Raw genomic sequence first — 236,242 nt, forward strand, 5'->3', positions numbered from 1 at the left:
AAGATTGAGACCTGCAGTCTGTACATTGATAAATATGGGACGTTTCTACTAGAGGATTGGTTTAAATACCTTATTTAGTCCAATTATTTATGTATTGTAGCTACAACTGTACACTCCTGATTGCCAAACAAATGCCTTTCTGGGATTATGGAATGCTTAGATAAACCAAAAAATACTATTTAGAATATTTTTGGTAGTTCAACGAAGTTGTATTTGGAGTGCTTTTTTTATTTACATAACAGCCCATTTAATGTAAACACAAACTTCACTCCACTTTTCATCTCCTCTCTGAACTTCCTCTGTGTCAGACCATAGATGCAGGTGTTGGTGCAGGTACTGAGAAATTGTAACATAAACCCACATTGTTGCATGATGTATGTCGGCGTATTCAAATATTTGTCTGTGTAGAAATAATTCACCGCTTGCCAATTCATAGAATGTATCACATAGGGCATCCACAGTAAAATGAAATTGATTGATAGAGCGAACAACAGAAACATTGATTTTCTCCGGTTCTCCACCTCAGAGTCTTTTTGGTTCTCACTGTTGCTCCGGAGGCCCCTCCGGACCCTATTTGCCGCAATAATGTGCCTGACTGTTAAACCATTGAACAAAAGTATTAAACAAATCGGCAATAATGGTGTTATGATACTGTCAAAAAAACTCATACACCTTCCAGAAGGTTGAAGTAAAGTATGCAGGAATTTGGACACAACGCCAAGGCACATTATCAATTATTACATGAGGCTCCACTACAAAGTAAACCGCAATGCTCCTCACACAGCTCACTATTCCCACTGCTACTATAACTATCGTCGCTCTTCTCTCCGTACAATATTTTTCTCGCAGCCCTTGACAGCAAATCGCAACGTAGCGATCGAACGTGAAAGCCACGGTGAGCCAAACGGAGCAGTCCATGCTTACAACCTTGAAGAAAAGCGTCAAAGCACATACCGGAGTTATGAGCAAGAACCGAGCGTACCAATGTATATTATTAATCTGCTCGACAATAATGGCAATGACAACCACAAACAAATGGGCTCCTGCCATTCCCACCAGGTAGCCAGTGATACATCTGGAGAGTCCACATTTTCCACGGGACAGGATCACAATCGCTGTTAAATTAACTGCAGGTAGAAAGGAAAACAGAAAATTAACTCGAAAATCCTTAAAGCCAATCGGTTTCACCTGATTTGCATTGGAAGAGTCTTGAGCGTCCTGCACAGAAGCCACCTCCTTGTTTCGTCGCATGCCGTAGACTTGGCTGCAATGACCAATTCTGGATGGGACAGAGTTGCCTAATACGCCGGAATGTGTATCTGAAAGGGTTGAAAATCATTCAGTGGCGAGTGAGCTTCTGCAACGTGCTGCGGTCACTGGAAATAAAAGAAAAGAGAGATGCAAGAATCACTTGGCGAGTAGCGTCTGTGGAAAAAAGAAACAGATAGTTTCAGGTCGATGATGCATCATCAAAACTGGGCATCAGAGTAAAGAAGTAAGTGCCGTGCTGCAGGGTGGGTGGAGTGGGATGGATAGAACTTCTGGAATTTCTCTGATGTGGTGAGACCAGCGTTGTGAGGTCATTTGTTAGATGCGATAATATGAGCAAATAGTTGCGGAGTACAATGTCTTTCTGTGACAAAAGCCATGGATTGAGAGTGAGAACAGAGGGAAAAGGAAGGTAAACACAGAGTGCAATTCTGCCGACGTAACCGGAGTTAACTGTGTTTCTTGCTCCACAGTTGCTCTCTGACCTACTGAGTCTCCAGAATTGTATGTTTTTTTTTGTTATTTCAAATTGATAGAATCAATACTGCTTCGATTTGTATGTATAATTCTACAGGGTGGCTTTGATTATTGGAAAGCATGGATCCATATTGTGCATTTTTGTGTCCGTTGATGGTAGTGTAGCGTTTAGCGTAACGCTATTTCAGCGCCAGCGACCCGGGTTCAATTCCGGCAGCTGTCTGTGAGGAGTTTGTACGTTCTCCCCGTGTCTGCGTGGGTTTCCTCCGGGTGCTCCGGTTTCCTCCCACATTCCAAAGACGTACGGGTTAGGAAGTTGTGGGCATGCTATGTTGGCTCCGGAAGCGTGGCGACACTTGCGGGCTGCCCCCCAGAACACTCTCGCAAAAGATGCATTTCACTGTGTGTTTCGATGGACATGTGACTAATGAGGATATCTTATCTCTTCAGTGCGGCATTTTCGAAAAACAAATCCGGTTTCTCCTGTCGAGCAGTTCACTCCTTGGTGGGATCAAATACTCCTGGAAACGCGATCCTAGACTCGTCTGTCTTCGCATTCCGCTGGATTTTTAAGCGACGCACCACTCTAGCTGCGACTCTGCACTCCGGAAGCATTCGGCCTGGTGGAAAAGGAGTAAAAATTCCTTTTTTTATACCAGCGACAACCGGGTCCGCGGAATGACCTGGAAAGCGGTTTGAAAGACGTGCGTGGGCAGCAACTTACGAATTTCTTCCTGTAAGAAATCTGTTCTTCTGTTAATGTTGTTAGTAATGTAATAATGCAAACTCAGACATAAGAAACGCATCCTGACAATACCCCAGAAGTTCGAGTGAGATTAGAAGTCGAAAAGAAAGTCAACATTACCAGGGACCGAAATGGTGCAATTGATTCGGGATCTGAACAGCAGACAGATGAAAGTGCAGTAAATGTCACGGGTAATAGAGAGCCGGAGCGACACAATAAATAGCCGGTCCCAGCGTCTTACCGGGAATTCCAATCGCTGAAAGAACAGGGTAGTAAATGCTCGCTATGTAATAAATTGCACGATATGGCATTTTCTGTGAGAAACTGCGATCCGTTCAAAACGTTCCAACTGATCCATGTACTGGCAATTGGTTTAAGGAGAGGGAAGGTCCACTGGGACAATTGTGGGGAACAGCTTCTAACTTACTTCATCCGCAGCACATTGAATAAACACCTGCAGTAACCTATTTTTACTCATTGTGCTATTGTGCAATGCATTCCATTCCTGTTGTTTTGTTCTTTCTGGGATATTACAAACTCTCGTTTGTACAACTTGGCTGAAGAAATATTGCAAGTTGAATGAGGTTTCCCAATTAGAGGCAATATCAGCTGTAATATTGACTATCGCCTCGAAATAAGTGTCTTTATTACAGCAGGCACAGCTCATGGGCTCGTACAAATTGACAACGCGGTTTAATGTGATATGAGAGAAGGGACTTAATGGGGGGGTTAGATTTACGCTGCCGTCTTCTTTCTAGGGCTTTATTTTGTTTGCTGGATAACTTTAGTGTACCAAATGTACTGTACTTACTTATGTCCAACGGAATCTATCATTCTACCTGATATTTGAATGGCTTGTAATCACACACGGTTAGAAGCCACCTGCGAGTGGTTAGCAGATAGAAGTATTATATATTTTAGCACATAAATCGGCCACTCCGACGGGATCATCAGACCTCTTCCGCTGAAAGAATCGCTCTCCCAGGTCCCACTGTTGAGCCTAGGGGTACTCTCTTGCATCGTCCATCTTCGTAAATTTGCCTGCATTATGCTTGCTGCATTTTCTGTCTTTTGACTCCACTGCGATTTCTTCCCTGTTTCTTTCCTTTCTGAATTAAGTCTCCAACTCCAGCCGATGATCTCGTCCTATACATTTAGGACAAGAAATATGTTGCCCTATTTCCTTATTTTTAGAGAGACTTCTCTTTAAAACTGCCCCAATCTAATCCTCTGGGTGTATTGATAATTGCCAAAATAATGCCCATGTCCAGATGAAGGGCCCCGATCAGTAACGTCGACTGTCCATTTCCCTCCATTGTTGCTGCGTGACCTGCAGAGTTGCTCCAGATTGTGTGTGTTACATCAGATTCAAACCTCTGCAGGCTCCTGTGTCCGACCAAAATAATATCCCCCGTTTAAGAGTCAATGTTAAATATACTGTAAATTTATAACAATGATTTCATTTTAGCAGCATGTATTGTTTAATCCGCACGGTCCTGATATCAATCCTAAATAAACTTAGGAAGAGCTCACCACGAATATTACAACTTCACCCGTCAGTTCGTGAATCTTATGGTTGCAGTCCATCCACTGTTCACCGTGCAGCGATTTCTAACGGAGTGAACGAACAGTTACCGTTGATGCTGGGGTATAGATTCCCATTGATCCTTTTCTTTTCGTTATTCTGTTTCTCACTTATCAGGAAGTATCCTAAAACGGAAGCGTTAACTGGTTCTTTTCTCCAATGTTGCCTGACCTGCTGAGCGTTTGCAGTAAATTCTGCTTCTATATATTCGGGGTCTTGTAGACGATGGAAATTAACCGCAACTGTTGGGGCGTGAATATGTCCTGTAGTCACATACATCGGATAAACAGGCCCTTTGGTCCTTCATGTCTCTGATGACTATCAAATACAAATTCATACAATTGGATTAAACTCCTCTGTATCTACTCTCTCTTAGCGATTAAAATGCTTCTCCAGAGGCTTCATAACTGCTTTGAATGTACCTGCCTTCAATATCTATACGTTCCATCCCAGCTGTTGCTGTCTGGATTCCTATTGCTTCTCTTATTTTCTTTAGTGTTTTCTCACTTCTGATGAAGCGTCCCAAACTTCAGATGATAACTGTTTACTTCCGTAGATGCTGCATCACCTGGCGAGGCCTCCAGCGTCTTATGTTTTTATTCATGACGGGGTCTCGTGGCTGAACACTCTCTTGTTGATGAAGAGAACACTTGAGTGGCGCGAATATCAATTGGAGGCATACACACCCCAGTAAATGGCCCTTCGGCCCACCATGTTTCTTCTAACCATCAAGAAACAACTTATACTGATTCCATTGAACATCACCTCATCAGTAGTCTGCCCTGGCTTCGGGAGGCAAAGGTTTGTCTGGATGCCTCCTAACTGTTGGGAGAGTACCGATTTCCAGCTTTTGCTCAATTAGTGCGTTCAAATTCGTAACAGCTTCTCGGTAAAAAAAAAATCTTCCTCAGTTCTCCATTACTGAGTGATCTCTGTTTTCACGAGCACACGTTTCTTATATGCCTTCATATCCATGCCTCTCATAACTTTGCAACGCTGAAATATTCTGCTGGAATGAACTCGTCCAATCTCCACTGCTCCCGCTCGTCTGCAAACATATCGTTCCTATGACATTATGACCCAACCATATTCCAGCTCTGACCCAATCAAAATTTCATAAAGACCTTCTACTCTTGTACACCATGACCCGGATGATGAGAGTGTGCCTTCTTCACCACACCAGTACTGCTACCTTCCGTGGTACATGGTTCATAGTTTACATCCTACACTTACTGGACGTCATAAAATTCATCACCTCGCACTTACCTGTTATTGTCCTGCCCCACTTATCGGCTGATCATTATCATTGCCTATCCCAGCCCTGCCCTCCTCACTGTCAATAACGCCAGCAATCCTCGCCTCATCTTCAAACGGACAAGGACCATCTCCGACATTCACAGCTAAGCCGTGATTATTTATAACGAACAGTAAGGGTCCATGCACCAATCGCTGTGGTGCACCGCTGGTCACAGGATCCCACTCACAAAAGCGATCACCATATGCTTTCTGTTACCAACCGGGTTTTGGAACAGATTTTTCAACTTGCTTGGATTCTAGTGTTTCCACTCAGCAGGTCAGGCAACATCTACGGAGGGAAATGGACTGTCGAAGTTTCGGGTCGAGACCTTGGAATAAGGACTGTAACACTTATCCGGCAGAGAAACAGGTACAGCCAGGGCCCCCCGCGAGTTCCCGCAGCTACACCTTTGATGTGAAGTGAATGCAATTAAAAGGGAAATTGTCGAGAGTTAAGGACAAGTTCCACCAATTGATGAGTGCGTTGGCAGAGGGGAGCTATTTGGGCTTCTCTTTGTTGAAGAAGTGTGGGCCCCTCGCACCTTCCTGGTGTGGTATGGAGGTGTAAAGGAACTGAATATCCGTGGTGAAGGTGAACCCCTCAGGATAGGAGAGATCGGAAGCTGTCAATGTGGTGGAGAGCGTCACAAGTGTCAGGGATGTAAATGGGAAGAGACTGGGCCAAGGGGGAGAGGATAGAACCAACGTAGGAAGAAATAACTTTGGTAGGTCAAGAGCAGGCTGAAACAATGGGTACCAGTACAGTCCTATATGCGGATCCTGGGTAGGGGGTAGAAGCGGGCAGTGTGGGGTTGGAGCAATGGTAGGTCGGATGTTGTGAACATAGAACATAGAACAGTAGAACACTGAAAACCTTCTCACTGAAGCCTATTGTAAAGAGCTGCCCGCACTCCCCTCACCAAGGTCATTTTCCCCGCCTCTTCTCGCCGAAGCCTCTTGATCCAAAGCCTCAGCTCCCCACTCTTACACTGGCCCACTCACCACACCAAAATGGCCGCTCCGCCTGGCATAGAACATAGAACAGTACAGCACAGAACAGGTCCTTCGGCCCACAATGTTGTGCTGACATAGATATTCCCTCCTCCCAAGAGAATGCCCACATCCCTCCATTTCCCTCTCATTCATGTGCCCATCCAAGCCCCTCTTAAAATCACCCAGTGAATTTGCCTCCACCACCCTTCAGGCAACGTATTCCGGTCATCCACCACTCTCTGAGTAAAGACATACCCCTCACGTCTCTTCTGAACCTGCCCCCTCTCACCTTAAATGCATGTCCTCTGGTACTGGATCACTCAATACCGGGAAAAAGATATTGCTTGTCCACCCTATCTATGCCCCTCATTATTTTATACACTTCCAACAGATCACTCCTCAGCCTCCGCCTCTCCAGAGAAAAGAGCCCAAGTTTGTCCAGCCTCTCCTGATAGCACGTGTCTTTTAATCCAGGCAGCATCCTAGTAAACCTCTTCTGCACCCTTCCTAAAGCCTCGACATCCTTCCATACTGAGATGACCAGAATTGCACACAATACTCTAAATGCGCCCTAACCAGAGTTCTATAGAGATTCATCATAACTTCCTGACTCCTGTACTCAATACCTCGATTAATGAAAGCAAGCATTCCATAAGTCTTCTTGGCCATCCTATCTACCTGTGTAGCTACTTTTAATGAGCCATGCACTTGCACCCCAAGGTGTCTCTGCTCTTCAACACCATTGAGGGTCTTTCCCTTAAGAGTGTACTGCATCTTGACATTAGTCCTACCAAGGTACAGCACCTCCAATTTATCCGGGTTAAACTCCATCTGGCATTTCTCTGCCCACATCAGCAATTGGTTTATATCACGTTGTATCCGTCACTTTCCCCTAATGTATCGCCTTCAGCCGAGGACCATCCTTATCCTTTGTGATGCACAGTATTCATTTCAGGCTTTACAAAGGCGCTTTGATAACCAAGGGGATCCTGTCTTCTACTGGTTCTCAATCGGTTCTAGCAATTGCCAGTTGACTCACTGATCTGAAAACGTTCTTATCCCCATTTTCACCCGGGTTTTACCCTATGAGAGACATGTCCTATTGCCCACACTCCGTCCAGCTAAATTAATTACTTTTATCTCCTTCCCAGTTCTGACGATAGACGTACGTCATTCAGTAAAATCGCATTCGACCGAACAGAGAAATTCGAAGTTAAATCGCACCAAAAAATTGATGTAACATTTCAAACTAACACAAACATTTCATGGAAAAAGAAACAGAAAAGCATTCAAAAATAACAACCGCCGACCATTCTGGCGTGAATGAGGAAATGAAAATTTGCTTTGCTTAAAATAAAGCTATCGGACAAATTGGTGGAAAGGGAATGGAGGTAAATGAACAGAACTTGATGACCCTTATCACAAGGTTTGAAGGAGGGCGGCACTGAGGATAATAACGTCACGGATTCCAATCCTCTAAAAAGTCGCCTGTTCTGAAGCGTTTCCCACCGATGCTGCATGCAAAATATGACGTTAATGTTTCTGAAAAGTGTAAAGAGAAAGAAGACGGGAACTATACGGTGATATTAAAGGAAATATAAGAGAATATTACAATTAGAGAATTGACAACAAGGCACTTAAAAATAAGAAAAAAAACATACTGGGAAAAGTCAACATGGCCTAATGATAGAAAACGCTGATTAACAAATTTGTCGAGGTTGCTTCAGTTGGCAGTGGCCATCAGAATGACATGTAAAGCAGAGACACAATTGATTGCATATACCGGAATCCGTGGCAAAAATACAACTACTGGAGAACCTCAGCGGGTCAAACATCATCTGTGCAAGCAGAGATAATCGACGTTTCATAAACGTAAGCCAGGTGGTATCTGTGGATGAGCTTTATTATGAATTTCAGCTGGACTTTAATAAGGTGGTGCATCTTGTTGTGAATCTAATCTTAGTCACCAGAAAGACACTGAGCTGGTGATAAAGAAGTCTTTATTCATCACGACAAGCAGGTGTTCTCCTGGAGACCCTCTCAGCAGAGTCTCACAAATTCGAAGTACATCACATTTTTATACCCTTAAAATCAAAGGTAACACCAGGTGATTCAACATAATTTCAGTGGCTTCAATTATATCATTTACTTCAATATTTTGAGTCTGACAGTGCTTCATTTGCGTTACATATCTGCAGTGGGAGACACTCTGAATGTTCAAACACATTTGCTGGGACAAGGTAGTTCACACGGATTGTCTAAAAACTTCTGAGGACAGAGAGACTAGATACCAACATTAATGTTGCGAGGTCTGACTCTCTGATTACACAAATATCCGAAATATTTCTCGATCAGATCTGCCTGTGACCGTGTTTGATGTACTAAGTGAAAATATTAGTCTGGTCGGCAGGCGTCCTCGAACTCAGTCACAGTGGTGCAAAATAACATTCATAGTTGCCTGGGTTGATGCAGGCCAATTGACATTACCCCACTGTCTTACATTTGACTGACGCGGACAAAAATATTTCATGGTCACTTCACTTTGCAAACCATATCCCTTGAGCAGCCAGCTCCTGCTGTGGGCCAGCAGATTGTGCTCTGTAGACAGTTCTGTTTGATTCATAAAGCTGTCCTTTTAACTTCAAACTGATTGCTGCTTGCAATTTACATGAAGAACTGGACTGGTTTTTGTTTCAATTAATATCTGCTTTCTTCACATAATTCCATAACTTCTGAATCCCCAGAAGATTAACAGGCCGAGAACACTGAGCAGTACTCAATACGTCATTTTTAGTTGGCAAGCGAGGTGACACAGGTCCGGCGTATCCATAATCTCCAGTAAATCGGAAGTTCTTCCAATTATCGTGTCATATCGCCAATGGATCAATAATGGGAGAGCCTGGTTGAGGGGTCCATGTGGCAAACTCCTGCTCCTTTCTTCTTGTGTTCTTGTTTGCTTGTAGAGCGTGGAAGCGGCATTGTCGCCCTTGTATGTTGGGGGGAGAGTGTCAGTGATCCGGCCTAATGTGAAAGGAATATCCCTGATATAACTCCGGGAAGAGTGTGGGAAACATGGGTGTCGGGTCACAACATCAAGGAATTGAGGGTAGCGGGTCAGTAACGCGGGGTTTATCCTGCACTTTCACTGTTTATGAGTTAATGATCAGAGCGAACACGAGCTCCTGTGGACACAGAGGAGAGCAGGTCCGTGTCCACGCACACACTGGGCAGAGTGTCACATCTCTCTGCGATTGGCTGGAACGGTTTGGGATGGGAGCGTCCGCAGTGATTGGCCTGGAGATCCCAGAGCTGCCCGTCGATGGGATGATCTGTGCGGAAGTGACAGCTGGAAGATCTGGCGGCAAATATCAGCAGCTGAAGGCCGGAGTGGATGCACTGCGGCCGTCTCTGGGTTATGCACTGAGGTGACCGGGTATTTCACCGCGCTCTTCACCTGCTCCCTCAACTTGGACTGTCACCGCATGAATAAGCATGTTTCTGCAGCAACTGAAATTACTCAGCAAATACCCGAACAGGTGAATGATGCATTCAGATTCATTCTGATCTCCTGCTCCTGCGATCGGCTAACAGACGAACTCTACAACAGCCGTCAGCCACAGGAGGATGAAGCTGCCGGAGAGGGTGAAGAGTAAAACCACAGACCTCATCCTGCTCTCCATCTCTGGGTCACTGTTGCTGTGACCCCTCAGCCCCTTACGGGCCCGACTGGCCACTGAAATATGCCTGATAGTCAGGGCGCTGAGCAGCAGAATTACAGCGAAAGGGAGAAACGGAGTTAAAACCGTATCGAACCAGTCAAATGCCACTCACCTGAGGTCAGTGCAATAACTGTCGATTTGTGCATCGGCAACGATTTTTGCGGGTTCACGTGTGAAATAGCGGGGAACGTTTTTCAGACAGAGCAGAATGCCCGTTGTTGCCAGAAGCACAGTCGCAGCTTTCCCTGTGCAATATTTTGTTTTGGGCTTCTGGCAACTAATGGCGACAACACGATCAAAGGTGAAAGTGACGGTGAAGCAGATGGAACCGTTGGGAGCTGCACACTGATAATCTTGTACACAGGGGTAATGGACAGGAAAGTTTCTGGAAAGTAATCATAGTTGATCCGACATGTATGACGTCAATGATAACTACCAGGAGATCCTCCGTTGCCATAGCCACCGGGTAGCGAGTGGTGCAGGTGGAGAGGCTGCACTTTCTCCGGGACAGGAGCACAATCGCCACTAAATTCACCGGAGAAAGAGAAGGGAACAGACACTTGGCATTGCTGAACACTTTCTTCTTGTTTGAGCACAGGCTCGGTTTTCGGCTGAAAATCAGGAGTGATGGATTCGGAACGTGGCCGCAAATGTAGCAAAGTCGGACACGGCTCGAACTGTGCTTGACTGCTTTAGGGTTGAATAGACAAGGAGATGAGTGGGGTAAATGGCGGAGAGCAAACGAGCAGCCATCTGTTACAAGAGGCGGAATGACCCTTTCAGTTGTTAATCCTGTTTACAAGCTCTGATGGGGCCGGTTTCACGGATATAATAGTGACCCAAGAGTGATTAAACAGGGCTTTGGAAACTCAGCATCTGATGAGGCTAAGGAGGGAGTTCAGTGAGAAGGCAGCGACAACAGCATCCAGCATCAGTGTGACTCAGTTTCTGCATTAATTCCACAGTGAGTCCAATTCAATAACAACACACACCAGTAGATCCGCGGTCACTAGTTCAAATGATATCATCTCATTAATAACCAACAGGCAGTCGAATCCGACTATGACAGACTCCATTGTGAGACGTGCCCATGGATCACGATTTGACTCTGATAAATAGCTCAGGAAAAGTGAACTTGGCAATGTAAAACCTTCCCAGTAACACCGTCGTGGAGAGCCGTCTGCCCCGGGTACTGGTACATCTCTGAGCAAAGTCCCAGATGAGGCACCGACAACATTCCCGTTAAAGCCGGGAGCTGGAGAAAGAAATAGATTTACCGTCGGTTCTGAAAATGTGAAGATTCACAGTGTTAATTCGGGGTATTTACCTGAGAGGATTAATATTACCGACTTATTTCTGTCCAACGTTAACTAATTTTGAAGCTTGTGACATTATCATAAAGACAACAAAGTCTGTTATGACGCGGACTTACAAAGCTTGAATGGCTCTGATCACTTACCAGGAACTCCATTGATCACATACAATATTTTATTCTTCAAACGTTTTCTCTGCAAGCGATGAGTCTCTTTTAACTACAGATATCTCGATTGAAACGATGAGGAAGAACATTGCTGAGTTTTTACACCATTTACGATCTCCACGGCGACGGTGAGGTTTCAACAGAATTCAAAATAGAGAATATAAAACTATTGACAATGCGATGACATCAGTTAAGTCAAATCCCAGCTGGCACAGAAAATTAATAGAGAAACTACAAAGAATGGAAATTCTGACTACACTGAGAGGTGCAAATTGGGAGCGACATTCTTCCAGCAAAAGGGTATATTGTTTCAAACACCATTAGACCCAACCCTCCACCTCATATTGTTTGACCGATTTCCTTTAACCTGCTTCATTCTGCAAGGCAATCCGAAATACCAGAGGATCTCTCAGTGCTTCTGACTGCCTAGTTTGAAGATATACTGGGCGACTTTTGTCCACAGGTTGAGGAATCGCCTTAGACTTAAAAAGCCCTCCGCTTCACAACGCAACTTGATTGCTCTTCACTTGACTGTACCCTCAACCTCATACCCCCGGCAACCGTTCACATTCTGCTCGTCTGGAATTTATCTAACATTGTCCTCTGACAGTAAAATCATCCGCAGTTCTAACCTTCCAGTAGGGGCGTTCCAAAGAAAAGAAGTATTGCCTCATCTTCAATGCCTCGTTTTCAATGTGTAAACCATTTTTAATGGTCCAAACTTTCAGATTCTCCCACACGTAGAAATATCCACTTAGAATTCAACGTGTCAATGGTCCTTGGTACGTTACTGATTTCACTGCCCCCCTCCTGCCGTTGGTAACTGCAGTGAATGGAAACCGAGCCTGCACGATCTCAGATTATGCAAGAAACCATCCGCATCGGGAGTTTGTCAAATAAACCTGTTCTGAGTTGCTCCCAAAGCATTATCATCCTTCCTCAGATAAAATAAATCTCGTCCGGTCTGTTCCTAACCTCGTCTCACCAGTGCCCCATGTAACAGAGTATAACCTCTCTATTTTTGTACCAGGTTCCCCTCGCAATCCGCCAGAACATTTTTTTTAGTTCCCCTAATTATTTTCAGTATGTGCACACCAGCCGGTTGCAGATCAATCACTAAAATACCGAAATCACACTGCATTTTAGAATTCACCATTTAGACAAGTTGTCTTTTATATTTACGTAAAAATGGGCCATATTATATTCCATTTGTCAATTCCTCACCAGCTGAATTAATTTATTCCTGTGTCGTATGTCTCCTAGACTTATACGCTCTTCACAGCTTATTTTCCCCACATATCTCTGTCTTGTCAACAGATACAGAACCATACCTTTGGTGCCTTCAACCAAGTCATTTCGATAAACTGGAAAATGCGGAGATCCCATCACTGATTTCTGTGGGACGACAATCGTTACACTTTGACAACCAGAAATAGTAGATGTGTGAGTGCTTTCTCTTTTGTTTGCCTTAGCCAGACGGTTTGATATCCACGTCAATATCTTGCATCCTGCACCATCATCGTTTTATAGCCCGACTCAATGTCAAGGTGGAATCCTATCAAGTACCTTCAGTAAATCTAAGTATAAAACACCCAGCAGTTAGCTTCATCCAGCGTATAAGGCTAGCAGACATACCACATAGGAATAACAATTCAGCTGGTAAGGAATTGACAAACAGAATACAATATTTTGACATAAATATATTTTAAAAAAACAACTTATCTAATGGTAAACACTGTTGCTTTAAAGAACTGCCGTGAATTACTCAGGCTTAACTTATGTGTAAACAATTTATGACGACATTGATTCATAACTTCTTTTTCTTCTCTTTGTCTGTTATTACTTCTTTAAAATAGTGTATGTCATTTTCCCAATATCGGATTTTGTTAATTTGTTTTCTGTAAAGGAATCAAATAAATATCTTCCACACTACCTTCCAGAGTGAATAGCGGCGCAGTATAAGGAAGCCTTCAGCATGTCCTTGAGACCTGCTGGGCCTGGCTTGTCTGTGTCTGAAGGCATAGTGAAGGTGTTGCTGAGTCATATGTATTGGACCTTGTCTGGAACTGCCTGATAGCCATTGAAGCGGAACTTTCACAGTGTAAATGTCATATTTTTGGCCTGTTCTGGAGGTGTCATATGGTAATCCAGTTAAGTTTCTTGACAGAAACGTCGATTAACTATTCCCCTCCCCCCATAGATGCTGCCTGACCCACTGAGTTCCTCCAGCATCTTGCTTGAATGCCGAAATGTGGCAGTGACAGCAACCCGGCAACTTTACACAGCAGGCAACATTTCTTGGGCCATTCTGAAATTGTCCAATTGTAAAATCCAGTGGAATCTTCTCTTTAAGTAACACCTGTGGGACTTTCTAGAGGTATTTGTGCAGAGGAGAATGCGTCACCCTGTAGGTAACAAGTGTTGTGTTGGGTCTGGTGAAGGGAAATCTGATGGTGCAGTACAGTGGGAATGTTTACTGTGTCGATGACAGTTTTGGGCTTGACGTGCTGGTGCTGCACAGTGCAGAGCAGTGGTCATTACTCTGACAACATTTATTCATACTTGTCCGAAGATGCCTGACTGTTCTGGATTCACCCTTAAGTTGAAAGTCCTGGGTTTGTTTTTGCAGCAGTGTTATTGCACTCTGCTTTGATGGTATTGCTGTGTCGGTTATATATATTGGCCCTCTGGAGGTGCCTCACGTTTCACTGAAATGCAAGCTACCTCTGGAGGAAACTGATGTTCAGTCTTCAAACAAGATGCTGGAGCAACTCAACGGGTCAGGCAGCATCTATGGGAGAGAGAGATGATCAATCAACGTTTCAGGTCAAGACCCTTAATGTGGACTGAACGACCAGAGGGGAGATCGCCAGTATAAACAAGTTAGGGAAAGGGAGGAGCAAGAGCTGTCGACAACAGGTGGATCCAGGTGAGGAGGGCGGATAAGCAGATGAAGGGAAGAGTGGAATTAAGATGTTAAGATGTTGATATGTTTATTTATTAGTCACATGTACATCGAAACACACCAGCGCCAACATAGCATGCCCACAGCTCCTAACCCATACGTCTTTGGAATATGGGAGGAAACCTGGATGAAACCCACGCAGACACGGGGAGAACGTACAAACTCCTTACGGACAGCGGCGGGAATTGAACCCGTGTCGCCGGTGCTGTCATCGCGTCACACTAACCGATACACTTCCGTAGCGAGGGAAGCTGGAAATTGATAGGTGGAGGCAACAATAGGCTGCATAATATGGCATCTGACAGGAAAGGAAGGTGGATGATGCAATCAAATGAAGGAACAGGATGGAGAGGGGCCCCAGTGGGGGAGTCTGTGGGTGATGGGCATATGGAGCAGGTGGGGGAGAGGAGAAGTAGGGAATTAAAGGGGGTGATGGGCGCTGGGGTGAGTTTAGGAGCAACCCAGGACAAAGGAAAGGGACAGGGGGAAGCAGTTCTGCTGAAATGAGAGAACTCAAGTGTTCATTTTGTCGGGTTGTGGACGACCCAGGCGGAGTATGAGATTCTGGTCCTTTTTTTCAATTTGGCCTCACCCTGGAAGTAGAGGGCTGAATACAGACGTATCGACGTGGGAATGGGCAGTGGAATTAACTTGGCTGGAAAGCAGCCTCTCCAGAAGGCCATTGCAGACGGAGTGCATCTGCTTGGAAGAGCGGTCACCTAGTCCGCGTTTTGTCTCAACGATATAGAGGAGGCCATATCGAGAGCACGAATGCAATAATCAAGCTTGGAGAAGTGGTATATAAATCTCTGTCTCATCGAGAACAGCTGCTTAGAGCCCTGGATTGTTTTGAAGGAGGAGATGTACGGACGGGCTTTGCACCTCCGACGGTTGCAAGTGAAAGTCCCTCGGGAGGGGAAGGGAAGTGCGGGAAAAGATGAGCGAACCAGGAAGTCAGGAGAGAGTGGTCTATACGGAACGCGGAGAAGGGCGGGGGAGGTAGATGTGCCTGGTGGTGGCATGACGTTGGAGCTGGCTGAAGTTTCGAACAATGACATGCTGGATGCGTAGGCTGGTGGGGTGACACAGGAAACTCTACCCCTGTTCTCTCTAGGTCGATCAGGTAAGAACAGCAGTAAAGTGCGGGAAATAGAGGAGATGCGGGCCAGGTCTTGTATTGCGGAGGGTCGTGGCTGTCACGTGACAGCGCTGCCCATCACCTGGTCGGAAGACACACCACTGCCAATCAAGGTTTGGCCCCACCCCACCCATCAGTGCACACCTGACCATTGGTCCCTTTAAGTGTCTTTGTACTTGGCCTTGAGCCATTGGCCTTTCTAATCCATTAGTCCTTGCCGCCACCTGGCCATTGGCCTTTGTAACTTACCTGGGCTTGACCCCCCCAGCCCTCCAGCAGTATAAAGAGTGCCACATGTGCTCAGCTCTTCCTCTTTTGCCTTCAAGGAACCACTCTTTTTCATTCCAGGCCGAGGACCATGGGACGGCGCTGGAGAAATCATTGGTGAGGTGTGCACTGCTAAAAGGGTTGGGAGCGATTTAGTTAGAGTCCCGAGTAGCACAGAGCCGTGCCTGCACTGAGTCAAGGGGTGGTTGTTATTGCTTTGCTCTTCCTTGATTGTATGTATCTAGTTCGTTGTGTGTATGTGTATCCTTATTGCCGCGCTCGTTATAAATTCATCGCTTGCGTGTGTGCTCGTCCCGTTACCGTTTCCCCACGCTCCTCCCTTGTAAATAAAATCCTTTCTTGCCAGACGGTGTTCAGAGGCCTTTACTTTTGAGATTCTTCGAATCGATTCCTTTACTCATAACAGGGATCCATCAATAACAGTTGGTGGGGGGGGGGAGGGGTGTCATCGTTTCCTGAAAACGGGCAACTTCACACATGTCCTGGAGTGACAGGCCTCATCTCGAGAACAGATGTTGTGGAGACAGAGAAACTGAGAGATAAGATTGGCTTCCTTGCAAGAGACAGGGTGGCAGGAGATGTCGCCTGCGTAGCTGTGTGTTTTAATGCGTTTATAGTCAATGTCGATGGATAGACCGTCTCCTGAGATGGACCAGGAGAGATCAAGAAAGGGGAGGGAGGTATCTAAGTAAATTTGAGGGCAGTGTGAAAGATGGTTCTGAAGTTGCTGAAGTTGACGAAATCTGCACGGGTGCAGGAAGACCCGGGAACTGACCAAATGTACCCCAATACATTGTGCGAATATAAGGAGGCGACTGCTAGGGTCCTGGCAGAATTTATTTCACCTTCGGTGGCCACGAATGAGGTAATGTTGTGCCCTTATTTCAGAAAGGATTTCAAGATAAGCCAAAGAACGACAGTCGGTTGAGACTTGCGTCAGTGGTGGGGAAAGTTACTGGAAGGGATTCTGAGGAACAGGATTTGTTTAAATTGGAAAGACAAGGACTGATTAGGAATACTCAGCATGGCTTTGTCCGTGAGAGATCACATCTCACAAATTTTAATGTTTATCGAGGAGGCGACCTAGTGGATTGCTATGGGCAGGGCGGCCGATGTTGTCTCCATGGAGTTTAGTAAGGCCGTCGGCCACGTCCCGCATTGTAGGCTGGTTCAGAAGGTTAAAACATATGGGAGCTGGGTGAGTTAGCATATCGCACACACAATTTGCCTTGGTGGAAGGGGGCAGAGGGTGGTGGAGTGTTCCTTTTCTGATTGGAGATGTAAACAGTGGTGTGCGGCAGGGATCGAGGGTGGGTCCCAGCTTGATCTCATCCTTCCTATACGACGTAATATCCGTTTATAAGAATATGTCGGTGGCATGATTAGTCATGTTGTATATGAGAACAAAGTTGTGGTACAGTGGACAGTGAGGAAGCATATCGAAGGTTTCTACAGGGTGTAATTCACTGGGGAAATAGGCAAGGGGATGTCATCTGGAAGTTAACTCCGACAAGTGCGAAGTGATGCATTTTGGGAAATGAAGCCAGGACAGGACACTGGACTGAATGGCAGGTCTCTGGGTAGTAATGTAGAACAGCAAGAACATGAGGTACAAGTATATAGTTCTCCGAAAATGGTGAAACACGCGGATGGACTATTCAAGAACACGCGTGGTATGGTTGACGTCATCGGCAGCGGCACTGATGAAAGGAGTTGGGAAGTTATGTCACAGTTGTACAAATGTTTAGTTGGACGGCACTTGGAGTATTGTATGCAGTTGTGGTCGCCATGGTATACGGAAGATGCGATTAAGCGAGAGAGGGTGCAGCAAAGATCCACAAGAATATTTCCTGGACTGGATGGCTTGAGTTATGAGGAGAAATTGGATAGACTGACATTGTTTTATCTGGAGCGAAAGGGTTATCTTATGGAGGTTTATAAAATGATGAAGTGCATAGATAGGGTGGATGGTTACAGTCTTGTTACTCGGGTGGGAGAGCCTAAAGTCGAGGGACTAGATCTAAGGTGACAAGGGAAATATTTATAAGGGATCTGAGGGCGTTTTTCACACAGAGGGTTGTTGATTTCAGGAACGAGCTGCCAAGGAGATGGTGGAGGTTGGTATAGTTCTAACGGTTAAAATATATCTGGACAGGTACATGGAGAGGAAAGGCTTAAATGGATATGGGCCCAATGGAGATGGGATTAGCATACATGGGCATTTTGTTCAGCATGGACGAGGTGGGCCAACGAGCCAGTTTCCGTGCTGCATGACGCTATGGATCTAATCTGTGAATCACCTATTCTGACTGTGCTCCTACAGCGCCACTTTCTTGGGAGGTAACCATAGCCCACTGTTCCCCTTTCTGTGCAAACTTCATGTAGCTCAGCCTTGAATGTACTCCAGAACCGAATAGATAATCTGCCGACTGGAACCTTTAGCCACGGCGTGAATCAGCAGCTCATCAAGTAGTGCTGGCGCAATAGAGAAACTGCTTCTAAGCAGCCGTGGAAGGGGTAGAATGTTGGATTCAAAAGTGCGCACCTGACAAAAGGAAGAACTAGCGGTGCGCACCTGGAAATGAGGTTTAAAGAGGGACGCCGGAACTCACCTGGAACCTGGACGAGTGAGGAATTAAGCATGACAATGTAATCTAATATGGAAAATACTGGTAGTAGCTGTCAAATGGGATTTCGGAGGAGTTATGTGCACATGGGGGCTGTAGTTTGAAGGGTAAATTAGTAGAACTCTGTGTCCGTTTCTCTCTCTCCTTATCTCTGTCTACCTCCCTTTATATCCATCTGCCGTTTTGGCCATCGGTAGCGCTGTAGGTCTGTCCATTTGCGTCTCTGTTTGCCTGTCAATCTATATTTCTACTTAATCGATTATTGATTATTTCGGCAAAGCCGGTATTTAGAACATAGAACATATAAAACCTACAGCACAGTTCAGGCGCTTCGGCCCACAAATGTTAGAAATTACTAGGCGTACCCATAGCCCTCTATTCAATGTCCATCGCTATATTCCCCCAAGACAGTGGGTCAACCGCTTGAACATCTGCTGCCTTTCTGGTGAAAATCCTCCCACTGTGATGTTGAGGAGGAAATTCCGGGATTCGGACCCAGTGACGATGAAGGAACGGCCATGTATTTAAAGTAAAGATGGTGTCTGTCTTTGGTGGTGGTTTGTGGGGTTATTCTGATGATAGCGTTGTCCCTATAGCCCGATGTTTTTCAGCACTCTCCGTCTATTCTCATATTACAGTTTATAAGAATGAAGAATGGAGACACTGAAATGCAGACCAGTTTTTGATTGGTAGAGGTCGTGGTGCTATTATCAAGATTTGGTATCTAGAAACAGTGGCCTCAAAATGACAGCTCGACCATTCAGGACTGAGACCAGCAGATTGTTTTTGTTCATCCAGAAGGTTGTATTTGGAAGTTGTGAAGGCTCGGTTGCTAAATAATTGAAAACGAAGACATATCCACGTATGTGTCATAGAACCATAGAGCCATAGAACACTACAGCACAGAAAACAGGCCATTCGACCCTTCTAGTCTGTGCCGAAGCGGTATTCCGCTAGTCCAATTTACCTGCACACAGGCCACAACCCTCCAGACCTCTTCCGTCCATGAAAGCTAAATATTGTACCGAGAGAACGGCGGCGGTGGTTCTGGGAAACAGTGTCTACAAAGAGAACAAGGTGGTGTCGTTTTCCTAAACCAAACGAATAAGCGCGCGCGCACACACACACGCACGGACACACACACAGAGACATACACATACACATACAAACACACACAGACACACACACATGGACACACACAGACAGAGACACAGAGAAAGACACACACACACAGACAGAGACACACACACACACCGACACACACACACACACACACACACACACACACAGCGAACGCAGATACAAACAAACACAGTGACCATGTTACAGAAAAGGAGGCCCACAGATTTTTAATGCTCACCCATTTTCACAAATAATACAGGAGAACGAAAGCAAGGAAGCAGGTTCTGTTCTAGTGCTGAAGGTTCTTCGCATTTTCTTATCGTTTAATACGTTTTGCAATGAGAATAAAGGGATACTTCATGATATCGTTTAACTGCTCCCGAAACTTGGACTGTGTGACGGCATAGATACATGTGTTTGTACAGCAGCTCAGGAGCTGGAACATGAATCCCAGTTCACTTATCATCAACGCTAGATATACAAATTGGGAATTAAGATTGACCAATCGTCTCCATATAGAATTCACCATAAACATTGCCCACAGTAGAATGAAATTACCCGAGATAACAAAGAGTAATATGATGGATTTCCTTCGGCTCTCCATCTCTGGATCCCTCGGACTATCTGCGGTTCTCTGCCCGCGGAGTCTCCTGCGGGTTCTATTCGCCATTAAAATGTATCTGACAGTTAAAATATTCAACAGCAAAATAAAAGCAAAGGCGAGTCCTGGAGTGAGGATATAATGAATGGTTTCAACTACAGCCCAAGCACGTGAAAAAACAGCATTAGCGTGTATAGCACAGAACCAAGGGATGTTCATCAGCAGGTAGTGCTCTCCTAACATAAAATACCAGAAGATATCCTTTAAACCGCTCAGCACACCCACTGTTCCCAGAACCACCGCCGCCGTTCTCTCGGTGCAATATTTAACTTTCAGCTTCTGGCAACAGATGGCCACAAATCGATCGAAGGTGAAAGTGACGGTGAACCAGACGGAACAGTCTGTGGCAGCGTAAAGCAGGACGGCGTGGATATTGCACACGGGAACTGAATATAAGAACGTGAACTGTTCCCAATAAACAATCGGAATCTGCCTCAGTATCAGGTCGAAGATAACGACCTGTAGGTCTGCCGCTGCCATGCCCACCAGATACCGGGTAACACATCTGGAGAGGCCGCACTTTCCCCGAGACAGGATCACAATCGTCACCACGTTCACTGAAAGGGATGACCACAATGACATCTTTACAGATCAGATTGGGAGAAATGTCAACAGTTAGATTGCTCATGTTAACATTGCTTCCCCCTGTCCAGTGTTTCAACGAACATTTTTACTAATGTTATTTCTAAGTCTTTCATACTGAAAGAAGCGTGGATCCGTTTACGCGGACGTCGCGAGAAGGAGAATTACATCCAAGGAACCTTGTCTAGTGTCATTTCTCATTGTGTTTCCCTATGTTCTTACAACAGAGATGTAGTCCATTCATCCCATTAGGTCCATGCCTACTGTTTTAGTAACCCATGAACCCATAAACTCATGAACCCATTGATCAATTATACCCGTAATCTATTCACTCCCACCTTCCCACCTCCTTCACGCATTATCCATTATCCTTGATCTGAGCAGTTCCCCGTTACTCTGTGCTAGTATGGGTCAGTCCAGCTTCTGATTATTGCCGATTGTTCTGGGCGAAAGTAACCTGTGGTCGTGTTTCTGTCCAGCCCAGTGTCCTCGATTCAATAGCTCGGCTGTACTGGGTATGAGGTTCAAAGGCGCTCCATTCCTAATTCGAATGCTTACTTCATGAAGAAGGTTAGTGCAAGACAATCGGCACAGTTTGCAGATCCCGATAATTACTCTGTATCCCGTTTACTTCCTCACGATCCTTCGCCGGCTGTCGTGGGACATCTGGCGAAAATCAAGCTAAGACTGGCCTTATTACTGCTTTAATTCTGTGTCGGGAAGGCAGGGGACTGACGTTGAGAATGCAATAATGTTCACGTTGTTGGACGGGTAGATGCGGGAATGATCTTTCTCCATCCCCGTGTCACAGTCTTAAAGTCGGGGCTGGACATTCAGCACACAGATGGGAAGAAATGAATTCTCTGTGGCAACGGTGAAACTTTATGGTACCAAAGTGAAGTGCAGAGGTTTAGTATCTGGGTGTATGCCACACAACGGTCCATGCCTTTTTGGATATGAAGTGGAACATGGTTGCCCGGTGACCACCAGACGGAAGCACTGAAGTAACCGATATTGGCCGACTTTTCGCACCTGCTTTTATTACTTGTCCTGATATACAGTATAGGCACAATTACAACGCACTCCAGCATTACGATCCTGGTCATTCTCATTATGTATGAGGAAGCATTTGAATACACAAGAAATTTGGAGCATAGCCCAAGTGGACGCGGCTGTGCAGTAACAAACGTTGGAGCCCGCATTTCCATTTGCGCACAAATATGGGTGGATCTACGCACAAACCTGATTTCAGAAAGAAATGTATATGGTCACAATAGAAGAGGTGTCCCGGATAATCAAAGGCGAGATGTTGCATTTCTAACGTTGGATCTCCGGATTCGCCTAAGTATTGTGACCCAGATTGCAGGTTAAATTTCGCAAGACATTTAAATAATACTGAAGGTGGAAGTATTTACCAGCAGAATCTGAGGAAACGAATTATGCAGGGGGAGAGCTGGTATGGGCTGAAGGCGGGAGAGATACAATAGAGGCATTTCTTTGTTATCTGAACCAATCAATAGCCAGCAATGTTCATTCACCCCAAACATCTGGGAAGGATTTCAAGCCGGTGCAGTTCCATGGCCATAAAACAAAATGCGACGTACTTAACCAATCAGCCTGAGCACTAATTACAATTCACGGCAAACTGACGCTTAATCGATCGATAGCGTCACTGACGGTGAACCGGACAATCCGGCCTATGCTTTCCTGCAGCAAAAGAGCGAGATGTTCACACACTCGAACTGAAACCACGAACCTGAACCATTCCCAACAAACACCGGATTTACAGTTGTTCATTTCCCTCTGCAGATGCTGACGATCCCGCTGAGTTCCTCCAGCATTTTGTGTATTGCAATTTATTTACAGTGACGCTCAAGAAACAGTCCGGAGAGAAACATTTAGGGAGGTTAGTACATTGAAACCTGAATGAAAGTTCTTTCAGTGGCAATACAAAATATCCTTCAATTTTCATCCAATCTTACAACCGGCAGCTGCGGTGAGATTAACGCAGAACCAGACTGCTACAGAAAAGGAACCCACTATTTTAACTTTTCAAAGGAAGGCTCAGCTAATTAGAGTCAGCTGCATCTTTTGTTGTGATTTAGTGTTTGTGAGTCTCCACTTTGACATAATCTGCAAAACTTCGACAATTCTCCTCTGACCAGCTGCCAAACTCCAAATGTCCGAGACAGGTGAAACACTGGTTACCTTTGTTTTTCTTTGTCTCTTCATCAATGTTGCATGACCTTCTGAAAGTTCCCGCATTTTCCTTAATCCATATTTCCAGCATCTGCATCCCATTCCCCTCCCCCCTCCGTTCTTGATTCTTGGCAGAAGCATAAAATAGGTTAACTGATTTTTCAAGCTATTTACTTGAGTTAAATTTATACTATTTACACATCGCTAATTGAAGAGGTGGCTGCAGATTCTGGAAATCTGAATCAAGAACCGACAGAAACTTTCAGAAGGACATGTAGTATGTATGAAGAGAGAAAAGGGATAACGAGTTCTCCACTTGAACAGTTCCGACAATCTTTTGTTGGTTTACTATACTGGTTGTTAATTACAACGTTTTCAATTATTCGAATGCAGCGACGTGGATGGAATTGAAAACATTGAGACGTTAAACGCGGAATTAAAATCTCTGCAGCGACTTTTTTTCCAACTTCACCATCTGGATGTACAATGCACCAATAATTTCACACAACAAACTATCCGTTTGTTCTCATATAAAAGTTTGAAACGGAAAATACCGTTAACGAGCAAGGATCACAAAATGAGAAAGAAAGTTTTGGTGATAACGTTGTGTCCGGATTAAACGCCTGGAGACAAAGGAACTGACCTGGAACACTGACAACAGCGAGGATGAGATAGCAAATCTTCAGGAAACCGAGGCTCAGTATCCTAACATGGTCATCATGAGCCTGAAGTTCGAAGCTTGAAGCCATCACTTTGTACCTGTGAGTTTGCAATGGTGTTTGGCTCAGATACAACAAGCAGTCAGAGTGACGAGAGGTAGTGCAAGGAGCTCCTTTTGTAGCGCGGTTGAATCCCCAGGTTCATTATTAGGCGCCGCTGTAGCTGGAACTGACTGCAATAATTGAACAAACAAACTGAGCTACTGCCGCCGCAGACGTTTCTTACAACAAAGTGATGATCATGTCATTGTAAACAACATGTTGCAAAATATTCCCACGGGATTTAAAAAAAACAAATACAGAATAGCACGGGTAGCATTATCCATTGCTGCATTGGATGATAATTGATAGGAAAGCATGAGAAAATACTTATTAAACATATGGACTGGATTCCGCACTGTTTTTATTCATTTCGTAACTTACAAGGGTATCCTTATTACCCAGCTCCCAATTGTTACTTGGTAAGCTACGGCTCTCCTGGCGAATATACTCTCACTGTGTTATTTTGACACAGCATCGAGGAAAGAACGAAGATCTATTTGCAAGTAAGAGAGGGGTGCACATATCCCGTAACCTGTGATGCTCCCATGAAACTGCTGCCCTTATGCTACTTGGTGATGCATACTGTGGGTCTCGGAGGTTCCATGGGAGTGACCGATGCACATAGCTGTTGTGCACTGAGAGGAGGGTAGAAATATGTTGGAAAGCTTTGGAAAACATTATGCGTTCTAGAGCAGGGTGACAAATGCGCAAGTTGGGTGGGGAGGTGGGATGTCAAACCACGCAAAGGAACTCGCAGTAAAATGGAAGAATATCTGCCTTTCAACATCTCTTTGCTTCTCCACATGGGCACATTTGCAGGTCATTAAAGACAGGACGGCAGACTGATGTTGATAATTACAACACCTAACCATGATAATCCGATGCATGCTATGAAAGAGCAGTGAGGTAATGCAATATCCGCACACAGAAATGTTTCGACAATGGCAGTATGTGTGTTGCTGCCGCTGCCTCACGCTGATCGGAAGTGTCCCTGCGAACTGATGGCGCTATTCTTTTAACATGCAGTCATGTATATGGAGTTAACACTGTGCAGTAAAATTGAAGTAGAGAATCTCTCGAGAAACAATGTGATGACACTCGTAGGTTTGCAATTGGAAACATCCAACTGATATTAATTCACCTCGATTGTTCCGTCTCCAGTGATCCATTGGAGGGTTGGTACTGATGGAGAAACTTAAACTCACCCCTTCTGCGCCAACACGCTCGCCAGACTAACTGAAGCGAACTGTCTTCTGACCCTTGTTTTGAAAAAATTGAAAAAAAAATTACAACAAAAGAACGTCCTCAGATACTTGCGTTTCTATGACGTTTCTTTCCTGAAGTGGGGAATATTATCTGGCTTCATAAACGAGGAACAGCAGCTCCTGGGAACGGGTTTCACGGTGAATGTTAAAAGGCACTGAGAGAGGAACGGTCGAGACAAGTCACGAGAGTCTGGGGTCGTGAGAGGGTCTGATGTGAGGACAGTTTGGAATGATTAAACGTCAGAAGTAGACAAATGTCAGAAAGCTATGTCAGTGAAGATCCCGAGCGCTTGTGCATGCTGTGGTCGAAGTATCATGTTCTAAGCGGATTTTTACAAAACCAATTCTCGATTTAAGTTAGGCGAATATGTTGCACCGCTGTAAATCTTGAGGCGGAGGCTGTTTGGAACAGTTTTTTTTAAGAATGTAATACACTGCAGGCTTGAATGTGAGAAGAAAGTCAGAAGTAATTATCTGTTGTTGTTGGCGGGTTGAAAATACATTGGGCTAGATTTTGTTGAAATTCACACAACAAAAATCGATAGGTTTGTTCTGATAACATGCCGAATAACATCTGCAATATATTGAAATACTTTTCTTTCGATATCTGCCCCAACCCGCTTACGTTATTTATCGAATTGTGAGGGTCCATCAACTCGCTGAAATTTGCAAGGTAAGTAAGTTGGAACAGTCCTTTCACCGGTTTCCTAACTGGACCTGAGTCCGGAGATGGGGGCAGGAATCCGCGTCACCTGTGCAGAATCTTCACTCACTGGACTGCGCATTCACTCCGCATCGCGGCATTAATGTTCCGCCAGTTTTATAATCATCTGTTAATGATTCCCCGTAATACTGTCCCCCCCCCCCCCCCGCGCTCAATTGTTTTCTTTCATTTCGTTGTTTTAGTTGTTTCGATTGTCTATTTATTCGCTGTTCCTTTAAGGAACGGAACGTATTGTTTCATTATTACAAATGTAAGGAACTAAATAACTTTCAAACTATCAGGCAAGTAGGATTCCTGCGACTTATAAAAGTTCTTAAGCAGCAGTTTGGTGATATGATCGCTGTCCGCAGAATGTCCATTGACTGATCCGGCATTAGAACACATTTTATGTCTGCTGCCCGAAGACGGAGTTAACACTGCACACAGGGGTGATGTCCATAAAAGTCCCAGAGAAATAATAATGACTGATCCGCCACAGTATGACCTCATTGATGATGCACAGTAGATCCGCCGTTGCCATGGCCACCAGGTAGCGAGTGGTGCACGTGGCCGCTCTTTCCCCGGGACAGGATCACAATCGCCACTAAATTTACTGCAACATCAAAGTAAAAAAAGACTGCCGTAACTAAATAATCGTTCTGTGGATCTCAGGCCCAACAGCTGAGTGTGACATTGACAACAATTAAACTTCGGTCAGTTTAGAGCCCGACATTTAGATGTCTCAAACTGGAGACATATCGGCCTTCAACGCGCGCCTGTATCCGGTTTTAAAGGAGTGTAAACATTGCTTTGAAACTTACTGGACCATTGTTTCCCCAGGTTCAATTAAACTCAGCGTGCACTGAAAACTGTTTTATTCTACTGTGTAACACAATAGAAATGTGAATAAAACTGTGCTGAATAATACTTTCACACGCGTTACCGGCATCAACAGAATGTGCAGGATAGTTGAGTCATGTTGCAGTATCAAGGCTGATAGCCTTTGATGTCGCACAATTTATAAGTTTAAGCTGCACCGTCTCCGCCGGGCTGAGGACATATCAGTATCCGGTGGGAGGCGAGTAGTTGGTCAGAAGGAAATGTGAGCTTTGTTGTGCAGTGAAGTTCAGATAATCCGCAGTCCGACGATCAGGTAATACCGAAGGATCGGGGTCGGTCTCCCCGATACTGATTCCTGCGCTAGCTTTCACACATCGTGGACCTGGTCTCCCTTTCTCTCCCCATCCATATAGGCCCTGCTTCCCCCGCTCCCTGTCCACTCACCAGGGTTTGAGCTGCGTGCTTTAAACGTAAAAGAAAACCAAACACAGTGGGTCAAGCAGCATCTGTGGTGGCGAAAGGAGTTATCGATGTTCCCGGTCGAGACCCTACATCAGGACTCGGAAAAGGCAAGAAGTCCTGCTGCAGGGTCTCCACCCGAAGTGCCGACAGGTCCTTTCATCTCCACAGACGCTGCTCGACCTGAGAAGTTCCTCCAGCAGATTCTTTTACTTTGCTCCAGGTCCCAGCACTTGCATTCTCGTGTCTCTTCCTTTTAACGCACCGAGTTATTTTGGCCGCACTTCCTTGAAACTTACACGATTCTGTTCCCAGCTTTCCCTTTAAGCTTAAAGGTTGAACCAGATATTTAAAAAGAAAACCACATGGCTCCATTGGGTCACATCCTTAAAAATGAATTTAAAATATGTTGAAGCATTTAGAGATTAACTCCCGATAGGCCGGTGAAGCTGTTAATTTTGTACAAGTTCCCAGGCAGCCGTAAAAATAAGTCCTTCATCGAACACTGCCCACCGGTTGCATCACACACAAGATCCCGAAGTCAACTGCACAGTGGCATGAACAGCACTGAAACGAACAGAACTGCAGGTGTTTCTCTTTTTAAGCACGAACGAGTGCTTTCAACCAAGAAAACCAGCGTTTTCATCTCCTTCCATTGAATCACATTCAGCATATCGCCACCAAGTCCCCCTTCGCCCCTCTTCACAGTTACTGTGATTCAGACCAAGCTAACGAATGCTTAAGGGAACCGGAGCGCAATGATTATAGTATCGGGTTTGCCACCTCAGTCCCTGACTTTGTTACAGGGACACGTCTTCAACTCTGATGAAGGGTTCCGGATCTGAAGCGTCTCTTTCAGTTTCCCCTTCCACAGATGCTGACCCGCAGAGTTTTACCAGCATTTTCTGCTTTAAGTACATGAGATCATCTGTCAGTTGAAATGCAGATACTCAACATATCTGCTGCTTCAACGGGATGGTAGATGTTAATATAACTGCGGCATTGTAGAAAACGGCTTGTTGTTTGATTTATTACCTTTAATGGACTCCAAAGCCAGCAACGTTGACTCTTAAATTCCTCGTACATTGGCGGGTAATTGGGTATGGAGAGAAATCGTGATGCATGAAAACTCCGATTACCTGTTCTCCAACCATTTCGAAAGCCGACATTTCAGCAGCTGGCTCACAGGTAATGCTTGCCGCACTCCCCATGAATCTTACAAGGATCCCGGTTCCCGCTCCCCTGTGAACAGTGGGTTCGCTGGCATGTTTCTCCGAATGTTGTGCAACATCTTTAAAAATGAATTTAAACATGTTGCGGCACTAATAAAGGATAACGTCCGATAGTCTGGCAAACCCACCAGTTCGGCACCCATCTGTGCCGAATTATCGGGGTTTTAATTGAAAGCTACATCGAAATGATAAATAAACAAGTACGTACTCTGAATCTGCAATACAAAACCCTATGCCATATCGCCCGCCCAGCGTCCGTTGTTTTACGTTTAGACTAGCAAATAGAATAAATCTCAAAACGGAACTTACACCCGATGTCTGGGAGTGGTTACAGTTAAATCTACATTATAACACTATCTGGCATAGAAAGGATACAACGAACTCACGCATAAAACGCAACATTAATTTTGCCAAGGTTCTGACCAGGAACATCAATAACGGCAATGATCAGGTAACATATTTTTCTAACCCGGATAAATGTACCAAGCATGCTTTTTTTTAAAAGAGTCAGTCTGTCTTCGAGCTTCCAGGGATCTCTCCAAAGAAACCTGTGACCCAATGCGTCTCCGCCGCCATTAATTTATACCCTGCTGTTTCCTGCTCAGCCACTGAGCAAATAATAGCGTCCTAAACAGTTTTTTTTTAATAACTGGAGAACCAACATGACATCATTATAGTTAAATTCTACTTGTGATGAGGTGTATACGATCTTGATTAGAGTGTGAATATCTTAAAGACGAAGCAATTGTGATCCGATATCAACGAAATTTGTTGTTCAAAATACTCTCAGACTCATTTCTCGATTTCATGTTGGTTTCCTTTTGACGTTGTCCATCATTCTGATATATTGGTATTGGTATTAGTTTATTATTGTCCCTTCCACCGAGGTACGGTGAAAAATTTGTCTTGCATACAGTTCGCACAGATCAATTCATTGCAAAATTACATTGAGTTAGTACAGTGTGCATTGAGGTCGTGCAGGGAAAAGCAATAACAGAGTACAGAGTAAAGTGTCACAGCTGCAGGGAAGTGCATTGCAGGTAAACAATAAGATGCAAGGTCATAACAGGATAGATTGTGAGGCCAAGAGTCCATATAATCGTATAAGGGAAGCTTTCAATAGTCTTGTCACAGTGGGATTGAAGCTGTACTTGAGCCTGGTGGGATGTGACCCCATGATCCTGTATCTTTTACCTGTTGATTCTATCATCAAATTTTCGTCCTCACAAGGGCGCTCTATTTCTTTCTGGGGAATGGCTCCAAAATGAGGTCATTCAAACAGAAAGAACATTTAAAAAGAACACGTGCTTTGTCTGTCCCTGTGTTTTCTATATCCAAACCTTCAAAGATCTCAAACAAACAGAGCCCTAATACCTATGTAGACCCCACGCAAATGCAAATCATCAAAACAACTGAGGCACATACAGATGCTAACTCAATGCACCAGCTCAAATCAATGGCGAATCCCCGTCTGAAAGAAAGGAACACACGTACCCTATTCTAGACCCTCGAATTGCCACAGATGCTTAAAGTGCTAGAGCATCTGAACTAATTACAACTTCAGAAACAAACAAACGCACTGGAGCTATGTTCAGGAAGTTTGAAAATAGCAAAAACAAAGTCCTGTTGATGGTGATGATATCCATCAGTGAGTATAATGGACAAAGCAACTCGGAGTTTAAAAATAATAAGTGCCTGGTGACGACCATTGAGAAGATAAGTAAATCGAGGACATTTAGAATTCATGACTGAGTGAGTGAGTGAGTGAGTATTGAAGAACAGAGGGACTTAAGGCTCAGTGGTCCCTAACAGTAACAGCGTAGATGGATAAGGTGGTGAACAAGGCATAAGGATACTTGTCCTCACTGGGTGGAGCCTAGAATACAAGAGAACGAAAGTTATGATGCATCAATATAAAGCAATGGTTGGACGAGGGTTCCTTTCACATTTCTGGTCCCCATGTTGCGGAAATATCGCAATGGCGCTGCAGAGGGTGCAGAGGAGATTCACTGGCGTCGACTAGGATGGAACATTTCAGGAGAGACGTTGAGTTTATTTTTCTTTAAATGGGGAGTCTTGCCTGATAGATATATACCTAACCATTAGCGTCATAGATGGGATAGATAGTAGTAAACATTTCTCCACAGTCTGTATTTGAAACTATAGAGGGCATAGTTTAACGTTTATCATAGGGCTCGAATTGCAGCGTGTTGGTACAGAAACATCTGAGATATTGCACACAGTCGTGGTCCCTTTATTCATGAAAGTTATTGGAGCAGTACAAGCGAAAGATTTTCCTCTCGCTTGCATATAAATAATTTGGTACTGTATTCCTTGTAGTTCAGAAGAATGAAGGGTGACCGCACTTAAGTATATAAGACCTTCATGGGCAATATCGGTAGAGATGTTATGAAGTTTTTACTACCAGGAGAGTCTGCAACGAAGGAACACATTTACCAAAAATAACTGTGAGGCGCACCGAAAAATCTTCTCGCAGAGACACGTGACGGGGTGGGGGAATCTCTATAATTTTCTCGCACAGAGTCAATACGTTACTTTTAAAAAGCGGGTAATTCATGACCATGGTAAAATGATCCTGACGAAGAGGTGGGATCAGAGACAGCAGATTAGCCACGATGTACTGAACTTGGGGGGGGGGGGGGGTGGAGGTGGGCAGCCTTGAGGCGCTGAGAGACCTACACCTGGTTCCTAATTCATTGCGTTCTTCCTATGTCTCTCCGTTCATTGTGTACTGTCGCTCTCTCCGTTGTTGTTTCAATCTCTGTATCTCGCCCTCTGACAAACACGTTGTAGCTCTGGATGTTTACCATTCCTCGGTCTTTCTCACTCCATTCCATATTTCCAGGTTTTCCTCGAGCTCTCTATCCTACCGTATTCTTTTCCTCTATTCCATCTTTACCATCTCCCTGCACAACTCCAACTAACTTCATCATGCAATTAATACCGTTTTGAATTACAACATTCTCCCATCTTCCGACGCACAGTCACATTAACAGTTGGCCTTGCAGCTTGTCTTTCCTTTTTAAATGATTTCCACCTTCTAATGTGGGCAAAACTTTCCAGATATTTAGCCTGAGGTCCACCCTTCTCCGCACTTGGCAAAGACCACAGATTTTACGAACCACGTCGGATAGAGTGATCAGTGAGTTCAGATGAAAAAAGAGAGTCAAGTAGAACCTTGGAATATTTTCATTACCATCGGGATTAATGTACCAAAGCAATAATTCATGTCAAGCTGCGGTAGAGGCCGTCAATTTGATAAGTGCGATTCTGGTGATCAGGAGTACTGTTGGATGAACAGACTGGCCGTGAAGTATAAGATCAGTGAATGTGCGTCTTTATTTGAATATAAAAATACTTTTCTTTGACCTTGGTTATAATCCAATTTATTGGCAACTACAAGCAATTTATTGTTCGCTGTAAGTCAACATATACTGGGAAGTTGGAAAGATAATTACCAGGTTGCTTTTTTTCTGGTAACGTATATTCTTCAGTTAGTGTAAATTCCCGATTACTTTCTCTTTACTTTTTTTCTACGTTACCTACAGCATCTTCCTTGAACTGCAACACCGCAGAAATTTATAGAACTTTATTGGACAGGACATCCAAGGTTGCAATCTCAGGATTGCTATCAGTGGCACGTGCAAGTGAGGCGAGAAATAGGAGGATCATGCAGCTAAATACGTGGCTAAGGAGTTGGTGCAGAAGGGAGGGCTTCAGGTTTCTGGATAATTGGGCTTTGTTCCAGGGAAGGTGGGATCTGTTCCGAAGGGACAGTTTACACCTGAACTGGAAGGGGACTAACACACTTGCGGGTAGGTTTGCCAGTGCTGTTCCGGTGGGTTTAAACTAGATTTTCAGGGGGAGGGGAACCAGAGTGTCGGAGAAGAACGTGAGGAGGAAAATGATCGTGCGATATCTGCAGGTATGGACAGAAATCAAAGGTTTGTACGTGATGGAAATGTTCTCAGGTGCATCTATCTCAATGCAAGGAGTTTAGGGCGTGGATTGGCACGTGGGATTCCGATGTTATTGCTATTAGTGAGACATGGTTGCAGGAGGGGCAGGACTGGCAGCTTAATGTTCCGGGGTTCCGTTGTTTCAGACGTGATAGAGGGGCAGGGATGAAAGGGGGAGGAGTGGTATTACTGGTCAGGGAACAGATCACGGCTGTGCGTAGACAGGACATCCCAGAGGGCTCGTCGACAGAGGCCATATGGGTGGAGCTGAGGAACAGGAAAGGTGTGGCCACACTAATAGGGTTGTATTATAGACAGCCCAATAGTAGAGAGAATTGGAGGAACAAATCTGAAGGGAGATAGCAGACCGATGTAAGAAACAGGAAGTTGTAATAGTGGGGATTTTAACTTTCCACATATTGACTGGGACTCCCACACTGCGAAAGGGTTGGATGGCTTGGAATATGTCAAATGTGTTCAGGAGAGTTTTCTAAATCAATATATAGATGTACCAACGACAGAGAATGCAATACTTGATCTCCTATTAGGGAACCAGGCAGGTCTGGTGACAGAAGTATGTGTAGCTGAGCATTTTGGGTCCAGTGACCATAATGCAATTAGTTTCAAGATAATTATGGATAAGGATAGGCCTGGTCCTCGAGTGGAGGTTCTAAATTGGAGAAAGGCCAATTTTGTGTAAATGAGAAAGGATCTAGGTAGGGTGGATTGGGATAAGTTATTTTCTGGCAAGGATGTGCTCTGTAAATGGAAAGCCTTCAAAGACGAAATTTTGAGAGTGCAGAGTTTGTATGTTCCTGTCAGGATTAAAGGCAAGGGTAACAAGCATAGGGAACTTTGGTTTTCAAGGGATATTGGTGAGCTGGTTAAGAAAAAGAGAGAGGTGTATAGCAGGTATAGGCAACTAGGAAGGGATGAGGTACTTGAAGAGTATAGGAAATGTAAGAAAATACTAAAAAAGGAAATCAGGAAGGCAAAAAGAATACATGAGGCTGCTTTGGCAGATAAAGTGAAGGTAACCCCAAAAGGTTTCTACAGGTATATTAAGAGCAAAAGGATAGTAAGAGACAGAATTGGTCCCCTAGAAGATCAGAGTGGTCGTATATGCGTGGAGCCTCAGGAGATGGGGGAGGTCTTAAACAGTTTTTTTTGCATCAGTATTTACTCGGGTAACTGACATCGTGGATATGGAAGGAAGGGAAACAAGCACTAGTGTCATGGAACACATAGAGATTAAAAAGGAGGAGGTACTTGATGCTTTACAACGAATAAAGGTAGATAAATCCCCAGGGCCTGACAATATATTCTCTCGAACCTTGAGAGAGACTAGTGTAGAAATTGCAGGGGCCCTGGCAGATATATTTAAAATGTCCTTAGTCACGGGTGCGGTGCCAGAGGACTGGAGGATTGCTCATGTTGTTCCATTGTTTAAGAAAGGCTTGAAGAGTAAACAGGGTAATTACAGGCCAGTGAGCCTGACATCAGTAGTGGGTAAATTATTGGAAGGTGTTGTGAGAGATAGGACATATAAGTATTTGGACAGCCAAGGGTTGATTAAGGATAGTCAGCATGGCTTTGTGCGTGGTAGATCGTGTTTAACGAATCTTGTGGAGTTTTTTGAGGAGGTCACTAAGAAAGTAGATGAAGGAAAGGCTGTGGATGTTGTCTACATGGACTTTAGTAAGGCCTTTGACAAGGTCCCACATGGGAGATTAGTTCAGAAGGTTCAGTCAATGGGTATCCATGGAAAGGTTGTAAACTGGATTCGAAATTGGCTGAGTGGGAGAAGACAGAAAGTGGTTGTGGATGGTCGTTTCTCAGATCGGAGGCCTGTGACTAGTGGTGTGCCTCAGGGATCTGTGTTGGGGCCATCGTTGTTTGTTGTATATATCAATGATCTAGACGATAACGTGGTAAATCGGATTAGTAAATTTGCGGATGACACTAAGATTGGAGGCGTAGTGGACAGCGAGGAAGGCTTTCAAAGCTTGCAGAGGGATCTGAACCAACCGGAAGAATGGACCAGAAAATGGCAGATGGAATTTAATGCAGACAAGTGTGAGGTGTTGCATTTTGGAAGGACGAATCAAGGGAGGACATAGACAGTAAATGGTAGGGCACTGAGGAGTGCGGAGGAACAAAGGGATCTGGGAGCTCAGGTACATAATTCCTTGAAAGTGGCGTCACAGGTAGACAGGGTTGTAACAAAGGCTTTTGGCATCCTGGCATTTATAAATCAAAGTATTGAGTATAGGAGTTGGAATGTTTTGGTGAGTTTCTATAAGTCATTGGTGAGACCAAATTTAGAATATTGTGTGCAGTTCTGGTCGCCGAACTACAGGAAGGATGTCAGTAAGATTGAAAGAGTGCAGAGGAGATTTAAAAGGATGTTGCCGGGTCTTCAGGAGTTGAGTTACAGGGAAAGATTGAGCATGTTAGGACTTTATTCCTTGGAGCGGAGAAAAATGAGGGGAGATATGATAGAGGTTTATAAAATGATGAGGGGCATAGACAGTGTTAATGCAAGTAGGCTCTTTCCACCTAGATTAGGAGAAATAAGTACGAGAGGACATGGCTTTAGGGTGAAAGGGGAAAGGTTTAGGGGGAACATTAGCAGGAACTTCTTCACTCAGAGAGTGGTGGGAGTGTGGAACGGGCTGCCATCTGATGTGGTAAATGCGGGCTCGCTCTTAACTTTTAAGAGTAAATTGGATAGATACATGGATGAGAGAGGTCTGGAGGGGTATGGGCTGGGGGCAGGTCAATGGGACTAGCCGAATAATGTTTCGGCACAGACTAGAAGGGCCGAATGGCCTGTTTTCTGTGCTGTAGTTTTTCTATGGTTCTATCTCACGCTGTTGAAATGAACTCAGAAACTGTCCTTATCAGCATCAGCCTATAACATTTAATTCCCTTTACCCCCCGCGTGAGTACGGGGAGTTAGGAAAAACGCTGAGAAGCACGACCTCGAAGGGAACAATTTCTGCATCATTCCCGCTACCACGTGCTCGTCAGGGCAGGAAGAGAAAGAGCCAGAGAATTCTGTGGCTGAGGAGCTGGTGCAAGGTCGGGTTTCAGGTTATTGGATCATTGGAACCTCCTCTGGGGCAGGGGCAACCAGTACAAGAGGGACGGGTTGCACTTTAACTGGAGGGAAACCAATATCTTGGAGGGTTTAAATGAGTTTGGCAGAGGCATGGGGACCAGACCATCAGGTCAGAAAGTGGAGGGACTGAGACGAAGTTAGGTATCCTGACCAGTAAGTCTGCAAGGAAGGACAGGAAGGAAAAAGGTAATAGACAGGATGGGATGGACGGGTTGAAGTGTGTTTATTTTAATGCTTGGAGTTGTTGACCTCTTACCTCGGTGGACTAACTTCAGTTAGGTAAATGACCACACAAATCCTAAGGAATTCAAACTTGCAACTTTATTTTAACAACTTTATTATATCAATGCAAACATCTACATGCTGTGTTGACCCCGGATCAATGAGTAGGTTCCTGAATTATGTAGTTCCTTCTGTACCAATACTCACCCAGACCATCGCTCCAGCTTCTCCAACATGAAACACCGAAATAGGGGATCTCCTGCTGATCAAACGATTGATCCTTCTCCTCCCTGCTCAAGGCATGGGGGTCTTCCTTGCGATAGTTACTCTCTGGAGTTTTCACTCTTTACATATCCGATATCATTTATTATTATTCTCTTTTCTTATCAGTTCTGAACCGTTATACTTTGATTCTGTTGGTTCTGACCAATCGGGCTGACCTGTGAGCATTTTCATTTGCTTTCGCCCAGGTAACAATATCCCAGGGATATTGATAGGATGCAGAGCTGGGCTGACAAGTGGCAGATGGAGTTCAATCCGGAGAAGTGTGAGGTGGTACACTTTGGAAGGACAAACTCCAAGGTGGAGTACAAGGTAAATGGCAGGATTCTGGGTAGTGTGGAGGAACAGAGGGATCTGGGGGTTCATATCCACAGATCACTGAAAGGTGCCACACAGGTGGATAGGGTAGTTAAGTAAGCTTATGGGATGTTAGCTTTCATAAGTCGTGGGATCGAGGTTAAGAGCCGCGAAGTAATGATGCAGCTTTACAAGACTCTGGTTAGACCACACTTGGAGTACTGTGTCCAGTTCTGGTCGCCTCATTATAGAAGGATGTGGAAGCGTTGGAAAGGGTGCAGAGGAGATTTACCGGGATGCTGCCTGGATTAGAGAGTATGGATTATGAGGAGAGACTAAAGGAGATTTACTCATTGGAGAGAAGGAGGATGAGGGAGACATGATAGAGGTATACAAGATATTAAGAGGAATAGATAGAGTGGACAGCCAGTGCCTCTTTCCCAGGGCACCAATGGTCAATACAAGAGGGCATGGCTTTAAGGTAATGGGTGGGAAGTTCAAGGGAGGTGTCAGAGGAAGGTTTTTCACCCGGAGAGTGGTTGCTGCATGGAATATGCTGCCTGTGGTGGTGGTGGAAGCTGATATGTTGGTCAGGTTCAAGAGATTGTTAGATAAGCATATGGAGGAACCTAAGAGATGTGGGAGGAATGGGTTCGATAGTCTTGTGTGGTTTGAAGGCTGGTACAACATGGTGGGCCGAAGGGCCTTTATTGAGCTGTATTGTTCTATGGTTCTAAATGACAAGCTGAGGCCCCTGGCTAATGTGTTTTGGTGTTTATTTTTTTAAATTTACTAGCTAAAATTTATGAATTTTGATTTGGCCATCTGCTCTACTGGATAGTTGTAGCTTGGGTGGGGGTCAATTAAGCTCACCTCACCGAGACATGCTGCGCCCCTGGCTGATGTGCTTGTGTTTACCAGATGGGTTGAAAATGGTTCTGAGCAACGCATTGTTCGTTTGCTCAGCAATCTGGCCATTCGTCCCATCGTTTATCTTGTCTGCTTTTCATTGTCAGATCAGGAGTGCTCCATTTTTTTCAATTGAGCAGTCCTGACTCCTCTCCCTTGTATTGTGGACCTCTATATTCTGTATTGCTGTTTTATTTCTCGATAAATTATTTTATATTTGTTTTGTGTTATTATTTTACTGATAATTTAGTTTACAATTTCATTTATAAATTATAACTTATCTACCTGTGCTGCCACCTTCAGGGATCTGTGTACACAGAGGGCCCCTCTGATCGCCAATATTTCCCCGGGGGGTTGGGGGACCCGGACAAGACGCTGGGGGAGCTCAGCGGGACAGGCAGCATCGGTGGAGAGAGATGGACTGCAAGACCCAAGACTGTCGACTGTCCATCTTCCTTCCTCGAACCTGCCCAACCGCTGAGGGGGAGGAGGAATCGTGATGGATTGGTACGTACCCGCGTTGCAACAGAGGGAGTGCTGGCAGTCTGAGGTGGAGAGGAATCCGGGAACAGAACAAACGTATCCCAGAACGTTGAGGGAAGCTGGGGGAGGAGATATCGGCACCATCCTATCTGGATGCATCACAGCTTGGTACGGCAACTGCTCTGCCCAGGACAGCAAGAAACTGCAGGTAGTTATGGACATAACCCAGTGCCTCATGGAAACCAGCCTCCCCCCTGTGGACTCTGTCTATACCTATCGCTGCCTTGGTGAAGCAGCCAGTATAATTAAAGACCCCACCCACCCGGATCATTCTCTCTTCTCTCCTCTTCCATCAGGTAGAAGATACAGGAGCCTGAGGGCACGTACCACCAGGCTCAAGGACAGCTTCTATCCCACTGTGATAAGACTATTGAATGGTTCCCTTATACGATGAGATGGAGTCTTCACCACACAATCAAGCTAGTTATGACCTTGCATCTTATTGTCTACCTGCAATGCACTTCCCTGAAGCTGTGACACTTTACTCTGCATTCTGTTATTGTTTTATCCTGTACTTCTTCAACGCACTCTGTACTACCTCGATGCACTCTGTACTCGTCGTGGCTATCACTCGAGGTAGAGGATGATGGTCTTCATTCCGTTGATCTATTTATGGACTCTCAAGTGGCTTATGAGTCCAATCTTGGCTCTGAAAGTTCTTCCGCATTCAGGACAGGTCATTCCAGACGGCAGATCGGGCTTTGGTTGTTTCTGCCTCTCTTTCCATTTTTTCTCGTCCTCTAATTCTGCACATCTGTCGGCTTCGAAAGTTGCTGTTCCTTCTCAGATGATGGTTTGCCGGAGTTTCCTGTCCTCGGCATTGGTTTCCCAATCATTGATGTCCATGTTACATTTCTTCATGTTGGCTTTTAAGATGTCTTTGAATCTCTTCTGTTGTCTGCCTCTTTTAAGTTTGCCTACTTTAAGCTGGGAGTAGAAGATTTGTTTCAGCAGACGTTCGGCTTTCATCCGAACAACATGACCGCTCCATCTTAGTTGGTTCTTGATAACGTAGGCTTCAATGCTTGTTGTTTTTGCTTCATTTAGCACGCTGACATTGGTCCTTCTATCTTCCCAGCTAATATTTAAGATATTTCGAAGACAGCGTTGATGGAACTTTTCAAGTGCCTTCAGATGTCGTTGGTATGTTGTCCAAGTTTCTGATGCATACAGGAGCGTTGGGATCCCCACTGCTTTTTACACTAACATTTTATTGTCTGTTCTGATGTCACGATCATGATAAACTCTTGTTCAGAGACGTCCAAAAGCTGTTCCAGCGTATTTAAGATGATGTTGGATCTCATCATTAAGGTCGACATTGGAGGAGAGGTAACTTCCAAGATATGGAAAGTGGTCCACATTTTCCAGGGTTGTTTTGCCAAGTTGAATTGATGGTTCTATCCAATTTGTCTCAGTTGGTGACGGTTGGTAGATGATTGGACTCTTCTTGGAATTGATGGTAAGTCCAAGTTTCATGTACGCACTGTTGAAGACAGTCAGGATATGTTGTAGTTGGTTTTCTGAGAGAGCTGCAACGCAGTTGTAGTCTGTGTATTGGAATTCGATGATGGAACTCATGGATGTCTTGTTTTTGGACTTGAGACGGGCAAGATTGAAAAGTCTGCCCTCTGTTCTGTAGACAATTTCGATTCCTGGGGGTAGATCATCCTTGATGATGTGGATGATTGTCGCAATGAAGATGGTGAACAAAGTTGGGGCATTCACACATCCCGGATTTACTCCTGATTTGACTTGAAAAGGCTCACAGTGGCTGTGGCAAGCATGCCATCGTGGAGGAGTCTCAGGATTCGAATGTACTTTTCATGGCATCCACAGGTGGATAGGACATCCCATAGGAGTTCCCTTGAACCGAGTCAAAGGCTTTGGTGAGGTCGATGAATGCTATGTACAGCGGTTGAAGTTGTTCACAACATTTTTCTTGCAGTTGTCACATTGTGAAGATCATGTCGATTGCTCCATGTGACGGTCTAACACCAGCTTGTGTCTCCAGAAAGATCTTCTCGACTAAAGGCTTGAGCCAGTTGTTCATGATGTGGGTGAGGATCTTTCCTGCTGTTGCTAACAGGGAAATTCCAAGATAGTTTCCGCATTCGGATCCATCACCTTTCCTTTTGTAGGTGGGAATGACTGCTGAGTCTCTAAAGTCTGCTGGTACGTCTTCATTTATCCAGATCTTGATGAGAAGTTGATGCAGTTGGTAATGAAGCAGGTTACCTCCAATTTTGAAGACCTCGGCTGGTATTCCATCGAGTCCAGCGGCAGTGTTGTTCTTCAAGGTTTTGATGGCTTCCTTGACTTCTTCAAGTGTTGGTATTTTGCTTAGGGAGTCAGGGTAACGGTTTGGTTTGATGATAACGATAAACTACTCCAACAACTCATCGACGAAAAGAGAAAAGCTTTCATCATTTTACAAAATGACCAACAATAGGCTACTAAGAGGAAACGCTGTCAGGAATGCAAGGCTGCAGTCCAGAAGAGTACTGGAAACCTGAAAAACCAATGGTGGAGGAAGAAAGCTCAGGAAATCCAACGACTAGCAGATGCCAATGACACGAGACTTTCTTAATGCAACCAAATCTATTTTTGGCCCATCCACTCACGGTCAAGCCCCTCTCAAAAGCAAAGATGGTTCACCAATCCTGAAGAGCAATGCTGACATCAATCCTAGATGGAAGAAGCACTTTGAAGATCTGTTAAATCAAACTGTCTCATTTGACAGGAATATGATTAACAACAATCCAAAACAGTCCGTTGATAACTCTGTACTACCTCGATGCACTCCAACTGGGGTCTGACCAGGGTCTTGCAACATTACCTCTCGGCTCCTAAATTCAATTCCACGATTGATGAAGGACAATACACCATATTCCTTCTTAACCACAGAGTCAACCTGTGCAGCTGTTTTAAGCGTCCTATGGACTCAGACCCCAAGATCCCTCTGATCCTCCACACTGCCAAGAGTCATACCATTAATACTATATTCTGCCATCATATTTGACCTACCAAAATGAACCACTTCACACATCTGCTTTGAACTGCATCTGCCACTTCTCAGCCCAACTTTGCATCCTATCTATGTCCCACTGTAACCTCTGACAGCCCTCCATACTATCCACAACACCTACAACCTTTGTGTCATCAGCGAACTTACAAACCCATCCCTCCACTTCCTCAGCCACGTCGTTTACAAAAAAGAGTAAGGATCCCAGAACAGATCCCTGAGGTACACCACTGGTCACCGACCTCCATGCAGAATATGACCCGTCAACAACCACTCTGCCTTCTGTGGGCCAGCCAGTTCTGGATGCACACTGCAATGTCCCCTTGGATCCCATGCCTCCTTACTTTCTCAATACGCCTTGCATGGGGTACCTTATCAAACGTCTTGCTGAAATTCATGTACACTACATCTACTGCTCTCCCTTCATCAGAGTGTTTAGTCACTTCTCAAAACAGGCAATCAGGCTCGTAAGGCAGGACCTGCCCTTGACAAAGCCATGCTGACTATTCCTAATCATATTATACCTCTCCAAATGTTAGAACCATAGAACAATACAGCACAATACAGGCCCTTCAGCCCACCATGTTGTGCCGACCTTTAAACCACGCCTAAGACTATCTGACCCCTTCCTCCCACATCTCCCTCTATTCTAAATTCCTCCATATGCTTATCTAACAATCCCTTGAACGTGACCAGCGCATTCCATGCACCAAACACACTCTGGCTGAAAAACCTCCCTCTGGCATCTCCCTTGAACTTCCCACCCATTACCTTAAAGCCATGCCCTCTTGTATTGAGCATTGGTGCTCTGGGAAAGAGGCGCTGGCTGTCTGCTCTATCTATTCCTCTTAATATTTTGTACACCTCTATCATGTCTCCCCTCATCCTCCTTCTCTCCAATGAGTAAAGCCCTAGCTCCCTCAAGTCTCTCAGCCCAGCTCTGCATCCTATCAATATCCCTCTGCAAGCTTCGACAGCCCTCCACACTATCCACAACACCTCCGACCTTTGTGTCATCTGCAAACTTGCTAATGCACCCTTCTACCACCTCATCCAAGTCATTAATAAGTATCATGAAAAGTAGAGGTCCCAGAACTGATCCTTGTGGGACACAGCTAGTCACAGCCCTCCAATCCGAATACACTCCCTCCACCACAAAACTCTGCTTTCTACAGGCAAGCCAAATCTGAATCCACACGGCTAAGCCTCCCTGGATCCCATGCCCTCTGACCTTCTGTAGAAGCCTACCATGTGGAACCTACCCTGTTACGCACTCCAACCGCATGTTACCCCAGAGTGGGACACAGTGAACCCCGCAATCGGAGCCCACCCTGTGAACCACTCCCATCATATGTTACCACACGGTGGGACCCAGTGAGACAGGGTGGGGTCCCATTGTGGATTCACTGGGTCCAACCCTAGGGTAACACAGAGAGCATGTAGGTCACAGGGTGGGGTCCCATCAGAGGTTCACTGGGTCTAAACATGGGGTAACACACGGTGAGAGTGGGACAGAGGGTTGGTCCCATCGGGGGTTCACTGGGTCCCACCCTAGGGTAACACACGGTGGGAGTGGGTCCCATTCTCTTTTTACTCTTTCTGCTTCTCCCTATTTCTCTTTCTCTATTTCCATATTTCCCTTCTCGGTATTTCTAACACTGCATCTCTGCATTTAGCTTTCTCCCTCGTATTTCTCTGTATTTCTTTCTCCAACTCCATATTTCTCCTTCTCCATCTCCGTATTCGTTTTTCTCTATCTCCCTATTTCTGTTCTCCGTATTTCTTTTTCCATCTCCGTATTTTTCTCTCTCCATCTCCGTGTTTCTTTTCTCCATATTTCTCTTTCTCCATCTCCATAGTTCCCTTTCTTCATCTCTGTATTTCCTTTCTCCGTATTTCTCCCTCTCCATCACTCTCTTTTTCTCCATCTCCGTAATTCCCTTCTCCATATTTCTCTTTCCTCATCTCCGCATTGAGTTGTCCCTGTGGATATCAGTGGAGAGCGGAAGGTGTGGTTAATATTGGATCAGTTGGATATTTCAGTTCTTAGAGACCAGACAGGCTGGGTTTGTTTTCCCTTGGGAGTAGGCATCCGAGGGTTGTACAGACACACACATAAGATTATGAGGAGGACAGGTACGGTGGATAGCACGAATCTCTTTCCCATGGAGGAATGTCTAAGACAAGGTGACCTAGGTTGAATGTGAGAGGGAGGAGGTTTAGAGGGGTTCGGAGGTGATTGCTTTGAGACCGATATGTGCTGCCAGGTGATGGAGGCAGGTGCTCTCACAACACTTGCAGTGCAGTTGAATCAGCAAGGCAGAGATGCCACAGACTTAATTGGGCAGATAGGACGGGTAGAGCCATGTTCAATGGCTGCATGGGTGCGCTGCCAAAGGGCCTGTTCCTGCACCATACGACTCTCATGTTGGGGGACATCAGAGATTATAGGGCATCTGCCCCAAATGGTAGGGCATGGTAGGGTCGAAGAGTAGGGCATCTGCCACGAATGGTATTGACAAACAGAGGAACCCTCTAGTGGCTGGTCACAGACTTCCAATCCCAAACGTAGCCCTCCACATCACCCTGTCTCCGATTCCCAGGCCAATTTCAGATTTGCCACACAACCAGCTGGAGAAACAAAAGTGGCCATCCGTTTTAATTCCACTTCCCATTCCCACACGGACATATCTGTCCATGGTCCCCTCCCAGGCCAGGTCACAGCCAGATGTAAATTAGAGGAACAGCACCTCATATTCCGCCTGGGCAGGTCTCCAACCTGATGGCATGAACATCGAATTCTCAAACTTCCAGTAACTGCTCCCACTTTTCTCTCTCCTCCTGATCCCACTCCCCCCATCACCCTACCTACTCCATCTGCCCGTCACCCACACACTCCTCCCTCCGGTTCCCCTCCTCCCTCCCTCCCTGTATTCCACGCTCCACCATCCTCTCCTATCAGATTCCATCTTCAGCCCTTTGTCACTTCCACCCATCACCTCCCAACTGAAACATAATCCCCCCTCCCCCCCACCATCTGCCAATCACCCCCATGACCTGGGTCGTCCTATCACCGTCAGTTCTTGTTCCACCCCTTCCCCCCACCCCTTTATACTAGCTTCTGCCCTCTTTCTTTCAGTGCAGATACAGAGTCTCGACCCCAAACGCCGACTGTCCATTTTCCTCCACAGGTGCTGCCCGACCCTCCAGATCTGTGTTGCTCCAGATTACAGCATCTGCAGTCTTTTGTCTCTCAGTTTTTGTTTCAATTTTCCAGCTTACCCTAGATTCCATGGGCTCTAACATTTTGAACCAGCCTCCCATATGGACTTTGTCAAAGGTCTCACTCAAGTCCATCTAGGCAATATCAACCACACTGCCCTCATCAAAATAGTTAGTTACCTCTTGAAAATCAAAATCAATTAATCATACAGGATCTTCCACTAACAAATCTGTGTTATCCCTGACCAATCCCCACCTTACTAAGTGTCGATTAATCCTGTCCCTCATTTTTTTTATATATACACAAGTATTTTCCCTTCTACTTCTGTCAGACTAACTTCTCTGTAATGACCTGGCTTATTCCTACTGCTGTTTTGAATGAAGTGACCACATTGTCAGTCTTCTGGCACGTCACCTGTGACAAGATTTAAATTTTTGCATCAAGGTCTTGCCTCACATCGCAGTCTGCGATCCATCTCTTCAGATGCTGAGGATTTAAACATAGAACAGTACGGTACTGGACAGGTCATTCGGCCCATGATGCTGTGCCAATCTTGATGCCAATTTATACTAAATGTCCTCCTGTGTACCATCCACATCCCTCCATTCCCTTCATATTCATGTGTCTAAAACCCTCTTAAACACCACCAAACTGCCTGCTCCCACTGCTACCCCCCGGTAACCCATTCCAGGCACCTCCCACTCTGCCTGAAAAACTCCGCCCCCCCCCCCTCCTTTAACCTTAAAAGCATGTCCTCTGGTGTTTGACATTTTAATTTTTTTTAAAATTTTATTTACAGCATGGTAACAGGACCTTGCAGCCCAACGAGTCTGCGCCACCCAATTTAAATCCCAAATTAACCTACCCATACGTCTTTAGAATGTGGGAGGAAACCAGAGCACCCGGCGGAAACCCACGCAGACACAGGAGAACGTACAAACTCCTTACAGACAGCAACGGGAATTGAACCCCGATCGCTGGCGCTGTAATAGCATCACGCTAACCGTTACACTACACTGGGCAACAGATTCTGACTGTCTACCCTATCTACACCTCTCATAATTTTAAAAACCTCTATCAGGTCTCCCCTCAGTCTCTGATGCTCAAAAGAGATCCCAAGTTTGTCCAACCTCTCCTTATAGCTCATTCCCTCTCATCCAGGCAGCATCCTGGTGAACCTCTTCTGTACCCTCTCCACAGTCTCCACATCCTTCCTGTAATGGGGCGCCCAGAACTGCACACAATGCTCCAAGTGCGGTCTGACCATAGCTTTATACAGCTGCAGCGTGACTTCCTTATTCTACTCAATACCCTACCAATGAAGGCAGCCGTGCCATACGCTGTCTTTACTGCCTTATCTACTTGCGTAGCCACTTTCAGTGAACTATGGACCTGGACCCCGAGAGCCCTCTGTACTTCAATGCCGTTAAGGGGCCTACCATTAACTGTGTACTTTCTCCTTTCATTTGACCTCCCAAAGTGCAACACCTCACACTTGCCCGGATTAAACTCCATCTGCCACTTCTCTGCCCATATCTGTAACTGATCTATATCCCACTGTGTTCTTTGATAGTCCTTTACCCTGTCCACAGCTCCACCAATCTTGGTGTCATCTGCAAACTTGCTACTCCAGCCATCCGCATTTTCATCCAAATCATTGATATATATCACACACAGAGGTCCCAGCACCGATCCTTGCGGAACACCACTGGTCACAGACCTCCAGCCAGAACAACAGCCTTCCACCCCTACTCTGTCTTCCATGGGCACGCCAGTTCCGAATCCAAACTTGCAATTCACCCTGGATCCCATGCATCTTTATCTTCTGAATCAACCTTCCATGAGGGACCTTATCAAATGCCTGACTGAAGTCCATGTAGATAACGTCCACTCAAGCACCTTCGTCACCTCCTCAAAAGACTCAATCAAGTTTGTAAGGCATGACCTCCCTGCACAAAGCCATGCTGACTGTCCGTAAGCAGGCTATGCCTTTCCAAATGCTCATAAATTCTAACCCAAAGAATCCTCTCCAATAGCTTCCCCACCACTGATGTGAGGCTCACTGGCCTGTAATTTCCTGAATTATCCCCATTTCCCTTCTTGAACAAAAGCACAACATTTGCTACTCTCCAGTCCTCCGGGACCTCGCCTATTGCTTGTGAGGACACAAAGGTCCTCTTCAAAGCTCCAGCAATCTCCTCACTTGCTTCTTTCAATATTCTGGGATATATGCCATCAGGCCCTGGGGACTTATCCACCTTCATGCTTTTCAGAAGACCCAGCATTACCTCCTCCTTAATCTCAAACTGTCCCAGAACATTATCAAGCCCCACTCTGCCTTCACCGTCCTCCAAATCCTTCTCCTCAGTAAATACTGGCACAAAGTACTCATTTAGTACCTCAGCCACTTGATCTGACAATGAGCACAAACTCCCTCCTCCATCGTCGAGTGGACCCACCCTCTCCTTAGTTATCCTCATTTTCTTAAATAAGTACAAAATCCCTTGATTTCTCCTTGATCCAAACATCCTCCAGCTCCACACACAGACTGCCCTGTTGATCTCAAAAGACTCCACTCTTTCCCTGATTACCTTCTTGCTCTTAATACAAAATGCCCTGGGACGTTCCTTGATTTTATTTGCCACCAGTGTATCGTAGTCCCTCTTTGCCTTCCTAATGGCTTTTTGAAGGACCCACTCCGACACAGTCTAAGCTCTTGAATGGCCTCTCCTGTTTTGAGTGCCTGCACACAGTATCTGCTTCCTTTTTTATCTGATCTATTTTCCAAGTCCTATCCCCAGTAACATGGGGCACTGGAAGTGATATGGAGATTACAACCCAAGTGATTCTGCTCTTTAATCTGCTACTTACGGAGTTAAGTTCTTGTTGCGAGTTCTCATCCCTTCTCCCTATGCCATTTGAACTGACACAGGCCATGTCCACTAGCTCCCTGCTCTGAGACATCCCTGACCCTAGCACCAGGTAGGCAACATACCGTTTGAGTGTCTCCATCGTGGCCACAAACCTGTCTGTGCCCTTACACTCAAGTCCCCCATCGTTATAGCTGTCCTCTTCTTTTCCTGCCCCTCCCAAGCAGCAGAGACAACTATGGTGCTGCTTTCCCCGAGAGGCCAGCCCAACCCCATCTGTTTGAGAGGGGGACAGCCAGTGACCCCTGTCCCACCTGCCTCCACCTACTGCTCACTCACTGGCTTTCCACCTGTTCAGCCATTGCTTGCAGTGGGACCAGCTGGCAAAACGTACCATCAACAACGTCCTGTACAGTGAGTCTATTCACAGCGCCAGCTACACGGTGCAGTCAGTCAGGGGTTGCAGCCAGACACACTTTCGGTTTACACAGTCACAGGGACATTGGAATCTCCCAAGTCTCTCACATATTACAAGAGTATTCCATGAGCTGAGAAAAATAGAGGTCTATGGGTAAGCCTAGTAATTTCTAAGGTAGGCACACATTCGGCACAGCTTTATGGACTGAAGGCCTGTATTGTTCTGTAGGTTTTCTATGTTTCTATGGGACTGTGTTCACCTGCCTTGATTTGGGTCATAGTTACCCCCTTTAAGTTAGAGCGCTAGTTATATTAGGAACCACCTTCTACATTAAACACCAGCTACTGTGATCCCAAATCCTGAGTTAAAGGCAGAAATACCCACCAGATCGATACTCACCAACCAGCTGACCCATTGCCCTGTTTCACTAGCAACACCTGGAGCTGTGGGGTGAGCAGGGTCTGGTCCTGCCCTCTCCCCCCGGACCTCCTTGCTGCTGCTGCTGACAGGTATAGTCAACATCGGGGTAACGGGGTACCCTCAGCCTTCACAGCTTGGGAAATTTGGGGAGCAGATTCTCTGACACTGAAGCCAAGGTCAACATTAAGAACATCATTATAACTGGGAATTTGCTGACCCCATGGACCATCTCCACCGGGAAGGTCAGTCAGCCACTGGTATCCTTCTGGCATATCAAGGGTGAGTGAGAGCAAAAACTCAAACTTGTGACCCTGGGGTCAACATCACTGAAAATAGTCACCACAGCACTCACATCAAAGAGGTGAGTGGATCCTGGTTCAGCAGTAACACTGGGATTGTCGTCAGGGGATGAGAGTGCCTCATGGTCAGTGTTAATTAAATCCATGGACCCCTCGGGCTAACAAGGGTGTATGGAGCTGCAGCCACATCAGGTCACACACGTGCTCTTCAGATCCAAGGGCAGCTGCAGCATCACCACTTTCTTCCCTCTCAATGTGCCAGTTTACCACGGACTCCGGAATCGGTTCCTGTCTGGGAAGGGAGGGAGTGAGCCTGCTTCACCACATTACGTAGAGCACAGTCAAAATCATGAGTATTAGAGGGTAACTTAATTTAATTCTTTGCAAACAGCTGGAATATTATTTCTGAGACATTTGAAACTCAGGTTAGTGTACAGTAACACCGCCCGTCCTTCTCAACAAAAAAACGAAACAAGGAGGAAACTGGAACAGGAAGTATGTTGATCCTTTGGCGTTTCCGCAGTTTGTAAGGCTGATCTGGGAACAATGTACAGTGGTTGCAGCCAGGTTGGATCCGCTGTGATGCAATGGTCCTTCCTGCAGTGGAAGAAGGGCTGGCTTCTGTACAATATGTTGTGTACACGGGCCCAGGCGGTGGACAGTCTTTTGGTTTTCAGTCAAAGCCAACTGCAAACTCTTGCCGATTCCAGATGCAAGCCCAGAGTGCTCAAGGAACTCAATACCAACACCTAAGCAAAATAAAACATAGGCTGAAGCAGGTTCATGTTGTGTTCTCAGCTCTTTGTTGAGAAGTCAGGGGAAAGAGAGAGAAAGGGAACCTGAGGACCCCGGAGGCTGTTCCCCTCAAAAACAGGTATTCTGCTTTGGATGCTGTTGAGTGGGATGACCTACAGAGATCAAGTGGCAGTAGCCAAGTCTCTGGCACTGGGACCAGTCCTGCTGCTCAGAAGGGAAGGGAGGAGAAGAGAAGGGCAATAGTGATAGGGAACTCGATAGTCAGGGAAACAGATAGGAAGTTCTGTGGGCATGAGTGAGAATCCCGGATGGTATGTTGCCTCCCAGGTTCCAGGGTCTGGGAAGTCTCTGATCGGGTCCACAACATTCTTGAGCGGGAGGGAGAACAGCCAGAAGTCGTGGTTCATGTTGGTACCAACAACATCGGTAGAAAGAGGGATGTGGTCCTGAAGAGTGAGTTTAGGGAACTAGGCAGAAGGCTGAAGAACAGGACCACAAAGGTAGTAATCTCGGGATTACTGCCTGTGCCACACGACAGTGAGTATAGGAATAGAATGAGGTGGAGGATAAATGCGTAGCTGAGGGATTGGAGCAGGGGGCAGGGATTCAGATTTCTGGATCATTGGGACCTCTTTTGGAACAGGTGTGACCTGTACAAAAAGGATGGGTTGCACTTGAATCCCGGGGGGGACCAATATCGTGGCAGGGAGGTTTGCTAAGGCTACTGGGGAGAGTTCAAACTAGATTTGTTGGGGGGTGGGAACCAAACTGAAGAGACTGGGGAAGAGGCGGTTGGCTCTCAAATAGAGAAAGCTTGTAGACAGTGTGAGAGGGAGGATAGGCAGGTGATAGAGAAGGGATGTGCTCAGACCGATGGTTTGAGATGTGTCTATTTTAACTCGAGGAGTATTGTGAACAAACTGGATGAGCTTAGAGCTTGGATCAGTACTTGGAGCTACGATGTGGTGGCCATTACAGAGACTTGGACGGCTCAGGGACTGGAATGGTTGCTTCAAGTGCCGGGTTTTAGATGTTTCAGAAAGGACAGGGAGGGAGGCAAAAGAGGTGGGGGAGTGGCACTGTTGATCAGAGATTGTGTCACGGCTGCAGAAAAGGTGGACGTCGTGGAGGGATTGTCTACGGAGTCTCTGTGGGTGGAGGTCAGGAACAGGAAGGGGTCAATAACTTCACTGGGTGTTTTTTTATAGGCTGCCCAATAATAGGAGCAGATAGGGAAGCAGATCCTGGAAAGGTGTGAGAATAACAGAGTTGTCATGATGGGAGATCTTAATTTTCCAAATATCGATTGGCATCTCCCTAGAGCAAGGGGTTTAGATAGGGTGGAGTTTGTTAAGCGTGTTCAGGAAGGTTTTTTGACACAATATGAGATAAGCCTACAAGAGTAGAGACTGTATTTGATCTGGTATTGGGAAATGAACCTGGTCAGGTGTTAGACCTCTCAGTGGGAGAGCATTTGGAGATAGTGATCATAATTCTATCTCCATTACAATAACATTGGAGAGAGATAGGAACAGACAAGTTAGAAAAGCGTTTAATTGGAGTAAGGGGAATTATGAGGCTCTCAGGCAGGAAATTGAAAGCTTAAATTGGGAACAGATGTTCTCAGGAAAAAGTACAGAAGAAATGTGGCAAATGTTCAGGGGATATTTGTGTGGAGTTCTGTGTAGGTACATTCCAATGAGACAGAGAGGTTATGACAGGGTACAGGAACCGTGGTGTACAAAGGCTGTAATAAATTTTGTCAAGAAGAAAAGCTTACAAAAGGTTCAGAGAGCTTGGTAATGTTAGAGATCTGGAAGATTATACATAAGGCTAACAGCAAGGAGCTTAAGGAGGAAATTAGGAGAGCCAGAAGGTGCCATGAGAACTTTTTTTTTAAATTTAAAATTTTATTTACAGCGTGGTAACAGGCCCTTCCAGCCCAACAAGTCCGCACCACCCATTTTATACCCATATTAACTTACCCATATGTCTTTGGAACGTGGGAGGAAACTGGAGCACCCGGAGGAAACCCACGCAGACACAGGAGAACATACAAACTCCTTACAGGCAGCAACGGGAATCGAACCCCGATTGCTGGCACTGTAATAGCATTGCACTAACCGCTACGCTTAAGGAAAACCCCAAAGCATTCTACAGGTATGTGAAGAGCAAGAGGATGAGACGTGAAAGAATTGGAAAGTGTGTGTGGATCGAGAGGAAATGGCAGAGGTACTCAGTTAATACTTCAGTGTTCACTATGGAAAAGGACCTTGGTGATTGTAGTGATGACTTGCAGCAGACTGAAAAGCTTGAGCAAAAGCTTAAGAAAGAGGAGGTGCTGGAGCTTTTGAAAAGCATCAAGTTGGATAAGACACCAGGACCAGATGAGATGTACCCCAGGCTGCTGTGGGAGGCGAGGGAGGAGATTGCTGAGCCTCTGGCGATGATCCTTGCATCATCAATGGGGACGGGAGAGGTTCCGGAGGACTGGAGGGTTGCAGATGTTGTTCCCTTATTCAAGGAAGGGAGTACAGATAGCACAGGAAATTATAGCCTAGTGAGTCTTACTTCAGTGGTTGGTAAGCTGATGGAGAAGATCCTGAGAGGCAGGATTTATGGACATTTGGAGAGGTATAATATGATTAGGAATAGTCAGCATGGCTTTGTCAAGGGCAGGTCCTGTCTTACGAGCCTGATTGAGTTTTTTGAGGATGTGACTAAACACATCGATGAAGGGAGAACAGTAAATGTAGTGTATATGGATTTCAGCAAGGCATTTGATAAGGTACCCCATGCAAGGCTTATTGAGAAAGTAAGGAGGCATGGGATCCAAGGGGACACTGCTTTGTGGATCCAGAACTGGCTGGCCCACAGAAGGCAAAGAGTGGTTGTTGACAGGTTGTATTCTGCATGGAGATCAGTGACCAGTGGTGTGCCTCAGGGATCTGTTCTGGGACCCTTACTCTTCGTGATTTTTACAAATGACATGGTTAAGGAAGTGGAGGGATGGGTTAGTAAGTTTGCTGATGACACAAAGGTTGTAGGTGTTGTGGATAGTGTGGAGGGCTGTCAGAGGTTACAGAGGGATATAGATAGGATGCAAAGCTGGGCTAAGAAGTGGCAGATGGCGTTCAACCCAGAGAAATGTGAAGTGGTTCATTTTGGTAGGTCAAATATGATGGCAGAATATAGTATTAATGGTAAGACTCTTGGCAGTGTGGAGGATCAGAGGGATCTTGGGGTCTGAGACCATAGGACGCTCAAAGTAGTTGCACAGGTTGACTCTGTGGTGAAGGAAGCATACAGTGTATTGTCCTGCATCAATTGTGGGACTGAATTTAGGAACTGAGAGGTAATGTTGCAGCTATATAGGACCCTGGTCAGATCCCTCTTGGAATACTGTGCTCAGTTCTGGTCACCTCACTACAGGAAGGATGTGGAAGCCATAGAAACGGTGCAGAGATTTACAAGGATGCTGCCTGGGTTGGGGAGCATGCCTTATGAAAGCAGGTTGAGGGAACTCAGCCTTTTCTCCTTGGAGTGATGGAGGATGAGAGGTGACCTGATAGAGGTGTATAAGATGATGAGAGGCATTGACCGGGTGGATAGTCAGAGGCTTTTCCCCAGGGCTGAAATGATGGCCACAAGAGGACACAGGTTCAAGGTGCTGGGGAGTAGATATAGAGGAGATGTCAGGGGTAAGTTTTTTACTCAGAGAGTGGTGCGTGCATGGAATGGGCTGCCGGCAACGGTGGTGGAGGCGGAAACGATAGGGTCCTTTAAGAGACTGTTGGATAGGTACATGGAACTTAGAAAAATAGAGGGCTATGGGTAAGCCTAGTAATTTCTAAAGTCAGGACATCTTTGGCACAGCTTTGTGGGCTGAAGGGCCTGTCTTGTGCTGTAGTTTTCCTATGTTTCTAGGTCTTTCAATGGGGATAACATTAGGCAGAAACCGACAGCTTGGCCCAACCAGTTGATGCTGGTTTCGATGCACAACGACCTTCCTCATAATTTTGTTCAATTCCTATCTTCATTATCTACTAGCTTCCTCTTCTTGCCATGAATCCTAGGGATCAATGTTAGAGGAATCAGTGAATGAAAGGTGATCAACACCAGGGAATTTTGTGAATCCGGATTCAAAAACAATCAATGGCCCATTTGCCAATCGCACAGAAGTCTGAGCTCCAAGATCACGAGATTATTCCTCCTCAGCTCTCCAGCCCGAGGAGATACCATCTCTCATTCGTCACCAGTCTGCACTCCAGAGAACATCAGCCAAATTTTCTCCATCTCTCCTTATGGTACAACTCATTCACCTCAGCAATTCATCTTTCTTAAAACAGCTTTACTTATGCCCATTTACAATCTTGCTGGGACTGTTGCAAAATGGGAGGGACTTTTGGAAACCTATCTTTAAGTTCCTGGGAGTGAACACCACCAACAGCCTGTCCTGGTCAAATCACGTAGATGCCATGGCCAAGAAAGCTCACCAGCGCCTCTAATTCCTCAGGAGGCTAAAGAAATTCAGTTTGTCCCCTTTGACTCTCACCAACTTTTACTGATAGACTATAGAAAACATCCTATCTGGATGTATCACAGCTTGGTACGGCAACTGCTCTGCCCAGGACCGCAAGAAACTGCAGAGAGTTGTGGACACAGCCCAGCGCATCACAGACACCAGTCTCCCCCTCCTTGGACTCTGTATTTACCTCTCCTTGTCTTGGTGAAGCAGCTGGCATAATCAAAGTCACCACCCACCCAGGACATTCTCTCTTCTCTCCTCTTCAATCGGGTAGAAGATACAGGAGCCTGAGGGCATGTACCACCAGACTTAAGGACAGCTTCTACCCACTGTGATAAGACTATTGAATGGTTCCCTTATACAATGAGATGGACTCTGACCTCACGATCTACCTTGTTGTGACCTTGCACCTTATTGCACTGCACTTTCTCTGTCGCTGTGACACTTTACTCTGTACTGTTATTGTTTTTACCTGTACTACATCAATGGACTCTGTACTAACTCAATGTAACTGCACTGTGTAATGAATTGACCTGTATGATTGGTTTGTAAGACAAGTTTTTCACTGGACCTCAGTACAATAATAAACCAATACTGCATCCACAATTTCTGACGTCACCTCTGCAGGACGTAGGCTATCATGTCCAAGGTCATTTCTCTGGTTGTGCTTCCCAATAATTCCTTCAGCAATGGTTAAGTTCCTTGCTGCCATTCGACACTTCATTCCCCCTCCTGCTAACTTTATCAGATATGTGAAGATAGATGCAAACTAACTGGTTTATGCTTTATTTCTCCTGTAATTGTCTCTATAGTTTTCTTTTTAATTACCCTCTACTATTTTTACATATTATCAAACCACTTACAATCATTTCACTTACATCTCTTGCTATTTTATACTCAATCTTTTCTATCAGTTTTTTGATCATTCATTGTTGCTTCCTGAAACTCAGCCAGTCCTCAGGTTAACTACACCCTGACTCCCATTCTAAGCCTCTACTGTCAATCGACTAGCACCTCAACCTTCTGTCAGCACTGACCCCTGGGGTTCACTTCACTGAGAGAGAAGTGAAATATCCGAGGATGACGAGGTTGAGGAGAGTATTAGATTGAAGGGAGAGACTTAGAATCATACTTAAGTTTTATTTCTCAATGGAATATTCTGAAATATTTCTTTAAATGCTTACCATTATGGGTCAAAACTGTGGAAAACTTTTATTCTGATTTCCCAATCTACCTCTGAAAAGGAAAAAAAAACTGCAGATGCTGAAAATCTGAAATAAAAGCAAAACACTGAAAGCCCTCATCTGTAGAGAGAGAAAAACTGCCAAACATCTAATTCCAGCCTCATCCCTACAAAATTAGCTTTGCCGGAGTTGCAAATTCTAACTAAACTGTCTCTCATTCTATCATATTGCGATTAGGACTATTATGTAATAAAAAAATAATCACAATTGAATATGTTGAAAAGATTAAATCACAGGTTGCATCTCAAGGCGACTGGGATCAATATCCCTGCAGGAATCTTTGCCCGTCATTGCAGAAATTTTACGCTGTCTGTCAGGAGATGAGAACCTGACAGTAGTTTGAGAAAGGAGAGAGGCAAACATTGGACATGGAACATAGGGGTGTGGCAGATGAGTCTGGAAGGCAGAGGAAACAAAATTTAGAATAAGGGAAATATAAGATTGGCAGTGCACAAGTGTAAGGAGTCCAGGAAATAAGATAAAGCAGTGAAGACAGACATATGGCAGTACGATATCATGGAAATTTCCAAAGTTGGACAAGAAAGGCAACCCAGCATTTCTGGCTAAAGGGTTTTCAGACAAGGTAGAATAAAAAGGCAGCTGTACAGAATTTCTGGTTATGTTAAAAATTACACAGGTGATGTGGGATGGTGTACTCAAAGAATCAATGAATGGAGGTCATCTGGGTAGAACTGGAGAACAAAAAAAAGGAAATTCTGTTTTTGGGAACACAAGCAGTCAGGAGCAAATATGTAGGTGCAAAGATATCAAGACGGTATCAGTAGGGGTTTGGACAATCCTAAAATCAGCTGGGGGAGTAAAGGGTACAGAGAAGGTGGAGAATTCTTGGAACATATCTAAGAAACATCTTGGAGAAAATCATCAAGTATCAATCATTAAGTAATAGCATATCAGCATACAGTGGGCTGTTTACAACTACTCACAACAATAGTGCACACAAGAGACCAAAGACCAAAAATTTGTAAGTATATAATCAGGACAGTTTCACCTAAATATGCTTATACACGTCATTCAAACCCTTAACAATAGAGAGCAAACCAGAAAGGTGCCTTCACCCATCCTCTGTTGCACTTGTCAAGCAGAAATTTCACATCAAGTGCAACATTACTTTACCTTTTATTCCCAATGATTAATTAGGTGTCAACAGGCAGCTGGGCTTCAATGTCCACTCGACAAATTGGACACTTCTTACTGGTGGCTAACCACTGGTCCACACAGATCTGGTGGAAGAGGTGCATACAAGGGAGACGCCTGGAATGAACAATAAACAGCGTTTTGTTTGGTCTGGTACTTCAATACCTCAGCCTTAATAACCCATCAATTAATGAGTGACTCTGATCATAAACATTATCAAAACGTCCATCTGAGCATGGAGCTACTTCATCTCAGATGGTGATTTTTACACGGTAATACTAACCAGAGGAAACATTTCTTCAACGTGAAAGGTTAATTCTGTTTCTCTTCCCACAGATGCTGCCCGGACTGCTGAGTATTTCAGGCATTTTGTGTTCTTATTTTAATTTTCCAGCATCTGCAGCTTATTTTTTTTCCAGCCAGAGGAAACAAGACAAGAAGTCATAGGAGGAAATTAGGCCATTCAGCCCATCGGGTCTGCTCTGTCATTCAATCATGGCTGATTTATTTTTCCCTCTCAACCCCATTCTCCTGCCTTCTCCCTGTAACCTTTGACACCCTTACTAATCAAGAACCTTTAACTATACCCAATGACTTGGCCTCCACAGCATCTGTGGTAATGAATTCCACAGGTTCACCACCCTCTGGCTAAAGAAATTCCTCAGCTCTGTTCTAAAGAGACATCCTTTTATTCTAAGGCTGTGTGCTCTGGTCCTGGACTCACCCACCATTGGAAACATCCTCTCCACGTCCACTCTATCCAGGCCTTTCAATATTTGGTAAGTATTATTCTTGTACTTATCCCTAAGAAAACCTTCTTAATGAGATCATCTTTCATTCTTCTAAAGCTAGGAGTGCAGCCCCAGTCTGTACTTTCTCCCAATGACAAAAGAACCTGCCAATGCCAGAATCTACAACACAAACAGATTGCTGGCAGAATCCTGCTTGACCCGCTGAGCTCCTCCTGTGTTGTTTTTGTTCTGTACTTTCTCCCCTTGCCCAACATCAGCCTGGTGAAATTTCACAGCACTCACTCTGTCACAAGCATCCTCCTTTGGATACAGAAACCAATGCCGTGCAAAACATTGGAGGTACCAACCATCCCAACAGGACCATACACAACGACAGGACAACTCAAATCCTACTGTAAAGGCAGGCATGGTAGTGTAGCAGTTAGTGTAACACTATTAGTGAAAGCAACCCGGGTTCAATTCCAGCCGCTGTAAGGAGTTTGTACATTCTCATGTCTGCGTGGGTTTCCTCCAGGTGCTCCAGTTTCCTCCCACATTCCAAAGACGTAGGGGTTAGGAAGTTGTGGGCATGTTATGTTCGCGCCAGAAACGTGGCAACACTTGCGGGCTGCCCCCAGAACACTCTATGCAAAAAGATGCATTTCACTGTGTGTTTCAATGTACATGTGACTAATAAAGAAATCTTATAAAAATCCTCTTGAAATATTGCTTAATTTGCTTGCTGTAACTTTCACCTAGTTTTCTCCAAACCCCAGCAGCTGTTCCAATCTCTCATCATTTAATAAACACTTTGCCTTTCCACTTTTTGGGCTGAAGCAATTCCCACGTTACCCTCCATCGTCAGCACCCCTGCCCGTTCACTTGGCCTGTCCATGTCCCCCACAATGCTCTCACTGCTTTGTATCAACAACAAACTGGGGTATTTCTTTCTCTCTCATCCTTTAGTTGTGCATTTACATTCGATACTTTCCAATCTGTGGAAACCACTGTAAAACCTATGGAATTGTGGAAGATAACAGGCTGTGCCTCTCCAGTTAGGCACCTCATTCAAGTCCTCGATATGCAGGTCATCAGGTTCTCGGAATCCATCGATTTTCCAGGCTTGCAAGTTTTTCCAGTACTTTTTCTTTAAAACATTTGCCCATTTCTTTCAGTTCTGTATTCACCCTGGAACTGTGACTCCTCATATTGAGATTTTTGGTGTGAATATAGACACAAGAATTTGCTTAATATTTCTGTATTTCCTAATATAATTTCTTGTGTCCCAGCCTGCAAGGACCATATTTATTTTTGCTGAAATAGAAAACAAAATGCTTAAAGAACTCAGCAGGTCAGGCAGCAGCTGTGGAGGCAAAAGGTGTGAGCTGATGTTTTGTGTTGAGAGCCTGCATCAGGACTGAGGGGGAAGAGGAAAGACTGCCGGTGTGCAGCAGTGTGGGGTGGGAGAGGAGAGGGAGTGTGGTAGGTGATAGGTGGAACCAGATGGTGAGGGGGTGATGAGCAGGTGGAACCAGGTAGGGAGAGGTAAACAAAGGGAGCAGAAACCTAGGTGGACAGGTGAGTATGTGTGGGAGGGGAGCACCAGGTGTGGAAAATTCAATGTTCACACCACTAGTTTGTTAGCAACCCAAGCAGATCATAGGATGTTGTTCTTCCAATTTGCATTTTGCCTCTGTTGCAACAGAGAAGGCTGAGGACCGACAGATCAGTGTGGGAGTGGAAAAGAGAGTTAAAATGATATGCAGTCAGAAGCTGGGGATGGCTGTTGTGGACAGATGTGTTGGCTGCAGAGGGGAGAGCAGATGTGTGGAAAATGGAGGAACTGTGAGGGCTTCATCAACCATGGCAGAGGGGAAGCCTTGTTTCTGGAAGGAGGACATTTCAGATGTCCTGGAGCAGAAGCTTCATCTTGAGCTTAGATGCAATGGAGATGGAGAAATTGAGAAAAAGGGATGGCATGGAGCAGGGGGGAAGGAAGTCGCTGTGGAAGTCTGTGGGTTCACAGAAATGTTAGTGGCAAGTCCATCTCCTGAAATCCCCACATCTGTTTCCACCCATCACCTACCAGCCTCTTTCCTCTTAGTCCTGATGCAGGGTCTCAACCAGGAACGTTAACTTACATCTCTTGCCTCCACAGATACTACCCGATCTGCTGAGTTTTTCCAGCGTTCTGCTTTTTATTCCCACTGCCTGCTGGAATCACACAAGGCACTGAGAACCTCGAGTACTTGCATCAGGAGCACACAAAGGCTCACAGAAATGGCAGGGAAGTTGCACCACCTCACAAAATTACCCACCCGCTCTTCCCATGAGGCACCTTCTGCCCCATCTCAGTATCAGGTTTATTATCACTGACATATATTGTGAAATTTGTTGTTTTGTGGCAGCAGTACAGTGCAAGACAAAAACAAAAATTGCTACAAGTTACAAAAATAAAAAAATAGTGCAAAAGAGGAATAATGAGGTAGGGTTCATGGACCATTCAGAAATCTGACAGCAATGTGGGTCTTCAGGCTCCTGTACCTCCTCATGATGGTAGAGGAGGGCATGTCCCGGATGGTGAGGGTCCTTAATGCTGGAAGCTGCCTTCTTGAGGCACTGCCTCTTGAAGATGTCCTCAGTGGTGGGGAGGGTTGTGCCTGTGATGGAGGTGGCTGAGTCTACAACCCTCTGCAGCCTCTTTCGATCCTGCATATTGAAGCCTCCATACCAGGCAGTGATGCAACCTGTCAGAATGCTCTCCACCGTACATCTGTAGAAATCTGCAAGTCTTTGGTGACATACCAAATCTCCTCATACCCCAAATGAAGTAGAGCCGCTGGCATGCCTTCTTTGTGATTGCATCAATGTGTTGAGCTGAAGATAGATCCTCTGAGATATTGGCGCACAGGAACTTGAAGCTGCTCAGCCTTTCCACTGCTGTTGTGGCAGGAGGCAAACTGCAGCAGGTCCAGGCAGGAGTTAATTCTAACCTCTCAAAGCATTTCATCACAGCAGGTGTGAGCTGCGGTAGGATCTACAGGTCGTACATTAGCCTCGCCAAAGAACCCACAGAAACAAGTCATCCTTGATTCTGAGGAACCACGTGAAGATGATTTTGACTGAAAGTTGCAAGATATCTATTAAACTGCCTGCTATTTCAGACTTAAATTTGGTTTGCCTGTCCACCTTACCAGTTTTCTGATACCTATGCAATTGCCTTTTAAGTTTAAGACTTCAAGTTCACACTGAATAGCGCCGTAGAGTTATACAGCGCAGAACGCAGGCCCTTCAGTCCAACTCATCCATGCCAACCAAGACTTCTGTCCAAGCTGGTGCCATTTGCCCAGGTTTGGCTCATAATATAAAATTATGATAACTTTACTCCAGCATATCCTCTAGTGAGGTTACTAATTGATTATACTGCATTACATGTGGCCAGTTTTAAAGTAATCTGCTCCTAGGTTGAGTCTACTCAAGAACATCTTTGTCAATTTGATTTTTCCAGAGTATGATGAGATTGAAGTCCCCTATGATTACAGCTTTACCTTTGTTACAAGTCCTCATTACTTCTCAAATACTTGCTATTCTGTCAGCACACCTACTGTTAAGGGGTCAGCAAGGCTACTTCACTGATGTTTTCTGACATCTGTTTGCCATTTGGTGACCTTCTGTGCCAAGGTTTTCTCACAACTGTCCTACATTATTCAATACCCTCCCACCGCACCTCATCTGCCACACGTTCTGCTTCCCTGAAACTTCAAGTTTCCTGGAATATTCAGCTCCCAGTCTTAGGCAAAAGCGCAAGGTATTCTGGTACTCATTTATTTATCTTATTACAAACATACTATATCCAGATAAATAACTTTGATATTACCACCTTCCCCTTCTTTGAGCCTACCTGCCCCATCTCTCCGTACCACACTGTGCTCCTGAGTACCCTCATGATGACACTGCTTTAACCTGATCTGAACTCCCCCTCAATTCAGTTTAAAGCCTCACTGCATGTTTTCTTACATCATTGAAGGAGGCTATTCGGTTCATCTAGTCTATGGCGAGTCTCAGAGCAATCCCAGGTAGGCAGGGTGGTGAAGGCTTTTGGCACGCTGGCCTACATAAGTCAGGGCATTGAATATAAAAGTTGGGAGGTCATGGTACGGTCATACAGGATGCTGGTGAGGCCGCACTTGGAGTATTCTGTTCAGTTTTGGTCGCCCTGCGTAGGGAAGATGTTAATAAACTGGACAGGGTGCAGAAAAGATCTACAAGGATGTTGCTAGGACTTGAGGGACTGAGTTATAAGGAGAGGCTGGATAGGCTTGGACTTTATTCCTTGGAATCTTATAAGGTGATCTTATAAAATCATGAGGGGCAAAGGTAGGGCTCTGGTTCAGTGGTATGTATGTGGAATGAGGCTGCCAGAGGAAGTGGTTGAGGCAGGTACAACTTTTAAAAGACAGTTAGACAGGTACATGGATTGGAAAGGTTTAGAAGGTTATGGGTCAAACACTGGCAAATGGGACCAGCTTGGATGATGCACTTTGGTCGGCATGAACCAGTTGTGCCAAAGGGCCTGCTTCCATGCTGTACGACTCTTATGACTGACTGGTCTATAGTTCCCAGGTTTTTCATAGCCGCCCTACTTTAAATAAAGACACAACATTCGCTACCATCCAGTCTACTGGTACCTCACCCATGGCAAATATCTCAACTAGGCCTCCCACAATTTCTTCGCTAGCCTCCTAAGTATTCAGGTCAGGCCCTGGAGATTTGTCTACCTTTATACCTAGGCCCGTTCCATTGTGCTCAACATCTTGGGTCTATTGTACAATGGAATTCTGTGGTGCATTAAACACATCCAGCCTCCTAACATAGTCTCTCCTCAACATAATGCTCTTGGACCTAAAATAACACAATCATATTGGTACCAAGGACATAGGTAGGGAAAGGAATGAGGTCCTGAAAAAAAGACTATAGGGAGTTAGGAAGGAAGTTGAGAAGCAGGACCTCAAAGGTAGTAATTTCAGGATTCCTGTGCCGAGTGACAATGAGTATAGGAATAGAATGAGGAGGAGGTTAAATGCGTGGCTGAGGGATTGGAGTAGGGAGCAGGGATTCATATTTCTGGATCATTGGAGCCTCTTTTGGGGCAGGTATGACCTGTACAAAGAGGACAGGTTGCACTTGAATCTCAGGGGGACCAACATCCTGATGGGGAGGTTTGCTAAGGCTACTGGGGGGACTTTAAACTAGATTTGTTGGGGGGTGGGATCCGAACTGGAGAGACTGGGGAAAGAGGTGTTTGGGTTGCAAATAGAGAAAGCTAATAGTAGGTATGAGAGGGAGGATAGGCAGGTGATAGAGAAGGGACGTGCTCAGACCGGTTTGAGATGTGTCTACTTTAACACAAGGAGTATTGTGAACAAGGCAGATGAGCTTAGAGCTTGGATCAATACTTGGAGCTATGATGTGGTGGCCATTACGGAGACTTGGATGGCTCAGGGACTGGAATGGTTCCTTCAAGTGCCGGGTTTTAGATGTTTCAGAAAGGACAGGGAGGGAGGCAAAAGAGGTGGGGGAGTGGCACTGTTGATCAGAGATAGTGTCACGGCTGCAGAAAAGGTGGACATCAGGGAGGGACTGTCTACGGAGTCTCTGTGGGTGGAGGTTAGGAACAGGAAGGGGTCAATAACTTTACTGGGTGTTTTGTTTTTATAGGCTGCCCAATAGTAACAGAGATATTGAGAAGCAGATCCTAGAAAGGTGTGAGAATAACAGAGTTGTTCAGATGGGAGATTTTAATTTCCCAAATATCGATTGGCATCTCCAGACAGTGAGAGGTTTGGATGGGGTGGAGTTTGTTAGGTGTGTTCAGGAAGGATTCTTGACACAATATGTTAGATAGGCCTACAAGAGGAGAGGCTGCGCTGGATTTGGTATTGGGAAATCAACCTGGTCAGGTGTCAGATCTCTCAGTGGGAGAGCATTTTGGAGATAGAGATCATAATTCTATCTCCTTTACGATAGCACTGGAGAGGGATAGGAACAGACAGACTAGAAAGGGAACTATGAGGCTCTCAGGCAGGAAATTGGAAGATTAAATTGGGAACAGTTGCTCTCAAGGAAAAGTATGGAAGAAATGTGGCAAATATTCAGGGGATATTTGGGTGGAGTTCTGCATAGGCATATCCAATGAGATGGGAGTCACAAAAGGATACAGGAACCGTGGTGTACAAAGGCTATAATAAATCTAGTCAAAAGGAAAAGAAAGGCTTACAAAAGGTACAGAGAGCTCGGTAATGTTGGAGATCTGGAAGAGTATAAGGCTAACAGGAAGGAGCTTAAGGAGGAAATTAGGAGAGCCAGGAGGGGACATGAGAAGGCCTTGGCGGGCAAGATTAAGGAAAACACCAAGACATTCTACAAGTATGTGAAGAGCAAGAGGAATGAGATGCAAAAGAATAGGGCCAATCAAGTGCAGCAGTGGGAAAGTGTGTATGGATCTGGAAGAAATAGCAGAGGTACTTAATGAATACTTTACGTCAGTATTCAATATGGAAAAATATCTGAGGGATTGCAGTGAGGACTTGCAGCAGGCTGAAAAGCTTGAGCATGTGCATATTAGGAAAGAGGAGGTGCTGGAACTTTTGGAAAGCATCAAGTTGGATAAGTAGCCGGGACCAGATGGAACGTACCCCAGGCTGCTGTGGGAGGCGAGGGAGAAGATCGCGGAGCCTCTGACGATGATCTTTGCATCGTTGTTGGAGACGGGAGATGTTCCAGAAGATTGGAGGGTTGCGGATGTTGTTCCCTTATTCAAGAAAGGGAGTAGAAATAGTCCAAGAAGTTATAGACCAATAAGCTGATGGAGAAGATCCTGAGAGGCTGGATTTATGAACATTTGGAGAAGTATAATATGATTAGGAATAGTCAGCATGGCTTTGTCAAGGGCAGGTCCTGCCTTACGAGCCTGATTGAATTTTTTGAGGATATGACTAAACACATCGATGAAGGGAGAGTACTGTATATGAATGTAGTGTATATGGATTTCAGCAAGGCATTTGATAAGGTACCCCATGCAAGGCTTATTTGAGAAAGTAAGGAGGCATGGGATCCAAGGGGACATTGCAATGTGGATCCAGAACTGGCTGACCCACAGAAGGCAAAGAGTGGTTGTTGAAGGGTCGTATTCTGCATGAAGGTCCTCAGGGATCTGTTCTGGGACCCTTACTCTGATTTTTATAAACGACCTGGATAAGGAAGTGGAGGCATGAGTTAGTAAGTGTGCGGATGACACAAAGGTTGGATGTGTTGTGGATAGTAGAGAGGGCTGTCAGAGGTTACAGCAGGACATAGATAGGATGCAAAGTTGGGCTGAGAAGTGGCAGATGCAGTTCAACTCAGATAATTGTGAAGTGGTTCATTTTGGTAGGTCAAATATGATGGCAGAATATAGTATTAATGGTAGGACTCTTGGCAGTGTGGAGGATCAGAGTGATCTTGTGGTCTGAGTCCATAGGAGGCTCAAAGCGGCTGCGCAGGTTGACTCTATGGTTAAGAAGGCATATGGTGTATTGTCCTTCATCAATTGTGGAATTAAATTTAGGAGCCGAGAGATATTGTTGCAGTTATATAGGACCCTGGTCAGACCCCACTTGGAGTACTGTGCTCAATTCTGATCGCCTCACTACAGGAAGGATGTGGAAGCCATATAAAGGGTGCAGAGGAGATTTACAAGGATGCTGCCTGGAATGCGGAGCATGCCTTATGAAAGCAGGTTGAGGGAACACGGCCTTTTCTCCTTGGAGTGACGGAGCATGAGAGGTGACCTGATAGAGGTGTATAAGATAAGAGGCATTGATCTTGTGGATAGTCAGAGGCCTTTCCCCAGGGCTGAAATAGTTGCCACAAGAGGACACAGGTTTAAGGTGCTGGGGAGTAGGTACAGAAGAGATGTCAGGGGTAAGTTTTTTACTCAGAGAGTGGTGAGTGCGTGGAATGGGCTGCCGGCAATGGTGGTGGAGGCGGATACGATAGGGTCTTTTAAGACACTGTTGGACGGTACATGGAGCTGAGAAAAATAGAGGGCCTTGGGTAAGCCTAGTAATTTCTAGGGTAGGGACATGTTCGGCACGGCTTTGTGGGCCGAAGGGCCTTAATTGTGCTGTAGTTTTTCTATGTTTCTATCATCTAAACAACCAACTCGCCCCACACCCTCTTCGATCTTCTCTCATGGTTTCAACACAAACTGATCTCATTCCATCTCAATCCCAGATCCACTCTCCTTTCCTGACCCTGACCACCCTCCAGATCCTATCCCCCTTGTTCTAGTCATTTGTCACTCCATCCAGCCTATCTGCACCCTAATTCTAGCCGATTCTGACTGCCAGCCAATCTTCTCTCCAATCTCAGATCCCCCCGATCTCTAATCCACTGATGCCACCTGCTGCCCCGATCCACTGACCGACTCCCTCACCCAGCCCTCCGTCCAATTCCAAACTTTGCTTCTGTATCCAGTTCTGCATCACCTCCTCTCCCACTGCACTGCCATCAAAACTGACTGCATCCATTCCCACTCCACCTCTCAATATGCAAGCCTCCAAATCTTAAACCCCTCTCCCACCCCAGCAATTCCAGAGTCCCTCCCAATTCTAGCCCTGATCCTTTATTTTCGCTCCAGTTCAACTCCTGCCCTCTCTGCAATTCCATTCCCCGATTGCACACTTTCCCCAACCGACCATCGATCCTATCGACCATCCAAATCCTCATTCCTCGCTCCAATTCCCTGATGCTTTCCCTCTCCCTTTCCACTCCACATTCCCTACCCTCCCTCGAAAATCCAGGGTGCACCCTGAACCCCTCCCCTATTTTCCAAGTTGGGGAAAAGGGAAATCACACTGGGACCAGAAACTGAGCTAATTTAAAATCTGTAAATAAGGTTTGTAACTGTGTAGTGATGGGGATTGATTCTGGAGTGGGGAAATTCAGCAACTTTTTAAGAGAAGGGAGAAAGCAACTGGTGACTAGATGTTGAGGGAAAGAGCTAAGTTTGGGGAAGACTAATTACAACAGTATTAGAAAGGATCCTGAGTCACTTCTATACACCACAAACAGAGGTCCCAGCATCAATCCCTGCGGAATACTACTGATCACAGACCTCCAGAGAAAACGACACCCTTCCATCACTACCCCGTCTTCTACAGGCAAGCCAATTCTGAATTCAAATTACCAATTCCCCATGAATCCCATGCACTTTAAAGGGAGGTTAAAAGTAAGGGGAAAGTATAGAGTACACAGCAGAACCCTTAGGAGCATTGATGTACAGAGGGATCTTGGAGTACAAGTCCACAACTCCCTGAAAGTAACAATGCAACTAGGGTCGTAAACATGGTGTACTTGCCTTCATTGGTCGAGCTGTTGAGTATAGAAGTCAGGAAGTCATGTTACAGCTGTATAAAACCTTGGTTTGGATACATTTGGAGTACTGCCTGCAGTTCTGGTTGCCACAATACGAGGGTGAAGAAGAGGTTTGCCAGGACGTTGCCTGGATTAGAGAGTATTAGCTATAAGAGGAGGTTGGACAAACTTGTTTTTTTTCCCTAGAGGTTGGAGGCTGAGGGGGCAACCTAACCGAAGTCTATAAAATAAGAGGCACAGACTGAGGAGACAGTCTTTCTCCCCAGAGTGGAAATGTCAAATACCAGAGGGCATAGCTTTAAGGTGAGGGGGGAAATTTTAAAGGATATTTACAAGGCAAATGATTCTTTTACACCAAAAGTGATAGGTGCTTGGAATGTTCTGCTGGGGAGGTGGTGGAAGCAGATACGATAGTGGCATTTATGAAGCTTTTAGATAGGCACATGAATTTACAGAAAATGGAGAAATATAGATCACGTGCAGGTAAAAGGGATGGCGTAATTTGGCATCATGGTCAGCACAGACATTGTGGGCTGAAGGGCCTGTTCCTGTGCCGTACTCTGTGTCCTATGTCATTAGTGAGATGGGCGGAACCATGGCAGATGTAATTTGAACCTGCTAAGTGTGAGGTGATGCACTTAGAGATGACTTGTTAGGGTTGGACATCCACAATGAATTGTAGAGCCCAAGGGACAGAGAGACAGGAACAGTGCAACCTCAGTGTGCAAGTCCAAAGGTGACTGAAGGTAGCAACACAAGTAGACAAGGTGCTGAAGGTGTCGTACAGGACGCTTGCCTTCATTAGCCAGAGCACAGCATACAAGAGCAGGGAAGTCAGGGTACACCATTAGGCCACAGTCTTGCAGTCTTGGTCACCAGACTATAGACATCATTGCAATGGAAGAGGGTGCAGGGGGTTCACCAGGACCTCCACCAAGATGGAGCGTTTCAGTTTTGAGGAGAGACTCGACAGGCTGGGTTTGTTTTCTTGGAGCTGAGGGGTGACAAGATAGAACTTTATAAAGTTATGAGGGGCATAGATACAGTAGATAGTAAGAAGCTTTCTCCCACAGAAGAGGAGTCTAGGTTTACTGCAGGGAACAGAAGTTTTACAAGGGATCAGAGGGAGAAATTTTTCACCCAGAAGGTCGTTGGAATCTGGAGCACAGCGGCTGAGGCGGGGGTGGAGGCAGAGACTTTCACCACATTCAAGAATTATCCAGGCCAGTGCTTGAATCACCAAGGCATGGAAGGATTATAGGTCAAGGCTGGTAAATGGGATTAGTGGATGGCAGTACCACTTCCTCTGGCAGCCTCATTCCACATAGATACCACTGAACCAGAGCCCTACCTTTGCCCCTAATCCCATTTACCAAGGCTGGTAATGGGGTCAGCATGGACATGGTGGGCCAAAGGGCCTGTTTCTGTACTGGATGACAATGATATTCCAGGGAAGGATAAACATCAGCCTAGAATCAGCCGGATGCATGTGGTTTCCATGACAACACATTTTGAACCTTTCCAAGAAGTGTCTGAGAAAATGTTTAGCCCAATGGTTCTGCGATTCTCACTCTGGTTTGTTTGCTGAATATTTCTAACATATTCTCATTTGGAGTTATGGAGAAAGAGTGGTGATCTACATTCAGGGCAAGGCTTATGGATGGAGCTCTGTGGTGTTCAGACACAACAAAACTATACAGGCAGGTGTGCTAACCATTTCTGATTTGGATCACTGGTAACTCCTCTAAGGTGGGAAGTTCCAGTTCCATTTATAAGCAGAATAACCTGCATCCAATCCACTGCTTGCAGCTTTGGTGCCAGGAACAGACTCTGCACCTTCAGCACAGCCCCCTGGGACTGGGGATACGACATAACATTTCATCCAATATACACACTGGCAGTCTGGAGATCACATGACAAACAGCAACTCTTCTGGGTTTTCTCACCGAACATCTTCTCCTTCCTCCAACGGTGACAGACAGATTGTACATTTCTCCTCAACCTCAGATGCTTCTTTCCCCTCCTCACTGGTCTCCAGTGTCCTCTGAAACATGATTGAAATTTGTTATGAGGAATACAGACTAACTCATTTACCCCTTCAGTTCCCTCCACATATGCGCTCAGAGACTCTGCTTCGGGCAGGTCATCAGGCAAGAGACTGAAGACTTAAAGTCTGCGCTCCACCTCTTCCCTAATTCAGTAATATACACAACCATCCAACTGACAACTTGAGCACCCACAGAGAGCAATGATGAGACTGCTGTGACAGAAAAGCTCTCACCTTTTCATACTTGTGCAGGAAAGTGTATCTCTCAATGGTGTTTTGCGTCGCTCCATGGTTTAAGTCACTAAATTGATCTTCCAAATGCAGTAGGTCCTCAAAAATGAAAGAACAAAAAGCAACCCTGAGCTGCAGTCTTTAGAACATCTCTCAGTATACAGCACATCACCACTCATACGTTCACCAAACCTGCAGTGTATGGTAAACAAAGCTGGACAAATATATTGATTTGGCATTCAATAGGTGATGTCACAAACTTCCTGATTCTGTGGGCCAGCTCCAGCTCAGGGGTAACACCCTCATGTGTGGTCAGAAGGTGAAGTGGGGATCAAATTCAGCAGCACCAGAGGTGCCAGTGCAGTCTTTGCTTGTTCAAGGAAAAGGGCATTTGAAAATCAAGAACTCCTGGAACACTGTGAAGCAGTGACCCTAGCCCTCCAAGACCTGAACTACCTACAGCTGGCATCTGAAAGCACTGGAGATACCACCAACACCACCTTCACAAAAGCCTCTAAATTCACTGGAAGGGCAAACGAACCAAAGTCAGTGCCCTCTTCCAGGCCAACGTCCCCAATGCCAATCACTCAGCTCCATAGACAGGCCCAACACTGCACTCCCGAAACAGACACGCTACTCCAAGCTGAGGTTACCAGGTTGAGAGAGGAAAAGATTTCAAAGTGTGCTCAACATCACTGGGGATCTCTGGGTAAGGGCCGTTCAAAGTGGGGGAGCATTCAGGTGGTGCTAAGAAAGTGTGCGCATCAGGAACACAGAAGCCCAGCAGAAACAGTGGAAGGAGGGCAGCACCCCACAACCTGAAGTCAGATCACGTTACCGGAATTACACGACAGTCAGAATAAGATAGAGGAGCAGCTGGGAGGCAAACCCCAGGGAGGTGCAGGAGGAGAAGGGTCATCGTTTTCCCAATATCAGATGGGATTGGACAGGACAGGACAAGACAAGACAAGATCCAGGCGAGAACTTTGTGCCGGTATGTAGACAGTGCTCCTGGGGATGGGACAGTGCTGGACCTAATCCTCGGGAATGATGCCAGGCAAGTGAATGAAGTGTCCATGGGTGAACTCTAACTCCAGAGTTTCAAAGTAGTTATGGAAAAGAATAGGGGTGGTCTGGAAATTAAGTGAATTGGGGGGTTGGGGGCAGTCCAATTTTAATATCATTAGACAGTACCTGGGCAAACCTAGATTGGGAACAGATACTTGCAGTATATCTACACAAGGGAATTGGGAGTTTTTAAAAAGGAGTTAAATAGTGAGAGCCCAGGACCAACGTGTTCCCCGAAGGGTGAAGGGCAAGGACAGCAAATCCACAGATTAAGGGATTTCAAGGGTTTGATGAAAAAAAAGCAGGTGGTAGGTAGAGAGCATTGAACAGGGGAGGCCCGAAAATGTGTAGGGAGCGCTCATAAAAGAAAATAGGAGGACAGAGGGACCACGAAATATCACTGGCAGATAAGATTAAGGAAAAGCCCAGCATTTTATCAGTACACTCAGAGCAAGGGAGAAACCAGCAAAGAGTGGGGCCCATTAAGGACCAGCAGGGCAATCTTTGCCTGGATAGGCTGTGACCATGTTTCCCTGGAGCGAGGAAGGCTGAGGGGTGACTTTTGAGGGACACAGATAGGGGAAACGCTCATGGGTTTTTTTCCCCCAAGGGTAAGGGAAACCAAAACTAGAGGGCAGAGGTTTCAGGTGAGAGGGAAAAGATTTAAAGGGGATCTGAGGGGCAAGGTTTTTTTGCCCACACAGAGGGTGGTGGGTACATTGAATGATCTTTAAAAGATATTTGGACAGGAAAGGTTTTGAGGGATATGAGCCAAACAACAGGCAAATGGGATTAGTGTACATAGGCATTTTGATTAGCCTGTGTCCATAACTCAGTGAGTCTAGCCTGGCGTGCCGGAGACTATGATTGGATAGAAGTAGATAGTCAGAGCCTTCTTCCCAGGGTGGAGGTATCAAATACCAGAGGGCATAGCCTTAGTGAGAGAGGGCAAGTTTTTTTTAAAACACGGAAAGTGCTTGGAATGTGCTGTCAGGGGAGGTGGTGGAAGATATGATAGAGCATCATTTAAGGGGCATTGAGACAGACATGCAAACAAGCAGGAAATGGAGGGATACGGACCACATGCAGGCAAGTGGGATTAGTTTAGTTTGGCAACATGGTGGGCCGAAGGGCCTGTTCCTGTTTTACTGTTCTATATCAATGCCTGGGCAATGCAACTGCTGGTGCAGATGCTTCTTAAATGTTCCGAGAGTACCTGCCTCCACCACCTCAGGCAGTGCATTAGGGACTTCAACCACCCTGTGGGTGAAACAAGTTCCTCAGATTCCATCTCAACCTCTTACTCCTCACCTTAAACCTTCCTTAAGTTACTTATTAACCATATCTATGTCCCTCATAATTTTGTGTACCTCGATCAAGTTCTCCCTCAGCTGCTCTGCTCCAACAAAACAAACCCAACCCGTCCAGTCTCTCCTCCTAACTGAAATGCTCCATCCCAGGCAACGCCCTGGTGAATTGCCAGTGCACTCTCTCCAGCACAAATATGTCCTCCCTTTGGTGTGGTGACCAGAACTTTTCACAGTGCTCCAGATGTGGCCTGGGCAATGTTTCATAAAGTTTTACCATGGTCTCCAAGCTCTTGTATTCCATGATTCAGGTAATGAAGGCAATCATCCCACATGCCTTCTTTACCACCGGTGCTGCTACCTTCAGGGATTTTTGTCCCTTTGTTAATCTATACTCCCCAAAACTATACCATTCATGGTGTACATTCTACTCTTATTACTTGTCCCAGAATGCATTTTATTTTTAAGAGTAAATTCCACTTGCCAGCTGAATACAGCACGGAACAGGCCCTTCTGTCTCCCAGGTCCGTAACTAGCCACCCGTTTACACCAATCCCACATTATTCCTATTTTCCAATTTAATGCTCACTGACTTCAGTTTCACCAGAGCACGAGTTAAATGGTGCCTTGGTATCACTGTCACTTTACATCTGGAATTCAGGTCCTTGTTGCACGTTTGAATGGAGGAGCAGAATATTGGAGAGCTGGTGCCACTGTTGACAGCACTTTCCATCGCTCTGCTGCCGATTGAGGAGACAGATTTGTCAATAAGCAGCCAGATTGGATGGATGCTGCTTTTTGTGAACAGAACCCACCTAGGCAATTTTCCCCCTGCCCAGGTGAATGCCATTGTTGTAACTATACTGCAACATTTTGGCTTACTGCAAGTCTTCAGTACTACTGCCAGGATGCTGAACCCATAGTTTTTTGATATTACATGGAGTTGAAATGGCTGTAAACTTGCTTGTGACAGTGAGGATCGTAGGAGGAAACTAATGATTGCAAGTGCTTCAGCCTGGTCTTTGCTGCTCCCGCTGTCACAGGGGTTGTTCTTGCAGCCATCACCTTCAGTTGGCTCTAATCCACTGGTCACGACTGGATGTAGGACTGCACGGCTCTGATCAGACCCATTGGTTGGGATTACTTAGCTCCAACTATTGCTTGCTGTTTTCCCTTTTACACGCATGTAGTCCTGTGCTGCAACGTCAGGATGCTGCTCCTGGCACTCTCTTCAACACCTCCTCACCAAACTCCAGGCTCGACAGTAATGGTAGAGTGACGTTACAGGTTGTGCCAGTGTACAGTTCTGCTGCTGCTGACAGCCCAGAGTGCTTGTGGATGCCCAGGTGTGAGCTGCCATATCTGTTCTGATTCTGTCCCACTGAGCACTACTGCAGTGCCACACAACACGACACACAACCTTGGTGAATAGATGCATACACCATGAATAGATTGGTGAGGAAAAGATCTTTGAGCTTCACCCATTATGTTACTTTACAGACGATCTGCTGAAGGACTTGGCATGCTCGGTCTGCAGCAGTGCTACCAACTCATTCTTGCAGATGGACGTGGAAGCTCCCACCCAGAGTACAATGTGTGCCCTTGCTTCTTCCAGGTATTGCTCAAACTGCAGTACATTTGAGGGAACAATGGGAGGCAGTAGCCAGGAGGTTTCCTCGCCCACATTTGACCTGTTACCATGAGGCTCAGGGTCTTGAATCAATGCTGAGGACTCCTAAAGCTACTGCTTCATGCCTATAGACCAGAGAACCAGTCATCCTGTGGGTCTGACCCGCCAGTGGGATAGAAGATACTCTGGTTTGGTTTAGAGGTGTGGGAATCGAAATGCACCAAGGCCTTGTAGACTCAGATCCCAGAACTGAAAGAACAGTGTGCTCAATCCAGCTCTATGCAATACCTCCTGCTGAAACCATTACAGACCATTCCATATGCTCTCAGAAACTAGACTCCGAGCCCTTCTCTTTGCTTAACAATACACATCTAAAAATTGGCTGATCTCCTGTTGGAACCATTCAAGCACTCAGTGCAGCAGGACTCTATGCCATGAGTAGATTGAGGAGAGCAGTTTTTCTGAATACTCCACAAGATTTTCAACCTGCCCCCTCAGCATTAGACGGAAGGCGGGGACGGGGTGTGCAGACAATATTCATCAGACTTGCACTCAGTTGCATTTCTAGCCCAACATCTCCCATTTGATCGGCACATTGTACTAAATGTGTGCTCAGTAACAATAAACTTGTTATTATATGCATCTCCAACAAATGTTTTTACCTGATATCCCCGATGCACCATGACATGGCTTTGCATCCCTCGCAGTCCATGCTGGGGAAAGACTTGCAAATGAGGGTGAATGAAAATATCGGGCATTACCTGGCATAGCAAAAATGAAGAGTCACTGTACATTTCCCCATGGCTTCACAGTCTTATCCAAACACACAAAACATTCATCCACAACTTCAGAAACGCCTCAGGTGGCAGAGTGCAGTTTTCACCACCAGCCTTTGGATAAGAATTGAGACAATTCATTAAGGTGCAACCTGCTGTGAGAAAATACAAAACAAAACCAAAAGCTGGGCCCTTTTTTATTATTAAATAGTGCAAATTATGATACGTGAAGGAAACATTTTAAATTATGGAAAGAAAAGCAAAAACTGTCGCAGATGTTGATTGTTTGATAGTGAGGAGTCGCCAAGGTTGCAGAAGAATATCAGTCAGTCAGTAAGCTGGGTAGAGCAATGGCAGAGGAAATTCAATCCTGAGAGGTGGGAGGTGATGAAAATCAAAAAATTCTGATGAAGGGTCTCAGACCTGAAATGTTACCCGTTTCTTTTTCTAGAGACACTGCCTGAGTTTTACCAACATTTTCTGTTTTTATTTAATTGCAAGGTGATGAATCTTGGAAAGGCTAATAATGCAAGGATGTACACCATGAATGCCAGAGTGAACATGAAGGAACAGAGGGACCTTGGTTTTCATCCACAGATCCCTAAAGGTGGCAACACAGGTAGATAAGGCGATGAAGGCATACACGATGCTTGTCTTCATCAGTTGGGGGTATAGAATATAAGAGCAGGGAGATCATTGATTAGGCCACAGTTGGAGCACTGTGTACAGTTCTGGTCACCATACTATAGCAAGGATGTGAATGCACCAGAGAGGGTGCAGAGAAGATTCACCAGCATGTTGCCTGAGATGAAGCATTTTCAGTTATGAGGAGCAACTGTGTTTGTTTGTGTTGAGTTTGTTTTCCTTGGAGCAGAGGAAGCTGAGGGAGGACCTGACAGATTTACAAAATTAGGGGCCATAGATTAGGGAGATAGTAAAACATCCCTGCATGGCAGAGGTGTCTAAGACCAGAGGGTTTAAGGTGAGGTGCAAAACATTTTGAGGGAACTGAATAATATTTTCACCCACAGTATTTGAAGGTTGAAATGCTCACAGGATTGAAGTAGTATCTGGATGAACACTGGAATTGCTGAGGCACAGCAGGCTACAGGCTAGTAAATGGAATTTGTATAGATGGGTACTTCAATAGTGGGCATGGACATAATGGGCTGAAGCGCCTTGATTCTGTGCTGTCTGATTAAGAGAATAAAACACCAAGTATAATTAATTACTCCCTTCAGAGTACTATTCAATAGGAATCCACAGCAGGGGGACTTGGGCCCTTGGAATGCTCCTCCTGCAAAATGTGGGAGATCAGGGAGGGATCCAGTTTCTCTGGTGACCACACGTGCAACAGGTGTGTCCTGATGCAGCTCCTGACTAATCTCATCATTCTAAAAGGCGAGGGTAAATAGCTGGAGGTCATGGTCCACATTGATACTAATGACAGATGTAAAAAGAGGGAGCAGGTCCTGAAACATCAATTTAAAGAGCTAAATCAAAGATTAAAGAACAGGACCTCCATGGTCCTAATCTCTGGATTACTTCCTGTGCCACGTGCTAGTGAGTATAAGAACAGGAGGACTGGTCGGATGAATCTGTGGCTGTAGGAATGGTGCAGGAGGGAGAGCTTTAAATTTTTGGTTCTCTTGAAGACGGGACCTGCACAAGTAGGACTAGTTGCACAAACCGAACACAGGAAGGCTTTCTTGTGCTTTTGGGGAGGGTTTACACTAATTCTTCAGGGAACGTGGCATAGAGTAGATGTATAGTGTGGGGAAAGTGTATCAAAATATTGAAGGAAAACTATGCCAGCACAGTAGGTAGAGCAAACATAGGCATAAGATATATAGGAGGATTACTTACATAAAACAGCACAGGAACAGGCCCTTTGCCCCACAGTGTTGTGCTGAACTGATCAAACTAGTAATTAAGTGTCAAACTAAACTAATCCCTTCTGCCCACACAATGTGCATATCCCTCCATTCTCTGCACATTCATGTGCCTGTCCGTACTGTGAAAGCACATGGCTGTCATGTGACAGTGACAACACTGACCCCTCTGTTCAGAGGATAGCATTACTCATTGGGTCAGAAGCAACATCACTGTCAACCAGTGTGCGCACATCTCACCCCGTGGCGATTACCGTGGTGTGTGTGAGTGCTATCTGTTCCTATTCATCCTGTCCCCGCGTTTGCCTTTGTGATTAAACTATTTTAAAATCCAAAGACCGTGTCCAGAGTCCTCCATCTTTAAGACGTCAAAGAACCTTTTCACACACCTCTATCATATCTGCCTCCACCCCCAACCCCAGCAGTGCATTCCAGGCACCCACCAGTCTCTGTGTTAAAAAAAAACTTGCCCTGCACATCTCCTTTGAACTCGTACCCTCTCACTTTACATGCATGCCCTCTAATATTAGGCATTTTGACACTAGCAAAAGATACCGGCTGTCTACTCTATCGATGCCTCTCAATCTTCTGTCAGGTCTCCCCTCAGCTTCTGTCGCTCCAAAGAATACAACCCAAGTTTGTCCAACCTCTCTTCATAGCACACGGCCTCTAATCCAGGCAGCATTCTGCTAAATCTCTTCTACCACCCTCTCCAAAGCCTCCACATCCTTCCTATAATGGGCAACCAGAATTGAATGTAACGTTCCAGATGCAGGCAAACTAGAGTTTTACAAAACTGCAACATAACTCCTTGACTCTTGAACTCAGTGCCTCGACTAATAAAGGCAACCATGCTATTAGCCTTCTTTACCACCCTATCAACCTGTGCAGCCACTTTCAGGGAGCTATGGACTTCAAGATCCCTCTGTATATCAATACTGTTCAGGGTCCTGCCATTAACAGTTGCCCTTCACATTTGATCTCCCAAAGTACAACACCTCACAGCTGACCAGATTAAACTCCATCTGCCATTCCTCCACCCATATCTGCAACTGATCGATATTCCACTGTATCCTTTGGCAATCTTCTACACTGTCCACAATGCCACCGATCTATGTGTCATCTGCGAACTTACTAACCCACTGTAGTATGCAAGGCCAGGGGTCAGGTGACAGTGACAACACTACTGACCCCCATGGTCAGAAGATAGCATTGCCTATTAGGTCAGAAGCTACACCACTGTCAATCAAGGTTTGACTCCACCCCATTAGGTAAACACCTTTGTCTTGCTGGACCACTCAGATTGGTCTGTGCGAGCACCTTTGCTCCTGGGCACATCTACTATTGGCCCGTTTAAAACACCTTTGTCCTTGCTGGGCTACCCAGCCCCCCAGCAGCATAAAAGTGCTGCACGTTTGGTTTTCTATCTCCTTCTGTCTCCGAGGATGTTGAGGTAAGCTGTGCACTACTTCAGGGCAGTTAGTTAAGGACTCCTGAGACCAAAGAGCCAATGTTTGTCCAGAATCAGGGTGTCCAAACATTGTACTGTTTATTCCTTGATCATTTGTACCCAGTTTTTTGTGTGTGTGTGTGTGTGTGTGTGTGTGTGTGTGTGTGTGTGTGTGTGTGTGTGTGTGTGTGTACACACACTTCACCCTCTGTCGTGATTTCCCTCCACATTTGTGATCTCCTGCTTGAGTGTGTGTGTGCGTGCATCTGTTCCCATTCATTCTGCCCCGTGTTTGTCTTTGTTAATAAACCATGTTTAAATTACAAAGACTGTCTGTCCAGACCTTTACCTTTAAGATACCAAAAGAACCTCTCTCACAAGACCCACCCATGTACATTTTTATCCAGGTCACACAAACAGCAGAGGTCCCAGTATGGATCCCTGCAGAACACCACCAGTCACAGACCTCCAGCCAGAATAAGTCCTATCAACCACTACCCACTGTCTTCAAAGGGCAAGTCAATTCTGAATCCAGATGGCCAAGTCACTGTGGATCCCATGCCTCTTAATCTTCTGGATGAGCCTCCCATGAGGGACCTCGTCAAATGCCTTATTAAAATCCACGTGGACAACATCCACAGCTTGACCTTCGTCACCTCCTCGAAAAACTCAATCAAGTTAGTAAGACATGACTCTTCCCCCACAAGCCATGCTGTCTGTCCCCCAATTAGGCCATGGTTTTCCAAATGCTCATAAATCCTGTCTCCAAGAATCCTCTCCAATAGCTTCTGTACCACTGATGCAAGACAGACCTGTCTATGGTTTCCAGGATTATCCCTATTTTCGTTCTTAAATAATGGAACATTAGCTATTTGCCAGTCCTCCAGGACCTCACCTATGGCTAGAGGACACGAAGATCTTGGTCAAGGCCCTAGCAATCTGATCTCTTGCATCTCTCAATAACCTGGAGTATATCCCATCTGCACCTGGGGACTGATCCACCTTAATGTTCTTTTAGAGACCAAACACTACCTCCTCCTTTATCTCAAAATGCCCTAACATATTATCTCCACACTGATCTCCCCATCCTCCACAGCCTTCCCCTTGGGAAATACCGACTTTTCTAAAACATCAACATTCTGGAACATTAAGCATCCAGTCCTGTCTCCCTCTCAATATTTTAATGCTAGGAGTATTAAGGGTAAGGGTGATGAACTTAGACCATGGATACTTCAACCCATCCATCCCACCGTGTCTATTATCTTGCTCCTGCCTGTTCTTCCTTACAGACTTACTGGTCCTGACATCAACCTCCCTCTCAATCCCTCCACTTTCTGACCTGGAGCTCTGGTTCCCATCCCCCAGCCAAATTACTTTAAACCCTCCTGGGTAGCACTAGCAAGCCTCCCAGCCAGGATTTTAGTTCTCCTCCAGTTGAGGTGCAACCCGTCCCTCTTGTGCAGATCATTCCTGCCCCAGAAGAGGTTCCAATGATGAAAGAAGCTGAAACCCTGCCCCCTACACCAGTTCCTCAGCCACTCATTCATCTGTTCTATCTTCCTATTCCTGCCTTGACCAGCACATGGTTCTGGGAGTAATCCAGAGATTACTACCTTTGAGGTCCTGTTTTTCAGCCTCTTTCCAAACTCCCTATACTCACTGCACAGGACCTCATCCCATTTTCTACCCACATTGTTGGTACCAATGTGCACCACGACCTCTGGCTGCTCACCCTCCCCCTTGAGGATATATTCTGCAGCCACTTTGAGACGTCCTTGACCCTGGTACCCAGTACCCTAAGGCAAAACACCATCCTGGCGTCTCTTTTGTGGCCACAGAATCTCCTGTCTGCCCCCCAAATATCGAGTTTCCTATCACTACCGCCCTGACTGACTTTACTCTTCCCTGCTGAGCCTCAGAGCCACCCACAGTGCCAATGACCTGGCTGCTGCTGTGCCCTGATAGGTCATCCCCCCCAGCAGTATCCAAAGGGGTAGAGTTGTTGCTGAGGGGAATGGCCACAGGGGACCCTGCACTGTCTGCCTGCTTCCTCTACCTTTCCTGGTGGTCAGCCAACTATCTGCTGCCTGCACCTTCGGTGTGACCACTCAACAAAACTCTTATCTATGATGCTCTTAGCATCCTGGACAATCCTAAGGACGTTCAACTTCAGCTCCAGATACAGTCAGTCAGGAGCTGCAGCTGGGTGCAGTTCCCACTGGTGTCAACACCAGGGACACTGGCAGTCTCCCTGATCTCCCACATCCTGCAGGAGGAGCAGACCACTGTCCTAATTGCTATCCCAGCAAATCTCATCGTGAGAGTAATTCTAAGGAAAACATGACCTGCACCTACCTGATTCTGCTCAGCCTTCTCTCATTGAAACCTCCTGAACCAAAGCCTCAGCACTTATACTCAACCACGGCATTCAAGCAAGGCTGAGTTGTATTTATTTTAATGCAAGAAGTCTGACTAGTAAGGAGAGTGCTGATCAGCACATGGGAATACGATATCGCTGCTATAAGAGAGACATGGTGAAAAGACAGACAGGACTGGCAGCTCAACGTTCCACGAGATAGCATCCTCAGGCGCGAAGGTGAATGTTCCCATAAGTATAAAAGATACAGACAGCAAGTTCAGGGAACACTAAACCTCAAGAAATGTGGAGGGCTGCATATATAAAAAAACCACAAGAACAACATGAGAACTGAAAACAGGGAAGGTCCTTCACACACTGAATACAGAAAGTATCAGAAGTACTTAAAAAAAAAGACATCAGGAAGGCAAAGGCGGTGGGGAGCATGAAATATCACTGGCAGACAGGATTAAGGAAAATCCCATCAGTTTTTATGTCTGTAAAAGGCATTAGGGTAACCAGGGAAACAGTAGGGCCATTACGGACCCGAGTGGCAGACTGGGTGGAAACAGAGGACATAAATGAATACTTTTCACCTACATTTACTGTGAAGGACTTTGTAGCTGGAGAATTCAGGGAGGGGAACAATGAAACTCTAGAGCCTGCTGGCACTAGACAGGTATGAGATGTCCAAGTGGGCTGAAAGGTGGATAAATCCCCAGGGCCTGATGGGATGTATCCCAAGCTGTTAGCAAATGTAAGAGAGGAGATACTGGAACCCTGATGGAGATTTTTCAATCTTTGTTGGTCAAAGGAAGTGGTTGAGGTAGGTACATAAATAACATTTAAAAGTAACTTGGACAGGCACATGATAGGAAAGGTTTTCTAGGGATGTGGGCCAAAGGCAGACAAATGGGACTAGCTCAGATGGGAATCCTGGTCGGCACGGACCAGTTGGGCCAAAGGACCTGTTTCCGTGCTGTATGACTCTATGACACTAGAGCAGTAAGAATAAGCTGGTAAACACAGGCCTGTGAGTCTAACATCAGTGGTAGGGAATTTATTGGAAAAAATCCTGAAGGACTGGATTAATTACCACCAGGATATTTAGGGCTTAATAAAAGAGAATCAGCATAGCTTTAATAGGGGAGATCCTACCTGCAGAAGACAATGGGAAGAGAGCTCTGGTGAACAAAGGGTTACTCTCTCTCTCTCTCTCTCTCTCTCTCCCCTGGTAAACAGCTTGAGCAACCTGCTCGTATAGTCTCTGCTTGGCTGATAAGGAGCTTCAAGGCCACAAGAACAGGGTTGTTTCAGACTTACTGTGAAAGATGTGTTAACCTGTCTGGGACCAATGGTAGCATGAACTGGTCAAGCAGACCCAAATATGGATATGCAAGTGCAGTAGGTGGACACCCACCAAAGAACAATGTATTTAAGTTTGTTAGCACCCTGTATTCCTTGAGTCTGGCCACGTGCAGGGAAGAGCAGCACTGACTGTTTGCTCTTCTGTGTACCCCCTACTCCTGCTAGCGTTAAACAATAAAGAACTTTTTGTACACTCCTTGGTTCTGCTGTTGTCTAATTTATTACAGAGCGCGGGTCGCCTTTCACATACCTGTGCAATTTGAATTTTGTGACAAGGATGGGGTGGTTGATGTCATTTACATGGCCTTCATGACAAGATCCCACATGAAAGACAGGTCTAAAAGGCTTTAGCCCATGGGATACAAGACTAGTGTGTAAACCGGATCTAAAATCAGAGTAAAAAGTTAACTGCTGAAGGAACTCAGCATGTTGAGCAGCATCTGTGGGAGAAAGGAATTGTCGACATCTCAAGACCCTGCATCAGGACTCGATGTTTCGGGTTGAGACACTACATCAGACATGCCAACACCGGATACAAAATTGGTTGGCGTTAGGAGAAAGAGGTGGACGGCTGATTTTGTGATTAGAATCCTGTGACCAGCTGTGTACCACAGGGATCAGAGCTGGGACCCGTACTGTTTGTCATATACATTAGTGGTTTGGATATGGATTTTGGAGGCGTGATTGGTAAGTTTGAAGATGACATTGCTTTGTTGGTAAAGACCAGGATAGTCTTAGGTGTAAAAAAAATTCTTTGAGGCCTTGAGGGATGCAGAAGGAGGTTGCCCACGATTGAGGAGTCTAGGACCTGGGGCACAGTTCAGGCTGTTTAGGATTGAGATAAAGGAGAAATGTCTTTACTCAAAGGGCAATGTATCTTTGGAATTTCCTATTCCAGAGGCCATTGGAGGCTCAATCATTCACGGCATTCAAAACAGGGCCAAGAGATTTCTGGATAGAACAATAATTAAAGGGTCTAGGGGTAGGGCAGGAGACTGTTGCTGAAGAACAAGATCTCGTGATCTAGTTCAATGGGGGAGAAGGCTCCAGGAGTTACGGGGCCTACATCTAATTCTACATTCTTAAAGCTAAAATTCCTCATTGATGAGACCATTATAGAAAATTAGGATCACGCAATCTCACATTACTAAGCGTAGGTCCAAATCCTTCAATCTCAAACCTCAAATAAGGCTTAAATGTCACCTCCCAAGTATTAGGTCCAAACCAAAAGATCCACTTCAACATCCCCCAGTCCGTATCCAAAATCCATAATCAAGATTCTGCTCATTACCAATTCACACTTACTCCTCAGTGCATGAATTCCTGCGATTCAGACCAACTCCTGGGATTTCTCATCATGTGATTTGGACCAACTCAAAGGTATGAGGTTGTGTGATTTGGAGCTAGTGCAAGATGTATTCTCCTACTCCCTGGGATGACCTATCCAACAAGCTCATCACATACATATCCAGCCATGCACTAGTTTTATGTAATTTTTTTTTTAAAGGAATGCAATCTTTCTTTCAAAAAGCAATCAGATGCCAAATAAAACACTAAATTAATAGAGTTACTGTGCATTAGCATTCAGAACAAACTGATTCTAAAGGGCACAGGAAGTTATAATGTGTATAATTCAATTTAAGCAACACACGGTAAAAGGTAACTACTACCTTCAGGGCTTCTATGTCTTACCATAGGAACAGAAGGTGCTGCCATGGAGACCAGGTGTAGTCTAGGTGGTACCAACTGGTATCGATGAAGGTGAACGTGACCAGAATGATACTGTGGGAAATTTGATGTTACCCTTTCTTCCCTGTGAATCCATACACAAAGATTGGTAACTATACCGACAGAAACAGCTCTCAATGTAGATGCTCTTGGGGAATTGCACAAAAATAAAACAACATGGAATAGGGGACAGTAGCAATGAACAGAGACGAGAAACTATTCTAACCAACATTCATCCACAAATCAGGCCAAGTCAAAGACGCAAACAATTATATATCAATGAACGAGGGACTCAGTGCTTCAGAATGTTGGAAGGTTGTTTCTCGGACTGGAGGTCTGTCACTTGTGGTGTGACAGGGATCGGTGTTGGGACCTTTGCTGTTCATTATTTGTAAAAACGATTTGGATGTACACGTACAAGGCACGGTTAGCAAGCTAGCAGATGATGCTGAAATAGGTGGTATCGTCAACAGTGAAGGTTATCAATAATTAAAGAGGGATCTTGATCAGTTGTATAAGTGGTCCGAGGATTGGCAAATGGCTTTCAATCAGATAAGTGCAAGGTATTGCAGGAAGTCAAACCAGGGTAGGACTTATACAATCCAGGTAGTGCTCTGGGAGTGTTGTGGAACAGACGGAGTACAGGTACATAGTTTCCCGAAACTGGACAGAGTGGTAAAGGTGTGTTTGGCTCACTGGCCTTCAGTCAGGGCATTGAGTACAAGAGTTGGAATGTTATGTTGCAGTTGTACAATACATAGGCGAGGCCACTCTTGGATTGTGTGCAAGTTTGGTCACCCTGTTATAGGATAGACGTCATTAAGTTGGGAAAAAGTGCAAAGACTTACAAGAATTTTGCAAGGACTTCAGGGCCTGAGTTATAGGGAGAGTTTGGGCAGGTTAGGACTTTATTCCCTGGAACGTGGGAGACTGAGAGGTGACCTTGTGTATAACATCAGGAGGGGCATAGATAGGATGAATACCTTGTCTGTGTCTTTTTCCCCCCGGAAAGGGAACTAAAAACTCAAGGGCATAGGTTGAACATGAGAGGGGAAAGATTTGGAAGGGTCCTAAGGGATAACAACTTCACACAGAACATGGAACGAGCTGCCAGAGAAAGTAGTTAAGGCGGCTACACTAATAACATTTACATGACATTTTGGACAAGTATAGACAAGGAGGACCGTAGGGCCCGCTTTACAGCTGTATTACTCCATGACTAAATACTACTGGATATGCAGTAATTAAATAACTGGACTAATAACCCAGAGGCCAGACTTCAAATCCCACCATGGTGTCCAGGATGGATTCCTGACACAGTATGTTGACAGGCCAACTAGAGGGAATGCCATATTAGATCTAGTATTAGGTAATGAACCAGGTCAGGTGACGGATCTATCAGTGGGTGAGCATTTGGGGGACAGTGACCACTGCTCCCTAACCTTTAGCATTGTCATGGACAAGGATAGGAGCAAAAACCACGGGAATATATTTAATTGGGGAAAGGTGAATTATGAGGCTGTAAGGCTAGAACTTGACAGTGTGAATTGGGCTGACATTTTTGAAGGGAAACGTACTATGGAGATGTGGTCGTTGTTCAAGGATCTCTTGCAGGATGTTACGGATAAATTTGTCCCGGTGAGGCAGAAAAAGAGTGGCAGGGTAAAGGAACAGTGGGTGACAAGAGAGGTGGAACAACTAGTTAGGAGGAAGAAGGCAGCATACATAAGATGTAAGCAGCAAGGATCAGAAAGGGCTCAGGAGGAATATAGGGTAGCAAGGAAGGAACTTAAGAAGGGGCTGAGGAGAGCAAGAAGGGGACATCAAAAGGCTTTGACGAGTAGGGTTAAGGAGAATCCGAAGGCTTTTTTCTCATACATGAAAGAGCAGAAGAATGATGAGAGTAAAGGTAGGTCCGATTAGAGACAAAGGTGGGAGGATGTGCCTGGAAGCTGTGGAAGTGGATGAGGTTCTCAATGAATACTTCTCTTCAGTATTCACCAAAGAGCGGGGCCTTGATGATGCTGAGGACAGTGTTGGTAAGGGTAATGTTTTAGAGCATATATATATATCAAGAGAGGGGATATGTTGAAGCTGTTAGAAAATCTTAGGAGAGATTTTCTAACAGCTTCAACATATCCCCAGGGCCTGACAGAATATTCCCCAGGCTGCTCCGCGAGGGAGGAGATTGCTGAACCGTTGGCTAGGATCTTTGAGTCCTCGTTGTCCACGGGAATGGTACCAGAGGATTGGAGGGTAGCAAATGTTGTCCCCTTATTCAAAAAAGGTAGTAGGGATAGTCCAGGGAATTACAGACCAGTGAGCCTTGCGTCTGTGGTGGGCAAGCTGTTGGAAAGGATTCTGAGAGATAAGATCTATGAGCATTTAGAGAATCATTGACTGATTAGGGACAGCCAGCATGGCTTTGTGAAGGGAAGATCAAGTCTCACAAGCCTGATAGGGTCCTTTGAGGAGGTGACCAGGAAGATTGATGAGGGTAGTGTAGTAGATGTGGTCTACATGGATTTCAGTAAGGCGTTTGACAAGGTTCCACATGGAAGGCTTCTTCAAAAGGTCAGAGGGCTTGGGATCCAGGGAAGCTTGGCCGGGTGGATTCAGAACTGGCTTGCCTGTAAAAAGCAGAGGGTTTTGGTGGAGGGAGTGCATTTAGATTGGAGGGCTGTGACTAGTGATGTCCCACAGGGATCAGTTTTGGGACCTCTACTTTTCGTGATATTCATTAATGACCTGGATGAGGAGGTGGAAGGGTGGTTTGGCAAGTTTGCAGATGATACAAGGGTCGGTGGTGTTGTGGATAGTGTGGAGGACTGTCGAAGCTTACAGCGGGATATTGATAGGATGCAGAGCTGGGCTGACAAGTGGCAGATAGAGTTCAATCTGGAGAAGTGTGAGGTGGTACACTTTGGAAGGACAAACTCCAAGGCAGAGTACAAGGTTAATGGCAGGATTCTGGGTAGTGTGGAGGAACAGAGGGATCTGGTGGTTCATATCCACAGATCACTGAAAGTTGCCTCACAGGTGAATGGGGTGGTTAAGCTTATGGGACGTTAGCTTTCATAAGTCATGGGATCCAGTTTAAGAGCCGCGAGGTAATGATGCAGCTCTACAAAACTCTGGTTAGACCACACTTGGAGTACTGTGTCCAGTTCTGGTCGCCTCATTATAGGAAGGATGTGGAGGCGTTGGGAAGGGTGCAGAGGAGATTTACCAGGATGCTGCCTGGATTGGAGAGTATGGAGTATGAGGAGAGACTGAGGAAGCTGGGGCTTTACTCTTTGGAGAAGAGGAGGATGAGGGGAGACATGATAGAAGTATATAAAATATTAAGAGGAATAGATAGAGTGGACAGCCAGTGCCTCTTTCCCAGGGCACCAATGCTCAATACAAGAAGGCATGGCTTTAAAGTAATGGGTGGGAAGTTCAAGGGAGATACCAGAGAGAGGTTTTTCCACCCAGACAGTGGTTGGTGCATGGAATGCGCTGCCTGGGGTGGTGGTGGAGGCAGATACGTTGGCCAAGTTCAAGAGATTGTTAGATAAGCACATGGAGGAATTTAAAATAGGGGGATACGTGGGAGGAAGGTAATAGATAGTCTTAGGTGTGGTTTAAAGGTCGGCACAACACGGTGGGCCGAACGGCCTGTATTGTTCTATGGTGGCTGTGGAATTTTAATTCAGTTAACAACCCGACATTAAAAACAGTTGTTATGATCAATGATGACCACTGAACTACTGACCACACTGATGAGTCCATTGCCACAGATAGCCCAGAATGGTTCAGGAGAGCAAATTTTCTCCTGAATATTATCAGTGAACCAGAGGGTTTTACAACAGACCAGTCGGCTCAGTTACCGAGACATTTTTGTTTAAATAGTTCTGTGATTTGCTACAAGGTTGAAAGCACAAGCAATCAATTTGTCATTGTGAATGGCTGAATCCAGAGCACATCTTGCGACTATCCGGCAGAATCCAAAGGGAGGATACATTGAATTCTTTCAACAACAGGCAAGTCGTACTTCTTACCTAACAGTCTCCATCCAATGGTTTCTTTGGATCTCAGGGCCTCTCTGCTGATAAACCGAGCACTGCTGCTGCTGCTGGTACTGGTACACAGAGCACTGTTGCTGCTGCTGGTATACTGAGCACTGTTGCTGCTGCTGTGGTGGGGTACTGGCCGGTACTAACGGTGTGTTCATTAGCACAGGAGTGGCTGTCAAGGGTGGCTGTTGAAATGGCACCAAATGTAGAGGTGGCATTGGCTGATGAGAAGTTGGCAGAGTTGGAAGCTGTTGGGAAGCCGTGGGCCTATACGTGGTCAAGAGCCCATGCTGCATGCGAGCGTGATAAGATGGCACAGGTCGGGCAATGGGGTAATTGGCTGACCTAGGAGGCTCGCAGGATTGGCTCGCTGCCTGAGTAGAGGGTGTGGGACGAGATAAAGCATTGGAAAATGCAGAGTCTGTAAGAGAGCAAAAAGAAAAATCAGCTTTAGCTTGATTTGGATTAAGTTGCTACATGAAAGATTAAAGACTACCTCATCTAGTTAATAACATTATAGGCAAAAAGTTACAGAAAGCTCAAACAGCAAATGACCAGGTTGCTGAAGGTTTTGCCAGCTCCAGAGGACAATACAATCCTCTGGAGACCACTGCAACTTGCTGATGCTGCCCAATCACACCACTCCCAATGAGGCACAGCAGAAAACCACACCAGCCACTTTAAAGAAAGACCCAGTTTTCCATCACAGCTTCTCAGAGCTCATACAAAACCTGTCCAAATAATCAAAACAAACTACGTATTTGTGCCACATTACTTATCACTAGAGCTCTGGTCTAAATGAAACACACAGAATTACATCGAATTAACAGCACAGAATTAGGATAATTGTCAATATTAACGTGCTGGCATTTGTGACCCACCATCATCATTTATCAACAATCTTCACCTGGCCTTACAAATGTAACCTTGTGTTCCCTCCTCTCTGATGCACTTTCCCTTTAAGTGCAGCCCACCATACACCTGCACCATGCCGGTGAGCTCCACATTCTCACTACTTTCTCAGTAAAGAGACTTCCTGAACTTCTGACTGGCTTCATTACTGAGCAAATTGTACTTTATGACCCTTAGTTTTAAACTCTCCCTCAAATAGATACACGTCTTCTATGTTCACTTCAAAACATACCTGCCTAATTTCAAAGATATTGATTAGGTACCTATTTTCTTTAAAAAGTCTGTTCAATCTTTCCTGATATTTATCACATCTCAGTTCTGGTTTCATTCTCGTTAAGGATATTGTGTCGACACTATCAAGAGTGAGCACTTATTTATCCAGCAAAGCTGTTCTGTCAATCGATTAGCCAGCAGCTGATTAACACCTGAACTTCATCAACCGGCTTTGTTTCACATCCCATCTGGAGTAAATGATAAGGTGAAAGCTTCAGTAATCACTCAGAATTTAACATGGTCCAGTCTTTCTTTGTAACTTTTGTCTAGCTCTCTTTGCTATGTTCTTCTCAGCCTTGTATCTGCCAGAGATCCCTCATGTTTCCATAAATACCTCAGATTTTAACGTTGTCTTAGTTATTCTCTTCATTTTGTTTCCATACCATTGACATAAATAAAATGTTTCATCCTTTTCCTTCATATATTTCTCTGACAATCTTTACCTGTCCAAGTCCCTTCATCTCACTCCAGCTTTTTAGTGTTCCATGTTTTATTTATTCCTGCCTTCTGATATACTGCAGATCTCATCCTTTTCCAACATTTGTATCCCCGTTCTGATCTCTCCCCTTGTTTCCTTCAAAATCTGTATTTGTTTGCCATGATATATCTGTACCTTCTTTGATTTCTGTCTCTGTAAAGTTGGTTGTGGGGAGAATGGAAGTTGGCGGGGCTGAAGAAAGAGGCCAGGTCAGTCAGTAATAATACTGAGGTTTCGTTGCAGATGCAGCCTCAAGTTGGCAAAGGCAGCAGGAAGAAGAGCCAGATCTACAATACACGGCGACATGACATACAAAGGAGGGGAGGCAAAAAGTTGAGAAAAATAAGGAAATAAGACCACGATGAGGTGAAGTAGCAAATCAGCCCACAGGGGTATTAAGCCTGGGGAAAGGAGGTTGGGATGCATCAGGTGGGGGATCCAGTCTCCCGCCCAATCTCTTCATCTCTCTATATTCCTCTGCAGCCTATCCTTTCTCCTCACAGCTCACTTTCCCAGATAGTTGTGCACATTAAACTCACTATTCAATGTCAAAATTGTGAATAGATGAAAGCCCAGTACTGGCAAACGCGGTAAAAGCCCACCATGCTAAAAAAAAATTTCTGATAAAAAGGGTCAACAACTTAAAAAGTTAATTGCTTTGCTTTCCACAGACGAAGCCTGACTTGGTGTGGATCTATAGTACTGCATTTTTGTTTCACACACGCAGCATCTGCAAAATGAGCTTTCATATTTATTCCTACTGCTTTCTGTCCTTTAACCAATCCTCCATCCATACAAACACTCAGCCTTCATTTTACATAGCCTGTTGAAAGTCTTAGTGGTTGCTACAATTTGTAGATGGTACATATTGGAGTTGGGATGTTCCACTGGAGTGGATGTTCAGGTTGAGTAACCAATGAAATTCATTGGTTTGTCACAGCCATACTCATTCAGATAAGTGACAGTGGCAAAGCTTTGCATTGTCAGGAGTCAAGTCACTCAAAAGTAGAACCAGACTTTTACTTGCTTTTCCAACAGAAGCATGTATGTAGCTGAGCCAATTGTGTCTGTTCAGGATTCGATGGTAATGGCCAAAAGTGACAGGTGGTTTTATTCTTACTGGAAATGGTAACTTCAGGTATTTAGCAGCCCATGCTTGATCACCGTTACTGCATAAAATATTGTCAACTTCATTTCTTGGGCTGTTACAAATATTCACAAACATCCCCAGTTTCGAGCAGCACAAAGGTGAATGAACTCCTGCAGCGATGCCCTGGGCCATCTCCTGGCGATGACTGACTTCCAACATTTATAACTATCCCTGTAAAGGTACGACTCCAACCAGAGGGGAAATGTCCTTCATTTCCAATCATCAGTTTTACCACTGTTACTCGATGTCACATTCTGCCAATGCTTCCTCCAATATATCCTTACTTCACATCCAAAATCCACATCTTTTGTTCATGTTTACACCAGGCTTTTGTGTTACCAAGTAGTTCTGGTGGATCCCAAACTGAGCATTTTGGCAAGTGCCATTTGATAGCACTCTCCCCAAAATCTTCTATCATCTTGCTGCTAATGGAGTGAATTCTAATGGGGCATTGCCATCAAATCAAATTTTTCATCCTTTCTGTGGAAGAACATGCCAGGGCAACTTTTAGCTGCCAATGGAACAGTGTAACTACAGCTGCTGCCAGCTTATCTCCACAATACTACCGCCAAGATGTTGTTGGGCTCATCTTCCTTGTTGTATTCAGCATTCATCTTCTGGAGAGGAGTTCATTGGCTGAAGACCAACCATAGTGATAGGATCTCAAGAGGAGGTGGAGAAGATTCATCCCCTTAACTTCCACTTTGACTGATTCTTCTGCTGCACCAGTTAGGACTGTGACGTACACAAAGCTTCCTGTTCCTTTTAGATCTTTAGTTGTCCACCTTCATTTACAGCAAAATCTAGCAGGTCTGCACAGCATTGAACATTTATAGGTGTGCCTGCTGTCACTCCCAGCAAGCTCATCTACATTCAACACTGAACGAGGGTTGGTCCACAGGCTCGACACTGCTGATAGTGAGATTACAGAGCAGCATAATTCTGCAGTCCAAGACCACAGAATCTCAAGGATGTCTAATTTTGAGCTGCTGCATTTTTTCTGATCATCCCATTTTAACACAGTAACAGTTCCACACATTATAAAGGTTTCTTAATCTGCAGATGTTTCTGGAATGGACAGGTTGTCTTCTGAGAAAAGTTGGACAAACTCAGCTCTTATCTGCTGGAGCTCAGAAGAGCAAAAGGAAACTTGACTGAAACACAAGATTCTAAAAAGTCTTAGCAGAACGTGTGAAGACGATCTTTTGGAAGAATCAAACTCGGGATTGTTGTTTAAAAATAAGGGGTCACACATTTAAGAAAGAAGTGAAATTTCTCAGAGGGTTGCAAGTCTTTTGAACTCTCTTCCTGAAAGGGTGGTGGAAGCAGAATCTTTAAGGCAGTGGTAGAATGATTCTTGATAAGAAAAGGGTGGAAGTGAACACACAATCAATCAGCCATGATTGCAGTAAATGGCAGAGCAGGATCTGCCATTTACTGCTCCTAATCCGTATGTTTGTGGGAAAAAAAAATTCAGACAGCAATTATGATTGGGAACTTTCTGCTTTTAGGGATGGAGGAAACGTTTTTTTAAAAAATGATTTAGATAGCCCCGAGAGAAAATAATTTACAGGTTTACGAGGAGAGAGGAGGAATGGTACTGACTGGCAGCCAGCATAACCTCAATGGCCATAATGTTCTCCTTCTATAGCAGCACAGCAAGAAATGCTGCTGCCTCACAGGTCCAGGGATCCAGGTTCAATCCTGACTTCTGGTGCTGTCTGTGTGGAGTTTGTACCACTCTGCAAAGGTGTGGGTTTCCTCCAGGTACTCTGGTATCCTCCCACATCCCAAAGACATGTGGGTGGGTGGGTTAACTGTCTGCTGTAAAGTGCTCCTGCTGGTTACATGAGGGAAAGAATCTGGGAAGTGTTGATGAGAATGTGGGGAGATTAAAAAAAAGTGATTAATGTAGGATTAGTGTAAACGGGTGGTTGATGGTTGGCATGGACTTGATGGGCTGGGGGTCCTGCTTCCATGCTACTTCCCTCTGTGACTCTGCAACTACAAGACTTTTTTGTCAATACCCTCCCAAATCTACAACACTACCAGTTGTCAACAGGAGACTGGAAATACTACCAGTGAAAGAGTGAGAGTTCAGGGTCAAACTGTGGCCACAAGAGTGCAAGAATACCAAGGAAGTTTGGATATGAAGAGTTGGGAACAAAAGGAAGTACAAGGCAGGTAGGGAGAACCGAAAACAGAAGAGGGTCTTCAGAAGAATAGAAAGTGTGGAACCACATTGCGATGGGTGCGGCATCGCGTGTCAGCACAGATGTCCAGTGCTAAAGGACATTACAGAATCAACAACAAAAACAGAAAATGCTGGAAATACTCAGCAGGTCAGACAGCATTTGTGGAGAGACAAACAGTTAATGGTTCCACAGATGGTGCCCAACCTGCTGAGTTTTTCCAGCAATTTCTGGTTTTATTTCAGGTTTCTAGCACCTGCAGTTTTTTTAACTTTAATTTAAGGAATTAAATACTGTATTTATTTGTATATAAGGAATTAAAGTTTGTATAAGATTCCAATAGTTTCATAGCCAGCATTAATTGGTTTTATTTTGTTGTATGAACCAAACTAATTCCTCAGCTGCTGTGATGGGATTTTAGACTAAATGTTTAGCCCAGATCTCTGAAGTAGAGGTGCAGGAAGCTCACCTACTTTGCCACCATTCTCAACATCAGCCTATTTCTGTTACACACACATAATGTAATCTATCAGATGAAATTGTCTGCACCAGTATTCATGGCCCACGAGTGGTGCAGCTGGTCGAGCCGCTACCTCATAGTGCCAGAGACCCAGGTACAGTCCTGACCTCAGACACTGTCCATGTGACTATGGATTTCCTCCAGGGGCCTCAGTTTCCTCTCACATCCCAAACACAGGCAGGTTGGCACTGATGCAAATGTGGGATTAATGACTAGGATTCACGTAAATGGGCAGTTGATGGGTCCGCACAGACTCGATGGACTGAAAGCATGGAAACGGGCCTACCTCCTCAGCACTCCTTCCATTTCATCTGCCACCTCAGTCTTTCCCACATATTACCTTGTCCAGCCTCCTTTTATGTAAAACTAAGTTATTTTCGTCCACCACACGTTATTACAGCAAGTTCCTCATTCTGTCCACTCAGTAAATACATTTCTTTTTTTTTTCCACTGGACTTTGTTCCTGGTTTTGGATTTTCCAACTTCTCCCTCGCCATATTGTACAACTTTAAAGACCTCTATTAGGTAGGTTTTCTGAAGTAAAAAGCTCCAACTTGTTTAATGTTTCCCAAAAGCTATAATCACTCAGTTTTAATAACTTCCTTACAAACTTTTCTTCTACATTACTGGTGTTTCTATGACCTCCATGCAGTACATAAGCAGGAGCGGGTGTGGGCCATAGAGGTCCTTGTGTCTTCTCCCCAACCCAAAATCACAGTTGATGTAATCTTTCAGTTTGTTTCCACTTTCCAACAACATCCCCCAGAATCCTTGGTTCTCATGTTCTACAAGAATCTCTCCATCTCAACTTGAATGTACTGAATGAGTGCCCACAGCTTTTTGTGGAGACCCAAGCACTAACATCAGGATTTTGGTCAGTGTGGCATAAATAACAAGAGATAGTGGACACCAGTGAGGGTACACCACTGGATAAAGCGATAACATGGGCCTGGAACTGAAGTCTGAGTGGACATCAATATTCATATAAAGTGGATAAATCAGTGTAAGGAGGGCAATCTGCAGAACGGGTTTCGAGACTAAATTTGAGAGGTTTCCTACACTTTAGAACCAACTTAGAAAAAGGCAATTTAAGATTGTGACTTGATTGCTAATTAACTCTCAAGTAGTAAAGGAAACCCTGGGAAAAGTGATCACATGATAGAATTTCATAAAGTTTAACAGTGACATAAAGTGCAAAACTCAGTCTTAAACTGAAGTAAAGCCAACTGCATAGGAATACAGTCAAGCTGACTTCAGAGGACTGAGAAATCAGATTTAAACATATGATTGTTGATGAGGAAGGGAAACCTTTATGAAGCAGTATTTGAAAATTCTCGGCAAAGTATTATTCCACTGACAAATAAAAGCCCCAAAGGAAAAAGTCAAAGATGCAGTGGACGATAAACAGCTGATAGGAAATGGTGAAGCACTGAATTCCAGATACAAGATGTCATCTTAATCCTTTCCATCAAGGGACTCTGGTAAAACTTATTAAATGGGGATTAAGACATACTCTCTATTAGCTGGAGAGTCACATATACCCATTGAAAGCTAGCTGTGATTATTAGTGCCAACCACCACAGCCCCAAAGCATCTTTGCAGTATCTCAGGCCCAACACACAGTTCAGACCTGAGCAACCAATAACATTCATGCCTCACAAATGACAGGTAATGACCACTGCCAGAGTCTAACAATCCCACTTTAAAGAGCAAAGTAATCAAGGGGAAGCTTGGGAACAGGATGGCATGTCGTTTAGATGGGCCGATACAAGGGTGCAGCTGAGAGTCGAATAGGGTTTGGGGAAGATGGTGGGATATTAAAGAAAGTGGAGAATTAAGTGGCTTTATAGCCTATCTTAAGAAGCTTTATAGACAGTAACTGGAGACCAGATTGGCTAGCGTAGTTTGCCATCATGGCCTTGGTGATTCTGGGATTCACGTGCACCCAATGGAATCCCGCGAACGTGACTTGGTTGGATGTTACTGTTGCCGATACAGGTGGGGGATTGAACTGTGCTGGAGAACTGTACCAGAGCTGCTGCCATTACCCTCATTTAGAGGAGAACCATGAGAATGCCAAAGGATTGGTGACAAAACAGTTGGTGGCTGGTTTCCATTCACTTCCATCTCCTGGGAACGCTGGGCGTGCCAAGATGGTACCTGGGCACTGCTCTTCTGGGCAGCTTCAACCCCATCAACATCTTCTGCCGTGTTAGTGAGGTCACATAAAGAAGCCTAAAGTTACCAGTAAGGAAAACAATCAGTTCAGAGGTTCTACAAGGTAAATTATCAGATTTACATCAACTCTGAAATCACAAGATGAACGTGCACTACAGTAAGTCACAAATCACCCTCTGGCCACCCATTTGGGTTTCACGTCCCCTTGTATACAGAAACAGAAGATGCATGTTTACATCATATCCCCATAAATAGATGACCCATGAGGAGGTTTCAAATCAGAGCTCAGTCCTGGTGGGTCACTGAATCATAGCCAGAAGTGGGAGATTCAGTGATGCCAGGAACTATAAACACACTCTGCCAACAAAACTCCCTCCATGCAAGGGACTGATTCTCTTTTTAAGCATGATTTTGGAGAAATACTTATCAGAAGTTCCAGTTATGTGTTACCCAATAACTTAAACAGTTCACTTTCACACAGAAACACATTTCTGAAGAAAATACAATTAGAAGGTCCACTTTAATTAAATTTCCACAACCTGTGGTCAAAATAAGACAGCTGGGATACAACTCAAGTCTCATATAATTCACCACGGCCTCATTCTAGAAAACAACACACAACTGTCTCTCCACTTTTACTGTCCAAGGTAGAGGCATTTTTACCTGATTCTCCTGGCTGGCAGAGGTTTCTCCGGCTCGTGAGCTGACACTGCTGAACACAGACTGTGAACTGCCCTGCTGAACGTGCTGGAACCCCAGTGGTGGAAACTGTGGGTAGGCAGGGTGTGCCCAGGTCTGGTGGCTTTGCTGGTTAAGGAATTGGGAGTGAGAGTGGAAGTGCTGAGGCTGTGAACATTGTGCTTGGTACACCTGGCCCTGGCCAATGTGATACTGCTGGAAGTACGATTGGGCAGGGCGGGACTGATGAGACACCAGCCTCGTAGATCTGCAGAGACACCGTTGAGTACAGCAGGCGGTATATTTCGATGTTCTCTGGTGTTGACAGGATGTTGATATTAGGCTTGTAGTGCTTGAGGTAATGGGCATCTCTCCTGTAAAAGAACCAGCAATTAATACTGCTCATGGGGATTGGTTCTTTCCCTCTATCGAGAACCAGTCAGTAAGTCGCAGATTTCATGTGTACTTCAGGACAAAACCTCTTCCTTAAGTTACAAGAGTATTTCAGGACCATCTACAACTCTGCACAACCTCTTCTTCCCCCAACAAAAATGGCAAGTCTCAGCACTTCTCTTAGAATGAATCTGTTCCCTCTGCCTCATTTCCTCAATAGCGCTTTTATTAAATGAAAATTCCATTAAATAACTTATTCTTATCTGCAACCTCATGAGTTTTAGCTGGTAGCACTAAATATCTCAGTGCTCAGTCCATTAATCAGCCCAGATTCAGTGCAATGCTTTTTAACCTGGCACCAGCAAAGCCATAACATGCGAGATTCATATGGAGGGGCACAGGGAAATCTAAAGTACAACTCCTACACTATTGGTATTGATTTATTATTGTCACATGTACTGAGATACAGAAAAGAGCTTTGGGTTTGCGTGTCATCCAGACAGATCACGCCAGACATCATTACACTGAGGTAGTAAAAAGAAAACAGAATGCAGAATGTAGTGTTGCCGTTACAGAGAAAGTGCAGTGCAGGTAAACAAATAAAATGCAAGGGCCATGACGAGGTATGTTGGGAGATCAAGAGTTCAGGAGTTCATCTTTTACCGTTCAAGAGTCTGATAACTGTGGGATGGAGCTGTCTGAGTCTGGTGATTCATGCTCTCAGGCTTTTATATCTTCTGTCTAACTGGAGACTGGAGAACAGAGAATGACCAGGGTGGAAGGAGTCCTTGACTACGTTAGTTGCTTTCCCAAGGCAGCGGGAAATGTAAACTGAGTCCATGGAGGGGAGTTTGGTTTGTGTGATGGACTGGGCTGTGTTCACAACTCACTGCAATTTCTTGCAGTTTTGGGCAGAGCAGTTGCCATCCCAAGCTGTGATACATCCAGATAGGATGCTTTCTATGGTGCACCTGTAAAAGTTGGCAAGTCATCGAGGACATGCTAAATTTCCTTAGCTGTCTGAAGTAGCAGAGGCCCTAGTGTGCTTTTTTGTTTTGACCAGTATCCACATGGCTGGGCCAGGACAAATTGTTGGTGATACTTGCACCTGGGAACTTGAAGCTCTCAACCATCTCCACCTCATACAGACAGGGGTATAAACTCCACCCTGCTTCCTTAAGTCAATGAGCACCTCCTTGCTGATGTTGAGGGAAAGGTTGTTGTCTTGACACCATGCCACTAGACTCTCCATCTCCCCCAAGGAATGTAAACTTCAACAGGGGGAGGAGGGATCTGGCCAGGGCATGAATTGGTAAAGGTGTACTGGAAAGATGCGTGATCTTTAAAAAGGAAATAATTTGGATACAAGAGCCAATGTAACCAAAGCTAGAGCTCCCTGCATGACAAAGGCGATGAAAGAAAATGCAAGGTGTATGATCCACATCAAGCAGATAGCTTCAGTGAGAACGAGGCTAAATAAAGTGACCTTCAATGAAAAATGATTTTAAAAAATTGACCAAAAACAAAAGAACAGCAGGTAACATGAAGGAATCCAAAGGGTCTTCTGCAAGTATCTAAATAGCAATTGGAATGGAGAATGAGAGCGTGGGACAGTGAGGGATAAAGTGAGGGACACAGCTGGAATACTGCGTTCTTTTTATTTCGATAATTACTTGAGCCAAAGTAAGAGAACCAGAGTTATACAGGCCCCTCAGTCCAACTTGTCTACGCTGACCAAGGTTCCTACCTGAGCAAGGGTTTAGCTCATACCCTCTAAACCTTTCCTATCGAGGTACCTGACTCAATGATTTTTTTTTAAGACATTGCAGCTGTACCTGTCTCTACCTCTTCCTCTGGCAGCTCGTTCCACATACCCACCACCCTCTGTGTGGAAAAACCTACCCCTCAGGTCCCTTAAAACCTTTTCTCTCTCACCTTGAACTCATGCCCTCTCCTTTTAGACTCCCCTACCCTGGGAAAATATCTGATTATTCACCTTATCTATGCTGCTTGTGATTTTATAAACCTCTACAAGGTCGCCCTTCAGCCTCCTGCACTCCAGGGAAACAGTCCCAGCAACATCCTTGTGAATCTTTTCTGCACCCTTTCAAGTTTAATGACATCCTTCCTGTAGCTCGGGGACCAGAACCGCACACAATAGAACTGGATATGAAAGGTTTAGAGGATTATAGGCTAAACGCAGGAAAATGGAACTAACCTAGGTGGACATCTTGGTCAGCATGGACTAGCTGGGCCAAAGGGTCTGTCTTATACAACTGCAAAATATCCAAGCTCCTATACTCAGTGCTCCGACTGATGAAGGCCAGCATGTCAAACACTTTCTTTACCACCCTGTCTACCTGTGACACCACTCTCAGTGAACCACATATTCGTACTCCTAGGTCCCACTGTTCCAAGACACTCCTCAGAGCCCTTCCATTCACTGCGAACATTCACTGTTCCACAACGCCCCCCAGGGCCCTACCCTGGTTTGACTTTCCAAAAGGTAACACCTCACACTTATCCAAAATGAAAACCATTTGCCAATCCTCAGCTCACGTACCTAGCTGATCAAGATCCCTCTAATTTTTGAAAAACACCTTCACTGTCTACGATACCACCTATTTTAGTATCATCTGCAAACTTGCTAACATTCACATCCAAATCATTCATTTAAATAACAAACAACAAAGGTCCCAACACCGACGCCCGAGGCACACCACTAGTCACCGGCCTCCAGTCTGAGAAGCAACCCTCAACCATCACCCTCTGCTTCTTACTATCATGACAATTATGAATCCAATTAGTTATCTCTACCTGCGATCTAACCTCCCAGACCAGCCTATCATGCAAAGGCCTTGTTAAAGTCTTTACAGACAACAACCAGAGCCCTACCCTCATCTTTCCTTTTGGTTACCTCTGCGGAAAATCTCCAAGAGATTTGTCAGACACAATTTCCTACACGCAAAGCCACGCTGACTATCCAAATGTTGACAGATCCTGTCTCTCAAAATCCCCTCCAGTAACTTCCCCACCACTGATGTCAGGCTCACCAGCCTGTAGTTCCCTGGCTTGTCTTTGCTGCCCTTCATAAATAACGGTACAACACTACCCACCCTCCAGCCTTCCAGAACTTCACCTGTGGCTAGAGATGAAGCAAATATCTCTGCAAGGCCCTCTGCAATTTCTTCCCTAGCTTCCCACAAGGTCCGAGGATGCACTCGGTCAGGCCCTGGTGATTTATCCACCTTACTGTAAGATTCTACAGTTCAAGGGACAGACAGGCGAACTGAACACGAGGCAGCCCGATATCCCGGCAGGGTGATTTGCTGGTAGCTACCTGTCTGGGAGGGGGATGGGTCCCAAAACTGTAGTATGGTAGATGAAAAAGTTGTTGAAGTTAAAAGAAGCAAGTGCAGTGGGCAGGAGAGGGAGTGAGGAAGGTTTGCTCAGCTAAACTGCATTTATTTTGATGCAAGAAGACACAGGCGAGGCATAGAGCTCAGCACATGGGACTGGGATACTATAGTTATTACAGAAACATGGTTGAAGGAGGGGCAGGACTGGCAGCTCAGTGTTCTGGGGTACAGATACTACAGGCATGATAGAGGTGAAGATAAGAGGAGAGGGAGATGCTTTTGATTGTGGAGAACACCATGGCAGTACTTAGAGGAAATTACTGGGGCTATAATGGGCAGAATTTAGGAATAAGAAGGGGGTGATATATTTGATGGGACTGTACTATAGGTCCCCCAGTAGTCAACGGGAACTAGAGGAGCAAATATGCAAGGAGATATCATATAGCTGTAGGAATAATAGGGTTGTAACAGTAGGCAGCTTTAACTTCCCTAATATTGACTGGGATTGTCACAATGCTGAAAGATTAGATGGGGCAGAATTTCTCAGAAGTTTTCAGTTAAGCTTTTACTGAATAGCAGCGCACTTAGATACAGCTGCGTATCCATCCGACCCACACAATTGTTTAAATGTTAGTGTCATTCCTGATCTTTTCAACGACGATAAACTACAAGAGATCACTTGTAAAGTATAGAATTGCTCATACAACCGACACACACTGTTGAACATCGGCAGCAAAACATTACTCTGCCAGGATACCGACAGTTGAGCAACCTCAGCTTGTTGTGCGGACCTGAGCCTGACCCCACCAACGTGCCACTCTCCTCGGCTGCTCCAGTGAGGAGATGCTGTAGGTGGTTTGAGAGGAAACAGAAGCAGGGTAAGCGGAGCAGAATCTATTCTAGGCTAAAGGCTCGCCCTGTCAGACCAGTGCTCCCGTCGATGCTGCTTGTCAATGTTCGCTCCCTGGAAAATAAGTTGGACTGCATTCGACTACGAAGGGCAGTCCACCGGGAGATGAAAAACTGTTGCAGTTTTATCTTTACAGAAACGTGGCTCAATAACAACATTCCTGACACTGCTATTCAACTGGATGGGCTGACCTCCTTCCAAGCAGACAGGGTAGCATCAGTGTCCGGCAAGACCCACAGAGGTGGTTTGTGTTTATATAAACAACGAATGGTGCAATAATGCTGTGCTGGTCTCGAAGCACTGTCTGCCGCTAGTGGAGTTCGCCATAGTTAAATGTCGGCCATACTATCTGCCGAGGAAGTTCACAGCCATTGTTACTGTGGCTGTGTACATCCACCCCCCCCCCCAGGTGCTAATGCCAGGGAAGCACTGTGTGAACTTCATGGAGCGATAAGCGAACTTCAAACGGCTCACCCCGACGGCTGTTTCATTGTCGCTGGGGATTTTAACCATGCTAACTTGAAATCGGTGCTTCCAAAATTTTTCCAACATGTCAACTTTGCAACCCAGGGAGAGAATACATTGGACCTGGTAGTCACAAATGTCAAGAATGAACACAGAGTTGTCCACCGCCCCCACCTTGGCTACTCAGACCACGTCTCTGTTATGCTGATCCCAACATACAAACTACTCCCCAGACGCTACAAACCGTTTCGGAAGCAGATAAGAACGTGGCCTGTAAATGCAATGTCAGCCTTACAGAACGACTTCGAAAACACGGACTGGAGTGTGTTTAGAGAAGCAGCCACCTGTGACCATACCATAAATCTGGATGAGTATGCAGCTGCGGTGACTGACTACATCAACAAGTGCACTGACGATGTCACTGTCACCAAAACCATCACCACACACAGCAACCAGAAGCCATGGCTGACAGCGGAGATACATCAACTGCTGAAAACTCGAGACGCTGCCTTCAGGTCAGGTGATGTGGCAGCCCTCAGGACAGTGAGGGTCAACCTGTCCCGCGGCATCAGAGAGGCAGAGGATTTATGCCCAGAAGATCCAGGGCTACTTCTCTGATACCAAGGACACAAGAGGTCTGTGGCAGGGCATCCAGGCCATCACGGACTACAAGCCCCCACCTCGCACTTGCAATATTGACGCCCCCCCCCCCCCCCCCCCCAAGATGCAATGAACAACTTCTGTGCTCGGTTTGATGCACTTAACAACGAACCTGTGAGCAAGACACCTCCACCGCTCAATGACCAGGTACTTTGTCTGTCCTCAGCTAGTGTGAGGAAGATATTATCCAGGGTTGACCCTCGGAAATCAGCGGGACCTGATAACGTACCTGGCTGTGTGCTCAGGGACTGCGCAACCAGCTGGCAGATGTATTCACCGACATCTTTAACGTCTCTTTGAGCCAAGCAGTTGTCCCCGTATGTTTCAAATCTACCACCATTATACCAGTGCCTAAAAAGACGCCTGTAACCTGTCTAAATGACTACCGCCCCATGGCACTGACACCAATCACGAAGTGCTTCGGGAGGTTAGTCCTGCAACACGTCAAATCCATTCTCCCTCCCTCACCAGACCCCCTTCAGTTTGCATGCCGCCCCAATCAGTCAACCGAAGATGCAGTGTCCTTTGCCCTCCACCTGGCCCTGTCTCACCCAGATAAGGACACTTATGTTAGGATGCTCTTCACAGACTTCAGTTCTGCCTTTAACACTATCATCCCACACAACCCCATAAGGAAGCTGCACCTACTGGGCCTTCGCACCTCCACCTGCAATTGGATTCTGGACTTCCTCTCTAAAAGGCCACAGTCAGTTCGCATTGGAAAAGCCATCTCAAAAATCACCAGGCTGAGCACTGGAGCCCCCCAGGGCTGTGTGCTCAGTCCACTGCTGTTCACACTGCTGACCCATGACTGTTCTGCCAACTCAAGCTCCAACCATATCATCAAGTTTGCTGGTGATACAACAGTGGTGGGCCTCATCAGCAGGAATGATGAAACAGCTCACAGAGAGGTGGCGGCAAGGCTGGCGGATTGGTGCTCAGTCAACAATCTCTCCTTTAACATGGACAAAACAAGAGACATGATTGTGGATTTTAGAAAGGCTCAGGCTGACCACTTACCCCTGTGCATCAATGTCATCATTGTACAGAGAGTCAGCTGTTATAAGTTCTTGGGAATACATATAGCAGACGACCCGTCCTGATCAACTAACATCTTTTCCCTCGCCAAGAAGGCACAGCAGTGTCTCCACTTTTTACGGCGGCTGAAGAGAGCAAACCTGCCCTCGCCCACCCTCACCACATTCTACAGGGGTACCAGTGAGAGTGCATCTCTGCCTGGTACGGTAACTATAACATCTCTGACTGTAAGTCTTTGCAGAGAATTGCGAGTACAGCTGGAAAGATCATTGGAGTACCTCTTCCCTCCATCCTGGACATCTACAGCACACTATGCACACGAAAGGTCTGCAGAATCATAGATGACCCTTCTCATCCCTCTCAGAACCTATTTGTCTCACTGCCATCTGGCAAGCCGTACCAGAGCATCCGGACCAGAACTACTAGACTGTACAACAGTTTTTTCCCCCAGGCTGTCAGGCTCCTGAATACCCTGCAGACAGTTTCAGACAAATGCCACGTCAAAAGTTCTGGTTTGCACAATGGCATATAAGAACTTGGGCTGCTGCTGAACATGTTTATACAATTAGTGTAACACAGAGTTCTGTATTTTCTTCACCTAACTCGGTTTGGCACTAACCCAGCACTAAATTGTATTCTGTATATACCATTTTTCGCACTATTTGTACTTGCATAGTTTTTTTTGTATGTCTTTTGTTTTATGTAGTGAGAGTCTGGAGGAAACAACATTTCGTTCCTCCGTGTGTTTTTATAGCATAGGGTGAATGACAATAAAGTAACTTGAACTCGAAGCAACATGTAGATGGCCCGACACTGACGTAGAAGGGACTACACTGTATCTCGTATCAGGAAATAAGGTTGATATGTCAGTGGGGGAGCACTTAGGGATCAGTGACCATTGGGATTTCTTCTGGGGTAAAGCTGACCTGTACAAGAGGGACAGATTACACTGGAATTGGAGGGGAAACAATATCCTGGCAGGCAAATTTGATAGTGTTACTAATTTGGCAAGTGGGTGGGATCCCAAGGAGCAGGGAGACAAATGAGAAGCTGGAAAGTGATGCAGAAATCAGCGACAGCAGGTTGAACAGACACGACAGGCAGGAGAATGGCCAGGCACAAGGAAAGCCCATTGGATTAAATTGCATTTATTTCCATGCAGGAGGTCTGACAGGCAAGGCTGATGAACTTGGGGCTTGGCGAGTCACATGGGACTGGGATATCATCGCTATTACGGAAACATGGCTAAGGCAGGGACAGGACTGGCAGCTTAATGTTCCAGGGTACAGGTGCTTTAGGCAGGATAGAGCTGGAGGAAAGAGGGGAGGGGAGTTACATTTTTGATTAAGGGGAATGTCACAGCAGTAGGCAGAGATGTAATTACTGAAGGATCATCCAGTGAGGTTTCATGGGTGGAGCTGAGAAATAAAAGGGGATGATCCCATTGTTGGGATTGTACTATAGGTCCCCAAATAATCAACAGAAATTAGAAGAACAAATATGCAGGGATATTGGGGAGAGTTGTCAGAATAATAGGGTTGTCATAGTAGAGGATTTTAACTTTCCTAACATAGACTGGAACTGCCGTACTGTTAAGGGCTTAGATGGGGAGGAACTTGTTTAAGTGCATTCAGAGAAGTTCCCTTGGGCAATATATAGAGGGCCCTACGAGGGAGAGGGAAAAACTTGACCTACTCTTGGGTAATAAGGTGGGGCAGGTGACTGAGGTGACAGTGGGACCAGTGACCATAGTTCTAATAGCTTTTAAATAGTTATGGGAAGGTACAGATCTGGTCCACAGGTTCAAGTTCTAAATTGGGGCAAGGTGAATTTTGACAGTATGAGACAAGAGCCTGCAAAAGGTTGATTGGAGTAGGCTTCTTGAGGGCAAAGGGACTACAGGCAAGTGGGAGGCTTTTAAAGGTGAGATGGTGAAAATTTAAGGTCTGCATGTTCCTGTTAGAGTGAAGGGCAAGGCTGGTAGGAGTAGGGAACCCTGGCTGATGAGGGACATTGAGGCTCTGGTCAAGAAAAAGGACATATATATCAGGTATGGGGAGCTGGGATTAAGCAAGTCCCTTGAGCAGTATAAGGGATGTAGGAGTACAGGTAGGGAGGAAATTTAAGAAATCTCAGCATCTGCAGAATCTCTTGTCACAGTATTGATGTATGCTGGGTGTGCCTTGTGGCCAGAGGTCGTGGGCTTGGACTGATTCTTTCGTACAGTATCAAGTTAGAACCTAGAACAGTATAGCACAGGAACAAGCCCTTCAGCCCACAATGTTGTGCTGAACTAATTAAACGCCTAACTAAAATAATCTCTTCTGCCCTCACAATGTCCATATCCCTCTATTCCCTGAACATCCACGTGCCTGTCTAAGAGCTTCTGAAGTGCATTCCAGGCACACACAACTCTGTTTAAAGAAAAAAACTTGCCCCACGCATCATTTGAACTTACCCCCTCGCAACTTAAACCCATGCCCTCTAGTATTAGATACTTCGACCCTGGGTAAAAGATATCAGCTGTCTATGCTGATCATAACCTTATAAAGTTGCCCTCAGCCTCTGCCACTCCAGAGAAAACAACCCAAGTTTGTCCAACCTATTCATATATTGCATGCCCTCTACCCCAACAGCATTATGGTAAACCTCTCCTACACCCTCTCCAAAGCCTCCACATCCGGCATGGACAAGGTGGCCTGTAAGGATGGGTTTGTTTCTATGATGGGGATACATTGGTTCTAATCTTAAAAAAATCTTCAAATTCTGGAGAAGGGTCAGAAGAGTGGAAAACTTCTGATGTAACACCTTGACTCAAAAACAGGGAGGAGAAAAGCTGGAACAGCACCATAACAGTGCAGCTGATAAAGCCACTGCCACACCAGCTCCAGAAACCTGTGTTCAATTCTGACCTCGGGTGCTATCTGCATGGAGTTTCTACGTTCTCCCTGTGACCACAAAGGTTTCCCCCAGACGCTCTGGCTTCTTCCCACATCTCAAAGATGTGCGAGTTAGAGCATTATTGACTACTGTAAGTTGTCCCTGGAGAGTAGGTGAATGGAAGAATCTGGGGGAGTTGACAAGAATGTGGGGAGAATAAAAAAAATGGGATTAATGTCGGATTAGTGTAAATGGTAGCTCACGGTGGGGACTCGGTGGACCAGTTTGCCAAACATCTATTGTTGGATAAATGTCAAAATCAATTAAGGAAGTAATTGCAGCATGTTTGGAAAACTGTAAGCTCAGCGGATCCATGATACCCAATTCCTTGGTCACCTCTATGATGTACTGCTCCCGGAAACCATCTCAAATGCTCTCCGGTGAACTCGTTCCTACAGTTACCCTTTCCGATGTGATTAACCCAATCGACATGAAGAATAAACTCTCCCATTATTGCATTGCTCTTTTCACTCATCAATTACGTAGAGTCAGCACGGCTCATAGAACACAGAACAGTCCGGGAACAGACCCTTTGGCCCACGTGTCTACAAACACAGACTAATTCTGTTCAGGCTTCACATGGCCCACATCCTTCCATTGCCTGCATATTCATGGCTACATGAAGGGGAAATCATGCCTAACAAATCTATTCGTTTCTTGAGCAAGTATCAACCAAGGTGCAGAGAGGGAAACCAGCAGGTGTTTTGTACTTAGGCTTCCAGAAGGAATTTGCCAAGGGACCCTGTGGTTGCAGGGGAAAGTACCACAAGGGAGAGATGGAAGAGCAGACTAGGGAGTAGTGAAGGGAGAGATTCGTTAAACAGGCTGAAAGGGAGAGGTGCAGAAGTTGGATGAGATGCAGTCAAGGGCCTGTATTCTGTGGTACGGGGGAAGCTGCAGTTCAAGAAGGAATAAATTTCAAAGACGTCTGTACAATGTGGTCTCCTCCACACTGGAGAAACCAAGTGCAGACTGGGTGAGTCCTGAGCTTCCAGTTGCTGCCACTTTAATTCTCCATCCCACTGCCGGTCACTCTGTGGCACCCTGCATTGTTACAACTCGCCCCAATGCAAGCAAGAGCAGCAACACCTTCCACAATCAATATTAAATTCTCCGACACTTGGTGTCACCTTATAAAAAATATTCATGTTTGTCCTATCCTTCCCTCCCCCATCTCCTCTGCAGGTGAAAGCTAATGTGTTTTCTCTTTTTCAGTTCTAACAAAGGGTCTCAGACCTGTTCTGTTCTCTTTCCACAGATGCTGCCTGACCAGACAGCTTCAAGGATTTTCTGTTTTATTTTATACTGAGAGAATGTTTCCTCTCATCAGAGTCCAAACACGAGGGCATGCTCCCAGAATAAGGCGGCATCCAATTTAATACCATGATGAAGAAGAATTTCCCCTCAAGGATGAGAGTCTTTGGAACACTTTTCCCTGAAGCAGAGTCCTTGTACATACTTAAGGCTGAGATAGACAGACATCCAATCAAGAGGCAAATCCAGGTTTATAGGACAAAATCTTTGAATATTCTAAGCATAGAGAAGGACATGAGTCAAGGGGTGAAAAGTTAGACAGGAAGGTAGTGTTGAGCTTACAGTCTGATCAGACAACTCCTGATGAGATGGTGAAGCAGTCAGGAGGAGGCTGATCATACATTAGTTTTTCCAGACTTGACGACGGTAGCTGATGAAGACCCCTGAAGGCCGGTGATGGAACTGATGATTTTTGATACACGTTAATGACATGAGTGCTCAGGGTAACTTTTCCAAATCTGCAGAATAGCATTTCCAAATTTGTGGATGGCACAAATGGAGTTTGAAGACCAGGATCAGACATTTTGGACAAAAGATGCAAAAAGGATAAGGAATTTGCGTTTTTTTTTAAAAAGTTGCAGAGCAGTTAACACTCGAATTCACTGTGTGGGGCATATTATTTGAATAATGAGGGCAGAGGAGTGGGAGAGGAGGAGAAGGATATTGACTGAATTTGATGGGCACCTCTGTGCAGTAACAATTCTATAGGCTACATTACCAGGACTAGAAGAACATTATGTATGGTGATGGCACAGGATCGGAAACAAAGATACAGGTAGAAAGACTATACACTACCCAATGTCCTGTGGGAAGTTGCCGAGCTGATGGTGGACGTACAAGCAGCTGTGGTACTGAACGATGCAGACAGTACGTTTGTTGCACTGACGTTGACTGGCAATGATATTCCCGATGGTGAACCAACAGGCAAACCCGGCTGTACAATTTCAGGACTACTGAGGGAGTCATCAAGAGGGTGATCACCCTGTACAGTCAGCGGATCTGCCACAAAAATCAGAGACAAAGGGATGGGTGAAGCAGCACACAGAACATCTGATCACCTATCACAAATCATATTCTTAGAAATGAATTATTAATACCTTCTAATCAACAAGGAAATAAACTACACTGCCCTGCTAAGAATGACCACAGGTTCACCCAGGCCACTTGCATGAGGTTTGTTGCTGAGGAAAGCATTGCTCCACCAACATTAAACTGTGGAAACTGCAAACAGTGGCAGCACAGAGGTCACATTACTGAATCAATAAGCCAGAGGCATAAACTTAAATCCAGTTAGTAACCTGGAATTTAAACAGATTGAGGAGTGAAGACCACAAAACTATCAAATCATCACAAAAAAAGTACATTCTGTGCCCTTGTAACATTCACTGCTTCTTCCAAGTGTTGTTCAACATGAAGGTGCACAAATGTCATCCAAAGGGAGAAAATGTGTCATCCTCACTGGTCTAGTCAAGCCACTGAAATGTACAATAACCACCACTTTAAAGGAGGGAACAAAATAAAATTGTATGGACCACTTGGGCAAAATCATTCTGGGCCCAATCAAATCTTACAAAGTCTTTCTCACAAAAAAGGCAGAAGATACAAAAGCCTGAAAGTATGTACCACCAGCCTCAAGGACAGCTTCCATCCCGTTGTTCTAAGACTATTGAACAGTTCCCTAGTACAATAAGATGGTCTCCTGACCTTGCACCTTATTGTCTACCTGCACTGCATTTTCTCTGTAGCTGTGACACTTTATTCTGCATTCAGCATAGTTTTACCTCGTACTACCTCAATGCACTGTGCAGCGAATTGATCTGTATGAACGGTATGCAAGAGAAGTTTTTCGCTGTACCTTGGTACAAGTGACAATAATAAACCAATACCAATTATCTGGGGACTGATGCCTAAATAGGGAAAGCAGTCCACAGGCCAGTCAATGAATATCCTGATGTAGTTGTCCTCAGATTTCACACCCAACAGGTCAGCATGCTCCCTGCAAACGTTAAATCCCACTGGAGGACAGACCTACCAGATGGTGCCAAACCTTGATATGCATTGATCCAAGTCCTCAATGCCGACTCCAGACCACTACAGTCTCATGTCATCAGGTCAAACATATGCAAGGAAACTTCCTCCTGATTACTGCCAATATCCTCTCTCAGCTGATGAATCCTCCATGTTAAACAATGCTTGGAAGAAACGCTGAAAGTACCAAGGCACAGAATGTTCTCAGGGTGGGGACTTCAGTGTTCTTCACCAAGACTGTTGGTACCACCAGCCAGGACTGAGCTGCTTAAATACTGAAGGGCCCAGTCTGGACCACAGGCAGGTCACACGTGAACACGAGGGTAAACCAACTTGACCGCGTCCTCAGCAATCTGTGCCCATGACAGAGCTCACTACAATAAAGAGAGAGAGAATCTCACCTTCACACCGAGGACATTCCTTACTGTGTTGTGGCACTACCACCATGTAAATTGGGATCAGCTCTGAACCGAGGTGGCAGCACAAAACTGATAAGAAATAATGTACTTCACCACAACGCGTAACCTCATGGCACAGAAGATCCCTCACACGACCAATACCATCAAGTCAGAGGATCACCCAGAAAGCACTCAGGAGCAGTAGCAGGCATATCTAAAGATAGAGGGCCATTCTGGTGAAGGTGCAGCACAGGACTACATGCATGCAAAACAGCAAAAGCTGACAGAGCCAAGTGATTTTGCAACCAATGGATCAGATCAAAATACAACAGTCTTGCCACATCAGGTTGTGAAGGATAAGCGACTGAATAGCAACCAGGAGGAGGAAGTGGCTCCAAGAACACCCCCATCTTCAACAATGGCAGGGCCTAGAAAGTGAGAGCTGTGGGCAGGTGCCTGCAGCAAGAACGCATCACCCACGGTGAACCAAAAATTGACTGAAATTCCGATCCCAAGCTGCTGTGCAGCCCAGTATCAAAGCTGAACCCGTCATACAGTCTAAGCTAAAAAGGAAATCCTTAACAAGCCATTGTCAGGCAAGTGGTTAAAGTGTCAGTGGGCAAGCATTTTAGAGATCATGACCATAACTCAGTAAATTTCAAGGTAATTATGGAAAAGGATAAGGATAAGGATGATTCGGATATTAAGATTCTGAACTGGGGGAAGCCAATTTGAACATTGAGAGTCAGGATCTGACAAATGTAGATGAGGAACGACTGCTTGTGGATAAATCTACATCAAACGAATGGGAGTCTTTGAAAAGTGAAAGTGAGTTGAGGGCCAACATGCTCCCATAAGGGTGAAAGGCAAGAACGGCAAGTCCAAGGAACCCTGGCTGTCAAGGTACATTGAGAGTTTGATAAAACAAAAAAGAAAGCATATGGAATGTATAGAGTACTGAAAATGGGGAAGGTCCTTCAAGGAGTAGAGAATATAGGGGAGTACTTAAAGAAATTAGGAGGCCAAGGAGGGGCCATGAAATATCACTGGCAGATATGATTAAAGAAAATGCCAAGGCATTTTATAAGGACACGAGGAGCAAGGAATTACCCGGGGAGTGGGATCTAAGGGGCACTATGTATGTGGTGCTGCAGTAAGTGGATGAGTTCTTAAATGAACACTTTTCCTTACTCGGCAAGGAGAAAGAGATGGAAGCTGGACATTCTGGGAAGGGAGCTGATGAAATTTTAGAGCATATTGTATTTAAAAAAAAGTGGTATCAGATGTCTTAGAGGACATAAAGGTGGACAAATCCCTAGAGCCTCATGAGATATATCCCAGACTGCTGTGGTGGGCAATGGTGGAGAAAGCTGGCCCCCTGACACAGATTCTTCAATCTTCATTAGCCACTGGTGAAGTGCCAGAAGACTAGAGGACAGAAAATGTGGTTTCTTTATTGAAGAAGGGTAAAGAACAAAGAACTTGATTGAGTTTTTTCGATGGTGACCTAGTCGATGAGTGCAGGGCAGTAGACAAGGCTTATGTGGACTTCAGTAAGGCCTTCGTTAGGCTGCTGTGGAAGGTTGGATCGCATGGAATCCAGGCAGAGCTGGCTAATTGGGTACACAATTGGGTTGATGGTAGAAAGCAGAGGGTGATGGTGGAAGGGTGTTTCTCGGACTGGAGGCCCATGACTAGTGGTGTACCTCAGAGGTCGGTGCTGGGCCCATTGCTGTTTGTCACTTAGAACCATAGAAAACTACAGCACAGAAAACAGTCCATTTGGCCATTCTAGTCTGGGCCAAAACATTATTCTACTAGTCCCATTTACCTGCCCCCAGCCCATACCCCTCCAGACCTCTCTTGTCCATGTATCTATCCAATTTACTCTTAAAAGTTAGGAGCGAGCCCGCATTTACCACATCAGATGGCAACCCATTCCACACTCCCACCACTGAGTCAAGAAGTTCCCTCTAATGTTCCCCATAAACCTTTCCCCTTTCACCCTAAAGCCATGTCCTCTCGTACTTATATCAACGATTTGAATAATGTCCAAGGCATGGCTAATAAGCTTGCAGATGACACTAAAATTGGTGGTATCGTGGTCAATGAAGGTTATCAAAAATTAGAGGGATCTTGATTAGCTGAGTAAGTGGGCCGAGGAATGACAAATGGAGCTTAATTCAGATAAGTGTAAGGTGTTGCACTTTGGAAAGTTAAATCAAGGTAGGACTTTCACAGTGAACGGTAGAACCCTGGAGAGTGTTGTAGAACAGAGGGGCCTTGGAGTACAAGGTTCCCTGAAAGTGGAGTCTCGGGTAGACAGGGTGGTGAAAGCAGCTTTTGACATGCTGGTCTGCGCAAGTCAGGCTATTGAGTATAAAAGTTGGGAGGTCATGGTGCAGTTGTACAGGACGCTGGTGAGGCCTCACTTGGAGTATTTTGCTCAGTTTTGATCACCCTGCTACAGGAAAGGTGTTATTAAACTAGAAAAAGTGCAGAAGAGATTTATAAGGATGTTGCCAGGACTTGAGGGACTGAGTTACAGGGAGAGGTTGGACAGACTTGGCCTTTATTCCTTGGAGTGTAGAAGACTGAGAGATGATCTTATGTATAAAATCATGAGGGGTGTAGATAGGGTGAATGTACAGTATTTTTCCCAGGGTTGGGAAAAGATTTAACAGGAACTTGAGGGGAAACTTTTTTTTACAAAAACACAAAGGGTGTTGTTATGTATGTGGAGTGAGCTGCTTAGAGGAAGTGATCAAGGCAGGTACAATAACTTTTAAAAGACAGTTGGACAGATACATGGATTGGAAAGGTTTAGAAGACCAAATGCTGGCAAATGGGACTAGCTTGGATAGGCTATCTTGGTTGGCATGGACTAGTTGGGCCAAAAGACCAAGGGTAGCAGGATAAACTAGGTAATTACAAGCCAGTGAGTCTTAAGTTTTTGGAAGTTAGTAGGAAAGTTATTGGAAAAAAACTTCCAGGATCAATCTTCAGAGAAAGGCAGGGATGGATATGAGAGTGTCAGCATGGCTTTGTTGTATCCGTGTTGTATTGCTCTATGACTCTATGCAAGGCTAGTCTGGAAAGTTCGATTGCATGGGATCCAGGAAGAGCAAGTTAAATGGATACATAATCAGTTTGATAATAGGAAGCAGAGGGTGATGCTAGAAGGTTTTTCTCCAGACTGGAAGCCTGTGACTAGTGGTGTTCCCCAGGGCTCGGTGCTGGACCTATTGCTGTTCATCATTTCGATAAACAATTTGGATGTGAATCTACAAGGCATAGTTAGCAAGTTTGCGGATGATACAATAATAGGTGGTATCATAGACAAAAGGTTATCAAAAATTACAAGGGGGAGCTTGATCAACTGGAGAAGTGGGCTGAGGCAAATAGCATTCAATCTAGATAAGTGAGATGTTGCATTTTGGGAAGTCAAACCAGGGTAGGACTTGTACAGTGACTGGTAGGGCCCTGGGGAGTGTTGTAGAGCAGAGGGACCTAGAAGTACAAGTAGATAATTCCCTGAAAGCTGCGTCACAGGTAGACAGGGTGGTGAAGAAGCCATTCAGCACACTGGTCTTCATCGATATAAGATTTGGGATGCAATGCTGCAATTGTACAAGACATTGGTGAGGTTGCACCTGGAGCATTGCGTACAGTTTTGGTTACCCTATTATAGGAAAGACGTCATTAAGTGCAGAAAAGATTTACAAGAATGTTGCCAGGGCTTGAGGGCCTGAGTTATAGGGAGAGGTTGGACAGGTGCTGACTTTATTCCATGGAGCGTATGAGACTGAGGTGATCTTATAGAGGTGTGTAAAATCATGAGGGCATAGATAGGGTGAATGCACACACTCCTTTTCCCCGGGGAAAGGGAATCAAAAACTAAAGGGCATAGGTTTGAGGGGGAAAAGATTTAAAAAGGGACCTGTGGGGTAACTTCTTCACACAGATGATGGCGGGTATACGGAACAGGCTGCCAGAGGAAATGGTTGAAGCAGGAATAATAACATTTAGAAGATAGTTGGACAGGTACATGGATAGGAAAAGGTTCAGAGGGAAATGGGCCAAACATGAGCAAATAGGATGAGCTTGGATGGGTATCTTGGTCAGCATGGATCAGTTGGGCCAAAGGGCCTGTTTCCATATTATATAACTCTGACTCCAACCTGTCTGCTGTCCACTGGACTTGCTTGATTAATTTAGTCAGTCACCCCACCTGCCACAGTGCCACCATGCTTGCCATCCCTGGCCAATTTAGTTCAAACCCCTCCCGAATATCAGGAGCAAACCTTCCTGCAAGGATATTGCTCCCCATCCCATTTATGTGTAATCCATCCTTCTTGTTCAGCTCACTCTGCCCCTGCACCAGCTCTTGGCCACACACTCATCTGTCCTATCCTATTTCTATCCTCACTAGCACTTCAATGATCTTTCAGACATGGGGATGTTCACTGCTGACAGCACAATTTTCAATTCCATTCCCAACTCAGCAAATAAAGGAGCAAGACCTGGACAACATCCAGACATAATCTGAGAATTGTGCCACAAAAGTACCAGGCAACCTTGCTGACAGAAGGGTTTAATCCTCTAGCCTTGGCATTCAATAACATTACCATTGATAAGACCCCCAACACCACCCTGCAAGTCACCATCAACCAGAAACTCAACTGGATGAGTCACAAATTCTGAGTATTCTGTGGCAGGTAACTCACCAACTGACAAACAAAGCCTTTTGATCATGAGACGCAAATCAGGGGTGTGATGGAATACTCTTTACTTGCCCCAATGGATGCAGCTCCACCTCTCAAATAGCTCAGTCGGAGCAGTCTGCTTGATTTGCACCCCATCCACCACCCGAACCATTCATCCATCATCAGCACACAATGGCTACAGTGTTCATCATCTATGAAATGCAGCGCAATTACTCATCTCAGCAACTCCAACAGCATCTCCCAAACCCACAACCTGTAACACCGACAAGGGCAGGCGGTGTATGGCAACGCCAACTCCTGCAGGTTTCCCTCCAAGTCCTGACCTGGGAAAAAGACTTGCTATTGATGAAGCAGCTTCATCAGCAGGACTGAAGCAGTTCAAGAGCACAGCTCACTGCCAGCTCCTCAAGGCCAATTAGTGATGCCAATAAAACCTGGCGTTGCCCCACAATCTGGAAAAATGAAAACATTTAAGAAAAATTGAAGAATCAAATAGAATTGTTTTTCAAAAACTGATCCTGTCAAATTCCTGTGGCCAAGTCAGAGGAACATTTTGGAACAGCCGTGTTTTCTATCAGATCCACAACATGCACGTACTGCAGCCAGAACAGAAACAAACAGCCCAGTGGGTAAAAATGCAAAGTCCAGCTAATCACAAAACTAATATGCACTTCATCTTCTCTGTGGATTGTCACCTTGTCGTGGTGGAGAAGCTTGTGTGGTCCTGAGATCCCAAGAGCAATGCCGTCTGAAGCTATGCTCCTGGTAGGGTCACCCATGGCGGTAAGGTCAATGGTGAGGTCCCTGACAAAGAACAATCCAACCAAGACCTCAACTGTGGAACAGGCGGATGAAGTTATTTCAAACTCAATGACTGTGAAGGCTGCAACAAATCCATCAGCTCCAATTGTCATAGTTTCCATGCCACTAGAGTCGGTTGACTTGTGAAGTATCGTCTGCTTTTTGTAGTGCAACATCAAGTACACGTTAAACAAATACACCCACAGGCGTCTTAGCTCTGTGGGCTACTTCTGATCAACGGAACGAAGACCATCATCCTCGACCTCGAGGAATAGCCACGACGACGATACACTTCATGCACACGTAGCTCCATGGTGGCATTTGTGCCAGAGTAATGTTACGGGTCAATTCCAAATACTTGAGAACAACCAAGATGCATTCCACAGCAGTTAGTTTGCTCCAGTGTCCAAACCGATAATTATCCCTCATCTGATCTAAGTGCCACCACATTACCACCTGTAGGAGCTTGCACTTCTCCTATTGACCCGTGCAAAATTAACTACACAACAAAACGCACATCAGGAACTGTACAGTGATCCAAGATGACCTGGATTGTGAAAGATAAGCTATAAATGCAAAATCATTTATTCTCAATAAAGAAAGAGAAATCAAAGCTGCTCACAAACACATTTCAGATATGGAGTCCTTAGTTCACAAACAACTGCAAAACCTCTGTCTCTCTGGGAAGAGATTCCTAAGGACTTGTTACTAAATGAACAGTTTCTTAAGAAATATCAACAGAAGGTAAGAATGCCTACACTGTTGTACGATTATATTGAATTCCACAACTGGTCAGTAGTAGTCTGAACTGTCTGTAGCAGGACAACATATGACTAAAAGAAGGGTAGAAAAGAGCCATTATGATAAAGATATGGGAGCAATTTAAAAAAAAATCAAATCCGTACCATTATCATCGAGTGTAAGGTCTACAACCTCGGCAGACGTTGTTCGGTGCCCAGGCGGCGCCTGGACACTGGAGGCTGCCAGTTTCTTCATGGTGCGACCACTCCATGCTCCGGACACTGACGGTCTGTACGGGTTAGAACAATGACAGAGTGATCCAACACTTCCCATAAAACTATTTTAACACATTAAGCAAACTAACAAAAACTGAGAAACTGTCTCCAACACGTGACTAATCTACAGTACGAGAGGAGTCCGCACTACTAACTACCAGGCGGAACCCCGAGAAGTTAACAGAAGCCTAGCTCAGTAACAGTATCACCAATAGAAGGCAAAAACAGGCTGGTACATGCCCTTACCTTTCATCATCTACAACATTGATGATCTCCACCTCACTGTCACTGGAAGTGATGTTTACTTCTTCACTAACTGGCAATGTGGACACAGGTAGTGGCTCAACAACCAAAACATCATCTTCATCCATTGGGTCTGTGGTGGGAACAGGTTTCATACAGTTTATAGAGTCAGAGAGTCACAGAGCCATTCAACACTGAAACAGGCCCTTTGGCCCAACTCATCCATGCCGACCAGATGCCCATCAAAGGAAGTCCCATTAGCCTGTATTTGACCCATATCCCTCTAAACCTTTCCAATCCATGTACCTGTCCATATGTCCTCATGATTTTATACACCTCTATAAGATCACCCTTCAGTCTTCTATACTCCAAGGAATAAAGTCCCAGCCTGCTCAACTTCTCCCTATAACCCAGTCACTCAAGTCCTCATAAATCTTTTCTGCACTCTTTCCAGCTTAATGGCATCTTCCCTCTTACAAGGTAACCAAAACTGAACACAATGTTCCAAATGCAGCCTCACCAACATCTTGTACAACTGCAACATAACCTCCCAACTCCTGTACTCAATGCCCTGACTGACGAAGGCCAGCGCGCCAAAAGCCTTCTTCACTCTGCCCACCTGTGACTCCACTTTCAGGGAGCATTCTGACTGGTTGCATCACTGCCTGGTATGGAGGCTCCAATGTGCAGGATCAAAAGACACTGCAGCAGGTTGTAGACTCAGCCAGCTCCATCATGAGCACAACGCTCCCCACCGAGGACATCTTCAAGAGGTGATGCCTCAAGAAGGCAGCATCTGTCATCAAGGACCCTCACCACCTGGGACATGCCCTCTTCTCTTTACTACCATTGGGGAGGAGGTACAGGAGCCTGAAGACCCACACTCAAAGTTTCAGGAACAGCTTCTTCCTCTCCAACATCAGATTTCTGAATGGTCCATGAACCCTACCTCATTATTTCCTCTTTTGCACTATTTATTTATTTTTGCAACTTATAGTAATTTTTATGTCTTTATATCTTGCACTGTACTGCTGCGCAAGACAACACATTTCAGAACATATGTCAGTGATAATAAACCTGATTCTGATTCACGCTCCTACATCCCTCTGTTCTACAACACTCCCCAGGGCCCAACTGTTCACTGAAAATCTTCCCAAAATGCAACACCTTGCACTCCACTGTGCAGGGAAATGAACAATTTAACAGACGGCATTGTCCTGGATGGTGTTGAGATTCTTCAGTGCTGCTAGAGCAGCACTTATTCAGGAAACTCCATTTGCCATTCACAGAACTTGGGAACAGCACAGGAACAGGCCCTTAAACATGATACCAAATCTCTTCTGCCTGCACATGATCCATATCCCTCTGTTCCCCGATTATTCATGTGTCTATCTTACAGCCTCTATCGTATCTGATTCCACTACTACCCCAGTAACTCATACCTAGTACCGACCACCCTGTGTAAAAACTTACCCCGCACATCTCCTTTACACCATCCCCCTCTCACCTTAAGTGCACGTCCTCTGGTATTTGACGTTTCTACCCTGAGAAATAGATTCTGACTGTCTCCCCAATCTATCCCTCTCCTAATTTTATAAACTTCTATCAGGTCTCCCCTCAGCCTCCAACTCTCCCACTCTCTACTTTCTGCCTGCACCCAGATAACAATCCGTTCTGCCACTCACCCCAACTCCACATTCCCTGACCTTTGGCCTACAATGGAATACACTATCAAAGGCCTTTTGAAAATCTAGATAAATTACATCAATTGGATTATCAATGTCTACCGTCTGTCATCTCAAACTCGGTAAGGTTATTCAAGCCAGGCTGACCCTTGTGAAATCCATGAATTACTTCTCTGCAGAGACACCCAGCAGCAAAACAGGCCCTTCGGCCCAGTGAGTCCGTGCTAACCATAATCAACCCACTTACACTAATCCTACATTAATTCCAATTATTCTCCCAACATTGCCATCAACTCAGCCCAGATTCTACACTCTCTGCACATTTGGGCCAATTAACTTACCAACCTGCACATCTTTGGAATGTGGAGAAACCAAAGTAACCAGAGGAAACCCAGGCAGTCACAGGGAGAACAGGCAAACTCCACACAGACAAGTACCCAGGTCCCTGGTACTGCGAGGCAGTAGCTCTACGAACTGTGCCGTCCTGTAGATGTTTCACTATTCTCTTTAGGGTTCCATTATTTTTCCTATTACCAACGATATGCTGGCTGATCCATAATTCCCCAGAAATCTTACTCCCCACTTTCCTGAATAAGTGCTGTTCCAGCAACACTGAAGAATCTCAACACCATCCAAGACAATGCAGTCTGTTCAATTGTTCATTGCCCTGGACATTTATTCCCTCCATCACCATTTACAAAATGAATTGCAATTATTCACCTGACCTACCCCAAAAGCACCTCCTCAACCTCTACCACCAAGGACAAGGGCAGCAGATGCGTGGGAACAGAACTATCTCCAAGTTTCCCTCAAGTCACACACCACCCTAACTTGGAAATATGTTGCCAGGCCACTGCCCCCTTCCATTGGGCAGAAGATACAAAAGCCTGAAAACACACACCACCAGACACAAGGACAGCTTCTATCCCACTGTTATAAGATTCCTGGACAGACCTCTTGTATGTTAAAGCCAATCTCTTCACTCACAATCTACTTCATCATGGCCCTTGCAGCTCATTGTCTGTCTGCCTGCATTGCACTTTCTCCATAACCATAACACTACATCTTGGATTCTGTTATTGATTTTCCCTTGTAATACCTCAAAGTATTTGTGTTTTGAAATCATCTGTATGGATGGCTTGCAAAACTAAGTTTGGTACATGTGACAATAATAAATCAAAACAAATACCAACTCGTCCATGCCGACCATCGCATTTGGCCCACGTCCCTCTGAGCCCTCCTGTCCATGTACTTATCCAAATGTATTTTAGATGTTCTTATTGTACCTGTCTCAACCCCTACCTCTGGCGGCTCATTCCATATCCGTACCACCCTCTGCATTTAAAAGTTGCCCATCAGGTCCCTTTTAAATCTTTCACCTCTCACCTTAAGCCTATGCCCTCTAGTTTTTAGTTCCCCTTCCCTGGCAAAAAGACTATGTGCATTCACCCTAACTATACCCCTCATGATTTTACACCGCTAAGGTCACCCCTCACTCTCCAGGGAATAAAGTCCTATCCTTCCCAACCTCTTCTTATAACTCAGGCCTTCGAGTCCTGGCAGCATCCTTGGAAGTTTTCTCTGCACTCTTTCCAGTTTAATGATGTCTCTTATATAACAGGGTGACCAAAACCGTACACAATAATCCTAGTGCAGTCTCACCAAGGTCTTGTACAACTGCAACATGATGCCCTAATTACTACCCTGACTGAAGGCCAGTGCGCCAAACACCTTCTTCACCACCCTGTCTACCTGTGATGCTACTTTCAGCAAACTATGTACTTGTAGGTCCCTCTGTTCCACAACACTCTCCAGGGCTCGACCATTCACTGTACAAGTGCTACCCTGGTCTGACCTTCCAAAATTCAACACCTTGCACTTATCTGTATCAAAAGCCATTTGCCAATCCTCGGCCCACTTACCGAGCTGAGCAGATCCCCCTGTAACTTTTGATAACCATCTTCACTGTCTATGATACCACCTACTTTAGTGTCATTTGCAAACTTAATAACCATGCCTTGTACACTCACATCCAAATCAGTGATATAAATAATGAACAAAGGTTCCAGCACTGACACCTGTGGCATCTCCACTCAGAGAAACAACTTTGACCATCACTCTCCGCTTTCTACGATCAAGCCAATTATGAATCCAATTAGCCATCTCTCCCTGGATCCCATGCGATCTAACCTTCCAGACGAGCCTGCATAGATGACCCCTTTAATCCCCAAGGGCACCCACTCTTTCCCCAGCTACCCTCTTGCTCCAAGTATAATTACAGAATGATTTACGATTCTCCTTAATCTCACTTGCCAGATCAATATTTCTGACTTCTTTTTGCCATTCTAATTTCCTTCTTAAATAATCTCCTAAACCTTCTATACTTCTCAAGGGACTCACTTGATTGTAGTTGCCTGTACCTTTTGAAAGAATCTTTTAAAATACTTTTTTAATCTTTTAAAAGATTCCCACTTGTCAGATGTTGTTTTATTTGCTCCCAATCTACTTTCGCCCAGTTCTCTTGCACTATCAGCATCAGCCATGTCTAATTTTCAGACCTTAATTTGAGGACCAACTTCATCACTTACCATAACTATGTTGAAACTAATAGAATTGTGGTCACTGTTTCCCAAGTGTTCCCCAACTGACACTTCCACCACCTGTCCAGTTTCATTTCCTAAGATGAGGTCTAGCAAAGCCTTTCTTTTATAATTTTCTAAGACAATATGTAGATAGTCCTGTCATGGAGTCATACAGCATGGAAAGAGGCCATTGGCCCTACTGGTCCATGATGACCAAGATGCTCATCCAAGCCGGTCCCATATCCCTCTAAACCTTGCCTATCCATGTACCTGTCCAACTGTCTTTTAAAAGTTGTCATTGTACCTGCCTCATCCACTTCCTCTGACAGTTCATTCCATATTCCGACTCCTCTGTGTAAAAAAAGTTACCCATCAGAATCCTATTGAATCTTTCCCCTCTCACCTTAACCCTATGCCCTCTCATTCTTGATTCTCAACCCTGGAAAAAGGACCGAATGCATTCACCCTATCTCATACTAATAAGCACTCATCACCCGATCTGGTTCTACCATGCTCTGCGTTGGATTTGCAAGGCATCTTTGGCGTCAGCCAGTCTTTCCTCAGAATCAGAAGGTTCCAGTGCTCATGCTCCACTCCACTCCACTGAAACCTGGCCCAACACTACAGTGCAGCAGAGGCAGCACACATGACTAGAAGTGCAGCTTTTCAGATGATATATTAAACAAAGGACTTGTCAGGTGGTCAGCAGTTTCAATGGCACTATTTTGAAGGGAAGGAGGGTAAATTAACCTTGGTGTCCAGAACGATATAATTTGGCCAACATAATTAACACAGTACACAAGGGAATTCTCACAATGGTCTTTCTAGAAGCTTGTTTGTACAAGTTGGTTGTTTTTCCACACATTATAACCAGTGACTATTTAATGGTTGACTAAAGCACTTAAGGATTGAAACTATTTTAGGATGTCTTGAAAACAGAATGCGCTTTATACAGTAAATTCGAAGGTCTTTATAAGGAAGGGCATCATTTTTAGCTCCATCTTTTACGAATCATTAGGATAGCAGTGACTTGGGAGTGGTTAGATCCCCATTTGCCTACTGTTCTGAATCAAAATAGCACAGCATGGAAACAGGCCATTTGGCCCAACTCATCCACACTGACCAAGTGGGCACCCTTCTGTATTAATCCCATCGCCCAGCACATGATCCATAGCCCTCTATGCCTCAGCGATTCAAGTGTTCATCTCAACACTTCTTAAATGCTCTCAGTGACCCAGCTTCTGCCACTCTCTCAGACTGTGCATTCCAGGTACTACTCTCTCTCTCTCTGGGTGAAGAATGTCCTCCTCATATCCCGTGAATCTCTTCTTCCCACTCCCCCTTACCCTAAAGCCTGGGTTGTAGATATGTCAGCTTTGAGAGGTGCTGCTAAAATACCTTGGCTGAATTGGTGCATTTTGGAAATTGTATGCATTGCAGCCACAGTGTGCCAGTATGAAAGACACGAATAGTTAAGATGGGATGCCAATCTGGTATATTGCTTTGGCACAGATCGCATTGCTTTCATTTTAAACCAGATCTGCATTAGAAACATAGAAAACCTACAGCACAATTCAGGCCCTTCGGCCCACAAAGTTCTGCCAAACATGTCCCCACCTGAGAAATTACTAGCTCTCTTACACATAGCCCTCTATTTTTCTAAGCTCCATGTACCTATCCAAAAGTCTCTTAAAAGACCCTATCGTATCCACCTCCACCACCGTTGTCGGCAGCCCATTCCACGCACTCACCACTCTCCGAGTAAAAAAACTTACCCCTGACATCTCCTCTGTACCTTCTCCCCAGCACCTTAAACCTGTGTCCTCTTGCGGCAACCATTTCAGCCCTGGGAAAAAGCCTCTGAATATCCACACAATCAATGCCTATCATCCTATACACCTCTATCAGGTCACCCCTCATCCTCCATCGCTCCAAGGAGAAAAGGCCGAGTTCACTCAACCTGTTTTCATAAGGCATGCTTCCCAATCCAGGCAACATCCTTGTAAATCTCCTCTGCACCATCTCTATGGCTTCCACATCTTTCCTGTAGTGAGGCGACCAGAACTGAGCACAGTACTCCAAGTGGGGTCTGACCAGGGTCCTATATAGCTGCAACATTACCTCTCGGCTCCTAAATTCAATTCCCTGATTGATGAAGGACAATACACCATATGCCTTCTTAACCAGAGAGTCAAGCTGTGCAGCTGCTTTGAGCATCCTATGGACTTGGACCCCAAGATCCCTCTGATCCTCCACATTGCCAAGAGTCTTACCATCATATTTGCCATCAAGAGTCTTACCATTACTCTGCCATCATATTTAACCTACCAAAATGAACCGCTTCACACTTCTCTGGGTTGAACTGCATCTGCCACTTCTCAGCCCAGTTTTGCATCCTATGTCCCGCTGTAACCTCTGACAGCCCTCCACGCTATCCACAACACCTCCAACCTTTGTGTCATCCACAAACTTACTAACCCATCCCTCCACTTCCTCATCCAGGTCATTTATAAAAATCACAAAGAGTCAGGGTCCCAGAACAGATCCCTGAGGCACACCACCGGTCACCGACCTCCATGCAGAATGTGACCCCTCAACAACCACTCTTTGCCTTCTGTGGGCCAGCCAGTTCTGGATCCACAAAGCAATGTCCCCTTGGATCTAATGCCTCCTTACTTTCTCAGTAAGCCTTGCATGGGGTACCTTATCAAATGCCTTGCTGAAATTCATATACACTACATCTACCGCTCTTCTTTCATCAATGTGTTTAGTCACATCCTCAAAAAATTTAATCAGACTCGTAAGGTAGGACCTGCCCTTGACAAAGCCATGCTGACTAATCCTAATCATATTATACTTCTCCAAATATTCATAAATCCTGCCTCTCAGGATCTTCTCCATCAATTTACCAACCACTGAAGTAAGACTCACTGGTCTATAATTTCCTAGGCTATCTCTACTTCCTTTCTTGAATAAAGGAACATTCATCCAGGCAAATAGACAATGCCCTGTCACAATCCTGAAAGCTACAAGGGCACCAAGTAATCTGGTGCTGAATTACTAACTGCACAACACAGAGCTACTGAGTGCTCTTGTCTGCACAGTATTTACTGGTCAGGTTCAATGAAGTTTCTGGTCACTGGTGACCTTCACAATGCTGATGTTTGAGCAATATGCATTGGTAAAGTTACCGAGTCATGGGGAGGTAATTAGATTTGCTCTTGCTGGAACTGCCATCAGTTGGCACAAATATAAAAAGATGTTAGCGTCTGCCTGAGCCTGAATGTTGTCCAAGCTGTGCCGCCTGCTTCACTCTTTAGAGAGTTGCAATTGGAACTGTTACACCAATACCCCCGATTCACGTCCAATAATCAAAATCTGCCTCTGCACCAACTATTTTGCCACATATGCCACAGGACTAAATGAAGAATACAAGAAGAATACAAGAGTGGTAACACCAATGTTGCAAAGAAGCGGTGCAGGAAGACAAGATGCTTCTTCCCAACTCCCGGTACAAAACACTCTTTTGGATCACCTGCACCGGACTTCTGAGAATACACGCCCCTACTTAGATCTGAGTCACCCTGAGACATGCTGCTGTGTACCTGCCAGACCTTCATCTGTATGTAGAACTCATGTTCTTTTTAATATGGCTTCTAATCAGCACTTGAGTCTGAAATCTGCTTTAACAATTCCAAACATGTTCAAATTATGGTACATACCACCCAATTAAAAAATGCATTTTAAATTAAAAGTGGAGGGACAGCTCACGAGAAAGCAGAGGAGCAGTGCCCTCTGAGCCTTCCTGCATCATGGTAATTCTTAAGTAAAGCCTGTGCTAGTTGACTACGGTACTGTACCTAGAGGTTCCTGATGGTTGGTCTGGTCAGTGTCACAGGTTATAACCTCATCAAGTTCTGAGTTGCTGCTGGAGCCTCCATCACTCGAGCTGCCGATCCACTGCGGAGTGCAGTTCCTGCGGATCACGGCTTCCCTCGACCTGCGCATCCGCTGCATCTGTTCTTTCTGTTTCTGGGTCCTCTGGCACTTTTTCAGGCGAGGCAGCTTTCGAGAGGACGAGCTTACTGCCTTAATGTTAAGCTGGCTGCTCTTGACATCCTGGGCCCCAGAAGACGAGGCAGCCCCAGCCACATTTTCCTGATATTCCCCTCCAATCCTCGCTGATGGGCTGGCATCTGGGAGCCTGGGAAAGAAGGTCAAATAATTCCATACCATCACCACGTTAGGAAAAAATCCCATAAAAAGGGTCAAAGTCAAATCACCCAAGGGCAAACCAAGGCAGCAGTAATACTATATGATGCCTATTGGGATCAATATTGAGGGAATATGGGTGTTTTTTGGAACTGTCAGTGCATAATGAAAAAGGCTTAATTAAGAATCTGGCAGTTAAGGGGCAATTAAGGAACAGTGATATTATGATAGAAATTTGTATAAAAGTTTGAAGTTATTTACTTCAGTCTGAAACTAGGTTCTTAAATCAAAGCAAACTACAAAGGTAGGCAGTGCGAGTTGGTTCCAAAAGACCAGGGACAACAAAGTATATTAAAACAGACAAGTAATGGATAATAGTTTTTAAACAAAATTATACTTTAAAAGAGCAAAGATCCAAAAGGGAAAGTACCATGGCCAACAGAGAAGTTAACAACTGTCATGGAAGAAAGAAGAGGCCAAATTATAATGTTGCCAAAAAGAACAACGAGCCTGATGTTAGGGAAATTAGGTCATCTAGCAGAAAGACATTGATAAGGTGGAAAGGCGGTAATGACCAGGAAACAAACAGATCTAAGAGCTTCTATTGGTATGTACAAAAGTAAAAGATTAGCAAAAGTTAATTTGTCCCCTTAAAGTGGCACAGGACAAACAATATTGAGAAATAAAGAAATGGCAAAGGAATTAATTTTTTTTGCTCATCTTCCTGAGACACAGAAAACCTGTACGGAAATAGTGGAGAAGTTCAGGTTTTGAATAAATGTACACAAGGGAATGAGTTGAAAAAAAACAAAAGTTTTGACAAAATTAATGGGACTAAAAGGCAATACATCTGCTGATGACCTGCAACTTTGAAGGCAAGGTTACGAAGACGTTAAATCTTCTGAAAGTCCCAGGATTTTACAATAGTTCCTACAGACTGGGAGGCAGCCAGGAGGAGAAAGAAAAAAAACAGAAGTGGACTAGTGAGTCTGACATCATTAAGAGGGAAAATGCTAGTATCTATTTTCAAGTGACTGGTAACAGTGCACTTGGAAAACAACAAGAGGACTGGGCAGAGTCAACATGGATTTCTGAAAAGGAAATTATATTTGACAAATCTGGTCGATTTTTTTGTGGTTGTAACTTGCTGATTAGATAGAGGAGAATCAGATCATGCAACGCACTTGGATTTCAGAAGGACTTCCTGCCACCCAAGAGACAGTTAAACAAAACTGGAGCATGAGGTAATCATATCTATTGAGGACTGTTGGAGAAAAATGTTGGAGAAAAAATAGAGTTGGAACAAACAGGTCATTTTCAAGTTGGAATTCTGTAGTCAGTGGAATCCTGCAGGGATTGGCACTGGGGCCCCAGCTGTCAATAACCCATACCACTAATTTGGGTGAGGGAACAAATTGAAATATGCAGGTAGCCCCGCATTTAGGCTTCCTAGAAAACAGACTGTATCACCACTTTTCATAATGCAAAGGTGCGTCATTTGTATATGCATCAAGGAATGGGAGTTGAAAAGAAATGTTTTCTTGCCCCACACTTTGGGACCAGTGACTATTTCTATTAGTTTCAAATTAGTTATGGAAAGGGACAGATCTGGTCCACAAGTTAAAGTTCTGAATTGGAGCTAGGCAAAATTTGATGGTTTTAGACAGGAGCTTGCAGAAGTTGATTGGAGTCAGTTGTTTGGAGGGAAGTGCAAGGCTTTTAAAGAGAGATAGCAAGTTTCGGATCTGCATGTTCCTGTTAGAGTGCAGGGTAAGGCTGGCAGGAGTAGGGAACCCTGGGTGACAAAGGATATTGAGGTCCCAGTCAGGATAAAGGAGGCATGAGTCAGACACAGGCAGCTGGGATCAAGTGAATCCCAGGAGGAGCATGGGGATGCAAGAGTGTACTCGAGAAGGAAATCAGAAGGGCAAAACAAAAGGAGGCATGCGATCGGTTTGGCAGAGAAGATTAAGGAGAATCCAACGATATTTTATTTATATTAAGGGAAAAAGAATAACTAGAAAGAGCATAGGGCCCTCAAAGACCAAAGGGGACATCTTTACGTGGAGCCGCAGGAGATGGGCAAGGTCCTTAATGAACATTTCTCCTCTGTTTTTACTGTGGAGAAAGACATGAAGACTTTCAGACCTTGAAATAGTTAATGGGGAGGTCTTGGGGATAGTCCAAATTACAGCAGAGGCAGTATTGTGTAACATCTGTGGTAGATAAGTTACTAGAGGAGACTCTGAGCGATAAGATATACAAACATTTGAAAAGACAGACGATGATTAGGCACACTCAGCAGGGCTTTGTGCATGGAGATCACGTCTCACAAATTTGATCGAGTTTTTTTGAAGCAACCAAGAAGGTCGATGAGGGTAGGGCAGTAGACGTGGTCGATATGGACTTCAGTAAGGCCTTTGATAAGGTTCTGCATGGTAGACTGTTATGGAAAGTTAGATCGCATGGGATCCAGGGAGAGCTGGCTAATTGGACACACAACTGGCTTGATGGTAGGAAGCGTAGGGTGATGGTGGAAGGTTGTTTTTCGGACTGGAGGCCCGTGACTAGTGGTGTTCCCCGGGGCTCAGTGCTGGGCCCATTGCTATTTATCATCTACCTCAATGATTTGGATAAGAACGTACAAGGTAAGGTTAGTAAGTTTGCAGATGACACTAAGATAGGTGGTGTCAGTAACAGTGAAGATGGTTATCAGGATTTACAGAGGGATCTTGCTCAGCTGGGTAAGTGGGCCAGGAATGACAAATGGAGATTAATTCGGATAAGTGCGAGGTATTGCATTTTGCGAAGACAAATGAGGGTAGGACTTTCACAGGTAGGGCCTGGAGAGTGTTGTAGAACAGTGGGACCTTGGCATAGAAGTACATGGTTCCCTGAAAGTGGCATTGCAGGTAGACAGGGAGGTGAAGAAGGCTTTTGACATGCTGGCCTTCATCAGTCAGGGCACTGAGTATAGAACTTGGAACGTTATGTTGCAGTCGTACAAGCTGTTGGTGAGGCTGCATTTGGAACACTGTGTTCAGTTCTGGTCACCCTGATATAGGAAAGATATCATTAAGCTGGAAAGAGTGCACAGGAGATTTAGGAGGATGTTGCTGGGACTCAAGGGACTGAGTTATGGAGAGGTTGAGCAGGTTGGGACTCTTTTCATTGCAGCGTAGGAGAATGAGGGGTGATCCCATACAGGTGTATAAAATCATGAGGGGTATAGATAGAGTCAACATGCACAGACTTTTTCCCCAGCTAAGGGAAATCAAGAACTAAAGGGCATAAGTTTAAGGTGAGAGGGAAGTGATTTAATAGGAACCTGAGGGGCAACTTCTTCACCCAGAGAGTGGTCAGAATATGGAACAAGCTGCCAAGTAAGTGGTTGAGGCAGGTACATGAACAACACTTACTTGGACAGGTACATGGATAGGAAAGGTAGAGGGATATGGGCCAAATGCAGGCAAATGGGACTAGCTCATATGGGAATCTTGGTCAGCATGGACCAGTTGGGCCAAAGGGTCTGTTTCCATGCTGTATAACTCTAAATTCTGTGAGAGTAAATTTTATTCTGCATTTCAAATTTTTGCATAGCGAATTAAGAAATCTGTAAGGATGAATTTCCATAACCCAAATGGCTGTAATGGGGGGGGCAGCCAAGTGTGCCAACAATACAAAACTAAGTGGCAATGTTTACTGTGGTCCAAATGCACAGAAATCCCAAGAGGATTATGTAGATTAATGCACTCTGGGGAGGTTGGGTTGAAGCACTGAGGAAGAGTGAGAGATTTGATGCAGTGCTACAAACTTGCATTAAACTCTCTCATTCCTTGACACTGTCGAGTGGCAGGCCTAGTTTGTTTAATCTCTACCCACAGGGCAAACTCAGTGACCCAGGTTACGTTACTGAGCAAGGACAAGACAAGTGAAATATAATGCAGAAAAATGGGGCCATCCACATTGATGGGAAAATAGAAAAGTGGAGTGTTTTCTCTCCCCCAATGGCGAGAGATCAAAAGGAATTGCTGTTGACAGGGATTCATCTTCCTTGTACACAAGTCAGAGAAAGTTATTGTACAGATTCAAGAGGCAATTGAGAAGGCAAATTGTAAGATGAGTTTTTTTTTGCAAGAGAATTGGAGTGCAAAAGCAAGGACATCTTACTACAATTATATTTGGCCCAATGCGACCATACCTGGAATATTATGTACCAACTGACCTCTCAACAAAGGGTTGCTGAGTTTGCCTGTGGGTAGAGATTAAACAAACTAGGCCTGCCACTTGACAGTGTCAAAGAATGAGAGTTTAATGCAAGTTTGTAGCTCTGCATCAAACCTCTCACCCTTCCTCAATGCTTCAGCCCAACCTCCCTAGAGTGCATTAATCTACATAATGAGCAGAAAGTTATGCAACCATCACTGCCTTCAATCTAGAACCAACCACTGCAACCTCAGTCACCAAGTTACACCAGACAATGCTTGCGTATACAGCCTGCAGTGCGATTGAGTCTGTGCAACCCAGTGGAGAGAACTCTCAGATGCTGGGGAGAAAAGACAAGGAAGCAGTACAGGAAAGTGATGAGGATAATCACACAATTTCAGGAAGGGGAAAAGTACAAAAACAAGAGTGTTAACAAATAGGGTCCAGGTAAAAAGCACAGGAATAAGACAAATGGGCGATGATACAAAAATTGCAAAGATGATATAAATTTGGCTGTAAATTTCTTTATAAATCCATTTGTGGCTTTGTTCTTTCTTTTAAATCTTCACACTTCCCCATGAAGACAGGTTTCCAAGATATTAGCACTTCTTCCTGTCAGTCACAGGGGCCAGGACTTGATTCCAGGGTACACTTAACGTTGCTGACCATCCTTCATTGAATAGGGGAAGTCCTTACTTCAAACGAAAATAGGCCGCCTTGTATGACATCGATTTCAACTCCCTTATTTCCCCAGAAATACAAAGGTTACAGCCCAGGCTAATGAAAGCCAGGGTACATAGTAAATAGAGAACAGTGATGGATTCACTGCAAAAATAAATTCAAATTTGCTGAATTCTTGCACCAGGGACTCAGGGAACTGCTGGAATTACACTTCACAGTGAGGTACAATTCCTACTCATGACAAGGTGACATCAACAGCTATAACAACAATGGGAGGGAAGGGAAGGAATAATGTTGACAACAGTCCCATATGGGACAGGAAGCCCCATATTTAAATAGATGTTTGCTGGTCTGAACAATCAGTAAAGATTGCCCTTTTTCCCTACCCAGAAGAATGGAATCCTGGACTGGTCCAAAGCTGCTTGAACCCCGGACATTATTTTGCAGTTGGCAGCAAACACTGGGGTTACACAACGGTGCCACGAGTAGAGCTGCTGCCAATAGCTCCAGCAACATGGGTTCAGTCCTGACCTCCAACACCAACTGGAGTTTGTACACTCTTGCTATGACCATATGGGTTTTCCTGAGATGCTCCGGTTTTCTCTCTCTTCCCAAGGTTGGGCTGATTGGTAGGTTAGAGAAAGAGGCTGCTGGAATCTGGAACAACAAACAATCTGCTAAAGGAACTCGGTGGGTCGAGCAGCAACTATGGGGGCAGGGGGTGGGGTTGATGTTTCAAATTGTAACCTCGCATCAGGACCCAGCAGGTTTGCATTCGGTGAATTGCAGGATCAATGGGTTAATTGTGAATTGTCCCTAGTGTGTAGATGAGTGGTAGAATCTGGGGAGTTATTGTGGATTCAGGGAGCTGAAGAAATACACAAAAAGCTGGAAGAACTCAGCAGGTCAGGTAACATCGATAGAGGGAAATGGACAGTTGACCCTTCAGCTGGACTAAAGGATCTGTTACAATCTACTACTCCATGGTTGCGTGCAAAAACGTTATGAAAATCTGTATCGCACTGCATAAAGCACTTGTAAAAAGGTGGATGAATTAACCATACAAGCAGAAGTAAACTGATATTAGAATTGCTATTATGAAGACACGGCTACAAGGTGACCAAGAATGGGAGATGAATATCCAAGGAAGGAACATCAAAAATGAAAAGGAGTTGGGTGGCATTGTTCATAAAGGATGAAATCAGAGCAAAAGAAAGGTAGGATATTGTCAAACCCATCTGGGTGGAGCTAAGTACCACCAAAGAACCATCAATATGTTGAGGACTGACTATCCTCAATGTACTGATGACTGTCACAAGCCTTTCCAAGGAAAGAGAATGTAACATGACAATTCTTCATAAAGATGTTAAATGAAATACAGTGAAACTCCAATGATCTGGTAGCTGACCATTCTGAAACCCGCCAGGTACCACTCACCGTGACGTACCTGCCCCGCCAGGTACTGTTCGCAGTGCTCCCTTCTAACTCGCCAGGGCCCCTATTCCCACACTCTCAAACTAACCAGAGTCCTCTCTCCCACGCTTCCTTTAAACTTACCAGGTTCACTGGGAAATTTATAATACAATGTAACAGCTAAAAAAAAGTGAATTCAAAATGTGCAGGTGTACCACTATTGAATACTGATTACATAAATAATATTGAATAACATCTAATCGAGAAGAAAATCTGCTATTGCAGCAAAGCTGCGAGTGTGCCGGATGATCAAAGTTTTACTGTCATCCAATCTGAAAGTAGTGTTCTAAAGCTGAACAAAGGAAACTATGAAGGCATGACAGCAACCAGTTAAAGAAAGAACAGGGGAACTACAAGCTGTTTCTGGTGCGGAATCAGTCTGCTCTCATCCAGGTCATGTATAATTGTGGTAAGATATTCTTGTTGCTGTAGTGAAAACCTTTTCTAATCACTATGAATATACCATTTGCTTTAACAACTGCTTGCTTTCAGTGAATGGGACACCCAAGTCTCTTTGTACATTAACATTTCCCTCAGATTTAAAATAATACTGCCTTTCTGTTTTCCCTATTAAAGTGGATAACGTCATACTTATCCGCGTTTTCCTGCATCTTTCCACTTACTCAACTTGTTTAACTTGCCTTAACGGCTCTGTGCACCCCTTCAAAATTCACAATTCCACCCAGTTGTGCATTGTCAACAACCTTACTGATATTACATTTAGTTCCTAAAGTATTGTGCCCAGAATGGGATATAATCTCCAGTTGTGGCCAAACCAGTAAACACGGTAAAGGTTTACCCTGACTACCTTGAGTTGTTTTTCTATTTACTAAGCCCAAAATCTATTCGTTTTTGTTTACATATATACACTTTCTCAACCAGCCCTATCATTTCCAACAACACAGTCCCCATATATCCCTTGATCTGTTCTCATATCTCCTTAAGAATTGTCCCCTCGTCATACAGTAATACAGCAATACAGCACAGATACAGGCCCTTCGGCCCAACCAATCCATGCTGACCACAATGCCCACCCACCTAGTCCCAATTTCCTGCGTTCAGCCCATGTCCCTCTAAGCCCCGCCCCTCCCTGTACCTATCCAAGTGCTTCTTAAATGATACTCTTGTACCTGCCTCACCCACTTCCTCTGGCAGCTTGTTCCATATACTCACCACCCCGTGCATGAAAAAGTTGTCCTTCAGGTCCCTTTTAAATCTTTCCCCTCTCACCCCTCACCCTAAATCTATGCCCCCCTAGTTTTGGACTCCCCTACCCTGGAGAAAAGACTGTTACCGTCCACTTTACTTATGCTTCTCATAATGTTAAACATTTCTATAAGGTCGCCCATCATTCTCTGATGTTCCAGGAAATAAAGACCCAGCCTGGCCAACCTCTCCCTATATTTCAGACCCTCCAGTGCTGGCAACATCCTCGTAAATCTTTTCTGCACTCTTTCCGGTTTAACCACACCTTTCCCATAACAGGATGATCAACACTGTACACAGTGCTCCAAGTGCAGCCTCACCAACAACTTATACAAGGCGGATTTGTATATTGGCCTCACCAACAACTTACGGCTTGTTTTGCCTTTTATCATTCTTCTCAGCAAAATGTAATGCTTCACATTTTTCAGTATTAAATTTTATCTGAGGTTTTCCAAGCCACTGGGACCTTTTACTTTCAAGGGGATTTTGAAAGGTCCACCTTCTCTGCATTCACTTCTATTAAAACCCTCACGTATACTCCAGGCCGTTGTTCTCTTTTCCCAAGACTTTCTTGCAGTTATTCAGATGTTTTCTGCTGTCCAAAGTCTCCACCATTCTCCCTGCCTTTATTATATCTGCAAATTTGTCCTGTTTTCAACATTGACTTTGGCCTCCCTTTTCCTTTACTTACCTGTAAAAGTTCTCATTTTCTACTTCTCTATGTCAAGGTAGCTTAATCTCAATCTATTTTCTCCCTTATTTTTAGGTTTTTTTCTGGCTTCACAACATTGCAAAACTTTCTCTCTCTTTTCATGTTGCGGTCATTACAGAGACTGGGTTGGGGGGGTGGGGGGGACAGGACTGGATGCTTAATAGTCCAGGGTCTTGATGTTTTAGAAAAGATAGCGAGGGAGGTAAAAGGCAGGGGTGGGGGGGTGTTAAGTTGCACTATCAGGGACAATATTACAACTGTACTCAGAAGGGACATAATGGAATGCTCATCCACTGAGTCTGTATGGGTAGAAATCAAAATGAAGAACAGTACAATCATACTGTTCATACTAGAGACCATCACCACCCCCTCCCCTCCCATAGCCACTGGAACATTGAGGAACAGATATGCAGGCAGATTAGGGAAAGGTGTAAAAACAACAGGATTGTTGTCGTGGGTGACTTCAACTCCCCCAACAGACTGGGACCTCCTTAGTGCAAGAGGTTTAGACAGGGCAGAATTTGTTATGTGCATCCAGGAGAGTTTCTTAAATCAGTATATAGATAGTCCAATAAGAGGAGGGACCAGACTGGACCTGGTGTTGGGTAATAAGCCTGGCCAGGTGACTGACCTTTTAGTGGGAGAACAGTTAGAGAACAGTGACAACTCCTTAAATTTTAGGATAGCTTTGGATAAGGACCTTGCAAAGAAGTATTAAATTGGAGCAGAGCAAATTACAAGAGTATCAGGCAGGAACTAGGAAGAGTTAATTGGGAATAGTTTTTATTGGGCAAATCCACATCTGACGTGTGGAGGGTATTTAAAGACCAACGGCACAGAGTACAGGACAGGTATGTCCTTTAAGGAGGAAGGACAAGGATGGCAAGGTAATGGAACCTTAGATGTTGAGAGAGGTGGTGAATTTAGTCAAGAACGAGTGTATGCAAGGTTTAGGAAGATGAAATCAAATGGAGCCCTTCTATAAAGAAGCTAGAAAAGAACTCAGGAGGGGAATTAGGAGAGGCCAGGTAAAGCCCTTGGCAAGTAGGATTAAAGAGAATCCCAAGGCATTCGATATATACGTCAATAGTAAGAGGATAACCAGGGAGAGGGTAGAACCACTCAAGGATAAAGGAGGCAACATGTGCTCAGAGGCAGAGGATGGGGGTGAGGCCCTAAAGGAGTACTTTGCATCAGTATTTACTAAGGAGAAGGACGTGGAGGACAGGGAGATCAGTGTGGAGCTAATATGCTGGGGCATTTTGAGATAAAGGAGAAGGTAGCATTGGGTCTCTTAAAGAGCATTAAGGTGGATAAGTCCCCAGGGCCTCTTGGGATATACCCCAGATTACTGAGAGAGGCAAGATCCTGGAGGACTGGCGAGTAGCTAACGTTGTTCCATTATTCGAGGAAAATAGGAAAAAATCCTTGAAACTATAGACCTCTGAGTCTCACGTCAGTGGCAGGGAAGCAACTTGAGAGGATTCTTAAGAATAGGATTTACAAGCATTTGGAGAACCATGGCCTAATCAGGGACAGTCAGCATGGCTTTGTGGGAGGCAAGATGTGTCTTACGAACTTGAGTTTTTTTTGAGGAGGTGACGAGGGTGATTGATGAAGTTAGAGCTGTGGATGTTGTCTACATGGATTTTAGTAAGGTGTTTGACAAGGTCCCTCATGGGAGGCTCATTCAGAAGATTAAGATGCATGGGATCCACAGTGACATAGCCATTCGGATTCAGAACTGGCTTGCCCATAGAAGACAGGGAAGTGGTCGATGGGACTTATTCTGGCTGGAGGTCCATGATTAATAGTGTTCCGCAGGGATCTGTACTGTGGTGTCTAAGTGTGTCTAAGTGTGTCTAAGTGTGTCTAAGTGTGTCTAAGTGTGTCTAAGTGTGTCTAAGTGTGTCTAAGTGTGTCTAAGTGTGTCTAAGTGTGTCTAAGTGTGTCTAAGTGTGTCTACCATAGAACCATACAGCACAAAACAGGCCCTTTGGCCCACCGTGTTGTGCCGTCCATCAGACCACCCTCACACTACCTAACCCCTTCCTCCCGCATATCCCTCTATCTCACGTTCCTCCATATGCCTATCCAACAAGCTCTTGAACCTGTTCAATGTATCTGCCTTCACCACCACCCCAGGCAGTGCATTCCATGCACCAACCACTCTTTGGGTGAAAAACCTCCCTCTGACATCTCCCCTGAACCTCCCACCCATAACCTTAAAGCCATGACCTCTCGTCTTGAGCATTAGTGCCCTGGGAAGGAAGCGCTGACTGTCTACTCTATCTATTCCTCTCAATATTTTATATACCTCTATCATGTCTCCTCTCATCCTCCTCCTTTCCAGTGAATAAAGCCCTAGCACCTTAAGCCTCTCCTCATATTCAATACTCTCCAATCCAGGCAGCATCCTGGTAAATCTCCTCTGCACCCTCTCCAATGCCTCCACATCCTTCCTATAATGAGGCGACCAGAACTGAACACAGTACTCTAAGTGTGGCCTAACTAGAGTTTTGTAAAGCTGCATCATAACCTCGCGGCTCTTAAACTCAATCCCGCGACTTATGAAAGCCAACATCCCATTGGCCTTCTTAACTGCTCTTTCCACCTGTGAGGCAACTTTCATTGAACTGTGAATATGAACTCCCAGATCCCTCTGCTCCTCCACACTGCTAAGTACCTTGCCGTTTACCCTGTACTCTGCCCTGGAGTTTGTCCTTCCAAAGTGTACCACCTCACACTTCTCCAGATTGAACTCCATCTGCCACTTGTCAGCCCAGCTCTGCATCCTATCAATATCCCTCTGTAAGCTCTGACAGCCCTCCACACTATCCACAACACCGCCTATCTTAGTGTCATCCACAAACTTACTAACCCAGCCCTCCACCCCCTCATCTAAGTCATCTATAAATATCACAAAAAGTAGAGGTCCCAGAACCGATCCCTGCGGGACACCACTAGTCACTGCCTTCCAATCCGAGGGCACTCCTTCCACCACAACCCTCTGCTTTCTACATGCAAGCCAATTCCTAATCCACACAGCCAAGCTTCCTTGGATCCCTTGGCCTCTGACCTTCTGAAGAAGCCTACCACGAGGAACCTTATCAAATGCCTTACTAAAATCCATGTAAACCACATCCACCACACTGCCCTCATCAATCTTCCTGGTCACCTCCTCAAAGAACTCTATCAGGCTTGTGAGGCAAGATCTTCCCTTCACAAAGCCATGCTGGCTGTCCCTAATCAGTCCATGATTCTCTAGGTGTTCATAAATCCTATCCCTTAGAATCCTTTCTAACAGCTTACCCACCACAGACGTGAGACTCACCGGTCTATAATTCCCTGGCCTATCCCTATTACCTTTTTTGAACAAGGGGACCACATTCGCAACCCTCCAATCCTCCGGCACCACCCCCGTAGACAACGAGGACTCAAAGATCCTTACCAGCGGTTCAGCAATCTCCTCCCTAGCCTCTCGAAGCAGCCTGGGGAAAATCCCGTCAGGCCCCGGAGATTTATCTGTCTTAATATTATTTAACAACTTCAACACATCCTCTCTCTTGATATCAACAACCTCGAGAACACTACCCCTACCAGCACTCCCTTCCGCATCATCAAGACCCCTCTCCCTGGTGAATACCGAAGAGAAGTACTCATTCAGAACTTCTCCCACTTCCGCCGCCTCCAAGCAAATTCTCCCACCTTTGTCCTTAATCGGACCTACCTTCACACTAGCCATCCTCCCACCCTTCACGTACTTGAAAAAGGCCTTGGGATTTTCCTTAACCCTACTAGCCAAAGCCTTTTCATGTCCCCTTCTAGCTCTCCTCAGCCCTTTCTTAAGTTCCTTCCTCGCTACCCTATATTCCTCACGGGCCCTGTCTGAACCTTGCTGCTTATACCTCACGTATGCTACCTTCTTCTCCCTAACAAGTCGTTCCACGTCTCTCGTCACTCACGGTTCCTTCACCCTGCCATTCCTTCTCTGCCTCACCGGGACATATTTATCCCTAACATCCTGCATAAGATCCCTGAATATTGACCACATCCCCATGGTACATTTTCCTTCAAAAAGGACATCCCAATTTACACTCCCAAGTTCTCTCCTTATAGCCTCGTAGTTAGCCCTTCCCCAATTGAAAAACCTCTTGTCCTCTCTGCACCTGTCCCTGTCCATGACAATTTTAAAGGTTATGGAGCAATGGTCACTGTCCCCCAAATGCTCACCCACCAATAGATCCTTCACCTGTCCCGGTTCATTTCCTAAAACTAGATCTAACATGGCATTCCCTCTGGTCGGCCTGTCAACATACTGCGTCAGGAATCACTCCTGGACACACTTAACAAATTCTGTCCCATCCAAACCTTTGGCACTAAGCAGGTTCCAGTCTATATTTGGGAAGCTGAAGTCTCCCATTATAACCCTGTTATTTCTGCTTCTCTCCAAACACTGCCTGCCAATCTGCTCCTCTATAACTCTACTGCTACCGGGGGGCCTATAGAATACTCCTAGTAGAGTAACTGCTCCTTTCTTGTTCCTTAACTCCACCCATACGGACTCTAGAGATGATCCTTCTACAACATCCATCTTGTGTCTGTGTGTGTGTCTGTGTGTGTGTCTGTGTATATGACACGGATGTAAATGTGAATTGTGGGTTTGTAAGTTCACAAACAATACAAGGATTGGTGATGTGAAAGTATAGAAGATTGCCAAAGGATACAGCTTTGCAGATATGGGCAGAAATATATGGGCAGACGGAGTTTAATCTGGCCAAATGTGAGGTGGTGCACTTTGGGAGATCAAATGTAAAGGGTCAGTACACTGTTAATGGACAGACCCATAACAGTGTTGATATACAGAGGGATCTTGGAATCCAAGTCCATAGTTCCCTGAAAGTGGCTGCACAGGTTGATAGGGTGGTAAAGAAGGTGTACGGCACGGTTGCGTTCATTGGTCAAGGCACTGAGTTCACGAGTTAGAAAATTACATTGCAACTTTATAAAACTCTAGTTAGGCCACATCTGAAGTACTGCACTCATTTCTGGTCACCCCATTACAGGAAGGACGTGGAGGCTTTGGAGAGGGTGCAGAAAAGGTTCACCAGGATGCTGCTTGGATTAGAGGACCCGTGCTATCAGGAGAGGTTGGACAAACTTGGGTTGTTTTCTCTGGAGTGACGGAGGCTAAGGGGAGATCCAACTGAAGTTTACAAGATTATGAGAGGCATAGATAGACTGCCGGTATCTTTATCCCAGGGTCAAAATTCCTAATACTAGAGAGCATGTATTTAAGGTGAGAGAGTGCAAGTTCAAAGAAGATGTGCAGTTTTTTTCTTATACAGAGACCGGTGGGTGCCTGGAATGTGCCGCCAGTAGTAGTGGTGGTGGTAGAGGTGGAGGCAAATATGATAGAGGCATTTAATAGGCTCTTAGATAGACATGTGAATCTGCAGAGAATGGAGGGATATGGACATTCTGCAGGCAGAAGGGATTAGTTTAGTTGGGGCATTTAGTTACTAGTTTAACTAGTACAGCACAACATTGTGGGCCAAAGGGCCTGTTCCTGTGCTGTACTCTTCTATGTTCTAACTTGATACTGTGCTAAGGAATCAGTCCCAGCCCACAAGGCACAGTTGGCACACATCAATACTGCATCAATTTGATCAAATTTCATTCTGGTGAAGAGAGTACTACGTACAAACACTTTGCCTGACCGGTATTTTCATGTTGTAACTTTACAAAAACATGTATATATGTTCTCAGTACAAGCACCAGTATCTAATCCCTCCATTCAAAATCCACAGCACATTTGGTGATACATATTCACTGACCTAAGTACATGCCAGTGACCCTATTACTTCCGTCCACAGGGCTCTTACGTGCACACTACCCAAGTGGTAAGGGTTAATGACTGCCAAGTATCAGTATATGCCCACTCTTCCCTCAATAAAAGGCTCAGTACAGAAATAATAGCAGAAACCAAGTGGCCCCAGAACATGCCCAAAACCCCACTATTAGTGCATTACACATCCTTCACCTGCCTAAGAATTGATCTCTTTTCAACAGATTTAGGCAATTTCACAGGGGCTCTGAACAGGAAGCAGTACCAGCACAAGTGATGCTTTGCAAGCAGGTCATCAAAATGCATAGTGCAGCACAATACTTTTGAGTTGCCGTTAGCAAAGTTGGCTGGGGAAGTCATCGATTTTCCCATCTGATTAAAAATATTACACCTGCTCATTCTTCCTGCTCAGTGTTTAACTGACACATTATTCTTTTAATTAACAATTTTATCCTGTTAATCCTATTCAGATTTTGAGGTTTGTTGTGCTTATTGTTCCTACCTGTTCGTCCCCATCCAAATCATCATTCTCCCTTCGTTCTTCTCCGATAGAAGTTCATCAGATTCAGCTAGGTTGGTGCTGGAAGATGGAGATGTCTCACCCACGCTAGAAGAGTCATCACTCGTGTACGTATAGCTCCGCACGAGGTGCCGATCAGTTTGCAAAGCAAGTTTGAGTTCCTTTGAAAAGCTGGAGTGTTCAGGGTTCAGACACTCCATCCACTGGACAGGCTCCTGCTCTTTCAGCTCTGGACTCAAAGGCACCTGGTTACTTTCTTGAATAATGCCATTAAATGGTGAAGGACAAGAACCATCCAAGCCAGCAGATGGTGTTGTTCCCTTGAGTTCTTGCTCTGTACTGGACGCAAGGGGAATCTCTGGCAATTCTGCTGCTGGTTCCATTGTCAACAAGAAACCAATGTCACAGAAACCTGTAATGTAAAATTTGTAAAAAAAAAACTCCATAATACAAAACCTTCTGTAATGCAGACTCATTTGACTACATCCTTTTCCATGACTTGACTGATTCAATCCTAAAATTGGCTTGCCCATAGAAGACAGAGGGTAGTGGTGGATGGGTCTTACTCTGAATGGAGGTCTGTGATAAGTGCTGTTCTGCAGGGATCTGCACTGGGACCTCTGCTGTTTGTCATGTGGATTGCACATAAAATTACCAAAGGATACAAGGATATTAGGCTAACAGGAAGCAGCTTAAGAAGGAAATTAGGAGAGCCAGGAGGGGACATGAGAAGGCCTTGGCAGGTAGGATTAAGGAAAACCCCAAGGCATTCTACAAGTATGTGAAGAGCAAGAGGATAAGACACGAAAGGATAGGACCTATCAAGTGCAGCAGTGGGAAAGTGCGTATTGATCCAGAAGAAATAGCAGAGGTACTTAATGAATACTTTACATCAGTATTCACTATGGAAAAAGATTTGGTCATTGTAGCGAGTAGCAGGCTGAAAGGCTTGAGCATGTAGATATTAAGAAAGAGGATGTGTCTGCAGCTTTCGCAAAGCATCAAGTGAGATAAGCCGCCGGGACTGGATGAGATGTACCCCAGGCTGCTGTGGGAGGCGAGGGAAGAGATTGCCGAGCCTCTGACAATGATCTTTGCATCGTCAATGGAGACGGGAGAGGTTCCAGAAGATTGGAGGGTTGCGGATGTTGTTCCCTTATTCAAGAAAGGGAGTAGAGATAGTCCAGGGAATTATAGACCGGTGAGTCTTACCTCAGTGGTTGGTAAGTTGATGGAGAAGATCCTGAGAGGCTGGATTTATGAACATTTGGAGAGGTATAATATGATTAGGAATAGTCAGCACGGCTTTGTCAAGGGCAGGTCCTGTCTTACGAGCCTGATTGAATTTTTTGTGGATGTGACTAAACACATCAATGAAGGGAGAGCAATAGATGTAGTGTATATGGATTTCAGCAAGGCATTTGATAAGATACCCCATGCAAGGCTTATTGAGAAAGTAAGGAGGCATGGGATCCAAGGGGACATTGCACTGTGCATCCAGAACTGGCTGGCCCACAGAAGGCTAGGAGGGGTTGTTGAAGGGTCGTATTCTGCATGGAGGGCGGTGACCAGTGGTGTACCTCAGGGATCTGTACTGGGACCCTTACTCTTTGTGATTTTTATAAACGACCTGGATGAGGAAGTGGAGGGATGGGTTAGTAAGTTTGTAGATGACACAAAGGATGGAGGTGTTGTGGATAGTTTGGACAGCTGTCAGAGGTTACAGCGGGACATAGATAGGATGCAAAGTTGGGCTAAGGAGTGGCAGATGGAGTTCAACCCAGAGAAGTGTGAAGTGGTTCATTTTGGTGGGTCAAATATGATGGCAGAGTATAGTATTAATGGTAGGACTCTTGGCAGTGTGGAGGATCAGAGGGATCTTGGGGTCTGAGTCCATAGGACGCTCAAAGCGGCTGCAAAGGTTGACTCTGTGGTTAAGGAGGCATGTGGTGTATTGTCCTTCATCAATTGTGGAATTGAATATAGGTGCCGTGAGGTATTTTTGCAGCTATATCGGACCCTGGTCAGACCCCGCTTGGAGTACTGTGCTCAGTTCTGGTCGCCTCACTACAGGAAAGATGTGGAAGCCATAGAGAGGGTGCAGAGGAGATTTACAAGGATGCTGCCTGGAATGCAGAGCATGCCTTATGAAAGCAGGTTGAGGGAACTTGGCCTTTTCTCCTTGGAGCGACGGGAGGATGAGGGGGGACCTGATAGAGGTATATAAGATGATGAGAGGCATTGATCGGGTGGACAGTCAGAGGCTTTTCCCCAGGGCTGAAATGGTGGCCACAAGAGGACATAGGTTTAAGGTGCTGGGGAGTAGGTATAGAGATGTCAGGGGTAAGTTTTTTTTACTCAGAGAGTGGTGAGTGTGTGGAATGGGCTGCCGGCAACGGTGGTGGAGGCAGATATGATAGGGTCTTTCAAGAGACTGTTGGATAGGTACATGGAGCTGAGAAAAATAGAGGGCTATGGGTAAGCCAAGTAATTTCTAGGGAAGGGACATGTTCGGCACAGCTTTGTGGGCCAAAGGGCCTGAATTGTGCTGTAGATTTTTCTATGTTTCTATGATACAGCAGGATATGGCTCAATTGCAGATATGGGCAGGGAAGTGGCAGATGGAGTTTAATCCAGGCAAGTGTGAGATGTTGCACTTTGGTAGATCCAACATAAAGGGAGAGTACACAGTTAATGGCAGGATCCTTAACAACGTTGACAAACAGAGGGATCTTGGGGTCCATGTACATGGCTCCCTAAAAGTGAAGACACAGGTTGAAGGCAGCATATGGCATGCTTGCCTTCATTAGTTGAGGCATTGAGTTCAAAAGCCAGGAAGTTATGTTACAGTTTTAAAACTCTGGTTAGGCCACATGCATTCAGTTCTGGTTATAGGAAGGATATGAAATCTTTGGAGAAGGTGCAGAGGAGATTTATCAGTTTGCTGTCTGGTTTGGAGGACATGTGCAATGAGGAGAGGTTGGACAAGCTGGGGCTGTTTTCTCTGCAGGGGCAGAGGCTGAGGGGAGATTTGATAGAAGTTTATAAAACTATGCAAGGCATTGATAGAGTAGACAGCCAATATCTTTTTCCCAGGGTTGAAACATCCAGTACTAGAGGACATTATATTTAAGGTGAGGGGGGGAAAGTACAAAGGAGATGTGTGTCGGTGCTTGGAATGTACTGCCAGGGTGGAGCATTTCAGAGACTCTTAGACAGGCACACAGAGAAGGGAGGGATATGGTGTGGGGAAGAGGGATTAGATTAATTAGGAGTCATTGATTTAATTAGTTTGGCACAACATCGTGGGCCGAAAGGCCTGACCCGTGCTGTACTTTTCTCTGCTGTCTCCTGGAGTTTTACATTTGCATCCAATTTTTTTTCTTAAAACATCTCACCATAGTGTGAAAGAGTAAAACTGTTCCAATATGCTGTGACAACATCCACACTGCTGCCTTTTACACAAAACAACTTGCACTTGTCTTCAGGAAGTTATCAAAAAAAAGACAATGAGCTGATGGACAATTAAGTTCTAAGTAAGGCCATTCTTACTTGGCTGAAATAAAGGAGAGCTTGGTATGTGTCTGGGCTTAAGGGGGAAATGAGGAGACACAGTCTTTTTTAAAAAACAAGTACAGCTCATTTATGAATCCAGATACCAACAGATGTCATTGCAACTGTGGGAAGGTCAGTGGTTCACAGGGATGAGCAATAGGTAAAATCCCCAAGATAAACCCTCTCTGTGAGGCAGAATATAGGACACAGCACAGAACAGGCCCTTTGGCCCATCATCTCTGTGCCGACCATGATGCTAATCTAAATCATCCCATCTTCCTGCACAATGTCCATACCCCTCCATTCTCTGCCTGTTCATGTCTAAACACCTCTTAAATGTTCCTGATGTTTCTGCTTCTCCCACCTTCCCCAGCAGCACACTTCAGACACCTACCACACTCTGTATAGAAAAACAAAACTTGGTTCGCAAATCTCCTCTAAACTTTACCCTCTCACACATGCCTTCTAATATTTGACATTTTCACCCTATGAAAAAGACTCTGAGTATCTACCCGACCTATGCCTCTCATAATTTGATAGACTTCTATCAGCCTCCGATGCTCCAGAGAAAATCCAAGTTTGTCCAACCTCTCCTAAAACAAATACTCTCCAAGCTGGCAGCATCCTCATCAACCTCTTCTGCACCCTCTCCAAAGCCTCCACACCTTTCTTATAGTATGGCAACCAGAACTACTCATAATACTCCAAATGTAGCCTAACTAAACTTTTACACAACTGCAACACAACTTCCTGACTTTTATACTAAAGAAGGCATGCATGCCATACCCCTTCTTTACCACCTTATTCCCTTGTGCTACCATTTTCAGGGAGCCATGGACTTGCACCCCAAGATCACTCGGTACATCAATGCTCCCAAGGATCCTGCCATTTGCTGTATACTTTCCTCAGAGAAGAGGATAATGCCTTTGAAGAAAGGCCTTAGGGGATCCCTTATCGTAGTCCTTTGCGTTTTGTTAACATCTTTCTATTGTCTGTTGGTAAAAGCTCAAGTTCCACTTACTGAGGTTAAAAATTGTCCAGGTGGGGAGTTTGGCTTCTGAAGTTGATATCCGTTTCTCCCCACTGCATCAGGATGGTAAGGATATTCGAGGCTGAGCTGGCAGAAGCTATGGATGAATGGTGATCTTCCAGCTCAAGTTCTCATCAATACCAGATCCACTGTCAGGCTAAATTAGTCAAAATTCTCATACAAAATCCAACCCTGGGTGTTTAAGCTGATTAAATAAACATGGTGGGTGTAGTGGGTGACCCCAATTAGTGTTATTTATTGTTGTTCTGTGCCACTGACAAACACATCACAGAAGTTACTTCAATAACTGAATCAATCAGACTGAATGCCATATACAGACAGACCACTGAAACTGAAAACATGAACTTCCTAAGGGGGTAAACAACCTAATGATAGGAAAGGGCCACAACCAAAGAGAGCAAGTGTGTAACCCCAGCAGAGGCCCATTCCAGGGTAGAGTCATAGAATGAAACAAACCCTTCGGCCCAACTTGATTACGCCGACCAAGTTGCCTACCTGAGTTAGTCCCATTTACCTGCATTTGTCCCTCAACCATTCCTACCCACAGACCTGTCCAAATGTATTTTTAAACATTCTAAATTGTGCCCACACCTCTACAGCCTCCTCTGGCAACTCATCCCACATACCCATCACCCTCTGTGCAAAAACGTTGCCCCATCTTTTCCCTCTTAAATTAAGCCAATGTTTCCAGTTTTACACTCCCCTACCCTGGGAAAAAGACTGACCATCCACTAAGTCGATGCCTCTCATGACCTCGTATATCACCCTAAGGTCACACCACAGCTTCCCTCACTCCAGGGTAAACAGTCCCAGCCTACTCAGTCTCTCCATGTAGCTCAAGCCCTCCAGTCCCAGCAACATCCTTGTGAAGACACAAGCAACTGCAGATGCCAGAATCTGGAGCAACAAGCAATCTGCTGGAAGAACTCTGCGGGTTGAGCAGCATCTGTGGGGGGAGGGGGGAGAGAAGGAACTGTTGACGTTTTGGGTTGAAACCCTGCATCAGGACTACCTGGTTCATTCATCCCTCATAAGAACATAAGAAATAGGAGGAGGAGGCAGCCATCTGGCCCAGAGAGCCTGCTCTGCCATTCAACAAGATCATGGCTGATCTGGCCGTGGACTCAGATCCATCACCCTACCTTTTCCCCATAACCCTTAATTCCCCTAATATGCACAAATCTATCTGACTGTGCCTTAAATATATTTAATGAGGTAGCCTCCACTGCTTCCTTGGACAGAGAATGCCACAGATTCACTACTCTCCGGAGAAAAGCAGTTCCTCCTCATCTCTGTCCTAAATCTATTCCCCCAAATCTTGAGGCTATGTCCCCTCGTTCTAGTCTCACCTACCAGAGGAAACAACTTTCCTGCCTCTATCTTATCTATCACTTTCATAATTGTATGTTTCTATAAGATCCCCTCTCATTCTTCTGAATTCCAGCAAGTATAGTCCCAGGCGACTCAATCTCTCCTCATAGGTTAACCCCCTCATCTCCGGAATCAACCTGGTGAACCTCCTCTGCACCGCCTCCAAAGCCAGTACATCTTTCCTCAAGTAAGGAGACCAGAACTGCATGCAGTACTCCAGGTGCGGCCTCACCAGTACCCTGTACAGTTGCAGCATAACCTCCCTGCTCTTAAATTCAATCCCTCTGGCAATGAAGACCAACATTCCATTTGCCTTCTTGATAACCTGTTACACCGGAAACTAACCTTTTGTGATTCATGCACAAGCACTCCCAGCTCCCTCTGCATAACAGCATGCTGCAATCTTTCACCATTTAAACAATAATCTGATCTTCTACTTTCCCTTCTAAAGTGGATGACCTCACATTTACCAACATTGTATTTCATCTGCCAGACCCTTGCCCACTCACTTAACCTATCTCTCTCCACAGACTCTCCGCATCCTCTGAACAATTTGCTTTTCCACTCAATTTAATGTCATCAGCAAATTTAGATACGCTGCACTCGGTCCCCTCTTCCAAATTGTTAACATACATCTTGAACAGTTGTGGGCCCAGCACCAACCCCCGCTGCACCACACTCACCACTGATTGCCAACCAGAGAAACACCCATTTATCCCAACTCTCTGCCTTCTATTGGTTAACCAATCCCTATCCATGCTAATACATTACCCCCAACTCCATGCATCCTTATCTTACGGATGAGTCTTTTATGCAGCACCTTATCTAATAACTTCTGGAAATCCAAGTATACAACATCCACCTGTTCCCTTCTATCCACTGTGGTCATTATATCCTCAAAGCACTCCAGTAAGTTTTTCAAATAGGACCGGCCCTTCCTGAATCCGTGCTGTTTCTACCTGATGGAACCACTTCCATTCAGGCATCTCGCTATTTCTTCCTCAATGACAGCTTCAAGCATTTTCCCAACTATAGATGTTAAGCTAATTGGCCTATAATTACCAGCCTTTTGCATACATCTTTTTTTTAAAACAGTGGCATGACATTCGCTGTCTTCCAATCTGCCAGGATCTGTCCAGAGAATTTTGGTAAAATATCACATCTCTACTACCCCCATTTCTTTCGGTACCCTGGGATATATCCCATCAGGACCAGGGGACTTATCTACCTTTAGGCCCACTAGTTTGCTCAGCACTACCTCTTTAGTGACAAAGATTGCATCGAGGTCCTCACCTCCCATCGCATCCATAACATCTCTCTTTAACATGTTAGACGTGTCCTCCACTGTGAAGACTGACACAAAATAGTCGTTCAAGGCCTCAGCTATTTCCATATTACCCAATATTAATTCCCCCTTCTCATCTTCCAAGTGACCTACATTCACTTTAGCCACCCTTTTCTGCTCTATGTAATTACAAAAACTTTCACTGTTTTTATATTTTGTGCTAGTTTACTTTCATAATCTATCTTCCCTTTCCTTATTGCTTGCTAAGTGGTTCTTTGTTGCTTTTTAAAGTTTTCCCCAGTCTTCCAGTTTCCCTCTACTCTTGGAGACTTTGTATGCGTGAGCTTTCAGCTTGATGCCTTCCTTTATTTCCTTAGTTATCCAAGGCTGGCTCTCCCCACCCTTCCTGTGCTTGCTTTTAACTGGAATATACTTTTGTTGGGCACCGTGAAAAATCTCTTTGAAATTCTGCCACTGTCCAACTGTCCCACCACACAGCCTGCGTTCCCAGCCCACACTAGCCTGTTGGCATCGCTTACATCGATCTATTTGTATGATCACTCTTTCCACTTTTACCTGTCTCATTGCACAGGACCAGATCCAAGACAGAATTTTCCCTTGCAGGTTCACGAATATGCTGTTCAAGAAAGCTATCACGGATGCATTCTATGACATCCTCCTCGAGACTGCCTCGACAAACTTGATTCGCCTTGATGTGTAGAAGTTAAACTTGATATGTGGAAGTTAAGGTCCCCCATGACAACTGCTGTTCTATTCTTACACGCATCAGATATTTCTTGGTTTATTGCCTGTGCGGCTGTAATGTTATTATTCAGTGGCCAACAGACGACTCCCACCAGTGACTTTTTCTCTTTACTATTCCTAATCTCTACCCAGATGATTTCAACATCCTGCTCCTTGTCTCTCACCATTGGCTTGATCTCATCCTTAATTACAAACGCTATCCAACCTCCTTTACTTTCTTGCGTATCCTTCCGTATTACGATACCCTCCACGTCCAACCCTCCCTGACCCCTGGCGCTTTCCCCTGCCCTCGCAGTAGATGTAATACTTGTCTTTACACCTCCTCCCTCACTACCATCCAGGGACCTAAACAGTCCTTCCAGGTGAGGCAAATGTTCACATCCATCTCCTCCAACATCTTTGTGAAACTTTTACACCCTTTCCAGCTTAATGACATACTTCCCATAGCTAGGCAACCAGAAATTCACAGAATACTTCAAGTGTGGTCTCTCTGGTGTCTTGGACACCTGTAGCAGGACATCCCAACTCCTGAACTCAATGACTTGAATGAAGGCAAGCATGCCACATTTATTCTCCATCACCGTCTACTGGTGTCACCACTTTCAGGGAACTATACACTTTTACAAACCTCCACTTCACTCCCCAGAGCCCTGCCATTCACTGTGCAAGTCCTGCCCTGGTTTAAATTAGCAAAATGCAACACTACGCACTTGTCTGAGTTAAATTCCATCTGTCATTCCTTTGCCCACTTTCCCAATTGATTGTAATATCAGATAACCTTCTTCACTGTGCCACCAATTTTGCTATCGTCCACAAACTTACTACCCATGCCAACTAAGTTCTCATCCAAATCTTTAACATAGAAGAACATAGAAAAACTACAGCACAATTCAGGCCCTTTGGCCCACAAAGCTGTGCCAAACATGTCCCTACCCTAGAAATTACCTTTAACATTGATAACAAGCAATAGTGGACCATGCACTGATCACTGCAGCACACCACTAGTCACTGGCCTCCAAACCGAAAAACAATCTTTTGCTATGACCCTGACTTCTACCACCAAGACAATTTCATATTGGCTTGGCTGGATTACCCTGGATTCCATGTGACCTCACTCTCAGAACTCCTCTACAATGCCCAGGGACAAAGTGGGATCTTACCGCGTATGACAGAGGGACTGGGGACGGAAGGCACCGTAGGGGGAGTGAAGGGAAAGGGCAGAGGCACTGGTGTGTGTGTGTGTGTGTGTGTGTGTGTGTGTGGTTCCTCCACCCAACCCACCGTCCCAGACGCCGCCACTCACCATTCCCACCTCCACCACAGCCCGTCTGTGTCGGGGCGGGGATCACCCCCACCCACCCACCGTGTGTCGAGGGTGGGGAGAGAGAGAGACAGCCCACACTCCCAATATCGCTTCCCACTCGCTCCCCCGGTGTCGGGGACGAGCCCTCCCTCCCCCCCCCACTTGCTCCCCCGGTGTCGGGGACGAGCCCGCCCCCCTCCTCCCTCCTCTCCCCCCCCCCCCCGGGTGTCGGGGACTAGCCCGCCCCCCTCCTCCCTCCTCTCCCCCCCCCCCCACCGGGTGTCGGGGACGAGCCCGCCCCCCTCCTCTTCCCCCCCGGGTGTCGGGGACCAGCCCGCCCCCCCTCCTCTCCTCTCCTCCCCCCCGGTGTCAGGGACCAGCCCGCCCCCCCTCCTCTCCTCCCCCCCGGTGTCGGGGACCAGCCCGCCCCCCCCTCCTCTCCTCCTCCTCCCCCCCCTCCTCTCCTCCTCCTCCCCCCCCGTGTCGGGGACGAGCCCGCCCCCCCCCTCCTCTCCTCCTCCTCCCCCCCCCCCGTGTCGGGGACGAGCCCGCCCCCCCCTCCTCTCCTCCTCCTCCTCCCCCCCCCGTGTCGGGGACGAGCCCGCCCCCCCCCTCCTCTCCTCCCCCCCCCCGTGTCGGGGACGAGCCCGCCCCCCCCTCCTCTCCTCCCCCCCCCCGGTGTCGGGGACGAGCCCGCCCCCCCTCCTCTCCTTCCCCCCCCCCGGTGTCGGGGACGAGCCCAGCCCCCCCTCCTCTCCTCCCCCCCGGTGTCGGGGACGAGCCCAGCCCCCCCCTCCTCTCCTCCCCTCCCCCCCCGGTGTCGGGGACGAGCCCAGCCCCCCCCCTCCTCTCCTCCCCTCCCCCCCCGGTGTCGGGGACGAGCCCCGCCCCCCCCTCCCCTCCCCCCCCCGGTGTCGGGGACGAGCCCAGCCCCCCCCCTCCCCTCCCCCCCCGGTGTCGGGGACGAGCCCAGCCCCCCCCCTCCCCTCCCCCCCCGGTGTCGGGGACGAGCCCAGCCCCCCCCTCCCCTCCCCTCCCCCCCTGGTGTCGGGGACGAGCCCAGCCCCCCCCCCTCCTCTCCTCCCCCCCTGGTGTCGGGGACGAGCCCAGCCCCCCCCCCTCCTCTCCTCCCCTCCCCTCCCCCCCCGGTGTCGGGGACGAGCCCAGCCCCCCCCCTCCTCTCCTCCCCCCCCGGTGTCGGGGACGAGCCCAGCCCCCCCCGCCTCTCCTCCCCCCCCGGTGTCGGGGACGAGCCCAGCCCCCCCCCTCCTCTCCTCCCCCCCCGGTGTCGGGGACGAGCCCAGCCCCCCCTCCTCTCCTCCCCCCCCCGGTGTCGGGGACGAGCCCAGCCCCCCCCCTCCTCTCCTCCTCCCCCCCCCCCGGTGTCGGGGACGAGCCCAGCCCCCCCCCTCCTCTCCTCCCCCCCCCCCCGGTGTCGGGGACGAGCCCGCCCCCCGACACTCACCGACCCACCGCCACAACCCGGGCTCCGCTCAGTGTGACCTCACTTCCGGGCTCGCTGACCGACACAAGGAGGAGCCGACAGAGGGCAAGAGGCGTCGCATCTGCATTCTCGGAGGACCGACCCAGTCCTCCCGCCCGTCCGGACGTCCCATTCACGCCTTCCGCAGAGTCTGTCCGGTAGCCGGGCGCCGTGGCTGGGAGCGGGGCAGCCCTACAACATGCCAGCCGGTCACCGACCGATCTGGACTCTGCCGTCCCGCCGGAAACTGTTGTCAGTCCGGCAGGGAATGCGGCGGCTTGCCCCGCACTGATTGACGCCAGAACCGGCCAATCAGTTGCGAGCAGGAAGGGCCCGGCTGACCAATTGGCGGAGGCACCTGCCCCCTGCCGGCCAATGGGAGACGGGGAGCCGGGACTTCCGGCGGAGCTGGGCGCGGGAGGCGGGAGGAGCCGCCATGGCGAAAACGTACGATTACCTGTTCAAGCTGCTGCTGATCGGGGACAGCGGCGTCGGCAAAACCTGCGTCCTCTTCCGCTTCTCGGAGGACGCCTTCAACACCACCTTCATCTCCACCATCGGTACGACCGGCCGGGCGGGCGGGGGCGCGGCGCCGGCGCCCGTTTCCGGGGTGCTGGGGCCCAGGGAGCGAAGGTCAGGGCCCGGGCCCCCCCTCCCCCCACCTTCTTCCCCCCTCCCCCCACCTTCTTCCCCCCTCCCCCCACCTTCTTCCCCCCTCCCCCCACCTTCTTCCCCCCTCCCCTCCCCCCACCTTCTTCCCCCCTCCCCTCCCCCCACCTTCTTCCCCCCTCCCCTCCCCCCACCTTCTTCCCCGCTCCCCTCCCCCCACCTTCTTCCCCGCTCCCCTCCCCCCACCTTCTTCCCCGCTCCCCTCCCCCCACCTTCTTCCCCCCTCCCCTCCCCCCACCTTCTTCCCCCCTCCCCTCCCCCCACCTTCTTCCCCCCTCCCCTCCCCCCACCTTCTTCCCCCCTTTTCTCCCTTTCTCTCTTCCCCCCCCAACCCCCCCCCACCCCGCCCTCTTCCCCCCCCCCCCCGCCCTCTTCCCCCCCCCCCCCGCCCTCTTCCCCCCCCCCCCCCCCCCCCCCCACCGGGCCGGCCCACTTCGCTCTCGATGACCTTTTCAGCCGGCGGGGAACTGCTGCCGGTCCCCGAGCCGCGGGCTCCCAGGCTTCGGGTCTTTGGTTGGGCTCCCCCGGCTGTTTGCTCAAGCGATGATTCCCTTCCACCTCCGTCCACGTCCCCGTCAACTCGCCCCGGGTTCTGCCACTCGCCTGCACACTCGGCCAATTAACCCACCGCTCCGCACGTCTCTGGGGCGAAGCCGGAGGTCTCACGCTGTCACAGGGAGAACGTGCAAAGCCACAAAGACGGCAGCCGAGGTCAGGGTCGGCTCCAGACCGCTGGAACTGTGAGGCAGCGGCTTTACCGGCTGCTTCACTGTCTGGCCTGTCCAGCTCATTCGTGATGCTCAACAGGGTTCTCTTTTCCCCATGACGGAGTGTGACTTTTGGGTTCCTTTCTATGATCTCAGTATAGCTGAGGTTAGTTAGAATCTGAGCTGCATTTCCCCTGACAGTGATTAACTGGGCTTCAACCTACCCACTTTATCTGCTTGTCATTGGGGGTTTTTACCTTTCAGCTTGGGAGCAGTGGGTAAAAATCTTAGGTTTTCCTGCACAATCTGTCTTCTAACCACGTCATAGTATGTTAATGCCAAGATGGATTTTATTGCATCCTTGTCATTAGGTAGTTTGAGTACAGAGGTGGATTTGAATGGTTTTATGGTTCCATATCCGTATACATTGTGTTTGTTAACGAAGGACTGCCTTGAATCGTGAAAATTAACTTCCAGAGAGTCGCTGCTGACAACCATGTTAAAGACCACATTGGGGAATAATAAGTGTGAATGGCAGCTGAGGTAGAGGACCTTAGCTTCAAGCTAAATATTTTCTTTCATTTCTTCTCGCTATCTATTTTTTGTTTGTTTTGTTTGCTTTGTAAGATCATGCTGGTTTACAGTGCCTTGCACTGTCTATATGAAATCTAAAGGAGAGAAGAATCTAAGTTCATGAGGATGTATTTGACTGTTTCCAGTTGTAGGAGGTTGTTTGTAAATAGTGTGCAGCATGAAGCTGCAGATGAGCGAGATGCTGTTACAGGGATTAGAACATTCATTTGCACAGGAAACTCTCTCATTATTGCATTGCTATTTTTGTTCGTCAATTACATAGAGTCAGCACGGCTCATAGAACAGTGCAGGAACAGACCCTTCGCCCACGATGTCTGTGCCAAACACTGCTGAATTAAATTAAGTCTCTTCTGCCTGTGCGTCACTCCATTCCCTGCATATTCACGTGTCTATCTAGCAGCCTCTTAACGTAATTTACAATTTAATAATTTGCATTTAAATTTTTCACATTCTTTAATTTAAAATTAATGACCTTGATTTCTTTCTTCTCAGGTATTGACTTTAAAATCAGAACAATTGAGTTGGATGGAAAGAAAATCAAACTGCAGATATGGTGAGGATGTGGGGCTGCTTCAACCAGGTCTGCGAACTGCGTTTGCCCTGAAATCAGAATGCTTTATAACAGAGGCAATTCGGTAGATTTGGATTGGCAATTCAGATTGTTTGTGACATCACTGCACACATATAATTTGAAAACATCAGTGTGTTCACCAGCTGTCTTATCAAGCTCGTTGTGGTTTTACTGAAGGAATGTTTTGTCTTTGAAGCATTTTTGATGCTCTTCATGGTATTACTTTAGTACAGTGAAACACAATTAAATTTACTGTATGGTGATTGAACTATCCTCCCACCGTAAGCTCCTTTGTACATACCATTTGTTATATGTTATAAAATGTTCTGATCTACTTCAGTGATTCAGTGTAGGAAGTGGCACTGACTTGGGAGGACTGTGTCTAGGTCTGAAATATGGGGTTAGAGCAAGAGTTTAGCAGTTTATGTTGGCGATGTACAGCTGATGGAAGTGGTGTCAGTGAGTCTTGGTGACGAGAGCCTTTAAATGGGCTGTTTTGTTGAACTGGAAGTTGACCTGTGAGCGGGCAAGCAGGAACATGTCGAAAAGAATAGTGATTGCAGTTTACACAGGCAGAGATGATAGTGACAGCATCATTGAAATGAAGGAAGACAAAAATCAGCAAGAAATGCCTTTGCCGCATTTGACCTGTGCTCTGATACTTGTTCAGGTAAGCAATCTATTGGAAGGTTTCCTTACCCGCTGTTCCTTGGCTCTTTGCCATTCTATCAACCCCTTTGGTGGAGCTGCGCTGTTGGAAGGACAGGATGCATTCAGGGATTATTGTAGTGGAATCTGTGATGTTAGATGAAAGTTGTTCTCAGGAGAACAAGTTGCTCCATAACCAGGAGTCAGAAAGTTGCTGAACAGGCTGTGGGACAGCGTGCCTGATTTAACACACTAACCTCCGCAGAAAGGACTAAGGTCAACTGAGTTTGCCAAGCAGTTTTGTGGTAACTGGTTGGTTTGATAGGTCATTTAAGAGATCCCCAAATTGCTGTGGGTCTGTACAGTTAACCTTCCTTAAAGGACATTAGTAAAGGGATATAGTGACAATCCAGTGGTTTTATGTTCGTCGTTACTTAGTAGAGGTTTTTTTTAATTCCCCACTACTGTGGTGAGGGTTCAATGTATTACTCTGAATCATTGGTCTAGGGCTTTAAACTGGTAGTCCATAGATTAAACATCTCCCCAAATTTCTGCCATCCACTGGCTGATTTTCAACATTCATTGCCCTTATCCAGGAAAAACAGTTAAAAGTTAGGGGGACATTGGTGTCAGAGTGGCTTTCTCCCTTGAATTTTTACCTAATCAGTGTTGATCACTGCACAAGTCTCTTGCAACAAACAAACACAGCTGACACTGAGCCTCTTCCTTTGGAAGGAACATCATCACTTTCTCTTTAAAAACAAAAGGATTGTCTGTCTGTGTAGTCCCATTGATTAGCTCCTCATTCATTATTCGTCCCCAAAATTCTGAGCTTGTGGCCATTCTGTACTGCATCCACCCTGCCTGCAGCCCTGACTCTTGCCTGACTAAGGTGGTATCATCCTCATAACATCATACGCTGTCTGAGGCAATCATTCAGCCCATGAGTCTGAGCACTTTAAAAGAGCTCACCAGCGTGTCCCTGGCACATCTGTTCTTTCCCCACTTGTTCGTTAATCCTTAATTTAAAGCGATGTACAGTAGGCAAAAATCCGTGGTGATATTACAACCAACCAAAGTAAAGTAGATGTATCTTTTTCCTTTCACTTACTACACCAGCAGACAAAGCCCTATGAAGAGTTTTACACTTAGGAACCTGCCAACAAGTCCTGTTTTCCCAAAGAAACAGCATGGTTTGCATAAAAGTGTAGTGAGACGAGAACTTAGAAGCACATAAGAGTCAGAACAATGATGGGTTTACTTCACAGCACTACATCCGGTCACTCTCTTTGGATGCTCAATTTTCTTGATTTGATGTATAACTGCATCGCTAAACTCCTCACCTTGATGTTACTGTGACAATGTTACATGAACAAGCCTGTCAATGCAACATTGGAACTAAGTTGATGCTTCACAGCTGACTTTGTGTTAATGGTATTCTGTTTGTTCAGCTAGCTGGCTCATTAATGGAACTTGGAAGGGCTGCTCTGCTGTAGGAGTGTCTGACCTGGTAGGGTGAACCTAACTAGACATGGCTGCACCCACAGATTTCAGGCTCAGCATTGATATCAAGTTTCTGCTGAATTCTCGACTGGATTTATTGGGACCAGATTTGTTCCCAACCTCGGGTGCTATCTGTGTGCAGTTTGCACGTTCTCTGACTGTGTGAGTTTCCTCCCATATCACATGCTGATCGATAGGTTAATTGGCGGCTGTGGTAGTTGAATGGTGGAATCTGGGAGAGTGAGAGCGTAAACGTATGCGTGATGGCTGAGCCAATCCATGTGAGTCCATGACCTTGCACTTGGGGATTGTTTTGATCTCTCTTTGAGTTTACCCGTTCAAACCATTGTCATAAATTTAAACCATAACCCTAAGCCACCTTGTGTGGGGAAGAGCATCTCGTCTCTCTTAGTCTTCATTTCACCAGCTTCATCTCTGGTCGGTTGGTATTAAAACTGGATCACAACTTAACTATAAAGACACCTTGTGTTTGTGATGTCCTGCCACTTGTACAGTAGGATTTCATTGGTGGCACTTAGCAAATTTCATTATCATTTATTAGTTTGTTTAAAGTAGTCTCAATAGGAATTATGCTCAACGTTTTTCTTGTATGGTGCATTTGGTTCCTTGGAGCAACCAGAAAGCATCCATCCCATAAGTGTTGGTTATATGCAGTCCTTACATGGGGAAGCAGTGCTGTGCCACAACACACCTTGCATGATTGTGTTGTGGTAATATAGGCCCAGGTGATGGTTTAATCAACGAGGTGTTTGATGCTCAAACGGAGCAATGGTTTTTTTTGGTTCGCACAAGAGAAAGTTATGAAATAAACATGATGAAGCATAACAGCAAGTGAAGTGCATCTGATTCTAATTAAACCTGTTGGAATGTCCTAGGGACACAGCTGGCCAGGAACGGTTTCGGACGATCACCACGGCGTACTACCGAGGGGCCATGGTAAGATGTCCATATTACATCAGCTTCATACATTAACTCTCCTGAGTAAGAGATGCAGCAAAAATATACGCAGTGCATACAATGATCTACCATTTCCTGGAATGAGGAACAGGGCTCCATGGTGCAAAAATGACGAGTTTTATGTTCAGACTTAGACTGTAAGTTACTTGAGCTGTGCATGAGGGAGTGCAAGTGGTGGTGTGGGTATAGATACCAGGAGGCTGAAGATTCTGGGTCTTCGATCTGTGTAGAAACAGGAGAAGGCCATTCTGCTCCTTATCTCTACTCAGCCATTTTACCAGTAAGATTATGGCTGATCTCTAATCTTGAAGCCACTTTCCTGCACTAACTGTGTTTCCCTCAATTCCTTTAATAATGAAAAATAAGTAATCTCCCTTTTAAATATACTCAGCAACTAAGGCTCCATAGTCCTCTTGATTAGGTTCACTACTGTCTTGTCTGAAGAAATTTCTTCTTGTCTCAGTCTTTCTGACTGATTTTATCATAAGAACATACAAATCATTTGACCCTCAGTGCTGCTCTGTCACAATAAGACCCTGGTTGAACTGCTGGTAACCTTGAACCCCACATTGACCCACAGTAACCTCTCATCCAAGTGCTAATCCAGCATTTCTCTACGCCTGCCTTAAAAATGTTTAAAGACTCTGATTCCAGTGCCCTTTGAGGAAGAAAGTTCCAAAGACTTGAATCCCAAGGGGACCAATATGCTGGTAGGGAGGTTTGCTAAGGCCACTGGGGGGAGTTTAAACTAGAATTGTTGGGGGATGGGATCCGAACTGGAGAGACTGGGGAAGAGGTCTTTAGCTTTCAAATAGAGAAAGCTTGTAGTAGGTACGAGGGGGAGGATAGGCAGGTGATAGAGAAGGGATGTGATCAGGTTGGTTTGAGATGTGTCTATTTTAACGCAACTTGAGCGAATGAGCTTAGAGCTTGAATAAATAATTAGAGCTACGATATGGTGGCCATTACAGAGACTTGGATGGCTCAGGGACTGGAATGGTTACTTCAAGTGCCGGGTTTTAGATGTTTCAGAAAGGACAGGGAGGGAGACAAAAGAGGTGGGGGAGTGGCACTGTTGATCAGAGATGGACATCATGGAGGGATTGTCCAAGGAGTCTCTGGGTGGAGGTTAGGAACAGGAAGGGGTCAATAACTTTACTGGGTGTTTTTTATAGGCCGCCCAATAGTAACAGGGATATCGAGGATAGGGAAACAGATCCTAGAAAGGTGTGAGAATAACAGTTGTTGTGATGGGAGATTTTAATTTGCCAAATATTGAGTGACATCTCCATACAGCAAGGGGTGCAGATGGGTTGGAGTTTAAGTGTGTTCAGGAAGGATTCTTGACACAATATGTAGATAAGCCTACAAGAGGAGAGGCTGTGCTGGATTTGGTATTGGGAAATCAACCTCTCAGTGGGAGAGCATTTTGGTGATAGTGATCATAATTCTATTTCCTTTACGATAGCACTGCAGAGGGATAGGAACAGACAGACTAGAAAGTTGTTTACTTGGAGTAGAGGGAATTATGAGGCTCTCAGGCAGGAAATTGAAGCTTAAATTGGGAACAGATGTTCTCAAGGAAAAGTACAGAAGAAATGTGGCAAACATTCAGGGGGTATTTGGGTGGAGTTCTACATAGGCATGTTCCAATGAGACGGGAGTCATGAGAGGATACAAGAACCGTGGCGTATGAACACTATAATAAATCTAGTTAAAAGGAGAAGAAAAGCTTACAAAAGGTACAGAGAGCTAGGTAATGTTAGAGATCTGGAAGAGTATAAGGCTAACAAGAAGGAGTTTAAGAAGGAAATTAGGAGAGCCAGAAGGGGACATGAGAAGGCCTTGGCGGGCAGGATTAAGGAAAACCCCAAGGCATTCTACAAGTATGTGAAGAGCAAGAGGATAAGATGCGAAAGAAAAGGGCCTATCAAGTGCAGCAGTGGGAAAGTGTGTATGGATCTGGAGAAAATAGCGAAAGTACTTAATGAATACTGATGTAAAGTATTTATTATGGAAAAAGATCTGGGTGATTGTTGTGAGGACTTGCAGCAGGTTGAAAAGCTTGAGCATGTGGGTATTAGGAAAGAGGATGTGCTGGAACTTTTGGAAAGCATCAAGTTGGATAAGTCGCCGGGACTGGATGAGATGTACCCCAGGCTGCTGTGGGAGGCAAGGGAGGAGATTGCGGAGCCTCTGACAATGATCTTTGCATCATCAATGGAGACGGGAGAGGTTCCAGAAGATTGGCAGATTGCAGATGTTGTTCCCTTATTCAGAAATGGAGTAGAGATAGCCCAGGAAATTATAGACCAGTGAGTCTTACTTCAGTGGTTGGTAAGCTGATGGAGAAGATCCTGAGAGGCAGGATTTATGAACATTTGGAGAGGTATAATATGATTAGGAATAGTCAGCATGGCTTTGTTAAGGGCAGGTCCTGTCTTAAGAGCCTGATTGAATTTTTTGAGGATGTGACTAAACACATCGATGAAGGGAGAGCAGTAGATGTAGTGTATATGGATTCCAGCAAGGCATTTGATAAGATACCCCATGCAAGGCTTATTGAGAAAGTAAGGAGGCATGGGATCCAAGGGGACATTGCAGTGTGCATCCAGAACTGGCTGGCCCACAGAAGGCAGAGAGTGGTTGTTGAAGGGTCGTATTCTGCATGGAGGGCAGTGACCAGTGGTGTACCTCAGGGATCTGTTCTGGGACCCTTACTCTTTGTGACTTTTATAAACGACCTGGATGAGGAAGTGGAGGGATGGGTTAGTAAGTTTGCAGATGACACAAAGGATGGATGTGTTGTGGATAGTTTGGAGGGCTCTCGGAGGTTACAGCAGGGCATAGATAGGATGCAGAGTTGGGCTGAGAAGTGGCAGATGCAGTTCAACCCAGATAAGGTGCAGTGGTTCATAGTGGTAGGTCAAATATGATGGCAGAGTATAGTATTAATGGTAGGACTCTTGGCAGTGTGGAGAATCAGAGGGATCTTGGGGTCTGAGTCCAGAGGACGCTCAAAGCAGCTGCACAGGTTGACTCTATGGTTAAGAAGGCATATGGTGTATTGTCCTTCATCAATCGGGGAATTGAATTTTGGAGCCGAGAGGTATTGTTGCAGCTATACAGGACCCTGGCCAGGCCCCACTTGGAGTACTGTGCTCAGTTCTGGTCGCCTCACTACAGGAAAGTTGTGGAAGCCATAGAGATGGTGCAGAGGAGATTTACAAGGATGCTGCCTGGAATGCAGAGCATGCCTTATGAAAGCAGGTTGAGGGAACTCGGCCTTTTCTCCTTGGAGCGACGGAGGATGAGGGGGGACCTGATAGGGGTATATAAGATGATGAGAGGCATTGATCGGGTAGATAGTCAGAGGCCTTTCCCTAGGGCTGAAATGGTGGCCACAAGAGGACACAGGTTTAAAGTGTTGGGGAGTAGGTATAGAGGAGATGTCAGGGGTAAGTTTTTTACTCAGTGGTGAGTGTGTGGAATGGGCTGCCGGCAACGGTGGTGGAGGCGGAAACGATAGGGTCTTTTAAGAGACTTTTGGATAGGTACATGGAGCTGAGAAAAATAGAGGGCTATGGGTAAGCCTAGTAATTTCTAGGGTAGGGACATGTTTGGCACAGTTTTGTGAGCCGAAGGGCCTGAATTGTGTTGTAGGTTTTCTATGTTTCTATGACTCAAGAGCCTTGGAGAACAAAACAGTACTTCACTTCTGTCTTAACTGGACATTTAAGGATATTGATTAACTGGGAAAGTAGACAAGGAGAATTTAACTCTGATAAGTGCAAAGTGATGCATTTGGAGAAGCTAAACCAAGGCAGGATACACACAGTGAATGGCAGGGCCATGGGGAGTGTTGTTGAGCAGAGACCCTGAGGTACCAGTACATAGTTCTCTGAGAATGGCAACAGATACTCAGGGTGGTAAGGATGATATATCCATGCCTGTCTTTATTGGCAAGGCATTGGGTACAAGAGTCGGGCTGCCGAGTTGTACGAAATGTTGGTTAGGTCACACTTGGAGAACTGCGTGCAGTTCTGGTCACCATGCTGCAGGAAAGGTATGATTAAGCTAAAGAGGGTGCAGAAAAGATTGATGAGACATTGCCTGCATTGGAGGGCTTGAATTATAAGGAAAGATCGGATAGGCTGGGTTTTGTTTTCCCTAGAGCGAAGGAAGCTGACAGGTGACAGAATAGAGGTACATAAAATTATGACAGGCATGACCAGGTAGATAGCCAGTATCCGTTTCCCATGGGAGGGGTGTCTAAACCTGGAGGACGTGGGTTTAAGGCGAGAGGGAGGAGGTTCAAAGGGGATCCGTGGGGTAAATCTTTCGCACAGAGTAGTTGATATCAGGAATGAGCTGCCAGAGGAGGTGGTGCAGGCAGGAACAGTAACAGCTTTTAAGAGGCATTTGGATGAGGCATAGAGGGATATGGAATTAATACATGCAAATAGGATTGTTGTAGATAGACATGTTCGGCATTGAGGAGGTGGGCCTGTGTCTGTGCTGTACATCTCCTTCACTGTAAATATGGTACAAGAAGGTCGGCAGGGAAACCCTGCTAATCACAGGCCGGTGAATCCAATGTTAGTGGTCGGGATGCCACTGGAAGAATTTCTGAGGGAAAGGATGAATCTACACATAGAAAGGTGCAGAGGAGATTTACCAGGATGCTGCCTGGATTAGAGAGTATTGAATATGAGGAGAGGCTTAAGGTGCTAGGGCTTTATTCACTGGAAAGGAGGAGGATGAGAGGAGACATGATAGAGGTATATAAAATACTGAGAGGAATAGATAGAGTAGACAGTCAGCGCCTCCTTCCCAGGGCACCAATGCTCAAGACGGGAGGGCATGGCGTTAAGTTTATGGGTGGGAGGTTCAGGGGAGATGTCGGGGAGGTTTTTCACCCAGAGAGTGGTTGGTGCATGGAATGCACTGCCTGGGGTGGTGGTGGAGGCAGATACATTGAACAGGTTCAAGAGCTTGTTGGATAGGCATATGGAGGAGTGTGGGATGGGGGGATATGCGGGAGGAAGGGGTTAGGTAGTGTGAGGGTGGTTTGATGGACGGCACAACATGGTGGGCCGAAGGGCCTGTTTTGTGCTATATGGTTCTATGGTTCATCCAACTCAGTTATATATGCAACAAATAACCTAGCACCAGTCCCAACCATACACCACTTGCTACAGACTCCCAGTTAGAAAAACACCTACCCACCACTCCCCTTGGCCTCCTAACAACGAGCTGAGTTTGGATCCAGTTCACCAACGTGCCTCAGAACTCTTGTGCCTTAACGTTCTGGATCCACCTACCATGCGGGACCTTGTAAAAAGCCCAAAAATTTATTGAAGTCCATGTCTGCTGCACTACCTTCATCGCTTTTCCAGTCACAACCCCCCAGAGAGAAAATGTTCCTCACCTGACTGCTTATGTGAGGAAATAATGGCCCCTACTTTGGAAATCCCCTCTGGGGGAAACATCTCAGCATCCGCCTTGTCAATCCCTCTCAGTCTTGCATGTTTCAATAAGATCACCTCTCATTCTCCTACGCAATGAGTATAGGTAAACCAGAGAGAGACCTATTTATGCCCACTGTCTGCCTGCTTTGGCCAGTCAATCATATCCACACCAGTCTGTTGCCGACCACACCATGAGCTTTAATTTTCTGCAATTCCCTTTGATGCAGCGCCTTAATCAAATGCATTCTGGAGATCTAAGTTTATTCTATCTGCAGCACACTACTTGACAGTCACATAGTTTGTTGATATGGGGCCACGATGTGCATTAAAGTTTGTGGTTCTTCATGTAGTGACGAGTTTCTCACTTTGTTTCCATGGCAGGGTATTATGTTAGTGTACGACATCACCAATGAAAAATCCTTTGATAATATCAAGAATTGGATCCGGAATATCGAGGAGGTATGTTTTGGCAACCGATTCAGCTTCCAGTTGACACCTTGTCTTGGCTGAAGGTTTATGCATTTGCCTCTGAAGTCGTGGCTTTACTTCCTTTCATTTGGAAGAACGTAATCCTTTACATGCTTCACTAGCGCAGTACTTGCTCTCAGATCCGATATAAAACTGTGACTGCCTCCTCGGTCAGTGTTAAACAATACCAAATGGAGCCAACTGGATACAAGAGTGGTTTGGCAGACAGTCGGTGACGGGTTGTGGTGAGGGTGGAGGTTGTTTTTCAGATTGGAAGCCTGTGACCAGTGGTATGCTGCAGGGATTGGTGCTGGGTCCCCTGTTGTTTGTCGTAGATATAGTGATTTGGATGAGAATGTTGGTGGCATGATTCATGAGTTAGAACGTGGTACAGAACAGGAACAGGCCCTTCGGCCCACAATGCTTGTGCTAACCATGATGCCAAACTAAACTAATCCCCTCTTCCTTCACATGGTCTGTATCCCTCCATTCCCTGCATGTTCATGTAAACATAGAACAGCACAGGAACAGGCTCTTTGGCCTACGATTTTATGCAGAACTAATTAAATGCCTAGCCAAACTAATACCTTCTGCCTGCACAATGGTAAATTGGTTTACCATGTACCGTGAACAGTGAAAACACTACTGTATGGTGAAAACTTGTCTTGCATACCATTTATAGCGATCACTTTATTACAGCAATGCACTGAGGTAGTACAAGGTAAAACAATAGACTGTGTAAGGTTTAACAGTTAGAGAGAGAGTGCAGTGCAAGTAGACAATAAGGTGCAAGGTCATAACAAGGTAGACTGTGAGGTTACGAGTCCATCGTATTAGCTCATGCCCTCTAATCCAGGTAGCATCCTAGTAAACCTCCTCTAAATCCTGTCCAAGGCCTCCACATCCTTCCTGTAATGGGGCGACCAGAACTGCATGCAAAGAAGTGCAGCCAAAGCAAAGTTTTATATAACTGCAATGTGACTTCCTGAAGTACTCTGTGCCCCTAGCAATGAAAGCATGTCATACACCGCCTTTACCACTCTATCCACTTGCATTGTACTTTCAGGGAGCTATGGATTTGGACCCCAAGATCCCGCTGTACATCACCACTGTTAAGGGTCCTGCCATTAACTGTGTCCTGTCCCTTTACATTTGATCTCTCGAAGTGCAGCACCTCACACTTGCCCAGATTAAATTCCATTTCTCTACTCGTGACTGTAACTGGTCTGTATCCTGTTGTTTGCAGATGACACCAAAATTGGTGGTGTGGTGAACAGTGAAGAAGGTTGTTGAAGGTTACACCAGGATCTCAGTCAATTAGGAAAGTGGGTAAAGGAATGCAACTCAAAAAAAAAATGCAAAGTGTTGCATTTTGCTCAGTTGATCCAAGGCGGGACTTGCACAGTAAATGACAGGGCCCTGGGGAACATTGTAGGACAGAGGGACCCAGTTCATAGTTCCCTGAAAGTTGTAACGGGGTAGACAAGCTGGTGAAGAAGGCATATGGCATGTTTGCCTTCAACAGACAGGCTGTTGGGTACAGGTGTTGAGAAATCATGTTCTAGCTGTACAAGCCCTGGATGAAACCACATCTGGAGCACTGTGTGCAGTTCTGGTCATCACACTATAGAAGGGATTGATTAAACTATCGAGGGTGCAGGGTGCAACATCACTGGGATGTTGCTGGGATTGGAGGGCTTGAATCATGAGGAGAGACAGGATAGGCTGGGACTGTCCTCAGAGTAAAGGAGGTTGAGGGGTGACCTTGTGGAGGTATCTAAAATCATAAGGAGTTTTGGTAAGGTGGATGGTCACTGTCTTTTGCCCAGGGTAGGGTAGGGGAGTCTGAAACTAGGGGTCATTGGTTTGAGATGGTAGGGGAAAGACTTAAAGGGGACCCAAAGAGCAAATTTTTCTCTCAGAGGTTGGTGGGTATATGGAATGAGCTGCCAGAGGAAGTGGTAGAGGTGGGTACAGTTACAATGTTGAAAAGAAATTTGGGCAGGTTCATCGATAGGGAAGGTTTAGAGGGACATGGGCCAAACACAGGCAAATGGGACTCGCTTCGGAAAGCACCTCAGTTAGGATGGATGAGTTAGGCCGAAGGGCCTGTTTCTATGCTGTAAAAATCTGTGACTAAATGAGCACACGGAATCTTTGATAAATGAGAACAAGTTTTCCCAATGTCCAGGCAAACAAGACAATTAAAACTTTCTGCTTTGACATCTTTCTTATTTGTGGGACCTTGTTTTGTGCATGTTGCTTGTCACATTTAAATATGTTACTTTGGGAAACACTCTTCCAAAGTATTTTTAGAATGGTTCTAGCACAGAATCAAGTCTGTACCAACTCTCTAAGAATGTAGATATGAACATATGGAGCAAGAGCAGGCCATTCAGCCCTTCAGTGCTGCTCTGCCTTATAAGAAGATTATGGCTGATCTGATTTGTAACCTAATTTCTTCATTCCACCTACCCATGGGATCTTTTTCACATTCTTGATTACCAAGTGTCCATCTCCCCTCCCTTAAAAATATTCAAAGACTGTTTCCACAACCCCTTGAGGAAGGGAGTTCCAAGCCCTCCTGATCCTGAGAAAGTATTTTGCCTCAATTGTGTGTTAAATGGGTGACCCATCATTTTTAAATGGTGATCCCCTGCTCTAGATGCTCCCACAAGAGGAAACATCTTCTCCATGTCCACTTTAAGATCAATCAGGATTGCGTATATCATTCAACACCACTTAGTCTTCTAAAGTCCAGCAGATACAAGCCTAGTTGTCAAAGGTGACCCACCCCTTCCAGGTATAAGATTAGTAAACCTTTTCTAAACTGCTTCCAACTTATTAACGGCCATAAGTACAACCAATACTGTACGGTCTAACCAAGGCCCTTCAAATCTACTTTACCAGGTCACTTTCCTGGTAACTAATTCAGAAATGGCGGCCATAAGTGTTTCTTTGTCCCAGATTTCTTTGTATTCACAGCACGTAACACTTGGTGTTGCTCAGGCTACCTGTGCAGTCTGGGATAGAGCACCTATTCAAAGCAGCAACTTAAACTGATTTTCAATTGACATAAACAATCTGCACAATGTCTGTATTAAGGGGAGGCACAGCTTGTAGATCTGCTGCCTTAACAGTTCCAGTGAGCTGGGTTCAATCTTGACCTCCGGTGCTGTCTGTGTGGAGTTTGCATGTTCTCCCTGTGACAGTGGGTTTGCTCCATTTGCCTCCCACATCCCATAAATGTACAGTTGGTAGATTAATTGTCCGCCATGTATTGTCCCTAGTGAGTGGTAGAATCTGTAGGGATGCAGGATGAATAAAATGGTTCAGCGTAGGTTTGGATATTTGATGGTTGGCTTGGACTCGATAGGTGAAAGGCATGTTTCCTTGCTGTATTACTCTGACTAAACAGGTTACAGTGTTAATGCATGTCTGCAAATCGCCCTTTGCTTGTGAAACTGCAGCAACCTGGTGACTGACAAGTGCCATCTTGCTGTAAACTCTGTTCTGCTTCTTCAAAGGATTCAGAAAAGTTGAATTTTGTAGTTGGGATTCCACATTTAGATGTGCTGACAAGGTTAACGTGTCAGGTTTGCATGATGACTTCGGGTACCACATTGGGATACTTTCAATGTTAACCTGTGAATCCCTCCTTTCTCATGGGAAAGTTTGAAAACCTAATGACAAGTTTGAATGGTGTTTCATGGGTTATGGTAAACAGTTCTCTTATGGCAAAACCTTCAAAGGATTCAGAAAAGTTGAATTTTGTAGTTGGGATTCCACGTTCAGATGTTTTTATTTAGATAAGTAGTTTGTCAAGATCCCATTTGCAAAAACTAATAACTTGGGCCCTGAAACTTTCACAAAATTCTTTGGAGTCAAGTATGAACTTATGGATAAAATAGATACTGTGGGGTAATGGGTGTCATTGGGTGGAGGGGGGGGGGTTGTGGGTTGGATTGTGTGGGATGTCAGAAAGTACAGTCAATTCAGCCATGAATTTGGGTTCTTTGCTGTGCTTTGTATCTTAGCATGCCTCAGCAGATGTAGAGAAAATGATCCTTGGGAACAAGTGTGATGTAAACGAGAAACGACAAGTCAGCAAAGAACGTGGAGAGAAGGTATGAGCCCTGGAACTGCCACTGCTGCCTTGTTATGGGAAGCTGGGGCTTTGCTTTTAAATATTCTCCGTGATAATGTGTTCAGTGGTCCTATGAGCAAGTTTGAATATCTTGTTTAATGTTTTGCCCATGTTGAGAAATATTTGACAACCTGGATATCCGAGGGTGGTGCAAACCTGCTCACATGATTTGAATCTTGTAGCTTTCCCCGAATGTCTCCTGTATCCTTCAGTCAAGACCAGGAGTAAATTATCAATTTGTTTTATTTCATAGCAGAATACCATGTGCTATTCTTTATTTTTACTTTATTTTAACCAGTCCCATTTGTCAACGATACTTGCCATAAATAATAAGCATGTTACGGTTGATCAGTGGGCTGCAGTACCAACCTCCTGCCCTTGTCTGAGCTGTACCTTGGTTGACTTTGCAGCCTTTGCACCTGACTGCTCATCTCCATTTGTCTTAAACTGCCACTTACACCTGGAACCAACCAGGGACTTGTATTTCTCGTATTTTCTTACAATACGGAAGGCGGCCGTTTAGCCCATTGTGTGTTTGCTGGTTCTCAGAGCAATCCCATCAGTCCCATTCCCCACTCCCCAGCAACTGGTATCAATCGATTAAACAGCAGAACACAGAACAGTACAGCACAGGAACAGGCCCTTTGGCCCACAATGTTGCAGCAAACTAATATTAAACTAGTAATTAAATTCCTAACTAAACAAATCCCTTCTGCCTACACAATGTCCATAGCCCTCCCTTCTCTGCACATTCACATGCCTATCTGTACAATCGGTTTGCAAGACAAGTTTTTCACTGGACCCCTGTACAAGTGACAATAATAAATCAATGCCAATAAGAGCCTCTTAAACACCTCTATTGTATTTGCCTCCACTACCACCCTTCGCAGTGCATTCCAGGCACCCACCACTCTGCGATTTAAAAAAAAATTAACCAGCACATCTCCTTTGAACTTACCCCCTTTCACCTTAAATGCATGCCATCTTGTATTAGACGTTAGGACCTTGGGGGAGAAAGATGCCTGCTGTCTACCCTATCTGTGCTTATCATGATCTTATAAACTTGTATCAGGTCCCCCCTCACCCTCCATTGCTCCAGAGAAAACAAACCAAGTTTATCCAACCTCTCCTTATAGCTCATGCCCTCTAATCCAGGCAGCATCCAGGTAAACCTCTCTGCACCCTCTCCACAACCTCCACATCGATCCTATAATGGGGTGACCAGAACTGAATGTAATACTCCAGATGCAGCCTACTCAGAGTTTTATAAAGTTGCAACATAACTTCCTGACTCTTGAACTCAATGCCTCGACTAATGAAGGCAAGCATGCCATTTGCCGCCTTTACCGCACTATCAAACTGCAGCCACTTTCTGGGAGCTATGGACTTGGACCACAAGATCCCTCTGTACATCGTCTCTGTTAAGGGGCCTGCCATTAACAGTGTACTGTCCCTTTATAGCTGATCTCCCAAAGTACAACGCCTCACATTTGGCTGGATTGAACTCCATCTGCCATTTCTCCACCCATATCTGCAACTGATCGATATCCTGCTGTATCCTTTGCAATCTTCTACACTATCCACAACACCACCAATCTTTATATCATCTGCAAACTTACAAACCCACCCATCCACATTTACATCTATGTCATTTAAATATATATCACAAACAGCAGAGATCCCAGTACAGATCCCTGTGGAACACCACCGGTCACAGACCTCCAGCCAGAATAAGTCCCATTAACCGCTACCCTCTGTCTCCTACAGGCAAGTCAATTCGGAATCCAAACAGCCAACTCCCATGCATCTTAATCTTCTGGATGAGCCTCCCATGAGGGACCTTGTCAAACACCTCACTGAAATCCATGTAGACAACATCTTTATCAAACATTTATCTTCATCAATCACCTTCATCACCCATCACCTCTGGAAAACGCAATCAAGTTAGCAAGACATGACTTGTCCTGCACAAAGCCATGCTGACAGTCCCCAATTACCATAGAACAATACAGCACAGTACAGGCCCTTCAGCCCACCATGTTGTGCCGCCCTTCGAACCACACCTAAGACTATCTGACCCCTTCCTCCCACATATCCCTCTATCTTAAATTCCTCCATATGCTTATCCAACAATCTCTTGAACTTTTCCAACGTATCAGCCACCACCACCACCATCACCACTCTCTGGGTGAAAAACCTCCCTCTGACATCTCCCTTGATTCTTCCCACCCATTCCTTTAAAGCCATGCCCTCTTGTATTGAGCATTGGTGCCCTGGGAAAGAGGCGCTGGCTGTCTTCTCTATCTATTCCTCTTAATATTTTGTATACCTCTATCATGTCTCCCCTCATCCTCCTCCTCTCCAATGAGTAAAGCCCAAGCTCCCTTAGTCTCTCCTCATAATCCATACTCTCTAATCCAGGCAGCATCCTGGTAAATATCCTCTGCACCCTTTCCAACACCTCCACATCCTTCCTATAATGCGGCGACCAGAACTGGACACAGTAGTCCAAGTGTGGTCTAACCAGAGTTTTGTAGAGCTGCATCATTACTTCGCGGCTCTTAAACTCAATCCCACGATTTATGAAAGCTAACATCCCATAAGCTTTCTTAACTACCCTATCTACCTGTGAGGCGATTTTCAGTGATCTGTGGATACAAACCCCCAGATCCCTCTGCTCCTCTACACTGCCCAGAATCGTGTCATTTACCTAGTACTCCGCCTTGGGGTTTGTCCTTCCAAAGTGTACCACCTCACACTTCTCTGGATTGAACTCCATCTGCCACTTGTCAGCCCAGCTCTGCATCCTATCAATATCCCTCTGTAAGCTTCGACAGCCCTCCACACTATCCACAACACCACCGATCTTTGTGTCATCTGCAAACTTGCTAACCCAGCCTTCCACCCCCTCATCTAAGTCATTAATAAAGATCACAAAAAGTAGAGGTCCCAGAACTGATCCCTGTGGGACACCACTAGTCACAGCCTTCCAATCCGAATGCACCTCTTCCACCACAACCCTCTGCTTTCTACAGGCAAGCTAATTCTGAATCCACACGGCCAAGCCTCCCTGGATCCCTTGACCTCTGACCTTCTGAAGAAGCCTACCATGCGGAAGCTTGTCAAACACCTTACTAAAATACATGTAAACCACATGCACCGCACTACCCTCATCAATCTTCCTGGTCACCTCCTCAAAGAACCCTATCAGGCTTGTGAGGCCAGATCTTCCCTTCACAAAGCCATGCTGGCTGTCCCTAATCAGTCAATGATTCTCTAAATGCTCATAGATCCTACCTCTTAGAATCCTTTCTAACAGTTTACCCACCACAGACGTAAGGCTCACTGGTCTGTAATTCCCTGGACTATCCCTACTACCTTTTTTGAATAAGGGGACAACATTTGCCACCCTCCAATCCTCCGGTACCATCCCCGTGGACAACGAGGACTCAAAAGTCCTAACCAACAGTTCAGCAATCTTCACCCTCACCTCACGAAGCAGCCTGGGGAATATTCCATCAGGCCCCGGGGACTTATCTGTTCTAATATTTTCTAACAACTCCAACACATCCTCTCTCTTGATATCTACATACTCTAGAACATTACCCTTACCAACACTGTCCTGAGCATAATCAAGGCCCCTCTCCTTGGTGAATACTGAGAACCTCACCCACTTCCACAGCTTCCAGGCACATCCTCCCACCTTTGTCTTTAATTGGTCCTACCTTTACTCTGGCCATCCTTCTGCTCTTCACGTACTAGAAAAAAGCCTTGGGATTCTCCTTAACTCTACTCACCAAAGCCTTTTCATGTCCCCTTCTTGCTGTCCTCAACCCCTTCTTAAGTTCCTTCCTTGCTGCTCTATATTCCTCACAAGCCCTGTCTGATCCTTGCTGCTTACACCTTAGGTATGCTGCCGCCTTCTTCCTAACTAGTTGTTCCACCTCTCTCGTCACCCACTGTTCCTTCACCCTGCCATTTCTTCCCTGCCTCACCGGGACAAATTTATCCCTAACATCCTGCAAAAGATCCCTGAACATCGACCACATCTCTATAGTATATTTCCCTCCAAAAATGTCATCCCAATTTACACTCCCAAGTTCTCTCCTTATAGCCTCATAATTCACCTTTCCCCAATTAAATATCTTCCCATCCTCTTTGCTCCTATCCCTGTCCATGACAATTCTAAAGGTTATGGAGCAATGGTCACTGTCCCCCAAATGCTCACCCACCGAGAGATCTGTCACCTGACCCGGTTCGTTACCCAAAACTAGATCTAATATGGCATTCCCTCTAGTCGGCCTGTCGACATACTGCATCAGGAATCTGTCCTGGACACAGTTAACAAACTCCGCCCTGTCTAAACCTTTGGCACTATGTAGGTGCCAATCAATATTTGGGAAGTTGAAGTCTCCCATTATAATAACCCTGTTATTTTCGCATCTTTCCAATCTCCCAATCTGCTCCTTAGTATCCCTACTGCTACCGGGAGGCCTATAGAATATTCCCAGGAAGGTAATTACTCCTTTCTTATTCCTAACTTCCACCCATATTGACTGTAGAGAGGATCCTTCTACATTGTCTACCCTTTCTGCAGCTGTAACATTTAGGCCTTGGTTTTCCAAATACTCATAAATCCTATCCCCAGGAATCCTCTCCAATAGTTTCCCTACCACCATCTGTGGTTTCCAGGATTATCTCCATTTTCCTTCTTGAATAACAGAACTACATTAGCTACTCACCAGTCCTCTGGGGCCACTTGTGGCTGGAGAGGACACGAAGATCTTGGTCAAGGCCCCAACAATTTCAAATCTTGCCTCTTTTAATAATCTGGAGTATATCCCATCAAGCCCTGGGGACTTTTCCACCTTGATGCTCTTTAAGAGACCCAACACTACCTCCTACTTTATCTCAAAATGCCCAAGCATATTAGCTCCTTCTCCATGGGAAATACCAACGCAAAGTACTCATTTAGGACCTCTCCCACATCTTCCACTTCCAAGCACATGTTCCCTCCTTTATCCATGAGTGGTCCTACCCTCTCCCTAGTTATCCTCTTGCTCTTGATGTATGTATAGAATGCCTTTGGATTATCCTTAATCCTACTTGCCGAGGACTTTTCATGGCCCTTCCTGGCTCTCCTAATTCATTCCTTGAGATTTTTCTGGCTTCTTTATAATCCTCAAGGGCTTCGTTTGATTGTAGCTTCCTCAACCTTGCAAACACTTCCTTTTATCTTGACTAAATTCACCGCCTCTCAACACCTGAGGTTCCTATACCTTGCCATCCTTCCTTACTGGAACATACCTGTCCTGTACTCTGTAGTTGGTCTTTAAACACCCTCCACATTGTCAGATATGAACAATCACCTGATATTTTCTATGTAGCACTACCAGTGCAGTCAAGCCTTGACTTTTAGATGACCCGTCATTCTCATTATGGACTGTTGGTTTTGTGCTGTGTGGGACCGGGCACTTCCCTTCACTGCACCTGCACCAGCCCTTAAGCACCCACGTGCTGTATTCTTCACTTGTTGAAATGTACTTTGGTTCCTAATACATTGAAAATAATATCCTAATTTAACCCCCTTCCAACTCCTGTCCTTCCCCTTTACAAACATGGTATCATGTTACAGGAACTTGCTTCTGTTTTTCTCTTGCCCTTTTCCAAATTATCAGTGGTGACCCTTGGCAGTTCTTAGTGGTAAATGTGGAGTTCCCTCACTTCCAAAAACCGATGTATGCAGGGAACTGAAGGCTAACTTCATGCCATTCCATTGAAACTTTGGCACAGGGGGCAACCTTGCTCTCACTCACACACCTGCCCTTTGCTGACAAAGCCGCATGTGTCCTATTTCAGTTTGCCCACACTTCCTGTACTCAAGTTTTCCTTCAAAGTTAATTTTGATTGATTTTGTCATTATGGCAGTGCATTTCAAATCGTAAGAAAATTTTACTTGTGACCATTTCTCCAAACTTCCTTTGAAGCTGATGTTAAACTCCAGACCACTTACTGAGCACTTGCAGATTTTTAAGTCGTTAGACAACTCGGGGGGAGGGGGTTCTATGTTGGGTAGCTGGGGCACACAAAAGCTGGTCCATTGCTGTCAGGACTTTGCTTTCATTGTAATAACTGGGAGGTGTTCCAGGTGTATTTAACTGGACCTAACAGAGAAAATAAAGAGCAGGGAGAGGAGAGCGAGTCATGGAATTTTTACTGCACAGGAGGCCATTTGCTCACTGTCCATGCTGCCAGATTTGGAGATAATTAGGTCAACCCCTATTTCCCACCTCTTGCAGATTCCAACTTATCCAGGTACAAATGAGATGAGGATTTCAGGTAATGAGGTAGCTCCCATTACTCTTGAGCTGAAATTTATTAATTTCAAAAGGTTCTGCCTCCTTTTTTTTACTAGTCTGTGACAAGGAAAATGGATCCTACCTGTGCACTGAGACAGGAGTTTTTATACCTCCATTAATTCTGTCCTCGGTCACAAAAAAAAGCATCAGTTTATTAATCTCTCTTTCGCAACAATAATTTTCCAGCTTTGGCAACTTCTTTAAATGTTGTTAGCATCCTCTCTAGTGCTATCCCTTCGTTCCAAGTGAGCTGACGGCAACCGTACATGGTACTGTAGTTCTGGTCTAACGAGTATTTTATACTGTGGAGTCCTGATGCAGGATTTCGACCCAAAATGTCGACAGTCCCTCTTCCCCCACTCCCCTCCCCCAAAGATGCTGCTCAACTCACTGAATTCCTCCAGCAGATTGTTTGTTGCTCTGGTGGTTTGTGCAGTTCCAGCATGATTTGAAGCCATGCGCTCCAGGATCACCCAGACTGAGCTTCAGGTCAAACACCCTTTATCAGAACTGGGAAGTAAACAACAGAAGCTTGTTAAGCTTCAGGGAGGGTAGGGGAAGAGGATGTCTCTGATAGGGTAAAACCAGGATGACCACGGGGATAAACTGTAAACAAGGTTATCAGGTCAGTGAGTCGCAAAACACTCTGGATGCACTTTACAAATTCCTCCCCATCCAAGCCCTTTGCACTCGGGCATTCATAGAAACATAGAAAACCTACAGGTCCCTTAGGCCAACAAAGCTGTGCCGAACATGTCCCTACTTTAGAAATTACTAGGCTTACCCATAGCCCTCTATTTTTCTCAGCTCCATGTACCTATCTAACAGTCTTTTAAAAGACCATGTCGTATCCACCTCCACCACCGTTTCCAGCAGCCCATTCCGAGCACTCACCACTCTCTGAGTAAAAAAACTTACCCCTGACATCTCCTCTGTAGCTACTCCCCAGCACCTTAAACCTGTGTCCTCTTGTGGCCACCATTTCAGCCTTGGGGAAAAGCCTCCGACTATCCACCCAATCAATGCCTCTCATCATCTTGTATATCTCTATCAGGTCTCCCTCATCCTCCGTCGCTCCAAGGAGAAAAGGCCGAGTTCCCTTAACCTGCTTTCATAAGGCATGCTCCGTATTCCCCGTCAACTTCTGGGAAGTTAAAATCTGCCACGATAACCCCATTGCACTTGCACCTTTCTGCAATTTGTCTGTATATCTAAAATAAAAACAGAAAATGCTGGAAATGTTCAGCAGGTCTGGCTGTATCTGTGGGAAGGTTAAAGACCTTTCATCAGAACTGGGGGAGACTGAGGGAGGAGGGATGTAAACAGAGTCATCTGGTCAGTGAGTGAATGGGAGCAGATGAAGAGTGAGAATAGAGACAAAATGTGTAGGAGTGGTGAAATGCTGAGTAGCTCTGGCATTATTTGTTTGTTTAGATTTTCAGCATCTTCAGTTTTTTGGATTTTGTCTACATATCTGCTCCTCTATCAGCTCCTGACTACTTGGGGGTGGGGTGGGGTGCGGGGATGAGGGAGCATGGTGCTGTAATATAACCCCTGCAGAGCGATAACTCTGCCCATATGGCCTCCTTGGAAGAGCTTTCCGAGGCATCCTCCCTGAGTACTGCAGTGATGTTCTTCCTATTCAATATGACGATGCTCACACTTATCACGCCTGAAACTTGAACACCCTGAAATTTTGAGCTGCCGGTGCTGACCTCCTTTCAACCCTGTTTCTGTGATTGCAATGATATCATATTTTCATGTGCTGATTAACAGTCTAAGTTCATCAGTCTTACAAGTAGCAGTTTCACTTTTCTCAGCCATGCTGATGCTGTGTTCTGGCACTGAGATCTAAGAATAGACCAGAGGCTCTGGACATTAAGGCTGGGAAAGAATGGGTGACATTCTAAAGAAAATACTGTAGATAATTGAGAAAGAAATTGACAAAATTGTTTGAAAGTAGGAAAATAAATGGAAGGTTCAAATTGTAAGGTAAATTGAAGAGGGATGTTATGAAAATTGCCTTCAGGTGCTTGTGAAGGGAAAGCCCTGTGACCATTTCAAGTCACCACCATCAATTTCTGAGTCAGCAGAAGGATCCAAGTACAATGAAAGTACTTGAAAAGTAACTAGGGACTGCCACGAGCATTTTGGGACTGTCTGAGGCTCTTTTTAACAAAAAAGGCATGTCCCCCTCATTCTGTTCCTCAATTCATCACTCCATTCTGTAGGTCATTTCTTTTTTCTTCCTTTCTTTTCCAGTTAGCCAGTGACTATGGAATTAAATTCATGGAAACCAGTGCAAAAGCAAACATAAATGTTGAGAATGTAAGTACTGATTATTGTCTGGTCATTTCCTATCCTTTGTATATTGTGCTTTTAATAGAAAACATCTTCTATTGTTGGAAAGATGAACACTGGTCCAGTAATTATTAAATTTCCAAAGTTTAGTAACCTCATGGCCAGTTTGCCCAGCCATAAACAGACAATGCACACAAGCAGAGTAACAAATACATCGAATACTTCGTGCAGTTCTGGTCACCACACCAAAGGACGGATAGGATGAAGCCAAAGAGCTTTGAGAAGAGATTCACAAGGATGTTGCTGAGACTGGAGAGCTTGAGCTGTAAGGAGAGATTGGATCAGCTGGGACTGTTTTCCCTGGAGTGAAGTTGACTAAGGAGTGACCTTATAAGGTGCATAAAATCATGAGGGGCTTGGATGAGGTGGGTTGTCAGTCTTTTTCCCAGTGTAGTGGTCTAAAATGAGAGGGTATAGATTTAAGGGGAAATTTTTAAAGGAGATCTAAGGGGCAAGTTTTTCACACAGAGGGTGTTGGGTGTGTGGCGCGAGCTGCCAGAGGAAGTGGTAGAGGCAGGTACAATTACAATGTTGAAAAGACATTTGGGCAGGTACTTGGAAAGGTTTAGAACAATATTGGGCCAACACAGGCAAATGAGACTAGTTCGGGAGGGCACGTTGGTAAGCCTGGAGGAATCAGAATCAGGTTTATTATCACTGACGTGTCATGAAATTTGTTGTTTTGTGGCAGCAGTGCAGCGCAAGACATAGAGACATAAAAATGAATACAAGTTACAAAAATAATACAAAAGAGGAATAATGAGGTCGTGTTCATGGACCATTCAGAAATCTGATGGCGGAGGGGGAGAAGCTGTTCCTGAAACATGGAGTGTGGGTCTTCAGGCTCCTGTACCTCCTCCCCAATGGCAGTAATGTGAAGAGGGCATGTCCTGGGTGGTGAGGGTCCTTAATGATGGATGCTGCCACCTTTAGAGGCCTCTTGACAAATTTCCTCGATGGTGGGGAGGGTTGTGCCTGTGATGGAGCTGGCTGAGTCTACAACCCTCTGCAGCTTCTTTCGATCCTGCACATTGGAGCCTCACCAGGTGGTGATGCAACCAGTCAGAATGCTGTCCACCGTACATCTGTAGAAATTTGCAAGTCTTTGGTGACATACGGAATCTCGACCTCCTAATGAAGTAGAGCTGCTGGCATGCCTTCTTCATGATTGCATCAATATGTTGGGCTCAAGATAGATCCTCTGAGATGTTGACACCCAGGAACTTGAAGCTGCTCACCCTTTTCACCGCTGACCCCTAAACAAGAACTGGTGTGTGTTCTCCTGAGTTCCCCTTCCTGAAGTCCACAATCAATTCCTTGGTCTTGCTGACGTTGAGTGCAAAGTTGTTGTTGCGACACCACTCAACCAGCCGATCTATCTCACTCATGTACACCTCCTCATGGCCATCTGAGATTCTGACAACAGTGGTGTCATCGGCGAACTTACAGATGGCGTTTGAGTTGTGCCTAGCCACACAGTCATGAGTGTAGAGAGAGCAGAGCAGTGGGCTAAGCACGCATCCTTGAGGTGAGCCTATGTTGATTGTCAGCGAGGAGGAGATGTTCGTTGGGCTGAAGGACCTGTTTATGTACTCTACAACTGAGTAGTTGGATTGGCTGTGGCTTGCCCACTCTCCTGTTCCTCTCCTATTCCTTTTGTCTTCGGCACTCTTGCAAGTCTGGAGTGGGCAATTTGCCTCGGGCATCTTCCAAGACTGTCAAATGCTGTGACCTTTGTCCTTTTGGCTTAGAACTTGCTCTGCGACTGTAAAATGGGTGCTATCAGTTTTTTCTCAGATTTGGTTTCACAGTGAACAGTGGGGCCCTGGGGAGTGCTGTGGAACAGAGAAACCTAGGAGTACAAGTAAATGGTTCCCTGAAAGTGGCGTCACAGGTAGACAGAAGCTTCATCGGTCAAGGCATTGAGTACTCACGTTAAGACATTGTGTTGCAGTTGTGGAGACGTTGGAGAGTTATGTTCAGTTTTGGTCACCCTGTTATAGGAATGATGATATTAAGCAGGAAAGAGTACAGAGAAGATTTATAAGAATGTTGCCAGGAATCGAGACAGAATTATAGGGATTGGGCAGGCTAGGAGTTTATTCCTTGGAACATAGGAGACTGAGAATTGATCTTAGAGGTGTATAAAATCATGAGGGGCATAGATAGGGTGAATACATACAGAGGAAAGGAATCAAAAACTAGAGGGCATGGGTTTAAGGTGAGGGGAAAGATTTAAAAGGGACATGAGCAACTTCTTCACGCAGAGGGTTGTGTGTATCTGGAATGAGCTGCCAGAGAAAGTCATTCAGGTGCGTACAATAACGACATTTGGACAGGTACGTGGGTAGGAAATGTTTGGAGGGATGAGAGGCCAGATCTCTGAGGCCAGTGTGTGTGTCTCTCTCTGAGGCCTGTGTGTGTGTCTCTCTCCCCACCCCCCTATCTCCCCACCCCCCCAGACCAGTGACTTGCAGTGACCCCAGAGGATCAGCTTGTACAAACTCTGCAGTACCAGAGCCTACCCGTGTGTTGCACTCTTTGATTTGCTGTTCTTCTGAACAGAGGATTAACCATTCTGATGTTTACTATTTCAGGCATTTTTTACTCTCGCCAGAGATATAAAAACAAAAATGGACAAGAAGCTGGTGAGTGTCCTTTACTTCCTGTGTCTTCCATCGTGTTTCCCTTCTCCTGTGCTCGTTGCCCAGAATAAGTGCAGCGTGCAGTTGACAAAGGGGCTGCTTGTGGTGAGTTGGTAATTGGACATGAAAACTATGGTCTGCACCCGTGAGTCCTGCTGAATGGGAGTTGATGTATGGAGTTCTGCATGTGCTCATTGTCATGAGTAATATGCACACCAGCACTTGTACAGTGCCTTCAGTATTGTAAATCATCCCAAGGGGCTTTGCCGGGAGAGAACTCTGACATGGCCTTGCGTTTCCCTCACTAGTATTGTTATCAAGTCTTGGAATGATGACTGAGGAATGTGAAGGACATGCAGGGAAGGGCAGCATTCCCCACCTGGTGAAGCTACAACACAAGACTACACACGTGCAATCGACTGAGCAACCCTGGAAGCAAAGGTAGCACTGTAGTTCTGACCAGTCCAGACAAGATGCTGGTGAATCATCTAAATGGCTAATATGAGGATCAATTGCATCCTGAGTGGTGATGGCCCGGCTTGTAGGTGCCAAAGACCGGGCTGAAGCATTTCCAAGCACAATCATCAGACCAGAAATGTCAATTCTTGACCCATCGTTACCTCTGAGATCTGCACCATTTAAAAAAAGCCAACCTTCAGCCAATTTGATTCTTTCTATGGGATATCAAGAAATGGCTGCAGAACAAGATGTCCTGGCTGTGATACAGAAGACTTGAATTTGCTGCACCTCTAGTGAAGGAGTTGTCTGTGCAATTCCAACAGTGCTGTCCACTTGCCAGTATGAAATATCGCCTGTCCTGTTCAAAACACTGGGCAAATCCAAACCCGGCTGCCTGCTGATGACTCAAAATATTCTGACTACACAGTGAAGTGGTGAAGGTGTGAGCTATCTCATGGCACAGTCACAATAACCTGCTCACTGATGTCTATTATGGTTTTGCCCAGATCACTTGGCTTCAGGTTCCACCAGAACATGGTCCATAGAGCTACAGCAGGGGTGAAGTGCCAGTGACTGCCTTTGACATCAAGACAGCATTTAACCTTTGTGTAACATCAAGGGGCCCTGATAAAACTGAAGTCAGTGAGCATGAGTGGAAAACGCTACAATGATTGACGTTGTGCCCGGCACAAAGGAAAATGTTGTGGTTGAAGGTCAGTCAGCCTGGCCCTAGGACATTACTGCAGGAGTTCCTCATGGTGGTGTCTGAGACCCAACAATCTTCAGCTACTTCATCAATGACTTTCCTCCATTGTGACAATAGCGGGGATGTTCATCGATAGCAAAATGTTCAATTTCACTCTCAGTTCCTCAGCAAATCAGGCTCTAACAACACTCATAAAGCTCAACACCATTTGGGATGCAGCAGCCCGCTGGTGTGACCACCATCAACCACGCTGTACGATTCCTTCAACCACAGGTGCAATGACTGAGGAGAGCACCATCTACAAATACATTGCAGTTACTGTGCTGGGCTACTCCAACAGCACCTCTCAAATTCATGACTGAGCACCAAAGAATCGCAGTAAAAAGATTTCCTTCTGAGTCGTAAACCACCCTGACTTGGAAACGCATCACCAGTCCTCCATAGTCACTGTATAAATCACAAACTCCCTCCCTAAAGGCACTCTGGGGGAACCTGCTGCAGCTCAGGAAGGTGGACAGCACCTCTTCAAAGGCCATGGAGGATGCACGATAAGTTCTGCCAGTGAATGGAAAATCCTGTTGACTCAGTCAGAAAGGCAGTTGGCCAAAGGTTTAGTGAGGTTGAGCTTAAGGAGCCATAAAGAGTGAAAGAGAATCAGTAGGGCAGGAAGGTCAGTGAAATCCGGAGCAGAGAGGGAGACTGAGAGCCCTGAACCTCTCCAGGGGGCAGCCACTGGAGTTTTCAGTTCTGGGCAGGCACTTGTGCTGGCTCCGTGCAGTGCCATTCGTTGTGAAGGGTCTCGTCCTCTGCAGTCCTGTCAGACGCTCAGCTGATATCCCGTGCACAAGTTTCCCCTGCGTGCACCAGGCCTGCTGGAACACGTTAAAAGAAGGTCACTAACAGCAAAGCAAAGTGCCCAAAAGTACAGGGCTGCCAGGTGGCGATGCTTGGTTTCCACGGTTACTGATTGCTATGCAATCGGTTACTCCTTCCCCATTTCCCCTATCATTGTCCTTCACTCACACGTGACTGGCAGCCCCTCTGTCGCAGCGATTCTGAATTTTCTGCACCCTCGCCCCTCTGTCACAGTGACACCCCCCCCCCACTCAGCTCTGATTCGTTGATCTTCTTCCCCCTGCAGTGGCGAGAAGACCTGCTCCACCACACATGGAACATAAAGCCACCTCTTCCCTCTCAGTGCCCAAACTGCCAGGTCTGACCCCCAGGCCCAGCTGTAGCACCCCTGGCCAGGACCACCAAAGGTACAGGTACCAATGATGGGGCCCAGGCAGTGAATGCCAGGAGAGGCCCAGTGGTGCAGGGAGAGGGTTTGTAACGGTTAGGAGGGTACAGACACCAGGAGCGATGTGGCCGCAGTGTTTCATACTCAATGAGTTATTGAGTTCAGGGCTGATGAGAGAGAGGTGCTGGTTTGAGTTGGGATGTGACCCGCCCTGAGATGAGTTTTTTAAATAATTGCCTTAAAAGCTAAGTTTGGTGGTTTGACAGGGTGTGATGTGACTGTGTTGGCTAAACTTTGTTTCTTTTTGTGTAGGAGGGTAACAGCCCACAAGGAAGCACCCAAGGGGTGCGAATCACCTCAGAACAGAAAAAGAGCAGCTTCTTTCGTTGTCTCCTCCTGTGACGAACTCTGCCTTTGGAAATGTCCAAGCACTTGCTGACTTGAGTTGAAATGTGCACATGCTGTGCTTTTGCTGTACAGATGGACACTTCCTTCGGACAAGCCCTGTTGTGCTGACAAACACTTGCAGTGATCAAGCAGCTGAGGTTTTTGGCTTTTAGAACCTGTCCGATGATGATTACCTCAGTGCTGGAAATATGCACATCAGAATCTTCTGATGGGAATCCCTCCATTTTACTGATTTCCAATCTGTTGGGGTGCAATTGTGTGGAATTCTAGCAATCCTACTTCCTCTGATTTTCTTTTCTCCCCCTTCTGCTTTTCCTGTTTTGTTTCTCCCCACCGACCTTGTGTTGTGGAGATGCTTTCAGCATTGGAGTCTTTTCCTGTTCCAGCAGCCCAGTGATCTCGTTGTGCAATAAGGAGCTGCTGCTGTTGTTGCTTTACGTGTGACTCTCCTTATACATTGCTGTTTCTGCAAGGGCTTTGTTTGCTTTCTGCCAGTGTATCATGTTTGTATCTGGGTGGATGTGGTGATCCTGAGAAGGATAGAGTAGCCCAGATGTCAGTTTTTAGACCTAGAGCCAGGGATATCTGTCCCCTTTGGTGCTGAAAACTGCTCAGTTGATTACTCCCCATCCCACATCAATGAATTCTCAGCCTTGTTGTTTTTCCTGCGTTTAGTCTCTCAGCATTACACCGTGTGTTGGAGCCACTGACCACATGCTGCAACAGTGTCATTGTGGCTGTTGCATCTGACAGGTTTAGCTGAGTGTTGCTAGTGGACAATTTGTCTTGAATCACTGGACAAAAACTGGATCTCGGATAGACTTTTTCTTTGAAATGTTTACTGTGGCAGTGCTACACATCGACACCACTCTGTGTTTCCATGGGTTTAGAGGCAAATAGCCAGAAATCAACCAAAACCAACGTTTCCAAATAACGACTGCCTGGATCCATGGTGTTGTGATGTTATCTCTGCAAGCGGCACCAATTATTTCAGGTTAGATATCTCAAGGACCAGAGCACAGGAGGGAGGGGTATGGGGAGGGGGGAGAACATAGCAAAGGGGTTGACACCAAAGAGTTTAAGGGAACAGAAGCGAGGGAAAGATGGGTGGAGGATGGAAAGGGTGGGTGGGGGAGGGGCAGCATGGGATGAAACAAACCCCCACCACCACCCCCCCCCCACCCGTCCCAACCCCTAATTAGAGCTGAGGTGCATCAGCCATTCATCCTATCGTAGCCTTATTCATCAGCCATCACTTGGTTTCATCACTGCTCAACTGATGGAGTCTTGCTGAACTATTTTGTGAAAAATACTTGACGCTGATGCTTAAAGCCACAGGTCAGCACAGTTGCTGCCCCGTGGTTGCAAGAAATAGACCAGCACTGAGTGGTTCTTAGTTCACGGGCTGCAAGTGTAAGCAGTTTAGCAGATTAGAGGGTTAATGCACTGTGGGCGGGTCCTATTAATAAAATTCATGCATAATTCTGGAACCTGAGTAGTGACATAGTAAAATTCTCTCAGGGAGATGAATTGCACTTTCAGTTGAAGAGCTGTCAACTTTGTAATGTTTGAATGTGGAACATGAGACTTGTGATAAGGGGTGTACCCGGTGGTTTGTCTCTTGTCTGTTGTGCTATAAATCCCCATGCCAGGCTGTTGTAACAAACACTGTATAAATTGGTCAGTAAGTCATACCAGGATTTACTGATAAGACCATTGTTATAGGCCTTTTAGGGTATGGAAATGTTTTGGTTCCTTCAAGACCAGCGAGTAGCTGTGAAGCTGATAATTTTAGTTATCTTTAGTTTCTGGAATATTATGTAGAAAAGCAGTGAGGGCAACAGTTTCTCTTCTGACCAACATTCCTACATCACCCCCTCCCCATCCCACTCTCACCCGTTCCACCACGAGCATTGATCGAGGAGGTGAGCGTATCTGTGTCACATCTCCATGACCAAAGTGGAAACCCACAAAGTGAAGGGTAAGTGGATATTCGGAGCCCTCGAACAAAGTACCTGTTCTTGAGTGTTGAAGGTTAAAGACCTGCACTGTTGGTGGTTAAGGCTATCATGCAGGATGGAACAAAGCTGGCCAAGCATTGATCATGCACAGGTGGTTATCTACAGTGATAACTGCATCTCAGTAGGTTGGTTTAACAGGTGCTGCATTTGGTCAAACCAGAATATCCTTTGCTTTTGAAGTTTACTGAGCAGTTTGTGTAGTTCAATGAATGAAGGAGTGAAGGTGTGCACCCTTAATCTTAAACAGAGAAGCTATGCTATTATTAAAAAGCTGGCCTTGTGCAAATCATGTCACCTGTCTGGATGTCTAGACTGATTACCTCACAGAAGTTTCTGCCTGGGCATTGCTACCTGTCCCCTTCCACCCGGTCAGGAATAGACTGACATTAGTAGATGTGCTCTTCAGTTTTCCTGTTCTAAATCATGAGTACTGGAGCCAAATGTAACTGTCTTGTGAGTAATGTGAATGAGTTCATTCTCTGGGTCACTGGGTTGGGGGGTGAGGGTGGTGGTGGAGAGAGAGAGATTACACTCTCAAGCTGCAGGCTGTTGCTGCCCAATGATTTGCAAATGAGCCTCTTCTGTCACAATTGCATTCTTTGTATGTGCCCTGATCATTCAAATCGTTTCTCATTCCTAGTCAACAGCCACTGATTTATTCACTTCCTGGATGTGAGCTGTAGTTTTCAGGCTGGAAGTGGCCACATTCTCTGGACCCCATCCATCTCACTATCTAAATTATCCTGTTCTGTCAAATTTATTTTTGTTTCAAGTTGTTAAAAAGTTTAATTTTGCGTCATGTCATTTTCCCTCATATATATATATATATATATATATATATATATACACACAAACACACACACACAAGTCCTGTCATTACTTCATGATGAAAGTTCCTTGTAACTTGCTTTGATCATCCAGTATGACTGTGGTATTGTAATGGTTATTCGATTAACAGTCTGCTCAATCCCACTATAATAATACAAATCTGTTGTACTGTTGGTGTCACCTCACAGCTGCAACTGGAATCTGATGTGCCATCCAGTCTCAATTATTTAAGTGGGCTTTAATTATGTCAAGAAGCAGACCCGGAGTTGTTCAACTGACTATCCTGAGCCATGCTTCTGAGATAACCCCCCTGCAAGACCAGAGTTCTCATAATGTTTCACTTCATTTAAAGCTAATAACGTCTTTCAATGCTTTAAAAGGAACAGGTAGCAGTAAAGAAATATATCTTATAGGTGAAAATGGTTCAAATATCAAAATCAGTTTGAATTTGCTCCTTGTTGCTCATAGTAGTGGCCTTACTGATGGGTGATATTGCTGCCACTGTCCAAGAAGCAGGATGGATTGTCGCCTGGATAGCTGCAGCACCTTGCTTGTTGACGCTTTATTACTTTTAGTTGTATCTTGAAAGCCATTAAACTAGATTAAGTTGCTTGCTGGGAAGTACACACCCAATGAAATGAATCAGGCAGATCTATCCCATCAGTAAAGTAGTAACTAGTGTTAAATGGCCATTCTATTCATTAAATGGAATTCTGTCCTGCCAGCAGAGATGAGCTGTTAATGTCAGTGTTTCTGTAGGGTCAGATTTCCACAGGAAACCTCCCTCTAGTGCCCCAGGAAAATGGATAGTTTATAACAAGGGAGCTGTTTGAAACATGGTCCAGTCAGTGCTGTGTGGTTACTTCAGCTGCAACCTCTTGATAACAGGTGTGGAGCGCTCAGCTCCAGTATTCGTTCTAGTCTTCTGCATTTACAGGGCATCGTTCTGGCCTGATGGTGACACTGCTGAATGTGGTGCACAGGTCCCTGAGGTAAGGGAGTGTGTCATGCCGAGCACAGTATGACCTAACGGCGCAGTACAGAGCCTGTGGTTTTTAGTGTCCCCATTGTCAGTTTGAACAATTCCTGCTATAACAGTATTGTACAAAGAATGTGGGAGGAAAATGTTTTGTCTCCATTTCAGCCTCATTGACCCCTGTACATCCTTCAAACCATGTGCAAAAGCCTCCAGGATTCAATTGATTCAAAGGGATGGGGGCTGCATTGTTTCAGGTGACCATGTAAATAGCTTTACATAAAAAAGGACCTACTTTATAATTGTTCTGTATTTGCTGATGTTACTGGATTTATAGACACAAGTGGAGTTTTAAAGAGATTAAAATGTGAGTCTCAAAAAGCAAATTCTCTGATCTCTCACTGTGTTAGCATTTTTGATGTCCACTTTTTCAAGTCTTTGGACGTGCTGAGATCGAAACTATGGGAAGGGTACTCAGAAGTTGATGAGTTCTTGGCTCCTTGTGAAGGATTGATCTGAGATTTATGATCTGTCTGACGGGGAGTTATGCTTGAGTTTCTGTTGTCAAACTGTATCAGCCAGTTCAGATTAAATGAGTTGCTAAGACTACCAATATCCCACAGATCTGTTGCCAGTGAATCCCAGCTCTGAATACCAATCAAAATTCTAATTGGGACTTAAATTGAACAATTTCCAAATAATTTTGTTTTATTCTTAGATGAGATGTGTCAGTGGAAGGCCAACAAATAATATGTCCTCGACTTCCCTTCCCTGCGTTTATTGCAAAGGTAATTGCAGAGTGCAATGTGGAAGGGAGTTCCAGGACTTCGTGCCGACTGTGAATGGCAATATTGTTCCGAGTCAGAAGGAGGTGGAAGCGTTCCAGTGCACCTGCGGCATGTGACCATCAGTGGGAGACGACACTGGTTTGGTGGTCTGACTTGTTGCTGCAGTATGTTCTGTAGATGAGGCAAATCAACTAAGGTGTGACCATCGAGTGAAAAATTCAACCTTGCATTCTCTTTACATCTCTTTGTCACCACCTTGAACTTTCACCTTTTGGTCTTAGACACCTCTGAAATGGGGAAAAGTTTCTTGCGGTCTACCCTATCTATACTTATCATGATTTTGTGTACCTCAATCAGATCTTCCCTCACTGCTCCACTCCAAGGGAAACAAACCCCAGCCCATCCCATCTGTCCTAATAACTGAAAACGCTCCATCCCAGGCACCATCCTGGTGAACCTCCTCTGCCCCCTCTCCAGTGCACTAGTATCCTTCCTATGGTGTGGTGACCAGAACTGTACACAGTATTCCAGCTGTCACCTAACTAAAGTTTTATAAAGTTGTACCAAGACCTTGCTTTTATATTAAATGCCCTGGCTAATGAAGGCAAGCATCCCGTATACTGTCTTCATTGCCTATCTACCTATGCTGATACATTTAGGGATCTTTGAATTTGTACACCTAGGTCCCTTTTGTTAATCAACACTCCCCTATTCATTGTGTGTGCCCTACCCTTATTAAACCTTACATCAGCTCACTCTTATCAGGATTAAACTCCATCTGTCATTTTAAAACAAAATGGGATTAGTGTGTGATACAAAGAATCCAGGGACAGCATGTTCCTGTTAGGGTGAAGAGTAAACCTGACAAGTTTAGGGAAACCTGGCCGATGAGAAATTGAGGCGCTGGTCAGAAAAAAGGAAGCATACATGGGATTTAGGAGGTCGGGGATGAATGAATCCCTTGATGACTAAAAAGATAAAGAATACTCACTTGAGAGGGAAATCAGGAGGGCAAAGCGAGGGGATGAGATGCATCTGGCAGGTAAGGTTAAGGAAAATCCCAAGAAGTTCGAGAGATATTATTAAGAGTAAGAGGATGGTCAGGGAGAGATCAGCGGGGCCACCTATGTCTTGAGCCACAAGAGATGGGTGGGATTTTTAATGAATATTTCTCCTCTGTGTTTACTGAGGAGAAAATCATGGTTGCTCAAGGGAAGCTCGTGGAGATGTTTTTGAGAACATTCATGTTAGCAGGGAGGATGTATTTGCAGCCATACAACGCATTAAGGTAGATAAATCACCAGGGCCTGACTGAGTGCATCCTCGGACCTTGTGAGAGGTTAGAGGAGAAATTGCAGAGGTGCTTACGGAGATATTTGCTTCATTGTTAGTGACTGGTGAAGTTTTTGAAGACTGGAAGGTGGCTAATGTTGTTCAGTTGTTTAAGAAGGGTAGCAAGGACAAGCCAGGGAACTACAGGCCGGTCAGTCTGACGTCAGTGGTGGGGAAGTTGCTGGAGAGGTTTCTGAGGGACAGGATCTACCAGCATTTGGTTTATTGGTTTTTTTTATTATTATTGTCACATGTACCGAGGTACAATGGAAAACTTTGTTTTGCATGCCATCCACACAGATCATTTCATTACACCAGTGCATTGAGGTAGTACAAGGAAAAACAATAACAGAATGCCAAATAAAGTGTTACAGCTACAGAGGAAGTGCAGTGCAGGCAGACAATAAGGTGCAAGGTCAAGAGACCATCTTATCGTACTAGGGAACTGTTCACTAGTCTTATAACAGCGGGATAGAAGCTGTCCTTAAGCCTGGTGGTACGTGCTTTCAGGCTTTTGTACCTTCTGGCTGATGCGAGGGGGGAGAAGAGAGAATGTATGGGGTGGGTGGGGTCTCTGATTCTGCTGGCTGCTTTACTGAGACAGCAAGAAGTGTAGGCAGATTCCATGGAGGGGAGACTGATTTCCGTGATGTGCTGAGCTGTCTCTCCAACTCTGCAGTTTCTTACGTTCCTGTGCAGGGCAGTTGCCATACCAAGTCATGATGCATTTGGATAGGATGCTTTCTGCGGTGCATCAATAATAACCGGTGAGGGTGAAAGGGGACATGCTAAATTTCCCTAGCCTCCTGAGGAAGTGGTGCACTTTCTTGGCCAAGATACCTGTGGTTGGACCAGAACGAGCTATTGGTAATGAAGCTCTCGACCTCAGCACCAATGATGTAAACAGGAGCATGTCCCCCCTCCCCCGCCCCCACATCCTGAAGTCACTGACCAGCTCTTTTTTTTTTGCTGACATTGAAGGAAAGGTTGTCATGATACCATGTCATTAAGCTCTCTGTCTCCTTCCCATACCCTGACTCGTTGTTATTTGAGATACAGCCCACTATGGCGGTGTCATCTGCAAACTTGTAGATAGAGTTACAGCACAATCTGGCCACGCAGTCATAAGTATTGTCACGTACCAGCAACAACAGAAACACACTGAGTCATGTATGGGTGTTAGAAACTATTTTATTAATAACTACTTATGATAATAAGAAACTGAAAGTAAAAAGAATGTTGGAAGTAAATAATGTTAGATCTTAAACCTTAACCCCAGAAACTAAACTCTTCGTGTGTGTGTGTGTGTGTGTGTGTGTGGCAAATTCCCAAACTCCAAGTCCGGGAATAGTTCTCAAAGTTCAGTTCAGCAAGCCGTAAGGTGAAACGTGAGCAAAGGCTTCTTCAACAACCACCGTTGACTGAAGAGGAAATGTAGAGAGAAAATACAAAATCCAAATGTTCCACGATGGAACCCAAACGACACCTCAATCACTGATGATCTCCATTCCTTTGTTCTGAAGTATCTGCCATCCTGAAAGGCATTCGAGATGTGGCCGTCCACACAAATACCTGTTTCCTTCTACAGGTTAACGACAAAGTGGACTCCACTGGATTCTTCCAAAAATCCATACGTGGATTGTAGTGACAGGCACAGTTACTGTTTTTTATCCATCGATACAGAGACCAGCAGGCAGCCCTCCCCCTCCCCCCAAAAAGTCATCATGTCCTTATCTCCTGTTGTTGTAATCATGCCCCACGCGCACACACTACTGTGCTATGTCTTAAAGGGACATCCACCAATAGTAACCTAATCTGTAACAGTATATAGAGAGTAGAGTAAGGGGCTGAGGACGCAGCCTGGTGGGGCACCAGTGTTGAGGATAATCATGCCAGAGGTGTTGCTGCCTATCCTCACTGATTGTGGTCTGTTGGTCAGGAAGTAGAGGATCCAATTGCAAAGAGAGTTGCAATTGTTGACTCCCAGGTCTCAGATTTTGGTGATGAATTTGCTTGAAAGTACAGTACTGAAGGTGGAGCTGTGGTCAATAAACAATAGTCTAATGTAGGTGTCCCTACTGTCCAGATGCTCCAGAGAAGTGTAGGGCCAGGTAGATGGTGTCAGCTGTAGACCTGTTACAGTGGTAGGCGAACCGCAGTGGGTCGGGGTTGTCTGGGAGGCTGGAGTTAATGTGTGCCATGATCAGCCTCTTGAAGAACTTCATGATGGTGAATGTCAGAGCCAGTGGGCGGTAGTCATTCAGGCACATTCCCTTGTTTTTAGGTACCGGGATGATAGTGGTCTTAAAGCAGGTGGGAACCTCAGAAGAAGGGAGAGATTAAAAATGACTGCAGATACCCCCACCAGCTGATCTGCACAGTATCTAAGGACACGGCCAGGGACACCATCCAAGCGAGATGCTTTCCACAGATTCACTCTCCTGAAGGCTGATCTGACGTCTGCAATGGTGACTGTGGGTGCATCTTTGAACTCGCCTATTTCCTCAGACCAGCACTTTCTGTACCAGATACTAACACTTCAGTTTTGTTCATATGCAGGGAGAAGGAGCACAGGCTCCTGGTCTTATTTACCAGAGCGTGGACAGGGGGTGGTTTGGTCGGCATCTTTGGTTGTGTGGCAATGGTTGAAGGTGTTTGGACCACTGATGGGACAGGAGGTGTGCTGGTAGTATTTTGGTAACATTTTTGTCTATTTTGGATAGACAAAATCTGATTAGGAGTCGTCAACATTGCTTTCTATGTGGAAAGTTGTGCTTGACAAACTTTTTGAAGAGGTAACCAAGAGAGAAGATGAGGGTAGGGCAGTGGATGTTGTCTATTTGGACTTTAGCAAGGACTGCGACATGGTCCTGCATGGTGGGCTGGTCTGGGGTGAGGTCCCATGGAATCCAGGGAGAGCTGGTTAAGTGGATTCAAAATTGGCTCAGAGGTAGGAAGCAGAGGGTGGTGGCTGAAGGTTGTTTCAAGGAATGGAGGCCAGTGACTAGTGGTGTGCAGCAGGGGTTGGTGTTGGGACCCTTGTTATTTGTTATTTATATAAATGATTTGGATGCAAATGCAAATACACAAGGCTTGATCAGTAAGTTTGTGGATGACACAAAGTTGGGAGGTGTTGATAGTGAAGAAGGTTACCGTAGATTACAGGAGGATCTCGATCAGTTAGGGAAGTGGGCCGAGGAGTGGCAAATGGATTTCAATACAGGTAAGTGTGAGGTGATGCAATTTGCAAAATCAAACCAGCGTAGGACTAGGGAGTGTAATGGAATAGAGGGACCTAGGAGTAAATATGCATAGCTTATTGAAAGCAACATCACTGGTAGACAGGGTGGTGAAAAAGGCGTTTAGCACACTGGCCTTCATCAGTCAGGGCATTGAGTACAGGAGCTGGGACATTATGTAGCAGTTGTATAAGTCATTGGTGAGGCTGCACTTGGAGTACTGTGTATAGATTTGGTCACCCTGTTACAGGAAAGATGTGGTTAAACTGGAAAGAGTGCAGAGAAGATTTATGAGGATGTCGCTGGGACTTGAGGGCCTGAGTTATAGGGAGAGGTTGGCCAGGCTGGGACTTTATTTCTTGGAATGTAGGAGAATGTATGTGTTTAAAAATTGAGAAGCATAGATAAAGTGGACGGTAACAGTCTTTTCCCCAGGGGAGGGGAGACCAAAACTAGGGGACATAGGTTTAGGATGAGAGGGGAATGATTTAAAAGGGACCTGAGGGGCAACTTTTTCACCCAGAGTGTGGTGAGTACATGGAACAAGCAGGTACAACCACTGAGATAGGTACATGGAGGGGTGGGCTTAGAGGGATATGAGTCAAATGCAGGAAATTGGGACTAGCTAGGTGGGCACTGTGGTTGATCTGTGCTGTGTTGCTCTATGACTCAACCATGCAATACCTGGCCAGCTGGCGTTGGGTTATAAGGAGAGACCAGATGGGCTGGGGCATTTTTCCCCTGCAATAAAGGAGGCTGAGGGGTGACCTTGTAGAGGTTTTTAAATCATGAGGGGCATTGACTTGATGGATGGTCACCGTCTTTTTCCCAGAATTGGGGAGTCTTAAACTAGAGGGGTAGGTCCAAGAGGAAAGGGGAAAGATTTAAAGGGGACCTGAGGGGCAACTTTTTCACACACAGGAAGGCGGGTGTATGGAACGAGCTGCCAGAGGCTGTAGAGGCTGGTACAATTATATTTTTAAAAAAACATTTGGACGGGTCCGTGAATAGGAAAAGGTTTAGAGGGATATGGGCCAAATGCAATTAAATGGGACTACCTTGGATAGACATCTTGGTCAGTGTGGATGAGTTGGGCCGAAGAGTCTCTTTCCGTGCCATATAACTCTATGGGGAAAAATCACAATACAGAATGTTTTCTAGCAACACAACCCCCCTCCCCCCCCACCCCACCCCCCCAAGACAGCATGGAGGTCACCTGCAGTGAGATAACTATGAACCACTCCCTAAAACAAATCATGGATTACTATAGCAAACCATCTTTGCCAACCCAGTTACCAAGGCACTCAGATAGGAGAGGTTTCTCCTTTGCTGGTGTATCAACCTTCATCAATCGAGTCCCAGACCAGCATCGGTTGTGGCAGTGGTTACACGCTATAACCAACGAAGTCAGGCAGCACCACCAACAACAGTATATCCCTCCCCAAAGAGCTTAACGTATTCTATGTACATTGTGAACAGAAGTGAAATGGAATGTTACCACCCACCCAACAGCCTCCAATGTCCTTGTACCTTCAGTCCCTGTTGCAGACTTACAGATTCTCTTGGGATTTTATGTAACCCTGCCTTCCAGGTCTATCTCATACCCTCTTTTTGCTCTCCTGATCTCCCACTTGTGTACCCCTGCACTGCTGCCCCTGGACTCTATTACATTCTTAAAAGCCTCGCACTTGCCAGCCATCCCTTTTCCAGCAAACAGTCCCACCCAATCGACCACTGCGAGATCCCAGCTCATGCCTCCAAAATTGGCCCGGCCTCGGTTTAGGACCTTAACCTGTGCACCTGTCCTATCTTTCTCCATAACTATTTTAAAACTAATAGGATTATGGTCACTAGAGCCAAAGTGCTTCAGTCACTTGCCCTGCCTTTTTCCCCCAAGAGGAGTGTTGCACTGTTTGGTAGGACCCTCTATATTTTGATTAAGGAAACTTAGACACATTTAACAAATTCCATCCCGTCCAAACCCTGTGCACAATGAGTGATGCAGTCAATATTAGGGAAGTTAAATTCTCTCAATACTACCCTATCTGCAACCTGCACACCTGCCCCTCAAGTTGCCTATAATACAGTCCCCATCAGTATGGGACCCTTGTTTCCAAATTCTCCCCATATGGCCTCACTGGATGATTCCCCCAAGAAGATCCTCTCCAAGCACTGCTGTCATATCCTCCCTTATCAAAAAGGCAACTCCCCTTCTCTCTTGCCTGTGCCTCTGCCATGCCTGTAGCATCTGTATCCTGGAACATTGAGCTGAACTTCCCTCAGCCATGTTTCTGTTATGGCTGAGATAGCCCAGTCACCAGAGCCAATCCACACCCTGAGTTCATCTGGCTTACCTCTTCAAAGTCTCTTGCAGTTTAAATGCAGTTTAAACCAGCTGTCTTTCCTCTCCCTTTACTGTGCTCCTGACTGTCCGGTCTGCTAAACTTGTTCTCATTGGCTACAGTATTTGCCCCTGACTTCTCCTCTGACACGCTACTGCTCAAGGTCCCAACCTCTGCCAGTCTGGTTTAAACCCTCCCAAGTGGCACTAGCAAATCTCTCAGCCAGGATATTGGTTCCCCTCCAGTTCACATGCAACCTGTCCTCCTCCTACAGGTCTCCTGACCCAGAGATCCCAATGGTCCAAGAACCTGAATCCTGCTCCTTAGTCACACACATGACACTGGGAGCAATCCTGAGATTACCACCCATGAGATAGAACATAGAACACAGGCCTTTCAGCCCACAATGTTGTGCCAACATTTTATCTAGCTCTAAGATGTAACCCTTCCCTCCATTTCTCTATCATTTATGTGTCTATCTAAGTCTTAAATGTTCCTAATGTATCTGCCTCCATCACCTCTGCTGGCAGTGCGTTCCACGCACCCACCACTCTGTGTGGGGGGGGGGGGGGCAAAAACTTACCTCTGACGTTCCCCCCCTCCCCCCCCATACCTTCCTTCGATCACCTTAAAATTATGCCCCCTTGTGGGAGCCATTTTTGCCCTGGGAAAAAGTCCCTGACTGTCCACTCGATCTATGCCTCTAGTCCTGCTTTCCTAACTCCCTATACTCCATAGGACCTCATCCCTTTTTCTACTGATGTACACGTTGGTACAAATAACAACAACCTCTTGCTGTTCACCCTCCCCCCAAATGTTCTGCATCTGCTCAGAGACATCCTTGACCCTGGCATCTGGGAGGCCACACACCATCCTGGCATCTCTTCTGTGGCCACAGAATCTCTTGTCCGCCCCCCTTACTAGTGAGTCTCCAATCAAAATCATTAAAAAGTATTTAACCTCTGACAAAAAATGCAGGAATTTGGAGCAGGAATAAGTCGTTAGAGCTGAGTTTCTGTCAGATCCACAGTAATGTGGTAGATTGGATTCAAAATTAGCTTGGCCATAGAAGAAGAGGGTAGTGGTGGAGGGGTATTATTCTGACTGGAGGCCTGTGACCAATGGTGTTCTGCAGGGATCAGTGCTGGGACCTCTGTTTGTGATGTAGATAAATGATTTGGACAAGAATATAGATGGCCTGATTAATAAGTTTGATGACACAAAAATGGGTGGAGTTGTAGATAACGAGGAAGGCTTTCAAAAGGATTCAGCAGGATATAGACCAGTTGGAAATGTGGGCAGAGAGATGGCAGATGGAGTTTAATCCAGACCAGTGGGAGGTGGTACCCTTTGGGAGGTCAAATGTAAGAGGAAAGTGCACAGTAATTGGCAAGGCCTGTAGAAGCATTGATGTGCAGAGGGATCTCGAGGTGCAAGTCTTCCTGAAAGTGTCAACGCAAGTAGATAGGGTGGTAAAGGAGGCTTCGGATTAGGGGTCTTTGTTGGTTGGGGCAATGGCTATAAAAGTTGGCAAGCCATGTTGCAGTTGTAAAACTTTGGTTAGGCCACATCTGGAGTAGTGTGTGCAGTTCTGATCGCCCTCATTATAGGAAGGATGTGGAGGCTTTGGAGAGGGTGCAGAAGAGGTTCACCAGGATGCTGCCTGGATTAGAGGATATTCACTACAAACTTGAGTTGTTTTTTCTGGAGTGTCCGAGGCTGAGGGGAGACCTGACAGGTTTATAAAATTATGAGAAGAATAGATAGGGTAGAAATGTGAAGTACCAGAGGAAATGCATTTAAGGTTGAGAGGGGCAAAGTTTAAAGGAGATTTATGAGGCAAGTTTTCTTTTATACAGAGAGTGGTGGGTGCCTGGAACACACTGCCAGGAGAGTTGCTAGAAGCAAATACAACATCAGGTCCACCCCAGATCCCATCAGTGTAATCCCATTACTCCCATTCCCCTTTCTTTCTGTACCCCTACAACTTATTCCCCCTCATGTTCACCCATCAGCTCCCCAATTCCTCTTACTGGCTGACCTTGTCACCCATCTTCCAGTCAACAAGCCATAAGACCATGAGATATAGAGGCAGAATTAGGCCATTTGGCCCATCGAGCCTGCTCCGCCACACCAGTCAGTGGGTGTCTGATTGGGAACAAGAGCTACCTAATACACCCAGCCACTGACTGCAGGCCACTCTGTACAAGAGCAGTCACCATGGGCACAGGTTTCCACACAGAGCACCATTCAGGAGTCGACTGCCAATGCCTTGGAGCAATCAAACTACAGTGACCCGTAAGGTGGGGGCAGTAATGTGTGGCCTGGTGATCACCGGCAGGAGTGAAAATCAACGTGTACCTGACGAGTGATGCAAGCAGTCAAACTGGTGATTGCTCACTTGAGGAATCGAACTGCTCGGTGTGACCAGGGAGTGTGTGGTGATTGGAGACTCGCTGGTGAATGCAGCATGTGTCAGAGAATCTGTTCGGCCACAGGGTGATGTGGAGCAGCTGGTCAGAGGGACGGGTGGCATTTAATCCTGATAAATGTTAGAGATGCCAAGGGGAGGTAAGACCCGAGGGAGTACTGAGGAACAGACAGACCTGGGTGTAGAAGTCCAAGGGATGTGGAGAAAGCCTAGGACCAGCACAGGATAAAGGTAGATGGGTGGTTGATGGCTGGCATGGAATCAGTGGGCCAAAGGGCCTGTTTCCATGCTGGATGTCTCCGTGTCTCGATGATCCCTGATAGTGACAGTGAAGAAGCCCAATGGGATGCTTGCCTTCATTAGCCAGGTTGTAAAATACAAGAGCAGGAAGGTCAGGGTACAACAATATCAGATGTTGGTTGGGTCACAGCTGGCAGTTATACACTGGACATGTATACCCAGGACAATAACTTGAACACTGCGTGCAGTTCTGGTCACCACACTGTAGGAAGGATGTGATTGAGCTGCAGAGGAGACTCACCAGGGTGTTGCCTGGGATGGAGGGTTTCAGTTATGTGGAGAGGTTGGATTTGTTTTGCTGGAGTGGGGGCCAACGACGAAACCGAGGGGCACAGACAGGGCATACGGCAGGACACTTCTCCCCACAGTGCAGTTACCTAACGTCAGATGCCAGAGGTTTCACAGGTGAGAGGCTCAAAGGATCTGAGGAAAATGTTCAGCCAGTGGCTGCTAGATCCTGGATGCACTGACCATGAGGAAGGTGGACACTGGGACCTCGTAACCGGTAACGCAAGTCTGGATGAACAATTCAGTGGGATCGTGTGGTCGATGGGCCTGGTGTAGGGACATCGTTGGTGGACATGTACAGGGTGGGCTGAAGGGCCTGTTTCTGTGCTGAACGACTAGAGCACGGCTGACAGTATAACTTGGTGATGGATAACCGGTGAAGGAGCAGCGTGGTTACCAGTGCCGGCACTGAGACTCCAGCTGATAAGTGACATGTTTGCAGAATCGAACTGTACTGACTCCTCTCCAGGCAGATGACAAAATCAATACTTGTAGATGTGCACACAGGAAGCAGCCGGTCTCTGCTCAGGGATACCTTACTCTCTTGATGTCTCCAGGTCCTGTGTGGGATGTAGGGGCTGGTCTTGCTCAGATTCGGATGTGGAAAGTGCTGCAAAACAAAATATTCCAATCGTGCAATTCAATGCGACAATGCAGGTACAAACTGATCGACGGTACAGGGACCACAGTGACCCACGGATGGACAGTCAGGCCGTGTACAGGGACCGCGGTGACTCGACTGCAACATTCACTCAAATGAGCCCCAGACCCACCAGAGCTCCTGAACCAGTTGCTGAAACATTGAGGCAGATGTTCTTTGAAGGACTGTACCAACGGAACTGGCACTTGCACTGCACCTTCCCCATCAGCTCAATCCTATGACAGCCGCCCACTGCATCCTTCAATCACGGTCTCTGCTGTAACCAGGAATGGCCTCATCCCCCACAACTCCCCATCCAGACCCTGCTCTCCGCCGATCCCACATGGGAGTCGGTGCAGGGACCAGAGGAGAAGTAGGCAGTGTGGAGAACGAGTGCAGGCGGTCCTGACCGTGGGGATCAATGTCAAGCAGTTACTGTGGAGGCTGGAGGAGGGCCGGCTCCTGGGGCTCAGGAGGTGGAAGTGCAGCTGGGAACCGTACCTGAGGAAGTCCGGTGAGCGCACAAGCATGTGCTGAAAATCCTCCAGTGATATTTTGCCATCATTGTCCAGATCTGCTTCCCCCAGAACCTTGTCACACACCAGCGTCACCTCCTCCGGCGTCAGCTCATTTCGAGTCAGTTTGATCAAAGTCTTCTCCAAATCCGATTTACAGATAAAATTATCATTGTTAAAATCTGTTTGAAAGAAATGTAACTCCATTGCATCATTTAATCCATGAGAATAATGACCAGATGTGGACTTGTCTAAAGGATTGATACCAGCTGAGCAAGGGTTGAAGGGGTGCAGCAGTTTGAAGATCCTTCTCCTCCCACCAACCCCCCTGCCCCCGACTGACTGTAGATACTGAACTCTACCCAACTGTTTAACAGAAACAGCAGAGCTGGAAGTGTACAGGACTTGGAGTCGTACAGCACGGAAACAGGCCCTTCGGCCCAACTGGCCTATGCTGACCAAGATTCCTGCCTAAGCTTGTCCTATTTGCCTGCATTTGGCTCATTTCCCTCTAAACCTTTCCTTTCCTTGAACCTGTCCAAGTACCTTTTAAATGTTGTTCATGTACCTGCCTCACCCACTTCCTCTAGCAGCTCGTTCCATATACCGACCACCCTCTGGGGGGAAAGGGCTGCCCCCTCAGGTTCCTATTAAACCTCTCCCCTGTCACCCTAAACCTATGCCCTCCAGTTCTTGATTCCCCAACCCTGGGAAGAAGACTCTGCACTCACCTGATCTATGCCCCTAATGATTTTATACCCCTCATTCTCCTACACTTCAATGAAAACAGTCCCAACCTGCTCAACCTCTCTCCATAACTCAGTCCCTCGAGTCCCAGCAACATCCTTGTAAATCTCCTCTGCCATCTTGCCAGCTTACCGGCAGCTTTCCTATATCAGGGTGACCAAAACTGAACACAATGTTCCAACTGCGGCCTCACCAACGTCTTGTACAACTGCAATGTAACATCCCAACTTCTATACTCAGTTCCCTGACTGATGAATGCCAGCATGCCAGAAGCCTTCTTCACCACCTGTCTACCTGTGATGCCACCTTGAAGGAACCATGTACCTGTACTCCTGGGTCCCTCTGTTCTACAATGCTACCCAGGCCCTACCATTCACTGTGAAAATTCAACCCTCATTTGTCTTCCCAAAATGCAACACCTCGCAATTATCTGAATTAAACTGCATTTGCCATTCCTCGGCCCACTTACCCAGCTGAGCAAGATCCCTCTGTAAACCATGATAACCCTTTTACTGTCCACGACACCACCTATTTTAGTGTCACTTGCAAAATTTCTGACTATGCCTTGTACATCATCATCCAAATCATCGACATAGATGACAAATAGCAATGGGCCCAACCCCTGAGGAACACCAGTGGTCACGGCCTCTAGTCCAAAAAACAACCTTCCACCATCATCCTTTGCTTCCTACCATCAAGCCAATTGTGTATCCATTTAGCCAGCTCTCATTGGGTTCCATGCGATCTAACTTTTCGTAGCAGCCTACCATGCAGAATCTTATCAAAGGCCTTACTGAACATAAGAAATAGGAGCAGGAGGAGGCCATCTGGCCCGTCGAGCCTGCTCTGCCATTCAATAAGATCATGGCTGATCTGGCCGTGGACTCAGCTCCACTTACCTGCCTTTTCCCCATAACCCTTAATTCCCCTACTATGCAAAAATCTACCTGACTGTGCCTTAAATATATTTAATGTGGTAGCCTCTACTGCTTCCCTGTGCAGAGAATTCCACAGATCCACTACTCTCTGGGTAAAGCAGTTTGTCCTCATCTCCATCCCAAATCTACTCCCCCGAATCTTGAGGGTATGTCCCCTAGTTCCAGTCTCACCTACCAGTGGAAACAACCTTCCTGCCTCTATCCCTTTCATAATTTTATATGTTTCCATAAGATCCCCTCTCATTCTTCTGAATTACAGCAAGTATAGTCCGAGGTGACTCAATCTGTCCTTATAGGCTAACCCCCTCATCTCTAGAATCAACCTGGTGAACTTCCTCTGCAAAGCCAGTGCATCTGTCCTCAAGTAAGGAGACCAGAACTGCAGGCAGTACTCCAGGTGCGGCCTCACCAGTACCCTGTACAGTTGCAGCATAACCTCCCTGCTCTTAAATTCAATCCCTCCAGCAATGAAGGGCAACGTTCCATTTGCCTTCTTGATAACCTGTTGCACCTGCAAACCAATGTTTTGTGATTCATGCACAAGCACTCCCAACTCCCTCTGCACAACAGCGTGCTGCAATCTTTCACCATTTAAATAGTAATCTGATCTTCTATTTTTCTTTCCAAGGTGGATGACCTCACATTTACCAGCATTGTACTCCATCTGCCAGACCCTTGCGCACTCATCTATATCTCTCTGCATCGCATCCTCTGCACAATTTGCTTTTCCACTCAATTTACTGTCATCAGCAAACTTAGATACACTACACTCAGTCCCCTCTTCCAGATTGTTAATGTATATTGTGAACAGTTGCAGGCCCAGCACCGACCCCTGTGACACCAAACTCACCACTGATTGCCAACCAGAGAAACACCCATTTATCCCAACTCTCTGCCTTCTATTAGTTAACCAATCCCTATCCATGCTAATACATTACCCCCAACTCCAAGTTGAGGAACTGTGGAAGACTTTCAAAGAGATTTTTTGTGGTGCTCAACAAAAGTATATTCAAATCAAAAGCAAGGACAGGAAGGGTGGGGAGACCCAGCCTTGGATAACTGAGGATACAATGAGCACAGTGGATAGAACGGAACAGGTGGATGTTGTATACTTAGATTTCCAGAAGGAGTTCAATAAGGTGCTGCATAAAAGGCATCCACTGCACTTCCTGAATCCATGCTGCCTCTACCTGATGGAACCACTTCTATCCAGATGTCTCACTATTTCTTAATAATAGCTTGAAGCATTTTCCCAACTACAGACATTAAACTAACTGGCCCTATAGTTACCTGCATTTCGCCTACATCCATTTTTAAACAATGGCAATCCGCCGTGACCTGTCTAGAGAATTTTGGTAAATTATGCTTTGTACGCATGAGCTTTTTTTATTTTTTTATTGCCTTCTTTTATTTCCTCATCTCTCCCCGCCCTTCCTGTCCTTGCTTTTGACTGGAATATACTTTTGTTGAGCAGCATGAAAAATTTCTTTGAAAGTCTTCCACTGTTCCACCACACAGCCTGTGTTCCCAGTCTATGCTAGCCGATTCCTCCCTCATCCTGTTCCCTTGTTTAGGCACAATACACTGGTTATAGATCGAACTATTGCACCTTCCATTTGTATGAGAAATTCAATCATAGAATGGTCTCTCTTTCCAAGAGGATCCCTAACTACAAGATCGTCATTGCACAGGACCAGATCGAAGACAGCATTTTCCCTTGTAGGTCACTAACATGCTGTTCCACAAAGCTATCATGGATGCATTCTATGACGTCCTCCTCAAGACTGCCTCAATCAACTTGATTCACCCAATCTATGTGCAAGTTAAAGTGCCCCATCACAAATGCGGTTCCATTCTTACATGTATCAAATATTTCTGGGTTTATTGCCTGTGCTACTGTAATGTTATTATTCGGTGGCCGACAGACAACTCCCACCAACGATTTTTTTTTTCGCCTTCAATGTTCCTAATCTCTCCCCAGATTGACTCAACATTCTGCACCTTGGATCTTGTATTGTCTCTCGCTATCGCCCTGATCTCATTCTTAATTAAGAGCACTACCTCACCTCCCTTACCTTCCTGCCTATCCTTCTGTATCACCTGATACTCTTGGGTATTTAATTCCCACTCATCTCCACCCTGCAACCACGTTTCTGTAATGGCCACTAAATCACAGCCCTTTGTACTGATTTGTGCCACAAGTTCACTGACCTTGTTTCGAATACTACGGGCATTCGGATAAAGTGCCCTTACACTCATTGTCCTTTTAGAATCTAGTAACCTATGTGTCCTCTGCGTTTAACTTTTTTCTAACTTTTGCTCTGGTCTCTGCTTCCCTCTTTCTGCATGGATTCCCATCCACCTGCCATATTAGTTTAAACCCTCCCCAACAGCACTAGCAAACTGAGACATTGATCCCAGTCCTGCCCAGGTGTAGACTGTCCGGTTTGTACTGGTCCCACCTTCCCCAGAACTGGTTCCAATGCCCCAGGTTAGGAGGTGTAAGATTAATAAACTGTAACTGTATTCATATCTTAAGCCAGGTGAGAATTATGGCTGCTCAAAATACTGATTTAAAAAGTGTCCTTCGGGCCAGAACAGCCACACCACTGCTTTCCTGGCCTGGGTGCTGTGTGGTAATTGCTGTGTCTGGAACTTCATTGGATTCCCATTATGTTTGACTATGGAGATGATGGCCAATCTTAATGGGAAATGGGAAGGCTGTCTCAAACAATGAAGGTGATACCTGCCTTTGTCTCACCCGATTGCAAAACGATGAGCTGAACCTGGGGTGTGAGGCTGCTCTTTGTCCATCTGCAGTAGCCCTTTGTCCGTTTCCTGCTCAACCAAGAACTCCGGCACCTGACTCATTAAAGTGTGCGTGACAATGTTTGTATAAATTACTGTCTGCCCTCCACCCCCGTACCTCGGAGAACCCCACCGCGGACTCTGCCTGAGAGTCAGGAGGTTTCTCTCCAGCGATATATTGCTGAATAAACGCGTTTGAATTAACCTGTGGCACTGTGCAATTTACAGCAGATGGAAGTGGGACTTCAAAATTGGGTTAACAATTTGGCGAGCCAGCCAGGAGTCCAAGACGAGGTTTCGGAAGCGGCGTGAGCGATCAACAGGAACAACGACTACCTGAGACGGAAGGGCCCACAAGGTAAACTTCACCTTGATCCCTCTCAGGCAGCCGGACTCCTGACCGATCCCTTCGCTTATCGAAAACCCTCTGACGGACTCCTCGTGAACCTGTCTGAGTGCCACAGGTAAGAGGACTGGGCTTAAAATCAAGGTTATTCGAGGTTCATTTGTGGTTTGCCTTGGGCAAGTTTTATATGATTGGGCTTGGACACCCCTGTTAATGTCAAGGGTCAATTTAAGGTTTGGGGTTCAAGCCCCCAGTCAGGGTTAGTTTAAGTTCGTGAATTTTAAAGTTTAGAGCTCTAAGTATTGAGATCGGTTCTCCGGTACTACCACCCTGCCTTAGACCGGTTCTTAAGAGGGGAAATCCCCCACGGGAAGGTCAGGAACCTGAAAGTGGGTGAAGGAAAGAGACCGGTCATAAGATAATCGCAGCGATCTGTACTGTACGGTTAAAGAAAAAAGGAGAGAGAGTGAAAAAAATGGGACAAACTCTGGATAAGTCTGGGTCCAATACCCCACTATCTAAACTATGTAAAGATGATCCGAAAAATGAGTATAACTTCTGCAAATCATTGGCATGCCTCAATAAAAAATTGGGAAATGAAATATGGCCATTAGGGGGAACCTGGGATTTGGATTAGTGTCAAAAGGCAGAAAAGGCGATTTGGGAACGGAATACTGGGGAAATATGACAAATATGAATGTCTACTTGGAGAAAAACGGCCGAAGACCTAACAAGTAGATCTAAACAGAATAGTTGGGAACATAATGCACGTAGAAGAGGGATTAGTGTATGTGATGAGAAAGGCAATGCCAAGAGTTGGGAGGTTCTGAGGTCTCAGTGCAGAGAGCACGGTGGAGAGAAGCAGAAGGGAAAGGGAAGGGATGGATCAGAAGAATGAGGAAAAACGTAGAAATAGTAATAAAACGAATAACAGCGAGGAGAGAGTGGAGGCACCTCCCGACATGTCTGGTGTGCCCCTGTTGTTCCAAAATAACCATATTGACAAGAGTGAGGAGGGTTAGAGGGTTTGACCCACAGCCCCTATCTACCCCCCAATTTCACTGCCGCCCCCATATAATGTGGCTGGTCCGCAAACCATTACTGCCAGCCAAGTCCCGTCACAAGAACAGTCCCATGACCCGATCGCCTCCTGAACTAGAAATCAGCTTAGACAGAGAGAAAGACCGCCTCTAAACGGTTCTAAAGCCACAGACATACAGCGGAACCTTTTGGTAGGGGGCAGACCTATAATAGATCCTCGGGCAATGATTATGACTCCGATTCTACCACTAATAGTGATGACCCTGGAAGTCTCGACCCATCACCTATGCCGAATAAGGGGAAGGGAATTAAGGCTAAAAGACAGCTCCCCAATAGGAGTGTCCCCAATCCCGATCCAGCCCGAGCGCCCACTAATCCCATGATCCAAATTTACACCCCTTTGAAACTTCAGGAGATGTGCTTAATCATGAGTCAGGCGCCCAACCGTAAAACCAACCCAGAGGATTTTATAGATGATATCATTGGGACAATTCAGATGTACCAGGCAACACCCCAGGACCTTTTTAGTCTTTGCTGCATGACTCTTACAACTGCTGAGGCAGATGGGTGGAAAGAGCACCTGGGTAACTACGCGGACTGGACAGCTTTCCAAGCGGCCGTCCAGGCTTCGAACCAGGTAGACACCATGAGAGCTGCCCTCCGCAAGACCCTCCAACAGCCCATTGACATAGTTAAGGTTTTAGAATGCCGACCGAAACAGGGTGAGGACAGTCCAGATTTTTGGGATTGTTTCTGCTCACTTTACAGCACCTATAACAGAGGCAATGCCTCCCCTCAGTTTAACGCCCTCCTACTACAATGTATCCCTGAGGGAGTGAGGTCAGCTGTCTGCACTAATGACACGAATTGGCCTGACCATACACGACAAAATATGAGAAGGGCCCTGGTCCACTTCAAAAGCCACAAGGGTAAAACAGGAGATGGTCCAAAGGCCACCTCGGCCCCAACCTGCCTGTCCCAATAATACATAATACCAAATGGAGCCGCAGTTTTGCGCTCCAGGATGGGTTGACCGGTCCGATAGAAGGTATGCAATACGCCCCAACGGCCCAAGAGCCCCAGCGTACCGACCCCCTCACACGCCACCACCGCACCCTCGTAATTACCCAGGACCCAGGGGACCTGGGTGCTACCAGTGTGGAGCACTTGACCATTGGTGGCGGAATTGCCCCCACTACCAACGGCAGGCCAGACCCCCCCAGCACACGGCAGCCTTTCTCAACTAGAAACCCATTCTCCACCTGACTAACCGTAGGAAGTAGCCACCCCATGTACCCTGCCCTCACCGATAACCCAGATGATGAACCCATCGTCAATTTATTAGTCGAAGGGAAACTGATCCCCTTTATGATAGATACAGGGGCCAATACTTCGACCCTTGACGCTCCCTGCATTGACCACCATGATTTTAAACTTTCCACGGCCACCATCTCATTGAGTGGGCTGGAGGGACAGGAGAGGTCCTACCCATTAACGGAACTGTTACGAGTGAAATTTGGGAATCAGCAATGTCTGATCCAATTCGCAGTAACACCAGACTTAGGGGTTAACTTGGCTGGGAGGGACCTGCTCTGCTCCCTCTGACTCAAAATACAATGCCTGGATGAAGGAATTACCATTACCAGCCCTAAATCCCAAAGGATCCTTTGGCTTCACCAGCCTCCTCAGTAGTGGGCGGTACTCTTCACGAACAAAGATTTTGACCCACCCTTAAAGGCCCTGACCCACATGTTACACTAGCTTATGACCCCACAGGACTCTCAAGGGAGCTGGAAATCTTGTATGCTCCCCTCCTGCATAGCATGGTGACAGCTACTGTTTTAGGGGCAGTAGCAGGCAAGGAGGGTACAGCACTTCTAGTTCAAGTGCCTGATGAATTGTGGAATCAGTCAGGCCTAGTGTCCCCCCACATTACCTTGTCAGTCATAGGCCAAAGGAGCTGGGATTCCTAGCAAACCGACTTGAAGTACAGGCAGACACAGGCCTTTACGGGGTTCCCCAGATACTGCCAGAAAGGACCCTGACTTACTACCTCACCCCTTTTTCAGTAACAGGCTGTTTATGCCACCATCAGCCCCACCGACTCCCTTCGGATGAGCCAAACCCCGATTCACCCCAGTGACCCCGATCCAAATCCACGTAAGGCCGGGAGCACAATTGCCTTCCGTCCAACAGTACCCCCTCCGGAGAGAGGCGGTTGAAGGAATAACCCATTTAATAGATTCCTTCTGCAAACAGGGCATCCTGGTTCCCTGCCAATCACCCTGTAACACCCCCATCGTGCCTGTCCCCAAACCCAGAAGGGCAGAATGGTGCCTGGTCCAAGACCTGCATAAGGTCAATGACATAGTGGAGCCACTGCATCCCGTGGTCCCGAACCCCGCCACCACCCTCAGTAACATCCCGGCCAACTCCTGTATTTTTACACTCATAAATCTCCAGCACGCATTTTTTTGCAATTCCCTTATCCCCCGAATCACAGTACCTGTTTGCTTTCACCTTCCAAGGTCAGCAATACACCTGGACGCGTCTCCCGCAAGGTTTTATACACTCCGACTATTTTCTCCCAAGTTTTGCATAAACAACTCCAAGAGTTACAACTTTCTGACGAATCCACTGTTCAGTATGTCGGTGACCTTTTATTGGCAAGTCCCTCGGAGACCGCCAACATCGCAATACCAACAGACTACTTAATGTGCTCCATTCTTGGGGATACGTGATACCTCCACAGAAAGTAAAACGAACCCAGCGCCAGGTAAAATTTCTGGGCACCCTTTCAAGCGCCACTGAGCGGCAGCTCACTCTCGAATGTATTGCACCCATCATTGCCACCCCACCGCCCACTATCCCAAAGGGTATGCGCGCCTTCTTAGGTTTCGTAAATTTCTGCAGGCAGTGGCTACCTAACGTGGACCTCCTTACTAAGCACCTCACACCCCTGGCTTCAAGCCAGTCCGTGGGACCTTTTGAACTTATGGTGGAACAAAAGGAGGCCTTTGATAAGCTCAAACAGGCCCTTGCCAGTGCCCCGGCCCCGGGACGCCCTCTATATGACCGCCCATTTCAGCTCTTTGTGAACCTTCTGGAGGACTGCACTTCAGCCGTCCTTACTCAAACCCATGGGGATAGAAAAAGACCGGTGGCAGATTACTCTACTCAGCTGGACCCAGTTGCTGGGGGCTCCCGCCATGCTCACAGAATCTTCCAGCGATCTACTCCCTGGTAACAGCAGCCTCCAATATAACCCTGGTTGTTTATTCCTCCCATACCGTAATGGCACTCCTGACCTCTCATCAGATGCAACACCTTACCAGGCTCACTTAAACTGATATGAGATAGCGGTCCTGAATAACCTGCTCCTCTCCTTTGCATGCTGTACCACCATTAACCCTGCCATCTTCCTAGAGGCCCCACCTGAGGATCTTGAAGATCCACCACATGACTGTTTCCTGCGTAACCACTTTTTGACTACACCCCGTCCGGACCTTTCAGATAAAGCCTTCCAGTCAGCAGACTTAAACCTGTATGTTGACGGCAGTTCCTCCGTTTCTGAACAGGGAACCCGCCTTTGTGGCTACGCTATAGTAGACAACTCCCACGTTGCAGAGTTTACATCTTTGCAGCCCCCAGTCTCTGCCCAAAAGGCAGAACTTTTTGCCCTGACTAGACCCTGTGTTTTAGCCAAGGACAGAGTAGCTAATATCTTTACTGATTCCCGCTATGCTTTGGAGTTGCCCATGATTTTGGCCAACTATGGGCGCACAGAGGATTTCTGACCTCTACAGGCAGCCCCATACAGAATGCAGCTTATGTGAAGAACCTCCTCCAAGCCATCCTCCTCCCTAAAAAATTGGCCATCATTAAATGCTCAGTCCACCTCTCAGACCCCTCCCTAGTAACACAGGGCAATAACAGGGCAGATGCAAAGGCAGAATTGGCAGCACACCAGGAGACTAATATCGTTTCAACTGCAGAAAAACAGGCAGTTGTTTATAAACTGACAATAGCAACGCAGGGCACCCCAGACATGGTCACTGTGCAGCACTCTCAGGGGGACACCCCTGACTTAGAAAAACAAGTATGGAAGGCGCACGGGTGTACGCACTGTGCGCTACACAGCCTCTGGACTACTCCAGTCGGTCAAGTATGTATACCTGATTCTTTGTTACCAATGCTTATTGACTGCCTGCATTCTGACACCCACCTTGGCAAGGAGGGAATGAGTAATATTTTACTACATACCTGGTGACACCCCAGATTGGAGGAAGCAGCACAAGGCAAAATATGATCATGTTTAATATGCCAACAAACTAATGCTGGGAAAGGGGTGAGGTGCGCCGCAGGCAGAACCCCCTTGCCAGGGGGACCTTTTGAATGTATACAACTCAATTTTATTGAATTACCGTGTGTACGTTGCTATAACCAATGTCTTTTTATTGTTGATGTATTTAGTAGATGGATTGAAGCTTTTCCTACCACTAACAATAAGGTCTCAACAGTGGTGAAGTTATTGCTTACAGAGATCACACCAAGGTTTGGGGTACCCCAACAGATAAGTTCAGACAATGGTCCCCACTTCATAGGGAGAATAAATAAGGAGTTGTGCGAGGCACTACATATCGAACAGCAGTTCCATTGCACCTACCACCCTCAGGCAGCAGGTATAGTAGAACGAGCCAACGTCACCCTGAAGAATAAGTTAACTAAATTAGTATCAGAGATGGGTCTAAATTGGCTGAAGGTTCTCCCATTAGCTCTATACCACATGAGAATTACTCCCCACTCGGCCACCGGGGTGTCAGCTGCCGAAATCGTCTATGGACGCCTGGGAAGAACCCCATGGGATGCTGACACCCAGCCCCCCCCCCTCCCCCAGGTTGACTTTAATATCAGGGGGAATGAACTACAAAGATATTTCAGGCAACTTATGACCTTGTTAAAGTTCCTTCACTCACAGGTGAAGAGCGCATTTACGCAGCAGGAGGGAAAGGACGCGGAGTTGCCTCACCTGGAAATTGGAGAGTCGGTGCTGATACAGGACTGGGAAGGACCTAAGCTGGGACCTCGATGGAAAGGCCCCTCCAGATACTACTCCAGACCCCGACAGCAGTGAAGGTACAGGGCCAGGAACGCTGGATTCATCTAAGTGACTGTAAACGATGGCCTCCAGAGGGAAAATGACGCTTCTTAAATTTGGACTCTTCATCATTACCGGTATTCGTGTGTGGGCATTAGAAGACAATTTATTTTACAAAGCCCATATACAACTGCATGGCAATCGCACTGTTTGCTATCCCTTGGCAGAATCAGTAAAAGGTCTTTTTGTAGCCACACCAAGCTGGAGCCCCAGGGCTCTCTTAAGATATGAATACTGGAAAACAAAGTGCATTGGGCAGACAGGATCTTACGGGAGGGTGCTGCCAGGTAAATGTTTGCAAGGAACCACAGCAGACCTAAGCAGCACAACTAGCCACCAGTCCTTCCCCCACTGCTTCAACGGTAAGGGATGGGGTTGTGGGCTAGCGATAGTACAGCACCCGCTATCATGTGCCACCACCAGTTGTAGAGGGAGAAAGTGTGCATTAAGGGGAGGAAGGTTTAGGTGTGAGTGTGTCAACACTAGGTGTGTTGAACTACTTGCAGGGGAGCGATGGGTTTGTGGGGAAGGGAACAGTACCCATGTGAAAGTGTCAAATGTCTCTTTGGAATGGCTAACCAGGGAAAGTTATCTGAGAATTCATGGGAGGAGAGTTGCTGGAATCACTTGGTATTCTCAGATGCCTAGTCCACAGCAGACGGGCAATATAACCTGTTACCGGGCCAAGGAAGAGTATGTGCTCCTTTTCAATGGTACCTATACCACCGCCACCCCCACTCTGCCAGCCTGGTTCGCAATAGGAGCGATTGGGCCAGTCACGGTCCCCTGCCCCCAGAAAGCTCGTATCCGACGAAGACTTGTAGCACGGTCAGTAAGTAAGGAATTCTGCGAAGAATGGAGGGATCCTGTGGTAGTGGGATCATCGTTCGGCTATGCGTTCCTGAGTGCTCTCTCTCAGGGGGGTTCAGCAGGGACCATGGCCACAAACAATCGGAACTACCTCGTCTGCAGACTGACCGTGCTGGGAAACAGCAGCATCAAGGGCCTGGAGGCAGTGAACCAGGAAATGGCGGAACTTCGACTTTATGCCCAACAGACCCAGTACGCTGTGGACTACCTGTTAGCTCAGAAAGGGGGAGTATGTGCCATAATAGGGGATAAATGTGTCACCAGTGTTAGGGATGAGGCCTACAATATTTCCCAGGCCATTCTGGATATTCAGAAGCAAGTAGATAACTTTGGGCAGGGACTTGCAGGAGGGAAGGGTTGGTTGGGGTGGCTGATGGGAGGGTCAGTGGCATCATACCTGCTGCATGGAGCAGTAGGGCTTATAATTATTATAATAATATGCTGTGTGGTGCTGACCTGCTTGAGTACTTGTTGCAAGGTCCTTATTAATAAAATCTCAACCCCGTTCTAAGCATGATATGATAAAAGGGGGGAATGAGGAGGTGTAGGATTAATAAACTATAACTGTATTCATATCTTAAGACGGATGAGAATTATGGCTGCTCGAAATACTGATTTAAAAAGTGTCCTTCAGGCCAGAACAGCCACACCACTGCTTTCCTGGCCTGGGTGCTGTGTGGTAATTGCTGTGTCTGGAACTTCATTGGATTCCCATTATGTTTGATTATGGAGATGATGGTCAATCTTAACGGGAAATGGGAAGGCTGTCTCAAACAATAAATGTGATACCTGCCTTTGTCTCACCCGATTGCAAAACGATGAGCTGAACCTGGGGTGTGAGGCTGCTCTTTGTCCATCTGCAGTAGCCCTTTGTCCGTTTCCTGCTCAACCAAGAACTCCGGCACCTGACTCATTAAAGTGTGCGTGACAATGTTTGTATAAATTACTGTCTGCCCCCTCTGCACCTAAGAGAACCCCGTCGCGGACTCTGCCTGAGAGTAAGGAGGTTTCTCCCTAGCGATATATTGCTGAATAAACGTGTTTGAATTAACCTGTGGCACTGTGTGATTTACAGCAGACAGAAGTGGGACTTCAAAATCGGGTTAACACAGGAATGTGAAACCATCCCTCCTGCACCACTGCTCAAGCCACATATTCATCCTAACTCTGCTTACTCTGAGGTCCATAGAAACTACATTTCCCACCCTGCCTTCATCGACCTTCTTGGTTAATTCTTCAAAAAAAACTCAATCAAATTCATGAGACATGATCTCCTGAGGGGCCCTATTCTCTTTCTAGTTACTCTTTTCCCCACAACATACATATAATCTCTTTGCTTTTCTCCTTAATCTGCTCTGCCAAAGCTATTCTCATGCCCCCTTTTTGCCTTCCTGATTTCCTCCTTGAGTACACTCCTGCATCCCTTATACTCTTTTTCAGGGATTCACTTGATCCCAGCTGCCTGTACCTGACCCAGCCCACCTCCTCCTTCATGACCAGAGTCTCAATACCCCTCAGCAGCCAGGGGTATTGCCTGCTCCTGCCAGCCTTGCCCTTCACTCTGAGAGGAATGTAAAGACCTTGAACTCTCATTATTTCACTTTTAAAAGCCTCCCACTAGCCTGTGGTCCTTTTGCCTGCAAACAAACTACTCAATCAACTTTTGCAAGTTCCCGTCTAGTACCGTCAAAATTTGACCCAGTTTAGAACTTTAAATTGTGGACCAGATCTGTCTCTTTCCAAAACTAATGGAAACCCAAAGTGCTCCCCCACTGACACCTCACTCACTTGCCCTGCCCCATTTCCCAAGAGTAGGTCAAATTTTGCCCTCTCCCAGCAGAGCTTTCTATATATTGCCCGAGAAAACATCCTGAAAACACTTAATAAATTCCACCCCATCTAAGCCCTTAGCACAATGGCAGTCCAAGTCCATGTTAGGAAAGTTAAAATCCCCTGCTATGACAACCCTATTATTCTTGAAACTTTCTGCAATTACCCTGAATATTTGTTCCCAACAACTTGCTAATGTTCCACCTCGTTGATGGTTCACCGACCCCACCCCCAATCATTGGTCCAGTTACACTCACCATAAATCTTAAATGCATAACATGCCTTCAGATCACGTGGGGCCATTTCACTCAGTACAGAGAACATATCCAGAAAGTCGTCCAAAGTCATGTTGCCCTGGTTGTCCTGGGAGAACACCTCTGCTATCCTCTGCCGAAAGGGATTGTCCTGCAGTTAGAGAAGACAGCCCATAGGTGGCAGAGACACCACTGATGGAAACTTGGAGTGAGGCGGGTCAGCACCGGGCATCAGGATGTCCACAGGGGACTCACGGCCTGGTCCTTCTGACGCTCATGTTAGAGTTTGATCTGATTATCAAAAAAACCTGCAGAAGCTGAAAGTCTAAAATAGAAACAGAAAATGCTGGAAACACTCAGCAGGTTAGGCAGCGTCTGTGGAGAGGGACACCGTTAATGTTTCAGGTCAAAGACCCTATGTCAGAACTAGATTCTGACTATTTTGGTTGTGATGGGTTGATGTGAGATCAGACAGGTTCAGACTGTGTTGTGTTCATTTGTATTTGGAGAGGCTTGGGCTGTATGGAGTTTGAGATTCAGGGTTTGTATTGGGCTTCAAGGATCGATGGTACATCGGGTGAGTTGGGATTGGGGCGTCCTAGTTGGTTGAGTTGGGGACTGAGACTACTTTTGAGAGGTGGGGTGTCCTGGGAAGGAGGCGCTGACTGTCTACTCTATGTATTCCTTTCAGTATTTTATATACCTCTATCATGTCTCCTCTCATCCTCCTCCTTTCCAGTGAATAAAGCCCTAGCACCTTAAGCCTCTCCTCATATTCCATACGCTCTAATCCAGGCAGCATCCTGGTAAATCTCCTCTACACCCTCTCCAACGCCTCCACATCCTTCCTATAATGCGGTGACCAGAACTGAACGCAGTTCTCCAAGTGTGGTCTAACGAGAGTTTTGTAAAGCTGCATCATCACCTTGTGGCTCTTAAACTCAATCCCACGACTTATGAAAGCTAACATCCCATAGGCCTTCTTAACTGCTCTATTCACCTGTGAGGCAACTTTCAGTGAACTGTGAATATCAACCCCCAGATCCCTCTGCTCCTCTACACTGCCAAGTACCTTGCCATTTACCCTGTACTCTGCCCGGGAGTTTGTCCTTCCAAAGTGTACCACCTCACACTTCTCCAGATTGAACTCCATCGGCCACTTGTCAGCCCAGCTCTGCATCCTATCAATATCCCTCTGTAAGTTCCGACAGCCCTCCACACTATCCACAACACCACCGATCTTAGTGTCGTCCGCAAACTTACTAACCCAGCCTTCCACCCCCTTATCTAAGTCATCTATAAATATCACAAAAAGTAGAGGTCCCAGAACCGATCCCTGCGGGACACCACTAGTCACTGCCTTCAATCCGAGGGCACTCCTTCTACCACAACCCTCTGCTTTCTACAGGCAAGCCAATTCTGAATCCACACAGCCAAGCTTCCCTGGATCCCTTGGCCTCTGACCTTCTGAAGAAGCCTACCATGAGGAACCTTATCGAACGCCTTACTAAAATCCATGTAAACCACATCTACCGCACTGCCCTCATCAATCTTCCTGGTCACCTCCTCAAAGAACTCTATCAGGCTTGTGAGGTAAGATCTTTCCTTCACAAAGCCATGCTGGCTGTCCCTAATCAGTCCATGATTCTCTAGATGTTCATAGATCCTATCCCTTAGAATCCTTTCTAACAGCTTACCCACCACAGACGTGAGACTCACCGGTCTGTAATTCCCTGGACTATCCCTACTACCTTTTTAGAACAAGGAGACAACATTCGCCACCCTCCAATCCTCCGGCACCATCCCCGTGGATAACGAGGTCTCAAAGGTCCTTACCAGCGGTTCAACAATCTCCTCCCTAGCCTCTCGAAGCAGCCTGGGGTAAATCCCGTCAGGCCCCGGAGATTTACCTGTCTTAATGTTATTTAACAACTTCAACACATCCTCTCTCTTGATATCTACAACCTTGAGAACATTACCCCTACCAGCACTCCCTTCCGCATCATCAAGACCCCTCTCCTTGGTGAATACCGGAGAAGTATTCATTGAGAACTTCTCCCAGTTCTGCCGCCTCCAGGCAAATTCTCCCACCTTTGTCCTTAATCGGACCTACCTATACCCTAGCCATCCTCCTACCGTTCATGTACGTGAAAAAGGCCTTGGGATTTTCCTTAACCCTACTAGCCAAAGCCTTTTCATGTCCCCTTCTAGCTCTCCTCAGCCCTTTCTTAAGTTCTTTCCTCACTACTTCTATATTCCTCACGGGCCCTGTCTGAACCTTGCTGCTTATACCTCATGTACGCTACCTTCTTCTCCCTAACAAGTCGTTCCACCTCTCTCGTCACCCACGGGTCCTTCACCCTACCATTCCTTCTCTGCCTCACCGGGACATATTTATCCCTAACATCCTGCATAAGATCCCTGAACATCGACCACATCCCCATGATACATTTTCCTTCAAAAAGGACATCCCAATTTACACTCCCAAGTTCTCTCCTTATAGCCTCGTAGTTCGCCCTTCCCCAATTGAAAAACCTCTTGTCCTCTCTGCACCTGTCCCTGTCCATGACAATTTTAAAGGTTATGGAGCAATGGTCACTGTCCCCCAAATGCTCACCCACCAATAGATCCTTCACCTGTCCCGGTTCATTTCCTAAAACTAGATCTAACATGGCATTCCCTCTAGTCAGCCCGTCAACATACTGCGTCAGGAATCCCTCCTGGACACATTGAACAAATTCCGTCCCATCTAAACCTTTGGCACTAAGCAGGTTCCAGTCTATATTTGGGAAGTTGAAGTCTCCCATTATAACAACCCTGTTATTTTTGCTTCTCTCCAAACACTGCCTGCCAATCTGCTCCTCTATATCTCTACTGCTACTGGGGGGCCTATAGAATACTCCTAGTAGAGTAACTGCTCCTTTCTTGTTCCTTAACTCCACCCATACGGACTCTAGAGATGATCCTTCTACAACATCCATCCTTTCCACAGCCATAACATTATCCCTGACCAGTATCGCCACCCCTCCTCCTCTTCTCCCCCCTTCCCTATCCTTCTTAAAACACTGAAAACCAGGAATATTCAATATCCACTCCTGCCCTGATGTCAGCCACATCTCAGTAATAGCCACAATATCATAGGCCCCCATACTTATCCAAGCCCTCAGTTCATCCCCCTTATTCCTGACGCTTCTTGCATTTAAGTAAACATACTTCAGTCCATCTACCTTACTACTTTTATAGCCTGTATTCTGCTTCTCCTTCCCCAAAGCCTCTCTACCTGTTTGATCTAACTTTTCCCCATCCCCTTCTTCCTCTAACCTACTCCTCCGGTTCCCTTCCCCCTCACAAACTAGTTTAAACCCTCCCGAACCACCCTAGCAAATCTCGCCGCAAGGATATTGGCCCCCTTCTGGTTCGGGTGTAACCTGTCCTCTCTGTGCAGGTCCCACCTTCCTGAGAAGGGATCCCAATGATCCAGAAATCTAAAACCCTCCCTCCTGCACCAACTTCTCAGCCACGCATTTATCTGCCACCTCCTCCTGTTCCTGCCTTCACTATCACGTGGCACCGGCAGCAATCCCGAGATTGCTACCCTGGAGGTCCTGTTCTTCAGTCTTCTGCCGAGCTCCCTGAACTCACTCTTCAGGACCTCATCCCCCTACCTATGTCGTTGGTGCCAACATGGACCACAACTTCTGGCTGCTCTCCCTCCCACTCAAGAATCCTGTGGACCCGATCAGTGACATCCTGGACCCTGGCACCTGGGAGGCAACATACCATCCGGGATTCATGCTCACTGCCACAGAACCTCCTATCTGTTTCCCTGACTATCGAGTCCCCTATCACTACCACATGTCTCTTTCCCACCCTTCCCTTCTGAGCAGCAGTACCAGTCCCAGTGCCAGAGACCTGGTAACTGCAGCTAGGCCCCTGCAGGTCGTCCCCCTCAACTGCCTCCAAGGTGGAAAACCTGTTACTGAGGGGAACAGCCTCCGGGGTTCCCTGCTGTGTCTGCCTGCCTGACTTCTTCCTCTTCCCTCCCCGACAGTCACCATTCTATCTGCCTCCTAAACCTCAGGTGTACCTGCTCTAAGGGGGGTGACTGTCACCTGATGGACCGTGTCTACATAACTCTCTCCCTCCCTTATGCTGCGCATAGGTTAAACAGCAAAAAAAAATGCTGGAAATGTTCAGCAGGTCAGGCAGCATCTGAGGAGAGAGAAACGGAGCGAAGCCCTGGAGGCATCATGAGACCAGCAGCACCAGTGAGGACAGAAGTTACTAAAGGAGCCACAGGTAGAGTGGGAGCAGCCATCTTGAGAGAGGCAGTGAGGTCGAAGTTCAGGCTTCACTGAGGAGGGTGAGCAGTGACCTGGTAAGATTTTTTTCTTCTCTCCCTTAATAGAAGGGACTGGGGTAAAGGATACAGAAGCTCGGGCAGTGGGATTGTCAGGATGTGGGAGATCAGTGTCCCTGGTGATTACACCCGCAGGAAGTGTCCGACTGTAGATCCTGTCAGACTGTATGGAGCAGTTGGAGCTGCAGTTGGAATAGCGATGGAATATCCGGGATGCAGAAAATGTGGTAGACGGTACGTTTAGTGAGTGGGTCACCCCACAGGTACAGACAGAGAGATGGGTGATCACCAGGAGGGGCAGTGAGGGCAGGCAGGTAGTGCAGGAGTTCACTGTGGTCGTTCCCCTCTCAGACAGGTGTACCGTGTTGGATACGTCTGGGGGGAATGGCCTCTCAGGGAAACAGGAGCAACAGCCCAGTTGGTGGCACCAGGGTTGGCTCTGATGTTCAGCAGGGGAGGGCAAAGTCCAGGCGAGCAGCAGTGCTGGGGATGTGTTGCTGAGGGGAACAGACCGGGGTATCTGTGTCCCAGAGCCAGACTCCAGGATAGTGTGTTGCCTCCCTGGTGCCGGGGTCAGGGACGTCTCGGAGCGGGTACAGAAGATTCTGAGGGTGGAGAGAGAACAGTCAGAGACCGTGGTACATGTTGGTCCCACAGCACGGGTAGAAAGAGGGACGAGGTCCTGCAGAGTGAATTCAGGGAGTTAGGCAGAAGGTTAAAAAGCAGGAGCTCTGGGCTGGTGGTCTTGGGATTACGCCCCTGCCACATCCCAGTGCGGGTAAGGCTAGGAGGATGGAACAGATGAATCTGTGGTTGAAGAGCTGGTGCAGGAGGGAGGGCTTTAGGCACCTGGATCATTGGGATCACTCCTGGGGCAGGTGGGACCTGTACAAGGACGGGTTGCACCTAAGCTGAAGGGGGACCGAGATCCTCACAGGGAGGTTTGCTCCCACTGCTCGCGAGGTTTCAACTACTGAGTCAGGGGACTGGGAAACTCAGTGTCAGTGTGGCAGGTGGGGAGATTGACCCGACTGTAGAGGATGAATCGGGCAAGTCCAGTGGGCAGAGCAGCGAGAGGCAGGTTAGCGAGTATGGGGTCAACTTTGATGCAAGGAGCCTCATGGATAAGTCAGAGCTTGGAGCTCAGATCGTGATTACGATAATTTTGCAATCATGGAAATGTGGTTGAGTGAAGGGGAGGACTGGCAGCTTAATGTTCCGGCGTATAGAGGTTTCAGACCTGACAAAAGGGCAGCAGGGGGAGTCACACTGCTGATTAGGGAGAGCATCACAACGGTATGTAGGGAGGGTATCCTGGAGGGACCATCCAGTGAGACCATGTGGGTAGATCTTAGGGATAAGAGAGGGCTGATCACTTTACTGGGGTTATTCTACGGGCCTCTCAATAGTCAGTGGGAACTAAAGGATCAGATATGGAAGTAAATAGCAGAAAGGAATAAAAGTAAAAGGGTCACAGAGTGCGGGATTTCAACTAACAAGTGTGAGGTGATGCGTTTTGGGATGCCAAATAGAAGTAGGATATCTACAGAAAATGGTCCGGCACAAGGAAATGTTGATTAGCAGAAAGACATCAGGGTCCAAGTGATCGTCCTCTGAAAATGGCAGCACAGGTTGATAGGTGGTGAAGAGGCGTGTGGAATGTGGAAGGACATAGAATGTAAAAGTCAGTATGTTATGTTGCAATTTTACAAAACACTGGTTAATTCTGGTCACCACACTTTAGCAAGGATGTGGTTGGCATGAAACCTTGACCCAACTGGTCCCTGCTGACTAAGATTCCTATCTGAGCCAGTCCCATTTGGCCCACATCCCTCTAAACCGTTCCTATCCATGGACCTGTCCAAGTACCTTTTAAATGTTGTTCATGTACCTGCCTCACCCACTTCCTCTGGCAGCTCGTTCCATATACTGACCACCCTCTGGGGGAAAACATTGTCCCTCAGGTTCCTAATAAATCTCTCCCCTCTCACCTTAAACTTTTGCCCTCTAGTTCTGGATTCCCCAACCCTGGGAAACAGACTGTGCACATTCACCCTATCTATGCCCCTCATGATTTTATACACCTCTATAAGATCACCCCTCATTCTCCTACGTTCCAACAAAAACAGTCCCAACCTGCCCAGCCTCTCTCCATAACTCAGTCCCTCGAGTCCTGGCAACATCCTTGGAAATCTCCTCTACACCCTTGCCAGCTTTAATGGCATCTTTCCTCTGTTAGGGTGACCAAACCTGAACACAATATTGCAAATATGGCCTCACCGACGTCTTGTACAAATGCAACATACCCTCCCAACTTCCATACTCGATGCCCTGACTGATGAAGGCCAGCATGCCAAAAGCCTTCTTCACCACCCTGTCTACCTGCACCACCACTTTCAGGGAACCATGTACCTGGGTCCCTCTGTTCTACAACACTCCCCAGGGCCCACCAATCATTGTGAAAGTCCTACCCTCATTTGTCTTCCAAAATGTAACAACTCGCACTTTTCCAAATTAAACTCCATTTGCCATTCCTTGGCCCACTTACCCAGCTGAGCAAGATCCCTCTGTAAATCCTGATAACCATCTTCACTGTCAAGGACAGTAGTTAGTTTAGTATCATCAGCAGACTTACTAACCCTGCCTTGTACATTCTCATGCAAGTTATTGATATTGATGTCAAATAGCAATGGGCCCAGCACCGAGCCCCGGGGAACACCACTCGTCACGGGCCTCCAGTCTTAAAAAGAACCTTCCACCATCATCCTCTGCTTCCTACCATCAAGCCAACTGTGTATCCAATTAGCCAGTCTCCCTGGATCCCATACAATCTACCTTTTGGATAGGGTTAGTGTTAGGTAGGGTTAAGTTGAGTTGGGGTTAAGGTGAGATCGGCTGGGGTTACGTAGGCTTAGGGTTAAGGTGAGGTAGTGGTGGGGTTAGGGTTATGGTGAATTGGGTTCGGTAGGTTTGGGGTTACAGATGCGTTGGGCTGGGGTTTGGTAGGTTTGGGGTTACAGATGCGTTGGGCTGGGGTTCGGTACGTTTGGGGTTACAGATGTGTTGGGCTGGGGTTCGGTAGGTTTGGGGTTACAGATGTGTTGGGCTGGGGTTTGGTAGGTTTCAGGCTTGGAGATACGTGGGGTTAGAGTGAAGGTTTGGTGGGACGGGCAGGTGGCTGTTACACCCTGACTACCTTCAGCTCAGGCATGTTGCCGATCAGTTCATAAGGGATCTTCACATCAGGATTATCCGTGTAATCGAGTGGCACAAGCTGTGGCGCCAGGTCTCGGTATCGCTGGAACAACCTGCAATAAAAGGGAGAGCATCTTTGTTCCAGAAAGTAAAACATTGTTCGATTCTCACTGCTAAACTGCCTGCAGGAGCTGGGTCACACCTGTGTACATCCTCTGACTGCTGAACTCGCACTTGATACACCTTCAGGTGTCATGGAGTGATGGGTGATACAGCACGGAAACTGGCCCTTCAGCCCACTGAGTTGGTGCCAGCCCTCAAGCACCCATCCACTGCTGTAAAACTGACTGTCTGTCAGGAAATAACAGGTAAAACTGTATGGAACATCCTCTATTTAAGGTACAACTCTCAACCGAGCAACTGTGTCTGGTCCAACAATGTTTGAAAGTCACGGTAAGTGGCACTTCTTGAAACTGCACTGACATTGGTACAATTACACTACTTCACCATCCCGTTCCCATCTGGCAGTGGCTCCTGCACTGTTACAGCCTGGCCCTGAGGAACAACCCCTCACCTTCCATCTGAGCACGTTGCAGGCCTGCACACCCATGACCAAATTCTATCGCCTCGGGAAACGTGCTTTCTGTGTCCACGTAAGAACAGCCTGGCCTGCACAAGGCGTCCTCTGGCTCCACATTTATGTTTCTTTTCTTCTCTTTCACTAACTGCCCCCATTTCGTACCTTTTATGCTCCTTTGTTGACAGAGTCATAGAGCACTACAGCAGTTAACAGGCCCTTCGGCCCATCTGGTCCATGCCGGCCTTGTTTTCTGCCTAGTCCCATCTACTGGCACCAGGACCATATCCTTCCATACCTCTCATTCATGTACCTATCCAAACTTCTCTTAAGTGTTACAATTGAACCCACATCCACCACTTCCACTGGCAGCTCGTTCCACACTCGCACCACCCTCTGAGTGAAGTCATTCCCCTTCAGATTGCGTTCAAGAGCCGCGAGGTGATGTTGCAGCTCTATAGGACTCTGGTTGGACCACACTTGGAGTATTGTGTTCAGTTCTGGTCGCCTCATTATAGGAAGGGTGTGGCAGCTTTAGAGAGGGAGCAAAGGAGATTTACCAGGATGCTGCCTGGATTGGAGAGCATGTCATATGAGGATAAGTTGAGTGAGCTCGGGCTTTTCTCTTTGGAGAGGAGGAGGAGAGGTGACTTGATTGAGGTGCACAAGATGATAAGAGGCATAGATCGAGTGGACAGTCAGAGACCTTTTCCCAGAGCGACAATGGTTAACACGAGGGGACACAAGTTTAAGGTGATTGGAGGAAGATATAAGGCGGATGTCATAAGTTTTTTTATACAGAGAGTGGTGGGTGCGTGGAACACACTACCTGCAGTGGTTATTGGGGCAGATACATTAGGGACATTTAAGAGACTCTTAGATACACGCATGAATGATAGAGAAATGGAGGGCTATGTGGGAGGGAAGGGGTAGATAGATCTTAGAGCAGGATAAAATGTCGGTACAACATTGTGGGCCGAAGGGCCTGTACTGTGCTGTAATGTTCTATGTTCTATTCCCCTTAAATATTTCACCTTTCACCCTAAACCTATGACCTCTAGTTCTAGTCTGGAGGGGAAAAACCCTGTCTATTCCTCTAATAATTTTGTGTACCAATATAAGACCTCCCCTCATTCTCCTGTAATCCAGGGAATAAAGTCCAAACCTATTCAGCCTTTCCCTGTAACTCAGGTCCTCAAGTCCTGGCAACATCCGTGTAAATTTTCTCTGCACTCTTTCAAACTTGTTGATATCTTTCCTGTAGGTAGGTGACCAGAACTGCACACAATACTCTAAATACGGCCTCACAAACGTCTTGCACAAATTCAACAAAGCACCTGTATCATGGAGGGTCGTGGCTGTCACATGACCGCACAGCCCATTACCTGGTCGGAAGACACACCACTGCCAATCAAGGTTTGGCCCTGCCCCACCCATCAGCGCACACCTGACCTTTGTAATCGATTAGTCCTTGCTGGCACTGGGCCATTGGCCTCTGTATATTACCTGGGCTGGACCCCCAGCCCTCCAGCACTATAAAGAGTGCCACATGTGCCCAGTTCGCTCTCTTTTGCCTGCCCCGAGGGATCACCCTGCTTCATCCCAGGCCAAGGAACCGTGGAATGGCGCTGGAGAGGTGTTGGTGAAATGTGCACTATTAATAGGGTTGGGAGCGTTCTAGTTAGTATCCTGGTAGTATAGAGCCATGCCTGCACTGAGGCAAGGGGTGGCGGGTATCGTATTGTTTTTCCTTGATTGTTTGTACCCAGTTCAGGGAGTGTGTGTGTGTATTTTACCCCCGTTGCGATTTTCCCAAACTCGCTATCAGCCGTGCGTGCGTGTTATCCCCATTACCCTTCCCCCGTGTTCATCTTTTGTAAATAAATCATTTATCTCTAAGACTGTGTTCAGAGTCCTCGCCTTCTGAGACCCTGAATCTGTGAATCTGTTTCACAACATTTGGCGCTGCAAGCAGGGTCTCAAAGGTCTTGGCTGAACACAGACACGGGGAGGGATATTCTGGAACAGGGTCAACAAAGCCAGTGCAGGCACCGAGGATAGGATTCCCGGGTGGACCAACAAGAGGGATGGATTTGGGAGCTTGGCCAGCATGCCGGCAGACCACGGCAAACCAGTGGACTGGGGCAAGCAGTTAGACCCGCACGGTGAGAAACTGGGGCACCACATGGTCGCCCTTCTCCAGAGGTTGGGGTTCCCCAAGGCTAAGGGGAGTCAAAGGTGTGCCTTCTGTCCCTCCTGAGATGCCAGGTCAGGATTACTGGCCAGATACAGGATATGTGTCTCCAAAAAGACCAGGAGATCGAGGTGCTCCAGCAGCGCTGCTGTATGCTGCAGGAGGCAGTCCAGGCTGCCCAGACCCAAGCCAACTACCTCAAGGCCGGAAGTACTGAGGTCGCCTGCAGGCTGATCCAAATGCAGCAGGCGCAGACAGCTCGCTGGTCTGGCTGGCAGCCGGACCCACTCAAAATTCGAGCCCTTGTCCAGCGCGGCGACAAGCTGGACGCATGGCTGGGGGATGGGGATATATGGATAGATACTGACGAGGAGGGGGTGCCCGAGGAGCCTGGGTCCCATCACACCCGCCCTTCCCCCTACGCACCCAAACCCCTGCATGCTCAACCCCTGATCACGCGGTCCCAGGTCTGCCACGGAAGGGAGGGGAATGGGGATGAGGCCCTCACAGGGGGAAGTGCCCGTGGTCCCTCCGAGACTACGGAGACCCAGGATTTCTCAGCCAAGGAGCTGACTCAGCTGGCGGATTGATACCTCCAGCGGCCAGGTGAGCACCTAGCTGCATGGCTGCTCCGACTGTGGGATGAGGGGGCCCCCAACGTGAGCCTCTCTCACCAGGAAGCGAGTGCCCTGGGGAGTCTGTCCAACCAGCAGAGTGTCAACAATGCCCTACTGGTGCCATAGGATAGGATCTGGGACAGCGCTACCCTATGGGATCGTGTGGTGAATGCCGTGAGGGTCCGGTACCCTACCCTTCTCGATTGGGATTTATACGGGTGACCGCAATGGAATACGGTCAGTGAGGGCACCGGGGTCATTAGGGAGTGGGTGCTGGTGAACGGCATTTACAAGAGGGCCGGCGATCGCAACTTTTTAGAAAACACCAGGGTGACCAGCGCACTAGCGGGATACCTGGTCACCACGATTTGTGGACCGAAGGGCCTGGATTGTGCTGTAGATGTTTCTATGGTCCCGCCCCTCATGGGACCAGCTAATGGGAAGACCATGCGGGACGCCATCACCCTCCTGGAAGGGCTAGAGTACATGCAGCGGGGGGCACCCACCCAGGTCCGTAGGGCAAAGACGAGGGCTGGAGTCACAACCCCTCATTTTACATGCAAATGGCTATTCTTGGACCTGTTGTGCGCAGGGGTGGACCGTGCCAGCATAGATGGGATCCCGACCTCCGCCATTTACACGCTGTGGAAAGAGCTTTGGGGGGCGGGGGGAGCATCTGGCCAGGGGAAAACCCACAACCACCCCGGGATCAAGCCCGACACAGGGGTCACCCCCAACCTCCAGGCCACGCGGGCTGCCCCCGATGACCCTGCTTCTGTCTCTCCCCCACTCGAAGCAATCTCTCCTACCCTCAGGGCTGAGCTCTGGGACCTGCTGATACAGGAAATAGCCAATCCCCGCCAGCAGGAACCTTCACCCACAGGGTGGCAGACCTCCACCCCCCTCCCACAGGATGAAGGCCAGGGGTCCTGGCACATTTGTTCCACCGCCCTCTCCTGCCCAGGAGACCTGAGGCCACATATACCCATCACTGTACATTGGGGAAGGGGGAACATACAGAGGTGGATGGCACTCATCGACACAGGTGCCCAACACACCATCATCCCGGGCGACACAGATGCAAAGGGACACAGACGCAAATAGTGGGGTTAGGGGGGATTCCCTTTTACCTGCGAGGGAAGTCACGATCCGCATGGCCATCGGGAACCAACCTCCTCAACCCATAACAGTGTTGATAACGGCTTCACCTGAGTGCATTCTGGGAATCAATGTTTTAGAGGGACATTCGGGGTCGCACGGGCTACAGTCGTAGTTGGGGCAGCCAAACGGTAACCAGTTGTTGTCCTTCCTCCCTCCAAGGTCGTCTGTAGCCGACAGTACAGAGTGCCGGGGGGACACTGAGATATCACTGAGGCCGTCCAAGCCCTACTGCAGGAGGGCATCATTAGACCCGCAGCCTCTCCCTTCAACGGTCCTGTCTGGCCCGTCTGCTAAAAGAATGGGATGTGGCTCATGACAATGGACTACAGACACCTCCACGAGTCTGCCCCCACTCTTGCTGCAGCCATGCCAACATAGTGACCCTAGTGGAGGACATTGCGGGGTGCCCGGACAAGCCTTGGCATGCAGTGGTGGATTTAGATATTCATAGCCCCACTATCTGCGATGGTTTAATCTCCTGCAAGAAAGCCACGTTCTTTTGGGGACCCAACCAACAGGCTGCTTTTGAAACAGCAAAGCGAGCTGTGGAACAAGCACTGCCACTTGCTCCCAGCCAGACAGGTGTCCCTTTTGAATTACAGGTATCAGCCAGTGAGACGGTCACTGAATGGAGCCTCTGGCAGAAGATCCAAGGGCGCAGAGTTGCTTATGAATTTGCCAGCATCATTAGTAGATCCGACTGCTGGATTTGGGTGCAAACCCCAGCACACGCCGATGAAGCTCTGCCACTTACGCCGATCCCCTGGATGACTTTCAGATGAACTGTTTACATAGACTTTTTGCTCCTGTGGGTTTTGGCAGATCTGTCTTGGGGGGGTGGGTGGGGGGAGCCCAATGGCAGTCCCCCACCACTCCGCTCACCACTACATAACGTACTTCCAGCGATCCCCGATGGGGTGGGTGTTTCACGAACTGGTATTTCCCTCCCTACAATTTGACCTCCACCCAAGTTCCGACTCTCAGGGTCATTCCACAGCCAGTGAGCAGACCTAAGGAATGCTGGGTCTGCATTCCTTAGGTCTGCTTAGGGTGGAACCGAATGAGCACGGTTCCACCCTTTCAGTCGGTCACAGTGACTGCAAGTGAAACCGGTATCCGGGTGCCCCAGTGACCACTGCCGATGGTGCCGCCAAGCTGGGGGCTCCCTGGACTTTGAAGGGGACCCACTGGATTTGCGGCCACCGTGCCTACCCCGTGGCTCCCCACGAGCTGGTACCATTGCTGCTTTCCAGTGTTTGTGGTGCCCTATATCCACACTCCAGATGACCTTGGGGAGCACCCGGCATACAGCGGCCGTCGGGACAAGAGGGCCATTACGGAGGCAGAGAGGTTTTGGATGATAGCCTTTCTCACATATGGCACAGCCCGATTGTCCCGTGAGGTCATCCAGATGGCCAGCATGCTCGAGACGCTGGCCAACGAAACAACAGTGGCACTGCAACACACCGAAGACGCCGTGACATGTCCGGTGACAGAGCTGATGGCCATCAGGATGGTCGCCCTGCAGAATCGAATGGCTCTGGATTACCTACTCGCTGCTGATGGTGGTACTTGTGCAGTGATTGGTCAGGAGTTCTGTACATTTATCCCTGATGAATCAAGGAATATCACCGACTTGACTGCTCATATTTGGAACTCGGTGGCTAAAATTCAAAAAGCGAGGGACCAGCTCCTACAGCACGACACCTCATGGGAAAACTGGTGGCCGTTTGGTTCTCTGGGGGGATGGTGGGCAACTGTCGTCCACTGGGTGACTGCTCTCACTCTCGTTATTGCTGTCTGTATATCATGCTGTGTGTGCCAGGTTATCAAGAGCACGTCTGCCTTTCATTAGTGCTGACATATACATAGTTTTAGGCTTAGAAATAGTTATTACCATGATTGACTGTGGTGTGACTTCCGAGGGGTGGATTGTATTGTCGGAGGATCGTGGCTGTCCGTGACAGCACTGCCCCTACCCGGTCGAAAGACACACCACTGCCAATCAATGTTTGGCCCTGCCCACCCACCCATATGTGGAAAGTTAAAATCACCTATTATCACAACCTTCTTTTTCTTAAAACTGTCTGCTGTCTACAAATGTCTCCTCTAAATCCCACTGACTATTGGGAGGGTCTATAATATGGTCCCAATAATGTGGACGTCCTTTTTTTATTGCTCAGTCCCACCTATAATGCCTCAGAACCCCGGAACACTGAGCTGCCAGTCCTGCCCCTCCTGCAACCAAGTCTCACTAATGGCTACGACATCATAATTCCATGTCCGGATCCATGCACTAAGTTTATCTCCCTTACTTACAATACTCCCTGCATTGAAATAGGTCCCACCATGTCAAACCTTTTGGTTTCCATCTTTGCTTGTAGTCTTAACATCTGCTCTCCGCACAGCCTGTCCACTTGCCACTCTGGTTCCCACCCGCCCCCCACCCCCCACCAAGCACCACCAGCAAACCTTCCCACAAGGATATTGGCCCCCCTTCAGTTCAGGTGCAAACCATCCCATTTGTACAGATCCCACCTGCCCTGGAAGAGAGCCCAATGATCTGACAATCTGAAGCCCTCCCTCCTGCACCATCTGCTTAGTCACATGTTAAACTGCACTGTATTCCTATTTCTTGCCTCACGAGTACGTGGCACAGGTAGCAGTCCTGAGATCACCACCCAAGGTCATGTCTTTTAACTTAGCACCTAACTCCCTGAATTCACTTTGCAGGACCTCATCACTTTTCCTGCCTATGTCATTGGTACCAACATGTACCACGACCTCTGGCTGCTCTCCCTCCCCCTTAAGTATGCTGTGGACTCCATCTGAGACATCTCTGACCCTGGCACCTGGGAGGCAGCATACCATCCGAGAGTCTTGTTCTTGTCCACAGAACCTCCTGTCTACTCCCCTGACCAATGAATCCCCTGTCACTACTGCTCGCCTCTCCCCCCCCGCCACTTCCCTTCTGAGCCACAGAGCCAAACTCAGTGCCTGAGACCTGACCGCTGTGGCTCTCCCCCGGTAGGTCGTTTCCCTGCTTCCCCCCCCCCAACACTATTTAAAATAATGTTGCTGAGGGGACGGCCACAGGGCTACCCGGCACTGACGGCCTCTTCCCTTTCCCTCGCCTGACGGTCACCCAGCTACCTGCCTCCTGCAACTTAAGTATAACTGCTTCCCTGTAGCTCCCATCAACCCCTCAGTGTCCCGCATGATCCCAAAGGTGCTCCAGCTCCAGTTCCCTAACACAGCCTGTAAGGAGCTGCAGCGATGCACTTCTCGCAGGTGTTGTCATCGGGGACATGAGTTCTCCCTGACTTCCCGCATCCTGCAAGCGGAGCACACACTGCCCTGGGTGTCATTCCCACTGCTCAACCAGCGCAATAACAAATAAAGAGAACTTAACGGAACTTCACCTCTGCCTCTATTCACCGAAACCTCAGTCCCCCACTCTGACACTGACCCACTCCGACACTGACCCATTCCGACACTGACCCACTTGACACTGACCCATTCCAACACTGACCCACTCCGACACTGACCCACTCCGACACTGACCCACTCGACACTGACCCACTCGACACTGACCCATTCTGACACTGGCCCACTCGACACTGACTCACTCGACACTGACCCTCTCGGACACTGACCCTCTTGGACACTGACCCACGCCGACACTGACCCACTCGACACTGACCCACTCGACACTGACCCACTCCGACACTGACCCACACCGACTGACCCACTCCGACACTGACCCTCTCAACACTGACCCTCTCGGACACTGACCCTCTCGGACACTGACCCACTCGACACTGACCCACTCAACACTGACCCACGCCGACTGACCCACTCCGACACTGACCCACTCCGACACTGACCCACTCCGACACTGACCCTCTCGACACTGACCCTCTCGACACTGACCCACTCCGACACTGACCCTCTCGGACACTGACCCTCTCGACACTGACCCACTCCAACAACGGCTACTCCACAAAACGATGCTTTCTCCCTCCAACCATTCCCGGTAACCCATCAACTGGAAAATCTCATTTCAACCCACTTTTGGTTTTTTTTGCCAGTCTCGTGTCTCCTGGCTTTTGACCCCTGCTGCAATGCAACAATTTCTCTCTAATCTGTCTCCACCCTCCTTTGGAACCTGATCACAGCCCCAGTGAACATCTCACTGGGTGTTCAGTTTCCTCTTCCTCTGATCACAGCCACGTTCGTTGGTAAGTTCCTTCGACTTTTGCACTTTGTGTGTAGTTTGTGACTCCGACAGACTCGTCAACATCCTGCTTGTTCCCAACCCACGGCCAGCTGCCCCTTCCCAAATATCACCGCTTCCCTCTCTGGGACTTCTCCATGTCCCACGCCAAGGCTGCCCGGCTGACTTCCCTCGGAAGTTGACCGAGGTGGCTGGTGCTCGCTGCCAACACCCAGCATTCTGGCCAAGCAGCTCCCCGGAGCGGGGGGCGGCCACGGTGGCCAGGCTCCCCTTGCACTAGTGGAAGACCCAAGTGGGCGGAACTGTCTGGGTTCATTCTGAGGCCACAGGTCCGTGACACTTGGCAAGGACATGTCACTGGCCACAGGCACGTCATTGATCGGTGACTGAACATTTAACGGAAGTGTCTGTGGAGCGGAAAGAAACGACACCGAGACCGACGGAATGGAGCCCCGGGTTCACTGGAGCTTCCCCCACACTCATTGTCCTACCACCTCGGCATCCAACCGGTCAAGGCTGGGGAAGCTTTTGGACAGCCGCAACTAACCTCCGCAAGGGTAACCGCACCAGGTGGTCAGCGCTGCAGAACCTGGAGAGCAGCCGGTGAGGACACAGACGGCGAGGGCCGACTCCACAGGCTCCAAGCACGGGAGCGAGGGCAGCTCTGGCCACCCGAGGCAGGAGACCGAGGTAGTGAGGGGCACCAACTGTGGACCCCGGGAGCCCGGTGAAGACGCCCGTGACCTGGGACAGACGCACAGTGAGTGAGGTCTCGCATGATTAACTGTGTGTGTGTGTGAGCGAGGCTGAGTTTGCACTGGGATCCGACCGTGTCCTTTGGTTTGCCGCGGGGGTAGAGGGCACCCGGGTAAAACACACGCAGAGGGCTGTTGGTCGAAGTGCTGGGACAGAGTAGGAGCCGGGACCCGGGCTCCGATGACAAGTTGCCGCAAGGTGCTCGGAAGTCGGAGCCCGGCCACCCCGTGCCCCTGAACACCCCGTGCCCCTGAACACCCGGCCCGTGTCCCTGAACACCCGGCCCGTGCCCCTGAACACCCCGTGCCCCTGAACACCCCGAGCCCCTGAACACCCGGCCCGTGTCCCTGAACACCCCGTGTCCCTGAACACCCGGCCCGTGTCCCTGAACACCCCGTGTCCCTGAACACCCGGCCCGTGTCCCTGAACACCCGGCCCGTGCCCCTGAACACCCCGTGTCCCTGAACACCCGGCCCGTGTCCCTGAACACCCCGTGTCCCTGAACACCCGGCCCGTGCCCCTGAACACCCCGTGTCCCTGAACACCCCGTGTCCCTGAACACCCGGCCCGTGTCCCTGAACACCCGGCCCGTGCCCCTGAACACCCCGTGTCCCTGAACACCCGGCCCGTGTCCCTGAACACCCCGTGACCCTGAACACCCCGTGTCCCTGAACACCCGGCCCGTGCCCCTGAACACCCCGTGTCCCTGAACACCCCGTGACCCTGAACACCCCGTGTCCCTGAACACCCGGCCCGTGTCCCTGAACACCCGGCCCGTGCCCCTGAACACCCCGTGACCCTGAACACCCGGCCCGTGCCCCTGAACACCCCGTGCCCCTGAACACCCCGTGTCCCTGAACACCCCGTGACCCTGAACACCCCGTGCCCCTGAAAACCCCGTGTCCCTGAACACCCCGTGACCCTGAACACCCGGCCCGTGTCCCTGAACACCCCGTGACCCTGAACACCCCGTGTCCCTGAACACCCGGCCCGTGTCCCTGAACACCCGGCCCGTGCCCCTGAACACCCCGTCTCCCTGAACACCCGGCCCGTGTCCCTGAACACCCGGCCCGTGCCCCTGAACACCCCGTGTCCCTGAACACCCCGTATCCCTGAACACCCCGTGTCCCTGAACACCCGGCCCGTGTCCCTGAACACCCCGTATCCCTGAACACCCCGTGTCCCTGAACACCCCGTATCCCTGAACACCCGGCCCGTGTCCCTGAACACCCCGTGTCCCTGAACACCCGGCCCGTGCCCCTGAACACCCCGTGTCCCTGAACACCCCGTATCCCTGAACACCCCGTGTCCCTGAACACCCGGCCCGTGTCCCTGAACACCCCGTGTCCCTGAACACCCCGTGTCCCTGAACACCCCGTATCCCTGAACACCCCGTGTCCCTGAACACCCGGCCCGTGCCCCTGAACACCCCGTGTCCCTGAACACCCGGCCCGTGTCCCTGAACACCCGGTCCGTGCCCCTGAACACCCCGTATCCCTGAACACCCCGTGTCCCTGAACACCCCGTATCCCTGAACACCCGGCCCGTGCCCCTGAACACCCGGCCTGAGCTGCAGGTGTCCCTCCAGAACCGGAGCAGAGGCAACGATCAGGACTTGGGCCGTGAACGGGGTGTTTTGAAACCTCGCGGAGGCCGGTGGTTGGGGATGAGGGGGAGCTCCGCCAGGCGGCCCCGAGGGGTGTGAGGCGCATCCCGCGGGCAGTGCTGGCGGCGGACGGGCTGGGAATGTGGCGCTTTCCCTGACGTCAGGCAGCTGCAGGCGGAGAGATGGGAGGAACGCCCGGGGAAGGAGCAGCATCGGCGGGGCAGGGGTGTGAGGGACGGCGGCCGTCAGTGGTCGGCAGCGGGGAAGCTGAGGTTCGGCGACCAGGGAGACCGGGTGGCAGCGAGCGGGAGCACAGGCATCGGGTGACTGGCCCGACGGCACGGGGCGGCAGCGGCGTGTGGCCCGGGATCCGTGCGGCGGGTCGGAGGTGCGCCCACTGCCAGAGGGCTGTGCGGGGGGCAGCGGAGCCGCCGGCCAGCTCCTAGCTACCGGTGCGGGTGAATGGGACCGAGCTGCCGGCCGGCCGTGGGGTGGAGGAGGCAGCCCTCACGGTGCTGGGGGCGAGGACGAGTGGGGGACCCGCCTCCGCTCCGGGAGGAAGGGTCCCTGAGCGCCCGCGGAATTCCGCTCCGCCCCAGCGTATCTCCCGGTGACAAGCCGCAGGAAGGGCCACACAGCCCATTCATCCCACAAAGGACAGGGAGCGGTCGGCTCCCGCAGGTTCTTGTGCTTGGGGGCAGGAACGCAGGGTGTGGGGTCTGTGCTGAGGGTCTCTGGGGGGACCCCCGCTGCAACGGCTTGAAAACTCCCCAAGAACTTGCCGAGGTGCCGAGGGAGCAGCCGTGGCTCAGGGCGTGAGACCCCCGGACATGTTCCCCAGGCCTGCCCCTGACACTGGGTCTGTCTGCAGCAGCTCAGCCCTTGGGAGGGGAGGTTCAGTGTCACCGAGGGGAAGGCAGTCCCTTCAGTACCCCGGCTACAATTCACATCTCCGGCCTGGTGCCACAGAGGTTCCGGCAGATCACAGGAGGGAGAGCGGGCGGCCTGCTGAAGCAGGGTGCCCGGGACAGGGGTCTGTGGCAGCTCCCGATCCCCGCTGTAACCCAGACCAACGTCGGGCTCCGTCAACAAGGACCTGAAACGGCGGTGGAAGGGGCACGTCCGTCCCTGAAAGACGGGCGGCATGTGTTACCGACACAGGATGGGAAGCCAGGCTCTCCGTGCTGTGACGTCCAGAGACACCAAGGAACAGAAGGTCCGGAGAATGAAGGAAGGGCCTGTACTGGCGGCCAGGGGTGGACAGGTGTCGGGTGGGCAGCAGTGGGGAGGGGTGGACAGGGATGGACGGGGGTGGGCAGCGATGGACAGGGGTGGGGAGGGGTGGGCAGGGGTGTACATGGTGTGCAGGGTGGGGAGGGGTGGACAGGGTGGGCAGGGTGGGGAGGAATAGACAGGGGTGGACAGTGGGGAGGGGTGGACAGAGGTGGACAGGGGTGGGGAGGGATGGGCAGGGGTGGACATGGGCGGACAGGGATGGACAGTGGTGGGCAGGGTGGACAGGGGTAGGCAGGGGTGGACAGCGATGGATAGGGGTGGGGAGGGGTGGGGAGGGGTGGACGGGTGGGCGGGGTGGACAAGGTGGGCAGGGATAGGGAGGGGTGGACAGGGGTTGGGAGGGGTGGGCAGGGGTGGACAGGGATGGGGAGGGGTGAGGAGGGGTGGACACATTGACAATTGTTTCACCTGCGCCCAGAACTGTGCAGAGGTGAGGTGAGGCATCCCTGACCCAGGAAAGGGCCCTGGACAAATTTACAGGTCAGGCATCGGGCCCCGACCACCCTGGACCCCCTGGTAACTTTCAGCCAATGGGGATAGCCCTTCTCGCAGGCCATAGCCACGGTCTGAACCCAACAGGTTATCACCAGGTGGGACCGTCCTGGGAGCAGTGAGTCCGATCAGGTAATGCAGGAAGTCATGAATTTGTTTTGATCAAACAAAAATTCCATCCAGCAGGACCAGGTGAACCGCCCCTGGACAGGAATGGTCGGGAAGATGGTCCAGCAGTGGTGTCCCGCTGGGATGGTGGGGCTGCCCTGGTGTGGAAGCCCGTCCGCAACAGCCTTGTGTCCCTCTGGTTTCACGCCTCATGTCCCAGTAACCGGGTGTCCCAGAACAGTATTGAGCCCCTGTTGGGCCTCGACCTGTGGGAGCCCGGGATCACGGCTCTCGCCCATGAATCAACCGTAAAGGCATCACTGGGAGATCTTCAGGCCACCCAGGAGGTAGTGGCTGTAGAAACCGGCCAGCGAGAGGTACAAAGTGAGGTAGCATGACCCCCGCCGTATGAGGTGAGACAGCAGGTCACGGCGCAAGTCCTCTGACCTGACACAATCCTGTGCCCTGGGGTGTCAGGGCCCCAGTCCGTGGAAGACTGTCAGCCTCGGCTGTGATCGTGTCGGTCAATGAAGCTCTGTGCTCCTCAGCACAACCTGCACCTCTCCCTGGAGGGACGGGGCCTTGACCTTGAAGCCTGACACCTCTCTAGCACCGTCACACTCACTAGCCCGCCACCCCCCCACCGTCCGGTGAGGGAACGATGCCCCAGCAGAGAGAAAAAATGAGTGATGGTGCAACAGGAGAATGTGGAATCTCGGCAGCGCAGCCCTGGGGAAGCCCAGAGCCAGAACCCACAGCCAGAGGCCGCACATCTGAAGGTGGGAGAAAACCTGGCGCGGGAGTCCTGACTGCGGGCCACACCTCACCTCAGGCAGACATCAGGCCGGCACTTGAGGAACAGAGTGCTGTGATCAACAGGAACCAAGTGGTGTACCCCAACCCCTGTCACACCGTGGTGGGAGACGTTTACCAGGCCAGCCTGAAGAAGTCTCTGCCTCCTGACGCATCACCTGCGACACCAGAGGACCCAACACACCCCATCACTGCTGAACCAGCACCAGGAACACCAACCACTCCTTCCCTTGCCTGCACTTGGTAAATCCGACCACCTGACTGTTCTCCTTCTGCCTGCGTACAGACACAGACTGAAGAGCGCGGCACGGGGAAGGGGACGATGAAGAGCTGGACGACAAGGCATTGGAGTGGATTCCGGATTGCTTCGAGCCAGCGGACTGGACCATGTTCAAGGATTCATCAGCAGACCTGAATGAATATGCCACAGTCGTCATCAACTTCATAAGGACGTGCGTGGACGAGTGTGTACCCACAGAAACATTCCGGGTCTTCCCCAACCAGAAGCCCTGGATGAACCTGGAGATTTGGAATCTGCTGAGGGCTGGATCTGTGGCGTTTGGGGTTGGTGGTCCAGAGTTAGACAAGAAGTCCAGGTACAATCTCCAGAGGCCATTGCGAGTGCAAAGAGGCAACTTGAGACTGAACTGGAGCCACAGATGGACACTCGACAGCTGTGGCAGGCTTGCACAATACAAGCCCTACAGGGTGAGATCAGGCAGTGTAAGTGGCAGCCACCCATCACTCCCAGATGAGCTCAGTGGCTCTGTGCTCGCTTTGACAGGGAGAACTATGACACACCCACACGGGACCCACATCTCCGGATCACCCTGGAATCTCAGTCTCTGAGGCCGATGGCCGGGCATCCTTCAACAGGGTGAATCCACAAAAGGTGTTGGGTCCAGACGGCGTTCCCGGCTGAGCACTAAAGTTCTGTGCGGACCAACTGCTGGAATAGTTACAGACAGATCCAACCTCTCACTTCTGTGGTCTGAGATTCCCACCTGCTTCACTAAGGCATCTACTGTACCGGTGCCCGAGAACAGCAGGGTGACCTGCCTCAATGACCACCGTCCGGTGGCACTTACATCAACCGTACTGAAGTGCTTGGAGAGGATGGTTATGGCACGAATCAACTCCTGCCTCGGGGTGACCTGGATCTGCTCCAATTTGCCTCCCGCCACAACAGGTCAACAGCAGATGCGATTTCTCTGGCTCTTCACTCTGCTCTGGACCATCTGGACAACAGGAGCTCATACATCAGGCTGCTGTTCAGGGACTACAGCTCAGCGTTCAACACAATCATCCCATCCAAACATCATCAGGCTTCAACACCTGGGCCTCTGCACCTCCCTCTGCAACTGGATCCTCGACTTCCTCATTGACAGACCTCAGTCAGTGAGGGTTGGTAACAACATCTCCTCCTTGCTGATCATCAACACAGGGGCACCTCAAGTCTGCGTGCTTACCCCCTGCTCTACTCCCTGTACACACATCACTGTGTGGCTAAGCACGGTTCCAACGTCATGTGCAAATTCACCGCCAACACCACCGTTGTTGGACAAATCACAGGTGGTGATGAGTCAGTGTACAGGAGCGAGATAGGACACCTGGGTGAGTGGAGCCGTAACAACAACCTCTCGCTCAACGTCAATGAAACTGAAGAGCTGATTGTTGACTTCAGGAAGGGGGAGGAGGGTGAACGTGCGCCGGTCTACATTGGTGGATCGGCGGTGGCGAGAGTTGGCAGCTTTAAATTCCTGGGCATTAACATATCAGACAACCTGTCCTGGGCCCAGCACATCGATGCAATCACAAGGAAGGCGCGCCAGTGTCTTTACTTTCTTAGGAGCTTAAGGAGATTGAACGTGTCACCAAACACTCCAACACACTTCTACAGATGTCCTGTTGATAGTATCCTGACTGTTTACATCAGGGTCTGGGACGGCAATTCGAATGCGCAGGAATGTAAGGAGTTTCAGAGAGAGTGGACCCAGCCCCGTACATCACTGGAATATCCCTCCCCACCATCGGGAGTATCTACAGGATGTGCTGCCTCAAGAAGGCAACGTCCATCATCAAAGACCCGACCACCCGGGCCGTGCCATCTTAGAACATAGAACAGTACACCACAGGACAGGCCCTTCAGCCCACAATTTTGTGCCAAACTGATTAGTATTTAAATGCCTGACTAAACGAATCCCTTCTGCCTACACAATGTCCGTCTCCCTCCATTCTCTGCACATCCATGTGCCTGTCTCAGAGTCATTTGAACGCCTCTATCATATCTGCCTCCACCCCCACCCCTGGCAGCACATTCCAGGCACCCACCGCTCTCTGTGTAAAAAAGCGTGCCCCACACATCTCCTTTGAACTTACCCCCTCACCTTCAATACATGTCCTTTAGTATTAGACGTTTCGACCCTGGGAAAAAGATACCGGCTGTCTACTCTATGCCTCTCATAATCTTATAAACTTCTGCCTGCCACTGCTGCTCCAGAGAAAACAACCAAAGTTTTTTCCCTCTCTCCTTACAGCTCGTGACCTCTAATCCAGCATCCCGGTGAACCTTCTCTGCGCTGTCTCCACATCCCTCCTATAATGGCGCGTCCAGAATTGAATACAAGATGTGGCCTATCCAGAGTTACATAAAGCTGCAATGTAACTTCCCGACTTTTGAACTCAGTGCCTTAACTAATAAAGGCAAGAATGTTGTATGCCTTCTTTACCACCCTACCAACCTGTGCAGTAACTTGCAGGGAGCTATGGACTTGGACCCCAAGATTCCTCTGTACATCAACACTGTTAAGGCTCCTGCCATTAACAGTGTCCTGTCCCCTTACATTTGATCTTCCAAAGTACAACACCTCATATTTGGGCGGATTAAACTCCATCTGCCATTTCTCTGTCCATATCTGCAACTGATCTATATCCCGCTGTATCCTTTGCCAGTCTTCTACACTATCCACACCACCACCAATCTTTGTATCATCTGTGAGCTTACTAATCCTCCCATCCACATTTTCATCCAAGTCATTTATATACATCACAGACAGCAGAGATCCCTGTGGAAAACCACTAGTCATGGACCTCCAGCCAGAATAATTCCCATCGACCACTGCGCTCTGTCTTCTGTGGACAAGCCAATTCTGAATCCAAATGGCCAAGTCACCGTGGATCCCATGAATCTTAATCTTCTAGATGAGCCTCCCATGAGGGACTTTGTCAAACACTTTTCTAAAGTCCCTCTGGACAACGTCCACAGCTCTCCCTTCATCAATCACCTTCGTCACCTCTTTGAAAATCTCAATTAAGTTAGTAAGACACAACTTGCCCTGCACAAAGCCATGCTGACTGTCCCTAATTAGGCCTTGGTTTTCCAAATGCTCATAAACCCTATCCCTAAGAATCCTCTCCAATAGTTTTCCTACCACTGACGTGAGACTCATCAGCCTATAATTTCCAGGATTATCCCTATTTCCCTACTTGAACAACAGAACAGTATTAGCTACTTGCCAGTCCTCCAGGACCTCATCTGTGGCTAGAGAGGACATGAAAATATTGGTCAAAGCCCCAACAATCTCGCCTCTTGTCTCTCTCAATAACCTGGGGTATATCCCATCAGGCCCTGGGGACTTATCCACCTTAATGTTCTTCAAGAGACCCAACACCACCTCCTTCTTTATCTTAACATGCCCTAGCATGTTCCACACTGATCTCGCTCTCCTCCATGACCTTCTCCTTGGTGAATACTGATGCAATCGCTCACATCATCCACATCAAAGCACATGTTCCCTCCTTTATCCTTGAGTGGTCCTACCCTTTCCCTAGTTATCCTTATGCTCTTAATGTATTTTCTCGCAGCTCCCATCAGGCAGGAGGTACAGAAGCCTGAAGTCCCACACCACCAGGTTCAGGAACAGCTACTTCCCTTCAACAATTCAGTTCTTGAACCACCCGGCACAACCTTAATCACTACCTCAGTAGAGCAACACTGTGACTGCTTTGCACTGCAATGAACTTTGTTTTTTATGTTCTAGTTGTGGTCTTTCTTGTAAAAATTACGTTTAATTTATGCTTTTCTTGTGAATGCTGCTTATCTGATGCTCTGTGCCCGTGATGCTGCTGCAAGTAAGTTTTTCATTGCACCGGTGCACACATGTGCAGATGACAATCAACTAAACTTTGACTTTGAAAAGTTGGCTTTCCTGAGAAATGGGAAGGAGTCACATTGAAAGTGACTTAAATTGGGAAACTTTGTTTGGATGTAACCACAGTGTTTGTCTTGTAAAATGCAAATGTGTAATGTGCTTCAGGTTCAGCCTGTGTCTGGTAAAATGCAAATGAGGGTCCACGGACTGACTTGCAAATTTTCTGTGTTGAAGCCCATCCTTGCAGAGGGGGTTTGGGAGAATTGTTCTTTTATCCTGAGAATAAAAAAAAATTCAGGGGAAAGGGACTTATGAGGAAAAAAAAGCAGTTATTAAGCCAAGGTACAAACAGAAACTCTCGTGATATTTCCCCAGGAGGCACAGATGGAAATGACCAGGGGCACGGAGATGAATTTGTTTCTTGTCATCCATTCCCTGTCCTTACCCAGTGTGTGCCATGGACACCTGTGGTTTGACCAGCTGGATGTGGTGCAGTGAGATGGTGGAATCCTGTGGGTCCAGCCAGAGAGAACAGTCATTGTCGGTTGTGACAAGCAGGTCAGTGTTCTGGAAGCCCAGTGGGAGTTCCACACTGTGTCATCTGTGTGTGGGGGTCACGGACAATCGGTGGGGATTCTCCACAAACACGTGTTCAGAAGTAGGGTGCTGAGCCAGCGGCCCAAAGAGGGGGCAGGGGTGCCCGGGGTGACTAAGTCATGGGGAATTCCCAAATTATGAGATCAGGAATGGACCAAAACCGGCAGTGAGTGCACCCCTGGTGACTTGTCCCAAAAGTACCCCTGGTCCAGGTGAAAGACACAGGCAAGACCCTCTACCTCAACATCCACCATGAGCTGGTACCTGTGGTGGTGGACACAACAGGAATCGGGTTACCAGAGTGGTGCCCTCCCCAGCTAAACAAGTCATACCCCCCACCCCAGCCCATAGACCACTGGGACTGGGAGCAGGGAGGTATGAGGGCAAAGGCCAGGCCAACACCAAACTGTCACCAGAGGAGGGAATTGGGTAATGATCTGGCCACAGGGTACAGGACAGGGGTATCCATGGTTAATACCCTTGATCTGGGGAATCTGGACAACACACTCAGGATTTTAACCCAAGGTTAGCAAGCCTTGGAAGGAATCATTGAGGACAACTGGGAGAGTTCTGGGAGAATGAACCGGGCACCAGGCTGGCAACTGTTTGGTGGTGGTGTTAGACGGACACACCGAGACCATACATCACATGATCCGAGGGAAGGTCCCGATGAGGGCAGGCCCTGTGCAGTACCCACAGACAATGGACGATGAAGCAGTTGAGGGAGGACCTGAGTCGGGCTATCCAGGGAAAGGTTCCATCCTGCATCAGTGACAATCAGTTGTCACTTCTGTTCCAGGGAAAGGAACACCAGCATCTGCAGCTGTCAGTTGAGGCAGCGAACCGAGGTCTGGCTTAACGAAAGCTGCAAAGGAGCCAGCGGTTGAAGCCCTGGGGATTGGTGTTGGAGATTCTGTGCTCCCTAATATCAGTGTTATCCAGGAAGGGACATGGATGTGGTACAATGGCACCCTCCTCTACAGAGCCAAGAGGGGAAGCTTGTGGGGACCAGTCTGGACAAGTGTCAGCAGACAACCAGAACTGTCATATGTCTGTACCCTGGTTACCCAAACACGCCTCGACTTAATTTGCATGAAGCGTGATCTCCGATATCAGCTGGGTCATGTACAAGGGAGAGGGGGAATACTGCATTACTGCCTCACTTCAGAACGACCATCGACGTGCAGAGTTACCAACACCACCTCCTGTAGTCCACCTCACACCCCCTAGTCGGACTGGTGGACACCCACAGGACAAAGGGAAAGTGAGTGAGGAACTTAAGCAGACCCTGGGGGAATACTTTGAACAGTCTGAAATGGGGATCCTGCCAGAGATGTTAAATCAGGTCCGAGTACAGTTAAAGAGGACCCATAAAGCCTATTCTCAAGTCATCCAGCACCACCAAATATCTGAAGGATCATATAATTGAAATTAAAGTCATTGATAGGTGAAACTATTTCTGGAACAGAGGCTTGAATGTACAAATCCGTCTGTGGGTCTGCCTTCTCCCACACTTGGCCACCATAATCATTGTTCAATTGTGAGTGAACGTCACATTTCTGGCAGTGAGAATTGTCAGATGGAAGGAAAGATTGACCCAACAGATAAATTTAATTGTCACGTTCCATCAGCATGCACCATGGGAACTCCCGGGCATCACAAAAAGGCTGGAAACACTGATCAGATCAGGCAGTAGCTGTGGGAAGACACCTGAACCATTAACTCTGCTTCTCTCTCCACAGATGCTGCCTGACCTGCTGAGTGTTTCCAGCATTTTGTCTGTAGAACCATAGAACCATAGAACAATATGGCACAATACAGGCCCTTCGGCCCATGTTGTGCCGCCCTTCAAACCACACCTAAGACTATCTAACCCCTTCCTCCCACATATCCCTCTATCTTAAATTCCTCCATATGCTTATCTAACAATCTCTTGAACTTGTCCAATGTATCAGCCTCCACCACCACCCCAGGCAGCGCATTCCATACACCAACCACTCTCTGGGTGAAAAACCTCCCTCTGACATCTCCCTTGAACTTCCCACCCAATACCTTAAAGCCATGGCCTGTTGTATTGAGCATTGG

At 46.7% G+C, this 236,242-nt stretch overlaps 3 protein-coding genes across 3 annotated transcripts; 1 reads left to right on the top strand and 2 right to left on the bottom strand.

Moving 5' to 3' along the window:
• Window positions 1–48,392: 48,392 nt before the first annotated feature.
• Window positions 48,393–148,775, bottom strand: LOC127582630 (E3 ubiquitin-protein ligase Arkadia-like). The gene is made up of 15 exons (XM_052038094.1): window positions 148,394–148,775; window positions 137,538–137,967; window positions 122,558–122,901; window positions 114,434–114,563; window positions 114,077–114,201; window positions 106,013–106,216; window positions 94,124–94,512; window positions 93,313–93,517; window positions 85,743–86,178; window positions 81,664–81,784; window positions 72,792–72,890; window positions 68,128–68,223; window positions 67,793–67,890; window positions 55,678–55,815; window positions 48,393–48,764 (listed from the first exon to the last, which is right to left on the bottom strand). Exons 2-14 carry the CDS (start codon window positions 137,936–137,938, stop codon window positions 55,698–55,700), a joined length of 2,766 nt encoding a protein of 921 aa, XP_051894054.1. The 5' UTR covers window positions 137,939–137,967; window positions 148,394–148,775; the 3' UTR covers window positions 48,393–48,764; window positions 55,678–55,697.
• rab8a (RAB8A, member RAS oncogene family) lies at window positions 148,672–182,516 on the top strand. The gene is made up of 8 exons (XM_052038118.1): window positions 148,672–148,928; window positions 150,831–150,891; window positions 153,957–154,017; window positions 159,891–159,968; window positions 164,015–164,104; window positions 172,746–172,811; window positions 175,442–175,492; window positions 178,210–182,516. Exons 1-8 carry the CDS (start codon window positions 148,805–148,807, stop codon window positions 178,297–178,299), a joined length of 621 nt encoding a protein of 206 aa, XP_051894078.1. The 5' UTR covers window positions 148,672–148,804; the 3' UTR covers window positions 178,300–182,516.
• A 10,922-nt stretch (window positions 182,517–193,438) lies between these two features.
• On the bottom strand, window positions 193,439–216,287 carry LOC127582691 (calcium and integrin-binding family member 3-like). The gene is made up of 5 exons (XM_052038248.1): window positions 216,127–216,287; window positions 215,554–215,665; window positions 208,001–208,148; window positions 193,992–194,187; window positions 193,439–193,460 (listed from the first exon to the last, which is right to left on the bottom strand). Exons 1-5 carry the CDS (start codon window positions 216,285–216,287, stop codon window positions 193,439–193,441), a joined length of 639 nt encoding a protein of 212 aa, XP_051894208.1.
• Window positions 216,288–236,242: the final 19,955 nt, after the last annotated feature.

Source organism: Pristis pectinata, chromosome 24 (genome assembly GCF_009764475.1).
Source record: "Pristis pectinata isolate sPriPec2 chromosome 24, sPriPec2.1.pri, whole genome shotgun sequence".
NCBI lineage: Eukaryota > Metazoa > Chordata > Chondrichthyes > Rhinopristiformes > Pristidae > Pristis > Pristis pectinata.

Excerpts from the sequence above, each read along its gene's own strand:
- rab8a (XM_052038118.1), top strand. The coding sequence starts at position 148,805 with ATGGCGAAAACGTACGATTACCTGTTCAAGCTGCTGCTGATCGGGGAC. Across the intron at positions 148,929-150,830 it reads CACCTTCATCTCCACCATCG|GTATTGACTTTAAAATCAGA; the intron begins GTACGACCGGCC and ends CTTTCTTCTCAG. Across the intron at positions 175,493-178,209 it reads CAAAAATGGACAAGAAGCTG|GAGGGTAACAGCCCACAAGG; the intron begins GTGAGTGTCCTT and ends CTTTTTGTGTAG.
- LOC127582630 (XM_052038094.1), bottom strand. The coding sequence starts at position 137,938 with ATGGAACCAGCAGCAGAATTGCCAGAGATTCCCCTTGCGTCCAGTACA. Across the intron at positions 114,202-114,433 it reads AATGTTGTAGATGATGAAAG|ACCGTCAGTGTCCGGAGCAT; the intron begins GTAAGGGCATGT and ends TAACCCGTACAG. Across the intron at positions 68,224-72,791 it reads TGGTGCATCGGGGATATCAG|GACCTACTGCATTTGGAAGA; the intron begins GTAAAAACATTT and ends TTCATTTTTGAG.
- LOC127582691 (XM_052038248.1), bottom strand. The coding sequence starts at position 216,287 with ATGGGGGCAGTTAGTGAAAGAGAAGAAAAGAAACATAAATGTGGAGCC. Across the intron at positions 208,149-215,553 it reads GCAACATGCCTGAGCTGAAG|GACAATCCCTTTCGGCAGAG; the intron begins GTAGTCAGGGTG and ends CTCTAACTGCAG. Across the intron at positions 194,188-208,000 it reads TTATGCATTTAAGATTTATG|ATTTTAACAATGATAATTTT; the intron begins GTGAGTGTAACT and ends TCTTTCAAACAG.